At 41.4% G+C, this 264,023-nt stretch overlaps 4 protein-coding genes across 7 annotated transcripts; 2 read left to right on the forward strand and 2 right to left on the reverse strand.

Annotated features, from left to right (window-relative positions):
• Positions 1-29,441: 29,441 nt before the first annotated feature.
• RASSF3 (Ras association domain family member 3) lies at positions 29,442-82,965 on the forward strand. The gene is made up of 5 exons (XM_059471555.1): positions 29,442-29,728; positions 76,710-76,817; positions 78,330-78,597; positions 79,626-79,741; positions 80,110-82,965. The coding sequence occupies exons 1-5, from the start codon at positions 29,600-29,602 to the stop codon at positions 80,257-80,259; spliced, it is 771 nt and encodes a 256-aa protein (XP_059327538.1). The 5' UTR covers positions 29,442-29,599; the 3' UTR covers positions 80,260-82,965.
• Positions 82,966-88,159: 5,194 nt separating this feature from the next.
• Positions 88,160-108,479, reverse strand: GNS (glucosamine (N-acetyl)-6-sulfatase). The gene is made up of 14 exons (XM_059473332.1): positions 108,265-108,479; positions 107,677-107,736; positions 106,819-107,025; positions 105,735-105,800; positions 105,224-105,322; positions 102,766-102,933; positions 99,242-99,324; positions 97,780-97,898; positions 97,061-97,164; positions 96,617-96,718; positions 95,307-95,414; positions 94,529-94,639; positions 92,541-92,701; positions 88,160-91,727 (listed from the first exon to the last, which is right to left on the reverse strand). Exons 1-14 carry the CDS (start codon positions 108,403-108,405, stop codon positions 91,652-91,654), a joined length of 1,605 nt encoding a protein of 534 aa, XP_059329315.1. The 5' UTR covers positions 108,406-108,479; the 3' UTR covers positions 88,160-91,651.
• Positions 108,480-131,774: 23,295 nt separating this feature from the next.
• TBC1D30 (TBC1 domain family member 30) lies at positions 131,775-162,278 on the forward strand. Of its 4 annotated transcripts, XM_059472962.1 has the most exons (14): positions 131,828-132,008; positions 135,730-135,788; positions 137,576-137,637; positions 138,032-138,097; positions 141,135-141,260; positions 142,130-142,315; positions 145,643-145,811; positions 147,189-147,357; positions 150,127-150,232; positions 155,886-155,998; positions 156,168-156,307; positions 157,876-158,082; positions 158,291-158,347; positions 159,658-162,278. In XM_059472962.1, the coding sequence occupies exons 5-14, from the start codon at positions 141,195-141,197 to the stop codon at positions 160,437-160,439; spliced, it is 1,995 nt and encodes a 664-aa protein (XP_059328945.1). In that variant the 5' UTR covers positions 131,828-132,008; positions 135,730-135,788; positions 137,576-137,637; positions 138,032-138,097; positions 141,135-141,194; the 3' UTR covers positions 160,440-162,278. The 4 variants fall into 4 exon arrangements, with proteins under 4 accessions (XP_059328942.1, XP_059328943.1, XP_059328944.1 ...); XM_059472959.1 differs by lacking the exon at positions 135,730-135,788 and having other exon boundaries at positions 131,775-132,008; XM_059472960.1 differs by lacking the exon at positions 135,730-135,788 and having other exon boundaries at positions 131,775-132,008; positions 156,171-156,307.
• A 45,660-nt stretch (positions 162,279-207,938) lies between these two features.
• WIF1 (WNT inhibitory factor 1) lies at positions 207,939-245,823 on the reverse strand. Its single transcript, XM_059472166.1, has 10 exons — positions 245,660-245,823; positions 245,436-245,575; positions 227,797-227,905; positions 221,860-222,000; positions 218,654-218,749; positions 216,964-217,059; positions 215,536-215,631; positions 211,683-211,778; positions 210,988-211,083; positions 207,939-208,774 (listed from the first exon to the last, which is right to left on the reverse strand). The coding sequence occupies exons 1-10, from the start codon at positions 245,793-245,795 to the stop codon at positions 208,653-208,655; spliced, it is 1,128 nt and encodes a 375-aa protein (XP_059328149.1). The 5' UTR covers positions 245,796-245,823; the 3' UTR covers positions 207,939-208,652.
• Between the last annotated feature and the right edge of the window lie 18,200 nt (positions 245,824-264,023).

Here is a 264,023-nt window from a genome sequence, read left to right on the forward strand (position 1 = left end):
ACTTTCCATAGAGCAAGCAAAACTCTCTTCTGATTTCTGGGAACCAAGCCACAGGTTCTCATGTAGAGATGATTTTACTTGCTAACTTCCCAACACAGTAGCAAGACCAAGTAGGGTGTCCTCCTCACGCTTTCTAGTGAAGACTTTTTGCTGTGGTTGATAAGTAATGCAAAGGCAATACAACTTTGACTTTGAATTTTCCATGTGCTTCAGTTGTTTAGGCACAACATACGTTTTGCATATCCATTTGGAAGTTAAATTTGTCTGGGCCATCACAGAAATGAAATCACACATTTCCTAGGAAGGGGAGACCACAAGAGAGACTTTGCTATTGAGCCTCTCCCTGCCTCTGCCTGATTTAGTAATACTTGGTTACTAGGGTCTGATGTTGGAGCATCTGTGGGGTTCCTGCCTGTTCCTTTGCTTGCTTTCTGCTGCACTGCCCTGGAGCAAATTGGTTGTGGGAACAGCTATTTAGAAGCTATCAGGCAAAGTCAGTTTTGGGTGAAGAAAACCCAAACATCACGTAGGGTCCATCCATGTAAAATGAGCCTGCTGAAGCCTTACAGTTCACCCCTACTAGGGCAGGATAGGAGTGGTGTTGATTTCTAGCAATAATATAAGTTATTTTTTTCTATAACTCTAGTAAAGCCATTGTTGCAATAGAATAATAAATCATAAAGTGCTTCATTATGTCTCAGTAGTTGACAATGAAACTTACAAAGCATAATATTTATATGCTTAATAAATAGATACTTTGCATTTCTTAATAATGCAGGACAATTTTCATAATTAGTATGTATTGATGCATCGTTTTCATACATAAATTCAGTGTACGTGACAGCCTGAGTGTCAGTAAAGTAAAACTATTAGCTTTCCTAGTTGTCAGTGAATGCTTTTATCAAATGTGCTAAGTCCCCAGCGCTCAGATTTCAAAGAACAGGATTCATTTCAGATCACATCAGGAAAGAGCACCTGATTCTAATTGCTTTCCAAGCAGAAATGAAATGGTAATCCATGATCTGATCACCATAGCAGTCTTTGCAGAATTTTAGCTACTTTCTGAACTCATGGAAATTTTGGGAGTGCTCCAGTAAAAATTTACCAGAAGAAGGCATTTTTCAAATTTGATGATGTCTAAACCTTTGTGGAACATTGTATGCCACAATTGAAATGAAATAATGTTTTTAAAGCTAAAACAGGTATGAAGAAAAGATCATACATAGATCCACTGTTTTAGGGAAAAAACATCCTTTTTCTAATCTTGCTTATTAAACTTATAAACAGTATGTTAAAATCTAGCTTAAGATTGAAACAATTTTAGAGATTAAGCTTATTTAAAGATGAAGCTTTCACATTTTTTGTAATTATGCCTATAATAGCCAGGTGGAATTTATGGGCTTGTCTTGCAAATGACATTATGGACTCACAAATTAAAATGAATATAAATGGCAAACAAAATAGCATTGAGAGTTAATGTTTCCTAACTGAATAAGTAATCCCGTTTCAGAACTCTGTTTAGCTAACAGATTTTCTCCTAATATTATTTGTGAATTGGTGCATGCTCAGTACATACAGTTGTGCAGTCACAGGGAGTTGGGGAATTAGTGAACTCTGGTGTCCTACAGATTTTAGGACATTGCCCATAACCTCCTCACCACACAGTAGCTGCTTGTCCAGACGTGGTCAGACAATGGCATAATGGCTGAATTTTGCCAGCTTTGCCCTGAGTGTGGGTGTTAGTTTGGGTCTTCCTCCTTTAGCCTAGAGAATTTTCATAAAACTTAACTAGCTTTTAGACCATTTGTAGTTGAAATGATCAGCTCTGTCAGAACTACAGGGGGAGAATTGAAAGGTGGGCATACAGTGCAATCTTATAACCATTTTTTCTAAAGAAGGTAACTGAACTTGCAAAGTAAAAAACACAGAAATTAAGGAAAAAAGAAGAAATTAAAACACTACTTTCATTTGGCCTTCTTTTGCTTATGCAGTGTAATGTAATTTTTATTTAAGTGCTCCCATCCCGGTTTTCTTGTGGAGATGCCCTGTTCCTTTTCCTGATAAACAATGGCTCTGAATTTTATTTATTCCTCTTGGCTTTTCCACTGTGTCTTATGGGGTCCCTTCCCAAAAACAAAATCCTTCTCTTCTCAAGGCATCCATGAAAATGAGTGTTCTCTCTCCTTCAGAATTTCATTAGGTACATGAATCATCTGAAAAATAATCCCAGCTGCATAAGCATAAAGCATAGCCCTGGGAAAACCTCATTTGGGTCAAAAGCACAGTTCTCCCTGACTTCAGCTGCAGTTGGGAATACTCCATGTTTACTAAAAGTTGGATAAAGGAACTCAAATGCATAACCCAGGAGAAATTAGGCAGCAACTGAAGCAAGCCTCATGTGGCTTGCCAGCAGCACACAAGGATGTAGGGACAGCTATCATTTCTCCTGGGCACCATACAGCTGCCTAACCATTCTTTTTATTTGTCTCTGTAGTCTTCTGTATTGCTTCACCTTTATGAAATTCTGTGGTAAATACAGTGACTGTTTTAGAGAGTTTGAGTCTTTTTCAGATTTATACTGCAACAGGGTCCTTTGTAACCCATAATTAGCTGGAAGCTATTTGCTGACGTGTCAAGAGGAGTTAGCTTAGTTAGAGAAAATTAAAGCATTTCCTCCAAAAGTCGTTCTTGGAAATGGCTGAATTGTTTTAGCCAAAATGTTCTAAAACAAACAGCATGATGTTCCCCAGCATGGAAACTTGAAGTACAAGTGGTTGCTGTTTGGCAAAATTATAAGCAATTTAAAACCTAAAAATAGAAAGTGACATTCAGTCCTAGACAAAGATGGCATGGTGAACTCTGCCCAGCTTACACAGAAAATCAGCAAACACAACAGGGCTTCAAAGCAAATACAGGCTGGTTCTGCAAATACTCCTAAAATGATTCTTTCTTTGAGATTAGAGGGAGTATGAATCATCTATTTCTTACTAGAGATAGAGCCATCTGCCTGTTATAATGAATTTACATTTCTAATAGCCATCTTAGTTGACTTTAATCACCAGCAAGTGAAATTTCTGAATTGTTACTGAAGGCAACTATTTGATTTATCAGCATAATTAAGCTTCAGATACGCCCCTTACTCTGCTTTCAATATTCATGCACATATTCTTATAAGTACCTAGAGCTTAAAACATGAAAAGCCATGTAGCAGTAATTCTCTATTCTGAGAACTGCTCCTTTCATGCTTACATTGCAACAGCTAATACCCAGTTTGTGGCATGGACCTTTTGCAAGACCATCTCAGAGAGGCAGCCCTGGTCTCACTGGAGACCTGCTTGACTGCAGGCCTGTCAGTGTGACACTGGGAGGGAGGTGTGCGGCACTGTCACCTTCGCTCCGGTGAATTTACATCTCCAGCACTGTGTAGCTATTATTATCTTTGATACGGGCGGGGAGGTTCACTTGAGAGCTGGTTATTTCTTGAGGTCACGTAGCAAATGAGGATGTGTCTCACTCCTATGTTCTGCCTGCAAAAACCTAATTTCTAAATACCATTTAAATTTCTTTCTTTTCTTTTTTTTCTTTTTTCTTTTTTTTTTTTTCTTTTTTTTATTCCCTGGTGTCTGTGTGTGGGTGTTGAAGATTGCAGGTACACCTGCCACGCTCACTGCCGAGACCTGGTGCACCTGGGCTGCCGGCGGAATGGAAAATTAATGGACTGCCTTGCCCCACATGACACCTTGGATTCATCCTACAGCAGCAGTCAGGTAAGAGATGTCCTGCTCGTGTAATTACTGCTTTCTCTTGTCAGCTCTGTCCCGAAGTGTGGTCTACCTGCCTCATCTGCCTGCTCGGGAAGAATGTCTCATTTAGGCATGGATTTCCCACCCAGTGCTGTGATTTTGCAGCACAGCTGGGTCGAGGTGCAAGTGGCTGCTGCCAGCTGGGTCACTCCTGCCCCAGTTAGCTTTCAACTAAAAGACTAAAAAGTAATCCCACAAAACAGTGGTTTTCCTGTTGGTTCTGGCCACTGTGGGGCCATTTACACCTAATCAGTAGAAACCTCTGAGATGTCACCTGTGATAACAACAGACACTCTCCTGTTTTTATTTTTAGGGGAGAGGGAGGATGAAGAATTGTGGCAAGTTTTTGTGTAGAAGTTCCTTTTTTCAAGCCTTTTGAGCACCAAAAAAACCCTTCATTAACACAGGGTCTAAACTTAGAGTGTTACTGTTTTGACTGAAAACCATTATTCAAAACATAATTAGTGAAAACAAACTGGTATATGCACATCCACAATGGCCAATTTAACCCTTTTACTATCTTTAGAACTCATATTGAAGAAATGTCCTTACTGGGGGAGAGGGTTAAAACCCAAACAATCCCAGACCCAACAGTCATTGGTAATGCTCATTTTATTCACTGTAAGAATTTATGTTGTTCACTGTAAGAATCAAGAGAGATTGATAGAACAGCCTACCCTGACTTTCATTATCCACAGAACAGCCAAGCACAGATGCACCATGCTAAAAGCGACCAGCTGTAAAATTTGTGCCCACCCAAAACACTTCTGTCTCCAAGAAGTCTCCTCTTCCCATCCTTCTGCCCCACCATAAGATGCATAAATTCATAAAACTGTTCTGACACACACCAGTTGTACACCCTGTGTCACTTTTCCTACTCAAGGGATATTATTTTAGCAGATTTGTGGGATGGGTTGTTTTGGTCTGTGTTGGGGTTTTTTTCCCAATAATGTGGTACAGAATAAACATTTTTAATTTAAGTTAAGCATATTTTGGTATCTTACTAAGGTCTTAAAAGACAATTTTGTATGGCAAGAAACTATAATTCTTGTGTATTTTTTTCTTGTGGCGTTGTCCATAATATATAGCGGAGGCAGTATAACTGCCCTCCCAAGCTGCCCAATTATGTACATGAGAGATTGCTCCATAAATATATTAACACACTACAGCAGATATCCCTTGTAGACAGCAACTTGTGCTTTAATTTTTTCTTTTCTGAAATCAGTCTGGTCTGAAGAATCAAACAGATGCCACTTGTCTTCGAAATCAAGACTATCTTCCTGCTTTAATTTACCAATTGTGGGATATGCAGTCACAGGTGATTGTAGCCATAGCCCTATTTAAAGGCAGATACTAAATAACACTAAGGAGGGCAAGGGAATCCTCCTTGAGGATTGCAAAAATTTATCCTGAGTCAGCTCTGAAGCCCAGCAACCCAATCACTAACTAAAGATGATGCACTGCCATTTCAGTGAAATAGTCTGAAGACACAGAAAGAAAAGCAAGCTTAACTTGGTGGGAAAAGCAGCAAGAAATATTAATGCACAGTTGAGATACAACCCAGTGCTTATATTCCTCTGTGATGATCACTTACTCACTGGTGAATCAACCAAAGAAGTATTTTTTCAGAGGATTCCAAATTAAAAAATAGTGCAATGCTTTTCCTTTCCAGCTTCCTGTTAAGCAAAATTCTTATAGCATATACAGAAGACCTAAAATCCAGCTGGGAAACATTTGTGATGGGCAAAGTTAGACTTTATCCTCAGCCCTTGCCATAGACACGTCAGACAGATTCCAGGAAGCATTTTTATAATTTTATTTTTTTAGCAGGAGAAAAAGTGGAACTTGCTACAGACTTATGTCAAAACCAATTTTTATTAAATGATAATTCTACCAAAAAAGTAAGAAAATCCAGCTAAGTAAAAACAATATTTGGTAACACAAAGATGTGTAAAGGCTTCTAGTGACTGGAGTGATTGTTCAGGATAGTCCTGGAACAGGCTGCCCAGGAAAGTGGTGAAGTCACCATCTGTGGAAATGTTCAAAAAATGAGAAGACGTGGCACTTCACAATATGGTTTAGTGGCTTTAGTAGTATTTGGTTGAAGGTTGGACTTGATAATCTTGGAGGACTTTTTCAACCTTAATGATTCTATGATTCTAAAACTTTTGAACACCCTTGTTGAGCTTGGTGTGTGCCCTCCAGGTCATCACTGAATTTTCCCTGCAAGTGCAGCATTTTATTTTGTAGAAGCTCCACCCAACTGTCCAGCCCCCCAGACTGTGACTGAGGACATGGTGTCTCTCTGTGAGCTCCATGTGTCTTGCTGTTGGGAAGACTGAATGGGAATAACTCAGATGCTGAAAGGCAGAGCAGCAGTGATGGAGAGGAGGAAGCACAGGGCAGCACAGGATTTGGAAGTGTGGGTGACTGTCAGCAAGAAAATACGACAGAAGCAGAGAGAGAAGGGCATTAAAAATAATTATTACTCAAAAAAACGCATACAGCTTGCCTGTGAGAGATCCTAAAAAGAGCAAGTGCTGTCCTGGGTATGAATACTGAGCAAGGAAACTGTTTCTTGCTCTTTGAGCCTTACAGGACTTAGGGGAGCCAAATTTCATGTGCATTTGTTTGTGTGCAACAAGACTGCATCAAAGAAGTACTGTTTTTTCCTACTGATTTCCTTCCTCTTGGAAGAAGCCACACTTTGGCTGCTTGCAGTGGGTGACAGTTGTTGCAAATCTCTTTCCTCACTAGCTGTTTGGGTCAGTGTATGCCTGACAAGTGATACACAAAAGATGAGGATTCAAATGCTATTTTCAGCATCCATCATCCACTGGTTTTGAGGCAGCAACCATTTACATGCAGAAAACCTGGAATGTTTCCTGTTGGGTCGTTTTCTTTATGCACGGCTGTCCCACATGCACAGAGCAGACGGAGCTACCACAGGAATCTGCAAGGTTTGAATTTGCTCCTTCCTCTGCTACTGACCTGCTCAGACCACTTTGTCTTTCTAGGACTTGTCTGCTTCTCTTGTAGGTAAAAAAGGAATTAGAATTTTAAAAAATAATTTTAATATCTCTGCATGGGAACATTGTTGCAAAAGCTGGCATTAGGCATTAGGTTACTATTTAATTAAACACAACTCTCAGCTCAACTGCCTTCTCAAAATTACTATTTTCTTCCATGCTAAAATTTCCTGGACTTTATCAGACTTAAAGGTGATTTTTAACTTTCTGTTTAATGTTTGAACCCGCATCTCATGTATAAAACTGGACAGGTTTTTAGTATAGGGTCATGAAGGGGTCAGGGGATGGGAAAAAGATGATGGTAAAAAGACTGAACCTATCTTCTTTACAAAATTATTCTTGCATTCTTATTCTGTGGATGGTATCTAGTCTGAAGGTTTTATTTACATGCAGGACTGTGCTTTTGAATCTTATCTTTCAATTGTCTTTACTTTCCTTGTTTTGCTTGATATCAGGGAGTAGTCATAAGACAAGAATCAATTCCTCTTCAGGTGAAAGCTGAGCTGCTTCCTGAAGCCTGTGAGGAGAGGCACTTCAGGAACCAGCCCAACACACAGTCCACCAGATCAAAGCAGAGATTTTCTTAAGTAAACATTATGAAGGGTTTATATTGAGGACTTTGGATTCTCAGCGCCACTTGCTGTCTTTTACAGAGCTGTGTGTTGCACTACGTTATTTGCTAAAATAGGCATTAGATTCTTGGCACATAACTTTTCCCAGTGATGCCTGCTTTTGCTTTATCTATATCATGACTTTGAAAATCACATGACATGCAAAACCAGTTAATTTTGCATGAGCTATGCTAGTCAAATGCAGAGTTGCAAAGATCACACATGTATTTGGGAATGTGTCACCCATACAGTGAACATCAATTTAAATTGTGAAGGGATTTTGCAGGAACATTCAAATTTTTTAGTTGCTAATAGACTATATATAGTCCTGGGATTCATGCATTTTCTTCCTGGGACAACTGCTTTGTTTTGAAGTGCATTCTTTTAAAACACTAAAGCACTAGTTTGAAGTCTTGGCACTCTTGTGCTGGTACAGGTTAAAGAATCATGGCACCTCTGTATTTGCATATGCTCCTTCAAACACGGAGAATATTACTTTGTGATTATAGTAAGCAATGCTTTGAACTCTAACTCTCTAACACCATTTCAGATTGGGCAGGCAGTGGGAATTTATCTTCTGCTTGACACAGGTGATACAAACTGCCCTTCACTCTGCTGCAGCTTGGTGCCCAGCTGTAGCTCCTGGTCCTGAATGCTTGTTCATGCCTTTATACTCTTCTGTGTTCCCCTTGCTCTTCCACTCCCAGTGGCACCAGGACTGCTGGTTTTGGACAATGCTCTTTCAAAATGGGTCAGGAAAATGTTGTAGCTTCTAACCTTTGTCCTTGAAAAGCCCAGTCAGCTCTTTAGTTCTCAACACAGCCTGTGAACAGTGCTGTCAGCACACCAGGGGCTGGGTGTTATGATGTGGCTGGAACACCTTAAACTCCAAATAACCTTGAACAAATGTCATGTTGAGACACAGTTTGAGAATCTAGACTTAAGATTTCCCTTATGGGAAAGAGGAATTTCTTACAGGCTTATAACTGCTGATTTTGCAAAGAGAGTCTACAGATTTCTAGTGGATTTCCCTCCTGTGCAATTCTGCCAGCAACTGGAGCACTTAGGTGCACACATGAGTGGTCAAACAGTCTCAGAATCTGGAATGTGGTCACACAGCTTGACTTTGTTAGCAAGTTGTTGGAGCTCAAAAGACCTAATTTTTGAGCTTCTTTTTCTCAGTGTGTATATATACACACATAAATATTTCATTATAAAAAGGTCAAGGAAATTCCATGATGAAGCTGTTCTTACACATCGATAAGGTAGCGGGGTTAAATACTTGAAAACGAAACTCACAAAGTCAAACATACTGCAAGTACCCAATGGCAGAAATAGATGACTCAGGTGAAAATTGTGTTTCCCTCCTGAACAGACTTGCTATAGAGATTAAAGAGGAAACAATGTATATAGGTTCTCTGTGGTCTTGTACAGAGCACTCAGAAAAAGCTGGGGAAAGAGTTGCCAATTTCTTCCACAAACAAGCAGACTGGGATGAATAAAGCTCCTTTCCAGCAATCCTCCTTGTGCTATCACATTGCCAGTTACAGGCACCCCAGCTCTGACTGACATGCCAAGGCCTTCTCAAAAGTCTAAGAAGTATCAAAGCCATTATGTGGATTTTCATTTTTTCCTGTTTTTCTGTCATCCTAGATGAATCAAAAAGTGACAATTTTTTATGCATAATCACAGATAGAATTTCTTTTCTTCAAGCTGACAAGCCTTCCCAAAGAGGTCTCACTACACTCAAATTTTCTCAAAGACAGAGGGCATTCAGAATTGAAGTTTGCACAAGACCTGAGGCACTTGATAAGTATAGAAAGAGATACAGGGTGTTGCAAATGACTTGGATAACGATACCCCCAGATTGCTTCAAATTGCATGAATGCCACAGAGAAGAATGAGAGGATCTCACAGTGCTAATACAGAAACTTCTGGACATGGAAGGGCGCTGAGGTTGTCACCTAAATGTACCTGAAACTGAAAGTGGTTTCAGTTCCTTCCCTTAAAAAATATGGTAGTTGCACATTTCTTCAAAAATAACCCATGGAGAAAAAAACTGACAAGACAGAGCAGATATAGGTGTGTGCAGTTCTTGATTAATAATAAAAGCTACCTTTGAGCTATTGATTGCTTTCCTCTACTAACTCTTGGTAATGGTGTGTACTCTGTACAACGGGCATGGGGCTTATGGCTCACATATTTCAAATCTATGTTAAACCTGGTTATGCTTGGTAGTAGTTGAAAGGACAAGAAGAAAAGTGAATTATGTTTGTTTTGGCAGGAAAAACGAGGCAAATTTTAAATTTTGACAGTAACTGTGAAAGCTTTGAAACCAAAACTGAAGCTGATTTCAGTTCTAATTGTGTATATTGTTCAGGTTACTATTAGGGAAATATATTTGGCAAGAATAAAAGGCTTGATCAATTATATAAACTAGAAATTAGTTCCAAGCTTTCAAAAAATAATTTGAGAGTTTCCACAACAGTTCCTGGGACACTACCCTTTGCAACCCTCCCTCAAAGGAATATTATTAAAACGAGCTTTGCACAATGCTGACTTAAGGCCTTTAAACCATAAATTAATTGTAACATTTTATAGAGTTGAATTTACTCTATCAGATATTTGGGCTTCTTCAGTATTCTCTGGTACAAGCATCATGGAATAGTCTGTTGGGTTTTCTTGAGCACACTGAACAAACACTTGGGTCGATAGGGACTGAGGCAGTAGTTGAATATTGCAAGCAGGATAAATAAAAAGACACATTGAAACAAGGAGAGGATTTTAGAACTCTGAGTAGACCTCAAAGCCCAGTAAGCACAGACTGGATGTGGAATGTGGTGAGAGGACTTTAATCATACCACCAAACAGAGTTAATACTAGAATTGATATTTTTAACAGAATAAATTTCAGCTTTCTGGTGGAAATTTTCAGCCCAAAGAAGCAATCCGAATTGTGTTTGTACATCTTCATGCTTTTTAACCTTTTTTTTTAAAACACACATTTTTATCAGTAAATCTGTCTTTAACCTTTTTTATCTTAAGTTGGGCTTGTTGGGGGTTTCTTTCCAACTTAAGTACTTGCTTCATATTCAGGCCCAACCTTTGAAACAGAAAGGTAACAAGCTCACTGCTTTAAGCACACATTACTGAAACCTAGAGAAGGTCAATTATCAGTTGTTTAGCAACCAGATCAATTGCAGTCAAACAGCTCTGATTTTCTAGTTCCTTTGAAGAAGCAGACAAGGCTTCAAATTAGAGGAAAATGCTCCTATTTGACAAGGGGAACATTTAAAATGTGCATTTGATCTTTTGTACAATTAGGTATTTTCATATTCAAGAGGTTTGTATTGTCTTCCTAGAAAATACATTTCCCTAGAATGTAGCCAGCCTCAACCTGCCATTTTGTCAGCTGTCATTGTAAGATCAGTGTTCTTTTTCCACTATTTATTTCTAATATACATATTTTTTAACAATCCTTTCCACTGCTGTCAGAGTTGTGCCAGGTGTAGGATGTAAAATATGTAATGTATTTTTTATTGTGCCAGTTTTCTTCCTAATTTAGTTATTAATATCTTCCCAGTATCTCAGCAGGCTCACCAGAGCAGAGATGATAACATTGCTAATTTAATACAGGTAATGCAGTCTTGCAGGTCCTGTATGTTCCGGGTGGTTCTCCAGTACTCAAATAGCACTGCTTAATCATATTGCAGAAGAAGTTCAAAGAGAACTGATCCTCTAAAATGTTAAGTTCTGTGTGGAGCCTGATGGCTGGGCTTGTGACTGTTTGCAGCAGAGGGATCAGAGATCATTTCTGTCTTACCTTCAAGGTAGATTTTTCAACATGCAGAGCAGGACAGCAGCCACGAGGACAGTTGGTTTTGATGTGGCATGTGAAGGCAAATGGATGTGGCATCTAAACTTGTGTACTTGAAGATGTGTCTTTTGCTGGTTTATGTTGTAGGTTAGATGGTATGTGGAAGCTGCACAGTTGCTGGGTGATAGGTCACTGACCATGATGATAGTGTCCTGAGTGCCTTACTGAACTCTCAACACATGCAAAGAAAATGAGCACTGGTGGGGAAATTGTTAAATGGGGTGTAAATGCTGGGCCCTGCAAATCTGTGTCTCAGTCAAGTCCTAACACTGATTTTTCTCAGAAGTCCATATGCTGTAGATGACAGATGGAGTACTGAACTTTGCCTTTCAGTTAGAGACAGGCTGGCAAACAGAGTGACAGTGGCTTTCATTCCACCCTTCATGGCCTGATTATGTTTTTCATATCCATTAAACACCTCACTCTAAATAGAATTACCAGCAGCCATGTCAGGTTTGTCCTAACCTATTAATCCACAGGGGTAAAGGGGTGACTGCTTGTCAAGTATAACAAGGGGCTGAAGAGATATTTAATATCAGACACTTTCTAGTGCACTTACTCAAGAGGCTGATTTTATTTTGCATTTGAATATTCAGGAAGGTAGCTGGGCTTGTGATATGATGCAGACTGCTTAATTCATCCCACATAGACCTGCCCTGAGCAAATAATGAGATGGCAGTGAGAACTGATTAGAAAAGAAAGTCAGAACTGTTGGGAAACTCATATTCCATGCTCTCAAATACTCTTCCAGCTTCACATTATCTGCTTTTTTTTTTTTTTTTTTTTTTTTTTAATAGAGTTTCAGCCTTTTTGTTTGACATATGGCATTAGCAGCTGTTGGAAATATACACAGAAGAGATTGCTGCTGCCTTCTGACTCAGTGCAGGAAGGGCATGATGCAAAACCTTCCCTGGTGGGGAAGGAAGGTGGGGAGTGGTTTTTGATTATTTTTAATGATAACATTGCCGGGTGAAGATAGGAAAATATTTGTTCCCAGTCTTTGATCTAAGTAGCATGCCAACCAACAGTAACAACGACAGCTGTTAGGAAATCAGGTAGACAACACAGCCCTATGTTGTTCTGTTTGTTTTTCTTACAGAAATGAAAAGTCTTGTTTCACAGAGTGCAGGAATCAAATGACAGCAGGTAGCATTTTTTCATACTGAGTCATGGCTTCCTCTAACTAGTGGCACTGCCTAAATGCTGCCCTCCAGACCCTTCCTCAGTGCAGAAGAGCCCACTTGTTCTCAGGAGCTCAGTTTCTCCCCAGCTATGTGCATGTGCTGCACTCTGTGTTCCCCTGCTCCAAGGGATCTCATTCTACAGTGAAACTCCATTCTTGTCTATGTTGCCTTATATCAGTGTGCTCCACAGGAATTGGGGATAGGAGCTTAAGCCTTTCCCATTTACTCTGCAAATAGTGTGCCTAGGTGTGTAAAAATTCAGTGCTGTAGTGCTAAAGCTTCAGTATCCTTACTGGGAAAGGGGAAGCTGTCACCAGTTGCATGCCATTTAAATGCACGACAATGAAGTCCTGCTAGTTAAACTTCTGGGGAGTTCCTGCCCAAAGCATGAAGTAGCTGGTTGCCTCTGATCAAAACAGGCTGGGTTCTCTTAGCACTTGCAGGAGATCTCAAGCAATAGCTAGTTTGTCATGTTCCCTCCCTTTTAATTTCAGCTATGGTAAGCCTGCATTCCTGCAGCATAGGTCCACTGGGGATTCAGCACCCCTGCTCCTAAGACCTTATCATACTTTACTGCCAAGTGGAAAAAGCTGCCTGGATAGAAAAGGCTGTTGTACAGTTTCTTGGGAATACAGAGGCACAGATACAAAATGTATACTCCTACAAGCTTTTCAGATCTGGTTTCTTCTACAAATAATACGCTGATAATCAGTTGTCATTGGTTTTTTGTTGGGTTGCTTTGTTGGTTTGTTTTTTGTTTGTTTGGTTGGTTTTTTTCTGAATGTTTATTTCACAAATGATGTAACTGATGCAGAAAGAAAGACTCCAGTCTTCAGGTAGATCAAAAGGCTAACTTTAATGAAAGTAGTCAGTCTTTTATAATGTGACTTGCTAAGGTGATACTTGATTGGTCTCAAAGTAGAAACATCTCACACTATTGGTGACTATGAATAGCACACTGTGAAGAACCATAACTATAAACAATGGTTACAGAAAGAGAGATAATGATTGTTTTAATTCTTTCCTCTAAGATTCCCAGGCTCAGCCTGGGAGAAATTATCTCTGTTCTTTCTTCGACTGAACTAAGAATCTCCGCATGTAACAAACCTTTCAAAAAATTAGATAAAGTCCCTTTACCACTTCTTTCAAGATACACACCTTACATTATGGTTTTGATGTCCCAAATGGGATTTTTGATCCAATAGTAGTTTTGCATCCTGATCACCTTTCATCTGTGACCTTCATGTTACTTATGACTTATGCCTTGATTCCTAATTAAGAGGCCCCTCCTATGGATGAATTTTGGATCACTCCTGGCTCAGATGATGCTGGAGCCTTGATGCTTGGACACTGGACAGTTCCTGAGAAAATAAACCTGGCTGGTCTCTGCATGCCTGCCCTATTTGGATAACCCCTAGAGAAAAATGGAAAAATTACCTCCCCTTTGCATTTGAGAAGAAAACTTTCATCATGGGATCCCAAGAGATCTTCAGACACATGTATTTCAGTTAGACTTGTGAACCCATGGAAAGCTGCACATGCCTGTTTCAGATATTTTGCCTGCTGATATGTTGCAGTAAGATGGATAACTGGATATGATTACTTGATTTGCCTAAATCATACCTTATACTTCTCCATCTTTTTCTCTGCTGATGGTTGCAAGTGTGTACTGTAGCCATGGTAAATCCCTTTTAAGGCTTTGTCTTTTCTGACAGACAGGAAGATACATACTGTCATTGATTATTTTGTTCTACAATCCTAGGTGAGAACAAAGCAGTGGTGATGGTTTCCATAGGGCAGCAGGATGAAGTCAATACCATGCATCCTGCCTGGGGCTGACCTCACTTGGTTGACTCAGGATAAAAATTACTTTGTCTTAATTTCACTAGGCTTTTCTACCACAATTTCTTATCAGAAAATTCTGCAGCATTATTCCCTGGGGAAGGAAGACCAGTGTATCACAAGGCTGAACATTACTTTTATATTTCCCAGTGCTCCTGAACTTTGGTTTAAAGGAACATTGCTTTCCAGTATTTTTCTGTTTTCCATTTGCATTGTTCTCTTCCTTTGACCTTCCTTTTGCCATCCTGAGTAACATTTCCCTTTACAGTAACCTTGAAGAGAGATTTCCTTATCTGCATATATGACTAATCAGTAAGGTCTTATGATTATTATAAAGCAGTTTGTTGGAGTCGGGAATTAGAGAATGAAACAAGGACTGAGGAAGTCAGATTTGCAGTCCTTGCTCTACTAGTGACTGATTAGTTATGGCCTTCAGCAAGAAAGTTTGGACTTCATTTTCAGATGTGCTGATTTAATTTTTAGTCTTTTGCCTCTGCTTTTCTTTTTTTCATTGCTTTGGGAGGAGGGAGTTGCCCATGTCATGCAAACCTGCTATTTTTTTTTTACCTCAAAATATGTCTCAGTCTGGGCAGTCAGAAGTAGAAGCTGATTTTAGAAATGGTTGTGAGTAGTGTTCCTTACCTATTACTACAATGAGGATGAACTCTTTCTTGTAAAATGTTATGGGTGAATGAATGCACTAGGTGGCACAGAGTTATGAGTTCTGAGAACTTGATTGTTTCTTTTTTACGCTTTACCTGTAACTTCTGTGAATATCCCTGAATTTGTTAAAGAATCCATCATTTGGGGAAAGAAAGCAAAGTTGATTTCTTAAAGCTGAGGATTACAGATGAAGGTAAATTTAGAGTTAACTCAGTATGAGGGAGTGGAAGGAATAAAATCTCTGGCACTTGCATTTATGAACTATGATTTTGATGAGTTCTTCATATTATTTTCCCCACAATCAGCAGATATAAATAAAGACAGGAACAATATATTGGAGTGAATGAAGAAGAAAAAAGTGTTTTGAAAATACCTAGGATCCACAGTTTCAGTTGTCATTTGGTGGCTGCTGTCTGTCTGAGAAGTATCCTTAGCATGACCCTTTGTGGGTAGGTCAGGAGCCCTCTCCTTTGGCTGAACCATCTTTCTGAGATCCCATGCTCCATCTCCCAGCAGGAACTTGCCAGGCTGTGCTGGGCTGCCCAGCTCCCACAGCTTGCCCTGCCTCAACCACATCCCAGGCTGCTGCCAGGTCCTTCCACCCAGGCAGGAGCAGCCTGTCAGATGTTTACATGCCCCATGTGGGGCCAGAGAGAGGACTCCTGCCAGGGAAAGAGAGACAGAAAAGGGACAAGAGGGGCTGACATGAGCCATCTGGATTTTTTATTCTTGTATCCTTCTGGATCCCATCAAGCTGTCTAGGCCTCCTGGAGCAGCCTCACTCTTGGGGATTCTTGAGAATCATGGGATTAGGTTAGACAGTGTAAAAGGAGATGTAGCATCTAGCAGAGTCAGTAGGAGTAAAGTAGAAGTCAGTAAAAGCAGAATTTTGCTGCAACAGATCCAGTTTCACTAACATTTTGTAAATATCCATTTTCTTTTTTTCTTTAAAGTATCCTCAACTTGCAGTTTTGAGCCTTCTTTGGACTGAGATTGCCTGATGGGGAGTCAGTACATGTCCCTGAGCCATGGGGCTTCTGATTTGAGGGAAGTATGTGTGCCTCCATCCCACCCACCCTCAGGCTATCTGAATTATAAGATGAGTTGGCCACAGTCCAACGGTGGCAGCATTTCATAGACAAGTCCTCTAGACTGTGCTAAAGCGCTGTGTGTAAGAGTAGTCTTATTTTACACTCTTCTCCACAGTTTTGTTTCTTATAAGTCACCTGTGTGTTTTGGCATCAGTTAAGAAGGAAAAAATCTGGCAGTTCTGCTGTAGTCAGATTTGGCAGTCTCACTGGTTACTTCCAGTAATTATCTCCATGTCACAGATATGCTCTTGGTGCCAGTTTTAGGAAAACCTTCCACCTTTTTCATGTTAAGGAAATGGGTTCTTTAGGAAATTGTTTTTGTCCGAGAACAACCCCTTCTTTACAAATGCTCTCACTGTGATCTTTCACAAAAGGCTGCATTCAAAATTTGAAATATGCTGATGTGCAAATAATTTCAATAGCTGACCTGCAGAATCTGTTGGCAGGGCTGCTAGAGGCAGTTTGCTCTGATTCCAGCTGTCTGCTTAATTTTGGCAGCTGCACACTTTCTGGCCCAGACGCCTGCAGTCTCTTGTCCAAGTTAGGAGCTAGACAAACTCTATTCACTGTCCTGTAAGTGCACCTCAGCTTATCATCTACATGAAGAATTAGACCTAAAGCTTGGGCTGCCTTTTGCCTCCCAAAGTTATTTTAAATGGCCCCAGGAAAGCTGGATCAGGGATGTGCAGTGGCGGCTGTGGCTGCTGGAGCCCCACCTTGGAGGGGGCGATTGCAGCCTTGCCTTGTAAGGGTATCGGCGGCTGCAGAGCGCTGCCAGCCCCCCTGAGCAACAGCAGGAGCCTGTGAAAGCAGCCAAGCACACAGGGGCAGCTCCTCTGACAGATGTTAAGGCCACACCGAGGACCACTGTGCAGCGTGGTGGGGTTCTGGCAGGAGATTGCTTCCAGGAGACAGATGTGAAATTCTTAGGTATGGCTTGCAGTGTTGGTGTGCCTCTGTGTTTCAAATCCTCACACCTCTGCCACAAAAATATTTTTAAAGGTTTTGCAGAATTTTTGTAAGTTAATTTAAAAACAGGTCTTTGAAACAAAGGGTTTCTATAAAGACTTTCAGACCCAAAGAAAATGAAGGTAGATACCCTAATGCATACAGCACAGAGCATGAGCTCTTTTACATTGTTCTGCTGCTATCATAAGCGATCTTTCTGACATGTTTTGAGGTCTGCATGTAAGACTGTAGGTTCACTTAGCACTGACTGTCTTTGAGGTCCAACCCATCTTTCCATTATCCTGTGACTCTGCTAATGTGGTCACATGTCAGAGAAGGGGAGGACACCCACAGTGTTAAGTTACCTGCACATATGGACATAGATCTGTACATCTGTTGAGCCACAGGAACATAACCTCTCTTTGGCCATGTGTTGCTGCAGTTTGCTCTCCAGGTCTGGCACTCCCAACACTGAGTGCATGTGTGGAGATGTGGTGCTGCCCATGATTAAGGGGGGTCTGGCACTGCTCCTGTGGGACAAGAGGTAGAGCCTGAATGATGGAGACAGTGTATGGCTGATGAGAATAAGCAGTGACCAGCAGAATTCAAGGACAAGGTGTGAGAAACAAAGAAAGTCCTTTTTAAAACAAAAGCCATGCACTGTTCATGCCAGATGCAGTTTTTTCACAGTTGGCATTGGTGGCAATGCCTTTGTAATGGCAGCTAGCCAGACAGATCTGGGATCTAGTTGGTAAATAGCATCAAAGGAAGTGCTTGTGGCTTATGCAGTCTGGTGCTTTGTCCCCAGTGTGCTCCTCTCCTACATGGAGCTTTCTGAGCTCTGACCAGTGACATCTTACCTCAGTATTGCTGTGGTAGTCCCCTGCTGCCTCAGTACCCAGCTTGTTTTCCTCTTGGAAAGCTCAGTTTTGCCTGGAGGGGTGGCTCAGCTGATGAGGCAGCTGTTCTATTGTGGGAGATTTCAGCCTGGTGCTAATAAGGAAAAAAAAAAAAAGGAAAAAAAATTGGTTCCAGTTTATCCTAACCATCTAAGCCCTAAACTGAGGTGGTTCAGCAGCTGCCTCAGGAACAGCTGAGCTGCCTGTGCAGAAGGAGCATAAACTTCCCTGAGAGGGGCAGCTCAGACTGGTAGTTAAGGGTAGGAGTAACTACTCGTGTCAATCTCTAGGTGCACAGGTTGTGTGGCGCATCTCAATACAGCGAAGGAAATTGGAGTTGTGGGAGATGTCTTTGTGAGCCTGGAACAGAGTATTTCTATGTCAGTGACAGAAAAGAGAACGTGATGAAACATGTTGTTCAAATGTTGTAGGAAAAAAGCTATATTTAGCTGCTCTAAAAATTGCTGAGCATCAGACATGAGGGAGATGGCTGTGGCAACCTACACTCTTCCAGTTTCACCTGTTGCAGTGTTTCTAAAGTCTAGAAATATCTATAAAATAAGTTACATAGCAGTTAAAACTTTCCCAGAAGAGGTGTAAACAAACTAAATTCACTTGCTGAAACAGTATTACTGAACTATGAAGTGACCTTGTGCTGTGTGGATTCGCTGTAATGCAAACCATCTGCACACTGGAACAATTAAAGCCTTCACATCTCCTAGGAGTTTCCTTCCTCCGATTATAACTTATGTGCTGTGGTAGAAGCACAAAGGTAAACAGCTAGTTAGAGTGGCCCTCTGTGTCTGTGTGTCTGTGTAATTTTATGGTGCAGCACATACAAAACCATTTTCATTTGAAGTGGCAGCCAGCTTTCAAGTAGAAAATATAGCATATGCTTGGTACCAAATGCTGGAGCCATAGCTTGCAAAACAGCCTGAGTTAGACACATCTGCTCTGCTCCTCTGCTTCCCTTCCCCCAGCCTCCTCTTTGGATGTACCAAGTTTTCATGAAGCACAGGTCATGCTGGAGAGGCAGCACTTGAATACAGCCTGCTCCTGTGTAAGAACCCTCTGCATGTGCTAAACTGAAACCCCTGCCTTCTGTAAGAGCAGCACCTGAGTGCACTGAGCCTGGGCTGTGTCTGAACTGAAAGCCTTGGATAGCAATTACACGTGACTTCATAAAAATTGTATTTAATTTACAACTACTTTAGTTTCCAGAAGTTCAGAGTTTACACTCTTTAAAGCCATAAAAAATCAATCTACAGCCATGGCATTAGAATTTGGATGTTGCTGTGGTGGGAAAATACCAGAGATGGTACTTCTGTAGGATTGCTGTACAATTTGCTGTGTCCCACAACTGGCAAAGTTTCATATTCAAATCTCTGCACTATAAAACCTCTTTTTAACACATTCCTCCACCATTTATGTCCATACAGATGACAACAGCACTAAAACCTCAGATCCTCTCTCTTCAGATCACAGGAAAGAGTAACCATGCAAACTCAGTAAAATAAGAAAATTAATTTATTTTGTAGGAGTAGGGTTTTTTCCCTGGAAAAAAGTTGTAGACACTCATTTTTAGAAAACATTCATTTAGATTAACATTCTAGACAATGTAAACATAAACCATGTAAACATAAGACTGTAAAATTAAAATAATTAAATATTTTTCTTTTAAAGTTAAGTCTGAAAAGTAATGAGTAGTTGCAGCATGGCTCCTGAGCCAGCCATGGTTATTTGTCTCAGTGGGCAAAGGCTTCCATCCTAGGGAGTGACCTCTGGCATCTGGCCAGGTCCCATGAAGCACCTCACGCCCACATTTCTCAGAGCAGGCTGCATCCTACATGCCTGTATGTGTGGATTCCAGGTATGGCATGCATGTTTTATCTGTTCAAAGTGCCTGGAAAATATGGGGGAGGGGGGTGCTGAGTGAGTGACACTGGTTGGGATAGTGTAAGAGAATGGTGAAATGCAGAAAAAGACTGGGGGGCTCCACACTGCCATGATGATGTGATTTCTGGTGCTGACTACCCTTGGAAGAACCTCTGGGGTTTGTTTTGAAGGAAATGTATTGATTTGCTGTAAAGAGGGCTCACAAATGAACTAACATGTGAAATAAGATTTTCAGAACACCAGACCCTGGGGCTGAGCTGGGAAAGGGAATAATTTGGGAGTGTTCGTTCAAGTCCTCTAAATTGTAGGTCATGTACATGTTATGTATAAAATACTACCTATAGCAAATAGACAAAAGATATAAATTGCTAGATTTATAGTTTCCTCTGTGACCTGAGTACTGACCCATGTATGACCTCTGCTGCAGGCTAGAGAAGTAATGAGGGTCTTGGTCATGCCCTGCATGAAGGGTTTGCAGGAATATGTTAAGCTTGAGGCAGTCAGTCATGAAAGAGGCATTTCCCACCTTACAAGTACATGCCTTTGAGACACAAATACATCCCCTTTGTGTTTATTTTTTATAACATCACGGGGATTTTGTTAATGAAACAGATGAAAAAAGTAATGTCAGCTTCCCTGCATCAGCCCGGGGCTCAGGCTCTGACCTCCTCACCCACTGCAGGGCGAGATGTGGCACTCTGTGGGGGCATAAATGGCTTCTTTCCCTCGGGGTGGGAAGGGTTCTCCTACTGCATTTAAGTGCATATATTGTTTTTTTCCCCTCTGGTCACCTCTTTTTCCCCCAAAGTGCTGTCTGATTGATAAAATGTAGGCAGAGGAGAGCAAAAGCCATACTGAGCTAGGATGCCTCTGGCAAGGCTACAGTCCCGTGTGATCTGCAGCTCTGCTGGACTTCTCGTTGATGTAGAGCATCCACTTCCTGCCTTTCTCTTCCCTCCATATGTTAAATCTCCTAAACTGAGGATTTGTGATGCTGTGTGCACATCATTCCATAATTTTGAAAGAAAATTAGAAGCATCATATTTTCCTTTTGTTTTCTCTTTCCTAGTTCTCCAGTATCTTCTCAGCCCTGATACGCATGCTTTCCTTAGCTGCCTTTTCACATATATTACTTTTTAAATTATGTGGAAACCCAGAGCACCGGGAATATTTCTCTGTCTGCCCCCCAGGGGAGCACTGACTTTGACCCTCATTCATGGAGAAAGTTTCCTAGACTTCAAGACAGACTGGAATCCACAAAAGTTTGAAATGGATTACAGAGAGCAGTGTAGGTGTATCACTTGGTGAGAAATTTAGGGTTTGGGATTTTTAGTATGTTGTGGATAGAAGCAGCATGGAGGGCAGAGGGTGTCATCCTGGGTTTCTTCTTCATGCTTCTTCTTCCTTCTTCTTCATGGGTTTGGGTGGCATTTTGTATTTGGGCAGAAAAGTCTGCATTGTGGGCTCTTAACCAGTTATTGGGTTAAAAGGGAAAATAATCTAGGTGTCAGTTCTTAATTGGATGGTTTAGTCTTAAAAGACCTTGTAACAAGAGATTGTTAGCCATTTTGTGCCTTGCTAATGAAAAGCTGCCAAACTCACAATAGTGAGACTGTTTTACTGATAAGAAACAATAAACACCTGAGTCTGAACTTGAACTACTGTCTCAAGTGCCTTCAATGCAGACCCAGAGAAACCAATAACATTATTTTAATTTCTAATTTTTCAGTATGTTTTTTCTCTAAATCTTCCTTCAAAATTAGAAATGTACATCTCAGCTTTCCTAAACATGTGCTCTTTTTTTCACACAGAAATCTCCATAGACATTTGTTTTGGAATTTTATGGAATTCTGGTGAGGAAATCTTAATTCTATTCCAAAATATTGCCTTTTAATTTGGGTTTTACTTTGCTGACTTGCCTATTTCTCACTTCAAACTTTTTCCTCTTCCTGCTCTCCTGTCTCTTCTTCAGACTGTCTTACTTTTTTCTCCCCTTGCAGCAGTGCTTTCTCAGTGAGGGAGGAAGAGCGTGATAGCAAAGACGGCAATCAGAGAGGTCTTGGGTCAGTGAATGGGACACAGACCAAATATCAAAGGAGTTAGTGAGATTAAGCTAAGAAAAAGCTTGATTCAGGTCAGAACTTTCAAAGGTGGTCACACCCTGCTGAAAATGTGCAAAATGTTGATCTTGGGCAGCACTGCAGAAGTACAGAGGCCAAAGCCCAATCGCCCTGCATTGGCAGCTGGCAGCTCCTCCATGGCCCGCCGGGCTGCCGAGCTGGGGAGGGAGCGGGCAGGCAGGGCATCTGCCCTGCTGCAGCCCCCAGCACTTCAGCAGGCTGGGCTGGCTCCACAGACACAGGGCACTGCACTTCAGGGAGACTTTTTCCAGATTGTTCCAGCTAAGGGGGGACTGGATGGATTAGACAGCCATTTCAGCAAACAAGGTGTCAGATCTGTTGTCCTGTCGAGCAGCACTGTTTTTCTGGGACAGTTGTCTTCACGGTCTGCTGTTGAGATTATTTACTAGGAAGTCCTAAACTTGTGCAGGCAGCTTCTAGGGAATTTCCATGATCTACTGCAGTCAGACTTATTAAGCAGAGCAAAATGTCATCTCATGCACAGTATGACAAGACAATTTCTAGTTCTTTGTCTAGGAAATGACAATTGGGATGTGATTCCCAGACCAGAAGGCCCCTTCCCCCACCAATTCACCAGTTTGAGGACAGATGCTGGGAATCAGATTGCAGCTACAGCACATTAGGGCTCACATTTTCCTGGTATCCACAAAGCATGCTGAGCTTCCACAGTTGTGGTTTCCATACTTAAAACAGAAGGTCCTAGTTAATTTTACTGCCCTGAGTATTTTTATACACTGTTAGCAATTAGGAACTGAATTAAAGTAGGAGAATGTCTGTTTTCTGTACTTTGTTATAGAATATTTCCTTGAGATTATATTTGCTTGTGTAGTAGCTCTACTGGTTACCCTGGCAAGGAATGGATGCTTGCAGAGAGTTGGATGACAGCACTCCCAAGCCTCTGAGCTTCCTTTATGCCAACGTTTGCTTATACTCATGTCTGACTATTCACATCAATGGGACTGTGTGAGTTGGGATGTTTATTTACCTGGTTCTTGAGCTGGAGCTTCTGAGCTACATCTGGGTCCTGACAGACTTTGTCTGACATTGTTGGGGCTGGCTACAGCATAAGCTAAAAAGGCTATTGCTGCAGGGAATGGATTGCCAGATGGAACATGGCTCTCACCTTTGAATTCCTACTAGTACTGACATATCCCTGATCCAGCCTTGGAAATGAGAGTGAAGGGCAGGGCAATTCTCACTTCAGTACATGTGCACAGCTCTCTCGAGACCCCTGATTAAACATATTTCAGACATATGAAGTATTTTTTCATAATTTGTATTATAAAATCTACTTTTTTGGATCTTTGACAAGAAAGTACCTGTTTAATAATGCAGTCTATAAGCAAAAGGAGAGGAAGAAAGGAAAATTACTAACATGCCTATCTGTTTTGGAGCGCACTTCTGCCTAACTGGGATGCAAAAATACTGATAGGAAAATGCACACCAGTACAGCAAAGGACTGCTTTATCAGCCTTATCAAGGCTGATAAGGCAATGGGAGTCTTTCAGTTGGTCCCAGTGGGTTTTGGGGCAGGGCAGGATGTGGGAAGGTGAGTGCTGATACCACATGATGAGGCCGGACTCCATGTCAGTGTCTTCAAACTGCAGAAATAGTCCCTTGGGGAAGGGTGTACTTTTAGCCTTGTCCTGGCCAACACTGAGTCATCTTGCTAAGCAGAATTGATGACATATCTGTTTGAGATAAAAAGGTGTAGAATATTCTGGAAAGCTGTCAGACTCTTAACACAAGGATGTTGGTAATTCCAAATCTGTTAGAAAGGTACAATTTTATCTTTATAGTTTTAGGTAGCAACAAGATAAAGAATCCTCCAAACTATGTGCATGTTTGAAATTATGAATAGCTGTATTGATTTCAGTCAAACTGTGGATTTAGGTAGGTGGCCATATATTTGTAGCATCACAAGAAAGGAGACAAGCACAAATCTTCTTGTTCCATTCACTTTCTCTCCCCCTTCAAACTAATGTAGGTCTGACTGGTCTGAGCACAAAGCTTGGGATGGGAAAGGTGAACTGACTCTGATTTCTGTTATCATCTGACCAGTCCAAGTATGGTAGATGAAAAACAGAGATCTGGTGAGGGACAATGTGCACACATATAAGAAAGGGATTACACAGGTTATTTTTCATTTCCAGCTATATCCCATTCTTTCTGAGGATTTTGGATGAAAAGTTGCACCAAAGGAGCTTCAGGTTTGGGCAGAATCAAGAATTTGAAGAGCCAGAAAAGGATTGCTGACAATGCTGTCTAAGGTTGGGACTGCCATAACAAGTACCTGTCCCCAAGGCATTTCTTCACCACAGGATGGGGAGAGGCTGTTTACCTGGCTTCGTTTTCAGTCTGCACTCATGTGCCTGTGTGGCTGGAATGACCTTGTTTGAATTAAAAGTTGCTGGGGTATGAATCAAAGGATAATTGTCACTACTGCCAGTGGTACTAAACAGACCTGAGCCATTAATTCAAGACAAATGGAAGAAATTAGTAAATAGAAAGTTTACTGGTGTAAGGAAACTGCAGGCCTCAGTAGATGGTCAGTTTTGGTTGTATTTCAAATTTATTGCTTTCCTTTGATCATTTGAAATTACTACTGTTTTCAGCTGGAATGTAGAAAAAACTAAGCCCACACGATTAATTATTTATTCCAATTTTAAAGGGACAGTCTGTTACAAGCTGTCTTTCTTCCTCTGCAACTTGTTTTTAGGACATGTTTTTTGTTATATGGGCATAATTTAAATAATTAACATAATGGAATAATTATATTTCCCAGTTAAATGTGTTACACAGAAGCCAAATCCAATGTGGTCTTTAGTGGGAACCTCTTTGGATTTCACTCCTAAGCATATCCTAAGATTTAGTCTGTCGCATAGGGACTAATCATCAATAAGACTACTGGGGTCAGGAACAGGGTTTGCAAAGACATATGAAGACAGAAAATGAGAGGGGAGAGAGACTCACAGCACCCCAGAAATGACCAAAAGAGTTCCTGAAACAGCCAGGGGCTAGAGGCATCTGGCAAATTCATAGCAGCTAGAATAAAATACTGCAAGGGTTGTTAATGAGAGTCTTCCTGAAAAGCGCTGGTGAAACTGGAGGGATACTAAAGCATACTTAGAGGGTGTAAGAAGTTTAGTCCTTGTGATGACCTTTCCTTCCCTCAGCCCATGTCCTGCTTCCCTTCACTGCTCCCACCCCACAGGTGCTACCCACAGCTGTGGGGCCACCACAGGTCCTGCTTGCCAGAGTGTCCAAGCACCCTTGCACAATTTCAGCCAGGGGAGACTGAAAAGGCAAGATAGAAAAGGAGGAATTCTAGTCTTGAGATCTCCACATTACTTTTAAAATTATAATAGAAATGTAGTCTTAAATGCCACAGGACCCTCCGACCCAGGCCATACCTTGCTTTTTCCTTTCCTGCTCCTTTGACCCAATGCCTTTTGATGTGGTCTGGCACAAGCCTGGAGAGAAGACCAAGGCTTGTGTGCAGCAGTGACCAGCTTGGTCCCAAGCCTTAAAGCAGAATTACTGGCCAAGCCAATGTTTTGCAGCTTTCCCATTTCAATGAGTCCTCCCAGCTTCTCTGTCAGAGGGCTGAGGGGATGTTTTAGAAACATATAAACATCATGCAGTTGGTAATGGAGTTAATGTAAACTCCATAGGATGTTTTATCAGTTGTCCCTTTGTTTAGTCTGGGAAGCAAAGAATGGGAGGAACAAAAAGAGTCCTCACTTACCAAAAGTTTTCTCTAAAAAGAATGAACTGTTCTACCTCTGTTTCTTTTGTTAAGAAATAAATGGGCAGGGTTAAGGATGCAAAATGAGATGTTACTAAAAGCTTTCTAACTCAATAAATAACTTAAACAGTGGAAAGGATGGCCTATAGTGGAGGTGGTACAGCACCATACTGTGTTTTAAGATTGATTTAGCTAAAGGACTGTTAGGGATGGTGTAAAGTACTTGGTTATTCTTCAGAGCAGGAGATGAATTGACTGAACTAATAACGTGTAATCCTGTTCAACCATACTTTCCTGAGGTGTTCTGATTACTTCAATGGAGTGATATTTTAATACAAATAAAGCAATAAAGCTGCAGGATTGTGAAGCAATCCACCTCTATGCAAACTGATGTCTGGTTCTAAGGGTTATTTCAGTTAGGGTAGTTCAAAGTCCTAATTCTTGCCCGATTCATAAAGCTATTCACAGCTGTTTTGCCATTTAGGAAGTCAGCTTTCACTTCTCTGGAAGCTATGCTTGATATTTCATTTCTCTCAGCTGACTCTCCAAAACCACAAAGTGCTTTAAAACTGAATTTTATCCTAGAAAGGAACAGTCATTTGAATTATTGTTTTTCCTCCTATAAAACAAATCAGTGTATGTCACGCAGGTTATCTTTGTCTGTGATTGCTTTTTATTCATATTTTATTGATGAGATTCTTGCTTTGAAATAGAGTGCCCATTACTATTTTAGGTTGTGTTACTTGAGCCACCACTTTTAACCGGCTACAGTCTAAAAATACTATGAAATTCTATCTAAGTCATCAAGCTTTAATTAAAAAAAATTCATTCTCTTTTTCTTCATGGGAGCCTTTGTAGCACTACTTGCTACTTGAACATAATGATTCATCTCAAAAAAGCATCTCCCTCTTCTCTTCTTGCAACTGCCTGTATGATCCTATGATAACTGATTGACAGCTTAATTTCTTGTGGGATGGGATTATTTCTCAGAAGGACTGATGGAGAGCCTCATAATGTTCTGTGTTTCAGATCCCATTCCTATGCCATATTCCTTGGCCTTTAAGTTAATTTTTTTACTAAATCATTAATCCATAATTCTCCCTAAGAACAAGTATGCTTTCAGAAAGCTTATTACTATCCTGACACGTGGCTATTTTAATTTTCATTATGAAGTGCTGTTTGCATTTTCTTTGTTGACTATTTGAGAGCCTTGTCAGAATAAACCAAAAGTAGTGCAAGTGTTGTAGTGTAGATGTTTCAGTGCAGCACCTAACAAAGAGCCTTGAATCAATTTTAGGTAAGATTAAAATCCTAGGTAAGATTAAAAAGTCAATTTGAGAATGTGGAAGAGTACTCATCAGGGGAAAGAAACCTTAAAAATATGGGCAGAGAGTAGTCAGGGGACAGTGAAATCCACAAGGGTACCAATTGATCTGTAATATCACCCTTGAAAAATACTTCTTTTTGGGTATGTTACTTTAAAGCACTGAACAAATCAACACTGAAAGGCATCACATCTGTTGGTATCTTGATGTGAATGTTTGGGTCAGTGCCACGTTTGAAAAAAAATTAAAATCTCTTGTCAAAATTAGTAGTCTTAAAAACTGAGCTACAGTGGAGGATTGAACTCATACTGGAAGATATATCACAGAAAACTTAGACATGTTTTCTTCAGTGTTTTTTGTTGCAGCTAGAGAAAATGATAATGTGAATTTGGTGCTACCAGTATAAACGATGCTTTACAGATGAGGTGAATGCCATGCCTTGCTGCTAGGAATATATAAACTTGAGCCCAGGACTTGCAACTGATCTTGCACAGATGAACTTGAGCTCTGTTGCAGCAGCTTGTCTCAATGATCCTCTTTGCCAGCCTCAAGTTCCACCCACACACTATCAGGTTTGAGACTGCAGCCAAGCAAACAAGCTATACACACAGTGCCCCTTGTTCCTGGTGAGTCCATCAAGTATGCCAGCAGATAATACATAAAAATACCTTTAAAAATACCATAAAAATGCCATTTTTAATCACACCTAAGCCACTTATAATCCTTCACCTTAACTGTGATCATAGACATGGGTGTTTTCCCCAAAAGTTTTGTAAACTGGAGTTGCTGGGTCTTGGACAGGTTCAGAGGCATACCCAGCAGATCTCTGGTGTGACTTCCTCTTGGCATGGGGCTGGGCTCAGCAAGCCAGGTAACACAAACATTGTTTGTCTACAGTGAGAATTTTAATACATTTTAGTCGCATTCAAGTAACTTGGCATTCAACTTAAAGCTATCTTGCAGCTATCTTGCATACTACAGGGCTTTTACAGTGCCAACAAGTAGGCTCAAGAGCTGACACATCTGCATCTATGCTGTTAGACTCAATTATTTGTTTTTAAAAGCTATGATACCTTCTTATCTGCCAGATGCCAAACTCCATATGAAAATCTGGAAGAATCAGAGTTTACGGAAAAGTAAGGATTTAACACCTCCCAACTGACTGACCAGTTTTGGCTCTCAGTGTGAATGGTTTTGCCAGTTTGGAGGTGACTTTATCAATATATAAGGCATACCCGGTCCAGGAGGAGCACTTACTGGCAGAAACAGACCCATTTTCCTTGGGATAGGAGCAGCCACACACAGCAAATGAGGAGTGTGTGAGGGATCAACGAAATGGGGAGCAGGAAGAGGGAAAGGAGATGTTAGCTAATGGTGTCCCAGATTACATCTGTATCTGAGTACTGAGACCACGGGAACTGATGTGTCAACGTGCAACATCAAATACGTTTAATCTGAGGCTGTGCTGTTGCAGAAAGGTATCGCCTTGCTGATCCCCATGTCTCAGGGTTTGCTCCGGCAGCAAGTGGCTGAAGTGACTCACTTCCCCCCATGGGACCAGCGCTGTGGCACAGGGCACAGCAGGAACACCGGGCTAAGGGCGTGCAGGAAAGGCAAATCTGCTCTTACGGGCAGCTGCACAGCTTTAGGAAGCCGTACCTTAAACCCGGTATCCTGTCGGTGACAGTGACCAGCCCTAGATAAATTAAGGGCAGACATGAGACTCTCCGGCAGGTAATTATGGAGTGATCTGGCCTTCAGGCATTGTCTGTCATTTCCCCCAGTAGTGATGAGTCTGATGTTTCCCCTGTGTCTTATTAGGACTTTCGTGCTTTAAATATGTTTTTCAGTTGTAGATCTGGATATTCTTGCTATCTACACACATATCTAATCCCTCGTGAGTCTTCACAAGCCTCCCTCCTCGTTACATCCTGGGGCGATGAATTCCATTGACTTAATAGTCCGTGTGCTGCTGATGGTGCGCGGGGCGGCCCCGGCCGGGGACGGCGGCGGCTGCGGAGCTGGAGGCTGTGACTGCTCAGCCGGAATTCATGGATCGCTGGAAGAACTGTAGGGAAAAAGCTCTCCCCAGTACTTTGCCGTCAGTAGTTTTTTACATGACTACGCTTACGGTGCATAGAAGAGTGAAACTGAGTAATTATTAGGGAAAGATTTGGGAACTTCTCACTTCAGCAAGGCCCCTCTCAGCTGCCTCGCTGATGTAATGAGCATGGAGGTGCGGAGGCGCCGGCCCAAGCCGGGGAGAGGGTCAGGACTCGGCCGGGCGTGGGGCCAGGAAGGAGCCGCCCGCAGCCCTCACCTGCTGCCCGGGCGGGCGGGGGCGGCGCTGCCCGGGAACTCGCGCGGCAGGAAGGGAGCGGAGCGAGGGCGGGAGCGGGGCCGCCGGAGCCGCGGCTCCTCCTCCTCCTCCCCGGACCCCGCGGGCTGGGCGAGGAGCGGCAGCGGCGGGGCCCCATGCGGCGGCCGGGACGGCGCTCTCCGCCGCCCGGCCCCAGCAGCGCCAGCAGCCCCCGCCGCCGCCGATGACCTGGACCAGCAGCATGAGCAGCGGGTACAGCAGCCTGGAGGAGGAAGAGTCGGAGGAGTTCTTCTTCACCGCGCGCACCTCCTTCTTCAGGAGGCCGCCGGGCAAGAGCCGCGCCGCCCCACAAGTGAGTGCCGTGCGCCGGGCAGGAGGGGCGGCTGCGCCGCGCGGGGCAGCTGCTGCCGGCCGGGCCGGGCCGGGCCGGCTCCCGCCGGCCGGGCTGCCTCGGGCTGGGCTCCCGCCGGCCGGGCTGCCTCGGGCTGGGCTCCCGCCGGCCGGGCTGCCTCGGGCTGGGCTCCCGCCGGCCGGGCTGCCTCGGGCTGGGCTCCCGCCGGCCGGGCTGCCTCGGGCTGGGCTCCCGCCGGCTCGGCCTCCACGTGTCCGCCGCCCCCTCCCCCATGGGGAAGGACCCGCGGAGCCGCCCGGGCGGCGGGACGGAGCGGGGAGGAGGCGGCCGGGAAGGGCTTCCCTCGGCGGGCTTCCAGCGGGGCTCCCGTGCCACCGGGGGTCGCTGGAGGGGCCTGCTGGCGTGCCCCTCTCGGCAGCCGGGCTGAGGGACCCCCACTGCCTGCGGGCAGGGATGTGAGCAGAAATCCCCGTCTGTGCGGTGAGTGACCGCGCTGTTGGCCCCGCTGCCGCCTCTGCCTCCTCGCTCTTTCGGAGCTCGTTCCGATGTGAATGACAGCCTCTTCAGCTGGTTTGTTGGCAGCGAAAGGCCCTCTGAAGTGTTTAAGTGGCTTGGTTTAAGCATTCAGGCTCAGGCAAGTGGGGCTTTGAGGTGAAGAGCTAATTAAATACAAAGCAAAACTCCGAACCAACCCCTTGTGTGGGCAGCGTTGAAATTCAGTGGAGGACCTGTCCGACCCAGAGCAGTCATTAAACCTTACAGGGTACGCGTCACACTTTTTTAGCTAAGCAGGCTATCCCCCCTCATTTCTCTCTTTCTGAAGCACAGGATCTCATTGTAGAGATGGCTGGTGTCTTTGGAAACTGTAGGCTAGCGAGCCTGTTTTGTTTATGCTACTTCTTCATCTGCTCCCACCAGCATCAGTGCCTTCTTTCTGTTCAGCGTCTGTTTCTTTCTACAAACTCTTAGTAGTTTTCCTCACTGCATTTCAGTGTTGGTATTACTGGTGCTGTAGGAACCTGGTTATAAACTTGCTTTTGAAAGCCTGGACACGTCAGCTGCCCTCTGGTCCACCTGTGGCAGTTGTCAAAAAACATCATTTGTTGCCCACAGCCATTCCTGTAGGCTGCATTCTGCTGCCGAAAGCCAATCTTGGTTTCTGTTTCTTTGAGGTTATTTGTGATTTGCTTAAACTGAAACCCTCTAGCTGCCCCTTAGGAAACTCCTGCTCCTGTTTAAGGAAGTGCAAGAGCTCTCTTGAACTTCAATTTCCTTTGCAAAGTCTGGCAGGGAGCCTGGGCACACCCTCTTCCTACACCTGAGCTTGGGCACTTGGAGAAAATAGGTTGGGACCAGCTACGTACCAGGTCATGGCTGCTTCTCCAGGGTACTTCTTGACACTCTCCTCAGTGTTTGTTTTTGTCTCATGCATTTTGAGTTTCAGCCTCCCACTAACCTCAGGTGTTCTCTGGAAGCTGCTGAGTACTGTGGAGTGTCCCTGAACTTCATCTGGTAACCTATTTGGCCAGCACTGGCTGCCACCTGGCCCTTAGAGGGTTAGAGGGGAGGATCCTGGTGTGACAGTACTGTGGGAATAAATACCTGTATAAATATATAATCAGCAGAATAAATCTGCTGTCTGCCTCAGTGTAGTTACTGTATCATGACATGGGAGAGGGTCCATGTCTTAATTCAGATCCTAAAAATATGCACATCATTCTAATGCTATTGTATGAGTTGTGTTTCTAAATATTAGCTGTATAAGTAGTAAGTTGTGCAAATGCATAATTCCTAGCAAGAGGGACTGGAAAAAAAACCCAAAAAACCCCCTCCCCATAACTAAAATTTTTTATTCTGCTCTAGTATTGCTTTCCAAAAGAATACTGCAGTGGGTGTTGCAGGGTACATATTTAACTATGTATTTACTAGGCTGGAACAAATTCATTTGTATTGCTGACTCTGCAGCATCAGAAATACTCAGCTAGTATTTCTAGTCATAAAGTTACTACCAGTTGCTCTCAGCTGATGATTTATGGAGAGAAGAAAGAAACCCCCTCCAAACAATGCTGAATGCAGATTTCAACAGTCATGTGGCCAGTAAGAGTTTCCCCTTCCAGCAATAACAGTCATAATAAGCCTCTTTGTAGGGATGAGGATGTTACTTTTGGTTTGTATTTGAGGTTTAGTTAAAAAATGCATAATATGTCCCCTTGAGCAAAGAGAAAAGAGTGGAGCTGATAGTTATTGTTTCTGTGTCTTTCCCAACTACACAGATATTAAGTTCTCCAGTGTGTTTCTCTTCTTGCAGAAGACCTTTAAGTGCTGGCAGTTACATTTATCCTTCTGTCTTAGCTCCCTCTGCCCCCTTTCTTGCAGGGAAAAAATGGTTTAGAGCATTTGGTTTGCAGCTGTGCCTGCAGAAAAACTGAGAAAAACTCAGTACTAGTGTTTAGCCTTGTTATGTATGGATTTCCAAAGAGAAGAAAGAGAAAACAAAATTCACTTGCATAAGTAGTGAGTTTTTGTCTTCATGTAATTGGGCAAGGATGGGCTTAAATACATGAAATTCTGCTAATGAGACAGGATTAATGAACTGACTGCAGTTCTGGTGTAAAAACTCTGTGATAGTACCTTTGGTCTTTGCTTAGGATCTGTAGAGTGATTAAAGATTTAGGCAACTCTTCCCATTTCTATACCACTTCTAAAAAAAAATTTCAGCATAAAACCTTTGCAGTAGATAATAGGCAGTACGGTGTTCTAGGGTTCAGTCTGAGGGCAGTGGAAATAAAAATGCAGGTTGCCTTTTGCTGTCTTATTGCTCCTGAAAGTTTAGCTTTATTTAAGGTTTCTTATCAGCTGTGTCTCTTGTAAAATTTGAGTGTCAGAGACTAGATTAAACTCAGTGTGGTCCTGTTTCATGTTTGCAATGAGTCATCATTTAATAAATGAAAAAGGCAGAACTGTAAATATTTTTGTCCTGCCAGTCTGACTACTCAGGTGAGGTAAAGTTATCCATGTATGTAGGCTTTTGCAAGATCAGACCAGTGCTTCTGTATGATCAAGCCTTTGGAAATGGTCCATTCCCTGTAGAGAAAATACCAAAATAAGATGTTTGGCAAACTTTTGAAAACTGACCCCTTTCTCTCCCTGTTTCCTCCCACCCACCCCCATCCTTCAGGAAAATTGAAACCAGTCATGCCTGCTGCTGCAAGCCCCACCATATGCTGGAGGGATGTGCATCTTCCTGTGTATGTTTTCTGCACTTTCCTTCCACATGCCAGTTCCCTGAATTATCCCACTTTGAGCAGGGTTGATGTAAATCCTTGCAATTGTTTCCTTTCCCAGGGGTCTCAGTGGATCAATGCCTTTCAAGCACTGGAGGTGGCTAGTTCCAAGCCATGCTGAGCTCACGTTTTCTGTCTGGATGACTGCAAAAACCTGAGGACATCCCTGTACTTGGTTCTGCCTGCTCTATGTTTGAGGGCCCCTTCCACTGTAACTGTAAGGGTTTGAAACATGATAAGAGGCTGTAGTCAAGCTCTCTCTCTGCCCTTCTGTGTGAGGAATCTGTGAGACAGGACATCACTGTACTTTGGGAAACCTTGCTTTGGGAAGCTGGCAGTGCTATGAAGGTCATGGATCCCAGCTAAAAGAGGGCCATTCCTGCAGGTCCTGTTCAGCATCTGAGTTGTGAATACTCTGCACACAAAATGTGAGAGACTTCTGGTTGATGTCTCATGCAAAATGGCTTGGATATAGGAAGTTTGACACTTGGATGCTGCTTTGTTCTTTGGAGTAAAAACCCAAAATGCTCCTGTGTGCTCTGTTTTTCTACCATTTCATACAGGGCTCTGTAAAAGTTTTTGCAAGAAAAATGCAATCTCTTCTGTTGGCAGCTTCCAAAAATGCATGTGTTCCTTCTGCACCCAAGAATGTCCCCGTTGCCTCCCTGTCAACACTGGTCCTTCCCTCTCTGGGGTCTGATTTCTCCCTCTCTCTTCCCCTTACTGGTCTTGGTCTTCACAGCTTCCAGACCCGCTAAGTTCCTTCCCCTGCACCCTCACCCAGTGCACTCTGCCATGACATTGGCTTTGTGGCTGTCTGTTCTGCATGTCAGTGGGATTTGCAGCTGTGGTAATGGTGGTGGGAAAGGAAAATAATAGAAAAGCTGGAAATGGAAAGCAGATAGGTAAGAGCAGAGGAGGTGTAAAGGGCAAGAGCAAAAGGCAGAGGGTGACAGTCTCATCCCTAGCTAGTCCTGACAAGGTAATCAGCTAGCTCTCATTTCACTGTTGGAGAAGAAGGTTTGAAGGGAAAGATGTAGCAATTTTTTTTTTTTTTTTAGTGGGTGAGCTGGTGAAAATGGGAGGAAGTAGGACAAACTTCTGGGCACAGATACCTTTTTTTAGGTTTCTTCCACGTGAATTTGCTGGGTAAGTTGAGGCATGCAATTGAGAGGAAGAGAGATCATTAAAAAAACCCATTTGAGTTGGGAACAAAAGTTTCTAGTAGTAAAATGCAATTTGTGGCTGCTCTAGCCTGGTTAGGACATCTCTGTGTTACCAGTGTCCATTATTAATGTTTTACATTGTTTGGCCATTGCGACTCTTCCTGGGTTTCCTTTTAGTAACGTTCCCTAGGGAAAATGGCTCTCCTGACTACCAGAAAAAATGAGGTTTCTAATTATAGGCTTGCTTTGGAGCCAAAAAGTTTAAGTTTGTGTTTGACATGTAGTCGTGAAACTTGTTTTAAAAAAGGCAACTAAAAATATCCAGTAATATTTTGTTCTTTTTTTTTTTAATTCATTTGGCAGTCAGCGAATATTATGGGATAAACATTGTCGCAACAGAAATACTTGAAAGTTAAGGGCTGAAGGAATGAGTAGGGTAGGGATTGTGTCTATTTTAAGCCCACATCACTGTGATGATAAACTAGCAGTCGTTATTGTGTGTTTTTGCCTCACTCTTCTCTCAGAGGATTTGATGTGGTGTGTCAGTAACTTGATGGCCATTTTGTGGTGAACTCTGAGTCCCCTGCTGGTGTCTGACAGCCTCTGGAAGTGAGATGAGGTTTATGCTCTGTGCAGAGGATGCTGATTGCCATACGCTGGTTTATCACCACAGTTGGTTCTTGAAATCATCGGTTTAAATTTTGAGGACTTAACTATATGAAATAGTAACTCCTAGCACATACAAAAATTTTAGAAACAGATTTAGGAGAGGTGGATTAACATACTGTCCTAGTCAGAGTTCAGGTCACTAAAACATGATGGGTGCTGTTAGATTCAGCAATTTAAGGGTCACGAGTGCAGCACCAGCAGCAGGTAGTATTCAGACTAGATAAGTAACTCTTAACCTTTCCACTGTTTTCTTAAGTCTATTGTATTAATTCTATATTAAGTGCATCTCAGGCAGTTACTTATGTATTAACTTTGGGAGCACAAACATTGTTAACTTTTTTATTGACATTTATTTAAATACCACCAGAGAAACACTGATTATTTATTTTTCCTTTTGTTGGAGAAAAAAAGGCTTTGATTCCCTTATCAGAGTCTTGGGGTATAGTAGCTAGGCTTTACATTAGTTAGATGAAGAGCATTTAGTTAGTGTGGATATTTTGTGAACTCAGTGATGTAATTGAGTTGGGATAATTGTGAAGGTTTAGGTGCAAAGCAGAAGGGCAGAGTTGTGGAGTTTAGCTGAAGTCAGAAAGTATTGGGCACCTATAACTTTATGGTCCAAAATGTTTAGACTTAGGCTTCTTCAGACACATGTGAACAGGCATGCAGGCACAAGGAGTTTTCTTTTAACTGAAGAGTCTGGTGAATCCAGGAAAGTGCTCTGCAGAGCAGCAGAGCTCAAGGTCATTTTAATACATTGAAGAGATGGAAAAAACCCCAATAAAAAGTTACTTAATGAGAAAATTTGATACCTCCTTTTCATTATCTGTTATTTCAGCTGCAGATCAGTGTGTAAGAATATCAGAATGACCATTTTGGAAGAGGATCCTGCTGTTTTACATCTAGCTACAGCAATAGCAAAATTATGAAGAAAAACTGAAGTAGAAACTGATGATACAGAAGTTTGATTCTTCTGTAGTCTCTTCAGAAGTTTGTCTCTTCAGTCAGTGGCACCAGTGCTGAATTAACAGTTGCAAACACTGCTGGCTCATGGGTTGGGCACAAAGGGTCAAAGTGAATCATCACAGACTGTCAGCTGGCCTCTCATGGAGTTCTGCAGGGCTCCATCTCAGCCCAGAGCTTGTCTACGTCTTCATTAATGACTTGGATGCAGGACTAGAAGGAATATGAAATAAATTTGCTAATGACACTAAATTGAGAGGGGCTGTTGAGTCCCTCAAAGGCAGAGAGACATTGATAAATTAGAGAGATGGGCAATCACCTACTGGATGAAGTTTAACAAGGGCAAGTGACATATTCTGCCCCTGGGATGGGGCAATCCTGGATGTATGGACAGACTGGGGAATGAGAGGCTGGAGGGCAGCACTGCAGAAAGGGACCTGGGGGTCCTGGTTGATGGCAAGTTGAATCTGGGTCAGCCGTGCCCTGGCAGCCAGGAGGGCCAAGAGTGTCCTGGGATGCATCAGGCACAGCATCACCAATTGGGCAAGGGAGGGGATTGTCCTGCTCTGCTCTGGGGCAGCCTCACCTTGAGTGCCATGTGTGGTCTTGGGCAATGTAAGGAAGATATTGCCCAAAACTGTGAGGAATGGGCACAGTGTAAGGAAGATGTTAAGCTATTGGGGAGTGTCCAAAGGGGGGCAATGAAGGTGTTGAAGGGTCTTGAGGGGAAGCTGTATGAGGAGTGCCTGAGGTCATTTGGCCTGTTCAGCCTGGAGAACAGGAGACTAAGGGGAGAGCTTTTATTGCCTTCTGCAACTTCCTTGTGAGGTGAAATGGAGGGGCAGGTACTGATCTCTCTCCACTCTTGTAACCAGTGACAGAACTCGAGGGTATGGCCTGAAAGTGTGTCAGGGGGAGGCTCAGGCTATGTATCAGTAAAAGGTTCTTCACCCAGAGGGTGATCAGGCCCAGGAACAGGCTCCCCAGGGAACTGGTCACAGCACCAGCCTGACAGAGAAACATTTGGACAATGCTCTCAGGCACATGGTGTGATTCTTGGGGTGTCCTATGTAGGGTCAAGAATTGGACTTTGGTGATCCTTGTGGGTCCCTTTCAATTGAGGATATTCTGTGATTCTAAATAAACAGATTAACAGAGAGTTTTGGATTAAGTGCTCGGTATGTAATGCAGCATTTTGCCTGTGACACTATACTAGTGAGTCCAGACAAGCAATGTGAGTTTCATGAAGAGAGACATGGGAGTGACAGGTCTCTTGTTCAGCTCTCCTCATGGATAGGCAGATAAGGCCAATGTGCAGGCAACACATTGGGCCAGGCTATTCAGTATATCCTGCACTTCATTCTTAGGTAGAAGTAGTAGAGAAGTAGTAGGGCTCTTACAGATGCATGCTCACATTAAAAAAAAAAAATTAGATGTTAGCTATATATATATATATATATATATATATATATATATATATGTATGCACACACAAAATATTTAGATTTATGTATATAAATCTGCCACGCACACATATGGATTTGTGCCTTTTGAGACCAACATTCAGGAAAGGTCTTAAAACCAGCAGTCCCACAGATGGTAGAGGTGTGCCCTGATGGGACTGAAGGTAGCCCAGCATGCTGTGATACCCCTAGTTTCAGTGCAGCACCTACCTGACTGCTGCATTGTCAGGCTTTTGTGTGGGTTCAGGTGCCTGTGTCCAAGCCTGCACGTTTCTGTAGACAGGTATGAATTGACTTGGGGTGAGTAATTACCGCTTTCCTGTTGGGTGCTTGCTGCTCTCTGAGGTTGGTGAAGTACTGCAGACAGTTTTGAGGAGAGTGCTTCCTATGCAGATGTGTATTTGGCTATGCTAAGTAGCCACATGTGATTTATGTAGCAATTAAGAATGCTTTCTAGTTACTCATCTATGTGTGTGCTGGAGAGGAATTTGTGTTCCTGTATGCAGAGGAGTCTCTGCTGTGCTGAAAATAATAGTAAAGGCAGCAGTGGTTCATTGCCTCTGAGGATGTATCAAGCCTTGACCTTGGGTATGTAGGAGTAGTTGGTGTGCGGGCTGCCAGCTTCTCTGTCTCACTCTTTACCCACTCAGTAATTGTGGAAAATGCTGTTTGCAAGTGTGTTTCTTTTATAAATTACATAAAATAATATACTAGGGGCAAATTACAAAGGCAGTTGTCTCTAATCTGTTATAAATATTCCTGTTGTCCATAATTAAACTGCTTGTATTGTGATCTGTCTCCTCTCTGATCCAAGGTGTGGTCAAGTGCATGGATGCACAGTCCAACCATGCTGTAGTTTTCCTCATAGTGCACAGTCCTTGTGTTTGCAATACACAATCAATACAGTCTCTCTAAAGCCTGATTTGTAATAATAAAAACTGAATATCAAGTTCTCCTCTGACTGAACATGATAGCTTGCCAAATATTTAATTTTATTTCTGCTGAAGCAGGAATCCCACGTTTTGACTTGTCCCCCTTGAAGTAAAATTTGTAATAGAACAAATTTGTTAATGCTTTGCAAGTAGTTTAGCACCTTTATTGATGGCTAATAACCTCTGTTGTAGAGGACTTCCTCTCAGTGACTTCTTATGTACGGGTGTGCCTAGGACATCCTAGCCTGTAAACTGGAAAGAGTTTAGTTCAGATGTTTCATGTAGAGCATTATTTTTCTCTTAGAGGGTTCTTCTCTTCTGAAGAATTTGATGCCTCAAGATCAAAGCCTGCTTGTCTTGCTGTTCAGTCCAAAGGGAACTTGATTTGGTGTGTTCACTTAGATACATAAGCTGAGATTGTGGAAGTCTTTTTGTTCAGATTTGCTCATCTAATTGTAAAATATTCTCATAGTTCATATGAGAAGCACCTGGTAAAGCCATATAAACTCCAGCAACTGCATGAGGGATTTCAGCACGACCCTTTGTGATTGTGTGCATATTCTTTGGCATTGCCTGAAAGATTAAGAATTTGGTGGTTATGTATTGCATAATGGGAGAATTGGTCTGCATTGTTTCTCCTCATATTTTAAATGAGTAAGTTCAAGAGTCAGTATTATTGAGATTAGCATAAGAGTCAGTGCAAATTTTTAAAACAGATGCAATCTGAACTACTGTATTACAATTTTTTATTACATTATTGATGTGTGGAAAGGTTATGTAATGTAGGCATAGACAGGTATCTTATATTACCATTTATGATAAAATGTGTAAAAAAACCCCAACCCCGTTTTTTTGTGTCTCTGATTGGCTTGCAAGTAGTAGAAAAGTTGATGTGTGGCAAGTGACCCAGGCTGTGCCTAAAATGCACAGCAGGTACACGCTGCAGCCAGCTGCAGGAACTGATCCCCCAGCCTTCCAGACTGGTGACTTAAAGAATGCTCAGCCCCATTTTTGTTACCATGCATATGTGTTTAACTTTGAAAAGCAGTGGACAGCAAGGGTTTCTGCAGAAGTGCTTCTGGGTCTGTCAGGCTAGATAGTTGAGCCTAAGTGTTGAAAACCAAGGAACAGAAATATGAGCAGGAGGAAAGTTCATTTTAATCCTGTCATACATACAGGCTCCCCATTTCCATCACCAGGAGTACTTTGATGCATTTGATTAGACCCATGTGATGGCTGTGATATAGCCAGGGGTAAATGCTGCCTAAGGGGATGCTCCTGAAAACTGCTAAAATAAATCCTTAACTCTCCATGTGGCATGGACTTGGCAGCTGAAAGCTAGAAATAGGTGTAACTTTTATATCTGACAGTAAAGGACGAGGAGAAGGAAGGAATCTTTGTGTACAAGACTTGCTCCATCTCTTGAAGGATAGTATGAACACTTATCAACTGCTGAGAGCAAACTGGAGTAAATTATCCTGCATACATGTAAGGCATGGTAAAAGAGAGGGGATGTTGTTTGAGATGGGGAGTTGATTTGTTACTGTTGTCTTTTAGGAGCTCTGTTGCAAAGAAGGAAGAGAAAGTACTCTATCTACCCTGCTGTAAGCGCAGGCTGAAAAATTACCTGTTAATATTTCTGCATGTAGGATCAATGTCTTATGTCCTGGGGAAAAATACACAGCTAAAGGAAAAATTCATGCTTGAGGCAGTTGCTCTATTAGGTACCCACATACAAGTGCTGGCAGGGTAAGAACAGAAGAGTCAGGGGAACATTAGTGGTGCAGGCAATCTGATGCAAGCAGTAACCAGACTCCCATGTAATCTGTGCAAGAGAAATCTGCTTTATTAAGGGGAACTTGATCTTTCATTAAAGAAATATTCTGGTCATCATAGTCACAGCTTTCATGGAGCTTAATTTAGCACAGTGTTACTTTTCTACTGCACCGTCTACATAAATTTGTAATTCTAAAGTGTGATTTTCTGTATTTAGAAATTTATCCAAATCTTTGGGTTAATTTTGATGTAAAATCTATTATTAGGGAGAGTTTGCAGTTTTTGCATAAGTTAGCAGGTCAGCTTAAGATGAATTGGGAATATTTAATTGGACATTAAGGGGCGCTTTACTTGTTGAATTTATGAAATGCCCTTTTCACCTTCCAAGAATATAGGATACAGGTTGTTAACTAATGCCAGGAGCCTTAATCAATTCTTTCTATAATGAAAATAATTTAGCTGCTTTTAGGGAGCTAAATTATTTAGAGTAAGGGGATCTCAGGATCTAAGTAAATGTTTTCACAGTAGCAGGTTAAGATAGTCTTATGGAGTGGGGCTATTGTAGAGTTCAAAGACTGAAATCTCTTTTGTTGTATTTGATAATATAATTTAGTTTATTAGTTAGGTAATATATATTAGTTATTTTAGAAGTGACTCTTAAAATACTGAATTACTTTTAATTACCTTTTGGTCACTTTAGTGGTAAGAGACTACTGCACATGCATACGAATGTCAGAGAAGACAGCAAAGCTTCTGGACATCAGTCAGATAAACCTCTGAATCAGATAATCACATTATTCTAAATTTCATTTTCTGTTCTCATTGAATATAAAGTTGAATTAATTTATATGACTAGTTCCCTTTCTTTGAGCTCTATGACTGTGTCAAAAATTGCTCCTGAACAATTTCCTACACTCCCCCTGCTCCCCCTTATTTTTTCTTCAAGGTCTTAGCCAAGCAAGAGCTTGTTTTATTCTTTGGGTGCTAATTACTTTCCCTTCACCTTTTAAGCCTGAGACTGACTCACACTGCTGTTGCTTATAACAATTATAACAAGAATTGCTGATAAATCTAAATACTTTCTCTAAACAGTCTCTATATTAACTGCATAGTATTGCTTTGGGGTCTGATTTGGGCTTCATGGGAGCAAGTTTGTTTTCACAGAAATTGAAAAATGGTATTAGTGTTCAGCTGACCATATGATCTATTACTCTGAACTTTTGTTGATCCCTTGCTTGCCTAGGAGGTATATTTACTGCTTTAAAAATGTTATAAAAATAAAATTCAGCTTAACTAAAACCACCATGTTTTAATTAAAGTATGTTAAAAAAAATGTCTTCTATAAAACTTTTAATTCTGTGCTGTAAATTACAATTTTTTCTTAAGTGTATATTCAGTAGGACTGTATTGTCAAAGAGTATAATAATTGGGAGAATGTTCTTATTGCTAACTCAGACCTGTGAGCAACAGGACTTCATTAAGTAGATTGTGGGTTTCTGGCTTTTTGTTGCTCTGGTCAGAATTGTTGTTCTGTAAAATGAAGCAGACAGTTCCTGTGCTTAGTGTGGTGAGGTTTTTATATTCTGGATTAGGCTGGGTGCCAATTAGCCAGCCACTGTCTGCCCTTCACAGTGTAGACAGTTCTTGTACCTTAGACCTGATCACAGCCTGTGCAACATTGTCCCAAATAAATGCCAAGTATTTAGGCAAGGTGGAGAAGCAGTGATGGTTTATAAATCAGAGTGGCTCTGATTTACAAAGCATCACTGATGCTAGCAGGGCATGTTTTACCAGGGTTTCTCTTTTGGTTTGCTGAACCACAGGGCATTTGTGATTGCCTTAATACAATGATAGGAGGTTTGTTGTAAAATACAGAGGTAATTCCTGATATATACCTTTCTCAAATTCTGAATAAGAATGGAACTGTCTCTAAAACTCTAAAGAAATGTTCAGCTATCAGAAGATCAAATAAGTTGGTTTGAAACATGGCAGGCTGTGTAATGCAAATTTGTTTGACTTCTTAATGATCACCAAGTCATAGTGAGGTTCCTGGGAGTTTAATTCTGTGTTCTGTCACCAGAAAGCTGCTTTGTGTGCACCTGTGCCCGAGATGAACTTGTGAAGGGTGTTTTCAGTTGGCAAAGTTATTGGCAGCACCCCCTTGGTTTGGCTCACTCCCGTTGGGTGTCCTTGGTTTTCCAGTTGCTGTTTTGCTGTCCCCCACTGGCAGCAGTGGGCATGGGAGCTTTTGGGAGGAGTCTTACACCTGCTGAGCTAAATCCTATGGAAGAATGAATTTTTTTCTCTTACTATGCTTCCCTGGAAGGGGTTATCCCACTTGCAAGGAGAGTTTTAGGTGCTCTTAGAATGGACATCTCTGCTTTGATGGTCATAGCAGTTGGGGATTCCAATATCCAAACTGTTGTTCTGTTGTTCCACATGTTCCTGTGACTGAGGGGTGATAAGATGTGCCTCAATACAGATCTTGGAGGATTTAAATAACTTACAGGTTATTCCAGTAGAACAGAAGTTAGATATTTAGAAATATCTTTCTAAAGATCTTCTGTGTTTGTCCAGTCATAGGCAAGAGTGATTAATAGAGTTATATCACAGGCTTTATTTTATGGCTAGAGTTTGTGGGTTTGTCTACACTGACAGCTGCTTTTGAATTCATGTGAATGTGTTCACATGGTGGGAAGCTTATCTCAGGATGGGGGAACATGACTGTTTATATTGTGCTAAAAGGTTAATATGTGAAGTGAAACATCAAAGCAGTTTCTAATGCTCTGAAGTTTAAAACTCACAGTTAATTTAATTACAAAATAATTAAAGGCACATCTTTTCCCACCCCTGAATGCAGACCCCAAATATTCTTCAAAGCATATTTGATTTTAATGATTTGGTGATTTCCTCCCTGAGGCTTTTTTTTAACTTGCCACTGGCATATAAAGATGTAGCTTTGAGTTGCAATGATAATAGACTATTAGTGCAGTAGGTGTTTGCCTCCTAAGACGGTAAAATGACATGTTCTGTGGAAATAGCCTCATATTAAAAAAAAAAAAATCCTAAACATAGTGATTTTTCCTCTAGCAGTCTAAGTTCATAATACACTTATTTTTAGTGATTCATGGCTTAAACTGTCTCCTGAAGCAGCTTGGTTAAGTGCATGGTATAGAATGCTAGCATGCCACCCTTGTTTCTTCACTTTTTTCTTCTTTTGTCTCCTCCCCTTTGAATTCTAATGAAGGGTCCTGTTTTAAAATGAGTTTGATTTTAAATCCGCCTTTATGGCCAATGCTGGAAAAAATAATCTATTATGTAATACAGATACACTGCACTAAGTAGTTGTAAAGGTGTTTTGTGGAGGATATAGGATTGGAGCTCCATGCTACCTATCTAGATTTAACAAGTAGCAACCTGTATGTTTTCATCTTTAGAGATCTATCTGGAAGATAGAGTGGAAAGAAACACCTTTCAGAAGGCATTTAACATTTGGTAGTAATTGTGTCAGAAACAAGAGGCCGCAGAGAGGAGTATTTTTACTATAAGTTTTACTTAGTAAAACTAGCATTGGTATTTCTTTATGTTGTAGGTATGAGCATTACAGTGCACTAAGGGCAGTGTCTTGGTCTTGTCACCCCAAGACAGGCAGTCATTAGAAGTGTGGTGCCATTCCCAGGATATGGGAAGAAGCCATGTTTTTTAGGCACTTGCAGAGAACCTTTCTCATCCTGCACACACTCCTGAGTAATGTGCTTGGGGAGACCCTGCTTGAATGGGCAGGTTGGGCTGGTTAATCTCCAGTAGTCCCTTCCAACGTTACCCATTCTGTGATTCTTCCCTGTCTCCCTGCTCTGTGTTTCCAAAGGAACCTCAATTCTGCCCTTCCAGAGAAATCCAAACTTTGTTCTGACTATTCTGAACAGACAAGTGAAAAAGTCTGAAATATGGTGGGGATGCCATGCTGAAACTGAGCTGGAATTGGATCCCATTCTCTTTCAGATGTGTAACACAGAACATAACTTTGTTGGTCAGTGCTTGCTCTGTCCCCTCTTTGTTGTTCTCGTGCTTCTTGTGCATTTCTATGGCTGCAGGCTCACAAAGGAGGTCTAACCTGCAGTAGTAATTGGATTGCTAATCTGCACAGGTTGTCTGTAAACAGGCGGTGAGGTTTTCTTGGACTCATGACTTCATCATACTTCACTTTTGGTGAAGCAAAGCATTGTGGTGAAAATACAATAAACTAAATGCTAAATGTAAGTTGTTTTAGAATGTAAAAGGTCAAACCACAGGCCTGGTGGAACTCACAGCACTCTTTTTTTTGGGTGTTTTGTAGAAGAGGGGTGCCAAGTACTGCCAGGTTTCCAGTCTCCTATCCTATGAAGCACAGGGAACAAGTGATATCTCACAAGGTAGAACACAAATGGATCATCTAAGAGCAGTTACTCCTACCTGTTTTTCATGCCCTGTCATATCAGCCACATGCCTGCAAGGTGGATGCTGCAGGTTGAGGGCTGTTTCAGTGTGGCTGCCATTGCTTGAGCAGAGGGTGTGGTTCCACTGAAGCTGCAGTTTAATTAAGGTAGGTTTTTGTTCACATGTCTTCCTTCAATCAGATCTCTCTGTGGTTGCAAGAGGAGCAGCTCTGGTGCTAGAGCGGATGAAGGAATGTGCAGATGAGGAAACTGGCTGAGAGGGTGGGACCACAAGAGGCTGGGCTTAGCTGGTGGAGCTCAACTTGGGGAGAGAAAGCCCCAGCTGATGGTAGAGTTAAGATGTGCTTTAGAGTGTCTGGACAAATTTCTTAACTGGATAGACATGATACAGGTAGGCAGAAGGTGGAGAAGTTTGGGCATTTTGGTTTTGTGTGGTTTTGGTTTGGCTTTTTTTTTTGTGTGTGTTTGTTTTTATTCTTTTAATGAATAATGGTTCTGAAAGGAAGAAAGCAGTAGAACTTCTTGAATGGGAAATGAATGGGAAATATGGTTTATGCTTTGGTATCTGACAGAAAGTAGTGCAGCAAATGGGATTGCAGTGTAAACCTTGGATTTACTTGCAGGTTCGTGATTTTCAAAATACATGCATTTGTGTATTTCTAGCTCTTTGTATTTTCAATGGCTTTAGAATTCTCCCTTAATTGTTCCCTGTAACAGGTTTAACAGGCCAGCTCATCCATTTGGAGAATAAAGTTAAGGGCAGTGTTTTAAACATGCTGAAATGTATTTTGAATATTATGCCATACCAAAAGGTAGCTGCACTCTTTCCTATGCCTTGACCAACTTCAGTCTCCAGCTGTTATAAGATTTTTCCACTGTAAGTGTGAGCCTGTTGATGGAAATTGGGTGTGAGTCTTTTGCTTGCTGCCTTGCTTGCCAGTTTTGAGGGAAGGTTGGAAGGGATTTATTAATGTTTGACAAATGTATCATCAGTCTCTATTTTCATGCCACTTCATAGAAAGTTTCACTGCTGAAACTGTCTGCCTGTGGTAATGATTGCTGTAATCAACCTTTTGCCATGATTTTGTTTTGTTATTTTGGGCTTTACTGGTTATGGAACTCCACTTACTGCTGTTTTCACAAGTGTAAATATGGGCAGCTGTTTATATGTAACTGCTGGAGAGGAAGAAAGTTCCTTTTGCTGAATGGAAGACAGAAGAATGTAGGTGAAGAACCTGCAGCAAGGGAGGAGCAGCTGCTCTCAGCAGGAGAGCTTGCTCTGCTGGTGGATCACTGGAAGGGGAGAAGCCTGTGTGCTCCTTCTGCCCGTCTTTAGTCACAGAATGGGGACATTTGAGCATCTTGACTTCTGACTGTTTAATAATCTTGTTTGCTAGTTTTAAAGAGGGAGAACATTACCTGATTAGCATCTGGACAAACTGGAAGGCCATGTCATGATTCTTTTTTTCTCTTTTTCTTTCCCTTTTTTTTTCCCTCGGCCCCACAAGACTGAAAATAACAAGTAGGACAGAGCTCAGATGAGTAAGGCAGTAGTGTTTGTCAGGAACGTGGCAAATATCAGAGCTGTGTATGCTATTAATGTAAGGAAAGTATGAAGTTAAAAAAGTGCATAAAATCATACCTCATTACTTGGCAGATTAGATCTATTTTTTTACCTTGGTTGTTTTTATTGTACGAGATACCAAGATGTTCCCTCCCTTCCTTGTTCTCTTAGATCTTTTACGGATGCATGAATCTGCTTCAGGTACTTGGTCAAAACAAGGAACAAGTATGGAAGGCTTCCAGGAGACTGGGGAGCACCAGCAGGAGCAGAGGGACCAGAACCTGACTGATGTTGTCAAGACCTGAAAGCATTTGATGCTTTTTTGAAGGCAATCTCATTATGTAGTAGTCTCTGAACTCAGCACTTAAATGAATACAGTGCACTGCGGCACTGAGAAATCTGTCTAAATACTTAGATTTGTGCATAATCAGTTTTGGTTCTGCCAGTTAATAGTATTTCTTAGGAAGCAATTGCGAAGTCTGTTTTATTTTATTGAGAGCTGAAGAAGGGAGCCATTGGACTCAAAGAGCGTGTGTGTGTTCAGCCCTCAGGAGAAATGGAATGTCCTAGTCAGGGTGAGGAGACCAGGTGACAGTGCATGGCCTCTGTCTCTTGCTTCTTCCCTGGCTCAAAGGTTCCCCGTGTGTAGCATCTGTGTGAAGAATTAGATCTCCTCTGGGCAAAGGGCTGATGTGAGCAGATGTAGGAACCCCTGTGAGTGCTCCAGCTCACCGGTGTGGCTGTGGCTGAGTCTCCACTGCCAGCAGGCATTTCACTCCTGTCAGCACAGTGTGCTGGCTTTGACAGGGGGTCCCTGCCATGGCCTTGGAGAATAGGCCCTTCTGCTCTCCAGAGAGCTCTGCCATGATCTGGGTACAGGATAAGGCATCTGGGTGGCCAAGCTGCCTGGAAGGAAAGGGAGAGCTCTGGGTCAGCTTCTGTGCAGGTGAGGGATGCTGGAGTTGGGAGGAGGCTGTGAGCACTGTAGTTTGAGTGCTAGGTTCATTCCAGTTAGCAGTGCAGGAAGGTGGAGAGCCAGCATGTTGGGGCCTTATCCCAAGAGAGAGGAGTCCAGAGAGCTGAACAGCAAGGAGGATGTCTCAGGGAGCACCTGCTAGCAACTGGAGCAGAGGTTTGCACACATGCTGGGTGCTGTGGGTGACCTCAGCCCCACCTGGGGCTGGTGGCCAGGTGGAAGTGGTGGTCTGTGTTGCAGCAGTGCAGCTGCATTGGTTGGTGGAAGCTCTGAAGATGGTGACCTGATCTGAAAGGAGTGATGAGTCTGGTCTGTGCTTTACAAACAGTGGTGTTTGTGAAAGCAGCTTATGTGTGAGGAAAGGTGTGCAGGGTGTTTTTGTCATCTTTTCTTCCAGTGTCTGTTTTGTTGTGTGTCAGAACTGGCTGGACTAGCTTTATGCTGATACCATCAACTTTCCTTTTGTATGTTCTTTTAAACCTCTTCCTTGGTGGCTGTGATGCCTGAAGAGGTTGTAAAACAATACCTGGCTGGATGCAAATGCTTTTCAGATGATTTTTATCACTACCACTTACCAGACATCTCTTAAGCAAGTCTATTTATAAGCATTGGTATGTTGGGTGATTATTAACTGTAAATCCCTCCTGTTTGCTGCTTGGAGGCTTGAGGATGGTTGCTGATGGTAGACAGGTTATTAAATGTCCATGCAGAAGTCCAGAAACCACAGCCTAATACTAGTCCATTGACTTCTTTTGCAGTATTAGGTGGATATCCTTAAGAGTTTAGATGTTGTTCAAAAGTGAAAGTCCTTTTTGTCAGTGTGACTGTGCTAAAATTGAAAGGACTTTCTCCAACAGCCTTCAGGATGCTTTGGCTGTGCTTCAGAGAATGTGTTTGGAAGTAAATGTAGAAAGGACAGTTTTTTTCTCATGAGTTAACACAACAGATAAATGAAATATGTAGTAAATATAACAGTATTTAAGATTTGAATGTTGACAGACAATGATGGTGGATTAAAGACTGAAATTTGTTAAGCTGCTGTCCACTAATTGCACTTTTGTATGGCATATTTGCCAGTAAAAAGAAAAAACTGGATCATTTAATTTTGGGCTAGACAGGCAAATGCCGACCAGTTGCATGGAAGTGTTTGCTCTGGCACCCTTCATTGCTTATGAGAGTCTTTGCTTATGACCTGAATTCTGGGAAGGTATCCAAGGCCTATGCAGGCTGAAGTGCTTATCTCTTGAGTGTTTTCTTTCCCTTTGCACAACAGAATACTCAGACCTGTTTAGCAAATGCAGACCTACTTAGCAAATGCCCATGCAATTATAGCTCTGTGTCACATTTTAAATTCTCCTCCCACCCCGCCAAGGCTATGCATTTAAAGATCTTGTTCTTCAGTTGCACTTTGTTCTTTTCCCTTGAACCTTGATGGTGTCTCTTTTATTCTTTTAGTTTGTAAATATTCTTAGTTAATCTTATGGCTTATTTTCAAGGTGACCTGTCATCTTGTATTCATCTCTGGAGGAAAAATTCATTTTGTGAGCAAAACAAGTTGTATTCTGTTTTTATTTGAACATTTGCTCAATTAACATAAGTGCATGAAAAGTTTTTGCTTTTGCATGCATTTTACTGATGTAACAGTAGCCTCTTGCAAGAAACTGCTATGAGAATGGTGTTTCTGTAACTCTTGAACTCCCTTTTCATTGCTGCTGGAGTTGTGCTGGCATGAAAGATCTGTAGTGTTCCTGGAGAGTCCCTGTCTGGTGCCTGGGAAGGCTGGAAGTTGTTTGTGCATGGCACAAGTAGAAACACGAGTGGCAGAAGTATGAGTGGATTTGTTGTCTCAATGTCGTATGCAGCTGTTTCAAAATCAGTTGTTGCTGTGGAGGAGGTACAGCTTAACACAAAACCATTCCTGACTGGCTGCTTGTGGTAGGATCTCAAAACTGTCCTGGCTATCTATTTTTAGCTGTTTCCTGCAGGAGTGACACTTCCATTCCCTCTTCTAAGCTTAGCTAATGTGTTGACTAGAACTCACAAAGGTCTGGAAACACACAGATATTGATGGTTCTAGAGATCTTTAGCAAACCTGTAAGAAGGATTTGCAGGGGAGCAAACCCCACTGGTGCTTCAGCCAGAAGGTTGCCAAATGCCATTTGAGACATCAGGGCAACAGCTCAGAAGACAAGCTGTACAATTCATACAAGGGAGAACAGCTTGAATCACAACTTGCCTCTTTGGAGGCATCCATGTGGAAGTGTCATGTAATTCAGTTCACAAGTAAATTGTATGCAAGGTCAAGGCAAATGGGGCTTTATTAGTTCCTTTACATTCAAACCACTTAGGGGTTTCTTGTTGCCTTTTCAGAGGCTACTGGAAGAATTTTCAGTATCGAGTGGAGCTGATGCTGTCCCTTGGGTCATTTGAATCAGAAAATGTTTTTACAACAGCCTTGCTTTTTAAGAACAAAGGAGGACTGGGAAATATTGAAAAGTTGGATAAATAACAATGTATTTGTATGGCCTGTAGCAGCTTGGACTCTTTATGGCAGGGAGTGTAGCAGGAGCTTTGTTCCACATTGCTGTCCTGGCTCTCCCTCTGGCATTGGTGGCACTCTGTGAGTGCTCAGTGTAGGGAAGGGAAATGGGTTGTGTCCACTGCTGCTGACTGTGGCTGTGTTGTCAATTCTATGTGTTTATCTAGAGAAGAGTCAGCATCTTAAGTGTGTTTACTCCCTTACACGGTGTTTGGCATAGTTCAGTTTGTGCCCAGACAGCCCAGGAGCTGCTTAGTTAGAGAAGGCAATCTGCTTTTGTCTCAAAGCAGTGGAGAGCTGGGAATGTTCCCAGTAAAGGAGGCTTGGTATTACCTTTTCCCTGCACTTTTGTGTATTTGTTGCACTACAGAGGTTATCCCGTTATCCCCTTGCCCATTGGAGTTGTGGATACTCTAGCATCCTTCCCATGCCCCAGTTGTGCCTTCAGTGCTTCCTCTTCTGGAATGAAGTGCTGCAGGACTTCTTCAAAGGGCTTTTTCAGCTGGGAAGCTCCTGAGGTAGCTGTGCTCAGCAGCAGGCCTGTTCTGGATTCTGGAAGGATTCTGGCGTGCTTTCCCCTAACCATTCTTATCATGAGACACAGATGAAAATGGGCAGATGCATCTTTAATGCATTTATAAACCTCAAAGGATTTGGCTTTCTTTTAAAGCAGGCATCTGGCTTTGCATTTCATACTTTGTTTTTCCTTGATTACTTGAAAATCCCCATGTGGTCCATCCCGACTCTCACCTTTTGAAGATGTTTATTGGAGATGATTTCCAATGATGAGTGGGATTTAGGAATGATTTTTAGAAGTGATATGTTTTATTTCTACATAACTAGTTTTCTGGAATAGCTTAAATCTGTCATTGGTACTGCAAACAACTCGACGCCTTGTGTGAAACATCTGCTTCTAGATTCGTTCTGTGCTGTATGGCAGAGACTGGAAGGCTCCTCAGTGGTCTCGTTCCCTCCAGATGAGGCAAACACTGGAAAATCTTTTATTAGGAAAACCAGATCAAATATGACTTCATACTAATAATATCTGTGTTTTCTAGAATTAAGCAAAGGGAATGGTGTGTTTTGGTCTTTGTGGTTCTCTGACCTGAATAAGTTTGTTTGTGGTGTTTTGGGTTTGTTTTTTTTCCTTAACCAACAGTTGATATAAGAGGGACAGGGTTGAGAACTTCCTGGTCTCCAAATAAAATACCCTTCCATTTGTATCTATATCCAGGATACAATCTTTTGTATTTTGGCAGGGAAAAAAATGTTTTCATTTTGCAGTCCATGTAGGACATAGGATTTAGTCATATATGGTAGGTGCTATATGTCAGAACAGAGGATGCTGTTTCCTTCATCTCTTTGCTGTTTTTACCACTCCAGTCTTTGGAAAATGGGATTCCTTTGGAGTTCTTCATCATTGTAAGCAGCTAAGTACATGTTTTAGCTGGAACATTCAAATGACTCTTTCCCTAGAAGGAAGGGAAATTGATTGGAAGCATGTTAAATTCTTACCTTACTCTTAATTGTACTCTGGGATGTCACGAAACTGATAGGCTGTTGAGGAAAGCTGGAGTATTTGTAGTGTCAGTAAAAACACCTTAAAGCAGGAAAACAGTATTGAATAAAATAACAGAATATTCAAGTTTGTAATCTGGCTAAATCTCAGTATTTTTTGCGTGTCTGCCTTTTATAGAGATGCTTCCTTTTCTACTGAGGATGCCTTGCTTCCTTGCCCCATCTCAGTAACTGCATGACGTGACTTTGATGCTTTGAAGAAAGATGGTTCGTTCTGCAGGGTGGATTATAAGCAAATTATTTATGAGGAAATCTTGAAGCACAGTAGGAAATGCTTTAAACATTAAGACTGATTAGAAACATTAATAAAGGAAACACTTCTTCTGAATGCAGAAGTGATACCTATAGAAGGGCAGTATGACATTTGCAGTTCTGTAATTTAAAATAGTTTCTGGATAAACATTGCCCATTATTTGTTTCCAGTAGCCATTGTTTCTATTGTTAATAGTCAACTACTGGACATAAGAGATTCACATTTAAGTTAATTAAATGTATGTTTTTCTAAGTGAGTGTGTGAAAATTCTGGCATGCACCAAACTTATTTCAGTGACCCTGTAATATCATAAAGGGCATATGGTGATTTGCTTAATTTCAAGTAGCATTTTCCCATACGGAGTCTCTTCACTACAGGCCCGAAGTCAGAATTTGAATGGTGCTTTATGTACTAAACCTCGCAGCTGTCCCTTGCTTTAGAGCTGACAGTTCATTCAGGGTGCAGAGGAAATGCATCATCTGACTGAAGAAGTATTGCATACAATATTACAGTCTAGTGTGGGCAAACCCACACAGGCTTGACTCTGCTCTGGCACAGAGGTAGCTTCTGAGGTTGTCCATTAGCTCCCAGTGAAAAAACTCAACTGGGAATGGGGGGCTTGCCAAATTTAAAGGCACATGATGAATTTCTAAGGCTGGTTGTCAGTTGTCTGCTTAGGTGTGCCTGATGGCTCTGGCATCAATATTACGAGTTCATCTACGGTTCTATACTTATAATTCTTGACAAGGACTGTCCATGCACAGCGACTGTTCCGGCTGATGTACTCTTACATTATTATTGGGACTCTTGGGCTGTTTCCTGAGGCAAGCATCTGCAGTCTTGGTGTCATACTTTCATGCTAGATCTGCTCTTTTAAGGCCTTCAGTCCTCCCAGAATGAAGAATACCATTAGAATAGGAAGGAAAAAAATTTGCATGTGTAGTTAATTTGATGCACCTTTTCAAATAGCTTCACTGGTGGTGGAAAGATCTTATTTCAAAACCCATGTTAGTATTCCTGAATTCTGGATTTTTTCTAGATCTGATGGGTCGAGAGCCTTCGATTTGAGCTTGTACATGTTGAGTTTTTGCCAGTACTGTTTACTCAGGGAGCATTTTGAACACTTCACCAGTGGGGGAGGGAAGAGTCTTTTAAGGATAAAGCAATGTAAAGGAATTCAGCAAGGACTAGGACGTGTCATCTGCAGGTTTGCATAGAAATGCTTTAATTTCTTGCATTTAAGAAGGAACCAACGCAAACCCTAGAATACTTGTTAATAGAGCATTTGGCACACATGCTGTGAGTGGGTCAGGAAGTTGTTGACTGAGTGGAGCTGGTTGAAGCTGCTGGAGAAAAGTCTTAAAAGTACTCTGTGTATTGCCTCCTGTACTGCATGCACCTTGTTTTGCTAGCTTAGTTTTTCTTCTAGGATTAGTTTTCTAACACATTATTGAGCTGACTTTCATTCACCAAGGGTTTGATGAAATGCTGTGAGCCAGGGAAGGAGGTCAGACCCCACAGATGTAGGGAAGTGAAATATTCCTTATGTCCTTGGGAGCAACAAGTTGCTGGGTTGTGTCACACCTAGGAAAACCTAACACTTATGTTTGACCAGGTCTGGGTGATAACTCTGTGGTATTTGCTCCCTAGAGCAAACGAAAGCTATTAGGACTCTTGTGTGACACGAATTGATGGCTGTGTTGCCCAGTGTAACATTGGTTCCATCTATCCCTTCCTTAAGCTGACACAGCCTTTGGTGGGGCTGTAGTGTGTGAGATCAGGGAACTCCAGTACCATGACTCATCTAGGAAAAAAGGGAGTGGGGCTGTTTGAATTTGTGTGCCAGCAAAAACAAATCTATCTCTGTTTGGAGCTTTAAGCTTGCCAGTCAAGATGCCTAGGAGGTGAGAAGGCTGATTGGGGTGTGGAGAGTTTTGCAATGCAAGGACTGGGTCCTGTGCTGTAGCCCTTGGCAGTGACATGTGCTGCAGGGGTGCCATGGTGTTTCAGAGGAGCAGCTTGAGGTTGAGCAGCGTTTGTAGGCAGTAGCTTGGTACCAGCCATGTCAGAACACAGAGAACTTGCACAGGGGTTTTCTGCATCATACCGTTCACTGCTTGTGCTTGCCTCTCTTCTCGTTATTTTCCCAGCTCCCCACAGCAGATGATTGACTAGACAATGTTGGGTGTTTTAAGATGATGCCTTTCTTTAATGGTGATTTAAAGTGATGCACAACACCATGCAGTGCCATCTACTTATAAGTCTTGAGCATTAACAAAATACGTGGTAGCTACAATTCTAAATTACTTGCTATTGAGAAATATAAAGTTGGACGCACTGGCTTCAAGTCTGAAGATGTTACCTGTCTTTCAGAGAGATCTAATGAAGAGTATCTTTTTTCCAGAAGTACCTTTTGTTGTTAATCTGAATTGATATTATAGTGCATAATAGGTTCTTTGAAGCATTTTGTCATCTCATAAACAACTCTTGTAAGTGCTGTCTGCCTTTTATCTTGGTTAGAGGACTCTTCCTTCAGCTTTGTTAAAATGGCAATAGATGACATGTCAAAAAATGGCAGAAATATTTCTCTTATTTTAAACCAAAAACATCTGAGGTGAAACTGCCATGTAATCTTTTTTCCATATATTCATATTTCACTTTTGCTGCTGCTGATGGAAGCTAGTTTTTATTGAAGTCTAACCATTTATTGCTTAGTACTTAGAAAATACTTAGGCAGGTCATCTGCTCTATTCAGAAGTAATTAGTAAATATACTGAATCTGTCTGCCAAAGTTAGCTTAAATGCCATTTGAGAAAGACCAAATATGCAGTGATACCAAGCTTGCAGAGAGTGATTAGGGATGTTTTCTTTTCTGTGTTATTGCAGGCATACCATGGTATTAAATGTAAAGACAAGGTTAAGCATTAAGTTTTAAATTCACAGTTCTTTTGAACTTTACTGTGCAAATAAGTTTTGTTGTTACAGGTTTGATATGGAAAGAATGAAAGGATTTTTTTCTTCAATGCAACTGACAGCTCTTTTTCCTACACCTTCAAAATAGTTGATGACAACTTCAAGCACTTAGCACCTGTGAAAATCAGACTTCAAACTCTTGAAGTTTGGAAAAGCCTCTCAATCTCCTGACCTGTTAAATGTGATATTGAAATGAAAGGTAATTTCGAAAAATTTCAGGGTCTATAAGCCTCAAATGTAGCACAAGATTTAGCTTTCTTTTTTATAACCACTTTCTAAAATGGCTTAACTGTTGTGACAGGTACTTTTACAGAAAAAAGAAATCCAGGTTTTTTTTGACAGCAGTGCTTTCTTAGAAGCTTGCTTTACGTGTAACAATAGCAGCAGCCTTGCCTTTTGCTTCAGCTTTAATTTGAAGTTAGTCAGTGGCACCCAGCAGCTTCCTTTGAGGCGTGCAGTGAGTGCAGTGATGGCTGCCCCAGATACATGAGGGCATTGGGTGAATTAAAGTGCACCTCTGTAGGAAAAGAGCTGACTTTCCTTTTTAACATGAATTTTAAATATCTTTAGCTTTTTTAACTGTTGAAAAGTGAAATGCTGCTTCCTTTTTCCTTGGCTTTCACAGTGAGTAGAGACAGACTGATCTCGATTATTAGTTAGCAGCAACCAACTCTTTTTGGTGCCTCTAGATCACCAAACTGTACTGCCTCCGCTGCTTTTTCTTATTTACTGTATTGTATGACCAAGGAAGCTGTACTTAAGTCACAAATCTGCTGACTAGTTGCAGTTGGCTCTTTATCTTCATTTCCTTTTTTGCTGGCTATATAGTGTGAGTAGTATCTTTAGGGAAAGGAGGAAATTGAAGTGATGTTTGTGCAGGCCAGACTGCTATAGCTTACCTTCATCTGTGTCCTCTGAGACTGGCCCAGGAAAGGCAGGAAGACAGCACCTGCTGCAGGGAGATCAAATCATGTTTGTGGTACTAAACCAGAGGGGTAAACTGTAAACTAAGGCTGAGCCTTCCTGGGCATGGTATTGGCTTGTGGAGAGCTGGAAGTCAGAAGTGCAGCAGTCTGTTTCCTGGCCTTCTAAAGATCCTTAACTGGAACTGAGGAGTATCTGTATGTCCTGGACCATTGAACATTTCTACTGGAATACAATATAAATGGCTTCCCAACTGCTTCTCCAAAGTGTTTTCTCCCCAGGCATGGAGGCTGTGGTGGTGTGACTTTACTAGAAAACAGTTTTGTTTGTCATGGTGAACATTGCCATGTCCAAAGAGCGCCCTGGTTCTGAGGCATTTGCGGTGCGGGGAAGTGCTCGTGATGTAGGAGCAGTGACTGTGTTTGCCTTCCACTAGTGGCCTGCATCTATTTTTGATTCCTCTTCCCCAACCCTACCTTAGCTGTTTTTGGGGTTTTTTTACTCCCTGTGAGGACTTCTGTTTGCACATCTGGGTGCAGCAGGATTGCCTTTTCCACCATGGTTTGAGTACTAACTACCGTGTCTTTTTCAAGCTGTTACACTGACTCAGCCTGTGTTGGGTGAGTGTCTGAAGCTTAAGCCTTTAATCTCCTCCCTGCACTACTACTTACTTTTCTTTGATCTCTGGTTCCTCTTAGAGCCATTTCTTTCCTTTGTCAGATACCACAGCTACTAACCTGCTCTCCATGCAGGTACTTGTAGCCCTCAGTATTTACTCTCTGTAGCTGTTTCCTTCCCCAAATGCCAGTGTTTGTTTTAATCCCTGTGGGATAAGTCAGATGATGATCTGCACTTTCTTCCTGACCCACCGTAGTTTGGTCCGACCAGGTAATTTACATTCATCAAGCCTTTCAGGAGCTCTGTGTAGGAGGCCACTGTGTTTTCCTAACCAGATGAAATTGCAGGAGCCTGCCCCCCCTGTGTCAGTGCAGCCACATCACAGGCTGAGACGCCCACGCTTGGCCTTCCCCAGATGTGCTCGGAGCAGGTGGGCACTAAGCCAGTTTCTCTCTGGGTGGCTGTGAGCTGTCCTTCAGAGGTCTGCTGGTGAAAACAAGATGGGGCATGAGAAGTCTTTTATGCAGGGAGGCTGTCAAAGAGACTTCTACTCCCTTCCTGCCGTGGGAGTGGAGGGGTGTTCCGAATTCCTCATCCTTTTCTTTCTGCAGATGCCTTCATAGGGTGGTTTCTCAGTTTGCCCTGACCCCAGGTGGTATATTGCCCTTCTGATCTGCTGGCAGCTGCTTGCAGCAGCCCGATCCTGAGGTGTAGCCTGCTCTTTACTTTGCAAAAAGTTAATGTTTCATTGTATCTCCATGCGTGCCTCAGCCCAAGAGTTTTCAGAGGGAAAGTTGTAACATAGGGCTGTAGCAGAATTTACAGTGTTGGAAGAAACTTACTGATAAAGTAGATGCTTTAGTTAAAATAGAAGATACATGTCTCTAATTCTTCGGGCTGTAGGTGTGTGTTAGTGCTACTCAGAGCAGAATTCTCTGAATTGCTCAGTAGAGGCCAGTGTGAGGAGCAGCATTGCCTCAGGGGGTTGGATGGTTTAAAATACACCCCTGCTATAAATGGCAACAGATGGTGGTGGGATTCTTTGAGGTGGACTTTATTCAAGCATGACTTTCAAACAGCTATCCCACCCCTCTCTCCATCACCCCCTCCCATCCCTTCCCAGTGCAAGTTTTTGGAAAAGGTGTCAAAATGAGCAAGGGAAGGTTGACTTTGGTTTTTATTTTGCAGCTGCAAGGGACACACCATAAGACGTTGAGTTTCCATTTTCTGTGGTGGCAGACTTAGCTCTTTGGTCTCTCCCAGTGCCACTCTGCCTATTACTCAGATTAGGGAAATGTAAACAAGGGTGCAAGTGGGGTTTTACAGTGTCTCTGTGTATTTTTAATGCAGACCATATTTGTTGAAGGGTTGCCTGGCACGCTGGGTTTGGTTCCCCCAGTACCCAGGAACACAGATGCTGTTCTGTTAGTTTCCAGCTGATAATTTTTCATTTGCTCAGGGAGGGCATCCTGTTACATTGGCTTCCACACTGTATCTGATTACCCCCTGAAACATGAATGTGGTCATGAACACTTAGCCAGATACACTATCTGCTCACACTTTTCTTTATTATCCTTTTAAGTCGTTTTGTTGTTGTTGTTCGAAGGGTTTTTTTTAAATTTTAGTTTTATTTAATATCCTTTGCAGCAAGATGGATGGTAGTTCAATTGATTTTTCTTTTAGTTATTCTTTGCTTGGTATCCCTACTTAGATTAGGCCAACTCTATTATGGGCTTTACTTCCCATTTCTCCTTATTTCTTTGTCTGCCTATATTCAGGCAGAAATTGTGCTTTTTTGTAGTGTTTGTGTGTTTTTAAATTTTGTCCTTTATAGCAGGCTGTTAATGCTTGCTGCAGTTCAGGGGCAGATATTACAAAATATGAGTCTCTGTCCTCAGAGGTTGTAAACAGAAGGAGTAATTCTTGCTTTTTGTTTTGCCCTAGCCAGAGAGATTAGCTCTCATGTGCTTTAAGTATGTAGGATTTGCAGATCACTCTTGACCTGTCAAAATGAAAGCCAGCTGTAACAATTTGATACCTGTCTTGTGGGTTGAAACAAGAGCTGTGTTTTCTAAAGCTTGGCCTGCTATTTGGCATGCCAGGCTTTCTTTGAGAGAGTAGAAGTTTCTTTGGCAGATTTTTTTTTCCTTCAGTAGAGACTCTGGAACAGCCACTGTCTGCAGTGTCCTCTGTATGTGTGGTGGGCTGACCATACTTTCTCCAGGGCAGCCGAAAACTACTGCTTTTTCTGTGGGCTTCAAATGGAGCTCTGAAATAAGCTGAGGGTGTTTTTAGTACTGAAACACTGACTTCAGATTCAAGAGTTGTGCTTCAAAGCTGTGACTTGAACAAGAGAGAGAAGAGTGCTGTGGTCTTGCTGAACTTGAGGTAGCTCCCATCTTGTCAGATGCCTGGACAATGCACTGACATGGTGCTGAGATAGAACAGAGGAGAGCATTAGTAACAAGGAGAAAGCAATTATTGTTTTTCAACTGGGAGCAGCAATGGAAGTGATAACTGCATCTTAAAAAGCATCTAAAGCAAGAAAATATTTTAAAGACCATTTGTACAAAAAGCTAAAGGAATTCTTTCCCCAAGAGATGACAGCTCTTGAAAAAAAGTCTTTTTAAGAGTTACCTATGCTGCCATCAATTTTAATAAGAAAGTGAGAAAGCATGATTCCTTTTTGCAGTGTTCATGAGCTTATTTTTCCATTCAAGTTCAACTTCCACATCATCTAGTTTATCATAGATCTTTTAAAAATGAATAGCTGTTTGGCAGAGTTCTTGTTGAAGTATGAGTGTATGTATATACATATACATGTGTATATATATATATATATATATATATATATATATATATGCCAAGGCTTAATATTGTAAAGTTAACTGTAACTGTTTCATCTGAAAACATCTCACTGTCCTTAAGTGTAAAGTCTTGTCATAGTCTTCGTAGATACTTAATGAATCCTACCTCTGTGGTACTCCAATTTTATATTGTGCTTTCTAGGTAATAAAATAATTATTTTATAAATGACCACATTAAAGTGTTTTTGTGTTTATTTTTAAAAACACTTGATAGCTAAGTTTGGAAAAGCCATCATTATTATTTCTCCTTGTCTCTCTGGATTAAGCTGCAACTTTTCATTGCATTGTCACTTGCCAGCATCCCTCCCACAGACTCTGCCTCATCCAGCACACAGAATATATGCTGCTAATCTTGATGACTCTTTCCCCTTCTCCTTATTGTAGAATATGTGGCATAAAGCCATAAATTCCCTGCATGGTACTCAAAGCTTGCTTTAAAAGAAGAATTAATCATTTCAGCAGGGATTTTTTTCCCTATGATATTTCACAAATGTTTGTGAATGTGCCTTCCAATAATAACATATTAACAACAGCTTCTTCCCTTCTGCAAGTACATCACTGCTCATGTTTCTGGCTTTAAGTCAAAGTGTGTTTTGTGTTGTGGTTGAATTGGGTGATCCCTAGCTGCTTCACCTCGGGCTCTATGCATGCCTCATCTGACAGTCATCTTGGTTGGCCAGCCCCACTTTGGGACCTGCTGTGTCTCTCTTGCACATTGCTGATGATGTTCCCATTTAATATGGAAGCTGAAACATAAGAAACATGTGGATACCCATATGAAGTCAAAAGCCAGATCTGTCGTAGAGGAGTGTTTGGCAGTTACTAATGGCACGTGCTGGGGAAGAGTAGGAGGAACGGGGCAATTATGCAGTGATGTCCTGACAGAACACTCCCAGCCTCTTTGATTGAGGCTGGGATGTTTTTTCCTGGGAGTTACCTGGTTACTTTTGCACCCATGTAGACTTGTAGCATCCCTAGAGTGCTGTGACATAGAATTCCACAGGTCCACTTGCAAAAATCACACTTTCTAGGTTTTTGAAGTCTGCCTCTTGTGGACTGGAGTAGGATTCAGCTCTGGACTGAATGCTCATATGCAGGTGTGAGAATGCAAGTGTCTCACTGGTTATGTTGGCAGCACAACTAAGAGCCATTCAGCTCACCACCAAGTCAGCCTGTGGGCTGGGACTCAGGACTTCTTAAACCAGAGGTATCTAATGTTGTCTGTGGTACTGCTGGATGTGACTGGGCAGGGATCCTGCCCAGTCTCCTGTTGCCACTTGGTAGGTTGCAGGCATCCATCTAAACCTCTGACATACCTGCCTGCCCTCTGCAGGCATTGTGGATGTGCTGGGATTTCTCACATATGGCACTTGTGTTTATCTTGTGGAATTGGCTCCTCTGTCTTATTGCATCACCTGGCATGGGAATTAAACTGTTCAGGTGTTCTGATCAGATCAAATTTGATCAGTGTCTTGTGTCCTGTCCTGTCCCCTCACTTTGCTCCCTCCTCTGTGTAGTAAGAATTGTCCTCTGCTTCTGATCTGGTTAGATCTACTGCTGTGACAGATTTCTGCATGTATCTCACATTGCAGAGAACTTGTCTGGCTTGTGCTTGCTTTGCTTGCAGATATGAATGTTCTTGACTCAGCAAATTCTAATAATTCTCAGGTCTCAAGTCAGCTCCCCTGAAACGAGTGAACCTGTCATTAGCGATCATCTGTGGATATTTTTGTGCTCTAAACTCCTTTTCAGGGCAGGGGTAGAACCTGTTCCTGCCAAATTCACTTGAGAGGTTCCTCTCACTGTTCCTTCCTTCTTTGCTGGGCTTCTTCCAGTTTCTGCAGCAAGGGATCTTACAGACCCAGCCTCACAGTTACAGCTGCTTCATGAAAGTATCAGCACAGAACACCTAAAAAGGCTTGTATTTGTAAGTGTATGAGGAAGGTAGTGCTATGTATAGTGTGGAGAATAATACACTGGTGGTAATGCATAAATGAATTCATTTGTTCTGTAGTTCTGTTGATGAGAATAAGTCTAACAATGCTGCTTAAAAAGATGGATGCATTTATTTAAAGTGTAGGTGGACCTTGAATTGAGCAACGATTCTGGAACAGCACTAAACGCATCTCTTTCAGCACATGGTCCTGACCTACTGTGCCAGCTTTTCCCACTGGTTCCCTGTCATACTCCTGGACTCCACAGCTTTCCCTTTGCAGTTGCAGCTGCTGCAGGGACGCTCAGAAGAATTTCTGTCATGGACAAACCCATTTCCCTGCAGCTTCTCCCTCTGCTCCAGTGGAGCTGTTTGGCTGGAGTTTTGAGAGAGGGAAAATGTCTTCTTGATGTAATGTTTTGAACCTTGGCTCAACCTTTTTAACATTAGTTGCAGTTGTGATCAACTAAAAAATGGCTGTTGCCATCTGTGCAATTTCAGTCAATACATGCTTGTGTACCCATAGAGGTAATGATTTGTGTTATTTAAAAATAATCTGTTTGCAAATTATTGTTGCAAATTTGACTCTGGGTGTTTGCTGTATTTATCTTCTAAAAGCATTTTTAGTCCCTTTCCTTAGCTTTATTTTCAGTGAAATATACTTAAACCCATTACTTAGTGGTTGTGTTCAAGTTCATAGTAAAGCTTATAGCCTACACTTGCTTAGTGCTTCACATCCAAAGGGCACACAATTAAAAACTCACAAATTAAACCTCCTCTTAAAACTACATGTGTATTCATGGCAAAATCAGAACTGGCTCTTCATTCTTGGTTTGAGTGCTGGAGTGAAAAATACAGACTTTCCCCATTATCCAGCTGCAGAGGCAGTAAATTAGAGGCCTCTTAAGGGGCCAGGTGTCCCTTGGCAGCATTTTGATGTCTCTAGTTTCTAATAAACAAGCTGGATATTGGGAATTTTGAAGTCAGTCTGGGTATGGGGAGTGTTGTGTTCTGTTACTAATAAATCTAAATAAGCATTGCTGTGCTCCTTTGCCTGCTCTTTCTTCTGTTAATCCTTAGTTTTTAATCTTCAACTGGATTTGTTCAGTGCTTTTTTACTTCAAAACTATGCAGTCACTTAAAACAGCTTGAATCAAGACAGCAAATATCAGTGAGGGCTTGGACAGCAAATATCAGCAAGGGCTTGGACAGAAACTAAGATCACATTCTGCAAACAGCTGTTGTGGTGGAGGGTGGTGGTAGCCCTTTCAGTGGGAGTACTCTGTGAACTGGAGCAGTCAGATCTGGGAGCTCTTGTAATGTTAGAAAAGTTAATGTGAGAATCAGTATTCTAGTGCCAGCATTCCTGATAACTTAGTATTTCAAAACATCCCATTAAATGGATGTATGGTGTTAACTGGAACATAAGAGTGCTGAGGTTATGAGTGCAGGGATAATGTTTTCTTGGTCTGTGTAATGTTTAGAAAAGTTTTGCTAAGCCTACTGTTTACAACTGATTTGCAGAATATTCCCAGGAATGTACAGTTGCGCTGGCAAATTATTCTCTTAACCAGTAGTGGTTTGCAAAGAGATCCCAGAGGGAGTAGGAGTGTAGTTATGGCCAGTTCTAATACACAGGAGCGTGTCTGATGCTCCCAGTTAATGGGCAAGTCACTGCAAAGGGCTGGCATTCTGGTGCCTACCAGCTGTAGCAGTCAGTTGGTCATCCACCTAGCATCTGTTATTAATTTATAAAAGAATCTGCTTCTGTAGTGAAACTTACTCTGTTATATGATTCATTGACAACACCTGAACTAGCTGAAACAAGGGCATGACCCCCTGGTGATGCTACATCTGCCAGTTTACATGCACATGAATTCCCTTCAGAGCATTTAGAGATCAGGTTGGGCACAGGTGTTCTGGAAGGAAAACCAAATAGTGGTGGCTGGTGGTCTCCTGAGCTGTGCCAAGCAGGAGAAGGGGCACTGGGGTTAGTTCTGTTGGAAAAAATAGATTATTTCCTGCCCAGCTTCACCCTTTATGCCTTGGAGCATGGAGCTGGGACTCTGGTGATAGCAGGAGAGCACAGTGCAGAGTCTGCACAGTGTCTGCCCTCCTGTCAGATGCAGAGGGTGCTTGGCAAAGCCTCAGCCCAGAGCAGGCTTTTTGGCTAGCCTGTGTATGGGCTGGGTTACTGCTGTATACCTGTGTGGGAGGGTGGCTGGAAGCAGGTGTGCTTCATTTCTAACATAATTATGTGGCCATGTAAAACTGCTTAGGAGTACAAAAAGCAGAGAGCATTTTCTCCTTTTGTCACCAGTAACAGCAAGATGTTGCTGGTTTTGATCACTCTTTCCTCAGGGCACTACTAGACTTCTGACTTACTAGAATTGTGATATTTCCTAATCTGGTTAAGCCGATACAATGTTTGAGAGTCATGTTAATTTTTCGATAATGTAAATTAGTTACATGTAAGAGACTGAGAAATTGCAAACAAAATGCACCTTTACTGAAGCAAAACTGGAAGATGTGGTGGCACCTCAAGTTGTATACCCCACAGCTTTATCTTTTCTTAGGATCACATACTTCCTCTGTAGTTTGCTTGTTTAGATTGCCTGTGCTCTTTTTCTGAAATGCTGAAAAGCTGTAGCTAGCTTTTTCCCACTTTGCATCATAAAAACTATTTGCTTAAATGCATGTAGTAAGCTCCCTTTGTTCCTTGTTCATGTTTCTACACTTTGATGTTGCCATGCCATTTTTTCAGAAAAGTTACCATTCCTGCATGTGTTGGCATCAGTGTGTGTCACCTTAGTCAGCCTATGTAAGTAACTACTTTGATTTTTGTTAATTTTTACTAATTAATAAATGAAGAATCCTGATGATTTCATTAGGATTTCCTAATGAATGGTCCTAATAATCAAGGACTGTGCTCTGCCATTTTGACAGAACTTTCTTATACTCGGGGTGCCATTTAATTTTTGTGTAACAGTGATGCTTATTACTATGCTGCTGTAACATTCAACATTCATAATGTGGGACAGAAGTGATCAGATGCTAAATTAATGCCTCTTAACCCCCCTTTGTGTTGTTCTCTTGTCTGTAGTTTCCAATTCTTCTCCTTGTGTTATAATGTGGTGGTGCTACATAGGGGAAACACCCGTGTGTTCCTCTCCGCATTCCCTACCCCTTGCCACCAGGCATTACAGAATAACTTTTTATGGGAACCCACAATGTTTGTCGATTGGAAAAGTTTTTGCTAGCACATTATGCAAAGGACATACTGGTAGAAATTTGGCTGAATTTCAGTGTTCTGGCAAAATTGCCTGTACAGGTTTGGAGCAGAAGAAATACCAATACTTAATTAATTACACAGTTTGATTGAGCTAAAAGCTGAGGCCCTTCACATGTGGCAATTAGAGAGGTCTTGTTAGTGGACCTGTATTATATATGCTCAGTGGAAGAGTGGATGTGAACTGACTGGCCTGATTACAGGCTAATGCTTTTGTCTGTGTCAGAGGTTCCAGATATATTCTTAATTTTTCCAGCTCTCAAAAAGACTCCCCTTTACTTTACAGTTTTAAATGTGCACATATATATTTGTAAGCTAAGAATGGCTCCTGTGATCTATAAACTTCTAATAAGATAAGGTAGAGGTATAACTTAGTACCTCAACAACTGTAAGTTTAAAGACATAGGCAAATGCTGTATTCCCAGTTGGATGACGGTTTGTTTTTAGGTTTTTTTTAACTTTTATTTTGATCTCCTTTTAAAACAGTGTTGATATCTGATTGCATGCTTCATTTTATTGGCTAAAACCATGATTTCTCAGTATTTTCTGTTAAAGTAGAGGAAATGTTAACAAAATTTTCTGATACTTTTATTAAAAGGAAGTTGTGATTTTGCTTTGCAGAATTTATTGTTTATTTGAGGAAATTTTGATTGAACTAGTTTCAGCTTATCTGATGCTTGTCCATGAAGTGACCCATCCTTTTCAATGTGTTCTGTGTTATGAGTGCTTTCTTAAGAACGTGTGGTGGTACTGATTATCCTTATTGCCTCTAATGAGGATTTTTTTTTTTAATGAAAAATTCTACTAGACTCTTTTGTTCCACCTGAAATGCCTATCAGCTCTAGCAGATCTCATACCTTCATATGCTTCATAATTACATTTCCTGAAGCAGAAGTCAGGCTTAAGGAAAGGTGGAGTAGCAACAGCGCTTCCTTGTGCCTGTAACATCCTGCCCATAAAAGCAGGGAAATAGCTGTTTGGAAAGGAAAAAAGAACAACTTTTTGAACTGTATGTTGTAAAGTCAACACATTCTCCCATTTGCTCCTTAAGAACAAAGCATGTAATCATTTTCCCCCTTCTCTGGTTTCCTGGTGGCCATTCTCCAGCATGGCAAAAAAACTTGTGTTTGGAGTCAGGCCATGGCATCAGGTTGTAAGCAAGCAAGCCCTGTTCTCCAGTGCAGCCTAATTGCTGTTCTCCTGACCTTTCCTCAGATGGAGAGTTTGTTTATCCAGCTTTTCCTGTGGGATATTCATTAACCATGTTCTGAAGTCTTCTGTTCACACCTCCCTTGAACGCATACTGGTTTGGCCTCCCACTCTCTTCTCTCTCCACCCTGTCCTGCCAGTATTGATCTAAATAGCACTGCTATCACTTTTGTTCATGCTATTAAAAAAAGAAATGTCTGAGTGTAACAACTGTCCTGTAATTCTGAAGTGATTCACAACTGCAGAATGGTCTGCCCAGATGCAGAAGCTGTGAGTTGATGAGAAGGGAGCAGCATGCTCACACGAGCACTGGAGATGTTAGTGGTGTAAACTGTCTGCTGAGGCATGGCACCAGGCTAGCACAGTGTTTGGGTAAGATGGGACTTGTGCCATGAGGTGTTTATTGCACTGTAGTTCTCTCATGCTGCAGACTTGGTTGATGCTTGTTTATATTATCTGTGGGGGTTTTTTAACCTGTGCAAAAATAAAACCCTGGTTTTCCCTTGCTAGTTCTTCTGTTTTCAGTTTGTTTATTCTGTTCTTTTTCAACTGGAAAAATAAAAAAATACCTTATTCAACTTATTTAAGAAAGGAGCCTCCAGGATTTGTGGAAGCAATCTGCTGGCTGGTAATGATTCTGTTACTGGATGAGGACTGTGACAGCTGACACTGGTTTCTCAGACAGTGGTAGCATCTAGCAGAGAAGCAGGCATATGGCTAAAAGCAGCTGTCTTTTAAATTGTCTCAGCATTGGAGGCACCTGAATTCATTTGTAAGAAATTAATGTGCTCTCTGTGTGTATTCTGGAAAACAAATTCATACTGAAACTGGGCAACAAGTGTATTTTTGCAAAAAGGATTGAAACACAAGTTGGTGGTAGTTTTCAGGTTTTGCAATGGTAATAGTATGATTTGTCTTTCTTTTTAGAAAATGTAGAAGTTTTGAATAGACTTGTCCTTTTGTCAGTCTCAGTCTGCTTGCAACTGAATTGCTTGGTAGCCTTAAATATATGTGTGATAGATAAAATCCAGGTGGTAGAAAAACAAGAGATTGAAACCCCTGAGAAGCAGGTTATCATTGCCATGCTGATGAGTTTATTCAAGGCATAATCTTGCTGACTCAAGTGGTTGGTTTCCTCACAATGCAGAGATCTGAGGATTGAGTACCATTTTACCAGTGTGATCTTGAGGTCACTAGGACATGGGCTTTGGTGGTGCCATGGGGCTGGAGGGCTGAGGTCCAGCAACCAGCTGCCTTTACCAGTTTGTTCTCAGCTCTGAATGAATGCTCTACTGCATCCCTCATCCACAAGATGAGAGGAATAACTTCAAATGGGGAGTTGCAGGAGAGTCCAAGAGTGATCCAAGCCTTTTATTTTCCTTACTGGAACAGCAATCAAATCTGAGCTCTGAAGTCTAAATAAGTTCTAACTGGAATTGCAGTCAAATTGAATGAAGGTGGAGAAAGAACTGAAAAGTTCTTCTTTGCTGCAGCTTTGAGATAATTGCCTAAGGGGTTCTAATTTTTTTTCTTTCAACATTTGACTTCTTAAGGCTGAGGTTACAAAATAGAGGTAAAATCCTATCATTAAGGTCAATGTAAGTTTACACTACAGTATTACATGGTCCCCTAGTTTGCCCCCATGCTTTTTTCTTTCTTGAATTTTTGCCAGATCAGTTCAAGCAATAGTAGGTAAAGCTAATGATTACAGTATGCTGGTTTAGAAATGTCTTTTGGCTACTATCTGATTTTTAATAAAATGTGGCAATTAAAAGGCTGTAGCAAAGGGTACAGTCATTACAGTTTTAATTGTTAATGAAATGTGCCAGGTGATTTAAATTTTCTGGAGCGTGAAAGAAAGAGGAAGTTTTTCATGCAGGCCAGGCTGCAGGGGTGCATCCTTTTGTCTGCACCATGAAATATCTAATTTGGATGTCTCTTTGAAGAGACCAGTTTTTAATATTTCTGTGAAAGCTCTGTAGAGACTTAATTGCACAACTTGCAGTGAGAGAGGTTGTGTTGGTGTAAAAAAATTTTCTATGGACTTATTTCATGAAAACCCAACTTGTTTTGAAGTAGAGCCACAGTCAGTGTAAACTGTTAGATTTTGGATGGAGTTAGTTTTTAGCTCTGTTTTGCATATACCTAAAGCAGCAGTTATATAAGTTGACTGTAAATGCATGTGATGGTTTTATTGTGATCATATTTAACATACTAAGAAGATACTTCTGCTACTTTGGCTTAGAGGTTGGGTATATTACTGAACATACCAGTGATTGCTTACAAGCTGGAGCATTGTCTGAGTCTGCCAGTTATTGTTGCAAGCTTTTGAGGCCTTGCAAAAGCAGACTTCATTTGAAAAATAGATAGTTTTACTTCCTTAATTCGTGGGGATTTGAGATACATGTGCAGCAGAAGAGGGCATTTTCCCGTCAGAAAAGTTTCAAATGTGATATCAGCACCAGGATGATAAAGACAGTAACATAACTTTTTGAATTTGAAGAACTGTATGTTCTTCAAAGTACTACATCCTCCCCATAACCCTGGCATTTCTTTGAGAAGACTGTTCATCTTTCTGAACATTTTTTCACTGTAGTGTCTATGATAAGGGAAGACTGTCAGGGTTGTTCTATATCCGGAGAGCCAATGTGTGATATTTCCTAGGTGAGAATTGTTAGTGTGTATTTTTGAGATTTGTGTTTTTTCTTTTAAGTGGAACAAATCCAAACAAAAATTATCTGGTTGGTGGGACTGTTGTCATCATGTGCAGGCTCACCATTTCTGTCTAACACCAGCCCTAAAGCTTGGCCTGGTTATGAAGTTCTTGTCTTTTCTTGGTACAGACAGGTTTTAAAAGTAATTTGGTGACACAATCTTAGATCTACCCTACCAAGCCCAGGAAGGGAATGTTGCTCTAAAGATAAAATGGTGTTTGACAAACTTGGCAAAAGCTGGCACATCACCCAGCTTCTGCTGAGGCAAGGCCCACCGCTGAGCTTGCTTCAGACTGGGAAGTGCGGGCAGCAAGCACAGGAAGAACACTCTGCCTTGGCCTGGCACAGGGCTCGCTTCCCCAGCAATGGCTGCTTGGTTTCCAATGTCAGCTTTAAAGTGAAATGTAGAGAGTTGCATTTGTAGACCTGAGAGGTTGTCATTGTAAACACCCTCTTCCCACCTTCTGTTGTATGGAATGTGTTGGATTCTTGCATTGTAGGGTCATATGCAAATACTGTGGTTTAATAACCCAGAGCCCTAATGTTACTTAGTTGTTTGATCTCTACTTGTATTAGTACCCTGGGCTTCAGACCATACTTAACTTTCAAGATACACTAAGTAGTTTTCAGTACAATATCCTGTATAAGCTTGTTTCCTAATAGTCTTTTAAAAGCTTGATTTTGTTGCACAGGTCACAGAGGCTGGTAATCCATTTTAGTTCATTAAACACCTTATGTTCTTAAATAGCCAGCAGTTAAAACTCCCACTTTCTGAAGAGGAGACCTGAAGGAAATGATTTATTGTCTGTGATACTTCTTAGATCTAGTTTTACTGAAATCTGCAAAACTGGAACAGCTGTTGAATGTTATTTAAATCATGTAATATATTTCTTTAAAAACATGACGTAGTCTGGAGAGGGGAAAATGTACAAATCTGTGTAAAATCTGTTGTGTCTTTAGGGACATAATGTAATGCTAAGCCTGAGTTGCTGTTATTTGTACAGTTGGTTTTCACTTTAAACAGATGACTGCTTTTTTGAAACTGGGTTGCATGCCAGTAGTTAAAGTACAACCATGTAGGGTACAACAGGGTTTGTAACTAGGGGTTTTCAGAGGTGATGTCATGATGAACTTAAATGAAACTTTAGCAACAATGTTAATGTCACCAACAAATATATTCAGTTTCCTAGCCTTACTTTCACAATATCTGAATATGAACTGTGTTTTTATTGCTTCTGTTTGAAGGAAAATAATTTGCTAAAAGGAATAAAGGGAAGTTACAACTTTTGTTTTGTTTCTCTTCTACTTAAAAATACTCACCATGTAAACATTTGAATGTTTACATCAGAGGGGGCAGATGGAGCCATAATGTTTGTCATTGTTTGCTTTGCTTTGTCATTCATTGCTTTCATTTGCATGCCAAACCACATGGTGATACTTGGTAAAAACTGAAATAATCAGAAAGTAACAAGTATTTATTAACTCTAATGCTTGTACCTTGTAAAATTATGATAAAATTATAAACTGTGGTGTTGCATGGGGATTTCTGTAACCACTATGGAAGGGAGACCACATTGCATCATGGATAAAAGTAAAGATATTTCATACCTGTAGCATACAGATTTATAAACAAAGAGCATTTAAGCTTTGGTGCACCTGTGTCACAAGTTCTGATACAGGTCTGGTCCCCACATCCCATTTTTGTGGTTAATTTCCCTGCTGTAAAATGATTGCGAGGATGGAGCAACTGCCTTAGGAAGACTAAGGAGTTCAAGGCTCCTCATTTTGGAGAGGAAAAAAAGGGGTGTGTGTGATGTGGTTTACAAAATCACAAAGGTGATAGAAAAGCTGAAGGTGAAACTTGAGTATATGAGGTTTTGCCATATTAGGATTAAAGAGCATTCAATGTTTTTGACAGAAGTTATCTGCTATCTTAATAGAAGATCAGCTTAAAGCAGATGGCAGTACCTCTTCTCACTGCAGTCATGAATCTGTGGAACTTGCTGCCACAGGAGGGGCAGAGACAGGCAGTGTTGGCAGGTTCAGAAAGGGTTTCTGTGCCTGCATAGGCACCAAGGCCATAAATGGACAGCGAACAGACTCGGAAGGGAGGTGCCCTCTGAATTCCTGCTTCCACACTTGTGGATGCCAGCAGAGAGGCTGCAGAAAAGGCTCACGTGCTTGCTGGAAATAGCCTTTGTTTTTGCTGTGCTGAAGGCAGGCTGTCAGGCTGGATGCCCTGTGCACCTGACCTGGGAGGGTGCCACTTCTCTTGCTCTGTCAGGGGGACATGTTGTGGGCTGTTCTTGAACTCTCTCTTAGTATCAGGATAATGGTTCAAACTCATGTCAGCCAAACCTCCTTAGAAAAACAAAATCTTTTCCTGAAAAAGAAACTGCTTCCTTGCCCTGTGTGCCACTGTGGGAGTTGGAGCTCCCTGACTGCAAAAAGTAAAAGGCATTACAGGAAGATAGAGATTATTCTGCCCATATCCATCCTGTCAGAAAAATTCCTCTTTCCCTGACCCAGAGAGCAACCTCATCTTGTTCAGGAGGATGCAAACATTTCAAGATTCAGCTATGTGATAAGGTCAGTGCTTGGAGATACTTGGATGCTAACATTTCTTCTTAGCCGCCCTGCCCCCAATTGGTCTTCACAGCTTTTTGGCTACTGGTGTCTGTGACTGGCTGTGACCAGTGTCCCTGCTTGGTGAGTCTCAGGGTTTCACATGAAGGAGGAGCACATATCTGGAGTTCAGGCTTGCCCCAGGATAGAAGCAGGAATTACTGTCGCTGGGAAAGCTGCTGTGCTCTCCTGAGATGAGGATGAGGGAGAAGTAAAATGCTTGTTTCAGAATAGTTTAATTGCAAGGTTTCAGTTTCTTTCTTTCCTGTAGGAGTGCTGCCAGGCTGTAGGAAAGAGTGCTCTTTCTTGTAGGAGTAACAGGAGTAATTCTGAGATCAGAATTCCATTAATTTTGTTTCCTGTATGCTCTGCTGGGCTTTTTTTTGTAGTACAATAGCATTGTTACTTAAATCCTTTCTTTAAAGCAAATGTGATGTAAGTAGGATTGCACTAGCTGTAATTTTTATGACTAAACAAGACTTTTTTTTTAACATAGTTTAGGCTGAATTTCTCATTTTCAAAACTTCAGTGTTTTATTTCAAAAAATATTTCTGGCCACAATTTACAGCAAGATCATGACATCTTCATTCATCTGACTGAATCGCGGTCACAGTATGTGTGGGATTAATGTGAAACATGAGAGCTGAGCTAGGGACTGATGTGTCTTAGAAGATTGCTTGCGTTCCCACAGGTCTTTGGTTCTTCAGATTTCTCATAAAAATGCTTTATGGATGTTCCTGGGATAGGTTTAACCTTTTGTCTGTTATATTTTCCTCTGTCTTTCAAGCTGAAATAGTAAGAAGAGCTTGGTTCTCATTCCTCAAGAGATGCTAAATTCTCAAAGTTTTGTGAAAATAGCAGGTTGGATGGAAGAGAGAGACCTTGTATCTCTCCATACACAGGAGGCTGCAGTAGCAGTTTGGGGAGCCAGGCATTTGACTCAAGGCAGGGATCCTGAAGCTGCAGGCTTCATGGTTTTGGAGTTTCCTTTCTTTGTGAAACTTTTTCTCAGCCTCATCCCATAGCAGCCTGTAGCTGTTGAGTTTATTAGTGCTTTATTACTACATGCAGGACCAGGGTTTGGCAGCAGCCGTGAGACTTAGACTTCCATAAAGCCACTTGAAGTGATTCTTCTCTTTTGGGACCACAAGTTGATTTGCAGTTCACTTGAATTGTAATTTGTGCAGTTTTAGTTGTGTTTCTTGAGGATTCATGCTGAGCTAGTCTCATCTAGGGCTTTGCACTCAGCATAAATGTTACAAAGAGAGTGCTGCTTCTCTAAACATCTGTGCTACAATAAATGAGATGAGCATGGGGGGTGCCGCGATAAAGAAAAAACATTTTCTGCTCTTTTTCTTGTGAGGAAGCTTAACTGTGAAGAGGCATTGCATCATGAGCTCTGATGAAAGACCAGCTATTCCCCTTGGGAAAATGAAAGCACTTGCCTCATTTCCCTCTTACTGGCAGCTGTTGCTTAGGAATTCTGTTTGGGAATGAAATGCTGCTTTGGTTGACTTGAGAAGTGGCTTTAATACAAATGGCTGCCAGTGGTGTGCACTGTAATGTTGTGAAGGACAGAAAAAATTTCTTAAAAATTAATAGCTCAGACTAGAAAATTAGTGGTTTAAACACAAATATACAATTTGCATGAGTTCTGATGTATTCCACTGTGTCCTTGAGACCAGTTTTTGTTTTTCCCATCTGTGCTGGTCTGAGGAAGTGGCAAGATCACATTAGCATCAGGGAGTGGAAGGAGACCAGGAGCTCTGATGAGGAAAACATTTAATTGGGCTGGGAGGAGAAATGGGTGTTGATGTGGCAGACATTACTGAGAATATGGCTTGGTTAAATGATGGAAGAGAACCTAGCTCAGGTTCTATTCTATATATTTTATTTAATTTTTACAAAAAATAGCATGGAATTGTTTGTGCATGGTTTTATAGAGAAAGTTCCTTTTTTGAGCATTAGCCCCCAGAAGTGATATTGTTAAGCCTGGCAACATCTAGGTCTTGGCTGATGGAAGAAGACACAGTGTGAACTGCTCTGCTGGTTGTGCTCATACTTCACTCTGCTGCTGTGACATACACAAGGATCTGTGGTTAGGAAACTCATCACTAGGCCTGACTTTTGAAGAAAAGCAGTTGCCCAGTTCCCTGCACTGTTGTGGGGTGTGTGCTGGGTGTCTTGTAGGGAGCCAGAGATGAATCAGCCTGGAGATGAATCATGCTCCCCTTGTGCCTGAGCAGTGCACTGGCTTTGAGAAGCTGTGCCCTGTCTCACCTCCAAAATGCTCTTGCTCCTTTGTTTAAAGCAGCTGCCTTTGGAGCAATTGCTTTCCCTGTGCAGGTGTGGCATCAACCATTTGGTAGCCATTTCAAGAGGAGGATGTCAGAAGCACATTGTAAAGCATGGTAGAGATGAATGAAGTTCATTGGATGACTCAAGGTCTTCACAGGTAATAAATTTACCTGCTGAGATAACCAGGTGGAATTTGATCTGTTAGACAGGAGCAGAGTTAGCAGGGGACAGCTTTTCTTTTAGTGGGTCCTGTTATGAAGTACCTGCTATTTCCTGTGGGAAATCAGTTTGTCAAGTCTTCCTGAACCCACCTAAGGATGCTCGTCAAAGAAGACTTACTTATTTTAACTTCTAATGTGGCTAGCAAAGCTGTATGGCAAAATTTAGGTAGCATTGTATGCTGAGAGCAATTCAGCCCCAGGAAAGTTGGGGGGAAAAGCCAGGGGAAAAAACCCTGTATAACAGCTTGTTAGCTTCTCTTTGCATGTTGGCTAAGTATAATTAGGAAAATTAAAAGACACAGGTGCCTGAAATCTGTGTATTCTGCTTAATGACATTCAGTGAGAGCAGCTGACCCAGTGAATCATGGTGGGCTGAGGTTTTCTTGTTCATAATAAACCCAGTGAGTTGCTCCTTTGTTGGTTTTCTGTTGGCAGCAGTCATGTGGGCTTTAGTGTCTCTGCAGTTTGTGTGACAGCAATGTGATTCTCTCTAAGTCCTGGTGTGTAGCTAGTGAGGAGGTTTTGTTTGCTTGGTTGAAGTTGTACCCTGATGAATGAGTAGTTGGAGTGTTCTGAGCTTTTTGTTTGGGTGCAGGCTGGTATCACCAGATTAATTCATGAAGATCTTGGTCTTAGGTTTCCAGTGGCATCGAGTACTGCCTCTCCTGGGACACATCTTCACTTTTCACTGCCTCTCATCTTGATAGTGAAAGATGGAGGAGAAGGGTGAAAATGACTGTAAACAGCATTTCTGCCTATGATGTATTTTATTTTTATTGAATGATTTTGGGTCCCTTTGTCTGATTTAATCCCAGTAGTCCTCTTTGTATTCAGTTCAGAGATTTGCTATGAACTACATGCTGTTGAAGTTAATTAAGGCCCAGGCTTTGGTTGTTTAGGAAATGAGTTAGAGGTACATTTGTTGGCAGAGTGCTCACTACAAAAGGAGGTAATCCCCGCTTTTGCGTAAACACACAGATGTGTTTTTGTGGGCTTAATTAAGCTTTGCCAAAATTGTCTGGCCTCTAGTGCAAGAAGGGAGAAATTCCTGTGGTATGTTCAAGTGTGGAATCATGTTTAACTCATTTGATGGATGACAGCTGCCCCAGTGATGCCTTGTGGCCCTCAGCTCTGTAGCGGATCTGCCCCCGGGAAGGCTGACTACGAGAGCATCACCAGGCAGGTCTGTGGGAAATCAGCTGCCTTGGGTGCTGGGCTTGGATTTTGCTTGTCATGCCTGCTTCCATGGCAGTCCCCAGGATCAGAGTGATCTCGTGGGCTGGTGTCTTTTCTAACCAGATCAAACTTCTGTCATTTTGGGAGAGCAGTATGAAAACTCTCCTATGTGAAAATAGGAGAAAGTTTCTTGCTGTCTGTTCATACCCACCAATTCACCAGGGTTTTTTTTCCTTGTCCTTTTTTTTCTTCTTAATAATGCATGCAGATAATTTCCTAGATGTCAGCCTTGTGAACTTTACCCTGTGCCATTGCCATTAAAGGCAATAGGTTCTTTTTGTCATCTACAGTTATTAAAGGTCTTTTTTGTGGAATTAAACTTGCAGGTGCACAGAAGTTAATGTGAAGTGGTTGTTTATTTGTTGATTTTTTTTTTAAACAAAGGTTGATATTTCAACATAGGAAAGGTGAGTTTTTTCCCTCTTTCCTAGTTAGTGATTTTTGCTTAATAATAGCGGATGTTGTGGGTAACTTCAGTATTTAAGGTGACAGTTCCAACAGGGTAGGTACCTGCTTGAACGATCAGAAATGAATTAATAATAAGCATTAAAGCAGAGGTGTCTGGTATTGGAATTTCAGTATCCATATTGTTAGTAGATTGGAGAGGTATGAATGCTTGTCTCTGAGGTGACTCTTGGCTGGTATCCATGTGAAGGAGTTTGTCTGCACTTACACTGACAGGGAATGTTGCAAGTTAAAGCTTGGGTTCTTGAAATGTGTCACATAGATGTCAGAGGCTTGCAGACTGTTTCCTGTCCCTTTACTATCCACTCATTTTCCTTTGTGCCTCTTCTGTTTGCCCCCAGATTGAACACTATAAAGCTGAAAGAGCCTTTGGGGAGATGAAGTGGGCAGTTTAAACTGAGCTGTCTGTCTTTATAGTTTGGGGCAGATGGAAAACAGAAGGGCAAGAAGGCTTCATTTCTCTTGAGAGAATAGAGACTTGAATTCTGAAAACGTTCAGTAATTGGGTATTTGTAGTTTAGTAGGTGGGGTCTGGCAGCTGTGCAAAATGCTACACAATCTTAAATTGTGCTTAAGGAACTAATGGCAGAGTTGTCTTTCACTGGTGTTCCTTTTTTGCCTCAGTTTCCTGATCTTGAAATAAAGGTATGTTCTCAGTGTTATGCAGGAAATCAGTATCTCAGCCCAGATCAGAATTCAAGGTTTCTGGCTTCAAGTTCTCCATTCAGACCACACCTTTCTTTTTATAGCCATGGGAAAAAAGTCTGCTCCAGCATGTCATTTAGTGAAATGCCATATAGAAAAAGCAAAACTAAGCCTAAAAGAGCTAAAAATACTTGATTTTAAATTAGGAGACAGAAAAAGTTCAGGAGATTCTTTCTGGCAAGTGGAACCTTACAATGCCACAGCAGATGTGCTCATCTTTGGGGTAGTGTCTGGCAAACTGAAGTGCCTGCAAAGATGTGTGCTGAGTTGTGCTGAGTAGTGTCCAATAGAGTGGGGTTCTGAACAGGCCACTGAAGTCAGGGAAGCCCTTCCTCAGGATACATTACACTGGAATGTGTGTGGGAGGACAGGTGGAACTGGGACTTGGTTTGTCTGTAGAGTGAATGTGCTCAGGTGTTCTCTGAAAGCATCGAGGCTCTTCAAAGCTTCTCCCTTTTCTAATTGAAGCTTTAAATCATCAAAGCTGAGAGCTGAAACTCTTTCATACTATATATGGCATTTGTGCTAGTGGTAGAAACTGGAGTGTATTTATAACACTGGTTTGCTGCTGCGGGAATACAGATTGGGAACAAATGTTTGTTTGGAAAAAATCCAATTCCAGGGTGTTCTTTTACTGCCACACGTGAAATCCACAGCAACCTTGTAAAAGCAACAGTTGAAAAATCTTAATAGGGCCTCCCCCATGGAAAAAAAACCCCATGCAATTGGTGTAACATTATGTATCTGGAGAGTTAGTTCTGATGGTTTGTGCAGTAGGCAGTGACCCTGTATGTAACATCCTGTCTGTCACATTGCAATGCTGGGATGCTGTCGTGTTGTTGGCACACACTGGGATTGTTGGGGTTTCTTGCTAGGACGTGCTGCTCTTTTCAGATGTGCTCCTGCTTTGTTCAGAAATACCTATTTGTGCCCCAGGTAATAGTTAATGAAAATTTTAAGTGTTCTTTGCAGGATGGCATAGCATTGACATGAGAAGATCAAGCCATAAGCTGGCTTGAGCTCTCTTGCATACTGCTGCAAAACATTTGAAGGAAAACAGTTGGCAACAAAAGGGCTCAGGTGTCTTTGGGTGTGTTGATTAAACTATCTCCCTGCCATCTCCCTTCAGTCCCAGTGTTCTGTTTGATTTGCTTCATGTGTTAATCCTTGCTGTTGCTGCACAGCTATTACTGTTATGTTGAGCCTCTGTGGAATAATTACCATTTGGACTAACAATGTTTGTATCCAGAATCATAAAATAATTTATTTTATACTGTGTTTTAAAACTACTGTCTTGTTTTTGAAGGATGTTCAGAAGGAGAGAGAACCTCATGTTTATCTCAGCAAAGAAGAAGTTAAAGAGAAGATACAAAGCTATAATTCATCTGTCACTGATAAATTAAAGATGACCTTGGTAAGTTTTGCATACAATTCCTGTAATTTTTAATGTTGAGTTGTAGCTTTGTAGTGCATTGTGAATTGTTTTATTCTCAGCGTCTTACATATGAAACTCTCTCTGTTTAGATGGTTTTCTAAGAGACTTTTCCTTAGACTGACGAATTAAAATCTCATGTCTGAAATGCTTTTTATCCCTGTAGCTCTTTTACATGGATCAAAACAAAGTGTTGTAAAAACAAACTGATGTACCTGTGTTTAAGGTAAACTGTCAGCTGACACTAAGCTGTACATTTGTCAAAATTTTCTTACCAATTCTGAAAATGCTCAGATGGTAAAAATGAAGGTATATTTTTCTTGTTTTTGCAGATAAATTTTTGTCAGATTTCTTTGATAAGGATGCTCAAGCAGTGGTAGAAGTTAAAACATGCAATATTTATTATAGGATGCTTACCTTTCAGAGTAGTCATACAAGTTTTCAGCATGAAGAGACTTTCTTCCCCCAAAAACATAGAAATTACAGACTGGAATACATAAGACTTCTCATTTCAAAGGATTGTGAACCAGGTTTAATATTCAGTTGGGTCTACTCAAGTCCATACTAACAAAATTCACATCTATCTGCTTAGCAATCTGTTTTAAAGTTGTTAGGCTGTCCAGATTTTCTAATACATGACATATTCCTGTGGGTGTATATGGAAATTGAAAATTCCATTATATCCTAAACCATATAAGTATGACTATGTACTAAAAAGATCTTTGTTATGTGTTTGTATGTGGATCGGGACTTATTATGCCCAAAACTAGATTGTCAAAATTTTTCTAGCTCAGTAAGGTTTGATTGGCTTTGCTGTTTTGTCTTTCAAGAGCAACTGAAATAAACATTTTCAGATGTTACTTGGATTGGCATTTATTCCAGGGTTTTGCCTGGGTTTTTGTTGTTTATTGGGGGTTTTTTGTTTTTGTTTGTTTGAGTTTTTGGGATTTTTGTTTGATTGTTTGAGTTTTGGGGGTTTTGTTTGGTTTTTTGTTTATTTTCTTGTGAGTTTTTTGGGGTTTGTTTTTTTTTTCTGTTGGTTAGGGCTTTTTTCAACATGATTTGACCATTTAAATGCCTCAGACTAAGTTGACAAAGACACCTAAAATGTGGGAGGTAATTTCTGTATTTCTGCACAAAATCTGTTGCTAAAGATGGTATTAGTGATCTTTTTCACTTCATAGTCCTCTCCTGAAGTGAAAACTTATCTCTGGTACGTTGTACCTTTTGCTTGATGAATCCTAATATACTTAGAACTCAACAGTTATTATTAAGAAAAAATTAATACTCAGTAGTTATTAATAAGAAAAATTTCTATTCAGAAAGAATTAACTGTGTGAATTATGAAAGCAATGCCTTTCCTGTGAGATGTCGTGTGTTGCAGTGGTATTTAAACAGTGCTCACTGTGAGCATGTTCATGTGCCTGCTGCACTGCTGTGTCCCAGGGGTCACTGCTGATGATTTTAACAGTCCAGGCCTTTCCTTGGTTGCAGAACGCCAATGGGATCTACACTGGCTTCATCAAGGTGCAGATGGAGCTGTGCAGACCCATCACTGTGCAGTCCTCCCAGAGCCAGGGCAGGTGTGCTCCCAGCAGCCAGGAAACTGCATTCTACCTGCCAGAGGGCTGTGTGAACACCCTCCACATCAGCAGCACCAACACTGTGCGGGAAGTGATCGAGGCCTTGCTCAAGAAGTTCTTTGTGGCTGACAACCCTGCCAAGTTTGCACTTTATAAACGCTGTCACAAGGAAGATCAAGGTATAAACTGAGCCTGAGGCATTTTGGTAATGGAAGGGTTTGGGGAGGGAGTTGTGCTGTAGTAATACTTGAAATTAGCAAGGTGGAAGAAGTCAGATAAATGGGGTAATAGTCTTCCTACCTTGTCTTTTTTTCCATATATAAAGCAGCATGGCAAGATTGTAAAAGACTGGGGGTATTTCAAGATAATTCATCCAAGACAAAGTCACCTGCTAAAACATTACACACATCTCCTGTGCTTTGCAGTCCATTTTATTTTATTTCATGCCCTTGTCAGGTCCTAAATTTCAGCTGGCCTGATACACTGCAGAGCTGTGAGATGAAGTTACAGGCCAGGTTTTCAAACAGATAAGCCATGGTGTCTGTGATGCATGAGGTACTGGCACTGGCAGGCCGCTCTTGAGGTGACAGCCATGGGCACATGTCTTGTGCTCACGTGGCTGGCCCTGGGCACTGGCTGTTGTTAGGAGTTTGTTGGGAATACCAGAAGATGGAAAACGGGTTTTTTAGGGAAAGGTGCATTTTGCCAATGTTGTGTTCTTGCACTTAGAATCTGCCTTCCTTCCATGGACATTGAGAGCAGTTTCAGTAGTTCAGATGTTTCTGACTCTCAGATAAGCAGAGTTGTCTTTTAGACTTTTTGTGTGAAATTTTAAGTGGAAAACTTAAATCAGAGCAGTGATACACAGCTCTGATGTCATAAATGCTTAGAGCAACAGATCTATGTGTTGTGGTTTTTTCTTGTGGGTTATTTTTCCCCCCTGCCTTGCATGTACTGAGTTGACTGGAGGCCATTTCATTCCTGTGCAAATGCAGTGTTGCACTGTCACCATCAGTCACCTGCTCAGCTCCTCCCTAAAACTCACTGCTCAAAACAAGTATGTAGACTGATAGATAAACAGTGTGTAAATTTTAGCTACACATGCATCTTTCTGAAATTTTTGTAGCATTAGCTAGCGTTAGTAATTCCAAGCGTTGGAATCATTGTTGGTAAAGATGCTAATGACTGTGGTTTCCTTCTCCTGCAGTTTATACCTGCAAGCTGTCAGACAGAGAACATCCCCTCTACCTGCGCTTGGTGGCAGGCCCCAAAACAGAAATGCTCAGCTTTGTTCTGCGCGAGCATGAAACTGGAGAAGTCATGGTAGGTCACACGCTGCTGGGCCACTGTTTGTGTAACCTCGTGGGTGAGTGGGCTTCTGTTTGAGCTGTGCTGACCGGGCAGATCATTTTCTGGAAGCAGACTTTTTTCCCCTGTTAATTTCCTTTGTGCCTTTTATAAACATTTAATTTGTGGTTAGATTGACCTGTTGGTACTTGCAGAAGAAAAAAACTAATTGAAAGAGTAAAATATTTTCAGATGCCCTAAGATTTATGAGGAAGGTGCCTGATAGTGTTTCAGTTGGAAATTGTCTACAGTGTCTGAGGTTTTGTTTGGAAATACTGCATATATAAAAGATGTATGAATTTTCTGTTGATCTCATCCATTCTTTGCACTCTCTGTCTTTCCAGTGGGAAGCTTTTAGTATTCCTGAACTGCAGAACTTCTTGCGCATACTGGACAAAGAGGAAAGCGACCAACTGCAGCTCTTGAAGAACCGCTATGCAGCTTACAGGGGCAAGCTTGAAGAAGCCCTTCGGGGGGTGCTGAAGCCTGGCTAAAAGGGGCCAAAGGACACTCAGGAAAAGTGCTACCAAACGTCATAGAGCATGCCAAACCCAAGTACAAAGAGCAGCAGAGAGTCGTTCTCTTTATTCAGAAGACTGTTTTGTGATGCCAGGGTAGACTTAGTTCCATAAGCGAGGTCACTTAGCATCTTGCACCCACAAGTAAGGGATTCTGCATGTTTGTACATCAGTTTGCAACCCTCTGTGTGCCTAGAGAGTTTCCCAAGTTATCTTGGTGCAAGCTGTGAAACTGTAAGCAATTTCCTAGGATGCTATGAAATACCTTTTTTTTTTCTTCTTTGCTTAATGGTATCTTTACAAGTAAGGATGTGCAAATTGATGGGTTAAAAAAATATTATAAAGCCATTTGGATGAGAATTAGAGCACTATGTCAGAGATGAAATTGATTTGCACTACCTTTTTGTTTTTGAATAGTTACTGTAAAATTTGTGAGAGAACTGTTATAGGTGGAGAGCTTATGAGATCCTGTGGTTTGTACTGTGAAATTGTGGAAAGCTTTTAAGTGGTCTTTGGGAAGAAAGTAAAGAGAAGGTTGAAAAGAAGGTGAGAGTTGGGGGAGAAGAACTCTAATAGCTGACAGGAGGTTTTAAATGAAAATAGTATTTACACAGAGGAAAGTTGAAATACTAATTCTACAAGATTAAAGTTTCAGTATGTTTTAATATTGTGAATAAGTTTTATGGTTTTAACTGTGTAAATCCACACTGGAAAAGAAATAAAGAAATAGAAATAGTGGGAAGGAACGAGAAGCAAAAGCTAAGTAAGAATGGAAATGGAGCTGCACATACAGGTCCCTTTTGGAGAAGCTGATTCCATAAAGGCATAGTCAGGGTTTGAAAAGTGTGGCAAACCTGAAAAGCTGCTTACTTGAATTCTGAAAAGTGGTCCATGTCTCAGATAACTCTGTGAGAAATACCTGTCTAGCGAGGGTGCTGACATAAGCTACAACTACAGATGCATTTGATTTTTATTGTAAGTCAGGTCTTTCCTCTGGCCCAGTGATCCATTTTTAGGCTGGATAATCTTGAATTACCATATCTGAAAGACAGAAAGAGCTTCCTCTGCTTCTTTCTTTGTTAAAAGCTCAGTCAGGCAAAAAAGTAGAATTTCTTATTCACATTTCCAGCCCAGCAGAACGTTAACATTTGTTGTCTGTTTTGGTGACTGAGCTTAGTAACTCTTGCTTTTAATAAATCAAAACTTTTTTTCTCTTATGGTTTTTAAACTCTTAATTGAAAAACTGATTACCAAATTCTGCGGACTGCTGATTTACTTGATTTAAAAGTAGGAAAAATGTAGCAAGAAAACTTTCTACTTTAGTGTAAATATAGTTGTTGTTCTTTCAGAGTTATTTATCTAAAAAAAAGCAAGTTCAAAAGAAACCAAAGAAGTGGGTGTGCAATAGAAGCATGGAAGCATGAGGCAGATTTGAGTGACTGATACTGTAGTCATTATCATGCCAGAGAGGAAATGAGTTATGTACTGGGGGGTGGGGGAGTGGAGGAGTGCTAAGGATTGAAGAGCAGCAGAAGTTGTGGTGGGGTTTTTTTCCCCTCTGTTCTTAATGTGTTCATTTTAAATTCCCAAGGAATTGTTAAAACTTTGGTGACATCTAATGGATACTGTGTGAAACTCCAAGATGCTTCTCTTCTTCCCCTTAATTTTATGTAATTGTGCCTTTGTTTCCTTTACTTAGTAAGATTCTTTTTAAAACTCTTCACAAGGTTTTTAGGTAAAAAGAATTTGCAAGCTTATGAGACAATCATAATGTTTTAAAGAGTTAAGAGAAATTAAGAGTAGGACTAACTATAAAATATATCTAAGGCATATCTTGTTTGTTTTTTAATTTCACATGTAACATTGTAGTGCATGTGTGAGTTAGTAACATTATCCTCAAGTGAGACACTTTATAATGGTTCAGGGAATGCTTTTGTGTTTTGTTACAATTTGTTTTTCTAGGAATGCAGCAGTATGTTGGTGGGTATTCTGTTAACATCTTAATTTATGTTTCTGCCCATAGCTATGTAATCATTGCATAACCGCTGTCAATATTGAACCATTTGTTGCTCAGATTTAAACACTGTTTGAGTTTTAAAGTTGAGTATAGAAATATGTGAATTTTGATTTTACTTGAACTAAACTATCAGTCTTTTTAAGTAGGCACATCTTCATTTACTTTAGCCAAAAACCTCAATCAGTGTTGTATGCACTACGAGTCTTGATTTGGGGTGAAGGGGAAGGGGGTGGGGGACCAAAATAAACTTTTATTTTAATTTTGTCTTAGTCCACAGTTAATTATTGTAAGATGTCATGTGTGGAGTTAATTTTCTTCTTTTTTGTTCTACACACTGACAGTTACAGCAGCTTTAATTTAAAAGAAATGGTCATGCCTGGTCAGTTTTATCTTTTTTTAATTTTAGCATCAAATTGAACTGTCAGAGCTTTTGTTGCAAAACTGTTTTCTTGTCATTATATGATGGTACCAGAATGACTAAATTATGAGGGAGGGGGAATGCAGAGAAACATTAAAATATATGTCTTTAAATACAAACATTTAAACTATTTATAATTTTAACAAGCTTAGTTTTATTTTTGTAGGGAAGTTTTTATTCCCCTTAAAGTTATTACTGAAATGGCAAAAAAGTGATGGTTCCATTATTAAAGGTGAAGTTGGCAATACTTGGTTACGTGACATGCGTTTGGTTTTTCCTTTCCCTGGTGATGTGTTGTGATCCTTTTGAGGCCAAGTGGATTTCTGTGAGTCCTGTGGGCAGACACAGCTGGCCTTTAGCCTGAAGTAAGGTTTGCCTGGGACAGAGGGAGGGAGCAGAGCTGGGGGCTGTGGGGCTCAGGGAGCTGACCCCTCCCTAGGGGGAGTGCAGTGGTGCTGGGTGGGACAGCCCACGGGCGAGTTGTTTCCTTTCTGTTGATAAACACCTTGCAGAAACGGGGCCAATACACCAAAACTGGAGGTGATACCCCAGCCCTCTCCCCAGGAACTGCTTTTTACTCCTTTCTATCTTTAATGGCTTTTTAGTGGTTTTCTTCAGTAACATCCATGTTTAGTTTTCCAGTTACTTACTCTGTGTTTCATAGAAGTGGTTTATTCCTCCCTGATTTAATTGGTAGAAGGGAGCTGCTGAGCTGTTTGCTTTGGTCTCTGTGGCACTTCCCTGGGCACCCTGGCCCTGCAGCAGAGATGGCAGTGGCTCAGGCAGGGCCTTCAAGGCTGGTTTATGTGAGACCTCATCACGGTTTGGTGTGTGCAACAACCCCACTGCAATTGTGTGTGCACTTGGCAAGGCCTGCAAATGGCAAGTGCTTCAGCACTCTGCCAGGGTGGGATGGATAAAAGCCCTAAAGATACTGGGGTCAGCAAAGCTGCTGACCACACTGGGCTCTGCCTGTGGCACAGTTAGCTACCACCAGCAATACAACTCAGCAGAAGAAACCTGGTGTGCTTTGGCTGGATCAGGGGCAGAATTATCCATCTGGAGACTGACGAGTTCAGTGTGGGGGCAGAGCAGGAGAGCAGCACCGTCTGTGGGAGCAGTTGGGTCACTCCTCTCCATGGCAGGGATCAGCAGGTTGTCAGTCTGCTCTGGATTCCTGCAGGCTGAAGTTTTAGCGCTGAAATTTTTGAACATTTGCAACAAACGCCACCAGACTCCATTCCCTTCCTCCCCTCTTCCTTTATGTGTGTGAGTATAGAGCAGTTTTCTTTCCTTCTCAGGTTCCCAGCATGGGGATTTCCAGCTGCAGTCCTTGCATATTTTGTCAGCATTCACTTTTTACCATCTCCCATTGATCTGGAACCGTTCGGGTACGTTTTCCTCCTTCATTTTAAGGTTCAATAGCATGCTTGTGTTTGTTGGGAAAAAACTCTGCTTTCAAAACTTTCCCTACACTTTTCATCTTGCAGGAGAGCATATAAATTACACTATTTAAGTTCATGTGCAGAAAAAACAGTTTCTCCTATAAAACTGCAAAATAGAAACACTTTTTTAAATAAATGAGTTTTGAGCAAAGCAATGCTGACTAGTGCGGTATTCATACATTCCCAGATGGAGATTTGTTAGTATACCTCAGACTAATGATAAGGAATAAAACTGTCAAGGATTATGGCAATTTTATGTTTGTATTTGTTTCAGAAAATAAATACTCATAAAATTCTATATACTCTTAGCTTGGACCTGAAAGCTCCACAGAATCCTTAATTTTGTCAGAAGTACCAGTTTTAAATTGTTTTTTAAAAAAAAAGTTAATGCCATGCTACTAGTATCTGGAATAAAGTCCTATTACTTCAACTAACTTTCTAGTCCAATGTTGTCTTGTTTCTTACATGTACTTCATAATTATTTAGTGCCATTTTGAGACTTCACCTCTTGCCTTTGTTGGATCAAGTGAATAAAAAGCTGCAGGTGATCCTTACAGGACAACTGAAATGTTCAGAGTCTCTTACTCCTGATGATGAAGGCAAGTGGATGACTTCCAGATGGGTAAAGTTACGCATCTGCTTGGTCAAGAAGTGAGGACTATGTTGAAAATTCAAGCCAGCTAAGAGGAGACACAGTCTGCTCTCCTGTTTAGAACACAGGTTTAGTGCTGTGACCTGAGGACTTACCTGGTCTGGGGGAATTATTTTCCTCTGGCTGTGTGAGTGGGTAACAGAGATTGCTGCAGTAGCCAGTATGGAGAAGTAGGCAACGCCCGGTTCAGAGCGGTTTGAGCCAAGCACTTCAGACACAGAGCCTGCCTGCTGGCACTCGCTCTGTGGTGTTTTTCAAGGAAATACTGCAAAGGCCAGGACATGTTTGTCTGAAAAGCACCTTCCTGTGCTATGTGCTAGCAAGGTGAGAGGTAATTCCAGAGTGTTCTTGTTTGCCTTTGTGCAAGCCGAAGTTAGAAGTGTTTTCAGTTGCAGCAGCGTAGGCCTGACAGGGACCCAGCCCAACACCCTGCACTGAGGCACCCAGTACTAGCAAATGGCTTCTCAAGCTGTTTCCTTCCTGCTTTCCTCAAAGGTGGTTTTTAAAAATTGTCTTTTGACTGCACTTTCTGTTCTCTACCTCCCTCTACAAGTTTTGGAAAGGGCAGTGTTCACAACTGGAATTCTGAAGGTTTTTTAAAATCCAAGGATTATTCCTGCAATTGCCAAATCAAACATTTTATGATGCTGTGTAAAGCACTAACTTGGTGCTGTCTTTTCTTGTGTGCATTTTCCATATGAATAAGGATATTACAGATAAGGTAGTTCTGTTTTGCCTTCACTTTACCATGAATACCAATGAGAGAAGTAGAGTGAAAAACTCCCTTCACTAACTGTAAACCTAAATATAGCATTGTGGCCTTGCACATAGCATGAGAGAAAATAGCATTACAAGTCTAAGATTCCTCTCTTTAAATACAGAATCTGGAATGTGATCAGAAATTTCAGCTGTTTCCTGCATGTCTCAGGAGGAATTAGAATGGCAGTAGATTTTATGACACCGAAGTTCAGCCTCTTGGTTTTTTTCCCAGGCAAAGCTGTATTAGAACATTGGCTCTGAAGCTCTCCCTTCAGTTAAACAGGTGCTTTCAGTATGCCAGTAATCCTGGACAGTTCTTTTAATCTAGACTTGTCAGATGATACTTCCAGAATCTGCCCTCTTTGCTCCTAACATTTTTCCATAGATGTGAGTGAGCAGATGTTAGACACTTCTGTATTTTTATCTGCTCTGGTTTGTCAAATGAGCACTCACAGTGAGAACTTGTGGGTTTCTAGTAATACTGGTGCAGAAGGGCAGCATAACTTGTACAGAGTATCTTCCAACACCCGTTGCCAAGTGCCAGCACTCATTTTTGAATGTAAACTAGGCTGAGTGAAAATGCAGGTCACATGGAAAGAACACAACATCTACCTTGGTTCAATCTATGTAAATAAACGATATATCAGAGGAACATTTCCAGGAAGTTAACAGACTTAACACTACAAGTGTGTTTTGTTGAACAGTAGGTCTAGGATAGGTCATGTGCATTGTGCTGCTTCAAAGCCTGGAGCAGCCCAAAGGCAGGAAGACACTCTTTTTAAAGGTGGGACCTAATTGCTGCTGGTGTTTTTTCTTTAATACTCTGCAGAGAAGCTTTTGAAGTTACTATACCATTTCAAAAGACCTGAAATACTTTTGTGAGGTTTTTGCCTTGGTAATTTGAACACTTCAAAAGCAGAGGAGAAAAACAACTAAGCAGGTGTCCAGTAAAAAACGTAGCATGCCCTGTAGTGTCAGATTTATATGTTTTTGGTATTATTTTAAAACATCACAGCTAAGCAAAACCACAACACACAGGTTTTTTGCTTAGGATTTTCATGTTGTAAGAGAAGATCTCTATGTTCTTGGTTTGGATCAGTCATTCTAATATTTTCCTTTCATCTACTGCCCATTTTAGTTAGCTGATAACAGAAGCTAACTTCTGTCCTGAGAGAAGACTCAGGACCAAGGTAGCTCATGTGAACTCTGCTGGTGCTTTCACTGATTTTCATCAACAGCATGAGAATATCCCCATGAATCTTTAGTCTCGTCCTTGATGCCTTTGCTCAACCCACAGGAATCTACAAAGTCATTCTTGCCAAGCAAGAGTCATGCAGCTGGCTTTTCCCTAGAACTTGCACAGGAAAAATGAGGAAGTGGGTGATTCAGTTGAGTTTTATCAAGTCCCTCTTATTCCTGTTTTTAGAAAATGGGTGGATTTTGGCAGCTGGAGTAAGTTCAAACAACTTCCAACACCTTGAGAAAGCAGATTACTCTCAGATTTGTGAGCAATTACTGGACCACAGCTCTAAACACAGTCTGGTAGATATTATCAAAATACTGACAGCTGAATCTGACTACAGCAACATCTGGAAAGGAATAGATTAGCACTGCCCTTTCTTTCTAATAATGGAATTCCCTTGCTCCATCCCTTGAATGGAGGCTGCATACTTCTTTTTCTAAAACAGGTGATTCCTTTAGCCTCATAACAGCAATTTTCTTCACAAATGTGGCTTGTTCTTAGAAATTAATGACAAGAAGATGTGGCAAGCTTCCATGATTGATGGTAGTGTCACTTGGGCTGTCAGTGATGGGAATGTCTAATACAGAGCTGCCCTTTCTTGTGGTGCTACAGTAAACTTTATAGTTTTCATAAGCTGGAACATCAAAAGAAAGCAAGCAATGTGCAGGCAGCCATTAAATATTTTTGTCTGCTTAATGGAATACTGCTACCTCCCTGCTGAAGGAGAAATGAAACTGATACCACGTGGTTAAGCAGAACTACAAATAAAATGCAGAAATACATGTTTTAACAGCTTGTGAAAGCCTCAGACTTAAACAGGTTAAAGGTGTACCAAGTCACCACCTTCTACAGTTCAGGAAATGTATGTAGTATTTTTAAACAGAATCATCCAACAAACTCAGCTCTGTAACAGGGATTGAGGTGAAGAAGTAGCATGGATCTTACTGCTGGTCACAGTTCCCATTTTGGAAAAAGCCTCACATGGGATTTCAGTCTTCCTCTTTCCTGGGGCAGAACATATTACTCTTAATTATGAACAGCAGTTTCTCCATTGTGCTCTCTGTTTTCCATCTCTTCAACTACACCAGTTTCCAAGGAAATGCAAGCAAGTACAGGTTCTATTTCACTTTGTTCCTTCACCTCAGGGTTTCTTCCTGGGGTAAAGTAGTCAGGTGGTATCCTGCTACACACTAATAAGATTCCCTGTGGCCATATGAAGTAGCCCATTATAGGCAGGAGGCAGTAAAGCAGAGGCTTTTAAGGGCTTAGGAATTCAGCCATTACACACATGACACAGCTTATTCCTGTAGGAAAGTTTGACTCAAGCTCAGTAACAAAGATAGGAAGTTTGATAGGCAGTTTATTTTTTCTTTCTTCAAAAGTGCAGCAGTGAACAGGGTCCTCTGGAAGGGCACTTTCTAAACAGATGTTCAAAACAGCAGAAATATACTCACAACATGCTACAGCAAAGTATGCTCACATACAGAGAGACATACAAAGATAATTCATTTTAATTGAATCACAATAATGACAGCTGTTTCATTATGTTCATACACTGTAATCAGCTTGATGAATCAGTCTCAAATTTAACTTGATTGAAAAGGTATTATACCTGCTTTGGGTGTGTGTTTCCATGTACATGTTCCTGCTACAGCTTCATTCCCCAGAATGAAGAAGCCCAGTTTTCTGGGCCCACACTGGGTAAGCAGGTAGTGGCTGTATTCGCTTATGCTGAAGTGATGATAATGAATGTTGGTTTGATTTATGGTAGCATAAGGAAGTTATTAATTGTATTTCTCCCTGTATAGTATCTACTTTACCAGATCAGATCATTAAAAAAACACAGCTCCGCTTTTGATAATAATGGTTTTTTAAAAAAGTAAAAAAACATGATCACATTTTATTTAAACTCAACTCTGCACCAGTAAGGCCCTTTATTTAAAACTCTGTATGTTTAACATGAATGCCTTCCATGACCAGGTATAGATGCAGCCGAGGTCAAATAACACATGAAAGGGAAAATCCAGAAAGACCATTTAGTTTTCAAATAACTTAGTTGGGAATTAGATCCGGATAAGAGTCAAAGATCCTTCATAGTGGTTTTTTTAATTATCAAGGATAAGAATTAACACTGTTCATTTGTGGCTGTAAAAATACTCAGAATTAACTGCTTTATGGCAACAGACACAAGTGATAAACTGCTCTAAAAGCAATGGAAGGCAGGCAGCTCTTGGTTCCTGTTCTTCCTTTAACTACATGCTTAACAATTTTCAAGACTTTATCAGAAGTGGGAGTGAATCAAATATTCTCCTAACCCACTAAGTAAGGACTGATTAATTTAATTCTGAATTTCAGTTTAATAGAACATTTACTACCTAGGCCAGAATTCAGGTATAGTGTGGTTCTCTGACAGTGAGTGTGTTAAATTACTGAGCCTTGCAATGAAATGCTTTACAGGTATGTGCAGACAGCAAGAGGATCAATTTGGGTAAAACATCTGGTCACTCATACTGAATAATCTGCATCAATTCTGTCAGCTTCCATATTACTAATTAGGCAAAAAATAAATTAATTCAAAAGAACACGTCCTTGTTAGGGCTTAAAATCACTTTAAGAAAAGACTGTATTAGAGTTACATTTCTGTACTCATAACAAAGTTTTTTTTTCTAATAAGGAGCAACAAAATGCACATTACTTGCACTGAAACTAAAGCAGAAACTTGATGTAGGACCCAGATTTGATAGGACTGATGAGGGTTTAATGTGCAGCAGCCCATGTATTTCACACTAGCCTCCACACAGCTACCAAAATGAAGTTTAAACAAAGAACAGGTCTGAATTGCTAGAATTCTCCAAGCAAAACACTACCTACATGAACTCAGTAAGAAAACCCTTGGGAGCCTGAAGACAACTTTGGTTTGGTTGCTAGAGACAAAACAGTGTATAAAGGATACTGATGGCCAATACTAAAGCATGAGAAACACAAAGCAGGATAAAGCTACAGTTGTAGTTGAGAGAAAAAAAAAAGTCCTGAGTTTTTGAAAGCATGTAAGGAGTCTGACTATCCAAAACCCTCTGCATTTATACAGATGCCTCAGCTGAAACATTACCTTTCAAGCTTTTTTTTCTTCCAAATATTTGGTCACTTCTGAGAGATTTGAAACAAAAGTTCTGTAAAAATCAAACCTGTAGACCACCACAGAAGTTTGCAATTCTAAGCTACATTAAGGACTTCTGTGCCTCAGAACTAAAAGCCAAGAAAATTCAACTTATTTTATTGTAGCATTGCTTGTATCCAGTTGGTGGATCTGCACACTGGGGTATGCATCTTCACAGTTTTGAGTCATACTTTGTTGCCTACTTAATGATTATTTAAAATAATCATGCTCTCTGCAGGGGTAAGAGATGTGAAATAACTGAACACTAAATAGTTTTGCTACAGTTTGTTTGATAAGGGAATGATTATCATGCCTGAAAACAGAGTTGATTTGCCCACAAGCAACACAACTTGTCTTGCAGAAGATCCATAATTCAGTGTTTCCAGATGGTGTTTTGCCAGTGAATCTATACAGAAGTTACATGGTAATGCAAGTTTATGTGTTTTTCAAGATTTAGAAAGATACTGAAGTTTGGGTGCACATGATGGCTGCATTTCAGATAAGCCTAATCAGAAGGCTGAAAAGACATCACCCTTTTGGAGGGAAACCAAGTGACTTCTGCCATGCAGACCTTTGGTGTGAAGGCCACTTTTTGAAGGTTCCAAGTAGTTAGGTCTCAATCAAAAAGCAACACTCTATGAAGCATTTAAACTGCCTAAAATAGCTCTTAGCCTAATGTCTAGTGAGCAATGATACTATGATTTATTTTTACCTAGTTGCTTTCAAAATAATTTACCTTCAAGAATCTAATCAACATAAGAAGTTAGACAATTCAAGACATTTGGAGGTTAGAAACAGATCACCTCTACTGCGGTACCCTGGTTGTTGGATTTTGTTTATTTTAGTATTACTTCTGTTTGTGTATTAAAACAGACTGAAGAGTTAGCTCAAAGCACAGGCACACTTACTTGAATTCTTGTTAGTATCAACAGTCTCTCAACTCACTAGGAAGTCAGTCTAAAACCCTAAAAGGTTTTTCAGTAGTACACAGTAACCCAGCCTAGCATTTAAAACCAGGAGACTGAAATTACATTCTTGTTTGCAAGCTACCAAAGCTGTCCTACAAAATTCATTGGTCTCATCTCAAAGTGGTCTCATTGAAAGAGACTATTTAGTAGATGGATTTTAATTCTGTACAAGACACTTGCTACTCAGATCCTACACTTTTGACTAATGCCCTCCCTACTCTTTTGGGCTAGGTTGCTATTGTCCTTAACAGCCTGGAGCTTAATACAGGAAACCTATAATTAAGCACAGATTTTAAGAAGGTCTGTGACACTGAATATGGGTGAGCATTACTGTGCAATAGCACCTGCCTATCTAACCTGACTCAAATACACATTTACTTATTTTTTAGAACAAAATAAACTGTTCAGATTCATAGACATAGGTTCACCTCTGTGCCTGTGATATGAAAAGGTAATTGAAAGACAAAGGTGGTAATCTGAGCAAGACTGATTAGCTGTATCTAACAATTTACAGTTAGAGTTCAGCTGTAAAATATATATATTGCACAAGGCAACCAGCTAAAGACAAGGGGTTTCCTTCCAAACAGGGTTTGAAAAGCCCATTAGAAGTCTTCCAGCTGTAATCAGCGAAAGTTAACAGAGACAGACCTGCTGCAGTCACTGGAGGAACTGGTTTGTGGGAGCCCATTGCAAGAGGCCCTTCAGGGTTTTACAAGAACTGTGCAGAAAACCTCCGAGCCCGCAGGCCGTGATTGCTGAACATGAGCCGTGGGTCAAACCTGTACCTGCAGAGAGGAACAGACAGAGTCAGGGTCAGCTGCTGGGCTTGCAGGGACCAGCACTTCCACAGGGCTTGGTGCTGGAAGAGCTCTGCTGCAAGGCTATGGGAGAAGCTGCTTCCTCAGCAGTACACAGCAGCGCTATTACAACAGATAAACTGTAACAACATGCAACCAAAAGCTGCGTCTCCAAGGAAATAAATCCTAGCTACAATGTACAGGCAGCATAGGGGCATGTATAGCATCACGCATTCAGGAGCTACATTCTAACAGAAAGCATTGCTGTCCCAAATGACAAACTTATGCAGCACTTTAAGGACACTATAAGGACATTTTAAATGCTGCTTTAAAAAGCTTTGGTGCAAATGACCAGTGACTGAGTTTTGAGGCACAAAGTGCTATTTACTTCCAACAGGTAATACAGACAGCTCAGGTCCTGCAGCAAACATTCCTGCATACAACATCTCTAGGAACAATCAGAGCTAGTACTTGGAAAATATCTGCCTACAGAAACCAGCAGAACTTTTCCTGGTTTGCAGACAAACCTGAGGTCAGTCTCTTGACTATTCAAAATAGTTAAAGTGTACAATTGTGCTAAGTCAACAATGTCTGACAACATTAAAGTACTAGTATCAAATCATCAAAGTTATACATGGTAAGTTAAAATATAGATTAACCATTAAAAAATAGCAGCATCAAGAAAACATCTCTATTGAAAAGCCAGTATGTACATCACAAAAACCCTCTATAAAGGCTGAATTTAAAAACTACATAGTTATATTTCAAAGTGTTACAGTAATGAAGTGTTACACTGCTTACCCTGGATCGAAGACACCTGGTGTGCGGCAGGTTGCTCCTGAGCAGGACTGCAGCATCATTAGTCGATAGTTCATCTTCTCTAGAATTTCTTGATCAATTGTTTTAGCAATGTTATTGATCTGGTGTGGATCTGCAGTCAAGTTATACACTTCCACAAACACCTGTAGAAGAAAGTTCCTGCACTGTATTAAGTCCTGAATGCTAATTAACAGACATTGTTTGGGAAGAATGCTTTATGGCAGCGCACAGTCTCAGATGTTAGTCTGAACTCTGCTGCAGCAGCCCCACACATAAGCTGTGTTCAGCCATGCAGCTGCCTGGTCAAAGACAGGACAGTGTGCAAGCAAAGTTTTGCTGTAGCACAGTTTTGTTGGAAAAGTTTTTACTTTCACCTAAAGTACTCACCTGCCACAGCAGATTCTTTTCCAACATTTTCTTATGACTGTAAGACTACAGTAAGAGGCCTTGCCTAAGCTGGCAGTCTTTTCACTAATGGATGTCAAAACAACTTTATTTCATGACCACCACATCAACATTCTATACTCATTAGCTACTTAGAGCTATCATACCAAGACAGGTGTCTTAACTTCTTCATGTACAAAATGGCTGAATACAAGAATGCTACAGCCTCAAACAGAAAAAATTTATTCTGTGTGCATGTACTTTGAGTTTTGTCTGGAGGATTTTAGGGCAGACTTGTTTTTTGGTACATTAACTCTCTAGACACTTCTGTGGGACAAATACTGGTCAATAGTATCTCAAGAATTTAGCTGTGGTTTTGTCTGTGCTAGAGTAGGAGGCCTGACTGCAGATGATACTGATAAAAACTGGCTGAGTTGTGTCTGACTCTGACAGAGACATATCGGACAGACTTTGGCCTTTTTCTTACAAGGTTCATAGCAAGGTTATAGAAGCCACATTGTTGCACCTTTCCCATGCTGTTGGTGTTATTCCACCTAGCTCAGGTATGCAGAGTCACCCAAAAATGCCACAGCCATACATTCTTAGTAGAAAAATCCCAAAGTGACATGAAGAGTACTATTGAGTCAACTTTGGAGACTACTTTTACAAAGAAATCCACGAGACTTGTTTAACTTGATCATCATTGTCAGAAAGGGGAAAACTGAAGTCCAGGGTCTGCTAATTGATATTTTGGTTTCCTGTACAGTTTTTGACACTTACTGCAAAAACCTCTTGTGGGATTTCCTCCCCTGGCTTAAGCTGCCCATTGTAGACTAGCATACAACATGTTGTGTGGTACATGTTACTGGGCATACCTGCTGTTCATGCAGTGCCTGCACAGCTGCTGCCAGCACAGTTCGTTAGATCTGTGACCCAGCTGCCTCAAGCCCCACATGCTTGTTGGAGCAGCTGTGTGCAAACAAGCACAACTCAAGATCAGCCCCGTGACACACCACCTTTGGTACATACAGCACGTGCTCCCACAGAGAAACCTGAGCAGCCTCTGAAGGGGGGATGTTGTGACCCTTACACCCAAACTACTCAAGATAAGGTCAGAGACCTTTCCCACAGTTGTAACTTCACCACTGTTTTTGCCAGACAAACAAGGAAATAATAGGTAAGAAATTATTAACCTGGAATTTCAGGTCTTTCCAAGTAAAAGAGTTGAACACTGTACCTCTGCTGTGTTTATGGTATCAGAAAATATTTGTTGCTTAAAAGAGACTGCTACATGGAGCTAGGCTGAGAGAGAGAACTGAAACCAGCCCAGCACAGCTCCCTGTGAGGCTGTTAGGTGATACCAGAAGGTGATAATCACAGTTTAGGCCTCACTCCCCTCCCACACCCCTTTTTCCCCCTTCCTCCCAAAACCCTGTAGTTCAACTACAGTTTTGGTCAAACATTCACAATAGGAGATAAGTGCTTGAGTGTTTATCCTGCAAGCAATGGCAGTCAGCCTTGAGAGCTGATAAGAGTGCAGACAGACCCAGGCTGTGCACAGCTGACATCTAGTCAGACAGACTTACCTCCCGGTCATCAAACTCACAGTACTGCAGGTCCCAGGCAGCTGACAGGGTCCTTACACAGGCGTACGTGTTGTTATAGGAATCCTCACACACACAGTCTGGGAAGCAGTGCTGTGAGGCAAGCAGCAAACAAAAACTTCAGGGCAGAAGATGAACTTTTCCTAGAGTCTGTACCAGCTCATGCTAACTGCAGCTAGCATGAACACCCAGATCTTAATTTAGCACGTGCAAATTTCCACTGGGGATTTTAAGCAAAAACTCAGTGTTGTTATTAAACTCACCATGACTAAGTGCATTTTGTCTGGGAAACAAATGTACATACACAGGAGAGAACAGCACAACACACTACTGAAGACAGCACCAATGGGATGCTTTACTTTAGTAAAGCAAAGCAAACTGCTTCAATTTAGAGAGTAACTAGTGACTTAATAATCACGAACAAGAATTGTGCAATTGTGCAGGTACTGAAAGTTTAGAAAGAACATTATGTCATTGTCACACACTTGACTTAAGCCCACACCTTCATGCATCAGTCTCCAGCCCTGAGGCTCCATAGATTCCCACTGAAAGGGTTTTTGTGATCTGTCTGGTCATATGGACATGCCAGTTCCACATGGCTGGACATCTCCTTCCAATTGTGAAATGCTGCACGGGAGCTACAGAGCTGGCTCCTACTTACCAACACACTGGGAGCTTCCATGCAGAACCAGGTTAGCCCACACAAACAGGTTTAATTCAGCAGCTAGTCCCTAATATTAACAGATCTTGTCTTACTTACTGTGACTCCAGGTCCTAGGCCAGGACAGGTAGGATCACTGCCATTGTATCCTTCTCCTTGGTACTCCACCAAGAAGTCTGATCTCCACGTGACATTTTTGTCTCCTCTCTACAAGAGGTTAACACAACTTAGTATCTACTGTAATGTGAAATAGAAAAAATTCTCCATGCTTGGAATAACACTAACACTGTCCACTGCTTACTAGGCAGTATCAGTCCTAAATAATTAGCTTTAGGTTAGAAGGTCTTATGTAACTGAAAGACAGGGATTAAACCAAAAATATTAGTACACCTTCCTGTGAGGGTTTAAAATACTATCTTCAATTTGTAAAGATCATGCAGTAATACCAAGTAGGAGCCACATGACCAAATACTACTATCCTATAGACAAGATCCCTGCAACAAGGCTGTTTCCCTTTGATTTGTATCACATTACCACAACAGATGGAAAAAAGATACCCTTGGCAAAAAACCAACCAAGCAAAAAAAGAAACAGCTTTAAGAAACAACTAGGTTTTAAGCTGGTCTATTTGTAGCAGCATTTTAAAAGACAGAGGAAGATGAAAGTTTACAGTTAATATACAGCACCACCACAGGCATATGCAGCAAAACATGAGTTTCAAATTTGATTCCACCAGAGTTTAGAACAGGTGCCTTTTACCTGCTTCTGTCTAAAGAACAGCTTAAGGTTTGGATACAAGGTTTAAAGAGCAAAGCACCATTTGAAGTCTGGATGATCTTTCCAAGCTTACTTTCCAAGTAAGCTGCCTTCAATTTATAGACTAAATTTAATTAAAACTAAACAGATCACCTGCAAGCAGCTTTATTTAAACAGGCTTCTGCTCACCTATTAAAAAGGTCAAGTTTACTTTATAAAACCACATGCACTCTTCTAGAGTTTGGCAGGAAACAACAGTTCTACTGAAAATGGAGTCAAACCAAAGATTTAATGAGAACAGTCTGTTTTTCTCCTATTCCTATGCTGAGAAAAGCTAAGGAAAAGGGGAAGGAGAATGCAAGATGGAAACAAAATACAGGCTTCAAAACAGGAATTATTACAAGTGTGAGAATTATCCAAAGGATGACACAACTTTCTATTAGAATATGACCACAAAGTTTTAGCACTTATGAAAATGTATCTGCATTGAAACATACCTACTTTTTTTACTCAGCTATGAGCATCCCACTTGAAAACAACATCAAAGGAAGAATGTGGGTTATGAGACAACCTAATCTATCAAAGGAAGTAGCAGTGACTTTGAAGAATTACCCCTGCAAGAACTACAGGTTACTACCCCTATCCCTACTTACCAACAGTGGCAACAGTGACATCCCATCCATCTGGGTCTTATTCAAGTCATATCCCGCAATATCCAGAATAGTGGGACCCAAATCAATATTTGCAACAAGCATCTGCAGGATGAGAAGAATTTAACTTCAGAAGTTCAAAACCTATTTTAAACACTACCTAATTTCATTTTTATGGGCTAATGAACCCTGTAACATTGAAAAGCAGTGGTAGGGAATTTGCAAAGTGAGTTCAAAATTAGTTTGCTTTTGTGGCCTTCAATGGCTTTATTTGATTCAAGAAGGAACAGACAGCTTTTTTGTGAGGAGGCCTTTGCACTTTCTTCCACTCTGTGTACTTCATTTTATGGATACATATGTATGCAGGGCAATGAATCAGCAGCTAAAGTGGTAACTGTGAAACAACGTTAAAAATAAATCTCTACTGGGATTTCACTTTTTTCTTACCTTGTTTGTCTGATTTGGTTTTATCCCTGGTCCTCGAACAAGCAATGGAACTTTGATATCAAACTCATAGAGCTGCCGTTTGTCTATTGGCAAGGAAAACTGGCCTAAACAAGAGAAGATGGAAAAGTTAAATGGCTTTTTGATTACATTATCAGCCTTGTGTTACTGTAGTGTGGTTTGGGTTGGAAGGGCCCTTACAAAGATCATCTAGTTCCACCCCCTCTGTTATGGGCACATTATTACCACCAGCCCATTTTTAAAGAAGAGAGGTTGTTAACCTGAACTATATTAATAAATTGGAGGACAGCAGAGATAACTTCAAAGTATAAGCCATATCTTACAAAGCTTAACAGCTTAGATACTGCACTTGTGCAACACGATACAGAGCAGTCTTTGACATATTTTTACTGGATAACCCTCTTATACCAACTCTTCCAAAAGAACACAGAGACCCTTCCTTTATTTCTGTCCTAATTTTATGCATACCAGGATACACTGGTAGAAATTAATGCTGAAATCCACAACCAAAAAAACCCCAAAAAATAACAATAAAATCCCAAACACCCCACACTGCAACCCCAGATTGTTTTGCAATTCAAATCAATACTTCTGACATCTATAACTTCCCACAGCTGCTGTTCCCATTTTCTGGAGTGGTCATGAGGGTGAAAGGTTATGCAATTCCTCTACAAATAAGCAGTAAGCAGTGAAAATCTTACCAGTGTGGTAGCCATTGTCTGATGTGTAAAAGATGTATGTGTTGTCTAACTCTCCATTCACTTCCAATTTCTTCACGAGTTTCTCTATCAGGTCATCTACTGACAGCAGAGTTTGCCACCTATACAGAAACAAAGTACTTCACATTTGAGTGTGAACAATTTGGAATAACCCTGACTGCAAGTAGGACACTTATACCCTGCTTCCAGTCAGCAGCATATGCACTGTAAGTGAATTATTTTGTTTACAAATTCTGAAAACAAGCTTCATAGACTACTACACTATTTTAAAAGCTGCAATAAAGATAGAAATACAATGTTTGTCCTCAGTTCTTTTTGATTTCTGTAGTGTCTGTGAAAGACATCAAAATGCTGATTACTCCTTATCTGGGCACAGTGAAGACCAACCTTGAAGCATCATAGTGACAAAAAGTCAGTTATCTCCTGCAAGGTCAATTGTTATTAGTTCTTTATATGTAGTTTAATATTAAAATGAAAATCAACCATGAATTTAGTTGTCTTTATAGGATCCTTTCTGCTTGAAAACTGTACCAGCTGTTTTGTACTACTCATGTAATGTTAGGGTCCATTATTTCAGTGTATCTAAAGCCTTCAACTTCTACAAGTTCTTTTCATTGTCATGGGATTTGCTGCTAAGAAAAGTGATTGCTTCCACCACTCTCTACAGACTACTATCAGGCTGAATTAAGTACAGCTATTCAAATCTTGGATTCTGCTGTTTCTCAGCTTAAAATGCTGCTGCATAATTTTCACCTTCATGCTTTATAAAGCAAAAGTCTGAAAAATCTTGTGTTTCCATCTCCAAAGTCACAAGATAATGCCTGGTAACAGCTCAAAACGAAGATCAACGATTTAGGTAATGTTTGTTTCAAAACATTTAAAGAAAGCATCTGTGGTGCAAACAAATACCCTTGCTCTTTATTAAAAAAGGGAACAAGTCATGTCTGCACATTATTCACCACATCCCCTTTATAAAAAGGAATCTAGCACCTGGCCTGGCCAGTCAGGCATTCCCACATACAGACTGAGAGACACAATTAATAAATCAGATTAGCTGGCAGACAGATCAACTACATTTGATGTACATCATGCAAGAAACTGGAATTAAGTGAAGTAGAAGGTAAGGCCATTTTTAAATAAAACCCTGTGGTGGACTGAAAGAAAAGCAATAGAGAGCTCAGGTGCAATTGGTCTTTTTTGTGACAAATAATGGCAGCATTTGTGAACATGGTATTTCTGAAGCCAAAGTTTATTTGCCAAATATAAACAAAGTCATGCGGTCTTCTGAGACAAGTGCCAGAGAACTATTAGGGGTAATCTGATATCAACTGTTATTAGAGGTAATCTGATATCAATTGTCAGACTTACTACAACTTTTTTTAAAAATCCACACCTTATAAATTCTGATTAGAAACCTTAAGCAACAGGTAAGAAAAATTCTTACCGCTTTCTGTAGGCATCATCAAGAAACTGTATTGAAGAGTTGCTCATTGGAGTCTTTGCTTGTCGAATTAACCAGTGCTTGTTCTAAAAAAAAACCAAATAAAACAACAAAGATTAGAGTATGGGAGAAGTATCAGGTTTTAAGCCTTTCTTAGAGCAATTACAAAAACAATTCCTGTGAAAAAGTCAGGCAATGCTATCAAACTGACCTGACTTCAGTTTTCCCTGTTGGTTCATGTAAAAACTAACTTTCAAGATTAAGATACAGTACAGCTCCATTATGCTTAGCCCTTGATGTGAAGAAAACAAATGTGGATTTTTTCAAAGCAGATCAGGGAAGAAAACTGTGAAAGGATCTAGGGAAGGCTCTCTCAGAGGTAAAAGTGTGATCGTGTAAGACAGATCTGAGGAAAACAATATGAAGCATTGAGCATCATTGTAAGATTGGACTTGGTTGTCAGAAGTGAGGTACTTTTGGGACCAAAATTGGTGAGCATCTCAACAGGTAGCAAGGTGGGCAAAAGCTCCTGCACCCAAAGCAATTAAAATTATCTAAGTTATAAGCAGGTGAGTTCAAATATCTAACAGTGCCACTATCAGATCCTTGGCAGTCTAAGAAATCAGGGCTGGTAACTACTGAATGAAACAGAACATTATTATTTTATTTAGATTTTGAATGCAAAACAAGAGCATTTCTTTAGCTGCAGCATCATGGATTCTTCCAGATGTATTCCCAACTTTTAGAAACTGATCCTTTCTTTCTTTCCTTGCCTACAACCCCCAAAGTAATGGAGATGAAGTAATTCATATAAAAAGTGATACTTCCACACTGAAGGACTAGTCTGAGCTGGGTCACCTGCTGTACAAATACATGGGAAGGTCTGTTGTGAACAACCTGAAAGTTAGTATTAGTGGGGATCAGAACAAAGAGAACAGTCATGTCAGGGCAGCTTTACATTTTTCATTTAGTAGGTCAGAGATGACCCACTCATCACCCTCAGCTTAAGGCAGTATTTAGGTGGTCACTCCTCTGTGTAGAGCCTCTTGTTATGCAATTTCCCTCCTGTCACAAGCAAATGACTGAAGGGCTCAGGCTTTAGGGACTCACAACAAAGTGACTCATATAAGTTCCCTGTTTTCTGCTCTTGACTACCGAAGGAAAGATTTTTGGCATGGAGACTTAATATTGTATCCAGTTTACTTTAACCTGCTGCATTCAGCTGTTTCTTTTATAGGAGTTGTAAAACAATTCTCTGGAGAGACACAGTTGATCTCAGCTGAGAGAGGAAAAGGTAAGGAAATACAACACAAATCCGACCTTCAGCTAAGCAGAAGTTCTTCAGAGAACAAAGGAGCTGGCAACATCACCAGTGCACCAGCTCCCTTCACAAGGGCTATGCTTAGGAGAGGAGCTTCATAAAGCACAACCACACAGGTAGCTCAGGCAGGATAAGCAACGTAGTGCAGCAGAATCCTCCTCTTGGAGTATTTTATTCTTCTTACCTTTCTCTGAAGCTTCAAAAACTTCACACAGCACTCCACACCTTTGTGGATTTCAATAAACTTCACACTTACTCAGAGTTCTCAAATCTGCTTCCCTGTCATGTCTCTTTCAGCACTTATATACAAAGCAATCCACCAATCCTGCAGCCTCCCTAAGCTCCATTCTTGGAGAAATTTTAGGAGACTGAGACAATACACAGTGTGTTGCAAGAATCAGAACACAACAGTACTTTGATGCAGGAAAAGCAAGGCCTGCAAGAGAGGTACCCAACACATATCTTGATCAACTTCTCTTTTAGAACAGCTTAGATAAAACTCATCTGGTCATTAATAATTCTGCTTGGGAATCCAAGCTGCTGATCATTTCTAGCTGAGGATCCAAAGCAGAAGTTAAACTCAGACTCTGACCAGTGACATATACAAGAGTTTAATTCCTACTTTCCATGCTGAGATTCTGCCTAAATGGTTCCTCTTAGTAGCTCTTGCCCACATCCAGTACAGGGAAGTGGGGCAACATTTCTTTAGGAGTCAAGACTAATCCAACACCGTCAAGCAAGCATTACAACATCAGTGAGGGTCTGAGCCTCTTTCCATGTTTACTGCTACTGTAGGAATCATGCTTGCCCTAGAGAACAGTACAGCTCTAGAAAACACTGAAGTTCCAAGAAGATTTAGGCTTCAAGGCCACAACACTGCCAGCTGCAGAAACACACATTAGCTGTGTCTAGGAAGGAAGGTAATGCTAGTCCTCCAGTAAAACTGCTGTATCCACAGATACCAACTGCCAAACATTAAGTCCAGCATTTTGTTCTGTGTTATACAGACACAGGCAGAGCTTTTACATCACAAAAGGGAACTCCACAGTGCGTATTTTGCTAGCTGCTGACTTCACTGGTCAAGTTATTTCTAAATCATTACTTTAAAAGCACTTTATTACAGTAATGGAGTCTTAAGACAAAATCTGGAATCCCTTTATGGAAGAAAAAAACCCTCAATCTGATTCCCACTCTCTAGTTGGAAATTAAAAAGATTGGGCTAAAATATTTGGTATTGCCTGCAGCCCTTTTCTGTCCTTTCATTCATGTTTTTCTACCATACTGATGAGCACATGGTCATTTTGCAAGCTAGAGTCCTCAGCTAAAAACAAGTCTCATTCTGTACTACAGGAGTCACAGTGACCTGAGGTATGACTGGGCTCCTGATAGACATTTAGGCAACATTATCTCAGTCTTAAGATAAGAAGCAAATCTTGAAGCTAAACAAATGAACACCGAACAGGAATGTGTTCTATATTTTAAATTACTTGAATCAAAAATACAAAACTTCTGTAAGTTTTCACCAAATTAACTGCTTGAGAAGTTCACACACTGGCAGAGTAAGTTGCAGAAGATTAGTCTGAACTAGACCATATCTGGCCATATTTGCCAGCAGTAGAAGGTACTGCCCTGTCACAAGGATGTCTGAATTTGTAACACTAGGTTATTTTAGCAAACAAGTTTTCAAAGCACTCACTAACCCTGGGCCCTATGGTTCATGATTCCAGAGTCCTCTGATTAACCTGACATGCTCCCACCTTGGGGAAGCTTTGGAATGGACTGCCCCCATCCATAAGCAGATGTATGAAAGAAGAAAGGGCTCTTGCCATTTTTCACCCAAGCCTTTGAGTAGCACATTACCTATGCCTGCCCCTGAATATACCAAGAGCAATCCTAATCAATTTTTAAGAGCTTCAAAAGAGTCTAGAAGCGGGTCACAGAATTCACTTTTTGTCTTTATCAATCATAATTCCATTGTACTACCATATCACTTTTGCCACTGTGTTGTTTTTTTACAAGACATTAGCGTGCAAATATCTCAAAGTCACAACAAACTTATCTGACCCTGACACACACCGATTTAACACGACTGAACAACCAGTAAGTAGTCATAGTACTCGCCTAATCTAAAATGCAAGTCAGGGCCACTGCCTTCTGCTCTCACAAACTAGAATAAAGCCACACAGGTTCTTGCTAGTTAGCTTACCTTGCCATGAATATTAAAATTGCTGTTTCTTGGTGCACTGACATTCTGAAAGCTCTTTGTATACTGTGGAGCAGGTGTCCAAGGGGAGTGCGGTGCTGGGGTTGCAATCATCATAAAGAAAGGCTCAAAATTAGATTTGTACTCCAAGAAGTCCAATGACATGTTGGCCTGTGAACAGTGTTGTTTGAGAAGAAAAGTCATGCGTCAGAGGAAAAGAGCAACTATTTGACAAATCCAAACTAGACATTCATAACTTATTTAGAGCTCGGTAATACTGCAAACATTTAAACTACTTCAAAAACTTACTGCTTGCTCACCTACTGCTGTCTAGAACAGCAGTTCATAATAAAAATAACCCCAAGTGGCTCATGTGAATCAAATCATTTTTCTCACATCTTCAAACGACTTTCTACTTCAGACCCTTGCATGAATTAGACCTGGAAAGCTCATCAGAAGTTTGGGCCTATTCCAAGTACAACAAAATCCACCTATACTCTGGTTTAATCAAGTAAAATCACAGTTTTCTTCAACACAGTCCAAATCTGAGACTTTAGGATGCCATCTCCCATCTGACAGATCCCAGTTTAAGAGCTTCAGCTTTCTTGAGAAATAGCAATAGTTCTGAAAAAAAAAAAAATTCAGCCCCACTGTTTATAGCCTATGCTCATTCTACAGCAAGCTGCAAGATTACAAGGGTTGAAAACAGGAGGTCTGGTGAAGAACAGTGCCAAAATGCACTCACACCACTGTACTTTCATTTTTGTTTCAGCCTATACACAATTTCAAGGAGCAAGTCAAAAGAAATTGCAAGTTCCATTTTCACTTCCCCAGGTCAGCCTTTAAAATTACAGCTTCAAAGGTATTACTTGTAGATGAGTTCTTCAGTATTCAAATCTTGCAACATTTTTTTTCCTGCCTGATTAGTACACCCCATTTTGGATAACCTTTTCTTTCTCTAGGAAAAAAACAATACACCAGGAATTCCCCTCTTCCTTCCTTCTAAATTTAGCATCTAAGCAACAAGGGCTCAACTTCAGTTATATGTCAGCAGAGTCAAGGAAGGATAAGAACCATTCAGAAACTCGTAGCGTGGCCAACTTTGATTTCATTAGGAGCTTAAACAGCAACATGTGAGAAGTGCAGTAAAAAGATTCAGGTGTTTGGGTGCTTAATACCAGACTCAAATACCCAGGTGCCCTTATACAAGAAAGCTTGAGCATCACAACAGAGGAACTTTGCATAAGCAATTTATTCCTATGCACTGCCCAGCAAATGAATTGAACACTGTCTCTGGAATGCTGGTTACATGTTTGGTAACTACAGGAAGAAAGTAACACACTGAAAATTGTGATACAATGCTGTATCAATAGGTAACATACCACAAATAAGCAGTTTATGCAACAATGACCTGTTGGACAAAATGCTTACGAGCTGCTGAAGGATCAAAAAAACCCAGTACAATGCCTGTAATAGGACAGTCTCACTTCTGGCTTATCAATTCCAATCTAGCTTTAGACAATGTAAATCTAAATTTAATCAGACAGTTGTTCAGAACCCTAAGAAACATCAATCAGTGCTGTTGCTAGTAAGCAGCTGTCTATATCTGAGCCCCCAGTGGAATTAAACTCCTCAGGATGCCAATGAAACACTACAAGACTGGAGGAGGAGACATTTCTAGAGAAGCATTTCAGTGAGTTTTACTATACACTGTAACCCAGTACCAACTGTACACTGTAACAGCACATCAAATTGTGACTCCTGCTTGGCAGACCGGGGGATAATCCCCCCTCCCCCCAGCCCCTTGCCAAACAGGGCCTTAAGAGAGCTAAAGTAACTCTTCCATCCTTCCTTAAAGGATCTGACATCTTTGTTACCTGCCTTTATTTTATGCAGATAAAGAGGCTAAAACCTCCCCTGACGAGCTACACATTGCCCTCAGATACTAAGAAGGACTGATTAAGCTTTAATATTTACAATATTTACAACTTATCAGACTGATGGAGTTGGAGACCACAAGATACTAACACATCATAATACCTAAGAAACAAAACACGGTGTGAAGTTTATTTTTATATACTTCCTACTGAAATCCTGGCCCAGTTAATCTGTTACAGAAGTTGCATATTATAATGAAACCTATCCTTGTATAAAGTAATTTAAATCTCTGCCTACCTGTTTCTCCTGCAGCACAGCAGTCAGTATTAACTCCTCAGTGAGGCTATTGGCTAGCAAATGGCTGGAACCCCTTTCCTCTGCACAGCTAAAACATAAGCCTGTCATTTTTAAATATACTCGGCCTTGCTTTGCTGATAAATGCCACGCACCCTCACAACAGTACAATTGTCCATTTGTAAATTAATACAGCCTAAGAAATTATCTCAGTCTTTCCCAAGTCCCCAACATGAGGCATTATTTGGTCATAAGCAGTTTCTGTACCACACAGTTCAAAATTTCTTACCAGTACATCTGTCAGATAATCTACACTGTAGTTCTCACCATGCCTTCGTGCTTTGCCATTTACTGAGAGAGTATAGTTGTAGTACTTTGAATTTTTCTCCTGTGAAAAAGTGACAGAGATACTTATTCAAAGCAACATGTACATTGATTACTTGAAATAACCCAAATTAATTGCCCCCGAGCATTTGTCAAATAGATTATGAGCATCTGCCATAAGGACACTGCAAAAATTCTCAGAAGTGGTCTCCACCAACAAAACTGGTTTTAGGGCTATCTCACACTGCTCTGGCTTTACAAATGGCTTTCTTTTCTCCAGGCACTCAGTAGGAGTACCCCTTGAAAAAGCCACAGATCAAATGTACAATTAAGAATAAAGGGAAAGAAAATTTTCATTAAATCATTAGATGTTCTTTTCCTGCTCTTTCATGACTAGCAAAGATAGAACATGAGTTGGATTATAAAGCAACCAAAATGAAGTTGTTAAAAAAAAAAAAAAAGAAAAAGTCACATACCAAAGCATACCAAAAACTCCATCCAGGAGGGACATGACCTACGCCCCCTGCATCTTCTGCTCCATACTGAAAAAAGAGAGAACATGACTCACAGTTTCAATTATGATGAATCAAAGCTAGACATTATGTTTCATATTCATGTGCTTTATTCAACACCATGTCAAGCCAAATTTAATTTCAGAATCTGGAAAACCACATATATATGCATATAAAAACACATGGAAGGCCTATTAAAGAAACCAGGGTTCAATAACTAGACAGTAACTGAAAACTTAGCAATCATCAGTAAAATTTAAATATTACTCCCTGCTCCATTCTGCATGCGAAAACATGCAGAGATCCTGGAGAACATAGTATACATATCAAATAATGAGCAGTGATCAAAACATCCATGTGACAAGACACTTGCAGGCTTTGTGATAACAGTTCACAAGACACTAAAGAGAATTCCACACAGACCAACAGCTTCCTTCATCCTCCCCCAAGAGGGGTAGGAACTTCAAGTAATGTCACTTCAGTGCCAAATAATCTACAACAACTAGCCTTTAAGATAGCAAAATAGGGAAAGTAGCTGCTGAGTCAGTGCCAAACTCAAAACAGAGGGTGCCTTAGAGCAACACAAGGGGTTTTCTCAGGGCAGCCCTCTCCAGTCTACATGGCTCCCCTAACTGCAGGCATGAGAGACTCTGCTGAGTCAAGGCATGCTCAGAGGAAGCCAGCTGAGTTTCCCTTCCCCTTGCTGCCTCAGGAACATCAGCAGACACAAATCCGTGTGTGCTGTGAAGATTCATGTTCCATTGCTTTATTATACCACTGTTTTCCACCATGAGATGCAAAGCAAACAGGCCGTTAAGAACCCTGTACCTCATACAGCTCCTAATCCAATTCCATCACACAAGAGGAACACACAGCCTTACAGCTTTCAGTGCTGAATTTTACACCTTACTATGAACTCCTAGAAACTATATCCTAGTTTAAAAGAAAAAAAAAACCTAAAGCACAATATACAAGTGAACATTTGCCTCAGTGAACACTTCACTCTTAAAACAAACCACAAAAAACCCAAAAAAACCAACTCAAATACCTCATTTAAGTACTTTCCAGCAAAGAATGTTTGATAACCACACATAGCTTTGAGCAGTGCTGGGAAGGTGTATGGTTCTTGAATCTTCTGCCACAACTTGCTGCTACAGTTCCCTTCCAGAGTGTTATTGACGACATGATGGTTATGTGGATATTTTCCTGTTAGAATGCTAGCTCGACTGGGACAGCAAAGTGCACTGGGGACATACTGGAAAAACAGAATGAGGAGATTTAAGACTTAGATAGTAAAACAATTTAATGCCAAAATTTACAGTTTTTAAATATCAGCTAACAGGTTGATTAATATAGTAAACAGTCAAACCTACTTCTTTCTGGACACCCAGAATTATATCTTCAGTATTTTCTCTAGTAAAAAACTGCACATGAAACCAATTTCAGGCCTCTGCAGCACATGCCCTTCAACTTCTCACCACTAGACTGGACATGGTGTTCTTTTAGGCAAGAATCCACTAAAATACTAATTGTTGACTCACTCCATTATTTTAGCCATGGAGGTACACTAGAATATGAAAAGAGTGAAGTGACTTTTCATTGTGCATGAAGCTGATGAGAGTTTTGAGCAGCGTCTTTTAATATTCAGACCACAAAGTTTTACTTTACAGATTAAGGAAGTGAGCACAAGTGCTTTCAGAAAGTGAAACTACAGATTTTGAACATCCCCTTAAGTTATATTCATTTGAGACCTAAAAGCAGGTAGCAATTGAGTTTAAAAACCTCACATCCATATCTACAGGTTTCATAAAGCTGATAGCATTTTTTAAGATCTCAGATGACCTATGATACAAAATACATAAACGCACACGCCTCAGAAGTTCAGAGCGTCCATGCAAACACTTACTGCATTTACGAAGGTTATTCCCATCTGGGCAATAAGAGTGTTAGTCTTCTTTAGGGGGGTCTGAAAGGAAAGCACCAACAAGGTATCAGCTAAAAATGCAAGGATGCCAGGTGAAGCCAGGGACTAGAAGCAGGCTGCCTGGAAAAAGGCCCAACACCACAGGTTTTAGGAACAACCCTGGCAAGACACTAAGAGTGCCCTTTCCTTCTCGCTAGAGCCTGGCGTGGCCACAGCGATTGCACAAGCGGGCCCAAGCGAGCCCAAGTGTGGAGTGTTTATGGGAATACCTATCTGCAGCGCCTGTTCCAGGGAGGCCCCGGCCCCCCGAGCCCCGCGGCCCCACAGCGGCTCATCCCACCCGTGCCAGCCCCACCGCGACGCTCCTTCCGCGGGGCTGCTCGGCCCGAGGCCGCAGTGAGCCCCTGCCCGGCTCCGGGCTGGGCCCAGCGCGACCCCGAGCGACCCTCGCCCACACCGCGCCCGCCGAGCTCGGTCTCGCCGTCCGACAGCCCGGTACGCGTCCCGGGCGGGCGGCGAGCCCCCCTCGCCACACAGCCGCCTGCCCCGCGCCCCCCGCCGCAGGGTTACCATGCCGCCCAGGCAGACGTCCTGGTCATCGGTGAGGATAAGCACCACGTTGGGCCTCCGCGCCTGCCGGACTGCCCGCGCCGGGCCGAGCAGCAGCAGCGCGGCCAGCGGCAGCGCCCGGAGCAGCGCGGCGGGGGACATGGCGGGGCCGGGCGGGTCGGGGCCGCCACAGGCGCGGAGCGGCCGCGGGGCCGGAGCAGAAGCAGCGCGCGAGCCCGCCCCGCCCCCGGCATATGACCCGGGAGCGCGGGGGGCGGGGTCACGTGGCCCGGGCGGCAGCCGCGGCCCCGCCCCAAGCCCCGCCCCCGCGCGGAGGCGCTTCCCGAGCGCGAGCGCCGCGCCGCGCCGCCGAGGGCTGGGGAAACACCCGCGGGAGGCGTGCCGGCAGGATACGGGCAGCTCCTCTGGGCAGGAGAATGGTCATCTCAGCCGAGCCATAGGGCGAGAGGCAACGGGCTGAGACTGATGCACAGGAAGTTCCACCTGAACATGAGGAAGAATTTCTTTACTGTGCTGGTGATTGTGCACTGGAACAGGTTGCCCAAAGAGGTTGTGGAGTCTCGCTCACTGCAGACACTGAAGAACTGGCGGGACGCAGTCCTGTGCAATGTGCTCTGGATAACCCTGCCTGAGCAGGGAGGTTGGAGCACTCAACCTTACCCATTCTGTAATTCTGCCCATTCCTGACCTGAATTAGTCGCGGCTTTTACGCGTGTGGCCGGGCCTCCCTGCACCGCCACCGGTGCCGCAGCCAGAGCCCGGCTCTGACGGCCGTGCGGACCCCGCCATCCGCTCCGGGTTGCAGGCGGTGTCCCGGGGACCGGCCGCAGCGCAGGTACTGAATTACTGCCAAAACCGGGCCGCCCCTCCAGCGGGGGAGCAGGGGCAGGACGGCCGGCAGGACGGCGGTGAGCTCCGCGGCAGCCGCACGGTGCACGGGTACCGCACCAGGTGTCACCGCGCCCAGTGTCACCACCCCGAGGCGGAGCGCGGTCCCCGCCCCTCGGCAGGTGCAGCGCCCCCGCCCCGGCCGCTACCACGGTGCGCGGGGAGGGAGCGGAGCCGGGCGCGGCGCTCCCGCCTGGGCTCTCCGGGCCGCTTCCCCTTCCCCTGCCCGCCCCTCCCCGGCGTGCGACCGTGGGACGCGCCGAGCCCGGAACCCGGCGGCGGCGGCGCGGAAGATGGATGCGGCGGAGGCCGGCGCGGGCGGCAGGGCGGGCAGCAGCGCCGACAGCCTGGCCGAGGAAGAGGAGGAGGACGAGGCGGGTCCCGGCAGCGGCCGGTCCAGCCGCACCTCGTCGCTGGTGAGCGGGCTGCTGACCGAGCTGTACAGCGCCGCCGAGGCGGCCGTGCCCTCGGGCAGCGCCCGCTCCCGCGGCCTCCGGGAGCTGCAGCAGCGGCAGAGCCAGGTCAAGTACCTGCGGCTGAAAGGTACAGCCCGCCGGGGCCGGAGCTGCCCCTGCGCCTCGCTTTTCCTCTGGGCCTGCCAGGCTGTCCTGCCCGAAGATGCCCTCCGTGCCTGCCGCACGTGTCTATGTGTGTTTATATGTCCATTTCCCGGCTTTCTGCATGGCCGTGGCTCCCAGAGGCTTCCCACTGCTGTTAGCTGAGAGCTCAATTAGACTAGGGCCTCCGTGCTGTTGGCCCCTCTTTTCTTTCAGGTGCCCTGGGAGCCGAATTAGGGTCGTCTGCTACTAGTTCCTGTGACAGACTGCCTAAGTTTTGTGTTTCTGCGAGTTTGGTGCTTTTCCTCACTTATAGTAAATAATAGAAGTCCAGTTTCTCTCTTTTCTCTCTTTTCTCTCTTTTCTCTCTTTTCTCTCTTTTCTCTCTTTCACTCAGTCCTTATTTTCTGAATCTAGAAGAGATGCTACACACAGAGTATCATAAGAATTTTTCTCAGAACGTTTTAGTTCTACTGGACATAAACTAAACTGGAGAACTGTAAAGCTTATTTGGAGGTCGGTCTGCCTTCTCACAAAAAAAAAAAAAAAAAGAGTGTAATGACAAATGTAAATGCTGGAGTCAATCAGAATCTAAATGAATTTTTAAAAGAAATCTTCTGAAAGCTAGGTAGTCTCAACAGTGCATGTTTGTAAAAGACTGAGACGTGCAACTCCAAGCAGATCCAATGAAGAGGAAAAGAGAACAAAGGCCTCTTGTCTACTGATGTTTAATCGCTTTTGCTTTTGATGAGGAAAAAACCCAAGAGGTGACTAAATATGCCTGTTTTTCAGAGCTGGACAAACAGCTATCTGCTGCCGTGTTTGGCTTCTTAATGAGATGACACGCCTTCTGATGTTACTAGGATGTAGCTCAAGTTCTTCTGTGGGTCCTTTGGCAACCTGCAACTCAACAGGAAATTTTCTTTTTCAGAAATATATTTTGTGGTGTTTCAACTCATTCATTTTGCTGCCAAGTTACTGGTTTTTTAGAGGCACAGCTAAGTGGCACAAGAAAAGAGTAAAACTCACCAGACAACTCTGGTGGTGGCTGTATAAATTAGTTAGTACAAATGCAACTTTATTTTTCTTTTCTTTTTTTTTTTTTTCTTTCAAATCCATATATCTAGTTTTAAATTACATTGCCTGGCACGGGTGGTTGGGAATTGTATATGAGCAGCAGGTGCTGAAACAGTGTAGTGACTATCATACTTTTCACTAGCCCATGGCTGATAGTCCTTTCAGCCTAGTTTTTCCTTTTCTTTAAGCTCTCCAGAATTATTGAAACAGCTTTGCCACATGAGCTGAGCTGTTTACCATCCCACTGACAGTAGCTTTTTTGGATGGGTATATATTTTTCTCATTAGATCAAGTTACTGAAGAATGGATTTTTTGGATTGATGTTCTTTCCGGCGTCAGGGGACAGGGGTTGCACTGAAAGTGATAGTTTGAAAAGTTAGCTGCAGGGAGCAGGCAGCTGTGTAGATGCTGGTGCAAGCCGTGCCAGGCTGTTGCAGGGAGGAGCTGGAGAGGTCAGCGTATGATGGGCAAGACCCAGGATTTCACTGGTGGGGGGAGCATCTGAGAACAGAGCAGAGGACTCTGAAAAATGAATGGACTTAAGACATGTCCCCAACAACTCCCTTTTCTGGTCCTGAAGTTCACCTTGGGGGGGGCAACAGGAATATTAGAACTGAGCTGAGACATTTGGATGAACTGAAGGGGTCTGCTGGCGCTATAACTGGCCCATGGGGATAACTGAGGCCATGACAGTCATCTAGCTGCATCTTAGTGGAAAGAATTTCCCACTTAGAGCTTATTCTGGAGTTGCATTTGTAGCTCTGCAGGCAGCTTCTTGAACATGTTCCCTTGTCTGTTACAAATGTATATCTTGTCCAGGCAGCTTCTGGAAGGTACTGTATTTAAAATGTATCCCCTGGTTGCACTCATTGATATATTCTATCTGTATCTGTCACGTTCCTAGAAGTTTGTAACAGTATGGTTGTTAAGATTCATACTCTGTGCCATAAATTGAAGTACTTTTGTTTAAAAGAAAATTGAAGACTTTGGCTCAGATTCTGAAAGTATTTATAACTGGGAATTACCCCAGTCAATAGAACTTGTCATTTATAGAAAGCTTGTATTTGTAAATGTCTGTGGGGCAAGTGCCTTTGCACTTGTGTCAACTACAATAAGCTGCTTGTGAATCTTTTGGCATGCACTGAAGTTGTTTTCTCTGCTTGTTGGCAGATGTTGATGAATTAACAACTATAAAACGAGAACTGAATTACAGAATTTCCGTTCAATCGGCAAAGTTGCTCCGTCTCCTGAAGCAGAAGGACAGGCTTGTACAAAAAGTCCAGAAGAACTGTGACATTGTCACAGCTTGTTTACAGGCAGTTTCCCAGAAACGCTGTAAGTACTCTCTGTGTACTTGTGTAAATAGCTTGTTTCATTAATGTGGGCAGTGTTTCATTTAAGCCCTCACACTTAATTTAAAGTCAAGAGGCTATTCCTTAGTTATGACTGACTCCTAATGATGTCAGTTTTACCTGGAAACAGACAAAGTGCAACTAGCTCAGCTGGGTAAGCTGCTGTAGCCTCAGCTGTTAATTCTGTGTAACTCTTTTCTACCAAGTTGATCCAAGGTGAAGAGTATTAGCAAAAACAAACCTACTTCTCTCAAAGCCTTTTATCACCATCAGTGTTTTGGGGGTTTTTGAAACATTGTGTGGGAAAGAGAAGAAATCATGTTCTTTAATTGTTTAGCCTTTTTTCCCTGCACAGTAAAACCTTTTTATTTGACTTGGCAAAGTTGTCATCTTAAGATAGACTGAAGTGCTTTTTGGTAGTTCTTCTAAAGTAAAACTTCATGTAACGTTATATGTAAGAATAAATAGAAATTATGCCTTTGGAAAGGACGTGTGAAAATAACCTAATGTGCCATCTTATTTTTTCATTAACATGCAGCGTGACAGGTACAGAAATGTTCAGGTACAGTAAATAAAGCATGGTCTTTTCATAAAAATGTCTGTAGGAACTTTGAGGTGCATGTAAAGACTTTGTTGAAACAATTTTACTGTAGTGGCATGTGCTAATGTAGTCAAGGTCAGAGCTTGTGTATTAATGTGAAACTTAATTTTTAAGCGTTTAAAAGCATTCCTTTGTTTTACTTAAACCTGGCATGAAATTTTTTGGCTGTCATCTACTGTGTAGGCATATTTCTTCTCAAAAACTCCTTTCTTAACATCAGCTTGATAACCAAGGCCTCCATGCCACCAGTATGGAAGCATATACTATAGTCTCCTTTTAAATGAGACTACTTGAATCCACTACATATTTAGAGGATTTGATTGTAAATTCTGAATGCTTTTTTCCCCACATAGTGGAATCTCTGTATAGAAGTACAACTGTACTTTTCAATTAACCTTAAGTTCACATTCGGCTCTTTGAATGCTACCGTTGAGCAATCTATACACACCAATTGCAAACAAGTACTGTGTCATGAAAAGATGGAAATTCTGTTTAACCCTTTTTGATTACTGCTTGACAAATTAACTCCTAGTGATAATTTCAGTTAGTTCAGAAATTACAGAGCTGATAAATTTGATCTCTTGTTTCTGGCATGTTTTTTATGATGCTCTAATCTGATTCTACAGATAGAAAAAAACTATTTCAAAAATGCTATGCTCAAAACCATGTTCAGTGTCTGAAAGTTGAGGATCTGTGAGTTTTGCAGCTCACACAGGGAGCCATTGACTCTTCCATCTTAGACCCGTGCTGGCTCTTGGTCTCTGCTGGCCTGGCCCCTGACAGCTTTGGGAGCTTTGGGAGACCACATTGCTGACTTGCTTGTGCTTCAGGGCCACTGACAGCCAGCACAGTGCCTGCAGCACTTGAACCCCAGAGTGAGTAGGGGAAATGTGGGGGAACAGTTCCAGGGACATCTTCATAACTTACTGTGTTTCTCATTATGCTGCCGACCCTTGTCCTTAGCAGGTGATGCTTGTCTTGCATTCAAAAAGGCATTACCATAGAAAATAAAACTCACTGCAGAGTGAAATGCATTTTGGTTGGACACATGAATGTTCATGGCTCTGTTAAAGGAATGATAAATTGTTCTATAGAATATATGATAAAATCAGTACATTCTGTAGTACTTCTGGTTTGTAAGATATACGAATGAAGTGTTTCATTTTAATAATGCTTTTAAAACCTAAATTTAAATAAATTCTCCAATGAAGAAAATTAGTAAGAAAGAAATCACAGTGATGGCCTCATGGCAGACATGGCACTTCTTTCTCTTACTCTTGTGATTTTGACTTATTTGGGGTAAGAAAAGGTATACGTTTCTCTGGAAGCACTATGAAATATTTCAAGTCCATATTAGAAACAAGCAGAGTGCTTTATACACTTAGTCATTTGAGAAAAGCAGAATTCAGTAGAAAACAATGAGGTTCTGCAGCTGTCATCTAAAGAGTATGTGAAAGACATCTCTTGTATTTTATATAGTGACAGCTTGCTTTCATTACTAAATATATTTTGACTGATCAAATTGCAAACCAGAAGTTCCTTGAATGGTAAATTGTGCTTGGTTTTAATCAAAACAAACTCAAAACCAACAAACAAACAACCAAAACCAAAACCATGTATTATCTATAATTTATTTAGGAATAAAAGGATGTAGCTTAATTGTAAGTCAGTCTGGCTGGAAACAAGCAGGAATGCTTAAATCTGATTCATTATAAAATAAGCTGAAGTTACAGAAACAGAAAGTTCATTAATATTCTCATGTATTTTTAATGAAGAAATAGTTTTAGTAGAAAATTTCCCAAATATATAAATAATTTCTCTGTCATAGCTGTGTTGCTATGGTGGTGCTGTGTATATAGTAACTATAATACTTTTAAATGGGCCTCATGCTGTATTCAGAAAGACCCTTAGTATTCCTCTTTGTAATACTTGTTTAGGAGCTATGATTAAAGTATTAATCTTCTATTATTTGAGCATTGCTTCTGTATAGAATTTTCTAAGATAACAATAAACATTTGCTTTCTAGTTTTTCTTTTCCTTTTTCTGATTTGATTTAATGCAGTGCCAGTAGAGGGAGACAGAACGTTTTATTTTGTGCAGAACTAGAGGTGCATCTCTGGTTTTCATAAGGATACAAAAGCCATCAACCTTCCTTAAACATGAAGGGAAGTGCTTTACAAATGTGATCAGGCAAGAATTGGATGAAAAGGTTTAGCACCAGGTTGTCAAATAAATGTTACTCGCAAAGGAAATATTAGTTTTCTTATATGAAATAGATGGAAAACAGTGACAAATAGCTTTTTACTTATAACTGAGATCATTCATTCTCACATGGTTGTCGAAGCTATTCAGCAGCTTCTGACTAAATGAACTGAATGTTTTGGAATCCAAATTGTTTGGAATCCAAAAATTCAGAGGGTTATGCCTCAGAGTGTTAACTGGACAGAAAGGCAGCATGAACTGGCATCATCTGGGCACAGATTTGTCCCCTGAGCACGAACAGTTTCCTGGTGGAAGGCTGGGCTGTGAAGTCTACTCAGTTTCCGAGAACAAGTTACTGTCTCTATAGCATTAACTTTTCTCACAGGGTATGGAACACAGAGGAAACTGGGAAAGCCTTGCCTGATGTTATTTGCATGTTGCATGATTAGGAGGGAACTGAGCAAGATCCCATTACCATGTGTAGCTGGAAAAGTGCAACTTAGACATGCAAAAGTAGTCATACATCTTGATTAAATTTCTGGGTTTTGTCTCCTCATTCTCTTCTCTCAGTCCTACTGCAGTTCTGTGTCCTGTCCCATCTTATTTTTTCCCTGCCAAATGCTTTATTAGCTTTTCTTACATGACCCAATCTTTAAATATTGAATTTTTCAGCACTGTCCCATTTCCCCATCCCTGCATCTTGTCTCTCTTGCAGTGTCTACCCAGACTACTCCGTCCTTGAGTTTTCTTCACAGTATTCCTTGGTCCCCTTCAGCTGTTCTTCCTTGTCTTTTTCCTCTAGGTACTAATTATCTACTTGCCCATTTTCTCTATCCCTCCTCTTCCCTCAACATGGTTACAAAACCAAGCCACAAATTCACAATTTTTAGTTCATAGGATAAAAGTTTGGTTCAAGGTGTGAGAACAACTTGAACACAATATAGTGTGGTCACAGCTAATACTGAGTTGATTGAACTTGAACTTGATAAGGTTCTTGGAGGAGAGGAAAATTTTTCATAATGAAATCAATCAGCTGCTGAAATAATCTCCCCAGGAAAGTGGTGGATTCCTCCATGTTGGATGCTTTTAAGATTTGGCTGGACAGGATGCTGGACCATTTTGCCTAGACCATGCTTTTGTTGAGAAAAGTTGATGATCCCTGAGGTCCCTTCCAACCTGATATTCTGAGATTTGGTGAGTGATTTCATCCTGGATCAGATGTCTTGCAACATGGGACAAGTACTGATGTACATATTAATTACATTAATTGCATTATTACTGATGTAATAATTCATGCATATTGAATTTTGCCTGTGGCTCATCTGTCTCTTCCCACTCACTTCCCTGTAGTTTGATGTACTGTTGCAGTTGTATAAATATGCTTTAACCTGGAACACCCCACATACTCTGGTTAATTTTTTTTATTTCTTAGGAAGCCTTGAATTGTTCAGTGAATATTGCTGCTGTGGCAGTTTAGTGGAGGTGGGCTGGGCACTGGTTAGCAAGGATTTTCTGATTCATTCTGTGTCGTGTGCTGGTTTGCCAAGAGTGAGGTAATGGAGCAGTTAGGAAAGGAGATAACCTGTATTTGGTGATGCTGGAGCTTGGCTCAGTGGGGATGGTAGCTGTGCTTGCTCCATCAGCTGCACTGGGCTACTGGGCAGCAGTTCTTTAGATCTGGATGGTGAAGTTCACCTGCTGGTCCCTTGGGATGGGCATGCACAAGGCAAAATGGCTTTAGACCTAAGTGTGCTCTTAACTGACTTGTTCACTGTTACCCAGAATTATTAATAAATTGTGTAATTTTTGAAAATATTGCAAAAAAGCCCTTCAAAAGAGCCACCTAAAGTGATGAATATAGTATTAAGTGCCATTTGACTAAGATACTTCATTCTGCTTCAGCCAGCAGAGATTCTGGAAAATCTGAAAGCTTATTCAATTGCAATTGGAGCCTGGGCTGAGAAGGATTACTTTTCTTTTGACATTAGGCTTGGAGGGGAAGAACTGCAAACTTTCTGCAACATTCATTGCTGTGCATCAGGGCATTAAGAAATGTTTCAATAAGTAGGTGTGTGTCATGTTTAGTATTTGCTAATATAAATTAGATTGTGTGTTTTGAGTATCTGTTAGACTCAGAGAGTGTTTGAGTGTTGTCAAACATAATAACAGCTGTGTGGAGCACAGACTGACAGCTAATCTCTAACAGAATAACCCTGAGGAGTTTTTAGGCAGTGAATTCCATGGTTACTTTCTTTTGATGAGAATATCATCTTGGAACTGGTGTTTGAGCAGCACAGTTGGGATGCTGGGACTTGGGGAGTACTTTAACAGAGGAGCAAGTTCTGGTGTAGCACTGTGTCCCATCCCTCTCACAGGATATTCTTCTAGAGAGCTGTCAACGTAGTGCCCAGATTTAAAGTGCAATTGTGCTGCTGGTGGGATGTGAACACAGAGGGTGATCTTGCACATAATGAATTTTGATGTCTTTGATCACTTGACGTTCGGTAGCATTGGTAACCCCGTCGTAGGGGGAGAGATGGCCCCACAGCAGTGTCTCCAGGCACCTCTTCAGGGTGAGCTGTGCTAGCCCCAGAATGCTGACTGGTGTGTGACTCAACAGAAGCCCTTGTCGGGCTAATTAAAAATACTTAAACTGACTGCCATCCTCTCTTGCTGTAAAAACAAAGCTGTAATGTCAATTCTAAATTGGCAAACTGTGCAGTCAGTTTCCTTACAAACCTGGCAAATTGTGTGATTGTGCAGATTTGATACCTCTCAGAGGCCACTTTGAGCCTAATTTCAGTTTCTTCACTCCTAAGGTGAAGTAAAGTTTCTTTACTTTTCTGGTGTTGAAAAGATAATTTTTTTCCTTTCTTTTTTCCTTGAAAGAAAGCGGCTAGATTTGCTGTCTAATTTGGTCATATACTAACTGAGAAGTTCTTGTGGTCTATGTCACTGCAGAACATCAGATTCAAAAGGTGGCAAGAACTAAGTGCTTGGAGTGTTACAGAACATGGAATCCTTGCTTTTGAGGGAAATTCTGCTTTAAGGATACAGCAACTAAAATATCTTGTTCCAGCATGAAATAAAACACCCACTCACAGGAGTCAATTGCTTATGAAGCAAAATTCTGAAAGTTTGCATTTCAAACTAAAATGCTTTGTTCAGATGCCTTTTTCATTTCATATTATGTAACGAGCTATTTTTAAATAAGATGATAAGATGTTTAATCCTAAAAAGAGTAAAAATCATGCTTTTAGCATTTGGAAATCTGTTTTTGTCAAAGATGACATTTTGCTGTGAAGGACTTTGCTTTCCAAAAACTGATATTTTATGTGAGACCTTTCCACTAAGGTGGTTTCAACCAACTATATTACAGAGATTCTCCTGAGAACATTCTGCAGCTCACTCCCTGGCTGCTCAGCACTGGGATTGCCAGGCTGCTTAGGGAGCTGAGGAGCCCACATGCATTCCTAAGCCATATGTTTTCCTTCTGAGTCTGTAGGGGAACGTTATATGAATCTTTACTTTTCTGTCTCACATACTTTCCTAACTGCTTTGTCCCTAACTCTCACCACTGAAGTATCTTATGTCTACTAAAAGGACCTCCCAGCTTCCTCAGAACAAATACCGTCTCATAATTGGCTAAAATTGAAGCAATTCTTGAAAATGGCTTTTATCATGGCCTCCTTCAGCTATATTCTTCAGGATTTAACTAAGCAAACTCTCCTGATGGCTGCTTTGACTAGTGTCAGGAGACAGAGGTAAGACTGCCTTTGTTAAAAGCCCTGGGAGTCTGTTTCAAGTGACTCTGGGCTGTGCTCAGTATCAGCACAGGGGATAAGGCTTCACCTGACTGGCACTTTTTTCTTTAAGTGTCATTCTAGTGCTGCTGTTGTTAGGGAATTGGCTGCATTCAGAGCTGGGGTCTCTGCTGCTGGGAAAATCCTGGGGACAATGTGGAGCCTGCTGACTAAGAGATCATTATGTCCTTGAGGAAGGTGCTGCCTTCTGGCTCACTGCTGCCAGTCATTTTCCACTTCAGTGAGCTGCTGTGTCTGGAGGGGTGAGATTTTCCTTGGAAAGGGAGATGCCAGGGCTTCAGGGCTAGGTGAAAGCTGAGGAAAATGAGCAGCTGACCTCAGGGCACTTGTCTCTGAGAAGAGAGAGCCTGTTCACTTCTGCCTGTTGAGCATCAGTCTTGTCCTCAGATGTGCTTCACACAGAAACAGGTGGCTGCTCTGAGACATACCCTTCACCCACAGCAGTGTGGTGAGACCTGGGAGACCCTCCTCAACCAGCTGTGCTGTCCCCTTTCTGTACAAGCTGTGGGCCCTGTGCGATGAATAGCCATGCTCCTGCAGCCTTCCATCCCACCCCACTTTGAGTGCCTGCCCTGGGAGGTGGCAGACATCTGGGGTGAAGGTGTAGTGGGCTAAATTGGCCTGTCTGAGGTGTGTTGTGTAGGTGTGTCCTGTAGCTGGCCTCTAAAATGAAAGGTGCACCCTGGAATGGCCAGCTGAGATGGTGAGAGAATCAACCACTGATTATCTAACTACAAATAGTTCTCTTCCCTCCCTCCCACCCTCCCTAATAAATAGTTCAGCAGTATTTTTTTTTAATGATGTAGAAACTTGATGGGATAGTAACAGCTGGATGTGGTTGCAACATAGAAAAATATCTTGCAGAATAAATATTTCATTGTTTATCATGGAACTGAACAGTAAATTCAGTAAATCATTCTGTAAGCAATAGTCTGGCTGCTTAATCTAGGCCCAGTTTGCAACAGAAAATGCAGATTGTTTGGTATAGGGATGTACAGATCACTGTCCTGCAGCATTTGGTGTAGGATGTTGTAACTGTCCTTTGTCAGTGTCCTAGCAGCTGTGACAGCAATGAAATTGGTTGAGTTAGTGCTACACCACAGGTTGTGTTTATTTTGGGAATGCATACAACTTGGAGGCTGACTGCTTAGCTGCTGCTCCATATTTTTCTGTATAACAGCAATCCTGTTGCTGTTGCAAAGTCACAGCTAACCTCACAGGATTAGCTTTGTAATGCATGTAGAATTTTGACTCCACTGAATTTCACTTTTCATAACAGCTGTGCCATGAGACGTTGATGTATTGGAGAGTGCTTGTTATATAAAATACTTCCTGAGTATTAGAAATAGGGATTAATGCAACAGATTATTGTGTGTGGAGCTTTTTGGATTGCTTATCAAGCAATACTTGTAGTATTTCTGTACTAATTTGCCTGGAAAAAGTGGTTCTCAAACCAGTGATCTCTTATTTCTCTGGTACTGCAGTGACTTTGGGAGGTGGGATTTGATTACCTCAAATTGAGGAGGCATGCTGGAGGAAGGATGCTGCTGTTTGTAGACAACGAACTCAGAACAGCCTGTTCTCTGTCTACAGTCCCTGTCAGTCAGTCATGGCAGTAGAAATAACTGGCAGCCACTGCTGTTCCCTCTGCTTATTTGCAGCTATTCAGATGGATACCTGATCAATGGTAAAGTTTTGTTAGTCCAATAGTTCCCTGAAAAAGCTTTTATTCAGTCACCCAGGGATTGTTGTGATTAAATGAGATGAAGTGCAAATTTCCACATAGGTTCAGGAAGAGTGTGAAGCAGCTCATCCTGCTGCAGCCCAGAAGCTGCATATCTGCCCTGGGGCAGGGCAAGTGCTGGCCATGGGGCAGGAGTGGCCCAGGGCCCAGCTGAGCAAAGGGCTCAGCCTGCAGGTCTGTGTGCTGAAGTGTTTGTGTGCTTTGTGTGATGCATGTTATCAGCATCCAGGCTATAACCTAGCAGTTCATTGCACTAACTGCTGGCAATTTGCAAGGAAGCTGTTCCACAACCCATGGTGCCAAAGGCCACATGGGAAGCAGTGATGTGTGAGAAATGCACCTGGGTACATTCATATTTCACAAATCTTTACAGTTCTGAGCTGATGGTAGATCTGCTCTAATACCTGCAGGTAGTGAGCCACAGCATCTGTGCCAAATGTTGGACAATCAAGATGTGAGGGTTTGTGTGTATAAGCTCACAGCAGGGGTGGCTGTGTGAGCTGCATAACTGTAATATCATATCATTTCAGTCTCTAATCTTTTTCTGACAAGCTTTTGGATGTGGAAGCAGCCTGAGAGAAAAAATTCTTAGATTGTATGCATAGTCTTTGACACTTGGCTAGCCGAGCACTGCTTTCTTTTATTCTACTGGGGTTTACAGTGCTGTAAAAGAAACTATTATGTTCTTTCTCCTACTGAAATGCTCTTTTCTAAAACAAACAAACAAGCAAAAAAAAACCACCAAAAAACCAACCCCAAACATTGTGATCTTATAGGAGGGTTAATGGGGCTTCAGTGAAAATACCCAACAGGATCTATGGCCTTTAAGTAACACAGATGCATTTTATCTCCAGGTGCAACACGCTAAACATTCTTTGGTCGCATTAGCCTTTGAAGAAAAGATTTCCTGGATACTGAAGATCAAATGGAGGATAACAGCTGCTTGGGATAATTAGTGCTAGGAATAGACTGATTTATGGAGCATCAGGCAGTGCCAGCAGCTATGTTTCTGCAGCTTTGAGATAGCTTGGTGTTTAGAAACAAGATGATAGAAAAGTGGGCTGTGGCACTTAGTCTGTTTGGATCAATAGTCCTGCTTATAATTCTGCACTGGAGCAGCTCTGAAGGAAGAGTTAAATGTGAATCTCAGATTTTTAAATGGTTTTCTCCTTGAAGCTGTTAATAACCTGAATCTGATTTACTGAGCAGTAAATGAGTGCTCTTCACATAGCCTTGAAATTTGCCAGAGAAATCAAATCTATGTTCCATCTCCAGATTAGATCATCTTACTTACAAGCCTACTTACAATTTATCTTTTTCTTAGTAAAATTTGGAACCTTCTTGCTATGTTTTGTCAGCAGTGAAACAGCTTCTAAATTTAGTTTCCTATAAATTATTGGTAACTTCCTAAAATCACAGAACCTGGTTCTGATCAACATGTTTTTTTTGCCATCCATACAATACATATGGCCAAATGCAGACCATGAGCAGTTTTCGGTTCTTGGGCTGGATTAGGCATCATTAATAGCTAACATTTTATTTGTGTGTGTGTGTTTGCGTGGTTTTCGTTGTTTGGTTGGGTTTTGGGGTTTTTCCCCAACATGTTATTGTTAATTTCTAGTCTTATCCAATGCTCATGGCAGAAATAGCTATTGGACCTTAGATCCTGAAGGAAAAATAATTATATGGTGCAACTAAAGAAAGTCAGAGTGGGGAGGTAATCAATGTACAGATATTTTTTAAAATATTTTTATATTAATCTGAAAAGCTAAATATTACTGATATTTATAGTATTATCTAGAGAGGTCTAGAAGTCAGGTACCTATTGAGCTGGACAAACTAGATATCACTGGACAGACAGATGGTATGAGACTCTTTGAAAAACAAACTTAATGAGACAAGACTACTTGAAGGCTGGCAGAAAAAGCACATGTTTAAAGAAATGATGTGAGTTGTCCTGAGCTATGCAGTAGTAAGTAAATAGTCAGAGCTTTGCTGTTAGCCAAAAACTCATGCTTGTGTGGTCGTGGACATGCTCAAAATCAATTTTAATGGCTCTAGGCTTCAGTACTAAATGAGCCTTTGATTAATCCTAAACACATCCAATTCAATAAACTTGCCCTGTAAGAGTAAGTTATGAACTGAAGTTTTGTCATTTAGCTATTAAGTCTAAAATATTTGAGTAGTAATATTGTTGGAACTATTTTCTCCTCTTCATCTCACAAACTTCATTAAAGAAACTCTGTGTCAAACTTGCTTAACTGGCTAATGTGTGTGGTGTTTTTTTGAAAGTGCAGGTGGTGGTTTGAGGTTCCTTTGCTTTGCTAGCTGCTTTGTTTCCAGCACTTGGAGAGTATGCTCTGTGAAGCTACAGCCCACTTGGGAGATGAAGAGAATTGGTGGTCTGGAGGACTTGGGGTTGCAGTAGCTTCACATACATGCGAAACTTTCTTTATGGAACTAGTGGCTTCTACAAATGGGAATCACTGCATACATGATCAAAAACCTGGAGTGGTGGTGCAGGCCTTGGTGTTGCCTGATCAAGGTTTGTGGTTCCAAGAGCTCTGTGGTGCTTTTATGAGCTTCCCCAGTAGTCAGCACCATTCCCCTCTCCAACTCCAGAGAGGGTCATGTTCCTGTTCCTGTGGGGGCCGTGTGTGCTGGGAGAGAGGATCCATGCTGGAAGCTGGACTCTTACCCTCGGGCAGTGCAGGACAGCCTTGCTCAGCCTGGCTCTTGCTACATGTCTCATTAAAACCTTCCATGGGCTGAGCCTAGTGTTTGCTGTATGTCCTTAGCATTACTGCAAATAACTATGAGTCAGTGTATAAAACTTTTATGTATAAATCTGGTCCATTTCTGTAATTATTCCTGGCCCAAAGGAAAGGGATTTCACCGTTAGTAATTTTTTTAACTTTGGCAATTAATTTTTAATCTAAAATCTTTCCAAGTGTTTTATTTGTGGATAAATCTTGTCATGGGGATATAGGATCATTTTGCTTTTTTCATTATGTTGGGCAGATAAAAATCCTGCTGTTTCTGAAATAGCAGTTCAGATCAATGAGACTGGTGATTCACACTATAAAATTCAATTTGTATGCTAGGTGTTAAGCAAATAATCAGATTCTAATAAAGGAAGAGAAGTTCCATTTTAGATCTGGGACCTGCTATGACTTCCGTTTTTCTGCAATATTATCTTAAACATAACTACAAATCATATCTGTCAGAATTCTTTTTTTCATGTATTGCATTACTTTTTCTGCTGAGTTGATGACTTATTTTTTTAAATTACCATGTGGCATTTAAGCAGGATTCTGGAGTGTGAGTACTGGCCAACATGTGCATTTACTTCATATTGTTTAGCAAGGTTAGGAAACATTTTTTAACTTTTAAAATCATACTTTCAGCAGTATTTTTTTATTACGTAGGCCTGTTCAACAATTTTACTTCTTAATATATGCCTTACCAAAATGATGTTTTGAATTTCTTTTGTAGATTCAAATAATTTCTCTGACAAAAAGAAGGTCATTTGCTCTCTGAAACCTCACTTCCATTCATTACTTCATATTTAATTAAAAAGTGTTCTCTCTATATTTTATCGACCATGTCAGCATTGCTATGACTTTTATTCCAGTTGTTAACTCTAGAATTTATGCTGCTGGTTACTGCAGCAGTTAAAATATATTGTTACTTTTACAGTGCTTGCATGACACATCTTTTAGCTTGCTCACAAGATGCAACTATCTGCTATAGCTTTACTGCTGTAGTTGGCACGTGAAGGCAATAAGATAAATAAATTGATTCTCTCCCTCCTTTTATTTTCTTTATCACTGTTCCTCAAGTGGCAATTATAACTTCAGAGTTTATTTGTGCATTTGAACCAAATTTAAAAAATATATTAAGAAACCTAGATGCTGTTGTTGACTTACAGACACACAGCCAATATTTCAACATGGAGGTATCAATCCAATTATCTATCATTTTTCTCTGCTTAGGAGCTTGTTAGAAGCATTTGGAACATAGTATTTGAAAACTTCTGCAAGCTGCTTTTTTTGTTTGGTGTACTTTCCTCCTTTTGGAAGACAACATATATAGGAACAAAGAATTAAACAAAGTGGACTTCAGCATTGGATTAATCACCTGTTTCAGTGTTTGTACATATGTTTTCATGGAGGCTAGTGTGTGTGCTTTCCTCATGGTGATTGTAGATCTAGTCTGTCTTCCTCTTGTTGCTTTCATATCCAAAACTCTTCACAACCTACTTTTTTCTCTGTTTCTCTTTTCTCTCTGTCCCATCCTTATAATTTCTTACTTAGTATACAAGCTTGGCTCCTGCCTCCTACCTCCATCCCACATGTGTTTTAAAACAAGTACATTTTCAATTTCCCCTCACGATGACATTTTGTTATAGATGTTTCACCATATTGAACATGTTGATTAAAACCTGATCTCTTAGCACTCTCTTTGACCTTGTGCATTTATGGTGTGTCCCTTGGAGCTCATGTCTGCCATGAAGGCCATAGAAACAATAGCAGCTCATATGTTAAGAATATTGTGGACTATGCTTTTCAATCTCACCTGGTTGTTGACCTGTATTTCTCTGTCTGCTAATGTGTTTGCTAATGGGTTTTCTGGGTTTTCTCTTCCTTTTTTTTTTTTTTTTTTTAAGCAGGCAGTCTGGGGTTTTGTTGTACTTGTGCAGTACCTGTAGCAACAGTGCTGGAGCCCAGAATTGGGATTTGGGATTTACAGGCACTGCAGTGAATACAAATAGCTTCAATAGTATATCAGGAATACTCAGTTTGTTGTTCACTATTATTGGCATAATAAGGTAAACAACTGCTGTCTTGTGATCAAGCAAAATTAGTCAAAGTTCCTTTTTGTTTCCCATGTAGATAGTTCCGAGTTAAATCTGTGCCTTGTTCTTTCAGTGTAGCTGTTGAACCATATGTTAAAAGTTTCCACATCACATCCATTTTGTAATGTCAGTAAGGGTTTTAGGGTTTTTTTCTGAAATATTTGAGGTGCCTGTGATCTGTGCTGCATTATGTTTAAAAAACATGAGTCAGTTTTTACTTTTTTGGAATTCTTTCAATTCTCTCCTTTTAAGCTCTGGGATTCTCTCCTTTTAGGCTCTGGGAACAGTCCATTCCCAGTGAATGGGAATGGGCCTGGAGTGAAATAAGACACCCTTTGTACCCAGCCCATTGGCATTAGTTGCTGTCACTTGTGTGCTCAGGGTTGCTGAATTATCAGCAAATTTAAATTCTTCTATTCTCAAAATTAGTTTGACCTAGGAACTCCAGGCGCTACAGAATACAAGCTTATTAATGGTGTGGTAGTGAGAGATGGTGACATAGGAGAGTTAATAATTTGTGAAGTAAAGTATTTGAATATTAATATATTCAGTGTTAGCTTGATGTGATTATGTTGTAGACAGGTTTAAGAAAATCTTCCGGCTTATTGCTGAGAAGCTTTTTTCTCTACTGGATCTAGTATAGATCTGGGAGATGGGTTTGTGCAGTTTTGCTGTTGCTGCCTGTAGCTCTGGTACTATACAGATGTTAAGTCTTTCTGCATGTCCCTCATTCATTTGCACAGTTATGTATCTTCAAATGGAAAGAGGTTATGAGTAGGTTCAGAGGGATTACAGGCACATCTGTATGTCTGTTTTAGCAACCTGCAATGCTTTTGAAGTCTTTCATATACTCACCTACACAATCCAATTGCATAAGCATCTTGTGCTACTCTATGAACAACCAAGGGATTGAGGGACTGCAGTCAGCCTTACCTGCACTGATTCACTGCCTTGGAATGTGGTGCCTCCCTAGATGGGAAACTGGTCATTGCAGCTCCATACCATTGTGCTGTAAACTGCTTTCACAATTGATTTGCAGATGTATTATATTTTCAAGTGCTTTCACTAATGCTGGAAAACTGTGGCATACTTTTCAGGGTGTATCTGCCAGAAATTTCAAGAAGCAGTATGACTATGAACATTATTCAACTTGAAAGTACACATACTAGATGAAACTGTCCATCATTCCCAAAGAATAAATTATAACCTACACTTGTGTGCTAGCTCTATTGAGGGGACCTTCTTGTCTGCTCTCATCAATCCTGTGCTAGTGCATGCAAGTGTGTAGTACAGGAGGGAAGAGTGGATAATGTGTATGTGAAGAAAAGGGAGAATTAGGTAAAAAATCCCCAAATCCCACAACTAAAGATCCTAACAAAGAATCTTGAGTCTGAAGTTCTGAATCCTGATTGTGATGGCTGAAGGATCATGTAGTGCATATGCAGTTGTGAGCGTCTTACATGAGTTACAGACTTGTAGATGAATTTCCTGTTGAAAGATATATACCAGACTAAGCAGTACTATTTAAATTATTGTCTCTAGATTAGTCCTCAATAGATATGGCTAAACAACATGCAAGCAATATTCTTTTTCAGATATCCTACCTATAAACAAGAGAATTTCCTAGCTCCTCTGCCATAAGTCACCAAGAACAAGTGTGCTGTTTTAGGGCTTCCTTAAAAAGAAGGCTGTATTAAAGTGTAATTACCATGCTCTCAGTTTTGGAAGGGGAAATAAGTAATAAGGTTAGGTGCCTGAAGTTTAAAGCAAGAGGAAACATTTGACTAGCTGCATGCTTCCTTAGACTAAATCATATAAATTTTGTTCTCTGTTTCTGGAAATCATAGATGTTATTTCCTCTCCATTGTGTAGTTTATGTTTTTGCTGAATACCTTTGCAGACAAGGATTGGCTCTGCAGCTTTTGTCTGTGATATTTAATATAGGATATAGCGAGGTCTTGACCTCTTTTGTGATATTTGTGTACAAAGTCATACAGATGATGACTAATGCAATGAAAAGCTGTATTGATGAGAATGTAGTGTGTGAACTACATTCCTGAGCCATTTTTCCTGCTTTCTACAAGTGTGTAGAATTAACCACACACAAATAGGCACAAATACAGTAGCAAAAATTAGTTTTTGTATTTTTTCTGGAACCATCCTTTGTGCATTAAAGACAACCCTGGATTACTCGTCTGGCAACAGAAACCAGCTTGCTGGCAGAAGTGAATCTGTTAGTCCATAATCATGTTTCTCCTTCTGCATGGCGCAAATCTCTGCATAGGCAGGTGGTCCTGCAGCAGTGATGCAAACAGATACACAAAGCAGTGCCACAGGCTCTGTGCTTGGTGTTCCCCAGGGTAGGTGCAGGGAGCTGGAGGATCCCAGCACACACTCCCTGCACTCTGAGGAAGCACATCAGTACCAGGGCTGTGGGCAGAGCAGTATGGGCCCTGCAGGAGGGGATGCTCCCTTGCAGGCCCAGGTGGGAGGAGTGCTGGGCTCTGCCACCCCACAGGCTTCTGTGTTCAAGGGAACTTCTGTGCTGATGCTGTAGCATTGCTGTAGCACCTGTGCCCCTGTGGTGTCAAGGACCCAACAAGCCAGAAACCTCTTTTCAAGCTGTCAGAGGTGGCTCCATCTTGTGTGTTGGAGGAGTGTGAAACTCCAGGAGGGTTGTGCTTGTTTTTAGGCTTTCAGGATCAAGCAGAAGGAAGCAAGGCTGGCTTTTTTCAGAGGGGATGTTTAATAATAGAACATGCATAGACTGGGTAGGATAGCAATTTTGTGCCCCAGTGGTGGAGATGGTTTAATGGGCTAAATGTATTTAAAATAGTTTTGCCTCCTGGGAGAATCTCAGACTGGTTTACCTTTTCTTGTCTCTAATGTGGACGTATTTCATTCTGTTTGTTTTCTCTTGTATACTGTCATTTGAAAGTGAAATATTTTTTTCTTTTGAGCCTCATGGTGAACTACAATACATGTCAAAACTTATGTTGGTATATTTGCTAGCTTCTGTCGAGCTGTTTGAAACCCTGTGGTAATAGAGTTACATTTTGTGGATACATTTTTTGGGCTCTTTAAAGTAGTATATTGAGCTCTGGGACTTGGCAGATTTGATCAATATTAGGTTTTCCCTTGTGGTTGCAATACATTTTTCCCCCTCATCCTATTGATATATATTTCTTTCTGATATTTGCTGTATCATCAGCTGCTGGAGTGCTGCTGTTTAAGTGTAATTTCCAAAATCCTCTTGGATGAATCATATTACAGTATTATCATACAATATATTTACTCTATTTTTTCATGGGTACATGTAATTTTAAGTATTTTTGCTGACATTGGTATTGAGAATTGTGGCAAATAAGCTTTCTTCCCAGACTTTGACTGTTTTACTGGGATGTTGTGAGGCAAATCAGAATTAAGAGAGGTCTCTACAATTTTCTGTGAAATAAAGGGGAGGATGTGGAGTTCATGAAATGAACAGTGACCCAGCTGAAGATGAAATACAGTGACCCAGCTGAAGATATCTTGCCATTTTTAGTATTTTAATTACATTCAGTCTTCTTAGCACACATCAGAAGAGAAGTGGTGAATTGTGCCTTCTAGTAATCCCGGGCTTGGGCAGTTAAAGCTCCATGCAAACAGATTCTTTAAAAGTAGATTGCTCTGTGGCCCCATTTCTGCTGGCTGTCCTTCTGTTCCTGCCACTGCCCCATCTGTTTGTACTCATTGACACTTTCTGGCAGCCCGTGTTTTACCTCTTAGTCCCAGTGCAGACACAAGTGGGCTAAAGAATGGAGAGGTTTAAGGTAAATGGAGTTGGTCAAAACCTGGCATTGACCTTGGGACCGACCACCCTTTGATTGCAACAAAGGAACAAGCATACACATAGTATTTTTAATTCTGGCCTTAAAATGGCATGTGTGGCAGATGGTGGTAAGGCTGTAAAGAGGTACCAAATGAGGAGGTAAGGTTTTTCACTAAGTGACTCTTTTGTGTCAGAGGGAATACATGAACTACAGAGGGAGGAACAAAAGCAAAGTCCCAGGTTAATTATTACAAAATACTGGAGATGAAATATCTTGCCTAGCCAAAAGTTTTTGATTTTTTTTTTCCCTCAAAATCCTTTCTGAATGTCATCTGTCTTGTCAGTAAATGCAGATGAGGGCTTGTGGACATGACCAGACTTCCATGCACTAGTGGATCAAATTAGATGCATGATGGTTGGCATGTCCTGCCACAGGCAGATTAGAGGCTTTGCCTGATCAGTGATTAAAACCCAGCGCCATCCACTTTTCTAGAGGCCAGGTTCTAGCCCTGAAGATATGTATATGTATGCTTAATGGGAGGCTTATCCCCCTGCATCTAAAATCCATTTGTACTAATGATCCAGTGAGTCATCAAACCTATTAGTATGGCTTGGCTTCTTCATTTTGTCTCCTGAAGTTCGATTTTTGCACTTTTTCCTTCAGAATAACATTGTATTAATTGGCTGACATGTGGGAAAGCTCCTTAATGGTGTGCTTGGAAGTATCTCTGTGCCCAGTCACAGTATGATTGTCCCGATTGTTTCCAGTTTTCTTGTAGAGACAAGATGACAAGTAGGAGAAATAGCAATGATGGGAATACTGAATTCTCATTTTGAGAGCTGGTTATCTTCATCAGCTAAATATTGATATCTTTCTTAGACCTGATTTCTAATTGTTCAAAAATTGGAGGTGACACAGTTTAGTGTGATGACTGATTCCCACTGTCTGAATAATGAGTGGTTTCTGAAATTTTGGTTATGGTTTCTAAGACTGGGCAACAGTGTGTGGTGTTGGATTAGTTAGTCTTGAAATGATCCAAGAACGATGTGGTGCTATTTGCAAAAGGCGCTCAAGCAAGAGGAGAATAATATTACAGAGATAATATGGCTATTTCTGTATTTAAATGTTGCTGTTATAGTCCCATTGGTACAATCTGTACACCTAGGGAGACTAATTGATTTCAAATTTGATGCTTTAACCACTAAATCATCATCTCCAGCTGGCACTGAAATAAAATGATTTGCATCATCTACATCAGCAGGCAAGTGTCACCTTTGTTAAAAAAAGAACCACCGACACACAGACTTAATTATCTATTCAGAGTGCAAGCTAACTGCTCAAATGTAGTGACTTTTCTCCAAAACCCAAGCAGATATTTAAAGAGGCATGATCAAAATCACACTTCTCTGAAAGCTGAACAGTGGCTTCTAAAAATAGTTATAACTGATTTTAAAAAGAGGCTTGATTCTGTGTTTTATATTGTGTGTCTTTTATATAATTAGCTTTACTGCTAATCCATTGCCAGTTTTCTCTCTTCATAATGTGACTGAGGAACACAACTTTTTAATAAAGGAGAAAAACGTTTCAAAGCTACAGTTGTTGGCAGGTAGACTGAGACTTCTGGTAGTTTGGCCTTTGAGCCTGACTAATGTAGTGTGATAAATCTGCTCTCCTTCCACAAAAATGCTGAGTGGTTTAGGTTATAAAAACTACCATTATTTCAAATGCGTTTCCTTCTTGTCAATCAAACCTCTAGTTTGAGAACCTCTGAAACCCTTTTAAGATGCTCTTAGGCCAAATTGCACTGGAAAATGCATCTAATAAAGTGCTTTTGAACAGCTTCTTTTAACTATTTAGTGCCTGGCGTGTTACCTGTGAGTGCAGTTGCAATGTATATTCATGGAAAAGGCTGGTTTTTTAGCTGAGGATTGTTGTGGTTTGTGCAGAGGATGTTCCAGGTCTCTTCGCTGGTGGGTGAAAAACTGAAGCTGTGCAGCATGCTTGCTTGTGCTGCTGCTGGGGCTGTCGCTGAGAGGACGCCAGCCTGCCCTGGCACTGACATGCTGTTAAACTCTTTGCTCTCCCCCTGCTCCGTGGTCTGATAGCGCTGGTCAGACTCCTTCCCAGGACAGCTTTTTGAAAAAGGCAGCAGGATTATCTATATATGTCCAGCTGTAGGCCCGAGTACCAGGTGAGAAGACCCTTTGGGGGATATTTAGCTCGTTTCATTCTCGGCAGAAATGTCAGTATTGCCCCTGTTAGCAGGCATCAAGCGCGCCGTGTCCGCATTGCCCGTGTCGGGCGGTGTCCGCGCAGCCCGGGGCTTGTGCAGCTGTCCCGAAGCCCCTTGGCACAGCGGAGCCCCACCACTGCCCCCGGGGCTCCCTTCATTTCTAACCAGAGCTGCTGCTCCCCTCGCCCGCTGCATTCCAGGTGGTGCTGGAGGAGGAGGAGGAGGAGGAGGAGGAGAGGCTGCTGGTTTATTCAGGCAGTGATGCTAGTGTTGTGGGCGGGAACAGCTTTTTTTTTTTTTTTCCCTTTCCCCTTTTTGTCTTTCTCCTCTCCTTGTCCTCCCTCTGCTCTCCGGCACTGGGACTTGGCAGTCTGCAGTGCGGGTCCCCGCACGCCATGCCCCCCAGCCCGCCGCCCTAGGGCTTGCCCCGGGCACCATGCGGCAGGACAGGCTCACGGGCTCGCTGCGGCGCGGGGGGCGATGCCTGAAGCGGCAGAGCTCGGGCGGCGGCGTGGGCACCATCCTCAGCAATGTGCTCAAGAAGCGCAGCTGCATCTCCCGGACCGCGCCGCGCCTGCTATGCACCTTGGAGCCAGGTACCCGCGCCGGCCGGCCGAGGCTGCGGCTGCCGCCCCGTAAGCGGCTTAGCGGGGCGGGGGGAGCCGCCGGGGCCTCGGGGTCGGCTCGGAGAGGAGGAGGCGGCCGGCGGGCGATGAGGGCCGCGGGTAGGCGCGGGGGGCAGCGCCCGGGGGCGGCCCCGGCCCGCGGCGGACTCGCCTCTCCGGCCGCCGCTGCGGCAGCCCCGGCGGGGCCCGGCCGGCGCGGCGCGCCGCGGTCGCGGCCTGGGGCCGGCGGCGGGTCCGGAGCGCGGGGCTCCCGCCCGGGCTGCGCCGGCCCGGGGCTCGGAGCGGGGCCTGCGAGGCGGCCCCGGGCTGGGGAGCGGCCGAGGCTCCGCGGCGGGTGCGAGGCGGCCCCGGCGGGGAGCGGGGCCGGGCCCCGGCGGGAGGCCGGGCTTGGCGGGGCCCTGCGGGCAGGCAGCGCGCTGCCCCTGCCCCGGGGGGCTCCTCCTGCTCCTGTCCCGCCCGGCCCGCCATCCCGCTCCGCTCTCCCCATCTCCTGGTCCTTTCCTTGCTCCTCCCGCCCGGCGTCGCCGCCTCGCAGCGCTTTTGTGTCGTCTGTCCCCAGTGCCTTTCTCCCTCGTCTCCTCTCTCCCGGGCTCGGCGACCCAGCTTTGTGTCAGTCCTTCCCCGAAGTCTCCTCGCAGCCTCCCCAGACCTTTCCTGATAAACCTGCTACCTCTTGACCTGCCGGAGACCCCTCCTCCCGCCCAGCCTTTGTCTGCGGTAGGGTGTTGTCTAAATTTGCAACCATGCCTATACCAAGGGGAAGGCATCAGCTCTGCAGCTATGTTTTCTAGATCCCCATTCAGTATCAAAATCTTTTAAGAACTGGATGGTCAGCAAACGACGTGTGTTTACTTGCGGGAGGGAGGCTCTCAACAGAAGTACAGATGGGTGATCATGAGTGAGTGCTAGATTCTAGTTGCCTGCCATCAAAATTTTGGATTTTTTAAAAAATGAAATATCAAGAAATTTAAATTCAATTTACCGTGTTAGAGCTGTCACTTGTAGCTAAAACGTTGTGGATCTGTTGCCTAATTTTAGGCATTTACAAAGCATGCAAGCCAGAGATCCACTGAAACATGGAGCACTTCATGGAAATAAATGAAGATCAGTTTCCCATTGTATTAGCTGTGTGTGCATCAAGCACACAATGCTCACTGCCTCTGTGTTTGAGATGGGTTTCAGAAGCTGTTGTTAATAAGGTCTCAGATACATTTTGGTAGATTTCTGGGGTTGCTGTTTTCAAGGAGATTTCCTGAATTGTAATTCTCAAAGACCCCTGCTCCAACAGCAGCCTGATATTATCCCAGGTAATGACGTTATCTGGATAATGACATTCATGTATTTACACTCACACAAAGACCAGGGGATGTGATTGGGTGTAACTATGAATGCCACGGTCCTAAAAATCCCCCTGGTCTGGGGTTTCCATATTGTTCACATGTAGGTAAAGACAATAACCCCATTCAGGATACATGTTTTCATAGAGTGGTGGAGATGGGACAGCTAATGAACTCTTTAAAATAAGCTGGATGAAATATTCTTCAGATTTACTTAATGTCTTTGTTAGCTGTCTGTATTGTGAAGTTTTTCTAGACTGGAGGTTTTAGATGTGCTTTGATACATCTCAGTGAGCTCTGGCTCCTGGTAGAAGTGGTTTCATACAGAGTTAGTCAGGATGTTACTTTTAGAGATAAATTGCAAGGCTAAGAATCTTCCTGAAACATCAAGCAGCATAGTCTACGTTGACACTTCTCTTTCCTTGAGCATGGGCTCCTGCTGCACACAAATCTGCTTTAGGCCTTTTTCCTTGTTTATTTTTGATAAAATATTTATTTGCATTCTGTGGGAGAGGTTTCAGCAGCTGTGAAGTACAGCTGAGAACCTATAGTGCTACTTTGCAAGTTTAAAGCTACATCTGTATAGCTCACAGACGTGCATCAAAACACATCACCTTCCTACACTTTCTTCTGGTTTGATATTGCTAAAAAAAAAAATCCCAGATTTTGCCCTATTCTTTTGTTTAATGTTGCTGGGGGTGCACTGGGGATTTGTTTCTGTCACCCAGGTACTTGGCTGCCAGTATTTTTCTCTTCTCTTGTGGCTTTTTGTGTGGTTCCGTGCTACATTTTGGTTATGCAGAGGAAGACTGAGGGTTTGGGAATCTTAGGGATATAATCTTCCCTCTTACAGCCTTTTCTTGTCAGGAGTTATTGTGTATTTTACACAGGAAAGGACTGTAGTTGGGGGGGGGGTTATATTTTCCTTATTTTAAATTATTTTATTTTTTTATAACTTTTCTGCAGTGGTTTCTGGTGACAGGCTTGGAAGGGCATTGAACAGAGCTTATTTTGGCATTCCCCTACCTTTCAGAAATTTGTTGTCAAGCATGTACCTTTGTGTGTCCTTGTATTCATGGAGCTAATAATTCCAGAGTGTTCCCAGCATATTCCTGCTGTTATGAGTTAATATGCTTCTGAGACATGAAGAATAAGTTCAAAGTGTGTGGTGATATTTAATATGTCAAATGACACTATAGCCTGGCTGATTTGATGTGAACGGGCTGAGTTGTACTGACAACACTTAAAGTAAGAACTACTGCTCTATGTGTGGTGCATCTAGGCCAGACTGTCCCTGCCAAGGAGCTGGGAGGAAAAGTTCTCTTAAGGCCTGAAGGGGTATTTTTTTGCAAAAAGCATATGTTTATGTAAGGGAGAGGAATGTGACCCAAAGATGGAGGATTGTTAGACATGGGAAAATCCAGTGAAAATAGGTGCAGACATGCAGTAGGGTTGAATGGGTGTGGGGTACTGAGGGGGAAGAAACTATTGGGGAATCTAAGTTAGTTTATGGAGAGAAGACAACTGAATAAAAAAAGGGGAATGATGGAGAAAGGAAGGATTAGGAAACCAAGAGAGGCTGAGTTAGGGATAGGCATTAGTTTCCTTGAAGCTCTGAAGCTCAGGGACAAGTTCCTTGAGCAGAGTGCAGAAACTGCATGTAGCAAGATGATTCTTGTGCCAGAAGTAAGTAACGGGCAAAGAGATGCTGCTCCTGTTTTGCTGGTTACCTTCCTTGCTCTCTCTATATGGTTGCAGCTTTTTTTACATGCTTACTTGCTGTATTTTTTATTAAGCAATGTTGTAATTTTTTGATTTTAGGAAATATAAATTCTTTAAAATGAATGGGAATGAAGAACAATTTGTATATGCTTTGAGGTTTATTCCCCATGGTTGTTCCCCTCCCCTCCCCCAAAATTGTCACATAATTTGATTTGGAAAGTACTTCTAATGGAGAAAAAATAAAGGGACACAGATTCTGTGGCTTTTACAAGAGGTTGTCATGTAACCAACCAAGCAGTTCCTCACCAGGCTGAAGAGAGTGTGCTGCATAGTCTGGTGTTACCATGTGATGCAATTCTCATTTGCAGTAATTTTCACACCTGTCTTAATTGTTTGCTGTGATTTAATTAACTTTAGTAGATGGATGATCTGGTTTCAGTCTCATTTAATCAAGGGTCTCATTTGAAGGGTCTCATTTCAGTCTCAGGAGGGATATATACTTTGACTGTAGTGTGAGCTCTCTGGTCATGATGCTTATGTAATTATAGATAGATTTTTCCTTGCTCTGAGCTTTTATTTTGCTGTACTTGATCTTTTGAAGACCTGGAAGTATCTGCTTGTGTCTTTCTTAGGAAGATTCTAAAACAGACAGAAGAAGTTTTTACTGGGACCTTTTAAGTCTTAGAAAAGTGTGAGTAATTAATATCTGGCTGCTGGGTTGAGATGAATACATGGTTATTTTGGAAGGCTATTGGTTCTTTGCTGCAAGGTAGTGTTAGATAATGTGTCAGCATCTGTTACTTTAACAAAAGGAGTTCTCGGTCATGATGTATTTTTGTATCTATTAGGGTTTTACATTACTTACTTTTTTTTTGCTTGAGAATGAAGTTCACATTTTCCAGTTTCAGCAAACGTGATACAATTTAATCTTAGGTTGTTGCCATTGTTACATTGCTTTGAATTATTATGAAAAGATTTATCTATTAGGAGCCCCTGCCGAGTGCCATTGCGCCATGGGAAGGAATACTAATAAACAGTTACTTCCAGGAATAGCTATTAATCCTTCCATGTTTTTTCAAGACATATCTATTATGGTTAGAAGTCTTTATTTTTCTAAGTCTGACAAGCATGTCTTTTAGATCTGAAGCAGGGAAACAAGGGCACTAATCCCCAGGTCTCAGTGATGCAATTCTAAAACGCTAAAATTTTAAACAGTGCTGGAGTTTGTGTGATTTTTTTCTTTGTTTCTATTCACTCAACCCCAACAAAGAAAAAAAAAAGGCATGGAGAAAAAGCTTTTGTCTTTAAGTATATAATTATCAGGTAGTAAGGTTAAAATTACTTACCACTTCAGTATGCAAATGCTCAAAGGCATTTTACATTCCATAAATAGCAAATGCCACTACAGTTGGGTTTTCTGTCACACTTGTAGGTTTAGACCTCCAAAGAACTGGGTATTACTGGTGAGTTGATTAGCATGGATGTTAAATACTTAAAACTTTGCAGGATTATAATCAGTTTGGGTTTTCTGTGTGTGTGTATATATGTGTGTGTATGTATATATATATATTTCTATGTTGAAACTGTTTGGCTTCGTATTCTGGAAAGATGAGAAGCTATGCATAACATAATTGTAAATATGGAACAATTGTGTTAAATTGTGTGGGGAAAATAAAAGAGGGCTTCATCCTTCATGCCAGCCGATGGGAGGGAGGGAATGTGATCTGTGCTGTGTTCAGCACCTGAGGTCTGGACAGCGGCATTTGAAGGATCGAGGAATTGTACGTTCAAAGTGTGGGATGGAAAGCAAATTAAACATTTTACTGTTGATCATGTTCTGGCATACTCCAGTGCCATGTTGGGATCCACTTGAGATTCTGGTATTTTATGTAATATTGCATGAACAATTACTAGGCCTGCTTCATAACAAGTAAAATAGTTTGCTCATATGGCCAAAATAAAATCTAAGCTTAAATAACAGTACTACCAAATGTGTGTTATGGTCTGAGGAATTTGAAAAAAAAATATTCTTGACAGTAAAATAATTTTCACACACCAAACTTATAAATTAGTTTTGATTGACCTAATGTCAAGAAGCTGGCATAGATGAAAAGAAACTGTCTGTGCATGTGTATTTTTCTGTGGATGCATATAACCGTTTGCAATGTACTAGTATAGTTTGTAGACCAGTGAACTATATGAATATTAGTGAAATAAGTTGTGCCAGGCTACATCATTAAAGAGAACATTACTGCATTTTAAAAGCATTTTGTCCGTGTACTTCTTACCACGTTCGTTGAATCTACTGTGAAGACAAAATTCACCAAAACAGGTTGAAATGTAGTTGTTTAAATAGGAAGATAAAATTTTGTGTTCTTGTTTTAACTGTGGGATTTTTGTGTTTGGGGTTTTTTGGCTTCTTTTTGTCTTCTGAGCTAAATGAAGTAATGAGTTTTTTTGTGTGTTTTTTCTTTCTAGGGGTTGATACAAAATTGAAATTCACTCTTGAGCCATCTTTAGGTCAAAATGGTTTTCAGCAGGTAATTTGATTTATTTTTTTCTTGAATTTGTGAAGGAGTGGGTTCTCAGCAATCAAGGTGCTTGCCTAGTTCAGAAGTGCATTTGTCATCATAATATCAGCATATTATTTGCAATTGCATCAAGACCTGTTTCATTTATATTCAGAAAATGGAATAGGCTTTCATTGTTTGCTCAGATATTTCCTAAATCCTTGTGTCCTAGAATATTATACTTTAGTCAAATCATCAAGTAGTTAATCTGCATCTTCCCTGTGAGTGGATTAAGCAGTTAAACTCTGACATGTGTGCAGCAAAATGAAATGAATGTGCATGTCTGCAAGGTAGCAAATGTTGCTATGCTGTAGCATTAAACTAATGATGGATATTTTACATTTTGGGATGCTTTTTCTTTTAGTGGCATGATGCCCTCAAAGCAGTGGCCAGACTGCCCACAGGCATCCCAAAGGAATGGAGGAGAAAGGTAGGTAGACCTCTGTGCCTTGTGGGCCATATTGCCTGTAGGTTTCTCAGGAGAGCTGAATTACATCAATATTATCTGCTAGTGGGTTTTGTAATGAATATTTGGACCTTTTAAGTTTTACTGGGGATTTTTCCTTGTTTTTATTATTCAGTGACAGCTTCACAGGGCAGATGGAAAGGCTGAGGAGACAGGTAAATATGATGTTTTCAATAGTTGGGTTCTTTCTGCTTGAGGCTTAGGTAACTTGTTCTGGTGCAGATGTTATTGCCTCATACTGTCAGTCTCAAGAAATTGCACTGGTGAAATTGCCCCCACAGCTGAACATAACTGAAAGGAGAACATATCTGCAGTGTAGGATGTCACACTTACAAAGGTGAAGTTGATAGATGCTTAATGTTGACAAGAATGCTTATAGAAACAGTTGTTGGGGAAAAGACAGATTACCAAAATTAGGGAATTCCAAAGTCAGGAGTGACGCAGAATGGCAGAGTGCATCATTAATGGGAAATTGCACTGAGTGTTGTAGAAAAGGGTCCATTAGGATTTTGCCAGACTTACTTTATTGCATTATTCAACATTTGAAGTCCCCTAGTATAAAAAGAGGCATGTCTATTAATTTTTTCTTAAAAAATGAATCACATAATCTCAGCTTTAAAAACACAGTTTTAATAAAAATAATTTTTTAAAATATTTATAAAATATGTAGTTCGATGTATAATATATAATAATATTATATATTATATAAAAATTATAAATTATAATTGTGTAATTGTAATGATAAATTATAATTATATCTATTATATAAATTATATATATTATATAAATTATATATAAATAATATAGTTCCACATATTTCTGATGTATCAGCTTAATTTCTTTTTCCTGTTTTTTCTGTCTTTCCAAACCGAATTGTACTTCTTTACAAATCAGGGGAGAAGGAAGAGAAGACTTCATGGCATTGTTTTTCTCATACCACGATGAATTTATTTTTAATATACAACTTCAATGAATCCTTATACCCATCTAAGAGCCTTTTTTCTTTCCTGAAATATTCTTTTCCCAAGCTCCAGAAAGTGTCTCAGGCACTTTTCTGTGGTACATGAGTGGCAGAGGTCACAGCATCTCAGAAGGGCTGAGTTTGGGTGGGACCTCTGGAGTCATCTGGTCCAACCCCTCTGCCCAAGCAGGGCCACTTACAGCTGGTTGCCCAGGACTGTGTCCTGGTAACTTCTGAATATCTCCAAGGATGGAGATTCCACAACCTCTCTGGGAAATCTGTGTCAGTGCTCAGTTGCCCTCACAGTGAAAATGTGTTTCTTGATGTTTGAGGAGAACCTCCTGTGTTTCTGTTTGTGCCTATTATCTCCAATCCAGTCACTGGTACAGATGACAAGAGCCTGGCTTCCTCCTCCTTGCACCCTCCTTTCAGGTGTTTATACACACTGGCAGGATTTCCCCAAAGCTGCCTTTTCTCCATTCTGAATCCTCCCAGCTCTCTCAGCCTTCCTGCATAGCAGAGATACTTTGCAACTGGGTGTCCCCAACATATATTGATGCTTGGGATTGTTTCTTCCCAGAGACAGGATATTGCTCTTCTTGTTGAACTTAATGAGGTTCTTGTTAGACCATTTTTCCATGCTGTCAAGGTGTCCTTGGGCTTATCAGCCACTCCCCCAAGTTCTGTGTAATCAGCAGACTTGTGTGTACTCTGCCACATCATCCAGCTCAGATCTGTCTTTCCTTTTCACTCTGCCCATCTCTGTGTTTGCTCACATGCTCACATGATGCTAACCAGTGAAGTAGTGATGAAAAGAGGTGTTGTCTTTTTACTGCCATTCCCCGGGTTCACAATGATTTTAAGGTAGATACCAAAATAGAGGAAGTATTTTGTGGTGGCAGCCTGCTGGTTGCCTCCTTTGCTGTCAACAAAAGGAGCAGGTTGACATCTGCACTATTGTTGTGGCATGTGGGCTGGCAGAGATAAAGAATCCAGTCAAACAACATCAGTAGGGTGTCAGCAGTGCTGAGGCTGTTGGGAGGCAGAACAGTGGCATTCCTCCACATGAGTGGCTTTACAAAAGTGTAGAAACAGATATTTAAATGCAGAAAACATGAGATTCTGTGAGCTGTCTATAAATTCCTTCATCATGCAGCTATCTCAGTGTTTAAATCTGTGGGAAGTGTCTAAATTTCTTTTCTCACTTGAGTGAATTAATGGCTGATATAAAACTTGACCAGTTTGCTTTCATGATTTCTTTCAGTTTCCTGAAAAAAGGTCCTTTGTTGTTACTTGTTGTCATTGTATGATCTGTCATGTGCCTTTCATGGTTCAGGAAGTTTTCAAATTTTTAATAAAGGTCCAGCCTTTGTCTTGGATACACATGCATAAATCTGTTCTGGCAATTATTAGGCTTTAAGAGTCGTGAATGTGTTTGTTTCAGAACTCCCTGTAGCACCAACAGTTTAGGAAGCCCTCTTGTAAAAGTAAGCTGTTTTGATCCAAGTGCTTTCAGATGCTTTCAGATCAATCCCAAATGGTGAATACTAGATGCTATTTGTTCTGCAAACTCATCAGAAGAGACTTCTGATAAAGAGAAGCACCAACACTGCTAGATTTCTTTTGGGAATTCCAGGAGATGTATCCATGGTTGAGTTTGAGGAAAGCCAGCAGCAGTGTTATCCTTTTATCAAACTCTTTGTTGGTTATGAGGATAGAAGGTCTGAATTGACAGAGGGTCCTTGCCTTGTGTTTCCATTTTGGAGGGCTCCTGTGAATTCACTGACAGATGACTTGCATCTTTGTAAGCAGCCCACAGATCTGGATGTTTAATGCTGACCATTTCCTTCCTTTCTTTTCTAGGGAGCAAGGTATTAATTTAATTGTGCAAAAACCGTTCTGGCTAAAATCCTCCTCTGCATATTTCAAATCTAACAGCAGATCACGTATGGGTGAAGCTGATGAGGTTCATCTAACAATATATTTTGAAACTTTATATTTTATCAGAGAAATAATTAATTTTACCATATGTTTTTCTAGGTTTGGTTGACCCTGGCTGATCAGTACTTACACAGTATAGCCATTGACTGGGACAAAACCATGCGTTTCACATTCAATGAAAGAAGTAATCCTGATGATGACTCTATGGGCATCCAGATAGTAAAGGTAGCCAGCTAATTTGTTATTTCTTTTCTAATTTTTAAATGAAAAGTTGACATTTGAATTTGGATTTATTTTCATCTCTGCAACTGCTTTGGCAAAAAATGTATCTTAATTCCCTTTTTTTTTGGCTGCTTTGTTCCTTTTGCACTAGTCTGGTTAGTGTTGGCTGGGAAAAAGATGCTATTTCTGGGTTTTTTTCCTTTCATTTTTACTTTCTTTTGATTTTGAAAAAAGTGCTGGAGTTAATGAAGACAAAAGAACATAAGTGGGTTTTTTCCTTCTCTGTAAATAAGCACAAATGTTTTCTGGGAGTAAAAGCATATTTTAAAATACAGCAAATGAGCATTCTTCAGTTGTTTTACAGGAGTGAAACACATTTGCCTATTTGTATTTCTCAGCTGATTAATGTTTAATATTTAAAGCAGTCAGCCATTTTGTACATTTTGCCTTTCACTTATAAATCTCTTAAATTTCAAGGACACAGTTTGTGGCTTGTGTGTTTGGAAAAGTCAGTTATCTACTAGTTCTTTTATACTTTGATAAAAACAGATGCTCTTTTTTGTTAAATTAAGCAGCTGTTGGGCCTTGCCTGTTTGAAACCCAGAGATTTATTAACATCTTCTGTGGCAATGCGTTATAAACATCTTTTAGGGGACTTGTTTACTTAAGAGCTTGCTGAAACTATTTCTTTTGGGTAAGATAAAGGTTTAACAGCCTAAAAAAGAAACGTTTTCATCAACTTTGGGAGTATGTACTGGGAGGGTGGAGATGGAAGGAAAACTGGGACAGGAAAGAGAACTAACAGGGGACGGAAAATACATGTTTTCTCTGCTTGTCTTGTAATTTTTATTTTTTCTTTTTTTCCTTTAAAGGACCTTCACCGAACTGGCTGCAGTTCTTACTGTGGCCAGGAGGCAGAGCAAGATCGAGTGGTATTAAAACGTGTTTTGCTGGCTTATGCCAGGTGGAATAAATCTGTTGGCTATTGCCAAGGATTCAACATACTAGCTGCACTTATTCTGGAAGTAATGGAGGGCAATGAAGGGGATGCCCTGAAAGTGAGTAAAATTTCTTTAGTGTCGAAGATTGCTTTTACTTAGTGAACTATAGAATAAACCAATGTGTGAATTTTGGAGACAGACTAAAAGAGCACAACTCAAAAGACTTAGCTGATTTATACTGGTGAACTTTTTATTTTGTTATCCTGTCTCAGCTAAAATGAGTAGTTTGAATGCTATCAGTGTCACTTTTTTTTTGGAAAAAAAAATGGGACCACTGCTACTTACTATAGGATATCTTATCCTACAATTCAAAATCTGCTTGCAAACACTATAGGTAGCTGAAATATTAAAATTTCATGATCAGCATCTTATGTGGCAGCTCCATGTGAGGCAGTTGATAAATCAGCTACATTTCAAAGCAAATTCTAGGGAAATACTAAATATTCAAAATGAAAGTAAGTCACTTTGAAGCTAATTTCTGGACTAGGTTAGTCTTACATTGTTTTGTTTTCTTAGATAGTTTTTATTGTAAATAAAACAAAGCTTCATGAAATTTATAATATGTCAGAAAATGGAAATTCTTTAGGACAGGGCATGGTTTAAAGTTTGGCAAGATCATGTGCAATTTCCTTTAATGAATTTGCTCATACGTGTGAGTTGGTCTCAAATTAATGAAAGATGACTGTGACTCTTCAGAAACTAAGCTGTTTGTTTTGCCTTAGACAATGATTTAAATAGGGTAAATATTTAAATTTTCTCCTAAATAGTGCTCCTATTACTATAGAGCTCCTAAAATATAAAGCTTGTGGCAGTAGAGTCTAGCTAGCTGATAATTAATCCTTCATTCTAGACAACTGCCTGTAATAGGAAGAAAATACCATAATATAGCAACTTTATATCAGTAAGTAAAATTTCCTTTTAATAATTCTTGCTTAAGATTTCCTCAATATTTTAACAGTAATTTACCACATTATCCTATAGGAAATAGGATTGCCCAAGGTTTATGAAGTCCAAGTTGATGATTAGAACTGTGTGCATCCTTGTGTTGTCTGTTATTGTGAATTGTGTCAGGCTCCTTGCGTGGAGGAGACAATGAATGGAGCCAGGCTGCCCCAGGGAGGTAAAGCCCTGAAGGCTGTTTGCACCAAAACTGGTCTTACCTGGCAAAAATAAGAATGGGAAAAAAATTATTTCTTTTCCAAGCTTAGTGTGGGCTTCGCAGGGTTGGAATTTTCCCAGAAGACAGAGGGAAGAGGGGAAGGGCAAGGAAAGGAGCAGGGTGGGTGGGAGGAAATAAGAATTTGGTATTAGTATGTGATGGTTTTGCTGTAGTCACTGCCACCTAATGGAAGCAGTGAGTGAACAGCTACAGAGGCCTGTAAAGGTGCCCTGAGGATTGTAGCTGTGGGGTAGCTGTGCTGGGGTTATTGTAGAATCTGGGGTTAAGGGAGCAAGGGTATCCTTAGGTCTTGCCAGTCAGGTCCCATTTCTGGGGAGGACATTATAAACAAAAGGTCTGTGTCTGGGAAGCATCTCCCAGGGGCTAGGAAACAGCAGGTGTTACTGATGCCAAGGGGCTCTAACAGCACAGCACCCAGCACGGTAGCTTCAGTGAATGCCCAGCCAGTGATACTTGAGTGTTAGCTAGTTAAGGTAAGCATTAAGTTAAATCCCTGGAGTTGCCTCAAAGTTAGCCTACAGAAATTATGGTAAGCAAGAAAATCCCATCTTGCATGACTAGAAGCTATTAAAGTCATAGATACTGAAACTTAAAAAAATTTTTCTTGCATGTTATTGCTTGGAAATGCTACAGAATCAAATAACAAAAATAAATATGTAGAGATGTGTTAGGAAGAAAGTATCTGTTGCAAACTGGTAAATACATGAACTGCTTTTTAAAAAAAAGTCTTCTCAAAGCAATTCACATGTTGGTGGAACAGAATGAACTTAAGTGTTGAAAAAGATTTCTCTTCTTCTCTGTGGTCTCATATATCAGAGATCAATGAAGGGATACTATTCAGTGGGAAGGGAGCAAAGGCCTTTATAGAAGGGTGTCTTTAACATGGGGGTTTTATAGCTTATGTCATCAGGAATTAATTAAAACACATTGTAAGTTAATGTTGCTATATTAAGTTACTCTTCCATTAGTTGAAATATATCTGAACAATATAAAGCATATTTTCACAAGACTGTGGGGTAACCCACTATTCAGCAAAGGTTACGTAATGCATCTGACAAAATACAAGCCTGTCATGTAGAAGCTGTTGATTTGCCTTTGTTGACTGCTGTTCCACATGCTTTAAAACATGGAACATAAGACTGCTATTGCTGGAGAAATCTTTCAAGGACAAGTGCAGTATGTGGTCACAAGCAGCTGGGAAAGAAAAGAAAGCAGTAAGAATCTGTCAGGTGGTGCTCTTGGTAGTCCTGTGTCTGAGAGGCTGTTTCTGTGGGCCTCTTACGAAAACAGAGGGATTGGAAGGAGGACTGTCTCCTGTATGTGAAGGTGCAATGCTTCTCTTGAGAATGAAAGTCTTTATGAAACATGGTAAGGGTGCTCATATGAGAGAAATGTAGAAGAGATGCAGATGGGATGACTGCAGGCTCTCTGGATGAGCTAGTAGAGTGGCCGCAGAGATCCTAAAAGATCCTGAAGTGAAAGGTCAGTGTCTTCTGTTAGGCTGATGATAATCATCAACTTCTGCATGTTTTTTGTTGCATTTCTTCATTCTCAAAAGTTTGACAGTATCAATTTAATTCCTTACCATCCATGTAGTTGAGCTACCTCACTTGAAACAGATGTCTGCTTAAAATGTCTCACGCTGCTTAATTTAGCACCTTCTAAAGTGACAAGATGGAGTGCAGCATATGGTAACAAATCACAGTAAAATATATGGAGAATTTCTTTTTAAAGAACAGTGCCTTGCTTTTTGGAGAGGCAAAATAGGGGATTTGCAAAATCAGTCTTCTAGTTGTGGCATTAACCAGAGAAGGGATAGTGAGACTCTCCAGCAGTGGAGAATCTCATAAACAGCTCCAACATCAGAAGTGTCAAAAATTGTTTTTGGTGGGGGTAATGCTGCCAGCTTGGGTATAGCTTACTGTGACATTGATTTCAGTCATTGATTTCAGTAATTTCGTGGTTCATAAATTCTGGACAGTTTCAAGAGGCCTTTGTATCTTGAATGTTTGTGGATACCTAGGGTACCTGAGGATGCTCAAAGTGATAATATTTTCTCCCCATATAAATGGAGGTGCCATAAGCATGTGCTGCCACTGGGTCCAATTCATTCTTTAGTGAACAGAGAAATTTTATTTTTCTGTTATTCCTAGAAAATAACTGCTCTGTAAGTCCTACATGATAGTCTTTCCTTCTGCCCACAGATCATGATTTACCTAATTGATAAGGTGCTTCCTGATAGCTACTTTGTCAATAATCTCCGTGCTCTCTCTGTGGATATGGCTGTTTTCCGAGATCTTTTACGAATGAAGCTTCCTGAACTGTCCCAGCACTTGGACACCCTGCAAAGAGCTGCTAACAGAGAAAGTGGAGGTATGTTCAACAGAAAATGCTATTCAACTCTGTCTTGCTGTTGTTTCATCTGAGCACTGATTTAAAAATACAGTATTTTAAGTATTTATATTAGTTTATTGCTTAGAATTTGTATTTTAAATTTTTAAGATGAAATATGATGGCTTCTGTTACTGATAACCTCAACATAAATAGGTGTACTTCCAGGAAAAAACAAAGGGAAAGAATTTAGTCCCACCAGTAGCTGCAAACAGAACTGTGTTTACAAGAATATATAAAGTGTGGAGGGACAACACTAACACTTAGCTTAGTACAAGAGCTGCCTTGGAAAGGTAATTTCTTGCCTTAGCTCAGGATAGATGTCCTCCTACTGCTCTGTGTAGTTGCTGGCTCACATAGCTGTTCTGGGAAGAGTTACAATGTGAGAGCCAGTGAGGGCTGGTTAGTATTTCTTTACCTGAATCCTTACCAATATACAGGTACAAAACTCAGAAGTATATCTTGGGTTCCTATCTGAAAACTGGCTTTGCATTGTGATTTTTTTTTTCCTGGCATAGCATTCCATCCAGACTTACAGCTCTTTTATTTGGGGATGTTCTGAGGAGGGTAAGAGGTTATTCTGTCAGTTGATTTGCTTTCTTTTTCAGTTGGGAAGATAAGTGCAACCTGAGTTCCACCTTAGAAAATATCTGCTTCAATGTTCCATGTGTCTATCCCCAAACTGTGTGAAAAACAAACAAATGGTATCAAGGAATTATTTCCTGTTTGAAAGTTTTTTCACAGGCTGGCCTCTCTGGTCATGGCCTTCAGTGCATCAGTTGATACTGGGATGCACAAAGTGTTCTCTGAGCATAACGAAAAAGTAACATTTTAGAGTTTCAGCCTGAAATGCTACATTTTGTTTGAAACTTAACAGGCACACCAGGATATTAAAATAATACATATGACTTACAGAGATGGTCACCTTCACCTTATCACCATGTAGATAAAGACTCATGCCATCAGTTGGTGAAAAAATGCAGCATTTTGTGGGGAAGTTGGTGGGTTTGGGTTTTTGGTTTTGATAGGAGCTTTTATTTCATATGGCTTTGGGGAAGGAGAAACAGTCTTTCTGAAATAAAGGAGAAAAGTGTGGTGCTGTATTCCAGGGTTTATAGTCCAAAGCCAATGATGCTGCTTAGGTTTTTGCAGTGCAGCATAATGGAAGATGATTATGTAATTTTTCCATTGTTCTCAGCTTGTCTTTGGACAGCTGCAGACTAAGTAAGTTTTGAGCAGTAACAGAAGTGCTACAATGTCTGGTGTATTTTATGATGCAGTTTATACTCCTTGTAAAATGATAGTAAATTGCAGTTACTTCAAGTAACTTGTTTTTTTCTGTTTTTTTTTTAACTTCAGGAGGCTATGAACCCCCACTTACAAATGTCTTCACAATGCAGTGGTTTCTGACACTGTTTGCCACCTGTCTGCCTAACCATACAGTTCTGAAGATCTGGGATTCAGTATTCTTTGAAGGCTCTGAAATTATACTGAGAGTAGCTTTGGCTATCTGGGCAAAGCTAGGGGAGTAAGTAGCCATTTTTATCTGATTTTCAGTATGAGCCATGTTAAACTTTTGTTTTCTTTAAGTTGTTCTCAGCTCTAAACAAGATGCAATCTTTCAGGAGAATGATTATTTTGAAAAAGCTGCAAAAAGGACCTTTATGGTTTCTTAAAAACACGTGATTCTGACATCATGTCAGAACAGGCATGATAATTAATTGACCCTTTTTGCAGAAAATGTCTCCAGTTGTTGGAGTTGTCTGTGTATATTGTCTTTGTGCTGCGCTAAAAGGTTGGACTTTCCTGAACATAAACCTCTGAAGGAACTGGTAAATACTCTGTATAAAGACACACAAAGAGATTTGAGGATGACCAACTAATTCAGTTGGGTACCTGAAAGTGGGGCTGGTAATTGCCTTAGTTTCACTTAAGGAGACTTAAGGATTTGAGCCCATTGGCTTTTGCAGTACAAGAGTTCATTGTTACTAAGGGAATGACCCTGTGGTACATGATTCTTTTCTGTTAAGGCCTGAAAATGAATTTTCCTGAAATTCTCTGCTTTTCAGCACATTCCAGCCAAGTTTCTATTGTAGTCCTTTGTGGCCTTGGAAACTCACCACATGGCAGAACACAAGAAGAGATGATTAGTTCTTCAAACCCCTCTGTTGTCAAAGCAAATATTTGTGTTCCAAGGAGTTTACAGTGCTCCCAGAGAAATGAGTTTTGTCACTGGCTTCAGTGGGAGATGTGAGCTCTGACAGGTCAAGCAGATGTTAGTTCAGCTGGAAACATTTTTCAGCTGGCATCAGCAACTGCATCGATTTTTTTTTTTTCTTGTGATGCCCATTAAAACTCGTCTTCCTTTTTTCTCTGAAATTGAACCAGTGGGATTTATGTTCAGTTCTGTCCTTGGAGGTTTCATTTCCTTTTTTCTTTCTGAATAAATTAGCACTGCAGGCCAGTTGCATGGTAAGAGGATTTGTTTCCTACATTTAATTTTTAATCTGAATAATAATAATTAAAATAATAATTTCTTGAGAAATTATTACATTCATTTTAGTACAATGAATGAAACTTGCATGAATCGTTTGCATTGGGATTAAACTGTATGTAGTCACATAGTGTTTTCGATAAAAAGTTCTTTCAGTAGATCTCTGTACACTTAAAAGTTATAATTGTGAATGCTACAACTCATAACATGATAAAAAGGAAGCTACTACTTTGAAGATTTTACTGTAAAACTTAAAGAAAAATTAAACGTGTTTTAAGAAATTGAAAGGAGCAGAATCAAGAAATATATAAGAATGTGTCTAAGAGAAATAAGCTGATCACTGCACATCTTTTAACTGCTGTTTGTGGGGAATGGGAGAAGGTCTGGTGAAAGACAGGGCACTGTTTATGCTGGGAGAAGATTGTGATTATTTTTCTCTTTGTCCACCATTAGAACTAGAACGAGGGATTTAAAGAGGTGGGGTCAGAGATAGTGTTCATAGTCTCATGATCTTCATACTTCTCAAGATTCATTCTCAAAATGAAAATAGGGTGAGAAGTGCATTTTTAAAATGTAGGTGGCTCAATTGTACTTCTGTTTTGAGGGAGGCTGAAGGAATGGGGAAGTTAAATATAGGGGCAGTAGAAAAGGCAGTATGTGGAGGTCATGAGAGACTAAAGGTAACAGGGCAGGTAAGCCATAAGTTTGTGATAATTTGCTACATACCCACTGTTTATACTACTTTTAATTTTTTTTTTTTTTAGCTATGTAATAATTATTTTACCCAAACTGTGTTAAGATTTCAGGAGTTTCATAGCTCAATGGTTGTTATGTGCTGTTGCTGAAGATCAAGGGAAGCTGCTTCTTCTATTTCTTAAGAAAAAAGACAGTGTATTTTTTTTTTATGATTCCTGCATCTGGGTTTTAGAGGAGAGGCTACAATATGTAGCCATCAAAGCACTTCCTTGGGATATAAGAAAAACAAATTTTTCACTTGACAGGAGAGATGTTTAGCAGCTGACCCTAATGTGTGTAGAACACCAATTCTCAAAAGCATATTACTCATATTTCTTTTCCTCTAGATGACACTCTCTGTGTTTAGAATGAATCTGTGCTTTTAGAAATGTAAAGAAAAGTGCAGAAAAAGTATCCAATTGAACGCCCCTTCCCAAAACAAGGCAAACAAAAGCATCCTACCAAAGCAAACAAACAACCAAAACCAACACTCTTCCCACCCCTAATTTAGAAATAGCATTCACAAATATGATGAGTGAATTTTCCTTCATTGTGCTTCATGTTAGCCTAATTATTTTTTAACACAATTACATGTATGAATGCACCTATACTAATTTATTCCATTGTCCTCTGACAAAGTTCAGACAGTGAATTTGGCCATTTGGTGCATGGTGAAGAATGAGTGATGAGTTAGTCAGGAAGTCTTTATGCTCACTTTTTAAGCTGATAAAACCCCCTCGTGCTAGTAGGAAGCAAAATGTATTGATTCTTGTGCAGTAGAAGTGAAAGGGGCAGAGGGAATGGCCTGTCTGGAGATACATTCATCTGTTATCATGAGGAGTCAGGACAGCAGGCTGTACTCAGTGCATCTTTTTACTGCTGCAGCTTTTCCAGTGTTGTGTGCACAGTTTTATTATTTGGAAGTCTATGCAGAACTGCAAATAAACTTAAAAGTTAAGCCATCTAACAGAAATGCGTATTTTATGATGACAAGAAGATCAGTTTTGTTTTGAGCATGTATAATCATATGTAAAAGTCAAATAAAAACTAACATGTATTTTGATGTAGGCAAATTGAGTGCTGTGAAACTGCAGATGAGTTTTACAGTACTATGGGCAAGCTGACCCAGGAGATGCTTGAAGACAGTCTGATTGACAGCAATGAACTTATGCAGGTGAGTAATTGTAACATAATCAATTTTTGTGTTTTCTGTATTGATTTCTTCAGGTCTGGATTTCTAACAAATTACATTTTTTTTTCAAATACTGCAGAAACCTAAATTCTCCCAAGAATAAAAATTTCAGATAACAGAGTTGAGCTAGCACGTCAATGAAACAAGTAGGTGACGTGCAGTTAGAGCTAGAATCTTATTTTTATATGAAATGTAGAGAACCACTAGGTGTCATTTAATAAAAATTGATTCTATGTTGACAGCTGAGACTTTTGGGATATAATGGTCAATTCCATTTACACAAGATTTTTAGGGTGTTCTTTTGCCTTATTTTTATGTTTTGGTCAGTTTTTTATTACACAGTGGGAAATAAGGGTTTATGAAGTGAGAAGTGTGTAAAAAGTCCTTCATGACTTTAAAAAAAACAAAACATGAACAGTCAGTACTGTAAACAAAGACATTTGTAGATAATTGCAGTGTCTGAATTGTTAAAGTATATGCCATTGTATGAGAACAAAGACCTACATTGTTCTGGGAAAGGGCCTTTAGTATAGCAGACAAATTTATTTATTTATTTATTTATTTATTTATTTATTTATTTATTTATTTATTTACAGTTACACTTATTCTTGTGATATTTTTAAGGTGTTGTCTACTTAGATGCTTTATAAGGACTTAGTGCTGCAGTTCTGGAACTTTCCTTTTGATGAGTTAGAGCATACTGATCAAATGGGAGCAAGTACAGAGAACATAATTCACCTGAAATTTGTACCTGACTTAAGGGAAGGAAAAAAGTCAGTCTGTGAAGCTACAAAAGTTTAATTACAGCTGTTAGCAAGTGACTTCTATTGCCAATTGTTGGAAGACTGTTAAAATACACTATTTTCAGTTTTATTATTTTGGTCATTGTTATTTTGTCTGATGACAAAGCTCTAGGAATGGGAGAAGTGAGTGTTGTGGCTTTGTTTTGCTTCAAAAATGGAAACACAGCTGGTCAGAGGTATTCACAAACTTTTAAAAAAAGTGTTAAAGTTCTTCACCAGACAGTTCAGATAGTGAGGATGTGTAAGGGGGGCAGCACAAGCTGACATCTTCTCATTGTGTTTCAGTTCCTGGTCTCCAGGATGGTACAAAACCAAGATGTGGCATTTGTGAATAAGAATAATTTTGGGGAAGCTGAGGTGGTCTTTTGTGACTCTGTGGATTTCTTCCTTTGCTGATGTGTGAAATAAAAGATAAGGCATGGGTAATTCACTGGTTGGAGGGATTTTTTTTTAACTCTTGCAGTTACAAATACTAGCAAATTACCAATCTTTTTGTGCTTCAGCAAAAAATGAGTATTTGGCACAATAGATATGTGTGTTCATAGTGTATGTGTGTATTTTATGGCACTGACAGGAGTGCTAAGATAGGATAGCATTGCCATTGATATGGAGAATGTGGCAGGTTTAAGTTCTGTGTATGGAGGAGCAGTGTGTCTGGTTTATGTGTGTCCTCTCTGTTGAAGAAACCACAATATAGTTTGCATAGCTTTCTTCAAGTCAAAGGCAGCCACTGGCAGTGTAGCCATCTCTGAGGCCTCCACTCTTTACCTTAAGTGGAAAGAATAAGGAACTACAACAGTTTACCATCAGGGCATGTAAGTGCTACCATGTATGTGGTTGGAGAAAAAAATTAAGAAATATGAACCATTGCATTAATGAAAAAATCCAGGCTGCTTGAACATGCTGGTTTTTAAATTGCTTTAAGGTTTTTCAGAGGAGTCATACAGAGATGCTTTGTTTTCATTTTTTTGCTTTTCCCCTAATAAAAATCAGAATTATTAATTTACATCTAATATTTTTTACAAGATGGCTCAAGGACTAGTATCCTACTGTGGGGAAAGGATTCTAATATCCCACTCTGCCTTCCCATCACATTTCAGAAGAGCTCGCTGGTGGCAATCATGTCACTTCTCTTTAGACTTGCATAACACTTATATTTGCATCTAAACTGCTTGTCCAGGCTCACTTAAGCCAGCCTAACAGGCACTTCTCAACCACTGGAAAACAAATTGTGCTCTAAGAGCCTTGTTTCTTTTAGGAATTGGAGAAGGGAGGTACAACTGGTCCTTCAAGGGAAGTGTTGGCAGAGCAGATGTCTAAAGTAGAACAGGGGACTCGTGTCCTCATTCTTTCCACCAGCACGTACAGGTGCTGCAGTTTTATTGCTCCCATGCAGACAGTACCTATAGTTAGGGTGGGAGCCTTAAAGCTTTTACAGATTTGGCCCTTGTGTGACAAAAGTTCTTAACATTTTACTGAGGAGAGCATGAAGGCATTGGAGGAGCAAACCAGCCTGCAGCTTCCTCCTTTTTCAGGTTGAACAGTTTGGGTGAATAAAGGGTAAGTGCTGTACACATCAGATTCTAGGCTGGGTATGTATTGGTTCCAATATGGAGACAGAAGGTTGTAGTCAGGGGTCTGCAGATATTCTAAACAGAGTGTGCTAGACTGAGTTTGTGCTTCCATGCTTTGTCAGAAAGTGAGCACTTTTATGACCAGTTAAACTGATTCAGTTTGTATACCCAGGCACACTGCAGCACAGAGGAGATGAGAAGCCAGCTGGAGGAGAGGCATCCCTTTGTATTTACTAGAACAGAGGGGAGCAGGGATTAATCCTTCTGTGGTACTCTAGCATTTTGGACCATCTGCCTAGACAGTTGGCCTGATTTGATGGTATTCACTGTTAACTTGCTACTTGAATAGCACTTTGTTTTCTTTTGGGTTTGTTTTTGCTTTTGCTTTTTGTTTTGTTTTCTTAGTCAAACTGAAATGAAAGAAAATCCTTAAACCAGTGAGGGGCAGCTATGGAGATAAGTAATAAGTTGTCGGCAAAATGGCTTACCCTGTTTGGAAGCCACAGCCCAGCACCTCCCATATGGTGTTCTTCTGAGGGTGTAGACAGCTTTGCATTTTTCGAGTAAGGCAAAGGATTGTCAAATGATTTAAGGTGAGAATGGAGGGGGTTTTGTCCTTGTCTGTCGGGAGTTTAGTTGAAGCATGGCTTAAAGAAAAAGGCCATGAAGCCATGCAATTGAGAGAAAAGTAAAAGCTAGTTGCGAAGCAGTTCCAAAAGCAGTTCCCAGCCTGATTACTATAAACAATTAGACTCTCTCAGGCATCACTCTATAAACAATAAGGTTCTCAGACAGTCTTCCCATAACAAGTGTAACACCCTCTCTGGGAAAAGATGGCACCCTGGGAACAGATGTGGAAGTTTTGGGAACCTTTCATATCACAGTGGGAACACTGGTTTTGTTTTGTGTAAACAATTGTCGGTATTGTAAAACAAAAGGAGTGGTTAGAGTTTTCTCTGTTAGCCTATCGTAAACCTGGATTTTGGAATATGCATGAAGTTCATTAGCACTGTTATTTAAAGTGACAGATCAATCAATAAATTGGAGTTCGATGCATTAAAGGATGGTCGTCTCCCCCTCACTTCAACACTTGTCTCTGTTCTTGTTCTCAGGATCTGTCCCTTATGTAAATAAGATGCTAATTTTGGCTGCATCATGCTTTTGTGTGTAGGCTATTTGTCTCAGGGACAGTTCCCCAGAATTAACCAAATGGCATCCAAGGCTGTGTAATGACTAGAAAAAGAATGCTTTGACTCTGAATTGTCACTGGGAGGATATCAGAGGTGTTGTCGGGCAATACTTTTTTAACTTTCCAGTGGAACTGACACTGGCATAAAATTTGTTTTGTGGATCTCTTAGCCAGGTGGTAAGCAAGGCCTGCAGTTATAACCTGATAACAATAGTTAAGTTAAAGTATGTATGCTAAATGAAAGAACTTGTAGCAGATGTGGAAGAGACACAGATTGGAGACAGGCAAAAGCTAAAAGTATAATCTGAAACAGTAGGTGCAAGGAGCAAGTGGAGGAATTGGAGTCGACTGTTTCACTTAAAGGATAACTAGCATATGGAACAAGTTACCTGAGAAGGACATTGACATAAGGAGTAGAAATAAATTCCAGACAAGCCTCTGGAGAGAGTTGAAACATGGAAAAAAAATAAAACCTAACAGGAAAGTATGGTGGAGATCAAACAAGCCAGCAGACATGTTGGGCTGGGGGTAGGTCTTTCTCTAGATCATAAAATCCCTTTGTCTGGTGGACCAATGGGAAATCACTGTTCAGGCCCTAGGGAATATTTACCTTTCACAGTAGCACTGTAGTTTGGTGGAGTGGCAAAGCTTCAGTTCATGCTATGGATTTTTGAAAGCATCTTCCTTTCCTTAGAGGCTGTGCAGGGCTTGAACTGTAAAAGCATTGTCACAAATAGTACCCCTGCTGAGGGGCACTATTGCCCTGTCTCTGATTCAGAGAGGACTGTCCTTCCTGCTACTCAGTGCTTACATCATTGCCATTAACAAAACCTTTTCCCCCTCCTTATGGCAGGAAATGTCTAGTACTGAATTCATGTTTGCAATTTTCCTCAGTGTACTTAGCATAGGCAAGGCATGGTTCAAGAATGGATTATGTAGAAACTGTTCAGAATTTCCTTTCATCTTAATTGAGGTCATTTACCTTCAGATGAAAATGTCACTGACTTAAAAGCACAGGAAAAAATATATAAGTGAAGATTTACCGTCATAGCTAATGAGAAAATTTTATGTTGCTATCTTTCAAAAGATATTTAAATTTCAGGATGTGGAAAAGCTTTAATATTTCAGAGAAACTATGGGAAATTACATATATATTTTTTTCTTCTGACATTGAGACTCAGAATGAATTATTTGGCAGTTATTTGAAAGTTCTGAATAGTGAACAAAAGCAGGGGGAAAAAGGCAACTAAAGTATGTAGGAACAAATCAGCAACGATACTGCAATGAATGTGAATTTTCTTTATGCCAGGTGGGCTGGTGACTTGCAGCAAAAATAATGCTGAAAGGAAATATATTTGCAACTATGTATCTTCCTAAATTCTGAGTATTGATGTAAAGAGAATCTATTAGCATTTTAGAAAAACTACTACTTTTACCCCACCAAATCCCACCTTTAGCCTCAAAATCAACCAGCAATCAAAACTATAAATTGAGGGAAGAAAACTTGGATATGTTGGATCCTTCCTCTTTAGTGATGATTTTTGTGCTGATGTGATTTCCTCACACAAGCTCTTGAGCTTCTCAGGTAAAATAATGAACCAGCTAACAGTCCACATCAACTGCCCCTTCCTATCTGTGCTAGTGCTAATACTTTGTTGAATACTTGAGCAAAAACTTAGGTCTCCTGGAAAAATCCCCAAATCCTAAATGATGTTTTCATGTAAGTGAAATCATAATTGGAGGAGGATTTCTGGTGTGCTGGCAAGAAGGGTTTGACAATAATTTTTAAACGAGTATAGGAGTTGTAAAGGATCCTGCAGCTCATGTTATCAGTTCCCTTTTTTTTTTTTTAACAGAACTCTGTATCTTTGTAGTGAGTCAGTCTCTATTTTTCTTACAGGAAATACTGACTGAATCATCAAACTAGATTTTCTTACAGCATGTGAATGTGCAAGAATGTGCAGCCTTTAATCCTGCAGGACTGTGGAAGTCTGTTCATGGAGAAATCTTTTGTGAGACTGTTAATTAAAGCAAAAAGTTTTTAAAGTTGCTTTTTTTTTCACCCCCAGACTGTTTACACCATGGCTCAGTTTCCTTTCCCACAACTGGCAGAATTGAGGGAGAAATATACATACAATATTACTCCTTTCCCTGCAGCAGTAAAATCAACTTCATTTTCAGGGTAAGTTTGAAATGCACTGCTTATGGTGTATAAAGTTATTGTTTACCCTTTGCAGATGAAAAGGCAGGTGGATCCTCCCTTGTATGCTTCTAAAAAAGATAAAAATGCTTGATAATATTCACATTTAAGAATGTATCTTCCTTAATTCTCTTATGTTCTCTTTTGACAGCAGGTTAGGCAGAACCAGAGACAGTGATGAAGAGAATGACTTAGATGATGAAGACTCAATTGCTAATGCAATTGGTTGTCTCGGACCATTAAGTGGGTTTTTGGCACCAGAGCTCCAAAAATACCAAAAACAGATGAAAGGTAAAAGTGACTTCTTTAATTTTGAAAAGCACAGTTAAATCTATATGACCTGGCAGAAATTATCTGCAGTTCTGTCTGTGAAAGCTGCTATGGAAGATGTGTGTTCTGTGCACACAGAGGTTACAGCAGGTACCAAATGACTTGCTCTGTCCTCCATGAAGCTGTTGTCAAAGCCAGGTTGGAAGGCTGTAGGTGTGCAGTAAATGATGGTGTGAGTTAAGGATTTGGCTACAGTAATAGTAACAAAACAAGCCCATAGTATTGCTCAGACACAAAAAAAGAACCATATTTGAAAAAAATCTACTCTAAATCCATGCATATTTCTGAGACAGCTGTTAAGTAGTCAGCATTTTCTGAAAGGTGTTCCTTTAATAAATTATCTTGATCTTTATTAACATATGCATGGCTAATACTGGAACCTATCAGCAGTGAGTGAACTCTGCAGGTGATTTCACTGCCCTTTTGGCCAAACCTCCAGATTGTTGTATGTTTTGGATATATTCAAAATGTCACCATTTTTCAAATCCTTCTGCATGGAAATTTCTTGACAGAATTGTATGAACGCCGGTGTAAATTCTCTAAGCAGTACAAAATGCTGATCCATACAAGAAAAGAATAGCCTTTATGAAATGGTACTGGATCAACAGTGATTTCACAGTATCTTGGGAGAGGCCATTTTTATTTATCCCCAACTCACCACCACCTTACCCTCAAAAAACCCCAGACTGATGTAACAAGTTGCTGTTCACGCTTCATCTTTCTTGTGTCTTGGTTTTACTGAGACCTGTAAGCTGCAATTTTCCTTGCTGTGGTGTTTTGTTTTTCCCTTCCTGGGGGACACTCTACCTGCTGCTTCAAACTAGTACTTAGTCAGAACATCAAACTGCTGTTGCAAACTAAGCCAAAGACAAATAAACATTCCTTGAAAAAGAATTATCCTCCTGACCCTGTAGTGCCAGGTTGGTGCATCAGAAACAGCTGTGAAAATAAACAGCTCTGCTGCTAATGCTCTGCAGCTGTTGGCCAGAGACACTCTCAAGTTGTCTGATCCTCAGCTGCTCTGTGCCTATCCATTTGTTGCTACTAGCAGCTTTCTCCCTGTGGTATTCTCTTTCTTGATGCTTCTTGCTGGTAGCACTAGGTTGGTTGTTTAATTTCATGCCTGCTTGACTGTAATGTATTTTATAACTTGCATTTTTGGCCTCTACAACAATAATAATCTGTTATTGAATTACTTCAGTGGTGGCTCAATGTACTTCTGGATATTTGAGAAGCTATGCTTACAACTTTGGACTGCTATGTTAATTGACTTTTGCACTCTTTAACCTCCCTTCAAACCCCTGATATTCTTAAGCAGTAGTGCTATTTATAATACTTCTTATTGTAAATAGCCCAGCTTAGTTAAATAATATACGTATTATAATAAAATTTTAATTGAAGACTACAGTTAAATAAGATGGTAGGAATCAGACACAGACTTCCCTTGGAAATAAGCTACAGAAGTACAGATACATCTCTTGAGTATGCCAATTTATTCCTCACCTCCACTTTATTCCCTCCTTCTACAGATCAGAATGAAGAACAAAGTCTTGGTTCCAGTAACATTGCAGAATTAAGTCCAGGAGCAATAGATTCTTGCAGAAGTGACTATCAGACTGCTTTTAACAGCATGATGATGGAGCGTATGACCACTGATATTAATGCACTAAAAAAGCAATATTCCAGGATAAAGAAGAAGCAGCAGCAGCAGGTTCACCATGTGTATATCAGAGCAGGTAACACATCCAGAATGTGCTTTATTCCCTGATTTATTGCAAACTAACTTCATCAGGCAAATTACATTCTTTTACATTTAAGCAAATAGACAAATAAGAAAGATTGATGATATAACATTGTAGTAAATGATGTAACATTAGCAGTAAAGTGGGTACCACTTCATGCAGGCAGAAAACAAGAAGGTGATATTTCTTCTTCTTTTGTCAGGATCTGAAGATGATGACCCTGGGGTTTTCTTAGGTCCCAGGGACCAACCAAACAATGGTATTTAAAAGTGGCTTTGCTATCTGGGTGCATTGTGTTGATCTCGCTGATTAAAAAACTTTAAGTCTTTGGCATTCTTGGGATTGACGTATTGATGCACTGAAAAAATTGAATGCAGAGATGAGGATGCTTCAGATCATGTGGCAGGTGGATTCCTAGCTGGTCTGTATTATCTAAACTCCTCTGAATTCATCTGGGCATGGCAAATTATGCAACTGAGGGAACTGGCTTAGATGTTCCATTGTGGCTGGCAGTTTCCTTAGCCATAATGATTCTGTTGTGAGGACTTAGCTGGACATCAGTCCCTTATTTAACAACCCATGTTATGGAGTCTGTCACTTAAACTGTCAGACTCAGCAGTGCAAGGGTTGGCATGAAATGCACAGCTGAAGGTTTTACTGGGTGTGCAAGCTGAACACAGCCCACCCCACTCATTCCTCCTGCTTAGGTGTCATCCTTCTAAGTTTGCTATTGAAATTCACTGTGCAAAAGGGGCACTGTGGAGAATTGTTATTTCTCTTCTAGATTGTCTAAACCTGTGCTGCATTGGAATACATGGAACTGCAATTTTTTATTTATGTGGTTTAGAAGGATTTTTTTTTTTAATATTAGTGAAGTGTTTTGCTTTGAACAGAGGCCAGCAGAAACAGTGCAAACAGTAAAATGTTGATTCCCAAGGATGCCAACCCCTACCTTCCAAACTCAAATCTTTCTAATCTTACTAATCATGATACAGGGCTGGGTTTGTCATTTAATCAAACTGTCATCTAATCACTAATTCTGAGTCTATTCCTCTGGCTTAATAAGATGTGCTTTTATGCATTAATAGTACTTCAGTTTGTTTTCTATTTTCCAGTCACACAACCCTCATGGAGAGGCTTGTGTGACTGACCTCATATGGAGACTGAATTGCCTCTTGCTGTTGGAAGAGAAGTGAAGGAGAGGGGGAATATCAGAAGCCAATATTAATGTTCAACTATTATAGTTCAATTCCAAAAATCAAGATGCTATTTTTTAAAATTGTATATTTTCATGGTATTCCTGGCTTCGAGATTCCTCACAGGTGCAAAGCAGTAAGGGAGGGCAGAAAATCCTTATATATAGAAGGTGCTGCTTTGTGTTCAACTCTAAGACATAATTGAAGTTCAGTGATGATTGTTAAGTTTGGGTTGGTTTCTTTAATATACATTCTGTCCTACAAACCTTTGCCATATCTCAATAAAGGTATCAAATTTGGTGGTAGATCCTTAGAACATTAATTTGTTTTGTTCTTTAACAATACTATGTTTCTTTTAAATGCTTTCTTTCAGACAAGGGGCCAGTTACCAGCCTCCTCCCTTCTCAGGTAAACCATTCCCCAGTGATAAACCACCTCCTTTTAGGAAAGAAGATGAAATTGAATAACAAGTCTCTCAAAAATGCTGTAATTCACATCCCAAGCCATGCTACGGGGAAGATGTCTCCCATTCCCCCAGAAGATCTTAAGACAAAACTGAACTCTCCGTGGCGCACTCACATCCGAGTCCATCGGAAGAACATTGCTAGGGCCAAAGGCCAGCTGGGCTATGGAGATACTGTAGGACTGATAGATGAGCAGAGTGAGAGCTGCAAAACAAATAGTCCTGGTGCAAAGGAGGAGGCTTCCAAACATTCTGACTTTGGAGAAAGAGAAGAAGGTGGTTTGGATGACAGGACTACTCGGAAAGCTGAGCAGCAGTCATCTGAGGCAGACTCTATGGACAGCGGTACAAACATGTCCATGGTTCAGCTAAAACTGGAAGCACTGGAACTCACCTCAGATACCCAAACTGATGTGGAGCCAACATCCCATCGGTCCAGCCAGCCATGTTTATCAGAGTCTTCCACTTCATCCAGAGACAGTGGAAACCTGGCTAAATCACCCCAGCCTGGGAACCCAAAGCCACAAGTCTTCAATCCTTTCCCCAGTGTCAAGCCTCTTCGAAAGTCAGCCACAGCCAGGAATTTAGGGCTATATGGCCCCACTGAAAGAACACCAACAGTACACTTCCCACAAATGAGCAGAAGTTTCAATAAATCTGCCAGTGGCAGCAGCGGGACAAGGAAACGATGATGTGCTGATACTCATTATTTCTGACAGCAACAAAAGAATTTGTATTGCCTTTTTTTTTTTAATGTGTGCATGTGTATGTGTGTCCCAAAGCATTTCTAATTGCTAGTTAAGTAACAGGGACAAAAGCGGTTACCAGATATATAAATATGTGACTTTGAAAATTGTACTTCCATGATGTTATGGGATAGATTAGTGAAGATGCACTCTGGCACCCTATTGTTAATTCTGATGGTCCTCTGTAAAATAAATATTAATTTACAATGTGAAGCATACTGTTTCTTAAGGTCTAACTCAGACATTAAATCACCAGCTGCCTTTAACCCCTCAGACCCCATGGCTGCCTCCAGTCTAGCTGAGTTCAAAGGACAAATTGTCCAGTGCAGCAGACAGGTGTAACAGTTTTTGTCACTGTTAAGCAGCTTCCCCATCCGACCTCATCATCATACTCTGGGAGTAGCTGGAGAAGCCACCACAAACAGAAGCACAAGCAGCCCTAGCAATTAAAAGTGTCACTTTGTGACATCTGGCTTCAGATATTCTTGAGCAGCATGTTGTGCTTCTCTTCCCACAGCAATTCTCTGCTGATACTATTTTTAATATAAACCTAAACATTGAGCATGAGAACAGCAGACATAAATCCATCCACAACATAGGTTTGCTCTTTGTCTGTTACAGGTGTACATACATACATTTCTGTTACTTACTGCTGGAGAGTTGCAGCACTATGAAATTAGGAATTAGGTACAACTATTTGTATAGTTGTATGATTATTATTCTCATGCATCTTGGCTTCAATGGATTTAAAAGCTATTATCTAGATTAGACTTGTAGTTAAATAATATTTGCCAGCTTAGCAGTAGGTAAAATATATGAATGTTCCAAAGTAGTTTAGGGGTTTAAATTCTATAAATAGAGTGATTAGATACTTAGAGTGCCACTTCCCATTAAAAGCCAACACATCAGCCACCATGTCAGTGGGATGTGCCCTCGGGCTTCCATGTCTTGGTTCCTCTGTGGTGTGAAAGAAAGTGATAAACTGAGTATTTATTTCCAAATCAAAAAGCAGAGCTGATAAATACTGTACGACAAGTATTTATATGTATATAACAGAGCCAGACAGAGAAACTAAACCTACATCATTCAACTTCAGGACTGCAAATTCAAGTACTCGAACTCCAAGAAATTCAGGTTGTTCTTAAATCATTGCAGCTCTGTCAGATGGTATGTACTGACTGTGATGCATTACCTTGATTCCAAGTTTCCTGTGGCATGAAAAGGCCAATATTTTAAACTGCAGTAATAATGAATCAGCACCATTGTATGTAATATCTTACTTGCTTTAAAAATTCTTTGTTAAATTTGCAAATTAATATATATCATTGTCTATGAATGTATTCCATAACCTATAGTATGTGACACCAGATTTACTGTATACCATAACTTATAAGCTGTACAATATACTCTGTTCAATGTTGTGGGAACAGTTTTATTTTGCTGTTGTTTCATATAAGTGTATGCATATAAAGTAATATACAACTATGAACACTATAATTATAAAACAGATGTAGGTCAGATCTTGCCCCTGCCTTATTTCCAGGCAATAGTAGTATTGTCACTAATGATTACTTACAGCACTAAGTAAATTTAAAATAATGTAGAATTCAGTCTCTGATTATTGACTGTATGTGAATTGTTTTTGCACTGAATTAGAAGAAATGGACTTCTCAAAAATTTTCCTGTGAATCATCCTCCCCAGTTTTTCTTAGCTTCAGTGTATCACACGGCTGTATGCTGAACCCATACAAATAAAGGACTGTCAGTCTGTAAAACCTGCTAAAATGGTCCAAGTATGTGCATGGATTTTCAACATTTTATGAAGTAAGCAGTGGGAAATCAGTAAATTATGCATGGATATAGCTCTGGGGAAAGAACAACACATTCTAATGATTCAGAACTAATAGTAATTTACAAGTGTGCATTCAGGTCTTGGGCTGTTAGGATTGAGGTGAAGGAACCACAGCTGCTCAGTGCATTAGTTTGATGATGCTTGCTGCAGGAAATTCTCTTAAAGTACTACTTGATGAGAAAATAGTGTGTCATGTTAGCTACCTCAAAGGTACATTTCTGTACCTCAAAGGATATTCACTCTCTACCTGATATACTGTTGGAACATACAGCAAAAGCAACTTCATTGCTTAGTACTGAGACAGAACATTAAGATGAGGCTCAGAGAACCAGGGAACTCCAGAGAAGTTTCCCATTATTTTTCCTTAAACAATCCCTTGAGAAAATGAGGTCTAGTGATGAAGGAAGTTGTGCTTGGAAGAGTGGCATCGCAGCACTGAGTGCTGGCAAGCATGATGGTGGGAATCTGCTCTGTAAACACTTTATTCTCCTTGACGCTTCTTGTTCAAATGCTCTCTTCCATGTGACCAAATGACATTTCTGTTTGTTGGGGGCTTTTAAAATTCCTAGAGTTTTGTTTTTTGGAGTTCTTTTGGTGGTGTTTTTTGGTTTTGGGGTTTTTTTCCCTTTGGGTTTGTTTTTTTTTAGGGATTTTAATAGGATCATGTTGACTTTTACTTCTGAGCATATGTTTCACCATCATCAAATGAAAGCTTTCAAAGGGCAGGCGATTGATTCCATTTTGCAGGCACTTACACATCTGCAAGTGGAAACAGGTCCACAGCTATTCAGAGATTATGAGAAATTGTCTATGCTTTGGGGGTAAAAATAGCAGATAGAAGAGATAAGTTTTTCAGAATTGTTGTTAGCAAAAATTGGTTTCATCCACAGCTGCAGCTATTGTGCAAATTCAATTTTGTGTAACTCACAAAAATCCTACCTCCATTCAAAGCAACCTAAGTGGTTACTAGAAAGGCAGCAAAACATTTTTTCCTGCAAAAGTAAAATGCAGCCCTTTACATAGCCCCATACATTTCCAACTCAGGTAAAAGCTCATTTTCAAAATTCAAGACTTAAAATCTGTATCAAACTTTCACAACATCTATTTAAAACTGCTTGAAATATTTCATACAGAAATAAGGTGAGTTGTTTCACTATACTGTAGTTTTCCTTGACCTTCTTTGCAAGGAGTTATCTTGTGCCCATCCATGGGCAGTAGTAGCACCTGGCTGAGTGGCAGGGAGCCAGGATCATCTGACAGCAGCTCCACTGAAGTATGAAGAGATAGAAAACTCATCCAAATGCATCCCTATTCTAGTCAATGCTTCATTTGCTCCAATTTTGCTTGTGTTTAATTGGTGAAAGATTCACTCAAGGCAGGGGGTTGTCCTAGAGGCCTGCCAGTGATCTGAGATGCGCAGTCATGCCAGGCAAGCACCCTCAGGCTGTGTGCCATCAGCCAGCAGGGACTGGGGAGGTGACTGATTTCTCAGGCAGCCAGAAGCTGCTCAGACACCTTTGCACACGTCTGTGTTAACAGTGGCCTTGGGAAGGTGGGCTCCTTTGTGGGAGGGGGGAATCCAGCACACTGCAGGAAAATGCACGGGTGAAGGAAGGGTCTCCTCTCACACCCTTTCCCAATGAAGAGCCCTCAGGGCTTGCAGTGGCTGATGGGCTGATACGAGATATTTGACACAGTTTAGGGCATAGAAGTGGTTTGCAGGGTCAGACCATGCTCAGGCCCAGCCTCCCCCAGCCTGCAGGATGCCATCTCAGCTGTGCTTTGACCTTCAAGCAGCACACAGCACTTGCTGGCTCACCACAGGTTTACAAAGAACCACAAATGCTTCCAAGTCTTTTTCTGATAAAATTGTATCAAACCACACTGGTTTGCCACAAATCAGCAGGCAGGCGTGGTGGTGGCACCAGAGGCAACGTATGTGGATGGAGAGCTTGAGAGGAGGGAAGGATCGACTCTTCCAGGCAAAAGGTACAAGAAGTTCTGAGGGAAACAAACTCCTTGGTGTCTGTGTGGCTTTTTAGGTTTTTAAATTTTAAACAACAAATCCATGACATGCTATCTTTGCTGTGTTCAAAGTGGTCATGGACTGGCCTGATGCTAGCAAGGTGCACATCCTGCAGTGGTACTGTCTGCCCACTTTGTACCCCAGTGGTTGCTCTGCCCTGGCAGAGGGGAGATGCCAGTGGAGAGCCCTCTGATGAGGTTCACTGAGGCTCACTTCACACTGAGCTATCTAAAAGGCCCTCCTCTCATGGATGTGTATGGGTTTTTGTTCTTGGTTGTTGGTTTTCCGATGTTTTATATTTGTTGGTGTCATGGGGAAATTTTTTGATCCTTTCCTCATTTTTTGAATACTGCATCAGGAAAGACAAATGCTTTCTGCATCTCAGGACTCAATAGTTTTGCAGCTATTCCTCTCTGTTTGGCTTGTATTTTGCCTTTGTGAACTCCCAACCCTTGCTGGTATTCATTGTCTGAGTGTTTGATGAGAGTTTTCAGGAAGATAAGGATAACCATGCTGATTGACTTAGCCCAGTGTCTTTTCTCTGACAACTAATGGTTGGAAAGGGCCAAGAATGGAGTCCTGCAGGAACACAGCACATCAGAGAATAGCAAGCCTTCCCGTGGGGCAGTCATCCAGTTTTGTCTGGGTTGAGTACACCACACAGAGGTGAGCTGGATGTTGGGCCAGCAGCTCGCCCACAGCAGGGTGCTGATCTGGGCAGCTGTGTGCACAGCAGGGACCACAAACACTGGTTCATAAGCAGAATTTCCTCCTTCACATGGAAAGAGCAACAATAATGGAGACATGGCCAAGAATGAAAAGAATAATAAACACCACAAAATGTGAACCTGAGGCAGCAGCTGTCATGGTAGTTCCTGCTGGGTGCTGGACTGCCTCTGTGGACTCCAATTGAGCTTCCAAACTCATGGTGATTCCTCCCTTCCAGGCTGACTGGCCTCCCCTTGCAGGGGACATGACAAGGGACTTAGCTGGAGGGATCCTCCAAAGGGGAAGAAGGTGGGAATGGACTGGAAAGCCTCCCAGGCCCTCAGAGGGTCAGACATGCTGAAAACCCCAGATGCAGTGCATCACAGTGATGAAGGGCTTACGGGCAGTCGTTCCCAGGCAGGTTTCACCCCCTTTTGGGCACAAGCAGTATTGTGGCTCTGCTCCTGCTGCTCACTGTCCATGATGGCTCCTCCACCCTGCTTTCTTTTCCTAACCGTTCCAGCTGCTGTAGATGACACATGGGTACAAATCCAGAGTGAAGGGCAGGTGCCAGTCCGTGCAGACACATCACAAGGACTGCTGTGGAAGGTGTTCAGCCAGCAAGAAGAAAGTAACTTTGTTCTTAGGAAAATTAGGAAAGGTCTCTAGCAACCACCCAGCATAGGCATAGAAGTCCGATGTTAAGACTTTGATAGGCCAAAGATTTACAACTCACCAGCAACCAGTCACAGGTGCTCAGGGAGAGGAGAGCTGAGTGGAAACTTACAACGTATGAACCTGTAGTTCCAGGCACCAAAAAGAGTGTCAGAAATTGTACAATTTTTTACCCATCTGTGACTTATAATTGCAGCTTCTCTTAGTCTTCTGATGACATCTCTTAATGAAATTAGATTTCTTTTTACTTTCTTTTTCTTTTAATAAATGTAGGTCTACCGCTCTGTTTTATCTGCAGCAATGTACAGACCTGACTGTCTTCTGCTTGTTCCCACACTACTTACATTGGGCATACATAATGCCCTTTTGAACTCCAAATTACTGTGTATGATAATTTTTATACTGTTTCCCCTTCACTGGTAAACTTTTCACCCAGTTACAACAATACTGTTCAGTCTGGCCTCCAGTGCTCTCGGAGAAGAGGCCTCTCTCCAGAGGGAACAAAAGGACTCTTGTCTGCTTGGCAGAGGGCCAGGTGACTCGGTGCTGCTGGACACGTTCTCTGTGCCCAGCAGCCAGCGCTGAGTCGCTGATTTCTGTCCAGACTGGAAAGTGTTTGTTCCACAAAGTGTTTGCTGCTGAAGAGGTGCTGCTTCTGCCATCGTGGCAGAGGCAAGTTGTGCCACACTGCTGCTGAGCCTCCAGGCTGCTGTGACAGACAGAGCTGGGGAGGATTTCACTATTGCACTTGGCAAGACACAATAGCATCTTCTGTAAAAGGGCTACAGCGTCTGGCCCCCGAGCTGCAGTGCTGCTGCTGGAGGTTAGAGCAGCTTTGCAGCCACCACCAGCAGCAGGGCAGTGATGAGAGCTCCGGCCCAGTCTGCACTGAGGCTTTCTGTGCTCACACCCATTCGAGGGGATCTTCTAGGTACGGTCACTAGGTGCCACTGGTGCTCCATGCAAACACAACTGCTGCAATTCCTGGGAAAGGAAATACAGCCATCACTTAGTGTTTTCAATTTTTATTCATTCCGCATCAGATGTGAAGCAGTTTCTAGTCTGTTTGCCTTTGCTTTCACATTGCAACCCCTCTGCTCTATTTGACTCATCTTAGTAAGCTTGCTAACCTTGCACAGTGATCCCAAAGCACAGAGACATCCTAACCGTGTGTCTTTGGAAACAGAGCCCACAGCAAGATTCTAAAATGGTCTAAAAACTCTTTCTCAGTCAGAGGTATAATCAACTTTTTCTTTGGTGAACAAACAGAATTCCAGTTGCAGGCAGATGAAGGAAGATTATTGGATTCACTGAGTTGAAACTTATGAGTGCACCAGCAATGACAACCAGTTCCTGCCAGTCATGAATCAGCTGAGGTATTTTATTATAAATATTGGAGTTAAGCTGTTCCAAAGGCTGAAAGGAAAACCCCACCTTTTGGTCAAACTTCTGTGAAAACTAACCCAAACAAAATATAGCTATACTAATAAACTCCTCTCAGATACTTACCTGCTTGCTGCTCTTCCCTGGAGAGCTTACTGCTCAACCCATGAATGTTTTAAACTTCTGGAGCTTGAAAAAAAAATGCATTCAGGTATCCAAATGTGGATCTTGTGCCTTGAAGAACTGCTTGCCTTAGCTGAGAACTGGAATTTTAAGTTCACATGCCAATCATCAGAAATCAGTACTGACTGATTCCCCCAGTGGGCCTGAGGGAATCTCAAGAGGTTTAACAAGGCCAAGTGCAAGGTGCTGCACCCAGATCAGGGCAATCCCTGGTATCAGCACAGGCTGGGGAGGGACAGATGGAGAGCAGCCCTGCTGAGAAGGGCTCGGGGTGCTGGGGGAGGAGAGGAGAGGCTGGACATGATCCAGCCATGGGCCCTCCCAGCACAGAGAGCCAAACGTGTCCTGGGCTGCATCCAAAGCAGCGTGGGCAGCAGGGCCAGGGAGGGGGTTCTGCCCCTCTGCTCTGCTCTGCTCTGGTGAGACCCCACCTGCAGGGCTGCATCAGCTCTGGGGTCCCCAGGAAAGATGAGGAGCTGTTGGAGCAAGTCCAGGGCAGGGCCCCAAAGATGGATTGGAACACCTCCTGTGAAGGCAGCCTGAGCGAGTTGGGGTTGTTCAGCCTGCAGAAGGATGTGGGGAGGCCTTACAGAATCCTCCTAATACCTAAAGGGGCATTATAAGAAAAATGGTGACAAAATTTTTAGCAGAGCTTGTTGTGATAGGACAAAGGGCTGGTTTTAAACTAGAAGAGGACTGTAAAACACTGGCACAGGCTGCCCAGAAAGGTGTGGATGGCTGGAAACATTCAAGATTGGGTTGGATGGGGCCCTGAGCAGCCTGGTCTGTTTGAAGCTGTCCCTGCTCAGTGCAGGGGGCTGGACTAGACGGCCTTTAAAAGTCCCTTCCAAACCAAACCACTGTATGATTACATGGTGGCCTCTCAGGTAGATGCTTGGTCTAGACATAGTCACTGTCAGCATCCAGCAAAATGATACAAGCCTTGGATTTGTAACTCAATTTTTCAGCAGCTTGCTCTGCAAATTGTTGTGACCAGACACATGCAGCAGCACACAGGCTTGACACAGCCTCACTGAATATGCACCAGACAGTTTACTGCCAGGAAAAAGCATCAGCTGAATGAAGGTCACTTGAAAAACAAGCATCCTACATCCATTTAAGGACTTAGGCTCTTAAAGCAGGAGCAAGATGTTATTAAGATGCTTAAAAAGAAATGCAGCCCTTGCCAAGCCCTCACACAGCAGCAGTGGCCTTTGGTACTCTGTAAAATTTCCCTGTTTGGCTTCAGCACTTCCCATGCACCCAGAATTCTGCCTTTGCTTGTGTCACCTCTGTGTCCCTTGGCGAAATCACATGAGACTGATCCAATGAAACTGAAAAATGAACTCTGATTAAATCAGAGATTGATCTGGTACATCTAGAGCTCCTCCTTGCCTTTTAATAATGAAATTCAACACAGGGCAGATCTTGTTGTGTGTGGGCAGAGGCAGAAACAGACTGATTTGGGGCATTAAATCAGGATGTGCCCAAAGAGATTGTGGTCGTTTCTAGATCAGAGCAACTGTGATTAGTTCAGCAATGTCTGGAGAAGTTCAGCAATTAGCTGCTTTTAATTGCCATTTCAGGATACACTTCAAAGAAAGGTGTTACTTTTATCTCAGAATTTGTTTTTCTCTTGTACAGACAGCCATGTCCATGACCAGAATCCTTGAGGCTGGACAGTTCCAACCAGTGGTTCCCCTCCTGATGAACAAGAGTCTTTACTGTTGAGTGTACCCTGTTTCAGAGGACAAGGAGGAGTGGTCTGCAGCTCCTGTTGGGGTGGTAACACCACACACAAATCTGAGTTCCAGATGCAAGAACATGGCTCTATGCCACCTACACAGGATGCATGGGTTTAATCCTCTGGGCTGTGGCTTGACAAGGGTGAAAGGGGAGGAAGATATTGACCTTTATAAAATTGCAGACAATACCCTTGTTTAAAAAATAGCTGTAGATGGGTCTGTGCATCCACTGGAAAGGCTTCAAAACATGAAGTGTATAAAAGCTCTGTCCTAGAGTTCTGACCTTTCATGCGGATGAGGGAGACCTGGACCCCACCACCTGTGTGTGGTTAGATTTTTCATTATACAGTAATTATATAAAAAGAGGATGAGCAGGGAATTGTCTCAACCTGAGGCTGATTTCTTTAGATTAATAAAAGATACCAATGATGTAATTTAAATATAAAATCTATATTAGAGGTAACCCATAATAAATCTCCTGTGCCAATTCTCAACTTGCTTTCAAGCTTCTATTTGCCAGTGAGTACAGAAACCTGAGCCCATTTGGCTCAGATACCATCTGTACTTTGAACTGGAGTGGATCTGTATTTTGAACTACAGATTTTTGCATATCTTTTTCCTTGAAGGACACATAGTGTGCAGGTATTTGGCTGTTACATTTGTTACAGGTGCATGGTATTACCAGTCTGCATGGTGAATGCTGACTGCTATTTAAATTAAAGTAATGGTAACCCTGCTCGAGCCAGTCCCCATTCTATTAGAAAGTGACACCACCTTGGGTAGCAGCTTGCAGACAAGCTGATGGTCTCTGGGCTCTGAAGCCACATGCAGCACTTGATGGTGAGTTAGAGGGGCCAGAGCACTACAAACACATGCAAGGTTGGTGTTTGCTGGAGTTCAGTATCAGGAAAAGTGAGCTGGAAGCATCCTCACTGTAATGGAGCTGCAACTGCACAGTTCATACAGGTGATTGGTTTCTACCACATTCACCTGCCAGCAGCTTACCCTGCAGTGCCACTGGTGCTGATACTGCCTGTGGATCCCAGAAACTGCTGCTGGTCTCCAAAAAAGGAATTATGTCATAAACAAATGAAACAAATGTTCTGGGTTTGGCTTATGCCTTCCTGTGTCCTCATGGCACAGACTGGTGCCACCACTGTTAAAGATGGCAGACTAAAGAATTTCCATTCCTTCCTGCCTTCCTGCCTTCTTGCCTGCCTTCCTGCCTTTTTCCATCCCTCTTTCATCCCTGAAAAGATCAAAAGCATTTTCCAGAGCTGATTTTTAGAAAAAGGCCGAAAACACCCCGCAATGGTACCTGACTTGCATGTAATATTTAATTTATCCAGCTTTCCATTCACATTTATTCCTTCTTACACAAGACCTGTGATGTGTCTCTAGACTTTCAGGAGAAGAGAACTGAATGGTTTCTCTCTGTTCCAGTACACTGCAAGGACCTAAGTGCAGTATCTGGTGATCAACAAGGCAATTTTTGACAAGTGCACTCCTGTTATGAACCAGCCACAAGTTAGATTTTTTTCATGTCTACTTTTCTCCTCATGAAGTTTTGTAGGGTGGGCTTTTTTGTTTGGTTTGCTTTGGTCTGTTTTTTATTGTCTCTCCCCTCTGTTACAAGCCCTGCCCATTAGTTATTAACGCTATGGAGTTTTTCTCTGTTGGTGGATTTTTTTTGAGCCTTAGCTGCTAACACCAGACCATACCAACAAAACCACCCCAAACCCCAAACAAGAAGACGGCAATGTTCCTAGCTCTCTTAGATTTGATAAAGTTTCTGCTGAAAGTTTGAACATCAGAAGGAAAAAAGTTCTCCCAAAGCTGTTACTCCTATATTGATTCTGAGTGATTTTGGAGGTGTAACGTGTGATTTCTTAGCATTGTGACATAAAAAAGTATTGCTGTCCTTCAAAATTGAGAAAGTAGTCATTATTCAGGTTGACAGCAGCAAATACATGACCTGCCTCTTGAAGGCAATCATTCTCAGAGTGAAAGATGAATGAGAAGCAACAGAAGCTTGGAGGAGAGTGAGAGCAGTGCTCCCCCCTGGACAGGGATGGGCATGGCTTTTCTCTTCCCTTCCTTTCCAATACAGGGACCTGTGCTCTGGTTCCCCTTCTTAGAAAATAGCTGAAGTATGTATCTGAGACTATATTTTGGCCTTGCTGGAATTGCTCCACTAAAATACAAGTCTTAGAAGGGAATTACCACACAGCTGACCCTGCTACAGAACTAGCTGCAGGTTAAAATTTCTCACTGTCTGTGTATTTCACTGAGCCTCAGAGAAGATGGAAGCACTGGGAATTCGCTGCAGTTGAAACTGACTGTGAATGGTGAGTGAAATACAGTTATTTTTTCTCTCAGAGGTGTGTTCCACCCTGAGGTTCTGTTGGAGAGCATGGTAAGCTTTGATGAAGGTTCTTTGATGACAATGAAAAGAGTCATGGCATATGTGCAGAAAACAAAAAGGAACTCCTGGTTTTATCTTCTCCTTTCTCACACAATGGACTGACTAATTGAAAAAAGGATTGATAAGTTGCATCTTGATTGTTCACCAGCTTTTGAACTCTATCCAGAGCAGAGAATAAGTCCTGCTTGCTTTTCTGTCAGGCAGAGCGTGCCCACACGATTTTCCAGCTCTGCCATTCACATATGCAGATCATTAGAGATGAAATGTATTTTTCATGATGTTTTGCTCACTACTCCCATGCAGAGAAGGGCTGGGGTGGAGAATGCTTCACATGCACCAACCCTGAAGTTATTACTCTCAGAGTAAGTGTTGTAATATAACTCTGTTGTCTGGGTGGTATTGCCAGGCTCTCATTTTCACTCTTTTAATAGTTTCTAATGTTGTTGTGATGCAAATTTTTAGTTTGCTTGCACCACAGGATCTTGCTTGAAGTTAAGGCAGCTCAGGCTGGGAGGAGGGCATCAGCTTAGGTCCTTAGTTGCCTTCAAATGGTGGTCTCAGCTGAGCAAGGGTGGACTCCATCTTCCCTTGGTGTTTGTAAGGTCCTTGGGCCTATTGAAAGAAGTGGAGATATGCCAGTAAGGTGTCCCTTGCCCATCCTCCCTGGGCATAGTGTCCCTCTAAATCCAGGCAGGTTTCCAGCCTGAGCTGCTGGTTCTGTGCAGCTCTTCACCTACATCAACTGGTCTGTGGGATGCTTCCATCCACACTGTTGCTGTTTTCTTTGGAGGAAATGGGCAGCTGCTCTTGAGGCTGGTAATGATGCCCTTGCAGGTGAGCGCCTCCTTTTCCTGCATTTTCTGTATATTCTCACAAGGGAATATGATTTTAAGGCTGAACTACAGGAAATCTGCCTCCCTGGCTTTAGTCTCACACCTTCCTGCAGTGGTTTAGGCCCATCATGTAGACAGCACAGCAGTGGTTGCACGACATTGAACAGGACCAGAGGGAAGGCAAGAGGTTTTCTGGGGAAGGAGCATCCCACTGGCATCTGTCCAGCCAGGAACTGCCACCATCCCTAATAAAGCCTGTGGAGAGTGGGTGTCCAAAGCAGCCCCTGTGGCAGCTACCCTGAGGCCACTCTGATTTTCCATGTCAGGATTTAGTCTGAGACCAAGTGCTGAACAGCAGAAAGCCTGGAAGTGCAGGCACACAGTTTGTGGTGATTGGGATGGGGCTGTGGCTGAGCCCCATCCCCAGTGGGTGCAGCTGTGAGCAGCAGGTGAGCAGCACTGACAGCAATGAGCCATGGAGTGCCCAGGGCACTGACCACCACCAAAGGGAACAGGGGCAGTGCATCAACATGAGGGGTGTAAAAGGCTGGGTTGAAGAACAAGAAGGGCAGATGCCTGCAGCCTTCTGAAGTGTGATAGTGCTGCTCTGTATGGGTTGAAGCTTTCTAAAATTGTGTGGTGATATCTGTGTATCGTGGCCATCTCAACTGAGACATGTGCTGTGGCATAGAAGAAGTTGGTCAATGGTTTGCTGTTGTTCAGAGCAAAATGGAAAGCCAGAACCAAGCTGGTGAGTTAAAATCCCTTTATCTGGAAGTCACAGAACTCTCTGTAGGGAAGCTGTGCTGAGGGGAATGTCTCTGTAGGGCTGCACTGAGCTTTAACACTTGGGGAAAAGGGCAGCTGGAAGTATGATTTTGAGCTCTGCCTACTGTTACATAAATCAGCAGCAGATTATGTGTATATAAAAGTGTAACCCTGAGGGAAACAAGGCTGATTTGGTCTCACAGAGTGGAGTACAGAGCTGAGAGGAAAAGTGGACTTATATTTTGTAAGAAATGGGGTTGAAATGTTCTGGGTAGATTTTCCTAGATTTAGTTAAAGAAAAATAAAGCAAAAAGAAAAAAAATCTCACAGTGTTGCCTATACTTCATACTCACATTTTAAATGGAACATTGTGATTTCCAGTTCCTATTTTTGCATATGAGCTCTAATTCAAAGCATGTGTTCTATATCATTGAAAAAGCCCTTCTCAATTGGCTTGGAGCATCCCAATCCTCTGGCATTTTACTTTTGAGAGAAGAGTGGGAGTGGTTTTTGTTACCCTAAACCAGACTGTTAGAGAAGGGAAGGGGAGCTTGTCCTTCTGTCCTTTTGGCACACCATGTGTGTTTGTCTGAGCACTAAGCTGCCCACAGGTCAGGCAGGCTCCTGGCATTTGCTAACTGGATGAAAAGGGCTCAATGCAACAAAAACTTGAGTTGCTTGTAGAATAGCTACTCAGATTCACCTGAAACCTAAGGCAGATATTGATCTTTTTAGAAAATACCAATGCTCTTCTAGTGTTTGCTGGTTTTCTGACAAAGAATTAGAATGATCTCCCAGGTTAGGATGCTCTGAGAAGTGTGAAATGAGACTACAATGCACAGATTAAATAAATAAGCAAGTCATTAAGGGATAAAGAAGGCCTGAAGAGATGGAGGAGTGACTTGTTTGAGAAGAATAGGGGTATGCCTCTTATTTTGCATTAGATTTTACCCTTCCTTTCTGCAGTAATCCCTAGGTCAATTAACAGTTTGCTGTGACTGGAGCAAAAACCAATGTCTCCTTTTTCTTTTTTTTGGTCACTCACAGGCATCTTGAGTTCAACAGAAAGCTTTCTGACTTTGAGCCAACTATTTGCTCAGAAGTTTCTGCTGGTATTCAGTATTTCACAATGGCACCAACAGGGAATTTGTCAGCACAGGATTTCTACTGAATTAACAGGCTGTTAGGAACACCCCTGGGACAGGAGAGGAGAAAGACTGTTGAATTTGCTAGCAACCTCGATGTGGGAAGAGATGAGAATCTTGACTCCATGTTTCAGAAGGCTGATTTATTAATTCATTGTATATATTATATTCAAAGAAAATTATATATTAAAACTATACTAAGAATAGAAGAAAGGATTTCATCAGAAGGCTAGAAAGGGAAGGACAAGAATGATAATAAAATCTTGTGACTGACCAGACAGTCTGAGACAGCTGGACTGTGATTGGCCATTAATTTAAAACCACCACGTGAGACCAATCAAAGATGTACCTGTGCATTCCACAGCAGCTATAATAATTGTTTACATTTAATTTCTGAGGCCTCTCAGCTTCTCAGGAGAAAAGATCCTAGCAAAAGGATTTTTCATAAAATATGTCTGTGACAAAAGGCCACCACAAGTCTTGGCTGGGATGGGAGAAGGGAAGGTGAGAAAAAATTGCTGCAACATGGCATAGAAGAAATGGAAAGTAAATAAACCTGAATACTAACAGAAAAAAACCAAGCCCGAAATAAAATAATTCCATTTTTTCCCACACGTTTCTGTTTTGCCTATTGAGCCCTGTCAGGTACCTTGCCTCAGAGATGGCTAACTCAGTGTATTGCCTCTGAAAGTAAGCAACAACAACACTACCAACAAAATTAACTGATTTTTTTTTTTTTTTTGGTTTGTTTTGTGAAAGAATGAATTGGACAGATGGAGAGTCTGCAGACCTCTGTACACCATGATTGCTATCCTTACTATTATTTCTTTAGATACAAGTAGTATGGCATAAAAAAGGGGACATTTCATTATGGCCAGCCAGATACTGATCATAAATGACAAGCAAATGATTTGCAGTACACTCTGAAGTTTGCACGGATAGAAGCTACTGATGATTATCATTTAAAGGACACTGGCAGAGTAAAGTTAAGTAATTTACTTAGTACAACACAGGAAGCCAAAGCCAACAAAAAGTTGAATCCCTTCACTGCCATCTCCAGGCTCAAATACAGCCATAAGAATTGCTTCTTTTCTTCCAAAACAACCAATTCAAAACAAAAAGATTCCTCTTGGGTTACAGGCTAGTAACCTCTAGTGTCCATAAATGGCATTGTCTTTAAAACACTTCTACAATTTTGTAATAACTGTGGGACTTTGTTCCTTCCAATATCTGGTTAGCTACACATTTTGTTGCTTGGGTACTAAAGCTGCAACTATCAATTTTATGTATATTTATTTACTTTTGAGAAACCCATAGGGTTTTTTGTTTGGTTTTTTTTTTTTTTTTTTTTTGTAATATATGCTGTATTTCAGAGTTCTGCATTCAGTCCTATTTCTGGCATGTTAGCAATAATCTTCTCCTGTTTCACAGTCCCATATCTTGTGTGGTCCCATGTCTTATGTGAATAAGCTTCTCCTGAGCATGTCCCTGCATAATTCTGCTGTTTAGATCCCTGCCCTTTGACACCTACATTTTGTGGAATGGCCTAAAATTGAATGTTTCAGGTTTATTTATTTTCTAGCTTTAACTAGTTTCCCTACCTTAGTCAGTTTCTCATTCCCATAGTACTTTTCCTTGTATTCTTTCCCCTTTTTCTTTAAAATTCAGTTGAAAGTCTTTCTTTGGAAGAAATTAAGATCTTTCCTTGTTATAAAGCTGTTGTAGACATAGTAAGCCAGGATATTTGAGGACTTAAGGGCAAAATTATGTCTGGTGAATTATCCACCAGAGAATATGGGTTGTTTGATATATATTGGTTATAGAGGATATGGATATTTTGGCTTGTGATTTTTACTGTGCCTTTTATGAGGTAGGTATTCCCTGTTGATTCAGAGGGGAGTTGCAGGCACAGTAGAAAAGGAGGGTACTTGAGTAGGCATCAGCATATGAAATTAATAAGAGAATTTTGCTTTGTGCTTTCGGTGTCCTTGAGAGTATGGAAATTATGCCAATGGCATAAAGTATTCTTTACTTTTTGTTAAATGTTAATGAAGATTGGGGCTGTTATGTAGTCATGACATTTCCACATTAGTAAGTCCATCTGTCACTGAAAAGGGAGAAGTTAGGCTAAGTTATGTGGTTTATTGATCAACTTCTCTTACACACCAACCCTGACGTTTTAAAAAACAGACAAATTTTTCATTTCAGAGGAGAGGAAACTTCTGCTGGAGTGAACAATGGCTGTGAAGGTGCCAAGAGTGTAGGATGCATGAAAAATCATTCTCCCCCACCAAAAAGCCCCCAGTGACTGTCAGTCCAAAAAGATCCTTTTAAAAGAAGGGTCTTTACTGGGACCCTGCGACGTGTCAGCAGGGTTTATGTGGTCCATGCATTTCTGGGGTGGTGCCTACCACTCTGAGATTTTTCCATTCTATTCTCAGAACAGCTGATTTGGACTTCACCCATGGGCTGTGCAATATTCCTTCTGGGTGTTTAATTCAGATTAATTGCTTTGAACACCTTTGCTGATGTGAAAGTGTAAAAAATTGTCTGGTTTTTATAGCTCACTTTTCCTTCTTCCCTCCAGAATTTCAGAAATGCTTTCTTTATCATGTGGTGATTTATAAGTCCAACGTAGACAATTGTAAAGGAGACAGCCAGCTGTGTTATTTACCTTTTTTGGCACCCTGAGCCTCCAGCTAGGTAATCTGTTAAAATTGTCCAATATTCCTGGCAAGGCTCTCCTCAGTTTTCTCTTTGGTTTAGTCCAAACCCAAGGATATTTTTCTTTTATCTTATTGTTCCGAATTTCAAAGCCTTAATGAAGAAATGCATTGTCCTTGGAACAGCAAGTGAAGCTGCCAGAGAGAGAGGAGGGAAGGGAGCTTGCCTGGAGAAGCTGGAAATAACTGGGAATATTTCTGAGTGTAAACCAGGTAGGATCCTGCAAATCTAAAAATCTACTAAATGTTAAAAACCGGTGGGAGGTTACTTGAGTGAAAGGTACTGCTAGGTGAATTGTTTAGTTTATTATCCTCTACCATGTGTGATAAGACTAGAATGGACTACTGTGGTCCTCTTGGGATTCTCTGCTTAGCATCCTAACAAGGCCTCCTACCCCGGCAGAACACAGTGGGAAATAAACCCAAACCTGTTCTTCTGCAAAGCCTAGTTTCCAGGCATGGTCAATCCCTTCAGATGATGTCTGTCATGTTTAATAGGACTGTGGTCCTTGTTTTCTGAATTTATTTCAATGGAAATTCCTAACAGTATCTCGGAGGAGAGGCACCTTCCAATAGCAGATGTGCCTAGGTGGGTAGGCACATAAAATTTCAGCTTTCTCTGCCTTAATTTAACTGCAAATAGCCTTTAGTTATTCTCACAGCTCATCTTTGAATCTCCACTTTTTCAGTCCTGTCCAGAAAAGTATTTCATTTAAACAAATAAAAACTGTTTCAGCAGGAGAGCCTGAGAGTCTTAAGAGGTGCAAGGATCTCTACTCAAACCTCTGCTTTCTGCCAAGGGAGCAGAGAAAAGCCTGTGGCTGGCCTCTGTGTGAGGTCCAGCCCTGTAAATGTGTGCTGGGGAGGTCCTGTCTCATCAGCCAAATAGACCTTTCCCCCCTCCTCTGCCCTGTGAACTGTGCTGTGCCACAGAAAGTAGAAACTGGGTGATTAGGAGATTTGGAAGGTTCCTACAGGATTCTGTGGGAAGGAACAGTACTCACAGAGGAGATAACATCCAGCCGCTGCCCGTGGGACTCAGATGGTGCCCTTGGCCAGTGTGGTTTCTGAGGCTCTCCATCTCCTGTTTTCCTTCTTTTGGTCGTCACTGAAAAAGCTCCAACTAGAGCAGGGTTGTGTACAGGACCCTGCAGTACAGGAAAGTCACTTCAGACTGGTTTCCACCTTCATTTCTACCTAATTTATCCAGTTTCCAGTTCATTTATGCACCTCCATGTTCTCTTGGCACTGGTATGACACCTTAACCAACTGTTAGTGATATGAGAGCAACACAGTGGTCTTGCAGCCTTGGGATCTAAAAACTGGTGTCAGGATCTGCTTTCTGCTGACCTGTCTGGCCAGAGTTATTCCCAGTACCTTCTCCAAAGCAAAATTTGCATGCTGGGGTGCACGCCCTCAGGGAAATCACAAATGGATCTGGGGAGCTCTGGTGGCTCTCCTGGCATAAGTTGAAGCTGAGCAAGAAATGGTGTTAGCAGACACTTGCCCAGGTTAGTTTTCTATCAAAAGAGTGCTGGCTGAACTCAGCTGAGCCTTCCAAAGTCAGGAAAGTTCTATGGAGGCTGCATGAATAGAGCAAGGAGCTAGCCTTGTGTTGGGCTTTCCTGTCAACAACCCATGACACTGAGGTAGAAAATGGAAAAGTACCAAGCATTACTGGTTAAGTGTAGAAAGGAAAAAAGAGACCAAAAAAGATACAAGAAGATTGAAGTCTATATATGGCAGGATTTAAGTCTTCAAGCTCAAGTGTTTGTGAAAGGGTTGGGAAAAAATTGCTCTCCATGGGCTCTCTTCCCAAATAAATCTCCATCCTCTGTGACAGCAGCACCACCACCACTTCCCTTCAGTAATAAACCAGCGCCATCATCAGGTTTCTTTGTTTTGGTCTATTAAAGAAATTACTTTTTTTTTGTTCTTACACATGCCACCCATAAAATTCTAGCTGTCTTTGTTTCTCTTCTTAGCTTTTTATTCCTCAGCTGTACTAATTTTTATCAATTCATCCTTTCATTCATGTCTTATTTCTTTCTCTTTCTTCATTATATTTTTAGCTTATTTTGCACTCTTACTAAGTCAAGTTCTATTGTAACGATCACAGCCTTCTTTTCCAATTGTGGTATTGTGGCTTTCTTAGCATCTAGTGAAATATTCTTAAATATCTCCTAATTAACATTTTTCTTTTTCGAGTCATCTCCCAGCTGACTTCAGTCAATAGTTTTCAGCTTGGCTCAAGGCTGGCCCTTTTCAAGCCTCCAGGATGTGAATAGCTTGGACTCTGTTCCAGTTACAGAGAACAAAGGTAATGAAATCATGACTGCTGGCTCCTATGTATCACTACCTTCTACTTCTGCTAATGGCCTTTGTGTAAACAGGAGGGCTAAATTTAAATCCTCCCCATGGTGGATGGTGGATGTAATGCTTGAACTCTGATATTGCCTATGATTCTCAAAAACAAAGGAAAATCTCATATATGAAGATCCTTAAGATCCTTGGAATTCTTATTTTCTCCTTCCTGAACACTGCAGATTAGTCTGGTGGGACTCAGCCATCAGCAGGTTACTGCTTTGCTGGCACGAGCAGCCTGTGCTTCGCTTACTAGTGTCTTTTTCTCCACCCATGAGTCTTCTTGTCTTCCTCTGATTTTTCTCCCCATCCCTTGGGAAAGGGGAGTGAGCAAGGGGCTATGTGGGTGTTTGGCTACTGGCTGGAGTCAATCCAGCCCAAAGAAGACAAGGCTAACAGAGGCTCACAGCCATGTGTCTAAATAGAGGAAGGGAGGGCCCTTTACCTGGAGGTGAAACCTGAACTCCAACCAGAGGACCGCCTCCTCTCGTAGCAAAACGTAGAGAATAAAAAATTTATAGCCTTCTTAACATTAAACAGCGAAGTTAAAAAACTTAAAGTCCCAAAAAGAAAGAACTGTTACATCTCAGTGAGCAAGAGAGTGCTAAAGGACTGATGTGCAACCAATGCCAGTTCTTGGGTTTCATCTCCAGCATCTCCCCCCAGCCATGCTCAAGTGCATTTTGCCTGTTACATTTTCCATCAGCAGCTTCCATGGCTGATTGCTCCTGCTGTAGGCACCCCACTGCTTCATGGATCCTGGCTTATTAACCCAAGCACTGTTTATTCCCACCTTTATTCTGAATTTCTGCTAGCTTGTCTGTTACAGAACATCAAAGGATGTGGTCCCTTCTTTTTACTATCCATGTTTTTAGTGGGAACTAGAGAACTTGCTGAAGGACTTGCTTTTCTGGAAATTTCTTTGTTTTCAGCAAGAAAATTTCTGGGCAGTCGAATGCCACTGATACATATAGATTTTCTATTTAAAACCAGAAAGAATCCTGCAGTATTGGATGTACTTAAAAGCAGAAAGAGTTTGTTTTTTTTTTTTTAATTCAGTCCCAAATATGTTTGGGATCTCTGTAAAAGTCTATGTGGATTAATAGCATGATTATGTGGATTAATAGCATGATTTCTGAAGAGGAAGGCATTCATTTTCTAGGATTGTGTGGGGCTGATATTGTCTTCCTGGCTTTCTAAAATTATTTCTTCCTAGGCTGTGAAACACTGCTCAGCACAGACAGGTTATGTGAGCTTCAGTAATGACAGAAATACATGCACTTTAGCTTCTCCTGGAAACGTGAAAGAACTTTTTTACTTTGCTTTGCTTTATGAACTCTTTCAAAATGTCGTTTCTACTTCGAGACACTGTTACAATAAAATATTTTCTAATATCCCATGCAAATATCAGCCTATTTATCCAGAGGCCAAAATAAATACAGACTAAAGACTATCTACACTCTCCACAGGAACAAGCTGGAGGCCTATATTTTGGGACCTGTTCTGCTGCCCACACTGTCATGATACTTCTGTGTTCTGTGGTGCCTTTTGGAGCACAGTTTTGGATTCAGCATCAGCCACGTGCCCCATCAGCAGCACTGTGCTATGTCTTGTAGACACAGGCCAAACAGATACAGACCCTGCTGTGCCATTTTTGGCCATAATCTGGGGAGATGTACACCTGGGTTATCTCTAAAAGATGCATGTTGTGGGTAGAGGGGGTGTGTCTTACATCCAGGCAGCATGAAAGAGGGACAAATTTTAGGGCAAATGTAGATGTATTCACATATAGCCAAAATTAAGTATAGAAGTAGCTAAGGTCTCTCTTAGACTGGGGGTGTCTCAGTAGTTAGATGAAAAGACAAACTTGAAACACTTGAAAATCTTTTTGCCATCATTTGGCAATCCATCAGGAGCAGCCAACTCCCCCCTTCTACCCAAGACTTCTGTGAACTGTCCTGCTCCTTACCCAAAACAAAAATTGTCCCCCTGGAATACATTCTGATTCCAAGGGGAATAGCCCTGGTCCCAAAAGGTGCAGTGTTCAAGATACAGTTTGAGATACTCAGTTCACCTAAAATTAAAACTGAAGCCACTTCAGAGTTGTGTTGAATATGTTGCATTAATCATCCTTTTCCCTGTTTCATACCGTCCTGAAAGCTGGGGGGAGGAGGAGCACAGCATTTCTTCATGATATGTAAATTGTGTTGGCTGTTTGTTTGAAGTACACGGCTCCCTGTAATTGTAGTTTTTTTACTTTAGATTTCCACTCCTGTTCATTCTGTCATGGATTTGCACATATTATTCCAATCATGGCAGGGCAATCCATAGCTTGCTTTCTTACTCTGCAGCCAGACTAGTTTCTCTAAAATCAAAGTCCTGGGACTTATTTTGTTTATTTTGTTTCTTTTAAATAAAGAGACTTTCCAAACAAAGAGCCAAACAAATTTTCCTGTGGGCTTCCTAGATTTGTTCTGCTTCAGTTAAAGAAAGATGTAGGACAAGTCAAAGTGTATTATGGAACAATGGAAAAACAGATTAATACACTGCTTTTTCTTCTTTTTCTTTTTTCCTTTTTTTTTTTTTCCTGTGTTGAAGAGCTCCCTAAACAAAAGCAGCAACATTTTAGAGTCCAAATCTGGGTGTCCTTGAAACATGTGTCTGATCTCACCTCTCTGAACAATGAGCCTCCTTACAAAGCAAGTGCCAACTGCTCTCCCAGAGTCCATTTGAACTTCCTCCAGCTTCAGAAGAAAGAGAAGCAAGAAATTCCACTTAGGATGCCAGCAGGTCTCGTTTGTGTAGCTGGCAGCTCTGAGGGATTCCAGATGGCTTCAGCCTTCTTTTGAACATATCTTTTGATCTCATTTAAGTTTCCTCCTGATTTCACCTGCTCTGTGTTTACTGACTGAAGGAGACGCAGGTGGACATATTAACTTCACCATGGGACACAAATGGATTTCATTTTGAGTTTGTGTGCAGGAGGGAGGTTGTGTAGTACAGCTAATGCAGCTCCAGCTCCACTCCATGATTTATGATTCAGAAACCACAGTATAATTTTAACAGACAGAACAAACAAATGGAAACCCTTGTCTGTCCCCAGTGTGTGTTTTCTAAATGTTACGACATGTACTCTTCAATCTAGTGGTCACCTAGGAATCAAGAAAGAAATGTTTTTAGAGTTCACTTCTGTGATCCCATATTTTTTCCCATTCTTTGTTTACATATTTATAGATCTCTTTATTCACAAAAGAGTTGTTTGTCAACCTTTTGAGCTATGTTTAGCTATTGGACATTTCCATAACAAGTATAAACAAAATAATTTGTTTCAACAAAGACAGCAACCTAATTACATTTAACATCGTACCTGAATCTGCATGTTGTGGAAAGAGGGAGAGCAGTCAGGATCACACACTGGTGGACTGCTGACAGAAGAAGACATCAGAATGCAGCAGAAAAATGCGATTGATGCGCTGGATTGTCATCAAGGAGGACATGAAATGGGTCAGTCTGCAGAGACACAGGACTGCTGGTTGGGTTAGCATGTGCCTTCATCTGAGAAGGGATCTTCTCAGCCCATTAAACTGCTGAGTGCAGAGCACTTCCTCACTTCAGTTTCGGTAGATACCCCTTCTGCATGTTGGCTGTGTCACAATGAGACTCAGGTGTAAAATTTTCTCCATAGCGTGGTCTCTGTGGGGTGCATGAGTTAGGAGAAATCTGTTTCACATTTTACTAGGTGTGCTGCCTCTGTGAGAAGCTGCCAGAAGCACAGAGCCAATGCCAGGGCTCCAAGACAGGCCTGCCACTGGCCAAGGCTGAGCCCATCAGTGACAGTGGAAGGATTTCTGGGGTAACAGATTTAGGAAGAGGGAAAAGTCTCTCTTGAGGAGCAGACAGAGAAGAGTGAGAATATGTGAGAGCCACAGCTCTGCAGGCACCAAGGTCAGTGAGCAGGCAGGGGGAGGAGGTGCTGCAGGTGCCTGTGCAGAGATTCCCCTGCAGCCATGGTGAGACAGGCTGTCCCACTGCAGCCCATGGAAGTGCACAGTGGAGCAGAGATCCATTGGCAGCCCACAGAACATCCCAGGCCAGAGCAGGTGAATGCCTGAAGGAGGCTGTGACCCCAGGAGAAGCTCATGCTGGAGCAGGGCTCTTACAGTACCTGTGGAGGCAGGAGTGCCCACTGGAACAGGTTTCCTGGCAGGAATTGTGACCCTGCAGGGGATCTATGTGGGAATAGTCTGTTCCTGAAGGACTGCAGTCTGTGGAAGGGATGCATGCTGCAGCCTTTAGGAAGGACTCACCTTAGAGGAGCTCATGGAGCACTGTCTCATGTGGGGAGGACTCCACACTGGAGCAGGGAAGAAGGTGAGCAGTCTTGGCCCTGAGGTGGATGGAGTGGCAGGGACAGCGTGTGATGAATGGACCATCGTTCCCCATTCCCCATCTCCCTGTGCTGCCGGCAAGGAGGTGCAAAACTGGGGAGTGAAGTTAAGGCCAGGAAGAAGAAAAGTATAGGGAGAAGGTGATTTTAGCTTTGGTTTTATTTCTCATTATCCTACTCTGACCTGGCTGGTAATAAAGTAAACTGATTTCCCCCAAATTGAGTCTGTGTTGCCTGTGACAGTAACAGGTGAGTGATCTCTCCATGTCCTTGCTTGACCCACCACTTTTCCTTATATTTTCTCTCCCTTGCCCAGCTGAGGAAGGGGAGTTATAGAGTAGCTCTGTGGGGCAGCTGGCATCCAGCATCAGCCCACCAGACTCTATTAGAAATGGCATTGTCAGGGTGAATGGCACAGTACACACTACTGATGATGCAGACCAGAGAATAAACATTGCTTAGTGACGCTTTTGTTAAGTAAAATCCAAACCATGTTGTTTCTTTTAAACATTTAAGCCCTCCCCAGCCCCATGTTTCACATCTGCTGGAAGGATCTGATTAGGTTCTTAGCCAAGTCACCCAAATGCTCTGAGCTTGTCCTTGCTGACCATTTGCTTCAAAAGGATCTCATCTGGCCAGAGTGGATGCTTGTAGCTGACAGAATATTCTAGACACTATCTCTAACTAAAGGAGAGAAACAGGCACTTCCACAGCGTGGCTGTCCCCATCCTAAACAAACAAAAACCAACAAACAGAGCATTCGCTCCAGCTGCAGGCTCCTCTGATGAGAGAGGGAACACGTGGCAGCCAGCATCAATTTAACTCATTGCCTAACAAGTGAGATGGGACCCACTGTCTCCTGATGGCAGCCACTCTTGTCCCTTTCCTTTCCCCAGGAGCAGTCAGTAGGGATGCAGCTGCTTTCTTGGTACAGGGAGGCGCCAGAACCAACCTGGAACAGGACACGGAGCTGTGGAGAGCCCTGCCCACAGCCATTCCTGAGGCTGCAGCTGGAAGGGGCTCCCCTGGCTCTGATACCTACCCATCCATTCACATGGCTTTTGAGTACCATGAGGTACCTCCTCCTCCCTCAATGACTGAACATGTTGCTTTTCCTGTGTTCACAGCTCTTGCATCTGCTGATGACCTGCTGCAGGTTTCTCTTCTGTGCAGCACAGTGTCCTAATTATTATATCCCAGTTATTGTATTAATCCTAATGCAGCCTGAATACATCCCACTGAAATCAGGAATGGTCAATGAAAGTGTTGAGTAAAATTTGCAAAGGGCAATTTCCCTGCAGTTTGTTTGTATTTTGTTTGCTTGATTGATTTTTATTTAAAGGTACCACAGTTACACCCACCAGATAGATAGCTCCAGGGTCTTGACCTAATTCTGGGAAGGAAGACCCCTGCTTGGGCTTTGCTCTATTTTCCAGATTTCAGTAGAGCTTGTCAGCCTAATTACAGATTTGAACATACCATCACCATCATAGAAAGTGATGTGAGTATTTGCTAATATGGGCATTTAAACCTTTTATCTTCAGATATGCAACTCAGTGACAATCCTTCCTGTGCATGTCCTGGCTGGTCACTTGCTGGCCATCAATGTTGACTTTCTGCCTAGAGAGACAGGTTTAGAAGCAAATTTTTCTCATAATTTTTCTAGACAATATTCCAAAGGTTACAGACAACTTGGAATAGTTTGAAGAAAAGCCTTTTGAAACACAGACATGAAAATGAAGCTCTGTTTACCCGAGATCATCTCGGGGGAAGATTGCTGGTAGTAAAACCACGTGAATTTTCATGCAAAGTCCCTGGAAAATGCTCACACATTGACTTTATGTGCATGTAGATTGAACACGGCATGGAGACGCTTTTGTTCCCCAGTATTCAAAGCATTTTGTTAGAAGAGAAGTGGGAAAATAAATGTCTGGGAGAAATAAGCAGATGTTTGCTGTTAAAGATCAGCATGTTATACAATCGAGTTTACAATAACTGCTTTTAAATATAAACTAACTTCTGACCAATGTTTTTTCAATGTACTGTGAAATCTGCATGTCATTCCTTTTGTCATTTGCAAGTAAACACCCACTGGAGTGTTTTATAGTTTGTAAAATATGAAAAGGGCTTTGTTCATAAGAGGCTTCTTTGATTTACTGTAAGATGAAAACCTATGTGCCAGAAGTTTTTGGTTCTCTTAATCAGAACTGAGCAAACTTTTCTTCATCTTGACCGCTCTGATCTCATTGCCTAAACATACCAGCAAATAGCTAACAATTGTGGTGGCTTTTTTTCTTCTTTTAACATAGCTTTCCTTCCCTCTAGACAGGGCAGATGTTGGAGACTGGCTTCAGCAGCCAGGAAAGGCATCTTTATCTCCTGACAGGCCTACAGAGCTACAGAACCCACAAAAACAACAATAATGAGGAAGCTTTCAAAAGTAAACAGACCAAATGGGTGCATCTTCCTTTTCCCAGTGCCTCTGTGCCAGGTCCTAATGCTTAGCCAGTGTGCTGAATCAACAGCTGCAGCTATAAAAAGCTATGTTAGGTTTGCTAAGGTGGACAAACCCCCCTCCCCTCCAGTTGCTGTCAAAAAGGTCAAACAAGTATGAAAGATAGGTATCCCTTCAAGGAAGATTTCACATATTCCTGAAGTAAATGGTCCAGCATTGAGGGAGGTATCCAGTATCTGAGGGAATTAACCATGCTGAAGGTGATCTATAATAACCTGCGTGACAACCAGCACCCAAAGACCCAGATGAAATCTGAGGCACGTGGCCTGTGTGGTGGAAGTTGTACAAAATGCACCAATGGCATCACCCCCACTCTGGTGAAAACATCTGGACTCTGGTGATAACATCTGGACAGACATGGTGGCACCAACTGCAGATGAACTGGTCAGACAACTTTGAGAGTATGAAGATTATCTCACTTCCCACATGGGGCTGTGTCTCAGCTGTGGACAGGCTGACCAAAAAATGTCTGAGCAAGCTGAGGAACGTGGGTCATCCTCTCACACTCCTACCAAGGCCTCAGCTTTGAAGAGTCAGCCTTGTCTGTTCATGAGAAAGGGTGCCAGTGCTGCAGACCAGGTATGATCCTGTGGCTCTTCCTGTGGGACCATGAGAAAGTGGGATGGTAAACCTACCTGGAGACTGGAAACAGACACAGGAACTGAAAGGAAAATAACAGTCCAAAAGCATCCATCCAGGAAAATTACTGCTCCAGTGTCTGTTGAGTGGAGAAAAGAGCTGATTGTACCTTTGAGCCCAACAAAGAGGCTTCTTTGTCTATTTTGCTGCTACAAATATTGAGTAATGAAGACCAGGAATAGAGGGGCCTTTCCTCCTTTGGCCAGGTGGAGGAAAGGGACAGCTGGGTTTACTGGACTGTGGGGTTCACATGGCCTGCCTCATCAGCCCCACAGGAGTATAAAGCTCTAGCAGACATCTGCAAGCAGTGTACCCTGGTGCCATCAGACTACAAAGGGGTAGAATCCATCTGCAGTTCTTGAGTGACAGGAAGATCCCAAAAACTGCCTGGCTTGTAGGCTGAGGCAAGTTTAACTGGGAATGAATGGTAAAAGCATCCTACTCTGACTGGTGTGGAGTCTCTGTGCATCATTGGCATAGACTGCTTCAAGGGAGAGTACTTCAAAGACCCAAGAGAGTACCAGCGGGTGCACAATATGATGCCTTGAGAACAGAGAAGATTAAACATCTGTCTAGCTGTCTAAACACCAGACCTTGCCTGGTCTCACAGATGCTCTGTCTGTGGTTTGGTTGCTGTGTTTAAAGAAGGGCAGATTCCCACTGCTACCATGACAATGCATGGGCAGCAATACCGCACCAGTGGAGATTCCCTGGTTTCCATCCACACGTTGATCTGGTGGCTGGACAGCCCTGCAGTGATCAGCAGGACCTGCTCCCCCCTTGGCCTTCTCACCACAGAGCCAGTGCAGAAGTCTGAGGGAGTGGAGACTAACAGCAGACAATGGTGGCCTGAGTGGTCACGCTGTGGTGAGGGCTGCCAAACCAGACAAGCTGGAAATCCAAAATGAGCTGGAGCTAAAGGCTGCCAAATGACACACAACCATTCATATTGCCAGTGAGTTCTTCTTATCCCTCTGGCAGCAGAGAGCAGTTTGCGTTCAGCTGTGGGGGTATGGAGTACACGTGGAATGGACAGCCCCAGGGTGGAAACCCAGCCCTACCATTTGTAAGTGGGTCTGTTCCAGGTGAAGCAGCCACAAACAATTTGCATCAAGCTGCAGGAGCTCCTTTGGCTGGTTATTAGCTGTGCATTAGCCACAGCCGGGCCAGGTGGCCCTTTGCAAGGAATGGTCAGGAAACAGCTGGCAGGGCCCATATTGAGCAGGAGTCAGGGACAATCAAGTAAAAGTTTTAGTATTTTCTGGGGCTGAATAATTGGTATAGATTGGAAGGGGTAGGGGAGATACGGAATAAAAAACACCATGAACACCATGTGCAAAGCTTTCTTCTTCACAGAGACAATCTTTTCACCCAGTTTTTTAGCAAAGCTGCATTTTGCATGATGTTCTACTGGATTTGAGTCTAAAAAGGGGAAATAAAAATATTTTACTTTATGTTCTGTGACAAGATGACTGAAAAAGTGATTTAAGAGGGTATGATAAACATATGTTTATCATATGTACTTATGAGCAGAAGAGACTTCTCACCCTAGAGGAGGAGCTAAATTACAGGAGAAATTCCCAGGCACCTGGAGGAAATTTGGAGCTCCTGCTCTTTTTTAAGCATTATTCTCAGGAGTCTTCAGACAGACACAAAAAGGGGTGGTAAAAGATGAATTATGTGCTGGAAAAATAGCTGGGTCTTAAAAGGAGTTTATGTGTGGCTCAGCAGGACTTTGGGTTAGATCATTCCCTCAGAACCTGCTGGGTGTTGCAGTCTGGCACTAAACAGTTCTGGTGTATGACTACAGCCATGAACAAAGCTAAGCTTTGATCTAAACATCTAAGATGTCCATCACTCTCTGAAGAAGAGCTACAGCAGTTAGCATGCTGGCTAGCAAACATGAGACTCCTCACTACTTAGGGTTTGGAGATGTCATTTCATCCCTATAGGGTAAAAAGCCATTTCTTTCAGATGAGATGCCAGATCTGCTTAACCCTGTGGTTTCCAAATAAATGCTTGCTGCTGTCTTTCCTCATCATTATAAAATGTGATGGTTAGAGATCTGCAAAGAGAGGTAATTTCAGTAATACCAGTAATTTCATGAAACAACGATACAGCAAAAATGTGTGTGGGCTTCACTGGGAGGAGACAGTCCCGGGGCTTGCTTACCTTTCCCAATGCAAGTTCTGTATTTTATGTGAAACACTCATTGGATAGGAGTCCTCAGAAAAGCCACAGGAAAAGGCATCCACAGGTGTCTGTGCTAAGCATTGATCTGGAAATCAGCTGCCCCGCAGAAAGCATGAACACTCTGCAGCTGGGGTGGTTGCAAGCCTCAGAGCTCGCTGCATGCAGGCAAAGCCCATTAAAACAATCCAATCATTTACCTGGGGTTCAGTAAAGCATCTCCCTTCATCTTTCTGATGCCCTGAGGTAATCAGTTTTAGGCTCAGGAGGGAATACATAAAGTTTCATGGATTTCCTGAGTTAGGAATAGGCCAAGCACATTGTCACTCTTGAGTGCCAAGCATCCTGTTCACCTCACAGGCGACATTATAATTCTGTGATGCATTGAACTTTTAGTGCCAAATTTAGGTGCTTGGTGAACTCCCTTCTAAGCAGCTGAAATGGAGGGTCTTGTCCCACAGTCTCTGGTCCCAGGACTGTTTGTATGGTCCTGAGCAGCCAGCAGCACCTGCTGCATGTGCTGTGGCACCCCTGCACTGCCTGGGCACCCGCACCCTCCTCTGCCCTTCTGGACTTTCTGTGCTTTGGCTGGACCTGAGTGCTCTGTGCAGCTGCAAAGAGCTGGACTGCTTTGCCAGTGCTGCTGAGAGGGAGCCTGAGTGCTGCAGGAGACTTGCAGGCATAGGAATGGAGTGGCACACCAGTCTGAAGCTGACAATGACTGTGTTTGTGCAGTCACTTAAAAAGCCCACCCAAATAATTTGAGAGCTAAAAATGAATGTTTCTGAGCACTTTCATAGCCACAGAACAATTTTAGCATCTTGTTGATTGCATATTTTGCAGAAACATTTGCTGTTGGCTCAGGGAAGTGCAACCACAGAATGCAGTGCTCATTATTGACATTACAGTCCTGCTGTCTAGGGTGCCTTATTTCAGGAGAGAGAGATGCTTCTCAAAACAGTTTTCAGTTAAATCCTGGCCTTCCAGCTACCTAGTGTCTTCATGCCTGTCTGCACACAGGATGTCACAGTCTTTAAAGATTTTCACTTTCAAGAACTGAAAGGACAAGTCTAACTCAATAGTTACCTACATTTTACAGATGGAGGTTTATTAATTTCATTGCTTAAGCTCACTATCCCAGTTTTCATGACAGCAGAGAGCTCAACCCAGGGCTCTTCAGTTCAGTGCCATGACCACAGATATCCTGTTCTTATGAAAATTCCAGTGTGTGGCAAAGTCAACATGTTTATGATAATATGGCTTGATTTTGCTCTAATGGACTCCGTTCAGTGCATTATTATGGTGAATATTCCCTTATTTCAGGGAAAATTTAAGCTTAAAATCTATGCTGCTTCTTTTTATCAAGGTTTTTTAGAACAACAAGGGAAGGGGATGGAGTTTAAATTATATAGGTTAGACTCATCTGGCAAAGTTTGATATACACACCTGTCTGTGAAAGATGCCTTAAAACTAGTTAATAACAGCACAAACTGTGTTTATAAGGTGTCCTATAAGACTTTTGCTTAAAGGTAGAATTTTTTTTTATCTTGGAAATTCTACATAAGTTTATGTAAAAACACCTTTGACTTCAGGAATTCTGTCATTAAGACAGTCATATTATTTGCTTATTTTGGTTTGTTTGTGGGGTGTTTTTTTTACCAGTTATAAGAAAAGGATGTTCTGAGTGAGGATTGGAATAGCTACAAGTCTTCCTTACTCCTCCAAAGCACTCAAAGGAGACAGATTATTGTGTAGTCAGACCTGCTCTGTGAGCTTGACTTGACTGATTCAACTTGAAAACAATAATGCACACAAACAAGAATCTGAACTCCTTCCCTTAGGGTTTCCTGCCCTGGTCTCTTGCTTGAAGAGACAATTCACATTTCTCATCTCTCTTAAAACAAATTAGACCCACATGCCAGCATGACTTAATGATTATGTAGTAATTATCATGGATATTTATGCAAGTTTTCAATAGATAGGCTTGGGATGAGTCATCAGAAGGATTTTATGCTCCTGTGAAGTTTTGTCCACCCTCCTGGTTAAAAACGTCATTTAGTTGCTACTGAAATGGTTTCTGCTCAGCTTGAATTTAATCAAGATTTTTGTGCTATCTGCAATTTTTTTCTTACTGCAAATGAGAATTTTAGGTGCCTTTTAATTAATGTTTGACTAACTTATCTATTTGCATGGGTTAAATCTGCATTTTGTTTGAAAGTTGCAGACTTCATCTTTGTGTGTCTAAATGTGGGTGTTAAGTCATAGAAATGAGATTTGAATTAAAAAAGAGAGTAAATCAGAGCTAAATAGGAAGGTGCTGCCACTGCTGTGTTCTCCATGCTATGATTAAAAAAATTTATCTGCCTATTTTGTTCACTTCAGTCTTTCTGACAAGGTCACTGTTTATTTTGCTGGTTTTGTTTGTTTGTTTTTCTCTTTTTAAGACACAAGTCCACTTTTTCATCTTCTAAATCCAGTTCTGGTGTCTCTTCAAATGAGCAAAGTTTTTAAAAGACTTCAGATCGCTTTGCCATTATTTTTTTTTTTGCATTAAATATCAGTTTTCCTAATCCAGCTCAGCTCTGTTTTGATATATCAGCCAAAATTCTGGGATTACTTACTTTCCTCACTGACAATAAAAAGGAACTTTTTGTTTTGCCTTGTGATTCCCTTGTAACTTTGGAGTGTGTAGAAAAGCTCATCTCTGCTTTTGTACAGTGGAGAAGTTTCTTTGGTAATTTTTAACCTTTAACAGACTTTGTCTGCTACATACCTGTTAATCACACGTGTATGTCTGTCTTGCTCTTTAGTGTTGTCACAGGGTACTGCTACATTACTGGCCCTGCATTTCTTTTTTTCTCAAACAGTCTTTTTCCAGTCAGGTATTCGTGGCACAGCTTACACCCAAAGCATCCAGGACCAGGCGCCACGTGGCGAGCCCTTTCTCTCCTAGCTGGGCTGAGGAGAGCTCTGCACTTGAATTCATGCCTGTAGCCATTTCATATGAGAAACGAAGATTTCACATGCTTGATTGCAGCACGAGAAGCCTAAACTGACTCCTTCCAAAGGCTGAAAGCATGGGGTCCAGCTCTTGCCCTATTGAACTAGTCTGTGGCAAGTTTTCAACAGAACTACCTTTGGTTAGTCCTATTTTATTTTTTTTACTCATCTACCCTGCTTTCTTTCTCAATTTCCTTCATTTTGTCACATCTGTTTTTTACTTTTCCATGCTTGCTTTGTGTGTCCTCATGTACCTTTAACCTCTCTTATTTTGTCCTTTTCCCTTGTCCCATTCAATTACATTCTCTCTCCTCTGTCTCATTCTTTCCTTCCTTGCTCCTTGCTGCTCCCCCATATTATTCTGGTTTTCATACCCCCACACCTACTCCCTTCAGCCTGCTCTGCTGCTGTAGTTGGCAGCTGATCTCTGTCAGGCAGCCCAGACAAAACTGAAGTTAAGATGGATTTCTTGGGGTTTTTGTTTGTTTGTTTGTTTGTTTGTTTTTTCTTTTTTCTTTTAAACCAGCTGGACTAGTAATGATTGCAGCTTGTCACACACTCTCAGTGGGAAATGTTTTGTGAGCAAATCTTGGTCAATCATAATCTGGCACTGTAATAAGGACCTTTTCTGGTCTAGGGGCACTAAATAAATTGGCCTTACATCTTGGCTTTCAAGCTGTATTTGAGCTGTGTTTTGTAATTGCCATTTACATGCCAGAGGGATTGCGTAGGGGTGCTACTCAGATCAAAGTTTCATTCATCTGGCCTTGGTGTATTAGCTGCAATTAGTAATGTAATTTTAGGAGACAATGCCACATTTGTGGGATGAACTGAAACTACAGCAGCACTTCAGCAAAAAAAGCAATGTTGATGCAGTCTGCTTCTCTTCCAGTAGCAGAGACTAATTGGAGTGGGAGTATTTATATTACACACACAAAATCCCCTGACATATTTCCAAACTAGCATGAAATACTAACTGAAACTGCAGGTAATTCAGAGCTGTGCCTCTCATCAGATGGGAAGGAAGCACTGCAAGGAGAGGACATTTGTTTTGTGTTTTACATGGGGGCATAAGAGATAAGTGGCCACGAGTCAGAGAGAGGGGCAGGAGGATTTGGGTTGTATTTCAGGTTCCTGTCTGTTTTCTCACTAATTAGTTGCCACCTTTCCCCTTCCAAGAACAATCCTGCTTGGACATTTTTTTTGATTCTGAAGAGAAAAAAACCAACGGGACAGCAACCTTTCATGTCACCTACTCTTTAAAAAAAATTAGATGCTATGCATTTTGGTAGGCAATTGTTTTGGCTGTACTCTGTCATCTTGGTCTTGTCTCTATCCACTGTAATTCTTTCCTGCTCTGCCCTTGTGTACAGCAGAGAAGATGGTAGCAGACAGACCCCAAGAAAGCTACAGATCCAATGGTTACAGCCTTTGCAAAGTATGGCTGCATCTGAGGAAGGTCATTAGTGGGGAGATCACGAGCACTACAGAGCATGGCAATTGTGCTTTAAACTTGCAATACTCTTTATTAATGCAAAGGTATCCAATAAAACTTATCTTTTTGATATGCACATTCAAGGGCCTACACTGTTTCAAATTCTAGACACCCTCATACTCTGCTATGGAAAAAAGCAGAGTTTTGGGTTGAGCACTGCAGGTGATACTTGTTCATCCCAAGAATTGAGCTCAAGCGAGATTTATCTTTACAAAAACAAAACAGATCCAAGGGAATTGTTCTTGTTGGACTTGTCTGACACAGATGGTTTTTTCAGTTGTCCCAAACTCATCTCCATGTGATATGTGGAACTAGCACATGGACTTAGGTACCTATCTGTGGTCTTATTACAAATCCCAGACATATGTGTCAGTATGTGGCCTTCAATGATGGCCATTACAGAAACATAATTTAGTTGGGAGTCACCTCAGATTACCTGGTCCAAACCTCTGCTCCAGCTGGGAATTGCATCAGGCCACAGATGTTGTGTCTGGGCAAGTGTGAACACCTGCAAGGATCAAGATTCCATACCCTCCCTCAGCATTTGATACAGTGTTCCACCATATCCAGGATAAATCCCTTTTTCCCCTTCTTACTGTATTGGATTATCTCTTGTTGTGTTTTATGTCTGCTACTTCTTTTGGTATTACTGTGCACCTGATGAAGAGTATGGTCCCTTCTTCTCTACGACTTCCATTTAGGTGCACCCATTGTAATGGCAGCAAAGAAGGAAAAATAAAAGCAAGTAAGGAAGGGAAAAATCTGGGTGTTACTTAAATCTGGTAATGGGACACACTGCTAAAGCAGGGACAGTACCAATGACTCTGGAAAGCCCTACAGAGGGGCTCAGATCACAGATGGATGGCTCCTCTCCTTCTAAAGGACCAGCATGAGAAGGCAATGGATCTCTTCCTATATAACCCCAGTTTAAAGAGATTTAACTGGGGTTAGATATGAAGAGGGAAGGGACATCTTCACTGCAAACTAATTCTTAAAATGGGTGGATTGGTTAGTGCAAATATAAATAGTGCTTGTGGAGTGGACTTCTGCTCTCCTTTGAGTGCACTAAACATAATGTAAAGGTGAAAATATATTGAACTGGTGTTCTTCCCTGTATCTGGAATAAAATATGGAAAGAAGAAGAGGAACTAAGGAAAATTATTATTACCAAAAATCAGGTTCCCTGAGCAGAAAAATTAGAATTTGTTATCTTTTCTGCACAGAGACATCACTCTTAGAGTGTTAATCACAGTACTGTTTTAATCTACTTATTGTTTTGGGATTTATAGTTCTAGTTACAGGGTTTTTAATTCAAAAATCTGACACTCTGTTTTGAAAAATGTCTCTCATGATTGTCAATTACTGCTCAGTTATGAACCTTTTCCTTCTGTGAAGGTCCATTGGTGGTAGAGGTATTTATGTAAGCCAAGCAATTTGGAACTAGCTCAGGGTCTGCAGTAAAATGCTCAGCCAAATGGTGTTGATTTGTAAATGGAATCTTCCTTTTTTTTTTTTTAATATATTTTTAAATGGGTAAATCACAATGGTGGCTGAGAAACCTTTGTTGTTCCCTTTCCTCCCATCAGCAGCACTCATATCCAGGCTGAATAAATCCTTTAACGGCATTCTTTGCTCGGAGTTGTTTGATGTGGTTCCAACAGCTTCAAACACAGGAGGAATCCAAACTGCTCGAAGTTGAAAAGGCTGATACTCCACCATCGTGGGAGTCCAGAGTGGCAGTGGGGCAGCTTGGCAGTGCCTTGTAGTACCAAAGATGCACACACACACAGTCCTTCAGCTCTGCTTCTCCTTGCAACACTCTTGGAGCATCTTTCCTAGGGGTTGGTGGCAGGGTGCAGGGAGCATTGGGAGCTCAACGGCACAGGCTACCTGCTTGCTGGAGGGCAGCTGCTGGGAGGAATGACAGCGACACATGTGCCCTGGCTGTGCTGCAGTGAGTCTGTCTGTGGCACCACGGTCCCTGCTCGCTGTGCTGCACCAATGAGCCTATCTGGGAGAAGGTGGAGAAGGAGAAGGTGACAGCCAAGACTCAGGAAGCAGGGTCACGTTGTCACTGTTGTGTCCATGAGACCCTTTCCTCAAGTGGTGTCTTGGGGATGTATGTCTCCTGTGGGTTTTGTTGTTGGGAGTTGGTTCCCAATGTTGCTAAGCCCAGTGGTTGGTAGCCTGGTGGCTGTGAACGGGCTCTGCCTGTTCAGAGGCTGCAGCCAAGGAATGGATGGACAACTGGAGTGGGAAAGGCTGGAGGAAAGGCAGCCTGGTGATCATGAGCACCTTTCCTGGACAGAAATTGATACCTCTGTGTAGCACAGGTCATTTGTGAGTGCAGCATCCCCCCCTGCAGCAGGAGGTCCTGGGGAGTGCAGCTTGGGGGGCAAACAGATGGCTGCGTGCTCCAGCCTCAATCCATCACCTTTTTCCAAGACCTAGGCTGGCTGCAGCACACCAATATTCCCTCAAACCAAGGCTTTGTCTCTGATGCTTGTACAAATGAAAAAATTCACTTTAACAATACAATTTCCAAGTAAGAAACCTCAAATAATTAGAGGAAACCACCCCAGGGGTATATAATATCTGGTTAAAGACCTTGCTGAAAACTGAACAGATTATGTTGTTACATGTGGTTAAACTGGGCCACTAATATTAAGACTGTTCAAAACATAAAATAAATTTTCTTCCATCAGAGCTTGTGGTTCAGTGTTCACACATTCTAGGTTCCAGTTAAATGATTTACTGTATTGCTTAATGCCTTTCAGCTGTCACTCGCACAAAACCATCCCTTGAATGATCTGCCAGCAAATAAAGGCAACACTTGTCCAAGGTGGACTTGGGCCAGGACTACAAAGCCCAGTGTGCCAAGATAGACAAGAGCAATCACATTTGCCCCTGTGACCCACACTTGGTACTCAGAAAAGTGAAGGCATCACAGCTGTGACTGTATCTGTGAAAACACGTCATTTGAAATACACGGAGACATTCATTCTGCTGTTGGGCTTTCATGAGCAGTTGCCTTTATGAAGGCTTGTATCAAAGCATGCTGTAGTTCTGTGCCCTCATGAGCTCTTCTCTGTTCCTGTTCTTTAAATGGTGTGAATTTTTGAAGTGTTTCTCAAAACTCCTTCACAATAGCTTTTTTAATTTCTAATTCTCATGTAGCAACAAGCTGAGGAGAAACAGTTGCCATGGGACAGTGAAAAATACACTTCAGGAGCAAGGAAGGAAATAAAAAAGCCACTACTCTAATTATACAGTTTAGGGTTTGAGTTGGCCTTGAGTTCCTTGCCTTATCCTTGACAAGCTGAAGTCGTGGCATATGACCAAATACCAGTGTATGAACAGCATCTTGCTGTGATTTCAGTTATTACTCAGCTTCCTTCACCTCTGGAGTGAAATTGTAGATGCACTCAGAAATTAAATACCTGCATAAGCTTTGGTGTTATTCACCACTTTATATGTTTAAGACCAGACCAAGATATTAGACCAAATCTAAGGTGACCACAGTGTGGAAGGAACCAAAACCTTGTCTTGTGACTTCTACAGGAAGACTGTAACTTATTTTTTAGCTACTAATATATCTCTTAGAAGGTCCTGCTTTTAAGACCAGATGATGAAGAACCTGCTGCAGGTAAAACCTTACACTTACTTAATCCACTGTTAATAACAGCGGTGTACCCAGTCTGAAAATTCTCTAGAATGATTTTTTTTCAGGCCCAGAAGACATTTTTGTGACAAGGAGTTGGTTTTGCAAGTAGCTGAAATGCCTGGGATACCCTTTGAAGATCTTATCCCTTCTGCTCATCTACCAGAGAGCGGGTCAAGCTTGCTTATTCAGCAGAAAATGGCTTGTTATTTCTGCTGAGGATAGTGTATGGGATGAAGAAAAAACCTCTCTTCTAGCAGCAGGGAGTGTTTTCAGCATCCCAACCACTCCTCCTGAAACATGTTTGAAGTTTCTCACTGTGTCACACACTTCTCTATGATTCTGAATAGCTCTTGCAATTTTCTTCTGAATTCTCATAAATTTTCTGTGTTCTCTTGAAATATGGATACTGCAGAAGCTGTATGAAGCAGACTGTTTTTTTCTTGGAACTAGTCCTACACACCTTTAATAAAAAGATCTTTAATTTTGTTACAGAAAATTACATCAGCGTCCCTTCCTCTCCTGCCCTTTCCTGTGAGTTATGATTCAGTACTGCTTGAAGAGAGCCACTGTCAGCTTCTGATTATTGCTCCCCTCTGTACTTTGATGGGTAACTCAGCTGGGAGAGCTCTGCTAAACTGGGAAAAGCAGGCAGGATCAAACTGCTTGAGATGGCTCTGAGTCTGGGACAGTCTCCAGGGCTTGGCTAACACCACTGGCCCAGAACATGCTGAAAGTCAAATAAACCTCCACACATTCAGCAGAAGTTACTTCTGGGCTCCAAATACATCCTGTAAAAGAGCCAAGCTACATTGGTTCCATGTAGCTGTGTTTTCAGATCCAAAGCAGTGGGGCAGCAACTTTATAGCTGCACTCTAGTTTCATAGCAATGTCATTTGTCTCTAGTGACTTTACAGATATGAAACAGCAGTGTTGTATCACTGGATGTTTATCAGATGAGGAAACCTGAGTGGAGTGTTACACAACAGATAGGAAGGTGGCAGTAATAATGAATTATAATTACTGTTAATTGCTTGCCAGGTTTTTAGAGTCTCCCCCCACACCCCCACCAATTTCAAAGGGACATTCACTGTCTTGACTTTTTGAGACCTTAATTGTTGTGCTGGGCATGACAGAAAAAGCATAGCTCCCAATTAGCCACTTTTCCCATGTAATTATTCTCTCTCTATTTTCTGGAATGCAGAAGGGAACACATACAAAAGGAATGTGTTTTGCTAGGAGAGGAAGCAGAGTTAGAAAAAACCACAGGATCCTGCATTCCTCTTTTGATCAAGATGTGTTCAGCAGATCTTTTATTTTATCTTAAGCTCTTCCAGAACAACCTTTGCTGCGGACAATAGAGGATTGCAGTGCAGTCAGAGCTGTTGCATGATGATATGTTGAATAATAAACTTTAAAAATGGACAGGAACTTCAATACCTAAATAACCTCATGGCACTTTTTGGTTACTTTCTGCACTTGACAGCTCACTTTTTTTATCTAAGTGTTCATGTCATTCATTTGCTGCAGAGAAGACTGCTGTGTCTCGAGCAGAATAGACCCATCTGTGTGACCAAAACTTATTTCAGTCAAATACTAATCCTCAAGCTATTTTCTTATTGTCCTCTAAAAACCCAAGGAAATATCACATCCAAGGTGTTCTGCTGGCCTCATTGTTACAGCTCCTCTTCCTTGTGGATGGTCCACAAGGTGCTCAAAAACATTGTAGTACTTCCAGGGACAAGTGCAGAGTTAAATGTGGTGTTACTGCAATGTCAAATTGTTGCTCTAAAAAGACCAGAAGTGATGTACCTAAACAAATTAAATTCTTGGGGATCTCAGATACTTGGGGTACATTTAATTATTTGTTTGTTCATTTGTTATTTGATGTTAGTGTGTTTTAAGACAAACAAATAAAAGGAAGCATAGTAGAGCAGGAAAACCGAAATTTGATTAAAGGCAGGGAAAGCTGAGGTTATTCATCTTGGAGAAGATTCCAAGACCTTATTGCAGCCTTTCCATATATAAAGGGGGCTTATAAGAAAGACAGAAATACTTTTTAACAAGTCCTATAGTGACAGAGGTAATGCTTTTTAAATTAAAGGGGGTAGGTTTAGAGTAGACATAAGGCAGAAATTATTGACTGTGTGGGTGGTGAGACACTGGAACAGGTTGCCCAGAGAAGTTGTAGATGCCCCATCCCTGGAAGTGCTCAAGGCCAGGCTGTATAGGGCTCTGAACAGCCTGGTCTAGTGAAAGGGGGGAGCTGGAACTAGATGAAATTTAAGGTCCTTTCCAACCCAAACCACTATGAGGTTCTGCATTACTAGATCATTTATTGTAAAGATGTTCAGGAACAACTACCAAAACCCTCAGTGATCCCTCTTTCAGCTCCCTGGTGGCAATGAAGATGCACCTTCAGGGGGGCACTATGCACTCTTCACCTGCTGTTGCTGTCCATTTTCAAACAACAGCTAGAGGGGTCCTCTGGTGTTGTGTAAATTTCCTGCGTTCTTCTTTTCTCTTTGCTGGGCTGATTTATTACCGGAGATAGTTAGCTCAGGGAATGCCATTTTTGCTCTGTTTCTCGGCTGTTTAGGCTGTTTAGGTTTTCTGCTGTTTTAGGTGTGCTGGAATTCTCAAGGATGTCCTTGGGAATGGCCTTGGAGAGCCGACGCTTCAAAGAACGAGGAGAGACTTCTGATCTTGTCTCGGTCTCGGTGTTTATTAATTGTTTATCTAAAAGATTTTCTTTCAGCCCGACAGAGGTCTGCACAGCAAGTCAGCCATGGGCACACTCCCGAAGCCCCCGGGCGGTCACTTATCTTTATACCCTAAGTTACGTGTACAATATTTATCATTTTTCTCCAATACTTTCTACTCTTATTAACCTGTGCACTTCTAGTAATGACCAATCCCAAAGTGCCACCACCACCACAGAAGATGGAGGCCAAGAAGAAGAAGAAGAAGGACAGGACACGCCCCAATTCCTCCATCTTACTTCTCTAGACCCCCCTGTACCAAAATCCTAAACCCTGTGTTTCACACTTTAACTAACTTATCCCTTCACCATACACCCAGTGAATTCCTCCTATCCTCATACAGGTCTCATCTCCTGTGTAGGATCAAAATCCTGCCACCAGACACTTCTGGCAACATTCCAGGATTCCCGAGCCCCCCAAGGGTGGTCTCGGCCTCTCTGCACCTCCATCCTGAGGTGCTGAGATCCCACATCTCCCCCTTCTGTTTGCACCAGGAAGATCTCTTTTACTATCCGATTCATAGCGTGTTTTAAACATGCAAATATGCATGGGATGACAAGTATGAGGAATAGGAGAATTATTAAAACATAGAATCCTACTCTTAAAATTCCTCTCCATATGGGAGAGATGTCAAAGAAGTCTACCCTTAAAATTCCTCTCCAAATGGGAGAGATGTCAAAGAATTCTACCATACATTTTGCTTTGGCTGACAGATAGGTAAATTACCCCCATTGCTTATTTCAATGAATGAAAGAATGATGCGTATAAGCATCATGAAACTCATGGCTTCACTTCTGTGTGACATCATTGCTTTGCTTTTCATTCAGGACCTTAACAGAGAATCCCCCCAAAGTCCTTAGTTTCTTCTTATTTCTCTTCCGAGTCGTCTTGGCAATCTGAGTCTCGACCCCTGTTTGAGTACTCGTCTCTTTTTTTTTTTTTTTCTTGGATCTTTGTTCTGGGATCCGCATTTTCATGTTCTCGCACTCGAAATGGTTTCACGTGTCGTGCCGACACCCACGTCTCGATCTGTGGAGATACAAGCGAAACCCTTGCCCCCCACTAGGTGGCGCTGTCACCGGCCTCCCCAGCTCGGATGACAGCATGAGCTCTACCGCCCCTGTCCTGTCGACTGCCGTGTTCGTGATCTCATTTGAGACCGTGTCTGCTTGGCTTTTAATTCAGCTGAAAATGGAGCTTGAACACCAGAACGTCTCCCTTGAAGGGAAGGGACTGGGACTCCGAGGGTTATACCAGAGGCATCAAGTCTGAGGAGGGTGTGGAGCCGCTGGGACATAGGATCCCGAGCACGGCCCCTCCTCGCCCGAGACGTCACTCTCTCCCCCTCGTTCCACCTCCGAATCTCCTCCCCTCGGTCTGTCCCGACTCTGTCTCCTCTCCCTCTGACGTTGTGTCCCTGGCTCCTCCCGCCGGTGTGTACAGCCCGCCCCCCGCCGGCACCCGGGCCCGCCCCGCAATTCGACCCGACTTCGCTCCCGGGTTTTTGCGAGTTTTGCCCGCCGCGCGCGTTCCCGCTACTCTGCCGGCCGGCCGGAGCGGCCGCCACCCCCCGGCGCCGCGCTGACAAAAGCCGCGTCTGCACTCATGTCTCCCTTTTCTGTCTCTTCACCCCCGCTCCCCGCCGGCTCCGCCGCTGCCGCGCCGTGCCCCCCGCGAGGAAGCGCCTCCCCCCCCGATCCCTTCTCTTCCCCCTGCACCCCCTTCTCCGATCCTGACTCCCTTATATTCTCCGGAGTTTTAGGACGCTTTAGGAGCTTCTTGGGGTTTCTGGGTTTTGGGACCGGGGGCTTTAATATTATTTCCTGCTCTCTTTTCTCGAGAGCCCTTTCCCCTGCCTTCTTGAGGCCAGAACTAATTAAAATTTTTTCTTTTTTTTTCTCCTGGAGCTTTGCTCCCCACCCTCCTTCTGAGGGTGCCGGCAACTTTTCGTTGCTCTCCCAGTCTTTTCGACTGTGCTGAGAGATGCCTTTCTGGCATCAATCTTGCCGACGAGAGCAGCTTTAACGCTGTCTCGTCCTTCTTTGTTGCTAAAAAATATAAGTGCCTATTAATTTCCTGCCGAAACCCCACTTCGAATAGCAGGCATGTTTCGGCCAGTGGGTAATTAAGCCTTGCCCACAACAATAGCTGTTTTAATTCTTTCTTTTGAGATCCTTTCTGTATATGCTTGAGCCACGCCTTGTAAGGCGGACAAAATTTCCCGTTGTTTTTTGGGAGAGTGTGCAATTATGTTCTTATTTTTTGACCTTCTCACCGAATCTGTCGTCAGAGCTGTCCGAAGGCTCCCGTCTCTGTCCAGCAGGTCACAGGAGAAGGAATCCAGAGGCGCCTTCTGGTTCCGATCCGGGCTGCTCTGCGAACTGCCTTCGGCAGAAGCTGAGAGATGGAATTCTCAGTGACTGCTGTTTTTTTGCAGACTCTTCTGGCTGTTTTTTTTTTTTCTTTTCTTCTTTCTTCTTTTCCTTTTTTTTTTTTTTTTTTTTTTTTTTTTTTTTTTTTTTTTTTTTTTTTTTTTTTTTTTTTCTCAGGCTTCTCTCCTCAGGAGCTGTTCTCTCGGCTCTTCAGCTCTTCAGCTCTTCAGCTCTTCAGCTCTTCAGGGCTGATCCCCCCCCGAAAGGGTTGGTGGGGGGTGCCCACGCAGCGAACGCCACTTGTAAATTTCCTGGCGTTCTTCTTGCTGATTTATGTCCAGGGACGCCACTTGTAAATTTTTCGGCGTTTTTTTGCTGTTTAGGTGGCCTGGAAAGGCCCAGGGATGGCCTTGGAGAGCCGACGCTTCAAAGAACGAGGAGAGACTTCTGATCTTGTCTCGGTCTCGGTGTTTATTAATTGTTTATCTAAAAGATTTTCTTTCAGCCCGACAGAGGTCTGCACAGCAAGTCAGCCATGGGCACACTCCCGAAGCCCCCGGGCGGTCACTTATCTTTATACCCTAAGTTACGTGTACAATATTTATCATTTTTCTCCAATACTTTCTACTCTTATTAACCTGTGCACTTCTAGTAATGACCAATCCCAAAGTGCCACCACCACCACAGAAGATGGAGGCCAAGAAGAAGAAGAAGAAGGACAGGACACGCCCCAATTCCTCCATCTTACTTCTCTAGACCCCCCTGTACCAAAATCCTAAACCCTGTGTTTCACACTTTAACTAACTTATCCCTTCACCATACACCCAGTGAATTCCTCCTATCCTCATACAGGTCTCATCTCCTGTGTAGGATCAAAATCCTGCCACCAGACACTTCTGGCAACATTCCAGGATTCCCGAGCCCCCCAAGGGTGGTCTCGGCCTCTCTGCACCTCCATCCTGAGGTGCTGAGATCCCACAGTGTTGGGGAAGTTCCTACTTTCACTGATCACAAGGAATAGAAATTCTAAACTCACCTCTCCCTAGAAATGCCTTACATCTCATTTTTAAGTGGATTGCTGTAAGTTGCGACATCTAAACCACTCAGGAACCCATAACTGTCAGACTAGGTTAACATTTCACCTGCCTTTCAAATCCGGTTGATTCCTTTTAGGAATAAGCCTTGGAGGTGGAACTATCACTGCTGAGTCAGTCTTACAAGGGATAAATACAGTGAAGCGGTACAATCAATTCTTTATTGTTGCTGTAGCTGTAAAATGGGAAAAATCTTTATGCCTTTGCACAAAAAGAGTGGTTTAAAAAGCACCGAGTGGATTGTGCTGAACATTCATTTAACTTTTTTAACAGTGACACCATCTGGGAGATGTATACATTTGGCAGTCCCTCTCCAGATAGACCAAGGGAGAGGTGATACCAACAGTGGCCAGCGAAGGGTGGAATTGTGCATGCTGAGAACAACCATGACCTTAATTAAATGCTCAGACTTTCAGCTGGATTGCCCTAATTTGAAGAAAGCCAGAGTCCAGCACACAAGCAGCTCCCATAGTAGCCAAATTTCTCCAACAAAGTTTGGCAAATTGTAGTAGGAGGACTGGGGAAAATTCCAGCCCAGGGTAATGGCAGGCTCCATTTGGGCAAGGCTTCTGCAAGCTGGAGATGATGGATAGCACAGAAACTTGATGCACAAGGTATAAACACTGTGGGCCATCCTTTCCAAATACGGCCTGCTGGAGAATTTGGGGAATCCCACTGGTCCTTGCCTAGAAGTGAGTCTCACTAGGATGTCTGGGCAGGAAGAACCAGTACAAGTGCAGCACGCTGATTAGGATATATATATATATATATATATATATGTGTGTGTGTGTGTGTGTGTGTGTGTGTGTGTGTGTGTGTATATATAATTAAGGGTTTAATTAATTAAAGCCAAACAGAGCAGTCAGAGCCAGTTAGCTCTGGCCAGCTCCTCAGCTGTAAAATCCCCCAAGCATATGCCAGGAAACAAAGTGTTAGAAAGTCCTTGAAGGGATGTCCCTCATAAGCATCTGAACTACTTTGGAGCTGTGGTTTGGCCAGACAGGGTATGTGTGTTAAATCTTCTGAAAAAATTCATATTTCCGTGGAAAGATTCCTGCAACGAGACTGCTCTGGCTTCTGATGGGCTGTGTGGAAAGGGATTAAAATGCAATCTCTGTAACTAATATGGATAATAGAATATGGTGTTCTAAGTAAAAATATATATAGTGTGGGGCTTTTTTAAACTTAAAATTGTGAAGGTTCATTGAAACTGAACTTCCTAAAGCCACAAAGATAAGAAATACATCTCTCAGATCTGCCTGCATGCCTTTTCTAAACCTTGCTGTTCTCCTAACCCGTTTGCTCTGTGCTCAGTTCAGCTTTGCACTGTTGCTGGGTGTGGGTGAGCTTGCATGGCTGCACTGGGCTGCTGCCCCCAGCCAGCACCCAGGGGTGTGCAGCCAGCGGTGCTCCAGCAGAACCCGGGTGCTGGGAGCCACTCAGGGACTGCTCTGGGGCTCAGCAGCCATCCTGCAGAGAGATGCAAGAAAGAATAAACAGCAACCGGGACACATTTCACTTGAGACTTTTTTTAACTAGTTGCTTTTCTGTTTAAAGCATCATGTGAGCAAATCTTGCTGGCACATTTTAGAGCTGGAGAGCCTGTCACTGTTTTAGTTGGGGTTTTAAGGTTTGGCTATGCCCTGGCTAATCATACCACCTCATCACCTCACTGAATACAAAGTCTTATTCACACTGCAAGATTTGTGGGATTTAGTAGGACTTAATCCCTGTAATGGATGAGAGCACTTTTGACTGATGCAGTTCCTCTGGGCTAGAGCTGAAATGACTGCAAGGCCTGGAGCTGCCATGAAGCCATGTCTCTGAGTGATGCCTCAACACCCACTCACCCATTCCCCCTGCCCAGTGCCATGCTGTGGGCTGTGCAGGCACTAGGGGAAGCCTGGCACAACTCCAGGCTGTTTCAGGCACCTCCTTCTCTGCTGCTGCCAGATCTCCCGTCAGCATCTGCAAGTAGGAATTTTTTCCGCAGTAGGCAATCCCAGTAGAACAGGTGATGTAGAGGAGTGAGAGGAAAGAAAAGGTAACAAATCTGTCCAGCAGAAACAAAGCTGATATTTTTGAATTAATACCAGAAAGTCTGGCCAATGCTTTAAGTCTGGCTTTTGGAGTTTGAATCTTACAGGCAACGAGTCATCTGGAACAATTTTGAATTTTTTTCTTTATAACTATTTTTCCTTAATATTCCTTGAAATGCATCTGAAGCTGAAGAAGAACAACTGGACCATTCAGTCCCAGCACATGGAGAAAGTGTGCTGGGTTGCAGCAGGCAGTGCTGCCTCCTGGCCAGAAGGAACCCTGAGCAGCACCCGGTGTGTGCTGGGCCCTGCTGCCCCCTGGTACCCCTGCCCTGCAGGTGGAACCAGCACAGGCTGCCAGGCCAAGCACAGCATGAACAAGAAAAGGCCACAATTCTCTCCAGCTCCCCAGCAGACAGGTGAAGATGTGAAGAGGCACAGATAGAGATATGTTTGAAATCCAATGGCACAGACAGAGCCAGTCTGAAATGCAAATTTCAAAGAAAAAAAAACAACCAAACCAACCCCCAAAAGCATGTGCATCAGTTCAGTAATGTCAGCAGTACAAAAAAGGCAGTTTGCCCTTAGGATGTCTGCTTCTGCTTTCTTTGTGTGCCTCGTGTATTTGTCCTTTGAAATGTTGTGTGCACCTAGACATAGCAGGATGCCAATATTAGACACCCAAATTATCAAGTACTATTAGAAGTCCTTTGTAAAACTATCATTTTGTCAGTTGCTAGAATTGAGATTTCTTTGGTAGAGTTATAGTGACTTTAACATTTTATGTTGTTTTATTAATTTTCATCACCTTACAGCTGCTGCTCACAAGTGCAGTGTTTGGCATCTTGCTCTGGCTAACTGCAAACTTTCCAAATATCATTGAAAAGGCAGTTTCTGTCTGACCTATTGTAGTGGATTGGTATTTTGAATTTTTTTTTTTTTTGCTATTTTTAAATAATTTTCATCCCTGGCAGGTCTTTTTTTCCTCATATGTATGTCCTGTTTAGTGATAGAATGTGATAAATTCTGTAGTTTATTTTCAAATGGCTAAATTGCTTCCAACTCCCAGCTGGACTTTTTCTGGAAAATTCATGTCTTCTTTTAGCATTCTCAGTTTAACTTAAAACTCTGACATCAAGGACTGCCTCTTACACAGGAAGCTTTGTCCTCAGACTGCAAAGATATGGAGATTTTGTGTAGACAATTGATGTTATTTAAGAAACAGCTGTGGTACAGTGTGCACTTGAGGACTGTCTTTTCCTTTTGTAACCCTTCCGATTATATTCTTCTCATGATAATGATACTTCCAAAAATCAGTGGTGAAACTCTGAAAACAAAACAGCAGCATTAAGTGTCTTTACGGCAAGTAGCAAAAAATTTACTCTGTATAAAGGAATACACTAGCTATTTTTAAGGAAGCACTTTCTAAGAAATTGACAGGAGCAGAAAAAGTTCAGCCAAAATATCTGAGGAATTTTAAGTAAGAATTTTCTCTGCTTTTTACGGTATTGTGTGATAAACCACTTAATCTTTGCTACAGAAAGAACAAAAAGCATGCAAATGTGACATTCATGTTTGTACACAGCTCCCGAGGCATCCCTGGGTGTGCGGAGCAGCTACACATTTAATCTCAACCTACAATTAATCTTCTCCTTTCAACACTTTTAAGAAAAATATCAAAAAATGTTTCCTTCATAAACAGTTATCCCCAGGTTTTCATCACCAAAATGTTTCCTTCTCTGCCTCAGGCTGCTTCTTTTCCATCTTTTTTAATCTGAATAGGGTGCTTTTGGGACAGCACTGACTGTCGGCAGAGGCTGAGCACCTTTCCTGCCCACATCTCCTCTTTCTGGCCTCGGTGGAGGGAAAAGTTCAGCTCTAATGCTTCCAATTTTATGTTATTTATTTTTTTTATTTTTCTCCCAAATAATAAGATTGCCAGAAATACACTATAGCAAGGGCCAGTAACCATTGGATATTTACTGTTCTTCAGTGCAGACAGAAAGCATGTTTTCTGCTTCCAAGCCACATCAAATTACAAATCACATGGCCCTTGACTGTTGCAAGAAGCAGCACCCAAACCTTCTACAGGGTGATCCCAACATGACAAAGGACCATCACCCTTGAGCAGTGAACGTGGCTGGGGCAGAAGCTGTAAGAAGAACATTCTGAGCACCTGAGGCACCACAAACTGGGCACACCAACATGGGTGGATGGGAACAGGAGGACGTGGTACAAGGAGGACAAGTACAGGGAGTGAAACACACAGCCTTGCATGTTCTCCCCTCCTTTGCCAAGGCACAAGAAGTTGTTCTTCTGAAGTATTTTGAAGATCTGTGGGGCTAAAAGCAGACAGAGGGATACCACCCCAACAGTGCCACTGTTTTATGAGGGTGTCCTAGAAAAGCCATCGTCCCAACCCAGCACTGATGAGACCGCAGGAGGCCACACAGAGCAGTACTCAAAAAACTAAAGCAGTGTCTTTATTTTATACATAACAATCAGTATAAAAAGTTTATTACATAAGAGCTGTTCTGTTTTCAATATATTATATTGCTTCAAGCTGATGCAGAAACTTCTTACATTATAGCTCTACTTTGTTTACAATACATTATGTCAGTTAAATGGTACCACTGCAGTTTCTTTTTAATACACAAAACTGTAAAGCCAAAAATAACATTGAATTGAGTTATTCAGTTTTTAAATTAGGCAACTTATTTATTTATGTATTTGTTTTTCTTAGGGAAAAGTCTAAATACACAATTTGTAAAAATTTGCAAAATGCACCTTTCTTTTGTCTTAGGCAAATTGCATCTGTAGTCATTGAAATAATTCAGGGTTAGCATCTACAGGATTTTCTCCTTTAATATTGTTACTTAATTTTTGGATAATATTTGCTATACAACCAAACAAAAAGGGAAGTTTAGCTGTAACTGAAGTGTAGTACAAAACACCATCCAAAGCACTGAGAGAAGAAGCCTATATAATCATGCTACAGAAGTATTTATAAAACTTAAAAGGAATAGTAAGTGTCAGCTCACTGGTTTATAATGAAGCTAATGAAATTCCAGCCGGTAATCTTAACTGTAATGAAGAGCATTTTAACATTCAATCCATGAGAGGTTAATGAAGGCTGTGAACTTTGTGTAACACGAACCATTTCAGATGTTGGAGCTCACCAGATATAATTGGATTCGGGTGGGACATGCTTCTCCTCGGCCCTTTTTGGCGAAGGCGTGTGCTGCCTGTGCTTGCTGCCTGCTGGCCTCAGGGCGCTCAGACCGCTGGCTCCGTACCCTGGAAAATTATCCAGTTCAAGAAAAAAGAATCCACAGAAGTGGGCTCGTGATCCACAGCTAATATTTCAAGTGGAAACTGTCTTACCCATTTGAACAAAGGATTTTGCTTTGCCTTACAAAAGTGCTCACACGTCTGTTACCCCTCAGGACGAACAGAGTCCTGCCAGACAGATGGATGCTTGGCCTGGCCAGGGAGCCCAGGGATCCCAGCACAGCCAGGCTGTCACTCAGCCTGGGGTTCACATCTGTAACCCCCATGCCAGGTGGGTTACACTCATGATGATCTGCCAGCTCTAGAGTGGGGCGTAAGCAACCCCCTGGGGAGAATCTGCACCAGCTACCTGAGCTGGGCTTTGGTTTATAGCTGAGTGCAAAGAAAAAGAACACCAGTGACCATAAACACCCGGGGGAAAAAAAGCCATCTGAAACACGCTTAGTAGAGCTGCTTTGTTGTGGAAAATGAAAGCAAACAATAAAAATGGAATTCAAAGTATTATGTTGTAATTCTTTATAGGTTCATTTACTCATCTCATTACTTAAAGCTCATGGAAATTACTTTGAAAAACTGAGTCCTCTGTTCAATTTTTTAGCCACTTCTTTTTTTAAGAAAACAGCTTTACCAAAGAGCCATTCATTCGATGGAATATGAAGCAAGTCTCTCAAGTTAACTGTAAGTCTCCTCTCAAGACCTGGTGATGTTTGGTTCCAGTTGAAAAGAGGGAACTGCAGTGCATGCACATTAATGGACACTTAAAATGGGGGTGAATTTTGCAAATGTCCATTTCACAGGTTCTGTGCTGATTACAGAGAGTTTTGCAGTACTAAACACAACAGGACTGTATCCAAACTCCAAGTAATAAAGGATGCAAAACCTTGGAGTTTACAATAATATGAGACTATTGACTTCTTATCACAAGGCAGGTGTGAGCTTTGGTTTTGTTGTACAAGTAATTACTTCTTTGGTGATGGTCACCTAAAGTATGTATTTGTTTTCATGTGCTATCTGAGTTCTTTATAGGAAGAGTATGACAGGAAGAAAAAGTTCATACCAAAGTTATAAACTGTAGTTCGTAGTGATTAATTTCTTTATATCTTTTTTCTAACCATAGCTTGTATTAACGGTATTTCTCCTTCAGAGAGTAGCAAGAATACTTAAACACAAATCCACTAGGTAACGACAGAAAAGCAGACTCCCAATTTTTTACAGCAAACCTAATTTTCACAGCAAAATCCATCTTAGTTGGATAATACTCAGTTTTCAATGAAAATACTGTATTTATTCTATACATTTTGATGTGACAAAAATCATATGCATCAACAGGTTTTAATAAAAGTGAACATTCAGTTGATGCTGCAATGTAAGGTTCACATTCCTTATGGCTGATTTGTTTTGTAGCTGAAAACTTTTTTATTATTGACATATAAAACACAACGTGAATTGGTAGCCTACAGTGATATACATTAGTATTTTTTGGGAGTATATAAAGATCACTGCTGTTACAGTATTGTTGCACATGAAACATAAAATTAAATCTGAAGTTCTTACTGGATATATCCTATTGTATTTCAAATAATTATACAGTACCATTTTAAGCCCAGTGAAATGATCAGTTACTACAATAGATGGTAAATGGACCAAAAAGCACAACAGAAATTTATTTCAAGAACTTTAACTTTGCTTTGGGGCAATGCATTTTGTATGCTGTGGAACATGGGTGGGAAGAGGAGAATTAAAATGTAAAGTTGCTAAGAAGAGATCTTGCATAATTCTTCAAGTTTTCCCCAAAATTTCTAAAGGACATTACATTTTTTCTAAGTTTCAAGCAGTTTTAAAACCTGACATCATTTTATTTTTAAAAATACCTACCCAGCATTTCAAAGCTAGCTGACATTACTGAGGAATATTGAAAAAATTGGATCCCTTCCATGCTATGGTGGGAGGACATGCAAGTCCTCCTCTGATTGATACCAGATTCTGGAATTTCTAATACAAAAATGGTCATGATAAAACACTTTCAAATTATTATGAAATTTTTTAAGTAGGTGAAATTATGGAGTATTGAAAGCCTTTGTTTTATTGCTTGGATTAAAGGTCAGAGAAAAACGAGTGTGGTATCATTAATGATGCTGGAAAGGCTCTTGAGGCAGTCAGTTCTGTATAGCACTGGGTGTGTAACACCTCAGATCCAACTCTCAGGGTTTCTCACTTACTTTTATTGCAGTGTCTCCCGTGCCAGCCTTCCTTGCACTGGCATTTGTTGGGCTCCACACAGGTGCCATACAGGCCACAGCTGGGTTCGCAGACAGCTGCAGAAAGTGAACACACACACTTGTTGTCATGACATTTCATCCAGAGACAGTCACACATTTGCTCTCCCTGCTGTTTCACATGATGAGCTGGTCCTGGCACAGGCTGTGGCTCTCAAAGTAAATCTATGCCTTTGCACTGACTGCAGTCAGAGCCCTGAAACAGTCCACACCCATTCTTTACTGGCAAGGTCTGGCTCAGCCCCTGGCAAGAGAATCAGGTTGTACAGCAGAGATGAGCATCCATCAGAACCAGCCAGAGGAGAGAAGTCCCCGGCACTCCACTTAGAGTGGATATTTACATGGCAAATTATTGACATTTCATTAAGCATTTCTCTCACTAAACTGCCATTGCTGAGCTGACACACTGCTGTTTTATAGAAACTCAAGAGTACAGAAGGGCCTGTGAGGACACTTCTGCTAAAAAATGTTTCTGATTTCATAATTTCCTTAAGTCTGGTGTATGATGTACGTCCAGAAAGTAAAATAACTTGAATTACTTTGACAACAAACAATTAGCAGTGACGTTATGTAAAACAGATACTGCACAGCGAGCTCGATGTTCCCACAGGGACTGAGGGAGTGGCTTTGGTACTCACGCTTTGAACACAGGTCTCCCTGGTAGCCTTTGGAGCACTTGCATTTGTTCTTACCAGTACATTTGCCTCCATTTCGACAGGGTTGATGGCATTTACCTAGAAATTGAAAAGGTGGAAACAATGGTCTTAGTCCCCTGTGCCCACTGGAGACAAGTGTCAGACAAGCTTGCCTGTACCTGAAAACTCACCAGATGTTAGAGTGTGCACTATAGATCCATCAGGAAAGACTCTGCTGCAAGTCTGTGCTTCCAACTTAAAAGTGTTCTTCTCCTTTGAGAATATGACAACAATTTGGCATGGCCAGAGCCTGTGTGACCTTGGTCAGTACTGACTCCTGCTCTCCCCACCCTTTACAGGGGAGGCAGCCCTGCCCAGACCATGCAGTTCCAAAGAGTGGGATCCAAACCCGAGGGGCCCCAGCAGAAAAAAATCTAGTGCCATCTGAGAGCAGTAGGATACTCAGGAAATGACAGGTGTGGCTGCTACTTGCAGACAGTAAATAGATTGGCTGGGCCCTTCAGCTTGTAGCACAGACTGGGAACACCATGGTGCTGTGGATGGTGCAGAGAGGAATGTTCCACATGGCAGCTCAGAAACTAAGAGCTCATTACAAATACATGCCCTTCTTTCCTGTTTGCAAAGAACAGAGCAACTTTGCTAACAGTAATCCGAACTGGCAGACATTTTTCCAGGCTCTTGGTCTGGAAATTACTTTCCTTCACAAACAGCCTTTGCCAAAGGCATAGGCTGGGTCAGGTGTTGTTGCTGTAGGAAGTCTTGTTTGGCCCTGATTGTCTGGGACTGAGGAGGCCCTCCTGGTGAAGAACCACACTCAATTTCTTTCTTTCATGCTGGGCACACCAGGGACCTTCCTCAAACTTATCATCCAATGTCCTACCATCAGACTGCCTTGTTAGAATTTGTCTGCATTTCTGAACTAATTAAATCTTCTCTCTAAGAAGGGAAGAACAGTGCCCATGAACTCAGACACTCCCAAGCTGAGGGAGGTTCACTGTCACTTCCTGGGCACTCTTGAGCCACCAAGAACTGCATCCTCACTTTTCTGCCACCTTGGTGCCCATATGTACCAATGCAGATTTTCTCATTGTGGTCCAAAACCATTTTTATCTTTTCTAATGCCACTAGACTTCCTTCTTCATTCAGAAAAGAGAAAACAAAGGCACCCTTCCTAGATTTAACACTAATATTTACCTGTATCTGTAAGCAAATAAAAACTGGAACCTGGGGCAGCGAACTGATTCCTTTCCTTCCCTTTCTCTTTTTCCCTTCTCCTTTCCCTTTCTCTTATTTTCTTTTCTTTTTTTTTTTTTAAGAAAGGTATTAACTGAGAACTGCACATCATAATTTAAGCATCAACACTAGCTTGCTGTGCCGAAAACCTCATTTCATGATCACAGACTGTCCTCTTGGGAGCTCAACATCACAGGCAGCACCTGCTTAGCCCTCAACCCCTACAGACCTTTGTGATACACATGTATATTGTCAATATAAAGGAAACACTCATTCCTAGTCTACATAATTATTTTAATAACTCTGAAAGAATTTTCATAAGTAGCTGGTGGAACAAACTGTGCTGAGGAGAGTTTCTGTAAAAGCACAATTCCTCTGCAGGAGCCTTTGGGGAGGGAAACTTTAGGCATTCTAATTTACGAACAATTGCATCCCAAGTAATTAACAATTGGAAAGAGCAATGCTAAAGAAATCAATGAACTTTCCTAGTTCTTTAAGCAAATCTGAAGGATATGGGTCAAGAGATATGACATCAACTTCCACCAAGTTGCAACAGGCAAGCATTTGGCTCAGTGCAGCTCAATTAACTTCGGACTAGGATTGCCACAGAATGAAGGAAAGAGTAGTAACTCTCTCTGTTATTGACTTAGAGATGGAAAAAGCAACAAAACAGCTGGTGACAAGTAGGAGAGGAATCCAAAGCAAAACAAAACTCTGGATTCAAAGTGAAACACTAATTAGGAAAAAACCTGGAAGACTTTGAATGCTTGTTAGTTTTGTAGACTGGGTTCAGTACACTTCCCAGGAGTCTTACAGAGGGATTCAATTATTACACAAGCACTGAAAACCTATACCCATTTCTAAAAAAACTCAACAAAACAACAAAACCTTGCAATTTTCAGAAGATGGCTTTCTGCCTGTTGAAAGGTTTTTCCCCCTCATTATTTTAAGAATCCCATGATTAAATGTAGCTGGCCCTGGATCTAAGAAAATGGACTAAGTTTGTTTCTGCTCTGGTATTTCTAAGCCTTGTCTAGATTTCTTGCAATCTTCCACTGCTGTGCTGATGCAGTGCCCAGGGGTGATGACAGCTGTCAATCACAGTCTAACAATTGCAGTCCTGGCTTTACAAGAGCCAGAGTAAGTGCATCGCTTTCCTTGCTCTCATTGACATTGTCCCAGTTTACCACAATCTGAATTTGCTCTTTTTTCTTTTGTACAGAAGCTAGTTTACTGCCTGTATTTTAATTAATTTAATTTGAGTTTCACAGGTAAACCTTTCCAGGAAATCAAAACAGTTGCACTTATCCCAAGCAGCAGTAGACAAATACAAGCTTCAGTTCCTCAGACAGATCAATTAAATGGACCGCCCTTAATTATAAATGCTGCAATAAGAGTTCTAAGAATTCTCCTCAAAAACCCACCACCAAATATAAAATGCATGTTTCTCTCTGAATCAAACTTTAATTTTCATCTAAAAAATGTCAACAACATTGACATTTTAGGGACTGAAGAAAGAAATGGGGTTCTGCCACATAGTCAAATTTGAACTTGATATAAGCAAAGGTAAATCCAGTGAAAACCCACACTGTTGTTCTTGTGGTATATGATCTGAATTTATATCAGTGGGCAATCTTCATTTACTTAAAAACAATAAAGCTTTGCTGCTTCTTTTTCCCTGAATTTTTAATGTTGTAAAAAGGAGTTGCAAAATGCCTTGTAATGCATAGAGACATGGTGAAACATTTACATACACCTACTGTTAATCTGCACATGAAGAGTGAGCAAAATGTAGGTCTTAGTGTACCTGTGTACTTTCTTTGCATAGTAATTCACTTGTTGTTGTGTATTGGCTGATAGCAAGTTAAGAGTTTATTTCCATGTGTTTCCAAAGTGATAAAAATTTCCTAATTGTGAGGAGAGCTTGTTTCTACTGATGTATATTAAAAAATCAGCATTTACATATCCTAGGTGAAATACTGCTCTCAATGCTCCTGTGAAGGTGCTGGGAAATATTAGTGGGATTATTTACAGCAGGGAAAGCTTTCCTGCACAGTGTCCTGTTAGAAGTTGTAAGTCGAGGAAGAATGAGGTCTGGTTGTACATCCTCAAATTACCTTGTGAATGTAACTTTGCATGTTACACGAAAGCTCTCAGCTCTTACAGTTTAGTTCTCCTTTTGCCCCAAATCTTTTCATTCCCAAATTATAGTAGCCCTTTCAGAGGTGACAGCTCAAACTTAATCTGCTGTGCCCAGGTGTGATTTGCCATAATGTTTGAAAATAGATGCACCCCACAGGCTTGGCATGGCAGCACATGTCTGCCACAGGCGTTGCTTGCATACTTATGGCTTGAGTATTGTTACCAAGCCTGGTTACTAGTGAAAACAGACCAGGGCAGGGGGTGAGATGGTCCAGCAATGAATCAAACTTCTGAGTAGGAGACTTGTTTGGAGGCATGTGGCATCTGACTCAGAGGGTCCCAAAGTGCTGTGTGAGACCCCTTGCTCTGCGCCCAGCAGAGGCAGCTCAAATGTTGCCATTCAGGCAATGACAGTAGAAGAAGCTGTAAATGAAAGCAAGCACACCGAGATGCTACTCACTAATTTCACATTGGTCTCCCTCATAGCCTGAAGGACAAATGCATTTTCCCAGATAGAAACACGTTCCTCCATTGAAACAGGTTGTTGTACAGTTTGCTGAAACAAATAAAAAGAATTAACTAATTAATTAACATGAACTAGAGCTAACTTGGACATAATGTTCTCTGCTGTTCATCATAAATAAACATTGAGTATGTTGTAAAAGCAGGATTAACCTCTTTTCATCTGCTTTACAAAGTAAGATTGAAATGCAGTAATTCCTACATAATGCTTTACATGGGCACACACACAAGGCAATATAGAATGAGACAAGTGAACAATAGAGCAGTGAGCTCTCTGAGGACAGACTGTGCTACATCTTTATCAACCCTCACATATAAAGCTCATTGAAGAATTAAGGCACTATTGCTATTGAAACTGCCAGTGTCTGATAAAAGGAGCACAGCCTAGCACAGCATAGCCAGGACTGGAAGCTATTTCTCCAAGAGGATACTTCACTACAATTCTTAAGTAATCCTTTGACTGAAAAGAAACCTCTGTGAGTTTTTCTGTGTGGTGACATAGATGCAAATGCTCTGACTTTCAGCTGCCAAATAACTTACATTGTGTTAGATGTGACTTTTCACCAAACAGCTGGGATTCACATTAATCCTTCAAGACATCAGGAGCATTTAATTAAAGCGCACATTTGAAGCATTTTCTAAATGCGGCGAAAGTCTGTTCAAAGACTAGATAGAAGTTGTGAGGGCATTGACACCAACAGTTTGTGTAAAGTAATAGGAAGGTTCCCACTATTTTGCTGAAAAGGCCTCTAGGACCTTTTGCATTCAGTCTTTACTTCATATAGACCTGCAATGGCAAATGGAGCACGACATGAGCAGGTCAGTTACACTTCTGCAGGAAAGTACTTAGTTCTTTCTACATGGTAGCTTAGACTGTTTCCAATTACTGTTCTGAACAATTGATTGTTGGTTTTTACCCTTCATGAGTCCCAATGCAGCAACGAAAAATTAATAGCTTGCATATTTTTTTATGTGTCCAGATGTAGCACATTAATGTACTAAATAATTAGTAAAATTAATTTTACTACAGGAAAATAGAGCTCAAATAGAGATTTTTTTTTTGTAGTTTTTTTTCTCACCCCAGAAATAGAAGTGATTTTTGTGGTAAGATCAGTTTTCAGTGGATCAACTGAAGGGATTATCCCAGCAACCCTTCACAGAGCTGGGGTGTATGGATCCCTACAATTTCCTACATTCTTCCAGCAGCTGCCAGCCTGTGCAATAGCATCTATTTTAAGAATTTTAATTTTAAAACTTATTTACTTATTGCTCGCCTGACTTTCCAAAGTGCCCTCCTAGAGGGAACCTGGCACAGGTGGGTGAAGAGCGGCTGCTGGGCAGAGCCGGGGCTCTGGCGGGCTCTCACCTTTGTCGCAGTTGATGCCGTAGAACCCCGGGGGGCAGATGCAGAGGCCGGGTGTGATGCAGAGCCCGCCGTTCATGCAGTGAGGAACACACAGTGCTGAGGGGTGGGGAGAGCAGAAAAAGCATTGCTGGTGGCAATGTCCAAATGTCAGTACCTTCCTGGCATTTAAACACGTGCACATTGACTCCTTAAGCTACTTTCCCTTCTGCTTATTGTTCTAAGTCAAAACAAAGTGCCTCTGGTAAGGGGTTAAATCTATTATATCTTTGGTTTGTATCTGGCAATTTCTGTATAGTGCTACTAAGAACTGTAGGCTAATTGAAGTTCAACTCTGACTCCATTTGTAAGCAGAAATTGCCTCTTGTATAGTTTAATACCAGACAGGGGAGAGCAAAGTACCCACATAGACTTACACTCTCTGGATATTTAAAATCCCCCCAGACAAGTGCTCTCTACAGCTGTATTCTGGTTCCACAGCTGTGCAGGCAGGACTATCTCAGAAGGGTCAGTAACTCACTGGGGTTCCCAGGCAGGCTTTACAATGAACCTTCCCCACTCCTGCAGACCTGAGCATAAGCATGGCTACCTAATTTTGGCTAGGTAAGACTGCTGCACAGCCAAACTGTCCTGCATGCTCCCAATGAATCTTCTCTGGAGCTCCTGTGCTCTTCCAAGACCTCTCTACCTTGTGGCCACCTCAAAAGGCTCTTCAGGGAGGCATGTTAGGGGGCAATACTTCACTTTGTGGTTGCCCACAATTGGTACACACAGTGAGGTTGGGTCCATGCTGGTGAGTTAAACAGCGCCCAGGCATGGGGCCAAATGGCCTTGTGAAATCATCTTGTGAAATGGTTGGTGGCTTGGCTTTGTCCCAGCTGACCAGCAAATACTCCTGGCCATGGTCTTGGGATGAGTAGTGACCACAGGCTCCTCCCAGGAGTGAGTTTGTAATGGGTTTGTTGGAAGGTAAGAGTTTATTAAATATATGAATGTAAGCTGTGCCAGTTGCTCTCCAGGCCAGAGAACAGTCCTTGATCCTTTGTGTTTAATATTTTTGATGTAGCCAGAGTATCTGGGAACGAATGATTGCATTGGAGTAGGTTGCCCATGGGGATGGGCGTCTCCAGTCGCCCTGGGGAGGGACTACCACTGGGGAAAGGAAGGGAGGGACAGGAAAAAGATCTAATTTCCTTGCTAAGTCACACCAATTTCTTGGTTCATCACTCCTGGAAATGTTGGTTTGGGCTATTATCCACTCATGGAAGAGAAAGAGAATCTTTCCTTCATCTTCCCATTTTTGTTTTCAGCCTGCTTACAAAGATCTTATCTGCAAATAAACAAATGCAGAGCAACTAAAGCACTGTGCTTTGTTTCATAGCTAGTCCTCATTAGCAGAAGAATTTTATTTAATCTTCTTGCCAGATGGATTCCCTGTGATTAGGGATCACTTAACTATTGCATCAGTTTTTGTTAAAAGTAATTTGTGAAAGAGAAAATATTTTTCATGTAAGCAATTTGTATTTCCACTAGACCATGGATGATAATAACAATTCTCTTACATATTTGAACTCAAAATATACAAAATCTTCAGAAAAGGCCATTCTTAATTTTAGGAGAGCATACTGTGCAGGAGATACAGTTTTCTTGAGAGTGTGGTAAAGAAGACAGTTGAGATATTTTATTAAATTACCTTTCTCACAATGAGGCCCATAAAATCCATCAGGACATTCACAGACATGTCTTTCGTTGCAAACTCCTCCATTTCTGCATCCTCCTGGACATTCCGCTTCATAAAATATAACAACAATCTTAATTAAAATGTTATATACTTCAGCTGCCAGCTAGATCTCAGTAGGATTAATACATTTCTTTGACATAAGAGTCAAAATTTTTGCTGGCAGACAAACACTGAAGAAATGGGAATTCAACTAAGATTTCTTCAAGATAAATTAGTTTTTCTTTTAATTTATCAATAGATGTTCCATCACATGTTCCCATGGGTGCTGCACTTGTTGGTGGACTCTGCATTTTCATCTCTCTATTGCTCGATAAGTGCATGAGCAATGTGGATGCTCTGCTCAATCCAGTACTTTATTTTCTGTGTGGAAGTGAGCAGGCAGCTTAGTCCAGAACTTGCATGTCTGGTTAGACCTACCCTCAGTGTGCAGGACCAGTTTCGATTTCTGCAGCCTGAAGTAGACATCACTGCAACTTGCATTGCATTAATTACCACATCTGTTACCACTGAGGTGACAATGATGAAATCTGTGTTCACATGAAAGAGTGAGCATCAAGGCTAAATGGAAGAAGGCCAGAAAGGAAGATGAAAGCAGTCCTGCACAACAGTTCTACATCATCATCAGCTCTCATTCATATCTCAATTATTGATCAAATACATAAAAGCATTTGGCAACACCGGCAGGATTATACAAGGATGAGAGATACTTCTGGGTGCCACCACTATCCTCAAAACACCAGAGTCCATCAAACAAGAAGGCAAACTAAATAAAGCCTTGTGGAATACCATCAAAAAGGGCTGCTGGGTAGAAAAACAATTACCCAAAAATGCCTTCCCAGATCCCTCACGGAGAATAAGGCAGGCAGGAGAGACTGCTTATTCCCATTAGAAAAACGCAACATCAATAGGGATCAGTGGTAGGCACAACCTCCTCATCTTGATGCTCTGTTGTGTGACATGCCAAGTGAGAAGGTTCAAAACCTCTAAAGTAAAATTATATGCCTTAAAAGTAAAGCTGTTTGCAGCCATAGTAATTGTAGTAAAGGATTTTTGGTCCTACTGTGTTCTAACACTGTATTGTAGGACTTTTTCTGGAAATACTTCTCTCTTTGTAATCAAATGCAGAGCTGCTATTCATTACCAAAAAATGCATGCTTAAATGTATACCATTTCAAGCAGAAAAATAGGAAAACATATACTTTTTCTTTGTGACCACCTCTTAGCCACAACAAATCCTCTATTATCCACAAAATTGCTCCCTTGCTCTCCTCACTTCCTTGGCTGGGACCTTTTTATATGGCCAAGAATAACTGGAAACAGTGGCTAGGGCCCTGACAGGAGCTCTTCATCATGTATGATATCTTTCAGAGGAAGGAAACTCACACCTACTCTAACACTAACCACTAAAGACATTCTTATCCTTCTCAGCATCTGTCCTAAAACACTGCTGTTTCCACCTTACTAGACACAGGGCAGGAATGGGAGTTATTCCAGTATGGGCTGGAAGAGACTATATGAGAAAGCTCCTCCTTGGCATGTCTCTAAAGTTTGGGAAATCTTCCTTCTGTCTCTGAGCTGGCTCCATGAACAAAGAACTGGGACAATAATCAACCCCAGGTTTCTTGAGAGGTCCTATGATGCAATACTGCTAAATTGTTAGATATTACAGCTCTTGTAAAAATGGTAACAACAAATAATGACACAGAAATGACAACTTGGATGACTGCTATGACTAAACTGAATTTGGAGCCCTTCCTCTTTAAGCCACTATTTTCCAAACTACAGACCTGTAACTCTGCTTTCCCTATCAGAATACCTCAATGTTATTTCCAAAATTTTTTAAGTTCAGTATCTTTGAGTTGAACTGAAAATAAAAAGAGAGGAAAAGTTTTATGTTGTATTTACACCAGACACGCAACTTCATACATGAGATCTGATTGGTTTTGTGCATTTAAAGACTCCATTTTTCTTTCTGTATCGCTGCCCATTTCTTCTCCCCCTCCTCCACTTTCCCTGGGCTAATTGGCAGCAGCAAGGCTTCAAAGGGGACAAGCAGCTTTGCTATTTGGGCATAGTGAGGTTTCAAAGAATAAACAGCTCTGGCTCCCGCTGCTCACTCTTTGAAGCCACACTACAGCCAATTATCTCAGAGAAAGTAGTGCAGAGAAGAAAATGTGGGACCGTGAATGAAGATTTAATAGGGGAAGGAAAAAATCATGTTCTTTGTACATCAGCCCTGTCATGAGTTAATTTGATACAATTGCACATGATATGGGATAATTATCTTGTCTTGGACACTGATTTTTCAATTTCCATAGCCTCAGCCCAAAGTGATAATTATAGTTGTTTGTGGTCTATCAAATTAATTCAGAAAGTCTTATTACATAGTGGTTATGGTTCATAGATTACTTGATTGAACAAGCGCTCTCCTTTCCAAGCAGAAACTGCAAAAACTTCTTGGCTTTTCTCCTATCAGCATGTCTTATGTGTGTTTACTGCTTGATAACTGGAAGTACTGAACACCAGCTTCCACCTTTTTACCTGTATCAAAAGCCAAGAGGTTGCACCTGAGCTACAGAGAAGGTAAAGCCAAGTTTTGCAGAAATTTTCTGATTTAAGATTTTTGCAATCAGTTTGGATGTGCAAGTTTGAGATTTAGGGAACTAATGACACCAAGCTGGAACTGAGGCACTGACAGCATTAATTGTCCCGAGTGTCCCCACTATAGTTCCCAGGAGGTCAGCTCCCCAGATGATGTGCCATTTCTGGAAAAGTTAACCTCAGCCTGCTTTCACAGAACTAGCTCTCCTCCAAGCACCTTGAAGTGTTTGCTAGTAGGGGCTTTTCATATGGTACATCTCTATCAATGTCTTTAATTAACATCCTACTGATGTTAATGTGATGAGCAGTGAACAGCAGGAGGGAGAAATGTCTCCAACCCAGCGTGCTAGGGGAGTTCTGTAAGAAAAGGCTCAGTAAACACGTAGTAAATGATCAGCTAAGAGCATACAGAGCCAGAAAGCCTGGAATTCACCATGATTGCTTCACATTGTGTGACTGCTTTACTTCCATCCTCTCTAGCTCTTATCCTAAATGAAACATAAGACAGTTAGGTGACCTGATCTAACAGCATTCCAGCATGTTTTCTTCAGTGTTACCTTGTTGACAGGTTTTAAAGAAGATGGCGTTCTGAGGGGTCTGGAGAATAATATTGCCTTCTGAATTCATTATGATCACGTTCACTTCAAATGCAGCGACCCCATCTTGTTTTCCAAGGCAAGGAAATCCAACCTGAACAACTAAAAGGATAATAATACCAATAACACTTATATTTACGTGCACATATACACATACATACAAAAGCATACATTGCAATACTAAAAAAAAAAAACAAGTTATAGATGTATCTAAGCTTTGGAGGAATGCCATTGGTGAAACACAGAACCCTTTATTCAGAGGCTCTAGGATTAGAAGGAAAGCAGGACAGGAGCAGAGCTTATGTTCATTTGCTGAAATAACCCCAAGAGTCTATAGCACAGACAGTGATTTTAACATAACCATACTTTTCTTGCAGATGAGGAAATTAATCATGTGAAGGTATCTAAGGATATATCAAAACATGCTGGAAGCCTACTCTAAATTTTCTGAGTTGAACTGTTCACTTCTGAGTCTAAATTTTCTGCACTGTCACATGACTTCTGTAAAAACATATATTTAGGGGGAAATTTACTTTAGGTAAGTTTTTCTCTTTTGGATATTGCAATTATTACCTAAATGAGATACTGAGCTAACCAAAACTTACTCCATAAAGTGCTGACAAATGGTACAGTTGATACGTATGATCATGCGTGCAGTTTTTAACAAGAAGACATAGACACCTCACTCTGACAGAACTAGTTAAGCATAGTGACATTTGGACATTACTTTTCCAGGAAAAGTATTCAAACACTTTTGAAATACAAAGAGTTTAAACAACTAATTAAGGCCAGTAAATCTGGTGTATTTTAATGATGAAGTAAGCCAAATACCTCAGAACTATGGAATTCTCTGTTGTGATTGTCACAAGAGATCTTAAATAATCTTCAGATGAAATGATTTTATCTCTTTTCTTCAAAATTGGCTCCTCTTAGCTGCCTGATAAGTCAAATCCAACTAATAGAAATTGTTTATTCCTTCTTCTAAAGCTGATCTGAGATTTCCTAATAAAATACAGAGCTAAAAGCCCTACACTTGGCTTGTTTTAGATTGCTTGTTATAAAAATTTTGCAAGCCATAATTTGGTAATTTTTGTTATTTGGTGCCTTGGTAAAATACAGAATAATTTATTGCTAAAACACATTCTGCCTCTGGTAAGTCCTACAAATAAAAAGGTGCCTTGCAGTTCTCATTCTAAAGTAATTACATAGTCAAAGGGCTTTTGCACCAACCTTTGCAAAGACCAAAACCATGTAACCAGGTGGCAAGAAGGAAACACAGTTTATTATTTAAAAAATACATTTTAAATGCTGTAAACTTCTCTAAACTGTAGTAACCTTCTCATAGCATAAGTGCAGGAAATCAGTGCTTGGATTAGGATGTGTTTTATTTGAACAAATTGCAATGGGGAGAAAAATGTGGCAGACTGTTAATGACAGCACTACAGCTGTATCTAAATTTCATTGAATTGGTAGCAACCCCTGAACTCCCCTGAGATCTGGCTGTGGTTTAAATGCCTAGGGAAAAACCCAGCAATGCATCACTAGAGTCCAAGGCCACAGATCATAAACCTTTTATTCCAGCACTGCCCACTCCGGAATTTTTGGACTTAATCATGTGTCTGAACATGCACACAGATATGCAGTAAAGGACCCTCCTGTAGGCAAAAACCACCTGGATCCTGGCTGAAGTCTGTGGTGGTTCAGAATTGAAATAAAGCCCCTAAGCTCTTCCTGAATCTTTGCATTTTTATGCCTGTTTGAGTAATGCCAAGCAGCCACCAACAGCACCACAGTCAAAACAAAGCACAGAGGGAAGTCCCTTGCATTTCTTGTTTGCATCAGAAAACATGGCCATGAGCTCCCGTGGCCCACCACAGTGTTGAGCAGGGCCACAGTGGGGCAAACCTCAGCTCTGGCCCCTGCTTCCCTAATTCAGGATGCAGTCTACATTTGTCCATCACTGGCTAGAAACAAGGAGAGGGAATCACAGATATGGACCTCTTTCTGTTAACCATCCTCCCAAAGCCAGGCCAGAAAACAGCCTCTCCTGCACATATATATTTCTGTATCCTCTGGAGCACTTGTATCCAGGGCTGCAGAGCATATGGCTCTAATAGGGACAAGGAAAGTTTAACAAATTTGAAAACTAACCTAAGGAAACCTAGTGACTTAAACCTAATTTAATTTTAGGTAGTAATTAGAATGCTCTCCTAGGATGCAGAGAATGCAGGTTTAATACCTTTTGTCTGGGAGGTTATGCCTTTTCCCTCTGCTTAGGAAACTGAAGTTCTCTAAATTCTTCAGTAGAAGCAGGCTGAGAGTAACTCCTGGATGTCTGCAAGCCCTTCAAGTTTGCAAGAAATTACCTCGCCCACTAAGCAAATGTGCCAAGGCCAACAACAAAAACCACCTTTAGTCTCCACTGGATTGCTTAAGGGACATCTCTGAATGACCAATCCCAACAGAAGCAGGCATGAAAGGTCTGGAGAGGAGTGGGAGCCCATACACAGTCCTGCAGCCCAGTGCCACTGTACCAGCATGGCAGACAAGGGCAGAGATGGTGTTGCACTCTGAGGAGACACTGATTTCTGCTGCTGAGCTTGGAGAGATTTTCAACCTGTTTGGATGCTCACCATCTATATTTTAAGGTCTCAACACCAGCAGTGGGCAGGGAGAGAAGGTCTCCTGAGGCTGACTGGTGGGCTGTGGGGGCTGCATGAAAAGCATGAAGCAGCGCTGTGCCAGCAACCTGCTCACACCAGCCTGCACCAGCACTGCTCTGCCTGGGTCACACAGGGACAGCAGGGGCCAGCTCAGGCCACTCAGGGGGACAGATCTACCTCAGTCACAGGCCACTACATTGCTTCTGGGCACACACTATAGCTGTGTTTACCCCTCTGAGTGTGGTGTTCAAGATGTTAATCACTGCCACAAAATGACTCACTTTGTTTTCAACTCGCCACCCTCAGATTGAAACACTGGACCTTCCTAAGCTTTTCCCTGCAGTCAGAAATGAGCAGCCAGCTGCTTCTCACTGAGCAGGTATCCACAATCCTCCCAAATATCTTTTGCACAAGCTGAGCAGTCTTAGCTCTTTAAGCTCCCTGAAAAGCATCTCCAGTCTTCTTAACATCTTACCATGTGTTTAGGTGTAGCAATATCATGTTGTGAGCACTGAATCAGCTACAAATTCTGGGACTTGGCAATGGGTTTTCAATAAGTCTAAGGAACCTAGGTGATTTAAATCTCAGTTAAATCCAAGGAGAATTTGGTAACTCATCTCAGGATGTACCAAATTAGAGAAGGCTAAGAGAAGGACAAGGCTGCATCCAATGAGAAGCAATTGAGTAGGCTGTGACTCTTTTAAAGTCTGGCAAAGAGAAGAAAAATCAGGGGATACATAATAGATGTATAAAAAATCATGGATAGGATGAACAGGATAGATTGACTATTGTCTCTACCAGTGCAAGGACCAGTGCCCATCAGATAAAGCTGTTGTAGTCACATTTGAAACAACAGGAGTGGGATCTTCATGCAATGGATGGCAGTGAACTCCTTGCCAAGGTGATTGGAGACAACAGAAGATGATATGGACTCAAGGACAGCCTGGAAAAGTACTAAAGAGAGAGATCTATAACCATATGGGCTTACAAAGTAGACAGATCACTTAAGACACAGGAAATCATGCTGAAATAGTAAAAGCTGAGAGGCTAAATGGAAGTATCACATGTGCTTGTCCTCCTTTTGCTCTTCCACAGGTCTTCTTATGGCCACCATTGGCCATAAGACAAATACAGGCTATAGAGGCCCTACAGCAATAAAGCCGTTCGTATGCCTTATATGGAGACAAATATCTTCAAAGAAGTTTCAAGAGTCCACTTGATTTTTATAAAACCACTGGGTTCAATTACCTCTGAATAAGGTATCTGTTAATCCTCATTCTTGTTTCCCATGCTCATGCTTACTATAGTTGGTCTTCCTCTTTTATTTCTCCTTAACTCTCTGTAAGGGCAATTAATTTCCTTTGGAGTAAAACACTTTTTCAAAAAATACCATAATTGCTGATTTGTCACTAAATACAAGCTTGTGGTTGAATTTCTTATGACATCTGTATGTATAGAAAAATTCTGTGGTAATGCAGTAGATCCAGGCAAAGTAGACTAGATTTGCCAACTCTGTTTTGCCAACATTTAAATTATACCAATAACTACAAAGTAGCAAACAATCACTACCTTGATAGAGTGTATTTACTTAGGACAAAATTAATTTTGGCCAGCTAACAGGGAGCATAAAAAGCCCACCATCGCAGTAGTGTCTCACCAATAACAGTGTACATGCTTCAAATATTGTATGGGTACTGAGCACTAGAACACCAAACAGGACTGAAATACTGCTTATATATACACCCAGTGCAGTGGTGCCCTGCACATGATCCATGTAAGGGAACACCATGGACATGTCCCTATTAGTCCTGGAACTGAGGTACCAGTGCTGCCAACAGGACAAGTCCTTTTTGTCTTTAATAAGTTCTCCCATCATGATGGTAAACAGACATTCTGCTGCAGCTGTGAGCTCTCATCTCTGCCTTCCCTGCACTTTTAGATTAAGTTTTCCTAAACACAGTCAGAAAGGAGTAATTTTAGTCTACCCTTTCTAGATAGTTAAAAATAAAGGGAGAAACTAGGTTATATTAGAGAATGCTGAGTGCAGCAGAGTGCTTTTCACAAATCTCACCTGCATTATATGGAGATGTAAATAATGCTTAAAAAGAACTTGGCCTCTATGACATTTAGGTTGCTTTTAAATATCTTTATTTGACATTCATTGGGCTTGGAACCAATTCAATTGCAGCAGTTGTAGCACAAATATCATACCATCTTTCACCCAAATCTATTTTCAATACCACTCCTTCAATCCACACTGAATAGAGAGACCAATCATTCATGCTAAATTCCAGGCGTCATGGCAAAAAGCTGTATTGAAACATTACTTCAATGTCAATCTACCACAAGCTGAAAATGGAGAATATTATACACAGACTTTCAGAATTTATCGACTGAAAAAGAGAGCAGGAATAAAGACTCATCAGAGATGAAAACTTGTATATTTGCAGTCCAATCCTCCTGTTTTATTACTCTTTTTTTCCCCCACATTTATCCCATAGGTTGGCTAAGGCAATTTAGGAAACAATAATCACTAAGACACTGCTGTCATCAAGATACACATTTCTGCCTTCCTACCAGAGGCTACCATGTATGAACCCTGAAACAGATCACATAAACTGTTATTCATCCCCTTCAGAGCTAACTGGATTCAATAATCTTTCATGGAAAGCTTTTTTACTCAAATCAGCTCACTACACACCATGGTATTTCTGGAGCATTTGCATTGGCTTGGGCTCGGTCTCTGCTGTGGAGTTGTAAATTCCAGTGAAGGATTAAGAATGCACAACTAAGGGATAAACAATAAATGATAATATCCTAAACTAGAACTTGTGTCTTTGAGCCGAATGCCTGATGACCCTAAATGAAAGCAGAATATCCACAAACTGCAAATTCTGAGAAACAGAATAATTTGATAACTTTTCCAATAGTGATCAAAGAATTTGTTTTCCAAAAGTTGTACAACTAAGTAATAGCATTTGTGAATTTTATGCAACAATTTTGCACAAGTTTCTGTGATTTACCCACACATAAAATCTTCATGTGTCTTGACTCAGACAAAATATGCTGCTGTACTTACTCAAGGCAATTACAAACAGTTCAGTGCCAAGCACTGTGGCAAGCATTGCTTTAGGCAATAAACTTCAGAACTACAGTTCATAATGAAATATTTAGACTTTACTGGCTGTAGAATATATTTTACAGAAACAAAATTTATAATATCAACAGTACAAACCTGATGCTTTATGAGGAATTGTTCCAAGCAGCGGGATATTTATAGTTGGATCAGCCATTATGCCTTTATCCAAAGAGTGCAAAGACAGGAATTCATAGTAGTACTCAGCCTACAACAAAATAAATTAAAAATTTGTATTTACTTTAATTGTATTCACAGAAGCAAACTATTGAACACATAAACTATAGCAGAACTACTACACTTTTCATTATGCCATTTACTGGATTAGTTTCTATAATTTCTTTGAGTGCTTCTTCATCTAAACATAATTTTCAGAAATTTCCTCTTATTTCATAGATTGCAAGTGACAATACACAGTAATCAACATGCAGCATATCAGCAAGGAAAATGTCATGCATATAGTGGACAAATACATAGTTTTACAGAGAAGATGCTTTTTACAACCTACATCATTCTGGCAGACAGCAAAAATACCTGAATGCTAAGCTCATTTTTAAAGCTGTTTTTTGGGCAGAATCCTCCTGCCCAAACTGGTCAGTTCCCTCCTGGAACTGACTGGTGAGCCTGGATGACCTTCCTGTATTATAAGTGCAGTTTAAAGGGCATGGGCACATACAAGTGCGGCATGAGATTATCCAGGCTTGCTCTTGGTTGGTCTGCACAGCTCATTGCCTTGGGCAAACAGTGCCAGGCAGTGAGCAGCCACGCTGCTGGGGCACCACAACAGGACACATATCTTGTTTACAGCTCTGACACTGCCTTGTTCAACCCCACTCCATTACCTTGTTCCAGGGGTGGAGCTGAGAGCTCTCCTACCAAGCTGGCTTCATGTCACTCATTAACTGCAACAACAATGACCTGTTTTGGCGATCCCTAGAAAGTGTTGGAATGATTTAAAAACTACTTTCCACTACCTTAATCCTTCCCCCAGTAAGCACCTGCACTGTGGCACAGATTGCAGGCTCTGGTACTCTTGTCCACGGGAGCCTGGCCTCTCTGTTGGGTCATCTGTTCAAGAATTATTCACATTTGATGCAAAGTGCCATCATGTGTCTGCAGTGTGGCTGTACACACCACATACAGCTGAGATGTATGCACCTTAGCCAGTCACTAGAGGCTTCCACTACTGTCAGTAGCACAACTGCTGGTGTGCAGAGCAAGTGGAAATGAAACTTTTATGTTAAATTGTGGTATCTCATTTACCATGAAGCCTACAAGGGATTACAGGTAATTCTATCTGCTGGTCTCAGGTAAGTGCTTGAGAACCTTAGCATGGGCACTGGCAAAAATGTGTTTCCATCTGCTCACTGACAGCAGATGGTATTGTTCTGTCTACTTTTTAGATAAAACAGTGCAGCAGAGAGATTAAAGCCAAAACTTGGGCTAGTAAATGATAGCTTGCTTATGTCTGTAAGATGTTTGTCCATATCCTTAGCCAGAACAAGGTCCTTTTTCTCCTGTAATACCCTGGTTCCCTAGTACAAGAAGCACTGATGACACCAGAAAAGCACTTATGACCTGGATAGAATGGTTGTTATGAAATTCCTTATCAGCCCTGGCAGGACATCCACTTGCTCTGTAGGGACAGTAAGGACACCCCACAACAGAGAGGAGATGGCATGAGGGGCTGCACTCTACATGGACAATTTTCAGAGGGTGTTGTGTAGGCACAGAGGACTTGCAAAACAATAGGGCAGGAAAAAATGAAAGGTTTTAAGTAGGGGTTAAACACATGGAGTAAATGTGTGAGGGAGACAGGACGTGGAGTGAAACAGTAAGACCAGAGATGAAAAATGAAGTCTGGGGTAATGTTCAAAATGCTGCTTTTAATTAAAAACATTTTTTTTCCAATACAACATACCATGCCAAAATATGAAAAAAGGCCATAAAGTCAGATTGTGAACATTTTTGTTTTCAAATAAAACTTTGTTCAGAAAAATAATTGTATGTCTCCACACATCTATAGAATAGTGCAATGAGTGAGTCAAGGCTCCACTGTCTGTTTCTCATTGGTTAGCTTTGATGTTTGGTCATATCTAAACCAGGTCATAATGAGTTATGACCTGGGATATTAAAACATTATGTTCTTACTATTCTAGTAAACAACAACTGGTAACTAGTCCAAATAGCTCCAGTCCTGTATTTCCATTCCAGACACACTGTTGTAGAAGGTCAGCTTGTGAGCCAGATTCCCAATTTGTAGGAAAAGGACTGGAATCTCATTTTCTAGAGCCAATTTTCTAGTGCCTAAGGACAAAGACAAAAAGAAAGTTCCCCATGGAAAAAGGGACCCGCTGCTGCATGAGCCACAACACTCACAGCTGCTGAAGGAAGTAATTCCTCTAAGCAGGGCAGAGGCGTAGCAGCGGTTGGTGCCTGAGGCAGGAGTCTGCTCTGATGGCACATTCAAAAGATGGGAAGAGACATTGCACAAGCAACAGGCTGCTCAGAAGAAAAGCCACACATTGCACTGTGGAGAGATAACTGCTCTCACCATTTCTCTGCAAAAGTTTGTACATCTGCTGAGTTGACAGGAACTGAACTTCTTGAAATGATAGCATCTAAGAGCTGAAACACCTCAGGTAGATCCAGCTAGCTTAACTTCAAAGTCATGTGCTGCAGAGAATGTTTGCAAATCATGTGTGCTGGATAGAGCTGGTTAAATTTTGACATTAAAGTTCTACACAAAAATCCCAGTCTACAGAGGTTGCACAGTGAAGCAGAGTAGTTTCACTCCTCAAATCTGTGAATACAAAACATGATTTGACTGCCATAAATCCTACGTATTTGGAGAAAATCTGTCTCGATACTAACCCTACATTGAGTCTCCTATATTGTCCTGCTGTAATTGGAGTTGATTGCCAACTCCAATTGCCAATTAACTTGCATTAATCATCATGACTGAAAAGCAAACAACACGCTCTCAGCAAATATTTATCATTCTCCAAACTACCATGAAATTTAGTGATGATGGTTAACTGAAGATACAGGTTTGTGCAATTAAAATACGGTCTAGTGACTACTGTAATTTATGCTGCAAGTAGTCATTGTGAGTGACCTGGTAGTGAGAACAAGATTTGCTTGGACATTGGTGACAGTAAAGGGAAAAAGTTATCATCTGTAATTCTCTTTTCCATCATACAGGCACTCTCATGGGGTTTTTGGGGGGTTCTTTTGTTGTTCTTTTTTTAAAGTTGGCCTACAAACTCTCTGGTATGTGAAGATCTAAATTTGGTAGTGAAGGTAAATCTTAGATGAACAGTGTTGTCAAGGGTGGTGAAGAAAATGGGGTTTGTATTAAATTGCTGCTCAGTGACAATTGCACACTTTGCACTGACAAAGGACTTTCAGCTTGACTTCAGGAAGCACCCAAGAAGAAGTATGCTTTGCTTCTGTGGAAAATCTTTGTTTGAGATCCTCAGAAAGGCAAGGACCCCTGCAGACCTTGTGTGGACAGTCTGGGGAGCTGGTGCTTTCAGGCAGCAGGTAGCCCCAAGCAGCTGCCCTTTAACAGTTCCCCACGTGGGTAAAGCAGAGAGAGGAAATTTCACTTTAGGCAAATAATTCGTTGGTCAGGATTAACTTTTATGGAGTTTGAATGGCTGTTTTCTATAAATCAGAGGAATTTAAAAGGTTATAAAAATAATGAAGCCCTCTAACAAGTATTGTAGAAAACATCTGTCGGCAGTTTGGTTTTAAATGATATACAGTTAAAATTCCTGCAGATCTCCTTTCCTTGGTTCAAGATCTACTGCACTGAACCTCTTCTATCATTCAGATGACATGTTGTTTCTGCCTGATTTTTCTTTCATGTTTTTTCAAAGAACTCACAATAGTATGCTTTATATTTTCTTCATTTTACACAATAGACATAGAATTGTAGTACCTAAAGCAAAGCAGAGTAGCTTGAACTGTTGTATGCTATGGTTCAATAACCTAATGAAATCTACACCCTTTCTAATTAAGAAGCAAATGTATGTTAGCTTTGAAAGTAGATGTAAGAAATTAACTATATTTTCTTCTCATTATTTTAAAGAGATCAATGCTGAATGTTCTGTTATCAATTAAATGACAAATATATTTTAATGCCAATTTTCTATATTTAAAGGAAGAAACACATCAAAGAAGTTCCTTTTTATCCCAGATCCATGAATATTTCTGGCTATGCACACACTGGAAGATTCTACCCTGCATTATCCATAGCAGATGCTCACAGCTGCATATGCCATAAATAAAGTCACGAAGTGAGACAATGTATGTGTTTGTTAGGTGTTTACAGCATGGACCATTGCTTCTCCAAGATATTCACTGCATTAGGTCAGAGAAGTTGGTCTGTGCTCCAAGATGAAGCATGAAGGAAAGTGAGATAAACTCCAACAAAGATTATCTGTACCGTGCATACCAGGCTATTGAAGGAGTCTGGCAGAGTAGGAATTTGTACATATATGCGAGCATTTTGTTACTGCACTGCAGTCTAGACACTGCTGTCATGAACAACATAATGGGGCTCCCTTAGACAAGCAGATAATAAAGTGTCTGCCTACAGACTGCCCATTTTTGTGCTAGGGACAGAACCCATGAATTGGTCCTGTCACAGAGTGGGTAAACCATTTTTCACACCTCAGTGTAACACTCAGAAACTTGCTGTCAGCCTCAGAGGTAGACTTGAAATGGGAGGCATGCTCAACAACATGAAGCAGTACTGAAACCTGCTCTGAGAAAATCAGTTTACATAGAAGACAGGGTAATCTGACTGTCTTCCAGTATCAGCTGCTGAGGGTGTGGGAACGAACTGAAGCAGTAGGGTTAAAAAAACAGAGATGCACACAAAAGGAGGAATAGAGATATTTGCTGTTTCAAATAAATTAAAAAAAGGGCATTAACTAGAACTCAGAGAAATGGGAAACCTCAAAGAAAAATACATTATGTGACATTAGTAATTGGACAATGCTGTGGTGAAATGCTCACAAATCTGTAGAGCCTCTTCTATGCCTGCTTTCTTCTCATTAAGGAAATCATGGCAGATTGAAGAAAATCCATGCACAAGAGGGAAGGAAGACTTTTTAACAGTAGAGTGCATCCCTGCATGAAACTTTCAACAATAACTACTTGTGGTTTTAATGGTTTTAGAAGAATGGTATAAAACTCTGATTTTGCCAGTGGAAGATGACTAACTGGTGCTTAATGTCTCCTGGGGCATTCAGCTGTGGATGGCAGATCAGGTCCTCCAACAGAATGATTTATGAAATTGGAAAAGTGAAATTTATCGTTTGTTTTTAAAAGAAGCCTCAGATTTTGAAAGGTGACATTACAGGGTTCCAAAAATGCCTTGCACTGGGGAGATGGTCTGAAATCTTTGCAGAATACATCAGCTTTTCCTCCAAATATTGAGAAAACAATTTCTATAAAGATAAGTAATATGAAAAAATCACTGCCAAGAAGCTTGGTGAGGTCACAACATAATAGATTTAGATTATATTTGGCATTGTTTCTGGCAGTTGTCTGCTCTTTGGGAGACATGGGAAACAGGGCTCCTACTCAGTCATTTTGAGCAAATATTTTCTCTCACCAGAAGCTGAGCTCTGGAGGCACTCTAGCATTTGAAGCAGTCATTTGAAAGTAATCTCAGACTGGAAGCTGAAGGGCTTGCTAGAAAGACCGGGGTTTGAGAGGAACAGAGTTGAAAAAGAAAAATCCAAGTATACCAGCTGAGCATTAACTCTGAAAATCATCATCATGCCTAAAAAGCAGGCTCCTGAGACAGAGGGACAAATAAAAGCCTAGTACACATTCCTGTCCATCATTAGCCTGCTAATGACAGTACAGTTTTGGTTTAGATCAGAGGCAACCCTTGATGCAGCAGCAACCTACAGTGGGGACAGTGGGCCTGTTCCACCAGGCTGGAGCCTTGGTGGAGCCTTTGCATTTGTGCAAAGAGATGCACAGCAACCTCCAGGTTAAGCACAAGCACGTGGAGACAAAGGCATGCAGCATGAATGGCTTTCTTAAAACAGTCACAACAAATTTACAGCTCCTCAGTGATGAAAGTCTGGGAGTTTCTCATTCCTCTCTCTTGCTTTATTTGGAAACAAAGAAAGCAAAATAGCCCAACTTCCCATATTTAGACCTTTTTTTGTTTAACACATTTTCTGTAATGCATTTTAGTACAGCTTCACTAAATTACTTTTGAAAAAAATTAAGCTGAAAGAAGACAAAATCACTAAGGTTTTGACAAATATGCAGTTAATTATGTCTCGAAAATTTCTAGCAAGGAATGCTACTTCTCTGCATGAACCAGGCCTGGTGCACAAGCTTCCTTTAAATTGTTTTCTCTCATGTCTTACAGATGAAAATTAGATAATTCTGCTTTGGGGAAGGGGAGAGAAGCAAACAGTACACCAAAAAGAGATATACCATTAAGAGTTCAAATTTAAAGTAAGTAAAACACACACAAGCCTTTGCTATCTTCAACAAAACATATTGGTCCGGTATCCTGAAAGCTATTCTCCTGCAAAGTTAATTCTTGTTCCAGCACAGCAAGGGCTAATTCATTCTTTGTTCACCCAGGAAAAGATTAGTGCTCTCTCTGGTGGACATTTAATGATCACGGACATTTAAAATGCCCACCTCCCAAAGCTAATAAAAAAGGAGAAAATTATTATTGCCCTTAGAGAAAAAAATACAAAAACCACTGTCTCATCAGGTTACTTCCTAAGAAAACAAGTCTTTGCAGGCCTGCCACTGCCACCTGCAACACTTCTATGTGGCTCTGTGTACACTGAGAAAAACCCACAGGGCTATTTTCTCTCCCTCACAGCTTGAAGAGTAAGTGAATAGCTTGGTTGGCTGATCCTGGGTGGGCACCTTTAGATTATAGTCTGTTTACAGTTTCAGGCTTTGGATAGATTTATTGATAATTAATATTTACCCTGAAAATTCTTCACAAGGAATGTAAAATAATTTCAATAAAATCTTTACAATTAGGGAAGTGATGCCACTAACAAGCATTCAGGTTAGTTATGATGGGGATCTGAACAGACACTATATTTAGTTAAGCAGAATAGTTCTAAGAGCAAAAATGTAAAGCTTAGAGATGGTGGCTCATCTGATACAATGAGGGAAAGCTCACAGACTAAGAATAAGCTAATCCACCTCTTGAATGGTGGTAAACATGGATAATGCATACAGATTCATTTTGGCCACACTTCAAACTTCCAACCCTTTGTTCTTAAGCCTCACAGAATAGCTTTGAAGTTGAGGATAAAGCTCCTCTAGCACACCATTACTAAAGAACAACCTTCTGATTATGATCTCATGAAAGTGTAATCAATTACTTACACAAGTTAAAAGCGTGGCAAACAGCAAAGGTCACATAATTGGCCTTTATTGAGTCCATGTGTTTCTATCTTGGCTTTAACTGGCACTCCTGTGTAATAAATACAAATATCTCTCTTCAAAATGTAAGCAGTGAACCTTCTCAAAAGTTATGAAATCTCACAACAGCTTCTGTCAGACTGGAGTCCTTCAAGCATTTCGAAGAGAGATGCCTCCACTTTTGTGTACCCGTGTGACAGAAAGTTTGCAGCACCTCTAACTGAGAGTTTCTTTATTTATTGCTCAGCAGATACTGGTCTTCAGCCTTATTTTACAGGAAGACTAGTGTTTAAAATTTGAAAAGATGCAAAAACTCAACTCTGTCCTGACTAGCCATTAGGAAAGACTTTCTTAACACTGCTCTCTTTTAATACCTACTGCATGGATTTTCAAATACATTTTTTGTGAAAATTGAGAGTAATTTTTTTCTTATTTCATAGGCTGTTGTTGATCAAAGCAAATTCTAGATACTACTGTGAAAGAAGAACTAAATTCACTACTAAGTGCTTTCTAAGTGTATCTGAAAAGGAACTTGTGTGTTTGCTGTTGTACCTGGAATCACACCGATTTTTCTACCAAATGAAGACTCTGCTAAATGGACATATATTGCTGTCATATTTCCACGTACTATAGAGGTGCCACAGAGTTCTGTTCTCCATAACTATACCCTGAATTATTCAAAGCATGATGGACTTCTCTTCAGAGTAAAGCAAGGAAGAATAATCCTATCCCCAGTTTCTGGTGGGAATCTGAACAGGTTCTACAAACAGCTTATCTGTCTTCTGGACTGTTTCCATAGGCAGGGTCAGCACAGCTTCATCCCTTGGTTACAGTACCAGCTTCACAGGTCCAGTCCTCTGAGCTGAGGTCCAGTGTATTTCCCAGCATTTAAATGAAGTATCTTGTTTAAAACCAGCTCATCCTTGACTTCCTGTACACTCAAAGGACAGAGACCAGTGCTTGCAGAAGAAAGTTTAGCCCAGCTAGAATCTGATTTACCTGCTGTCTTGAACCACCTTTCTTTCCCTCCCTGGGTGCAGGTGGAGTCTATCTGCAGCATAGGCATCTTCACAAAGCCCGGACTCTGCTGCCTTGACAGAGGGTCCAGCTGAGCTTCCAGATAAACCTTTTAAACACACTTGCAGGAATAAGGCCCATTAAGAAAGGCAGGAAGTTTATTTTGAGAAAACTACATCATTCTGTTGTGTTTTTTTTTATTCTGGATAACGTGACCTATCCTGTGTCAGTCTAAATCCTGACAGGGAGGGCTGGCAGTTAAAAGTTCCCAAGAATCTTTTGCAGAGACCCTAACCTCATTTTTATTAGAGAAAATGCATGAGGAACGGCAGCCTCAGAAATGAATGTGTGGACCTCCCCAAGCCCAAATTTACCTGTGATAAAAACAGGCAGGAGTCTAATGACAGCAGAAGTCTGCACTCTGCTATAAGACAACTGTCCCATTTGGGATTCCAGAGTCAGAGTCTTGCTAAGATCAGAGATATAACTTACTCCTTGATGAATATCTGTGGTAAATCTGGTCTGCTGTTGCAGACTGGGACCAAATTGTTCTTTTTGCCACTCAATGCATTCCAGATATGTTGACAATCCCTTATTTGTGCTGGTGTCATAGGCTGCTGGAGATTCCCCAAATACCCTAAACCAGCCTTTATCAATGAATGAAGTGAGTAGCACTGGGCTCCACAGCATTTTCAGGAAGAAAAAAATTGCTGAAGGGGAACAATGTCCCACAGCACAAACCTTGCTGAGCAGTCAGGTCTGCTCTCTACATCACTACAGGGCACAGAAATGGCTGAAGAACCTCAGTATGATCCATCACCTACTCTAAATCAGGAAGGGAGAAAGACCTCACTCCACTTACTTCAGTCTTTGCAGTCAAGGACAGGAACACATACATATAAACCTAGAGACAGGTATTTCTGTTGGAGTTGTTGGGTTTGGGAAGTGGTGGAAAGGCAAGAGATTTTACAAGAAGTTGCAGAGATTGTGAGCTTTTTACCCCCAGGTCACCCTTCCTCCTGCCCAGAAACTCTCAGATACCTTGTCCTTTAAAGTATTTACTAATTAACATAATTTAATAAATTTATACGGTTTGATTGTATTTTACAGGATGAGGAAGCCCTTACTTTTGGAGGAATAAAGGTATTATATAAATAGGATATGCCTGTTGAAATGTTTTATGTCTAATTCTGGTGTCAGGTGATTCATAGAATCATAGAATGAAAGTAGCAGTGGCATCATGATACTATAAAAATTATGAAGTTTACTGTAAATATTTGGTGAGACAACTAAAAAGGGAATATTAACTAAGCAGGATATTCACACAGATACAATTCAAATGTGGACGCTGTCAGTGGGCAGGATAAGGCGCAGATTTTTTCCCATCAAAGGAAAGTTACAGTTAGGTCAGGTAAAAATGTGAAATCCATGGTTCTTGATGTGATGAAGACTTCTAATTTTTGCCCTTAAGGATCAGTATAAGCTGCTCCATCCTGTACCTAACACCAACACGTCACAGGTCTGATTAGAGGGAATCAACATGTTGACCTAACACCAACACGTCACAGGTCTGATCAGAGGGAATCAACATGTTGGGTTACAATCTTTCAGCCACCCTCCCTTGCCAATACAGAAGTCAGATCAAGCCTATGCAATATAAATAGAGGTTCCTGTGCGGAAGGAAGGAAGGAAGGAAGGAAGGAAGGAAGGAAGGGAGGGAGGGAGGGAGGGAGGGAGGGAGGGAGGGAGGGAGGGAGGGAGGGAGGGAGGAAGGAAGGAAGGAAGGAAGGAAGGAAGGAAGGAAGGAAGGAAGGAAGGAAGGAAGGAAGGAAGGAAGGAAGGAAGGAAGGAAGGAAGGAAGGAAGGAAGGAAGGAAGGAAGGAAGGAAGGAAGGAAGGAAGGAAGGAAGGAAGGAAGGAAGGAAGGAAGGAAGGAAGGAAGGAAGGAAGGAAGGAAGGAAGGAAGGAAGGAAGGAAGGAAGGAAGGAAGGAAGGAAGGAAGGAAGGAAGGAAGGAAGGAAGGAAGGAAGGAAGGAAGGAAGGAAGGAAGGAAGGAAGGAAGGAAGGAAGGAAGGAAGGAAGGAAGGGAGGAAGGGAGGGAGGGAGGGAGGAAGGAAGGAAGGACAATGCAAAACAAAACAAAAATATCAATCAAGGTAACTGCCAATGTGCTTTGCTAGCAAATCAATTCTCAGCTCTTAGTGTGTTATGCATATCATCTGTTGCTCATGATTACAGACCCAGATAACTGCATTTTGCCTCTTCTTCTTCTCTGAAGTGTGCTCTGCTGTGCAACCTGCCTGTTCTCCCTGACAGTCTCTGCGAGGAATATTGCAGCCACATAACTGCTTGCAGAAACTTTATGTGTGGCTTCACAACAGGAAAATAAATTTGTTTCAACCTAGTAACTCAAGTAGACTCTGTTTCAACAGCTCAATTTATTTCCCAAAACCTCTGCAAGAAAGATAACTGGCTAAGGCTCAAACTTGGCAAAATGAGACCAGTGTTTGCTGCAGTTTAGAAGCAACAGGTTGAAGTTGGGACTTGTACTCCTTACTGAAGGTGTTCAGTGGACTTGATTATTTACCTATGAGGACTTAAGTCTCCAATTCCCTTTGGCTGTATCAATATTCACACATTTGCAAGTTGAGGGCAAGGAGAAAATATTGCAGGAAGAGCTTAACTTCTGTTCATCAATAAGTTGCGATTTGTCCATGTCTTCCACGTGTTCTGAGAAAAATCAGGTTCATAATCACAGTACTGAAAGCTCTGTTCTGTGATGGTCAGGATAGTCCAAGAGCCTGCCCTCTGCTTCTCTGGATAGCTGTTATTGCAAAGGCTGGCCCTCTGGCTCTTGCTTCTGATTTCTGTGCTTCAGTGTTCAGAGCTGGTGACAGATCTTCTCATTAGTGGGCTGCTGTTTGGGAGTTTATTTTGCCTGGTGATGGGCCAAAACCTGGGGCTGGGAGATTGCCAGGTTTGATGTCAGGCATATTTATTTCCTTTAGGATCAGCTGGGTTTAGCTAGCTTTTTTATCCAGGCAAAGGGGCAACTTCAGAGGATTTGTGGGACCAGCACTGAAAGCAGTATTGGTCTTCAAGTTATTTATTGAAGTATTTAGCACTAATGACAGCAAGTGCTGAAGCAGCTCAAAGGTAATTGCCCATTTTTCCTTGTATGGCCAAAAAAAGATGGACTCCACCAGCTGATTGGAAAACAAAGCAAACTTTTATTCTAGATGCAAAAAAAAAAAAAAAAAAAAAAAAACAAAGCAAAAAAACAAAAAAACCCCTGGGGTTTTCTTATTGTAAGGCTGGGAAAAAAAATCTACCCCAAATCATTGAAAGCCAGTGCTAAGGTGTTCTATGAACAGAACATACTGTGGTGGACTTCAGATATCATAGCTGGGTAAAGCTTCCTAATGCCTCTGTACAACAGTATCAGTGTCTTTCCTTCATTTGTGTTTGGTTTTTTTTGAGGCAGATTTTGGGTTGCTGCTTCACTGTGAGTATGAGACCCAGGACTGACCTCTGAGGTGGACCACCAGCAACTGCTCTCCAGCTGGAGCAATGCACCTTGCTCATCTAAGTGCCACTTCTCACTTCTGCAGCTGGAGTGTGGTGGGAGGCAGTGCTGAAGGCCTGGGCTCCATCAGGCACAGCCCTGCCAGCCAGTCAAGGTGGGTATTACATTTCCACCATGTCAGGGCTACAGTTCACTGATGCAGTGAAGAGCTCGGCCACAAATAAACTGTCAAAAAGCAAACAAAAACCTCCCAGCAAAATGAAAAAAATCCACAATGGTAAAAGAGATTAGTACAAGTAAAGTAGAATCTTTCAGATGGTGGAATTTGTATAGAAAAAGGCAAATAAAAGAAGAACAAACCCTAACAAGCCAAATGTAAACTCACAGGAAGGCAAAACAAAAGAGATTTTGGGATGCATTTTCTTGAAAGCTTTAAATATCAGGTACTCATTGTTCTGGCCTAAGGTATCCAGCTCTTGAAATTCTGTTCAATGTGATGCAAATATCCACTACGTAATAGTTTTGAAAACTCTGGGGCACACCATATTCCTCACATATCTGCATGCTCTAGGAAGAGTGTGGTTCCTTACAGGTGTTTTGTATGTACATAAGCCACTTGGCTAGAATCAAGTTGTAGCTACCTCAAAAAAACCTCTTTGGAAAGTATGAAAGCAAGAGAAGATGTTAATACATGAAAAAAACTTTCAGTTAGTTCAGTTAGCTCTCATTTTTGTTAGTTCTTTCTCTATAGCATTACTTGTTAATGGCATCAACTTTGGACCACTAAGAACATACCTGTGAAACAGTCTGTAAAAAGAGGTGATGTTGCCAGAAAACATTTTCACTTCCACAAATAGGAAAGAGAAACAGAGGAAGGCAACACAAGAGGAAAGCCTGGATTTTCTTTTTCAGAAAAATTGTTAGCAATACAGGGAATGAAATCTGTACAATTTCACAAAATATAGACTTGAAGTTTGGGATGTCCTTGTTAGTTCCAATGCTTTTCAACAGTTATGTTGTACATTACAGCTACTACTGTAGAACTAGTGAAAATACTTTATGACTAGTTTATTTTTTGTTTAAAATGGATTATTTATAGAAATGATAAACAATGAAATCTTGAAGAACTGTTTACTTAACACAAGTTTACACTGCGGTGTAAAAAGAATAATTGTGTAGTTTACACACATGCCATGTAAATTACTATGGAAACCAGATGCAGCTTACACTACAAGGTGCCTTGTAACTCATCTCTGCTGAGCAATAAATCCCCCTTTTCTTCTTGGCAGAACTTTGAGAAACTTTACTGCTGTTTTCTATCAGCAGATAGAACAGATGGCTGGCACATGCCTGCTCCACTAAGAAAGTGGGATCTCGACAGTATTACTTTGATCCCTGGTGGCATGTCTACAACACTGAGATGGAAAATACCACAGCTGAGTAGAATCTAAATATTAAAGGTTTTGAGCTGTGCTTTTGATTTGAGAACCCCCTGTCTAAAAATCCTGCTCACAGTATGTAAACATCTTCACATTCCACATAGAAATTTTGGTACAGAGGTCAGAAAACAAAGTATTTCCCCAGTTTGGTGACATGGAAGTGCAGTGAAGGTACCACTGAAAATCACAAAAGTGTGAGTTTACGCAATTACCTTGACCAAACTTTGAGAAGAGCCATACTTTCATTGGAAAAAAATCTCCTAAATTTTGCATATTAGACTTTTTTAAGCTGAAAAGCATCACTGTAATGACTAGTTATGAATAAGATATTTACAAAAAAATTCAGCAGTTTCTTTGAAGAAAAATTTCCTTTGAAGAATTAGGTTTTGAAATTCAATACTTTATGTTTTCTTTCAGTTTACCAGGGAAATAGCCATGTTTGACTGGAGCATCTTATTGCACCCCTTATGCCTTAAAATTGGTGGCCTGGTAGCTTTCCTCTGAGCAAGGAAGCAAATATTCCCCCAGCATAGCTGGATATTCCATTTTTTCTTTATGGTCAGGCTACATCTCAGCAATATAAGACAATTTCAGACAACTCAGCTGAGCTATTCAGGGCTGATGGTCACATTGCTGAGATCAGAACCAGCCTCCAGGAGCTGTTAACTACACAGCATTCCTGACCTTCACTTTACAATATAGAAATGATGATAGAAAATGCGCTGAAGACTACATTCCCTCTTTCTCAGAGGTAGGCACCTTTTTGATTGACTCAAGGTTGTCAATAATTCTTTGAGACTTATTTCAGATGTCATGTTATGCATTCAACCAGGCACCAGGAGAGGAACTATGGGCTACTCATAACAGTGGGGAGGGGGAAGTGAGCCACCACAATAATTCATCTGACCACAAATACATATCTGAAAGGAAAAAAACAGCCTGGGCAGGTTGTGGCCCAGACTGACTATTTCTCTGGATCAGACCAGAGAATGCTACACAACAAAAATTCCAACTTGATTTTTGGTTTATTTTTTCACCTCCTGTCTATTAAATCAACTGGGCTGCTGCTCTGTCACTGAGCACTTGCTGTCTGGGAAATAATCTACTTTTTAATACAATTCTCTTCCACTAATATTCTCCAGGATGTGAACTTAATTTTGCAGCTGTCAGAATGCCCACTGAAAGTTAAAAATACATGTTGGGTTTTGTAGATTTGGAGATTAAATACTTGTCACAAATTCTTAAATGCTGTAGAGATTATGTTATCATTGAAATCTTTGGTAACTTTCACTAGTGGACACATGTGGAAAACATGTAAACATGTTGCAGCATTAATCACTGTGATAGGGTTTCACTTGTCCTTCCTCAGAGGACAAGACCACTAAAAGCCATTATATTTTCTTTTGGAAAAACCATCCAAAATAAGAGCAAGAAGCACACCAGTGAGCTCTAGTGGTTACATGGATGCATGCTATTTACTACATATTATCACTGATTTTTGCTTTTTTAAACCTATCCATTCAAAGAAATTTGTAACTGTCAATCTATGCAGATTACATTTTTAAAGAGAACATAGTACCTGTAATGTTATGCTTTAATTTATAAGTAGAAGTATAAAGTGCATAAAAACATGACAATCCCATTTTGCAGTACTTTAACATTCTTGTCACCCCCAGCTCATCCTGATTTCACTAGCAAAAAAACTATATATTCAGCACCCTCAGATCCTTAAATTTTGGGTTTCCCCTGTATTTCCTAATAATTAACTAGAAGTAATGGACTAGCAATTAAAAGTGACTAATGAATGCTTTTTTTTTGGTTAATGCTTTCTAGTGAAAATTATTTTGTTTGCTTATCAAATTAAATCTTTTTCACATAAAATGCATTCAGGACACAAAGGTCACTGCATCAGAAGTGTAACACATAAATGTAGTGAGTTTCAAGCACTTCTGTTTCCACAGAATACAAATGCAATCTAGTCCTTAAAATGTACCTTTCAAGAAGCCATTTTTCAGTTAGAATATTCAGCCATGCAGGACTGAGAAGCATTGCCACTCCCCAACCTCAAACTTGGATTATCATTTATCCCAGGAGCAGGTAGATGGGATCTGCCCACTGGATATTTATACATCCTAAAGTGCCCTGCGGGGGATCTCAGGCGCGGTGGGTTGACCTTGTCTGGCTGCCAGACACTCACCCAGCTGCTCTCTCACTCCCCCATCTTGTTGATAGAGGAACTGTGTAATGCCATGGACATCCTGCACCTACTCAGGAGAAGCCTTATATCTGTAGACCCAAAAGGGTCTAGCTATTCCTAGAGGTGGGGCATACAGTACTGGGAGCCCCCAGCCCTTGGAGTCCCAGAGAAACATATTCAAATTTCAACTGGGATACAGGGTCAAGAGGTCTTTAAGGCACAACACCCACAGAAGAATTATTTCAGTTTTACCAAACAGGAGGCAACAGTATGCTAGTTAACAGCTATTTTGCAGAAAGCAGTCTAGCACTTCAGCATTTCAAATGCCTTTATTCTTTCAAAAGGTACTAGTTTCCATTTCTTTTCCTTCTTCCTTTTTTGCTTCTCTTTCCCATTTCTCTTCTTTTCTTTTCCTCTCCTCCTCCCTTCCACTTCTCATTTTCCCTTCTCTCACTTAGGAAATTCCCAGAAAAGTACAGAATAAAGGTAGTAAGTTGTTAGCACTTCCCTGGATGTGTTAATGGAAACTTCTAAGAAGATGTATACTTAAAACCAAATTGGAACACTGGAAAAAAGTAAAAATATACTCATTTTTTTCCCTCATAAAATATTGGGAGTTCTGGAGAAACACAGAACTTTTTTAACCATTTAGGTATTTCACTTACTAATTATGCTTTGTCTAAGAGGAATTCGGTAATTTGGAAAATAGGAAGAGGACTAATGGGTCAAACACCTTTGCAGCTGCTCAGAAAGGATTTCATCCTGCAAGTGGCATCAGGCAGAACATTTTCCTATACTGTCTTTAAGCCTGTGACTCTTCTCACCGAAATCAGTATTGGAACCACCTTTTCCTAATGACCTACCTGTAGGCAGCAAAGGAAGGAGAGCAGAGCACAAGAAGGAAATCCAAGAGGACAGTGTTCAGTCTAACATCTTGATCACCCATTAAAAAAAGAGCTAGTTTTATCATCAACAACAACTGAAGCTGGCAGAGAAATGGAACAGAAAACACAGTTCCAAAAGACAGCAAAAATTTCTAGGTATTTAAATGCCAGCCCTGGGCTTACAAAGTTGTTTTCTCTGTAAAGCTTGATGGGAACGCCAAAAACCTAGAGCAAGGCAGCCTTTGTGAGCAAGTTTTGTCTCTCCACATTCACCTTCCTCTCTGGAGGAGGGGGTGAAGCACTTCCTAAACCCAAAGGCTTTGTGAGGACAGCAAAAATTGCAAGGGCATCAGACAACACCTTGAAGCCAAACAAATCCTGTAGATAGAGAACTTTCAAAACAACCAAAACCACAACAAAATTTGTGAAGCTGCAATTAGCTGAATTATACAATCAATGATCACAATTTAAATGGAAATATTGTTTCATCTCTATAAATTTTTTTATTGCATAAAGTCAATGTTCAGCACTGTAAAAATGAAATAATTTTATCCAGGATTTTACGCCACCATGTTTTTTCTGTATCCATGATAATGTACACTAACAAGTTTCAGCTTTATGCAAATCCAACATATGTTGTCAGTGTGTCAAATCATACATATGTTTCTTCACAAAAATATGTCACAGATTCTTACATTTTCAACAAAAGAATCCAACAGGATTCAATAAACTACAGATTTATGTGGTTTTACCAATTTAACTTGGTAAAATTAAGCCCAGAGAAGAGAATTGCTATTTAGTAGCATTACAAATTAAGCCTGCACATTTAGTACATAGAGATCAATGAAGAGCTGTAGCGTACGTTCATAAGCTAAAGACGAAAGTAAACTGCATCCACGGAACTACCGTCCGGTACAAAATTCTACGGCAAGTGCAGGCGACTGGGATGTTCCTAGTGAGTTCAGTCTCACGCCTCACCAGCCTGAGGGTTCTCCGGCCCGGGCGGCCCGGCGCTCCCACGCACCCTCCAGCCCTTTGCCAGCGCGCTTTCCCAGCCATCCATCCCAAGGCGCTGGCAGCAATCCCTTCTCCCCGAGCCCCCGCCCGCGCCTCGGACCCCCGCACCCAGGGCTGCCCTAGCACGCCTCGGAGAGGGTTTTCTCAACTATTCCAAGGCCAAACCACCTGCCTGGGTTTACAGAGCGTCCCCCGCCCTTGCCGCGGCCCAATCTCGGCACCTACCCGTCCCGTTGCCTGCCAAGTGAAGTTCATGGCGTGGATGCCGACGGGGATGGCGGGCATCCTCTGCTGGGCTTTCCTAAAGTCGTGGGTGAACGGGGCCATCTTCCCCTCGGACACGATCAGAATATCCTCCTCGAAGCCTGCGGAAGGCAAAGGGGCGCAGTGCGCGGCAGCCCCGCCGGGCTCGGCTCCGGGCTCCCGCCCGGGTCAGCGGCCGCACTTACCGATGAGCACCCGCGCCTGCTGGGCGTCGATCCACAAGTAGAGGGTGTCGGGCTGGCGCGGCGCGGCCCGCAGGCTGCAGAGGCTGAGGGCGCCGCAGAGCAGCGCGGCACAGCACAGCCGCCCCGCCGGGGCCATGCTCCCGTACCGCCCGCCCGGGGCTCGCCGGCTCCGCTGCCGCTCCTCCCTCCCTCCCTCCCTCTGCCGCGGGGCGGCCCCGGCGGGGCGGCGGCAGCGGCGGGGCGGGCACGGGGAGGGCGACGGGCGGCGCCGCGGGCGGCGGGCGACGGGCGGCGCTCGCTCGGTCCTTCCCCCGCCGCGGGGGGCGGTCAGCGCTCCGGGGCTGCGGGTGGCCGCCCGCTCCCGCAAGAGCAGAGCCGAGAGCCGGGACCGTGACCCACACCCGTTCTGTCACAGGGGACCCGTGACACCGCAGGGTCGCACCCTGTCGCGCGTCCCGCCCCCCTCCCTGTGCTCGCCCTCCCCGCAGGGGCACCCTGGCACTCCGGCCGTCACCCTGGCACCACCACGGTCGCAAATGAGTCGCTGGAGTCACTCGTGTCTGCGCGAAGAAACCAAGTCCGTGCGTAGCCGCCCCCCGGCACACGTGGGGTTCGAGTCAGGGATGGGGGGAGCATCACCCAAGCCGCAGGTGGGCGCGGTGTGGCCGCGGCTGCAGCGACACTGCACAGGTCAGCCCTAAAGCGAGCCATCATCCGGACAGCGGCACGGGGACACATTTTCCAGCGCCAGAGAACGACGCAAAAAATGAGGCGACGTGCTAAAGGAAGAAAAGCTTCACCTGGCTTTTGTCCCAAGGTCCTGAGAACAGTGGAGACTGAAAAACACTGAAATGTTGCCATTTACATAGAAACTGGAACTGGCTCAATATAGAAACTTAGTAAATTATGAAAGAATCTTCTATTCAAAAAATTATTTAAACAGAATCACCCCTTCTAAAAGAATAAAAAAAAAATATTGTTTCTAAGTTTTCTGGATTTTTCCATTACAAAAAGAAAAGCCTCTAAAAAATAAAAAAAGACCCAAAATTTCAAAACCTAGCAGGATAGATAAAGTTTGAGTAAAACCCCCAAGTTTTTGTCTGTAGTGTTCTGGAAGGAGTTGCAGGGTATTTTCTCCCTGTGATTACTGCTTTAGATGCTGCTGGCACTCCATCTCATCCTGTTAGTGTGACTGCTAAAGTTACCTCAGTACTACTGCGAGGGCTGGAATTCTCTATGTAATGGACAGCAACATGAAGTTGGTCTTTCTTTTCCAGACAGATGTTATTGAGTGACATTCCCTAGTAACTTGCCCAGATGAAAAATCTTAGGTTCCAAAACCTGGAATCAGTGTATGTACTCTAACAAAAATACCTGACCTCTAGATGCTTGTTAGATAGTGGTGATTACTTGCTATTTTTTGGTTATTTAGTAGTGTGACAAGTAGGTCAAGGGAGGTGATTCTCCCCTTCTACTCTGCCTTGTGATACCCCACTTGGAACACTGCGTCCAGTTATGAGATCCCCAGCAAAGGAAGGATGTAGACCTGTTGGATTGAGTCCAGAGCAGGGCCATGAAGGTGATGAGATGGCTGGAGCGCCTCTCTTACGAAGACAGGTTGAGTGAGTTGGGGTTGTTCATCCTGGTCAAGGCTCACAAGAGACCTTAGAGCATCTTTCCAGTACCTAGAGGCAGCCTAGAAAAGAGCCAGAGAGGGAATTGAACCAGAGAGGGAACTTCCACAGGGACCTGTAGTGATATGACAAAGGGGAATGGCTTCAATCACAAAGTGGGTAGAGAATGGCTTCAAAATCAAAGTGAGTAAGTTTAGATCAGAGAGAAATTCTTTACCGTGAGAGTGTTGAGGCCCTGGCACAGGTTACCCAGAGAAGTTGTGGATATCCCATTCCTGGAAGAGTTAGAGACCAGGATGGGTGGGGCTTTGCGCAACCTAGTCATAGGTGAGCTGAAACTTGAGATGATCATTCAAGTTTCCTTCCAGCCCAAACCACTCTGAGGTTCCGTGATTCGATAATTCTCATTTATTTTGTGTAAAATGCTTTTTTTATCTCGCACACTTCGCTGCGCTCCCCAGTCTGGCTGATGCGGTTGCACGGAGGGCCGTGGGTGCTGCGGCCCGGGCTGTGCCGCTGCCGCCGCTGAGGGCCGTGGGTGCGGCTGTCCGGGCTGTGCCGCTGCCGCCGCTGAGGGCCGTGGGTGCGGCGGCCCGGGCTGTGCCGCTGCCGCCGCTGAGGGCCGTGGGTGCGGCGGCCCGGGCTGTGCCGCTGCCGCCGCTGAGGGCCGTGGGTGCGGCTGTCCGGGCTGTGCCGCTGCCGCCGCTGAGGGCCGTGGGTGCGGCGGCCCGGGCTGTGCCGCTGCCGCCGCTGAGGGCCGTGGGTGCGGCGGCCCGGCTGTGCCGGTCCCAGCCGCGGCTCTCCCTGCGGAGCGGGGCCGCCCCCTGCCGGCCGCCGCCGCCTCTGCAGCCCCGGCCGCCGCGGGGCCTCGATCCGCAGCATGCGCTGTCAGCGACCTCCCGAACAACCGCGTAAATACCTGATCCCAGTCAATGTGATTGAGCCTTCTCAGCTTGAAAAATGCACAATAAATTTTAACTGTATTACAAAATATAAATATAGTGGGGAAAATAGTATCTGAAATGAAACTTATAAGAAGAGGTTAAATTGGACCTCAAGACGGGCAAGAATATTTAATATTCTAATGTAAATGATTTACATTGTTACTTACCACGTAAAGGGACTTTTTAAAGATCCAGCAAAGGAACACAATGTAATTGCCAATAACACTGGAACACAATTTCCAAAACTGTGATGATACAATTTAAACACTCCTGAGTAAAAATGAAATAGCAATTAGCTTACTTTCTGCAGAGATTAGCTGGTACCTGGTGACTGATGTACAGTTTGATGGGTATGTTTTTGTACCAACAGACTACCCAAGCCCAGAGACACCTCTGTAGGTGTTTTAGTGGAGTGTCTCTCCTCCAGCACCTGCCAAGGCTTAGGTGAATCCTTTGTTAGTGCTGAGACTGGCCTGTTGTACTGTAGTGCATGTGCTCTCCAGTTACTCTCTGCAGTATTGTACCACAATAAGATTCACTGAGGGTGAGGTCTGCTAAACTTCTGCTCATAATGCCTGCTTGCATTTGATGTGGAGATCTAGATATAAGCTTGGTATAGTTCTTGATCCCTTTTTAAAATGCCTCTCCTAAATTACACGACATATTTCAAGGAAGAATAGTCTCTTTTTAAGTGAGTTGAGAGCATTATGGAGAGAGGATTGGAATATACTTGGGAAAACAAATATTTTGTGGTTCTTTGTTTAATGAAATGGAAAACATATATGAAAACAGAACTGTGTTGTGAATATGTCTTCCAAGATCCACTAATTTTCATAAGAATGCATATATTGTGCGTTTGTGGCCTGCTCTGACATTCATTGCAATTGACAGCATCCCCCTGATGACAGCCTTGGAATGAATAAATGAATGGATGGTTTGAATGATGACATATCCAGGGAAGGGTATGGAAGTCAGAGCCTGATGCCCTTTGATCATCAGCTATGAATAATATAAAAGGAGGGAGAAAAAGACATAAGTAATAACAGTATTGGGCATAAATATGGCCTGAGGCAATAATCCTCATTCCAAAGGTTATAGATGCTGCTTCGCTGCGGAGGCCAGCAAGGAGAGAATTCACAATGCTCCCCTGGAGCAAAAACCACTCAAGCCACAGCTACCTATGGTAGGGTGAGGAAAAAGGCTTCTCCCAGCGTGCCTTGCTGTGACATGCAGATTCAATGTATCCCATTGGCCCTTCCCCCTCATTCACCCCTGTGCCCTCATCCCATTGGCCCTGGTGTTCTGCCCCACCCCTCAAAATCCATATATAAACCCCTGCTTTCCCTGTTTCCGTGGCGTTTTGTCCCACGTCTTGAAATCCAAAGACAGAGTTGAACAAACACTCCTGAAAGGAGATATGGTCAATCAAAAATAAAATTGAAAAATACCAAAAATTTGAAATGGAATGACTACAACCAATTGTACCCAGATGAAATCGAGTGTAGGGAAATAGAGCAAAACTTGCCACAATTATTCCCTTTGAAATCCCTAAAATCAGGGAAGAAAGGTGAACAAAGAGATTGAACAGAAAAAGAAGAATTGAAATTTCAACAAGAAAAAAAAAAAAATAATCTGATAGGACTGTGGTAAATGGATTTATAAAAAATTTTCAAAACGTGACTCAAAGTTCACAGTCTTGTACATCTGTTTGCAAATGCTGAGATAAAGAGTACTGACTTAGAAAGGTCATGGAATAGAGATGACATTGTTGAGGAGGGATTGAACAAGAAACAAGTTTCAACAAGTTTCAAAATATGGCCTTGCAAAAAAACTAGATATTTTAGAGAATTAAAACTGAAAAAGATGCATTGTAGCAGAACCATGTAGGGAAAAAATATAGGTAATATATAGGTAATAACGTAGGTTAGAAGTAATGGCAGCATTGTGTGGCACAAGCTAATAGGCTGGAAAACATTTCTAAGGTGTTGTAACCAAGAATAGGTTAGCTTGTGATAGAATAGCATTGAGTTTTACATCTCTTGTGTCTCACTATCCACTGAGACTTATAATAGAATATTATACAATGCCTCTCAGTTACCCCATCTCTGTAAAAACTAAGAAAACCAATCCTTACCTTCACACTCCCATCCCTTCTTCCCTTCCTCAACCCCTACTTACCTCCAGCCTTTCCCTAAACCCTTCACCCAACCCTTCCACAATCCTGCAGGACCCCAGCTGCTGAAGGGACAAGTCCAACAGATCCAAACAGAAAAAATCACTGACAGAATAAATTCTTTGGACAGTGGGGACTCAAGGGTTGAGGGCTTGCTTTAGTTAAAATGTTTTGTAGATTTTTATAATTTTTATTGTTTTGCTTGTATTTTCATGTTTTTTACGTTGTCATAAAAAAGCCATGGGAGAAGCCTTTTTAATAAATAAAGAAGTCTTAGCAAATAAAGAAGCATTTCTAATAAATAAAGGGAGGGCAGATGTGCATGTGCCCCTGAGGTGTCTTTTTCAAGACGCTTCTTTGGGAAGGTTGCATCATTCTGAACACCACTTGCTGTGACACTTCGCCTCAGGTGTACAGAAATAGTAAATACAGGTTTTATTGGTTTGTTTCTATGTGGTGAACACTGGTAGATGATAACTAACACCTGCACAATTTAAATAAACAAGAAGATGCCAGATTGCAGCAGGATTTTCAGAAGTGCTCAGCCTTCACTGCGTGTATTCACTGAAGTGAATGATAAAATTCCTGCCAGTCTCTGCAGACACAAAGCTTATGCATTGTGAATTAGATCCTTTTAAATTCTTCCTGCTTAAGCCAGAACAACTGTCATTAAGAGCTGTCAGGAGAAAATCCCATAGAACTAGTTTTATTAGAAAAGTCAGTTTTTATTAGAAAAAACAGTTTTGCTGAAATTGAAATAAATTGAAGTTTCTGAAATTTCAAATGGGAAATTAAAGACTCCATCTTCAATTATTCTGAATATTACATTCCAATTATTTATTCTAGAACATACTCCTTATTGTAGTTTAAAAAACTATGTCAAAGCAATACTGAAGGTTGCAACACAAAATACTCAAGAGGCAGAAGTCTTCTATTTTATATCACTTATGATATGGTTCATTATCTCTCTCATTTCTTTTCCTACAATAGTCCTGGGTCATCCACTGGAGAACATGAAGTTAGTCTGGCTTTGAACCCAGCTGGGTACTGAAGAAGACAAATATTTTTACAGCTATTGTCCCACTCTTTACTGAAGCTGAAAACTGTGGCAAATGAAAGTTTGCAGAAATAAAAATTATCAAATTGTTAGAGAAGTTAGAGAGAGATGTCCTTGTCCTTGCTTCTGTCATATACTTGAGTGGCAATGGGCAAGTTATTTCATTCATTTTCCCAGCTGATCACCAATTTTGTTCTTCATTTCAAGCATGGCTGACATCAGAACTTTGGTCTTGTCTGTAAAATCCCAGAATCTGGTTGTGTTATCCCAGAGGTTTTTAAAGTTTTTAGTAATTGTATTTTCAATGGTTTGGGAGTTTTTTGAATATAAAACTTGTGTGACATTTCCCTGCTTCTAAAAAAGCAGATCTAACCTTTTAAACTTCACTAGTAAATGCTTGCACTGCTTTAATTTAATTAATATTATTGTAATTTCCATTACTTTAATAGACTGTAGTAAATTCAGACCTCAATTATTTAATTTTTAAAAGGAACAGTGTCATTGTCACTGTTTTAAATAAGGGATGGGACCATCATTGGGCTAAGAATGATTTATTGCTCAGAGAAGAATCAGTCTTAGAGGCCGTGAGATCTTAGAGGAGCAGGCAGTCGGCCATAGCACAAAGTAGTCCCAAGTTCTTTGTTACAAGACAGCATATAACTTTCTGATCCAGTGGACAGTTATTTTGCTTTTCTAACCTATCACCTTTACTCATTTCTACAGCACTGTGGATATTTTCACCCAATGGGCTTCTAACTCATGTACACACAGATGCTTCTATTATAACTTTTAAACTCTTAACTCACCCCATACAATCCTGTTACTATACTATAGACCCTTCACCATCTTACCCAGTACAGATTCTTACTTAAGGCATATTCTTACTTACAACTGTAAAAACATAAGTTTATTATTTTTATGCTTAATGTCTGTGTACTTTATTTTTACATCAATCCAAGCTCCTTCCAAGGATGCAGATCAAATCCTCTTGAATCTGAGGAAGTTTCCATCTTTCCATTTCCCACAGAACAGTGCACACTATTTTTATTAATTAATCCCCAGACTAATCATTGGTATTATCCTGAAGGCATCAGTTCCCAGCTCTCTCACCTGGTGATTCTCTTTGTCCTGGTGTCAGGACTTCTAACTTTGCTTCAGGTTTCAAGTTCCATTTCTGAAACCAATTGTGTGTATGACTAGAAGATGTGAATACTTCTTTCTAAACTATCAGACTAAAGAAATTTTTAAGAAACAAAAGTAGTCTTCTTTTCTTTATTGCTTTTCTATAAATAATTTCAATGCAAGTATAGTTTTAATTGTTTCCATTATTTTGAATCTTGATCGGTGAATTTTTCATTGAAAAATATATTTCCAAATTATGTCCTTAAAACACTGAAAAATATACTAAACTAAATACTTATATTAGCATTAACACAATTAATTGTACCTTTCCTATTTATAAGAATTGCAATTGGATTTTAAAATTAATTTAGTTTTTTTAAGCTTTCATTGAAGCATTTAGTTGTCAAATAGTCTCAGAAATAATTAGAATGAAATCTTTATATTGAAGCATGTATATACAAAACTATTTCTACCAGTTTTCTTCAATTGTTTGCCTTCATGGAACTTCTTTAGTGCTTTTTTGTGAATGAAGAGAATACTGCAGACTCACCAAGTTACTTGTCCTGAGTTGTTTGAGGGAGGATGTAGCATTACCCAGAAGAGGCAGCCTTAGGACCCTAAGGCTGTGGGTCCAGCATCTCAGTGGGCTGAGAGGAAGAAGATTTTAGCAAAGTAAAAAATAAAATGGAAGGAGAGAAAAGTGGATGCAATGAAGTTTCAGCCTTAGAAATTACAGAGAGTGTGAGTAACGGATCTGAGCAATTAATCCTTCACAATTTTTTAAAAATATTGTACCAAACGAAGTAATCTCTTTTATCAACTTTACTTACCTGCAGAATCAACTTCAGTGGGTTAAAGTCGACATCTATTGGAGGAGATAATGGGCAGATTGTGTAAATATTACTCACTGAAAAGGAATGAAATGTATGACAGCAGGATGATTTGTTGCTGAATGTGGCTGCCCACAAAGCCTTTGGTGCTTTTGTCATACACTGCAGATTAAAAGCTCAAATTCTGCGACTATAGGATCATGCAAGCTTCTTTGATAACTGAGCTAGTGGTCTGTGACTTGCTTAACAAGAAAACCTCAGGCACTTCCAGAATCAAGGTCAAAACTAAAGATATCATTACAATTTATCACACAAATAACAACAAAAGCACCTCAAATTCTCTTAGGAATATTCTTGGAAAACCACAGTTAGTGTCCAAAATGACCATCAGAATGACAGTGCCTCAGGAGCAGAAAGATCAAATGTATATTGTTCATTCTGTCATAAGGAAGAATAGACATGGGAAAGATTATATATGCCATAGTATGAAATAATGCCTTACATATGGTAAAGAATATGTGAATTGCAAAGTGGAAAAGAATCACTTGGAGCCATATGTTCCTCTCTGGCATTAAACTGAATGGGAGAACAAAATAATCCAAAAATAATGTAATTTTTGAAGCAGAGCCATTCAACTATGTTCTCCTCCTACCTTTATACACTACTCTAGAGCAGGTATGAGAAGATATAAAATACTTTGAACTGTGCTAAAGAAACAGGTTCAAACATTCCCTATGCTGGAACAGCAAGGAAACAAAAGAGCAAGGATGCGCAGGGCACAGACCCTGATACTCAGTTCATGGTTTTGGTAGAACATGAGTCAGACAAGCAGGATGCCATCCTAGCTTAAATAAAGGCAGTGACAAAACTGCCATTGACCTAACAGGGCCAGAATTTCTGTCTCATTATGTATCCTAAAGTCCCCCATCCTCCTGGAACAACTGTGAAGCTGCTGCTGAAGTGTCACCCTGGGCTGGTAAAGGAATTGAGGAACTGAATGCCAAGGGCTGTAATCCCCAGCACTCAGGGAAGAAACCTAAGAGAAGAAATGCAGTAAAGATGTAGAAAGATGGGGTTGCCGGCAAAATCAAAAACAATGAAAAGATCCAATCAGCAAAAGATCCAAATCAATCTGGCATTGAACACAATCGCTATAAGCCTTTTAATTGCACTAAACATCTCTCATATTTATGTAATGACATGTTTGGAAATAATCCTATTAATATAGGATATTCTGAGAAAAAAACACTTCTGCATCTCTGCAGGAAGTTGTTGCAGCTTTTTAACTGAAAGCAGTAGGCATTCCAGCGGACTTGTGAGAATTGTGTCTGTGGCAAATAGTGATGTACAAATGGACTAAACTGCTTAGAGAGCTCACCACTGGGATTTCTCTTTGTCATATAAATTGCTGGAGATTGGGGTTTTCTCAATAGCCAGAACCAGAAATACTTTCACACAAGTAGTAGATTGGAGAGAACAAGAAAGAGCTTTTTTAGCTCCAAACTGCACAGGCAGCACCTGAAACAGAGTGAGAACAGCTACCTCATAGCATATTTATTAACAGGTTAAAGCACTCCTTCAAAAACAGGATGTTCTTGAATTGCATAGTTCATGTACTCCACAATCTGAGTACTCCACAATGAGTACCAAACAGGCAAAGCATAGTGGGTATGCTAATACAAGAAAATTCAGTACAGAAACCCATGGAAGGAAGAAAGTGGAGGGAGTGATGGAGTAGCTGAACTTGTATATATCCTCAACAATCCATTCATTATGTAAGTTACAGCACTACAGCATTACCAGTTGTCAAAAAGAGAAAAAATAATGTGAGATTATGGGAAACCTGAAAGTAAAACATGAAATCTGAGAGCAACAGATGGATAATGAGAATGCTCAAATGTATGTATTATCTACAAGATGAATTTAGAAAATTTTGCCTGGCATCAGTTCTTCAGAAAATCCTAATGACAACTGCAGATAGATTTAAAAGAGTCCTGACTTCCACAGTTCACAGAATGAATGAGGGAACTTTTACAACCAACACAATGTCAAGATGAATGATGTAAAATATAAAAATTGCTGAACTGTGCATAGTAAAATGTTTTCTCAGGGAAGGAACAAGGAGTAATAGGTTCTAAAGCATGGCTTCAGTAAATGATAATTGAAGTAGGAAATGGTCCAAAGAGTTAGTAAAAAAGCCATGGAAAGCAAATAAATGTTATTAAAGAAAGCTAAAATGAAATTACAAGGCAGTGATATAAAATAAATGTCATGGCATCATGCAAAATATACGGAAACTATTTAGGCAGTTAGTGTTTTCATAGAGCAATTCAGCTTCATACATATCTTTATATCCTTTCAGATGATAAAAATAGGTCTAGATGTATTTAGGAATGACATGATGTTGTCCTAGAGCTGAGGGTAAAGGAGCATGAAAAACTTGGTTGGGTAAGAGCATAAACAAAATTGTGTTTAAAGACTTATTGGACATTGGTTTTACTGAGATTGAACAATATTCTCAATGTCAAAGGGTTTAAAATATTTTATAAATAAAATCAAAACATATTTTCTATACTATGTACATTCAGTTACATATGTAAAATGTAGATTAAAGCATTAATTCGAAGGTACCATCTTGGTCAATATAAGACACTGCTGGCTTCTTCATATGGTTTATAACAAATGGCAGATGTACACTATGTTGTAAATGTGCAAATGTATGATGTTGAAAACTCTCATTCAAGTAAATAATGATAATAGCTATTAAAAATCTTAGCTGGCAAGTTTTCCCTCCTATGTTTTTCTAGATGGTTTTCCAATTAATTTCATTTAAATTTGTGAATAATTAACTTTTCTAAAAGCTGGTCTTCTCTACAACTCAATTTGGACTCTTGGATGATTAGGAATACATTACAAAAGGCTCATTTGAAAACTTTGGTTTACCTGTCTTTCCCATTTTACTTCTTGAAGCTTGTTGCAGGGTAATTCAGTTTCCCTGGGTACCAACCACAAGGTACGGCCTGTACTTCTCTTGTGCCTTAACTGCTATGTGTTTTCCCTTTTTTTGCTGTAAACAAGGTTGTTGACTTTTAAATTATAGCCTTTCTTTTATGGTCTAACATATTTTCATTCATTTTATATCTGTGCCTGTTTCAGGACACATTGAAAGGTCTAATAATACATGGCCACTTTGTTTTTCTTATAGAACGACAAATTTTAAAATTATTTAGTCACATGCTGCTTTTTACTCCAGACGGAGTACTGAATTGGCATTTCATGTTTTGCTTGGCTGATTCTGCTACACAGATAACTTCCTTTTAGCACATCTTTTGTCTGCTATAGCACATAACATATAGCACATAGAAGTAATCCAGCATTTAATTTTGCTTTTGCTATATAATTTTGCAGCTTTATTATCTGTAAAAAAAGTATCATTCACCGTAACAAAGACATCACTCTTCAAAAAATCCAGCAAGAGGACAAATGATAGCCTAGGGAGTGCACTGGAGTGGAATTCCAACTTTGCTTTTCTATAACGTTTTCCAGCATCATTCTTGAAGCACTTCTACAAAGATGAATCATTATTTCAATTTGCCTATGGGAGAAACTGACTCACCTAAGAGGAAGTAATTTGCCATGCAGCAAATCAGTGGCAGAGCCAAGGGCAAAGAACAAGGCTCCTAATTTCCTTCCTGGTGCCCTCATGACATTAACTCAGTTTACAGCTCTGCCACAGTCTTCTTTATGACCTTAGGTAAGACCTTTTGGGTCCTATATTGTCCTAACACTTAAGTGCATGCTTAATTTTTTAATGATCACAATTGGATGACAACTCTCCACTGATACATCAGATATATTACAGACATGGTTCATCCTTTCTCTCAGGTACTATGAAACTGAGAATTTTTTGTTCAGCATACTGTTAAATTTCTTTTTCATGCTGTATTATTTTTTGCCCAGGAAGTTTTTTACAAAGACTAATCCTAGCCAGGGGAAACTTGTGTCTGTACATGATAGAAAATGGTGAGTTAGAGGAGCCTCTGTTCTGCTGATCAAAGGGTACAATACCTGTGTATTATGGGCCCCCAGTCCTTCAGATTTGCAAATACTATTTTCCTTTCTCATAGACATCTGGAGAACAACTGTTTGCACTCCCGATGAACTCGGGGTGCAGATGAGAGGAGAATGCGCTCCTCCACCTACTGCTCCCTATACAGTGTGTATGAATGAAAAAAACCCATTTTTTCCCTTGCCCTACCCATTTGCACATAGAGCTCCTCCAAATATTTCCTCTGGGTTTCCTTGTAAAAGTATCTCCTCACCGTCCTACAAAGTCTCATGGGGTACAAAGCAGGCATTTCAGTATTTGGCTTTTAATTTGTTCAGTATTACTACTTTCACTGTTCCTTCTTCTTTCTTCTGTTCCCTTTAACTTTCTTACTTCTTCTTGATACTCTTTCTGCTGTGTCTACTGTTTCTCTCTGTTTCATTTCTGTTTGGGTTTTTTTCCTTTTTATGCTTCTTTTCCATGAGAAAAGGGAGGTGTTCCACTCTAGGCCAGCTCATCATAGAGGCATGGAGAGAACTGGCAGAAATCATTGCTTATGTCTGGCTATGCAGGGAGAGGACTAGGGTTTTGCTGCTGTGAGGATTTCTCAGAAGTGATATTGGAGCTGTTCCAACAGTTTACAGTAAGAGGACTGCAGTTCTAATGCAAGTTCAGCAAGGTGAAGGCCATCTTTTTTCCAGGTACAGCAACAAATGGTGTCAGATGTGTCTCTGGTCTGAGAAATTAAACCTTTGTACAGAACGCTACATGGTACGCTGTGGAGATGAAGGATCCAGCCTTCACAGGAAGTCTGACATTGAAGAGCAGAGAGAGATTTCTGGCCTGTAAGGACCATAAAGAATTAAGCACAGAAGGAAACTGAATGCAATGATGACATTCACATGTATTTAGAAGACCAGGGAGTGTGGGGAATGCTAGAGACTCCCATGATGTGTGACACAGAAGATTCAGTTCAGACAGGATGAAGCTGCTTTTAGATGGAGATGTTTGTGTAGGCCAAAAGTTGGTTGTTGTTAATGTTCCCTAAAAGTACTTGATTTTTACAGTAGAAAACAAAGTTCTAGAAATGTAGCATGTACTTTGAGAAGGAAATTGTTGTCTTAGGGCTAGTGGTACTTTTTTCCCCACTGTCTGTGAGTAGTTCTTATGGAAGTTCTTCCTTCCTCTTTGTGAGATATTTTCTATGTGAGTGAAGTTATAAACAGTGGAAATAATGTAGCCTAAGGAAATCTTTTTAAAATGTGCCAGGATGACACCACTGCTTGCTTATAACAAAAGGATTGATTCAATACTCAATAAGAAGCTGAGAGTAGGAGAGACAGAGAGACTTGTGGCAGTCTGCACTGCTGAAATGCACAAGTGCTTTCTCTACAAAGAGAGAATTTTCTAAGGGCTACTGGCTTCCTGCTTATGTACCTTGCCTGCACTTCAAGACAGGTAATGGAAGCAAGTGGGTACTCAAGGGAAAGGAGTATCTTCTCTTGTGTTTGCACAGAGCCAGTTACAAAAGAGCCAGGAAAATGGGTCAGATCTCCAAGTGTTAAAGAGGCATAGACAATACCAATAATTATTTGGAACACACTGAATTTAGTGCTTTGCAGCAGTCTAATGACATGGACAGAAAACAGAATGGTGGCCATGTTCTTACTTCTTGGATTTGGTTATTTTTGTCAACTCTATGAATTAATATTTTGCTTAGTTATTGAATGAACTGAAATTAGAAATTAGAAATCCTGTGGCACAGGAAAATGCATTACACAATTACACTTGTACAAAAAGGTAAAATATAAACTTCATTTTTTCTTTCTGCACATGATGGCTCTTCTTTTAAGCATTATTAAATTAATTAAATAATCCTAAGTTTTTAAGACATTAATTAGCTTTGGATCAAAGTCAAGGATGTAATTGTAAACAGTGAGCTCTTTATGGCTCCATCTATGCTGCTCATCACTTTGGTGCCAAACACTATTCAAGGTTTCAGGCTACAGTGCCACATTACAGCCATGTTAAAGGTTGTTTAGGTCAAGGCAAAAAAAAATCTCATCAGGTGTAGTTAACATGTCTATATCCTGTATGGTGTTAACAGGTGTTTCCTTATGTGAGAAAGGTACAAGAATGCAGGGAATCAGGCATCTCCAGGTTTTCAGGATTCTATTGATTTCAGAAAGGCAGGATTCCTTCCCAGTATTCTTCCGTGGTTAAGTATACAACTCTAGTTTTTATTTTTCCTTAGATCTTGGAAATACTGCAAGGGACACCTAACCATAGGAAAGTAGATGCTCAAAAGCCAGAGTAGTGTATTGCCACAACTTTTGGCCACAACTGTGCTGGGAGGTCAATATATATGTAGAAGTACTTCTACCAATTCCACATGGCAAGTACTTGATTTACCCAGCCAGAGTTTCTGTATGTTAAGAGTAGTGAACCAATAATAAAGTACTCTGCCTGACCACCAAGCTCAGCTTCCCTTTTTCCTTTTCAAATTTAAACAAAAAGCTCTGTTTGTAACTGTACAATGCTTTAGAGAACAAAACAGAACTGATTGGCCACCTTGTTAGAAATATTGATTAAAACATGCAGTAGTCTTTAGCAACAATTCTCTGAGACATAAAATAGTAGGGCAAGAAGGTTTTAGGAACCAACAGGTGGGTGAGCATTTTGATACTGTCCTACTAATGAGATTTTTCCATTCTCTCTGAATAGCTTCAGGATGATCCCCTCAACCATTGATCTGCATTCATGATTTCATCCATCTGCCCCTCGGTTACTACATTTTTGCTTCCTGAAGAGGCTGGAAGGAGAAAGTTGACTATCATAATAAACATCAACTTTTAGTCACTATTACTTCTTTGTTTTACTCCTAAAGCCCTTGTCTCTCTTGTTGGCATTTTCTTAAATTCTACTATTTCTTTGTCACAGTTTGTTATGAAATCTGTCATTTTCTGATAGCTGACATTCTTCTTTAAGCTCAGTTCCGGAGGAATTGAACGGCTCAGATTCAGGTTTTAAAATAAATATACCTACCTATTCCGGTCTCTGAGAAGAGAACTGAATACAGAAAGTGAATTTAAGTGAAAAGCTCATATGTAAATAAACTGTCCTTTCAAAAATAAATACAGTTTTTCAAGTCAATCTTAAGGATTTAAGAGTTCTGCTTTGTGGATCATTTATTTTCAAAGTACAGAGTCAGCAGTAATGCTTCCAACAGTTTCATCAAAATGGTCAATGCCCAGGAATACAGATATCATAAAGTGAGCAGAAATTATATGACCTGATCAGGGATGACCACCCAATAGAGGATATGCTATGGATCAGTTTAAGTTATATAAACATTGACATATTAACTGCAGGAGGGGATTCTGTTTTGAGATTTTGAAGTCTCAGAGTCATGAACTAGGATTGTTCACTTTTAGCAGCAAGAACTGCACAGTCACAGCAGGTCATCGCTAACTTTGTGGGAATGGAAGTAGTGTGGGACACTTAGGAAAGAACTGTAATGTCGTCATGGCCTCTTTGCAGGAGGTGGGGAATCCAGCACACTGTGCTCATGCTGCTGCAGTATCTGAGTGGTCCAGCGCCATGTGGGTTGTGTGGGCAAGAGATACTTTGCATGTGCCCACACCTTAGCCACAAAAAGCAGCAATGCAAAGGCAAGAGACAGCATAAGCCTTTTGAATATTAATAGGATGCCCATAGGAAAGAAAAATGCATACATAGGCTCACATGCTGAATGGCATGGCCAGTACATAAACAAATAATACGTGTTAGTACCATAACACCACTGTAATTTTAACAAAGATGGATTTGCTCTTATTAAAAAAACTCATATGTGAGTTGTAAGGAGGAGAAACAAGAAATTTAAAGAAGGCAAGTGAATGTGTTCACTCAGAAATGTGGCAGCAACAGTAATATTTAAGATTGGTTTGCTTGGGAAAAAAAGCCCATTCAATGTTAAAAGGAAAAGGGTATTTCATGTTCATCACGTAGTATTTGGAACAACTGGATAAACAAGGGTAAATAGGCTTAAAAATAGGTTAGTACAGTTTGTTTTCAGAGGGGAGTGATTTCTTCTGAGGCATACTGCCATAAGAGCAACTCCACTAGTTCCTGGAGGCCTGTGATTATGTGACTATCTCCACTTTTATTAAAAAAGAAAGGAAAGGCACATTCTTACTTTTTACTAACATTCACATTCATTATCAGCACAATCCTAAGAGAATATGATCTCAGCATACCTTAAGGCTCAAAAATCGAAAGGTAAATAGAAATACACAAGCACTTACAATATTGGGAGTTTAACAAGAGGATAATATTTCATTTAGATGTGACTCATGATTTCTACATGCTTCAGGTATGCAACAGTGATTTGTATAGGGAGTGGGCTGCATTAATTGAAGAGGAAGTTGCAGTGAGAGACTTGCTAACATTTGAAAGGCAGCTGTCATTCACACATTCTAAGAACATTAAAAAAGCATAAATATCACACAAATCTGGAATCAGGAAAGAAAAATAAGAGAGGTGTTAAAATACAACTTCAAGTACCAGTCTAATGAAGTCAACATAAGTATGGTTGCTAACTTCCAGAACAGCTTTTCACCTAATGGAAGAACTGGCAGTTTCTTTAGAACACCAGTCCTTTAAGGATGAGAGGGAAAATACAACCCAAAACTTCTTATCAAAAAAACAACCACCTTTTTTTTGCTGATGAATAACAGCCTCCACTCTCCTTGCAGTCAAAAATTAGAAAAGTACTTTAGAAAAGTGACCACTTTCAGTATTTCCTTAAAAACTGACTATGTGGATATATTGATAAAAATAAGGGATTGATACTAATGTATTCTATGAAAGAAATGTGATTTTGGATTGGTAATGGAAGTATCCTAACTTCAGTACAACAAGAAGACGTATTTTTTAAACATTTCAAAATATTTTGGCACACAGATTTTATATCATGACTTGGATTACGTAGACTTCTCAGTCAGCTGTTCCATGTATCTACATGAAGGAGATGATTCAATTTTTGAGGAGATTATTCAAGTTTTGCAGGTGTTATAATATAATAATTGTTAACTATTTATAGTATTTACTGTACTCCTGCTGCTAAGTAAGCAGTTTTATAAAATAACTCATGCCCTTGCAATAATAAACAGCAAGATAGGAATTGCACTGGTAGGATAACAAGATCCTCACTTTCTTGCAGGACAGCATACTTTCTGCTAGTAGAAGGAAGGTGTCCAAGCCAGTGCTTTCCAGATTGGTGCCTGGGCTGGGACTGACTGCTGTTTGTTTGGCCAGTGTCACAGGCAGCTGGAGGCAGGCACTGAATGTGGCCAGGCGTGTTCAAACACGTATCCCGACTAGCTGCTGCAAAGTGTGGGTTGCTTCTCACTGATGAGGAGGAATGGAATGTCAGAAGTATCTCCCATGATGTTTATGGTATCAGTTGGCTAGGACAGATTGGGAAATAGGACAAAACAGGTACATTTACATTACTAGTTTAATGCATGATGGAGGTCATGTTGAGTGTAATGATCCTACAGCTGGAGTTCCATGCATTCCTCCAATGCCCAGAACCAAGAGGCTGTGCAGTGGTGCCACATAAAGCACAGCAGTCATAAAGACCCTTGGCCATGCCTCTAGCTCAGTAGATTTGGCTTGATCTTCTCACATAGCTGCCTTACAGCTACCTGAACTCCTTTTCTGCAAATGTTCCTCGATAACAAAATTAGCAACTTCACTTTTGACATTAGCAGGGCACATCCACAATATCCTCACGGCAGCAGACTGTGAGGGAGAACACACAGTTGTTCATGCAGTTCAATCTTGTCCCTGGACCAATTTGCTAAAGGTGGTGGAAAGCCAGTCAGAGCTAGATCAAAATTGAGGCTCAGCCTCCTGTGTTTTTGATGTAGTATGTAGAAAAACTGAGCCCGGGGTTTTGTGATTCAGGGTGGATAGGTAGAGACAGGCAGGCCAGGAGATTTTGAAGCCTCCATATGAGGTTCTGTGGCCAAAGGGCCTATCCAGAACGGTCAGCACACACCACATGCTCTGAGAAATGCCGGGACGATATCTCTTTATATTGGCACAACCATATGACCAGTATGTTTCTGTATATAGTTTGACAACTTCAGCTGCAATACATATGAAGAATTATATTTTCCAAAAGAAAGAAGTAAAATACATCCAAATAATTCCAAAATTAATCACATGCAAAACCACACAGAATTTATTAAGCTGGAAAAGACCTCAGATCATCAAGTCCAACTTATGACTGAATAACACCGTGACAACTAGAACACAGCACTAAGACTGGATGTGGCACTTTGTTCAAACATCTCCAGGCGTGTGTCTGCCACATCCATGGGCAGTCCATTACAATGTCTAATCCCCTTCTCTGTGAGGAAATTCTTCCTAAACCTCCCCTAGCCCAGCTTAAGACTACGTCCTCTCGTATGTATGAGAGGTTCTATGTCTGCTCACAGCCGAGATGTCCTGATGCTGGAGCTGCAACAGGGAAAGGTTTGCTCTTTGC

Source organism: Ammospiza nelsoni, chromosome 5 (genome assembly GCF_027579445.1).
Source record: "Ammospiza nelsoni isolate bAmmNel1 chromosome 5, bAmmNel1.pri, whole genome shotgun sequence".
Taxonomy (NCBI): Eukaryota; Metazoa; Chordata; class Aves; order Passeriformes; family Passerellidae; genus Ammospiza; species Ammospiza nelsoni.

Coding starts and splice junctions, on each gene's coding strand:
- TBC1D30 (XM_059472959.1), top strand. CDS start 131,849: ATGCGGCAGGACAGGCTCACGGGCTCGCTGCGGCGCGGGGGGCGATGC. Junction 145,812..147,188: donor TGCTAACAGAGAAAGTGGAG/GTATGTTCAACA, acceptor TTTTAACTTCAG/GAGGCTATGAACCCCCACTT. Junction 155,999..156,167: donor AAATCAACTTCATTTTCAGG/GTAAGTTTGAAA, acceptor CTCTTTTGACAG/CAGGTTAGGCAGAACCAGAG.
- RASSF3 (XM_059471555.1), top strand. CDS start 29,600: ATGACCTGGACCAGCAGCATGAGCAGCGGGTACAGCAGCCTGGAGGAG. Junction 29,729..76,709: donor AGAGCCGCGCCGCCCCACAA/GTGAGTGCCGTG, acceptor TTGTTTTTGAAG/GATGTTCAGAAGGAGAGAGA. Junction 78,598..79,625: donor CTGTCACAAGGAAGATCAAG/GTATAAACTGAG, acceptor CTTCTCCTGCAG/TTTATACCTGCAAGCTGTCA.
- WIF1 (XM_059472166.1), bottom strand. CDS start 245,795: ATGGCCCCGGCGGGGCGGCTGTGCTGTGCCGCGCTGCTCTGCGGCGCC. Junction 218,750..221,859: donor CTTTAAAACCTGTCAACAAG/GTAACACTGAAG, acceptor TATTTTATGAAG/CGGAATGTCCAGGAGGATGC. Junction 215,632..216,963: donor CGGCATCAACTGCGACAAAG/GTGAGAGCCCGC, acceptor TATTTGTTTCAG/CAAACTGTACAACAACCTGT.
- GNS (XM_059473332.1), bottom strand. CDS start 108,405: ATGTCCCCCGCCGCGCTGCTCCGGGCGCTGCCGCTGGCCGCGCTGCTG. Junction 105,801..106,818: donor CTGGAAAGTACTTAAATGAG/GTATTTGAGTTG, acceptor CTCTTTTTTCAG/TATGGAGCAGAAGATGCAGG. Junction 91,728..92,540: donor CCAGGTGTCTTCGATCCAGG/GTAAGCAGTGTA, acceptor TCCTCTCTGCAG/GTACAGGTTTGACCCACGGC.